General features: G+C 36.0%; 1 long non-coding RNA gene and 1 pseudogene across 3 annotated transcripts; one reads left to right on the forward strand and one right to left on the reverse strand.

Moving 5' to 3' along the window:
- Nucleotides 1-126,655: 126,655 nt before the first annotated feature.
- Nucleotides 126,656-243,433, reverse strand: LOC143434559 (uncharacterized). 3 transcript variants are annotated; one of them, XR_013104158.1, is made up of 6 exons: nucleotides 243,243-243,433; nucleotides 140,747-140,805; nucleotides 137,220-137,264; nucleotides 130,775-130,862; nucleotides 128,020-128,121; nucleotides 126,656-127,341 (listed from the first exon to the last, which is right to left on the reverse strand). It is a non-coding gene; the product is annotated as an uncharacterized LOC143434559 (long non-coding RNA). The 3 variants fall into 3 exon arrangements; XR_013104159.1 differs by adding an exon at nucleotides 240,605-240,765 and having other exon boundaries at nucleotides 126,656-128,121; XR_013104157.1 differs by having other exon boundaries at nucleotides 126,656-128,121.
- Nucleotides 206,477-206,597, forward strand: LOC117721115 (small nucleolar RNA SNORA17; annotated as a pseudogene).
- Nucleotides 243,434-272,054: the final 28,621 nt, after the last annotated feature.

Below are 272,054 nucleotides of genomic sequence, written 5' to 3' on the forward strand. Positions count from 1 at the left end.
TTAATGTATACAAAGACTAAATCAGTTCTATTTTCTATAATGTCAGAGGGTAACAATGGTAAACAGTTTATTATTTACTTCAAAATAACTGGGGTTCCAACATCTATCAGTGATAAACATTTTACAATGCAGAAAAGTTTATTATGATGATTGAATCCTTAAAATTATATTCATGCATGAAATCACTATTCTATACCATATTGTGTACAAATATTAGTAGCCATCATTCAGGAGAACAGGCCCTGTGTCTCATCCCACAGCTATTAAATAGAAGGATGAGCTCTCCCACACTCATACCCTAGGGACTGGCTCACCTACATCACAACTACCAAGGCCAACTCCACTGTGCTGAATGATGCTGCTGGTAAGAGATGGGGCTAGCTCTCCAGAATGGCCTAGCCAGTGAGGAGCAGGGCCAGTTCTACACATTCTCTGGACATGGTCCAGCATGGTCCTGGCAGCTGTCCTGAACAAGGAAGTCCCCATATTCTTTAGTGGTAATATGAGCCATGGAAATCAACAATGACTCTTGCCTCTCTATAGTTAGGGACCCAGACATGGCCCTCAGTGGCAGCTCAGGTTGAGACTTTACTCATGCCTCAGGTAGCAGGACTGGCTTCTTACAACAGGCTAGTCCTCTCCACCCTCAAGTCTCCAGTTACATCTCTCTACATGATGCTCAAGCTGCACCACTTCTCTTTGTCTTCCATCTGACTACCACACACTTGCACATTGTGATGGTTCCCACTGCAGCCTGGCAGGGCCCCTGGGTAACATCATCCATACATGCTGCGTGGCATAGTAGTAAATAGATGTCTATGGTCACCTGTGCTGTGTGCCCTAGGGCAGATCTGTGGTGGCATGGTGGTCCCCAGGTCTGTCTGTCTTGCTTACCCTATGCTGTCTTGAGTAAATTTGATGTGGCCATTCCTCTGCTCTGTGGTGGCCTTGGGTGGGGGCTTTGCCCCTCATACCTCTTGCTCCAAGGCAGTCATGAGAACAAGCAGGTGAGCTGGCCGTATTTCTCACCAGCTGCAGCAGGATGAGCAGGCCCTGTACCTCACCTAGGTAGCATAGTAGAGCTGGCCATGGTAGAAGGGGCAAGCAGGTAAGTTGCTGCCCCTGTTTCATTATACCCAGGGTGACAGCACAGGAGAACTGGCCCTATCACTCACCACTCATTTGCCATGAGGTCATTTGGGTACAGGGGTGATATACTCTCTCTACTTCTTTTGCAACTTGTGGTAGTCTGCAAAGCTGTCACCAAGGGAATGAGAGCTAAAGAGCTGGCCCTGTCCCCTCACTGTTGTACTCAGAAGATCAGGCTCTGCATCTCTGCTAGGCAATATAACTGAGCCAGCCCCGATGGTGAAGGCAAGGGTATGAAAGCAGGAGAGCTAGACCAGACCCTCCTAGGTTGCAGCACTGGAGAGAGAGGTCCATAGCCTTGACTGGGCAGCAGAATGGAGCTTGCTCTATGGGTGCAGGTGGGCCAACCCCAAAAGAATGAGAGCAGGGGAGCATACCTTGCCTCCTGCTGATGGTTGTATATAGTGGCCTAGCTGGAAGAGTGCTAGAAAGCTCACTCTGGAGGTTCAGATAAAGAAAAGCTACTACCTAGGCTCAGATCCACGGCTCTTAATGGGCCCATCCAAAAATCTATATCATCTGAGAATGGTTGCGATGTGTGAAAGGACCAGTCCTGCTGATCCAAAGCTGCACTGCAGAATCTCTGTGAGACAGGGCAACAACAGGATAACTGGGAAAAGTCTCAATGAGTATCCAATATTAATGGTGTCACAAAAGCCGGAGATCTTGAACTAGATCAATGAATCATTGCAATGAACATTTTTACGTGATTGGTATGGACAGAGATATATACTGTGGGACATACAGTTACATATTGTAGCTTCTGTTACAATGTTTTCTATTCTTGATATTTTCTTTTGTGTGTGTGTGTGTGTGTGTGTGTTTTATTGGGGGTGGAAGTTGCAACGGCAAAGGACAAATATAAGTGGACAGGGAAATGAGCAGATTCGTTGCATAATGTGAATCTCACAAACTCTCAATAAAAAGGTTTGTGTATAGGAAAATTAAGTTGTAATTTTCTAGATTAACCTAGAAATGTCATGGTATATAGAGCAAAACCTCTACAATACTGACTCTGGCATTAGCTTTGAAACTGTCACTGAGGATTTGTCCACATTAATATAGCTTTTGCTTCGATTTCTTTATTTGTAAGTTGAGAAAACTTCCATTGCAGATTGCACATGCATGAAACACTCTTCGAGAAGAGAATATCAGCAGTACAAATTCATTTGTGCATCTGCATGTGCATGTGTGTGATATCGGTGTGTTCATAGTATATGTGCATGTGTGTATGTTGGCGCTCTCATCTGTGTGTGTGCAGAGCCCAGCAGAGGGTGTCAGTTTTTCATTTGTCATTCTCTACCTGATTTCTGTGGGAACGATCTCTCACTGAACCTACAGCTACGCTAGCATCTAACAGACCCCAGTCAATCTTCCTGTCTCCATACTGTACACTGTATGAATTACAGACATATGTATTTCCATACCTAGCATTCTGGAATGGTGCTATAGATTCAAACTCATGTCCAGGTGCTTATAGAATAAGTGTTCTTAATCACTTTACCGTCATCTTCTCAGGGCCTCAGAAATACAAATTCTTAATAATTTTCTCTATATAGCCAGGCCTGAGAAAACAAAGTTGGATGGTCCCTGAAATGCAAACCAAACTAGAAGTCATATGGTTGAAATCATAATTACCTCATGAGAAGATTCAGGGAGTCCATTTCCAGGTAGAAATAGGGAGTTCTACCTGTCATAATGTCTTATATCATTCTTCTACTGAGTGTCCCAATGTTCTCTTGATATATGAAAATCTAATGTTTAGATGGTAACTGTAGCATGCAATACATGTTCTTACCATGCATATCTGTAGAAACTCTGACAGATACAGGGCAATGTGTATTCTACCAACTAAACTATATTCTACTTACTGCCAATAAAGAATTGATACCAAACCAAAGTAAGGATCCTAAATCATTCATGCCTAGAGAATCACCCCCCAAAGAATCACTCAGTTTAATGAAGTTACATGCAGCTTGTGGCTGAGTGGTTACCTTTAGGAGCACTCACGAATCATAGGCAGCTGCATCGTGAAATCTGGGTCTCTGGAACTCTCTGGACTAATTTCAGGTAGCTCAGCTTGCTGGAGCTTGTTGGAGCTCTCTCTAAAGTTGCTTCCTGCTTCCATAATTTTAAGCAGTGGTCCTGAGAATCCTGTCTATTCCAGTGCTTTTCTGAGACTTACCAGTTCCTTTATTTTCTAATTTGTATGAGCCATCTACATTCCTTTTTGAGGTCAGGACAATGGTACTAGCTTTGTGTGCACAAAAAAAAATTTGAAATGAGACTAATGCAGCTAAGGAGCCAAATGGTTCATTATTTTCAATTTTAGTTTAAACTTAAACTAAGTAACTAGATAGGCTGGTGGACTATGCAGTGAATATTCTGAAGCTTCGCTTTATTTATGTCTCTGTGTCTTTTACCCCAAGCCATCAGTGTCTTCACTGTTCTTAATTGAAAACATAATTGTATGCTTGTCTGAAACCCCAGCATTTAGAAGAGTGAGTAAGGAAGATTGCAAGTTCAAGGCCAGCCTGATGTAAATAGTATTCCTTTTAGAAGGAACACAAAAGAGCCATTAAAACGTCTTGTGCTAGCATTGAAAATATTGTATAAAGTGATTTCTAACTTTTCTTTCAAATAAAGAGTATTTTATTTAAAGTAAACATTTTGCTGTTCTGAAATTTATCTCCTGTTTTTCAGCAATGGTGTTTTCCTTATGGCAACTCTTTTTTTTTTTTTTTTTTTTTTTTTTTGGCTGTGTTTAATTTTGCTTGTTTTGATAACAATGACATTTAATTTTGTCTGTCAAATTATATCTGATATTAAAATAGCACAAAAGTTGCCTCTCTTTATGTGGTTTTTATCTTATTCACATCATTTAGCATGTATGGGAGTTAGTGTTATAATGCAGTGAATCAAATGGTTTACACAATTTAAATAAGGAAAGATTTATGTTGCCTCACAGTTTTGGAGGGAAGGCTTCATCTATGGTCATTTGACCTGATACCCTTGGGTAAAATGTCATAGGTCAGAAGCATATGAAAGAGGTTGTTCTTCAGTTCTAGAAAGGCATAAAGCCAAGCAGCTTTCCGTCTATATTTTCGTTTTTGGAACTTGTTATTATTTGATTTTTATTGTAGTTGTTTGGGGGACTTGGTCATATATTTTAGCCTAAATTGGCCTCAAACTATAGCTACTGTCTTCCACCAGCTTCCTAAGTGTTGAGGTTATAAATATTAGACCCTGTGGTATCATTTTCCCCTTTCCCCTTTTATTCCACCTCCTTCCCAAGCCTATGGGATGCTTCTGCACACTAATAATACATCTTTCCTGCTCAGTTTGTCTCTTCTGGAAAGATTTTGACTAATATACCAAAAGATGTGTCTTAAAAACCTGATTCAGACTATTATCTATGTCAGGTTTTATCTTATAGTTCCTGAATATTTCAACATCCAGAAACATCAATTAATTACTAAGTAACAGCCCATAGCATGGTGTTTAAATTCTAGTCACTTGGCTTTCTATTTGTACCACTGTTGATTAGCACAAAGTAAAGTACTCAGTGAATGATAACTAATAAAAGCATTAGAGATGCATAATTTCACATGCAGTATGTCAGAGGCTCATCATAACTATTTTTGATTCACAAGTAAGCCACCATTGTCAAAAGGATAAGATGAACCGATATCCTCTAAACTTGACTGTTGGAAAACTTGACTTTTGTCAGTTCTCACCTCTCTCCACCACTGAAATTTTGGACCAGAAAAATGTTATAAAAGATGATTTGAAACACAACCCCAAGGAGAAGCATCAGCAGGTCAACAGGACATTAGTTCTTGGGAGAGCAGTGCATTATCCAGGGAAAACATGTGGTTTTCCTGCCTTCTTGCCATCCTCTTTGTTGTCTTGCCAAGCCCTTTTGCTTGCAACTCAAAGCTGAATGGCTTACTTTCTTTGGCTTTGGCCTTGAAAATAATTATAGAGATGTGTAGGGAAAATTGGAAGAGCAGAGTGTTAGAAGGAAGCTGTCCCCTCCTGCCCATATCCTGCTGGCTGGGGAGGTCCAGAGGAGGCATTGTTCCCTGTTTTGGGATCTTTACCTCTAAGTTGGCTTTTCAGGCTGACACTCATAACCACTGAAATAAAATCTTTTGCAAACTCTAAAGAATTGTGATTTTTTTCCCCAGAGTCATACATTTCTGTTAGAAATTTTGGTGATTATCTTTAAATTAACAAATTCTTAACTGACAATTATTTCTAAGGAAAGAGATCCTTATTTTTACCTGAAAAAAAAATCAACTGAATTAACTAACTTAAAGTTAGTAAAAATAGTTGATTTGTTTTAATGGGCTAGTAATAAAACATGATTTATCTGAGAGTATATACCTGTCTTGTTATGTGAATCCTGCCCCTATCTGTTACAATGAGTGATTTCAAAATCTAAAGCTTTGCTGAGTCACACAAAAGTCCATATTCCCTAGATTCCATTTTTCTTTTCTTGGAAATTACTGTTATAAAGAGATAATGGGAAATGTAGACTAGGAGGAGAATGGGCGGGATATATGTCATGCAGGACAAAGGGAATACAGAGAGTGACCACTGACATTCACGGACTTGAAGCTTCATATGAAAACCTACAGCTGTAGGAATCTCCTCAAATTTATACATATATAAAAAAATTAAATGGAGTCACAACATAATGATGGAAACATGCCCCTAGTAGGCATTTTATGGCACCATAAATCTTCAGTTCTAGGAATAGGTTACATCTTGGTGAGGCCAAAGGGGTTCCATAGACACCCCTAAGCATCACAGGCTATGGACAAGGTAATTGATTACCCACAAACACTATGATGGTTTGAACAGGAATGTAGTTGGCCAACAAAAATCGTAACACACACACATACACACACACACACACACACACACACACACACACACACACACACTTTTATGTTGTTTTGATATTTTTTATCTTAATCTTTTTCTATATTTTTTATATTTTTCTATATTTGCTTTTTGTTTTTATTTTGAGAGAGAAATAGAGAAATAATATGGAATTGGTTTGGCAGGGAGGAGGCAGGGAGGATATAGAAAAAGTTAAATATGGAGAAAAAATATGATCAATATATATTGGACGGAAATATTTTCTAAAGTTCAGATTTTCAACATTTGTTACTGTCTCTGAATCTAACTTTCCTCACTCACAAACTACATAGTAATTATAATCATTTTACATTATATAATACGCTAAACCAGAAGTAAGTAAAATGAGTCAAACAAATCTTACTGGTCTCACATGGCACAAGAACATCATATCTAAGATATAATTGTACTAAATAAATGCTTCATAATAGTTTAAACAGTTGCATCTTTGATTAGTTTCTTTAAAGTTATTTGTGCTAAAAGTAACTAAAATGAGGTAACACCTGTAATCTCAGAGTGCAGAAAGCATAAGCAGAATGATAACAAGTTCAAGGTCATTTTTGAATACATAAAGAGTTCAAGGCCAACCATATTCATGAGACTGTAAAAATTTTTTCTTTTATGTTCACTATTCCAATTTTAAAACTTTAAAAAATAATATCAAGCTTAATGAAAAGATGACATGTTACATAGAACTATTACATATAGTAGTAGATTCACCAATCTATTTATATCTGTGGCTTAGTAGTTTTGGCTATGTAGTACACACCTATGTGAATAATTATTCATGTTGTTTCTGAAGTATTAGAAATTTATTCCTCAGCACTTCAATGTGAATTCTGGAATTATGAGGGTGTTAACCAAAACTCAGTAGTTATCTTCAGAAATTTATTCCTGATAATCTATAGTTAATCAGTGTCTATAGTGCTGGAATTATAGGCATGCACCATGACTTGTAACTTTTAGTTATCTCTAGTCCAATTGTTTGTTTTGGTGGCTTTCTTTGCCTATCATAATATTGTAAATGAAAACTTGTAAATAAATGTTTCTGAGCCTAGACTTGAAAACAGTTGTAAACAGGCTTTAAGGAAGCTCTGAATAGTCTCACACCACAGTGTTGGAATAATCTCCAACTCTCTGGAGGTGTTGTAGGTATTAGGTATTAGGTATTAGGTATTAGGTATTAGGTATTAGGTATTAGGTATTAGGTATTAGGTATTAGGTATTAGGTATTAGGTATTAGGTACTTCTCTAAAACAGAATGTGCTAACATTACTACTTAACTTGAAAGTGTATATGATAAAAGCCAATGTGTATGAGGGTACCCTCTTCTTGTCCTCCCTCTTTTCTTTTTCATTTCACTCTTCTTCTTCTCCTCCCCCTCCCCCTCCCCCTCCCCCCTCCCCCTCCCCCTCCTGCTCCCCCTCCCCCTCCCCCTCCTGCTCCCCCTCCTCCCCCTCCCCCTCCTGCTCCCCCTCCTTTTCCTTCTATCCTTCTCCTTCCTCCTCCTTCTTCTTTTTCTTATTTTTCAACTCTCTCTCTCTCTCTCTCTCTCTCTCTTTCTCTCTCTCTGTGTGTGTGTGTGTTTACTCTTAGGAAAAGCAATTTAAACACTGTATTAGAAATGTGAAATAAGATTTCTCAACCCAGCAATCAGAGAAGAGGAAGAGTGTGCTTGGAGGTAAGATCTCCTCCAGACATACTATGTGTTTTGTCTCACACATAGAGCTTTAACTACCTATCTTGTAAATTGCCCAGCCACCTTTGCCATGGCTATGAATTCTTACTCTGAAACCCATCATTGTTACTATTAGTGTAGCTAGAACATTTTTTAAGTCTTTTGAAATATTGCCTTGACCCAGAGAATTTTTCAGTTACATAATCAAATATTTCCATACACAATGTCATGTGATTCTCTGGAATAAAACATTCCAGACAAAGTATTCTTTCAGTGAAGTTTGTGTTTTTTTCAACTACTAATTACCAAATGCCAGAATTAATTTTTCTCAGATAATTATTCCTTTAGCATAGTTGACAATCCCAGGCATTTAGCTCATTCATTAAAATGCAATCATAATTTCACCAGTGGTTTTTCCCTGGCACTAATGATATGTGTTATCATGCATGGCTAATTTCCATGAAGAACAATGTTATACTATTTTATTGGCATTTTTATTTGTGCAATTTTTTTTTGTTTCAGGCTTGTGAAGAACACTTTTTGTTTGTTTAGTTGTCATAAAATGACCTAGATCAAATGACCTTTGTTTCTTTCCTTAAAGATTAATTAAGCTGTGGTATTACTATATAATGTTGAACTGTTACTAAATATTTTTGTTCATCATTGCATAATTCATCATTATAATTTTTATAAACATATAGCTAGCTGAGAATAATAGTTAATATAGTAAATACTATTTGTCAAGATAAAATTGAAAGTATATCAAACTCTAATTTTAAAATATTCTGAAATGTTGTAAAGTTTTCTTCTTTGATGGGTTGGTTTGTTACCAGTTACTGCTTATTAGTTTAAAAAAATAGTCAATTAACCTACTGACCTACCTCTATTATATTTTCTCTGTTAAATGTTTTATGATAGTAGTGTTTCAGTATTTTCATTAATATTTATTAAAATAGCAGTTAGGAAAAAACTGTGTTTCTGGCTTAAGCTATTTAAAATAAAAGAATTCAAGTCTTTGTACTTTTATATTAGAAAATCATCTCCAGTTTCACAAAATAAAAATGTAGAATTAATCCAGTACCTCAGAGTTTTAATCTGCATGCACAATGTATCAAAAGTGTTCACAAAATTGGGTCTCCTCTGTGGATACTGCAGTCACCATGCACAAGTCAGTCAACACAAAAGGACTCGTTTCAGGTTTATTTGTTTTCTTGCTTGCTTACTTTATTTTATTTTATTTTATTTTATTTTATTTTGAGAGAGAGGTGTGGAAGGAGGAAGATTACATGAAGTAGGGGAGGTAAGAAAGGTACAGGACTGTGAGAGTATCTGAGAAGAATTGAGGGAGGGAAATAATATGATCAAAATATAGTATATGAAAGTCTCAACAAACAAAATATCATAGAAAATTTCCACATATACTCATTGACTGAAATTGTTTAGATGAGAAATTATTCATTGATATAGATTCAAACATTCTATCTGATAGCTTAGAATTATGTTTTACTTCTTTAAGAGTATATAACCCTTCACTGCAAAGCATGTTACTTAGCCCCATTTGTGTGAAACAGCAGTGACATACAGGGCCTGATTAGCTGAAGTCACAGATGTGTTTGCCTGAGGGAAGTAACAGTAACCCAGTTTCCTACATAAAGGTGATAGCCAGCATTCAAATGATTTCTAATCCAAAGAAAGCCACAACCGTTTCAATTATTGTAGTTCTGTGATTTAACTCAACCTAGTAAAAAGAAAACACAGAGATTGTGTTTACAGATGTCTCATGTCTATGTAAGTGCCTTCTTCGGAGGCTGACTTATCTGTTCCCTCCTGGGCACCAGGTACCATTTATTAAAATGCAGGCAACAGGCTTTAGAAGCATTTGAAGATTTTTGTTGCATCAGGCAGCAGCACATGGATGCATAAGGAGGGGTCGTTTTCAGGAAGAGAACACACATTTAATTTGACATTTTCATACTGAACTTGAAGCAGCCAGCTTCCATGGCTTTGTTCCATCTTTCATCCCACCAAACTTCTCCTCCTACTCATCAAATAATTACGACATTCTTCATAAAACACAGGCAGATGGATTCTTGTGTCATTATTTATAACCTGATTGAAGAGATCTCCAGCTAATTTTTCCTGTATCCCTCCCTCCACAATTCTACAAAGTCAACATCTTTTCCTAAATTTACAAACTTTGTTTAATGAAGAAAGCAATTTCATCAAGAACATTTCTTTTGCACAGCTATAGCAGAAATACAATTAAATGTTAGTCATTCATTAAGCACGTATCTAGAGATTATTGGTATTATTTCTGCTAACTTCTAACTCATTACCATTTTCTCTGAAAAATACCTCTATCTCTGTCTCTCTGTATATGCACATGTGTAATGTCTACCCATTTGTGCATGTGTATGTGCTTGGGTTTGCATGTATGGAAAGAGGCTGGAGCTCAATATCAGTTTCCCTTTCTCTTTCATCCTCCAAATCATTCTTTGAGACAAAATCTCTCACTGAACATGGCTAAACTAGCTGTCCAAATGAGCCACAGTCATCTTCCTGTCTCCAAGCCCAATTGCAGGACTTATAAGCAGTCATCATTCAGTATTCTTGGTTTTTTTGTTTTTTGTTTTTTGTTTTTTGTTTTTTGTTTTTTGTTTTTTGTTTTTTGTTTTCGTTTTCGTTTTGTGGGTGCTGGGTATCTGAACACAGGTCCTCATGATTTCACAGGCGCCTACCCACTAACCACCTCTCCTTACCCACTAACTCCAGCCTCCTGAATTACATCTGAATTGAGCTGTTTCTCATTTATCTTTTTTAAAATGATTAACGTATGTAAAAAGCACTTCATTTTAAAAGGTTATCCCTTAAGAGTAGTTGTTAGAATTTCTTGAGAGTGATCTGTGCTTTCAGGCCTCGCTTTCTCTGTGAGTACAGCAGAAACTCTTCATTGATTAAGACACAGAACTAAAATTGCATGTCTTTAAATTGCTCCATCAATATTGGAATACACTCATCATTGAGGGTTGTTTTTATCTTAAAAGAAATTTCATAAATTGAATGGATTGAAAAACAACAAGTTAAAAACTACAAAGCAAGCTTTATTAGCTACACGTGAAATATGGAGTAAAATGGCAGGTGCAAAGGTCAGCTTACTGTTGATCTGTAAGAAAGCATTTTGCCAAATTGCATTTTTGCATCGTATGTTTCATTCATTAGCTCTCTTGGATCCTGGAGAAGTGGAGCATATCTTCATGGGTCATGGTAATTGATTTAACATAGTTAACTAGACACACAAGTATTGAATCCCTAAGCTCTACTGAGATTAGCTGTGTTTGGTGGTCATTCTACTCCAATTTTACTGCAAATTATAGAAATATCTTAGTGAAAAGGGAGGCTGGCAATTATACAAGGGAGTGGATTTGCCTTGCTGCCTCCCTTGCATTCATATCTTGACTTTAGTCTATCTTCCTTCTATTGTTCCACTTTGAGAAGGTACCTGATAGCAAGTACAGACTGAAGAAACAGAAAGACTGAACTTTGCCAATGTGTGCCTTTTCAGGAAGAGAAATAAAATGCTGGTTATTACACGTTTGGTTTTCCAGTACATAGCATTTGATATTGAGAGAAGTCAATTCTGGGAAAGCAACGACATCAACAAACCACAGAACAAAACAAAATAAACATACACACAAACACACACAGAAAAAAAATTTGCTTTGGAGCTCTTATACTCTGAGAAAAAAATTAGTGCACTTTATTTTTGGTAGATTATTCATCACAATGAGGTGCGTGTGGTATGTGACAAACCAAGAAGGTCACAACTGTCAGTTCACAGAGGAAGCATGACTCCTTCTGATGTGATGCATAATGAAAGGGTCTCAGGGCCATGATGGAGCCTGAAGGTAGGAAGGAGAGCATCAGAAAGAACAAAAGAATATATGAAGCTCTAAGCATGATGAAGCTGTGACTAGAAAGGGAACGTTTGTTCCCTTTAAAATCCGGAAAGGAGCTTCATCAAGACTGAGGGTAAGGGACCAAGGAATGGGGCAAACATCTTTAATCCCAGCACCAGGGAGACTAATGAAGGTGAATTGAGATGAGTCTGGTCTAAATAGCAAGTTTCAGGGCAGCCAGAGTTACATAGGAAGACCCTTTCTGACAACAAAGTTGTGTGTGTATGGGGAGGGGCATGCTGTCTGGGGAGCCATCATGAGGGACTCAGTAGGGAAAGGCTAGAAAAGCATCTTCAAGATAAGCTTTCACTTCAGGACCAAAGTCCCCAAAGGAGTGTCAGACCAATCTCCAGATTAAAGGCAGGGTCTGGCTTTTATAAACTTTTAACAGTGAAAAGAAGTTTCATATCACAAAAATTTCACCATAGATGGAGAGCTAAGTCACACAAACATTGCTTCTTAACTCTCTGTCCCAGACAGAACTGCAGGGAGTCTTGGCCAGACTGAGGTTATGTGATAAGCTCTGAAGATGTAGGCAGTGTTTTAATACTAAACAGGTATTTACTTGAAATTTTCTTTAAATGGACATTTATCTAGTATCATATAGTGTAAGAGTCAGTTGATTAAAAGGTGGAAAATGTTGTTTTGGACACTGCTTTAACTGAACCAGCCCCTCGTTTTCTCACTGAACACGTTTGGGCCTCACCTTTACAATTAAAGAAAAAAATTCAGCTGGGTGTGGTGGCTTCTGCTGTGATCATAGTATCCACAGGGAATTCTGTGAACTCAAGTGTTAAAGGTCAGCCTTGGTTATTGAATGGATTCTAGGATGGTCTGAGAAACAGTGTGAAATATCAGCTCAAAGCAAGCCAAAATGAGCCTGGAGCAAAAATGGAAACAAAATTAATAGCATATCTTTTATATTTAATGATTCCTTTTTTATTATATGTTTTTAAGTTCTCCTGGGCCTTAAGATGCAAACACACACACACACACACACACACACACACACACACCCCTTTACCCCTACAAATAACGTTTATTTTTTTAATCTCCATAATTGGGCAGTTTTGAGGACCTCCATTTTTCTTGGTGTTTTTGAAGCTTTGTATTTATGTTTATTTGCCAGACAGATTCTTGGCCATATATTCAGATTCAGTGGCTCAGTGTTGAGTAAACAATAAATGGGGAACAAAATTTCAACCCTGACAATTTGACTCTGGATCCACGTTTAAATGACACCCTTTATCACTCTACTGGATTTTAAGGCCCCAGCATTGTTAATTTCACAATACTCTCACTATTATTCTTAACACATGTTTTCTGGGCAGCTTGAGTCTTTACTATGTTTAAATAGCAGTCTGTTTGCTGAATCCTAACTGCAAGACATTGTACACACAGCAGTGGTGCCCGCTGGATTTCAAAGCTCTGACCATTCATTGAGCTATGTATGCAGTAGACTCTTGGTAATCATATTTGCTCATGTCTGCAATGCCTCATATCCCTTTACTTGCAAGTCTCTTTAGAGGCAAACGTTTTGAAAGTGTCTATAAACAGAAACCTTAGAGAAGGTGGAGAAGAAAACAAGTCTCATCTCTTCCTTCCTCACTCAGTCTCTCCCAGTCATTGCCTCAGGTCAGCATTTTTATCTTATTTATACCACAGCCTTTCTCCTGTCCTAAGGGGCCACTTGCATAGCTTATCCCAGCTCATTGAGGAGAAGTCTAACAATATCATTGTGGAAGATGTTTGGTCGTTCTGTTTCTATTGTTATTTTCATTATCATTGCCAAAGCCACCTCTGCAAGCTCTTCCACTCTCTTTTCTGATACCCTCCACCTCAGAAGGGACTTAACCCCCTTCCTCTATTTCCATGCTTCTCCTCTTGTTTTTTCACTAGAACCAGCATGGAGAAGAAAGTTGTACTGATGTAGGAAAAAAAGCCCCTAAGCGTTTCTATACAAGGATGAAGAAATCAGTATTTTTAGCTGGAGAGGTGACTCAGCAGTTAAGATCATTGGTTGCTCCTTCAGAAGTCCAGGTTTCAGTTCCCAGCACTCACGTGCTAGCTCAAAACGGTCTGTAACTGTAGTTCCAGGAGATTTGGCACCCTCTGACAGGCATAAATACAGGCAAAACACTAACACACATAAAAAATAAACAATTAAAAAAAAGAAAAAGAAAGAAACTTACTGACAGATTAAAAAAAAAAAGAAAAGAAAAGAAAAAGAAAGAAATTTATGGACAAATCTGTTAACACATTCCTGTAATCCAAGCATCCTGGAGCAGAGGCAGGAGGATATCTAATAAAAAGTTAACCCTGTCTCAAACTCAGGCTTCAATCTTCTACAAAACTACCAGTTCATGGCTGATTTGGCTATGTTTTAAACTTATTTGACTTTCTGTTTCCTCCTCTGTAAAATAGGCAATACAAAAAGCTTACCTCAGACTTGTTAGATCATTAAATAAGAAGGCCCATAGAAACGCCTTATCCCAAGCCTAGAGCACAGGGAGTCTTTAATGAAAGCTTTTCCCATTGTTAATGCTCTGTATTCTATCTAATTAGTAAAACAATATCCTAAATTATGTTGTGGAAAACAAATGTATGCATAAAAGCAGTGCAGAATGAAATTCATAGATGCTCTATGTTTGAGATGGTCAAGCTGAGGTCAGGTAAATTAAGAGATTCAGATATATTCAAACTCTGCCTTTAAGTTTATTCCATGATTGATATTAGTTTAATAAAAAGGACAAAATTCAAGCTTGTTTGTGGTCTCTGTGCACTTCCACCACCAGGCATGGACCCCTTGGGAGACTCTTTATCCTTCTTCCAAAACCTCCGCTTTGTTCATCTTCACTGAATTAGAGTAAGCATGCACAGCGCTTTTCCTATTGATGGAGCCATCTGAAGTTCCTGGCCTGGAGGGGCACTGGTGAAGAAAGCTAGTGTCAGCACATTTAGGGCACATCAGAGAACAACTGAGTACTGTGCAATTACTGCTCTCATTAGATACTTTTAAAACATTTGTGTGCTTGCCAGTGGCAAAGGTGGAGAGCTTCAAGGAGTAGATTGGAAGCATTTTCTATTGTCTCTGTGATCCAAGGAAAATTTTCTTTGTTGTTCTTTCGTCTTTTAATCACTTTTTGCTGGAATCCCTTGGTCAATAGTCCATATCAGTCTATGGTCAGTTTTAGAGGCCCATAGCGAATGAAATGACAGAGACTGGCAAGCATTTCTTTAAGCAATAAAGTGTAAACCACAACAAAGCAGCGAGTCTAAGTCTGTATAATTTATCCTTTGTATTTTTATAGATGATGTCATTTGGATACATTTTCGTATATGTTCCCATATGATGAATGAAGATATTTTCTAAATCCCATGTTATACTTAAGCAGAATTTAAGGTTATAAAGTATAAATTAATGTTTCAAATTCACTTCTTAGTAAGTAGCTTTGTGAGTGTTATTCATAATTTATTGTCTGCTTTGCCATTTTCCACCTCTAAGTCACATGTAATGTGAGTTTATAATAAATTTATAGATTGCAGAGGTGAAAAATGTTTATTATATATTTATTGAGACTGATGGCAGAAATATGGCAGATATATTTTACCATAAACAAATTTAAAAGAACATACTTAGATAATTGAGTGTTACAAAGTGACAGTGTTAATCTTAGTAATTATTACATGTAGAAAATTAGACGAAAAACAAAAGAACTGCAATAAAATAGTTCTGTTACTCTTCGTCTACCTGGACACTCCAACATTCACTGGCTGGTTATATATTTATAACCTGTCCTGGAATCTGTAATTCTCTAACTCTGACATCAACTGTCACTCAGATGAAAGTATCTCTTGTGCCTGGTATCATTGAATTTTTGCTGATAAATAAAAATTGTATCATTGAATATGTTTTTGGTATGTGATGCAGTATTTTTGGCTTAGGTGTTCATATGACTGTACAAGATTAATATATCCACTGTGGACCCCATTTTCTTTTGGTTATAACAGTTAGAATGTAATTCTTAAAATGTGAAGTGTGTATTATTATTGTCACTTAATTGTGTGCCCAGTCTTGTGAATTTTTTCTCCCATTCAAGCTAAAATGTTGCATCCAATGACCTACATTTCTGTCAGCATTCGCTCATCTCCTCAGGCTTTTGTATCCACAGCCTACTGTTTTCTTCTATGAGGTTTTTTTTTTTGGGGGGGTGGTTACAGTATTTTTATTTACCCTTTGAGAATTCCATACAGTATATTTTGGTCACATTCACCTTCCTCCCAATTTTCCTTTCCTTAATTCCTTCAAGATCCACAGCTACCTTCCCAGTCCTTCTAAAATTTTTGACCACATTTTTAAAAGTAACCAACCAAGTCCAATTTGAGCTACACAAACACACATAAGTGTGGGGACATGCACCGGAGCATGAACTCCCAGGGCCACACTGTCAAAGAAAACTCGTTTTCTGTCTCACAATAAACTACCAGTCCTGCCTCAGTTGGTGGGATGGCAGGTTTGTGAGCAGTCTCTGCTTCATGCTATCATATTGACTGGCTTGATCCTGTGCAGATCTTAGTCAGACACCCACAACAGTTGTGGGTTTATAAAAGCAACAATTTTATATGTCCAGAAGATACTTTTTGTTTACACTCTGTTTTTTTTTAATTGGATATTTTATTTATTTAAATTTCAAATGTTACCCCTTTCTAGTTTTCCCCTCCACAAACCCCCTATTTCATCCCCTTTCCCCTGTTTCTATGAGAGTGCTCCCCCACCCACCAACCCACTCCTACCTCACCACCTTGGCATTCCCCTACACTGGGGCATCAACACTTCACAGGACTAAGGGCTTCTCCTCTCATTAATGCCAGATAAGGCCATCCTCTGCTACATATGCAGCTGGAGCCATGCAAACTCCTTCAGCTCCTTCAATCCTTTCCCTAACTCCTTCTTTGGGGTCCCTGTGCTCAGACCAATGTCTCAGCCCGAGCAAAATGTTGAGGTCCCGGGCTGCCCCGAGTTTGCGTGGCCACTGTATCCCGGCCCAAGCTGCTGCTTCTGTCCGAGGGTTGGGGTTCAGCAAGAGAGAGAGTGAGGACGGACTCAAAGAATGGAGACCAGACAGAAAGTGATTCAATCCCGTTTATTCTTCAGTCTCTCTTCCTAGTCCAAGTCCCAAGTCTTGAGTTCCTAGTTCCTAGTTGTACTCAATAATACGTCTACTTCCTAGCTGTACTCTCTGGAGAGTCTCCTAAAGTGTCTGCTTCCTCCAAGTGTCTGATTCTCTTTCTGCTCTCTGCCTTTTATATGTCTCACTTCTAAGCCACGCCTCTAAGTCACACCTTTAATCATGCCCTTAGGTCTTGTCTCTAAATCTGATCTCTAGGTCACACTCTTAAGTCACACACCTTTAATCTCACACACCTTTAATCTCACACACCTTTAATAGTCCTGGGTATCCAAAGCAAGATGTTATCAGAGTGTGTCCAGCTGTTGTAGGCTATTGTAATACAAGTTTCATGTCAGGGTATATGGCTCAAGATGGCTACAAAGCTGATAGCCACTTTCTGCTAAAAGTCGGCCCCCAACAGACCAATGGTTAGCTGTAAGCATCCACACTTGTATTTGTCAGGCTCTAGCAGAGCCTCTCAGGAGCCAGCTATATCAGGCTCCTGTCAACATGCACTGCTTGGCATCTGCAATAGTGTCTGGGTTTGGTATCTGCATGTGGAATGGATCCCTAAGTGGGGCAGTCTCTGGATGGCCTTTCCTTCAGTTTCTGTTCCACACTATGCCCCCTTATTTCCTTTAGACAGGAGGCCTTTTGGGTTAAAAATTTGGAAATGAGTGGGTGGCCCTATCCCCGTTTGGTCCTGGGAGCCTCTTACTTTCCTGGTATCTGAGACTTTCTGGTGGCTACCCATAGTTCCCCACCCCCAATTGTTACACACCTTTGTTCAATATCCTGACCCTCTGCCTATCATCCTTGTCGACTCCCATACCTGATCCTGACACCTTATTTGTGGTCCCCCTCCTCTCTTCCTCCCAAGTCCCTCCCACCCTCTACCTCCTGTGAGTATTTTGTTTCCCTTTCTATGAAGGACTGAAACACCACACATTGGTCTTCTTCTTGAGCTTCATGTGGTCTGTAAGTTTTATCATGCTTATTCTGAGCTTTTTGCTTAATATCCACTTATCAGTGAGTACATACCATGTGTGTTCCTTTGTGACTGGGTTACCTCACTCAGGATGATATTTTCTAGTTCCATCTATTTGCCTTCGAATTTCATGAAGTCATTGTTTTATAATACCCAAGTAGTACTCCATTGTGTAAATCTACCACATTTTCTGTATCCATTCCTCTGTTGAGGGACATCTGGGTTGTTTCCAATGTCTAGTTATTATAAATAAGGCTGCTATGAACATAGCAGAGCATGTGTTTTTCTTATATGTTGGAGAATCTTTGGGGTATATATCCAGGAGTGGTATAACTGGGTCCACAGGTAATACTATGTCCAAGACTTCCAGAGTGGTTGTACCAGCTTTCAATCCCACCAGCAATGGAGGAGTGTTCCTCTTTCCCCACATCCTCGCCAGCATCTGTTGTCACCTAAGATTTTGATCGTAGCCATTCTGACTGATGTGAGGTGGAATCTCAGGGTTGTTTTGATTTGCATTTCTCTGATTACTAAGGATGTTGAACATTTCTTTAGGTTCTTCTAAGCCATTCAGTATTCCTCAGTTGAGAATTCTTTGTTTAGCTCTGTACCCTATTTTTTAATGGGTTATTTGGTTCTCTGGAGTCTAACTTCTTGAGTAAGAAGTTTGTATAAATTAGTTATTAGCCCTCTATAGGATGTAGGGTTGGCAAAGACCTTTTCCCAATCTGTTGGTTGCTGTTTTGTCCTATTGATAGTGTCTTTGGCCTTACAGAAGCTTTGCAATTTTATGAGGTTCCATTTGTGGATTGTTGATCTTAGAGCCATTGGTGTTCTGTTCAGGAAAATTTCCCCTCATGTTCCACAAAAGTCTTTGAAATTCAAGGGAAAGGGTAGTATAGAATTCTGAATGGTTTATCAGATCTTCACTGACAGTATTCTTTGCCCTTTAAATAGTTGTTTCTGTGTTAACTACAACACACTGCACAAAGAAATTTCTTGATATTTAAAGCTGCACTAATCTATGGGTGTAGATACACAAAGGTAAAGGACAGTTCCATACTTGTTGCCTGTGCCCTGGATTGCTTGGGGCCCAACCCTACTTGCCCTTTGGGGTTGGAGGTTAGGTATGCAGAATCAAAGGCACAGACTTCTGGACAGGTGATAACTGCACAGCAAGCTCCTATGGACACTACTGCAAGCTCTATTAATAATCCTCAGGGACTTAGACCCTGGGAGCTCTGGGGGAGGAGTGTCTGACTAGTTGATACTGTTGTTCTTCCTATGGGATCGCAATCCCCTTCAGCTCCTTCAGCCCTTTCCCTAATTATTCCATTGGGGTCCTTGAGCTCAGTCTAATGGTTAACTGTGAGTATCTGCAACTGTATTAGTCAGGTGCTAGCAGAGCCTCTCAAAGAACAGCTATACCAGGCTCCTGTCAGCAAGCACTTCTTGGAATTAGCAATAGTGTTTGGGTTTGATGTCTGCAGATGGGATGGATCCCTAGGTAGGGCAGTCTCTGGGTAGCCTTTTCTTCTGTCTCTGTTTCATTTTTTGTCCCTGCATTTCCTCAGACAGAAGTAATTCTAAGTTAAAAATTTTGAGATGGGTGGGTGGCCCTGTCCCTCAACTGGGGGCCATGACTATCTACTGTAGATAGCCTCTACAGTATTTATCTCCCTTTTGTTGGGTATTTCAGCTAATGTCACCCTGTTGGGTCCTGGGAACCTCTTGCTTTCCTGGTGTCAGGTACTTTCTCGTGGTGCCCTCCATCCCCCATCCCCACTGGTACATATTTCTGTTTATTTTTCTGGTTCTCTGGACTTCTCTCCTGTCTCTTCTCATACCTGATTCTTCCCCCCTTTCCCCTCCCCCCTCCTCTCTTTCTCCCAGGTTCCTCACTAAACCACCAATCAAAGAGTATACATGGATGGGTCCATGGTTTCAGCTACATATGTAGCAGAGGATTTCCTTATCTGGCATCAAAGGGAGGGAAGGCCCTTGGTCCTATGGAGGCTTGATGCCCCAGTGTGTGTGTGTGTGTGGGGGGTGTTAAAGAGGTGAGGCAGGAGTGGGTTGCTTGGTGGGGGATGGGATGGGGATTTGTGGAGGGAGATTGGGAAGGGAAACAACATTTGAAATGTAAATAAATAATCAATAATAAGTACATAAATAAATAATCCTGAGGGCTGACCTTCATATTCTCCACTTGCGTCCTATGGGTTCTAAGCCAGCATCTGTTTCAAGCAGCAGTTCCCGATTGGCTGGCATTGACTGCATCACCAATACTTGGTCTCTAGGGCAGTCTTCAATTAGATCCTCTTGCAGGAGTTGCCATTCGGCTTGGCAGAGCAGGGCCTCAGTTTATTCAGAGGTGGCCACCATTGTTCCTCTTATACATACTATGTTCACTTAGTAGAATAATAGTGGTGAATTTACCCATACAGCCCTTGGATATATAAATATAGATATTTAGACTTGTGGAGAAGGCATCAAATCCAACCAGATAGCAGTTGGTTACTACCATAGCGTTTGAACCACTATAGCACTCATGTGTTTATTCTGCCAGGCCAGTCAATAATGGAGTGCCTGGGGGAGGGGAAATAAATTGAGAGAAGGGTGACAGGAAAAGGCAGAGGAAGAGGTGGGAATGAAGATAAATGACACAATGTATGAAACAGCTTATCATTTTATAAGCTTCCTAATGTATGTTGTCACCTGAAATAGTGTAATTGGCGTTACCCCACACAAAGAGTTAGGCTCTTCTGAGAAGTAATAAGTTTGCAAATAAAAGCCTAGTGACAGATATTAAATATCTCACCTAGAGTTTTTGGTTAGAAGTATCCAGAGACCAGCAAAATAATATAAGCTGTTGCTAGTGCCCTTGTTTGCTGATAAGGCACTGTTGTTGAAGATACCATACATTTTTGTCACAGTACATGGAAAAATAAAGTTGGCATTTACACTAAGTTTTTTTTTTTTTTTCTTGCTGGCTAGATTTTACTATACCAGTAGGTGCACAGGGTGGGTGTTATCAATTTCTTATATGTCAGTGAACCCTGTGAACTACAACAATGAATTCAGTGTTTAAATTACACTTATAAGTGAGATAGACTAATTATTTGTCTTTCAGTTCCAGGGTTATTTAATTTAATATAATTTGCTTCAACTTTATCCACACCTTAGTGTGTAATTCTAAATATATTCTTTTTTTCTATAAATCTGGATAGCGATCCACTGAGTACACATAAACACTTTCTATCCATCTGTCCTATTTTCTGAAGTCTTCATGGAAGTAGTTTGCACACTTGCCTCTCTCCATAGGAATGCCCTCAGTAGCCATTTTTGAATGCTAGAGATTTACTGCCTCTGTATCAATCTCCCTGGAAAAAGCTATGGACCTGAAATGCACTAGCTTTTACCATTGACTAAAAACTATATTTTCATAATTTCTGGAAACAAGGATAAGTTTATTAATCTCTGTAAAATCATTCTAAAAAATTGTCTCTCTGTATATTAGAGATAACAAGATTATCAGTGACCTAACTGCAGTGGTTGATTTGTATTTTTTTCTGCCTTCACTCCCTCCAACAACAGACAAAGACAAAGGAGCAGAGGCTAAATCATTTGGCAACACAGCAGTAACTATGATCTACCATGATTCTTCTTCTTCTTCTTCTTCTTCTTCTTCTTCTTCTTCTTCTTCTTCTTATTATTATTATTATTATTATTATTATTATTATATCTGGTGACCACCTATAATACAGAGTCTACTCATCACCCCTCTTTCTTTTATGCTTTTCCTCACAGACTTTTAAGATTTTCACACTCATTTGTCCACCTGAAACTCCTCTTCTGCTGTCTTCTGGTAGCCAAAAAACTTACCCTGAAAGTTCCTTGTAATAAACTGTTCGTGTTCCATAGCCAACATTAATAGAAACTGATACCTCGATATGACAATCCCCCTGCCATAATAAGTGGTGAAATCTAATACTGGACATGACGTAGCCACAGAAGTTTGTGTGAATATATGGCTCTCCTACAAATTCTCAAAAGTGTTTTTCTTTATTTTGGCATATATTTTAGAATCCATGGAGTGAGACTTCATAAAGCATTTTCCCATTCATTTTGAAATATTCAAGGTAGGCATCTAAAACTGGACTGAATTTCTAAGTATCCAAATTCTTTTAAAAGTTAGAGCATAACAATACATCACATTTGTCATTCAGTTACTTCCAGGAAATTCTGCACAAGCGTGTTGCTCTTATCTCTATACAACATTATTTTCGTGTATGTTTGAAAGTTTTTATGACATATTTTGAAACTAACTATTTGTATCCTCTTTATCTATGTTTTCTTTCTACTACTGCTTAAAGTTAAGATTTGTATGGTTTTTGTTTTGTTTTGTTTTGTTTTCTGAGTAAAGGAATATTAAGAAATTTTAAGTTAGCCTAGCAGAAAACTCTAACTGCTACAGGACCAATTTGCCAGGCAGGCTGTGCCTACTGATACAATAATGGCAGGACCACTGTCAAAGTTCATTTCTTACTGCTGTGATAAACACAATCACTACAACCAACTTAGACAGAATGGTGTTAATTTCATCTTACAGCTTATTGACCTGAAAAGGCAGGACAGGAACCTGGAGACAGAAGCTGAAGGAGAAGAGGAGAGGTAATGAGGCAACACCACTGACTGGCTTGCCCCCAATATCTTGTTCAGTTGGCTTTCTTATACCATGCAGGACTACCTGCCTAGGGACAGCAAAGTCCCCAGTGGACTGGGTCCTCCTACATCAATCATTAATGATAATATTTTTAAAATGTTCAGTAGACATATCTACAGACAATTTGATGAAGTTTTTTTTTTCATCAAATTTGAGGTTCAAATACCTTGGTGAGTTTATTTTGTGAAAAGTTATAAAAGCAATAACCATTATGTGGGTAACCAATCACTTTATTATTGGATTGAGGACTGCTTGACAGGAAGGAATTCATTCCTGCTATTGTAAGCCTGGACATGAATAATGGCTCAAGATGAAGGTCATAGGTCATAGAAAAGAACGTATTCCATTGCTTTGATAAATGGCTATCGTGCCAAATTGTCTGCTAAAAACTTATGTTTGCAAACTTAAATTAGCCCTGCTCTCAACTTCAGCCAGAGAAGCTTCATTCTATCCTGGGCAACAGCTAGTGTGAGGACTCATAACTGGACAAAGTGCTAAGAATAAATTCCTGTTGAATGCCCATCTTAGAATGAAACATCTGCATAAACCCCCTTGCCAAAGTACAAGAGGCATCATGAAAAATGGGATACAAAGAATGTTCAGAGACAGATGATGTGGAGAAGGTCTATAAAAATTGTCTTCTGGAAACTATCTGGCTTTTGCACTCATGAGCTTGCTACAACTAGGGTTAGTCACATGAGACCAGAACAAGACCAAGTCAACAAGATAAATCAATATTACAGTATTTTCAGTGTGTTACAGAGAATCAAAAGGAGGGTATGGAGGGGTGAGGGGGTGCTGGGTGATGCCTAGTAAGCAGGGGATGAGGCTGTAAAAAGAATATGATCAAGATATATTGTAAAAATTTGTCACAGAATAAATACAACTTTTTCTAAGACAAAACATAATTTAAAATAAATTTTATGTTATTTTTGCAGAATTGAATAATGAGGTACTCTGATTACCAGGGGAAAAGTCAAGCTAGACACATCTTGGAAATAAGAATATAATAGAATCTCCCTATTATTAATAATCCATTTTAAGCCTAATGTATACTTTACTTGAATGACTCAGAAAGAAATTCAAGATCACAGAACCCTCAGGGACAGCGTGGCTTATTATGGAAAAATATGCAGAAGTGTCAGTTAATAGAGATTTCTGATTATCTGAGAAATAGACTTTATATTTAAATATAAAATCTGTTATGGAAAGTGCTTTATAAGAAGAATTCTATGCACCATTCCAGAGAAAATGATAGAAATAAATGTCCAAAGGTCACTTGCTTGAACTCCAGAAACTTCACAATAGAATAAATTAAGACTCTATTTTCTAACTTCTAAACTACATTCCTGTTTCTGCCAATGCCAGAAACATTATCTTTGCTTTCTTCTGCTTCAGGCCAACAAGACACAAGGTTGACCAAGAAAGAGTATACACAGTAAAACCATGAGCCTTGGAATAAAATTAATGGACCTTCTGTACTCATTCGTTTTGCAGCCAACAATAACCTATCTCTCTTTGACATTTACATTGTGCATTCCTTAATCCAAACCAGTGACACAATGCTTGGCTCACTGAGTTCTTATGAGAAGGAAGGTCGACAACTTAGGTGAAGCACACAGAACTACTCACTGCACATGCTCTGCACTCAGAGGATGCTCTCTGTACATTTTAACTTTTATCAGATATCTACAGGTGAGTTCCTATTTTCTCAGATTTAGTGAACAATCTTGTTATGTTTGTTATGTTAGGTTATGTTATGTCGCCTCCTGAACAGACCAGCAGACAGAAGATAACTGACACAGAATCTTCTTCCTAACACGGTTTATTCAGAAACCTTAAAAAACAGCAAAAAGCCCCCAGGCTCTAGCTTCCAGCCCTTAAATCTCTGTGTCCTCTCCAATCAGAACCTGCCACGCGATCATTCTTAATTGGTGTTGAGCACATAAGTCACATGGCCCGATCTTATGTAATGATGAACAAGCAAAATGCATGCGCAGTGAAGCTTAGCCTACGTGCCACCCCAAGCATCCTGAGATGGAAAGCCAATGCACCTGGTGCATCTGGTACCCAGCCAGGCGCCATTTTGAGTTCCTGAGTTCTGCTCCTTACAATGTTATATCATAATGAACCATCATTTGCTAATGGCTATTTCCCACATGGGAAAAGAAACAAACCCAAATTCTCTAGTCTTTGCTTGTTATCATGGATCTTTTGGTGGAATCTGCAGGGATCAGTATAAGGCAAAGTAAAAACACTATGTAGGCAAAGGCAGTACTAGAATGGCTCTCACTGCCAGTCTGAATGTCCTCTCTAATCATACTTTCCCATTTCTTCTTCAAGAGTTTTCAAGTCTTACTTCTTAGGCTGCATAAAATTTGCAATAATTCTGGTCATTGAACAAAGCTATGAATCTTTTTAAATGGCTTTTGTGTTTCTGATAAACTTCTTTTCCATTTCTTTACCACCAGCTCCTAAATTTCTATATACCTATTACCCATTGGTCATCACAAATAACTCTGTTATGTTCATTGTGCTCCTATTAACAACCACCTGTACCGAGAAGTTGCTGCAATTGAACTTCAATTCATTGACTGTGTTTGAGTATTTTCATCAGAACACTTCTTAGTCAAATGCTAAACAGGTGTGTAAGATGGCTCAGCTACTGAAAAGGGTTTGCAACCCAGTCATTTGACCTTAGTTGGATCCCGAAACCCCACATGATGAAAAGACAGAACTGATCATTCAAGTTGTATTCTGATCTCCACACTCATGCTACGGCATGAATGTGTGCACACACGAACAAATGTACACATATGAGCACACACACACACACACACACACACAAACACACACTGAAAGTAATAAAAAACAGTTTTAAAAAGTTCAGTGGGATTAATAGCATTAGGGTCAAGGGTATTTTACACTAATTAAAATATAGCTGTATTTACAAATAAATAAAGCAGCTCACACATAGTGCTTTGTAAAACACAGCATCATTGTTTTGAGTTTCTTAAGCTAAAACTTTTAATTTCCTCTACATTTACAGAGCGTTGTTTACCTTCAGCTTCTCCAGGACTCTTCCATGGTTGTCTCTTTATTCTGTACAGTCTGTTCCAATTTTTTGTGATAAGGATTCATCCACTAGTTTTATATTATTTTATATCTCTAATGCTCTCTAAGCCCATACATTACATTTAATTATGTTTTATTTTGAGATTATGGTTATAGTTCTCATTCCCTTTCCTCTCTCCATATATATATATATATATATATATATATGTATGCATGCAATAATAGTTAATGCAAGAAGAGCCATAAATTTAAAGGTGAGTGGGAGATGAATATAAGATGCTTTGAAGAGAGGAAATGGAAGGGCACTTACATTTCATAATTAATAAACAGTTTCCCCAAATTTTGGTAGCATGCCCTGTGCTTAAATTTGTGCTAAAATTTAAAAACCATAAATAATTGAAATTATTAATTAGCAGAAAATGGATGGAAGTGAAATTTTTACAATGAGTGAAATGTAAGACTCAGAAAAATAGTGTTTTCTCTCATTTGTTTTAGATTCTAATTTATATATATATATTTTTTCGAGACAGGGTTTCTCTGTGTAGCCCTGGCAGTCCTGGAACTCACTCTGTAGACGAGGCTGGCCTCGAACTCAGAGATCCGCCTGCCTCTGCCTCCTAAGTGCTGGGATTAAAGGTGTGCACTACCACCGCCCAGCCTAATTTTTATATTTTTATAAGTTTACACACAAGTGTCCATTTGAGTCACTTTATTTAAAAAAGTAGTTTCTTAAAAAGGATACCCAAAGAATAAAATTCTAAGAGTTAAAATATTACAACAGTAATACAAAATTAAAGAAAGGATCTGGACTGAGAAGGAAACTATACCATAAAGTATTAAAATGGAAGCACAAAATGAAGACATATAGAATAATTATCCTAGCAACCCAGAAAGTTTACTTTCTAATGAAAAATAAATACTGATAGATGATGAAGGAAAGGGAAAAAATTCCTCAGAACACAGTATTTATCTTTCCATTAAAAAAATCTTTTAATCTCCATGATCATAAAAAAGAATAACATAAAGCATAGAATACTTATGAAATTGGTTTCATAAGTAGTAAATTGGTTTAAAGAAGGATAGAAGATAAAGATCCCTATAAAGATGTGAACTTTTTGATGAAATTTAACCTGCAAACAGTTAATTTTAGTCTAGTTATTTTAGTTTATATCTCCTGAGAAATACATAATTTATTTTACCAGATAAACTAAGTTTAATAAGTTTTGTTTTATTTGGAATGGTTTCTCTGATGATAGACAATGTATGTACCTTTAATTAACATATGTCAAACAAGGATCATTTCAAAGTATCTTCTGTAGGAAAAAGCAGATTTTATTGAAACATTAATTATATATTTTTTGTTATAAAGCTCTATTATCCAAGAATATATAGTGGAAATGAAAGACTGTAAAAATTGACAAAAAGTAAGTGGAAAATGTTTATTTGCAGTGTTGATATATCCTACGTACACTAGAAAGTTTGTTAACTGATAATAAAAAGCAAGGTTAAAATGTGAAGAAAAAATACGTTTGAAGAGATGTGTCTTCAGATTATGTGCCTTATTAATTATTTTTGTGTGTTAGGCCTCCAGAGAAGGGCACTATTGTTTTCTTTTATGAACTGTTTCTTGACCTTGGGCATGCCTGATTGTATTGCTGTATCTTTCATGAATCAAGAATTAAAACATACTGGTATTTTAGTAAAGATAAAAGAAAGTCATTGTATGGAAGAAAATAAAAGATTTTCACGAAATTGAGACCTATGAATACCTACCTTACTGGAATTAACATTAGCATAAGGCATACATAAAATACTCAAAAATAATTTTGCATTTATAACTCTTAATGATGAATAATATAACAGTAATACTCAGTATTAAAATATGTCACTATATTTATTATAAAAACAAAAATATAGATTTTCAAGGATTTTCTTAAAATAACTTAAGCACAATAAGTATTAAAATGTATTAACTGTGGACCAGTGCAGGTTCAAAAAGGTATCTTCATTTCAGTGTTTACAGTGAATTACATCACTATTTACTATAGTCAAGATATGGAAACAATTTAAGTGTTCCATCGATATATAACTAAAAGGAGATGTCCTAGAGTCCACTCATTTTCCCCATTACCCGCTTTGTACACCTGAGTCCTACCATTCTCCTGTCAAGATAGAGCTTCTTCTTCTATGAGCCACCCCACCCCCATTCTGCTTTCTTTGCTTCTGCAATCACATGGAGTCATCAACAAATCTGAAGAGTTGAAGCTAGGATACAGAAATGAGAAGATGCATGTGATGTATGTCTTTCTGTGTCTGGGTTACCTCACTCAGGACATTATTTTCCCATCCCATCTATTTACTTGCAAAGTTTATTATTTCATTTTTCAGATAAATAAAATTTCATTGTGAATATGGGTTACTGTGGGGACGAATCTCGAGGGCGGGGGGGGGGGGGAAGGGAGTCCGGCGACAGGCGACAGAGTCTCAGGGTGGTCCGGCATCAGGGCTTCCCGCGCTGCCAGCGGAGTATCCCACATTCACACAGCTGTCGGTGGGCGGCTGCATCGGCAAGGTTCCAGGGTTCCAAAAGCTGGGAATCAGGCGGATAGACCATGGACACGTGGAGTCCGGTTTTCCAAAGCTTTTATTGTTCATGACATGGTGAATGGGCACAACTGGTACGCGCTTCCCCCCCCCCCCCAAAGGCCAGGGGAGACCAGTCTTATAGGGAAGGGAGAAAGGGGTGGGAATAACTTAATTAGCTACGCCCCTGGCCTTTTGATAATTCATTAATATTTAAATCTCTGGAGGTAGAGACTTGTTAGTCACACCCTCTACCTGTCCTATGTGACTGAAGGTAACAGGTTAAATGGAGTTACCTCGCCCAAGGCCCAACAGGTTACCTATTCTTTAATCTACTTATCAGTTGAAGAACCCTCAGGATGTTAACATATCCTAGTTATTGTGACTAGAGCAGTAATGAACATGGACTAGATGCACACATGAAATCTCAACAGTATGGTTGCCTAAACAAGACCTAAATAATGGCAGTACCAGTTGCCATATCAACATGTAAGGGAGAAATTTCAGAGGATCACTCCCCTACACAAAAGATATACAGGAGGTAGTTAATACATAATGACACAGGGAGAACCAATTATATCTAAGCATGAGCTCCTTGGTAGGTTATCCAATCCCAACTGTTCATATCATAAGTGTATGCACATATGAGTGACATTAAGTGGACTTAGTAGATTTTCCATGGATATATATGCATATAATAAAAAAATTAAGGAAGAGATTTTGAGGTTGAACTTGAGTGGGGCATGAAGGAAGGGCTAGAGGAAGAAAAAAGAGTGATCATGATTTAAATACAGTACATGTGTATGAAGTTCTAAAAAAAAAAAATTGAAATTCAAAGGTCTCTGGTTCCTGGCCTTTTAAGTAGTGTAGGCCCCTGGCATTCTCTCACAACCTGACCGCAAGTTAAAGGAAACATTGGTTGGCCACTCCCATAAGACTTTTGTCACCATTGCCCCAGCACATCTTGCTGGGAGGGGTAGGGGGTGGTCACATGTAGGTACAGGGGGTTGTGGCTGAGTTGGTGTCCAAGTTCTCTTTTATTTACATATAGAATGACTTCTCATGCCAAAGAGACCAAAACATAGAAATGAAGGTTCCATGCAGGCAGCAGCTCAGTTTCTCTACATTCAGTGAGCCATGTGGATTTTCTTTTCTGCAATGGGGTCTGCTTTCAAGTTTTCAAAGAGCAGCAGCCTGCATTATTTCAAGATCTAAATGGGATCTCCTTGGCCACAATTCAACTGAATTTAACTCAATATCACCACTGGAAACTTGCCTGGTTACAAAAGATGGCCAGTTGGGACTTCATATCTTTCATTACTAAGATTCCTCACCAGAGTCACCCTCATACATCCCAGGAAGTTTCTGCCACACTAGGTTACCACACTGACTCTTAAATGCCCCACAGTTCTAGCTGTCTCCACATGCACTGCCTCCCTTCATCTGGTCCCCTGGCCTGATCCTCCAACTCCTGTCCCCTCCCACCACAGTCTACTCACAGAATCTATCCTATTTTCTCTTTCCGGGGAGAGCCATGCTTTCCCTGCTAAAGCTCTCTTCTTTACCACTTTATCACAGATATCTGGGCCTGTAGATTTTGCCAAATTTGTCTTTCTGAGTTTGGGTTACCTCATTCAGGATGAGGTAGCCCAGAGACCTAGGGAAGAACCAAACATGATAAGAGAAAAAAAATCAATGAAATGATTCCTGGTGATATTCTGCTATACTTATAGATTATTTCCTTGTTCAGCCAGCATCAGAGAGGCTTTCTCTGCTAGCATATGGGAGCTGAAAGCTGGGAGCTATTTCAAAGGGGCCTACTGTCAGACACTATTCAAAGGCAGAGTCTAAATTGAGATCTCCATTGTGTCCCTCTCCTCAGAGACTGGGGAACACTGCAGAAGAATAGGCAAGACAGAGGAGTCAGGAGCAATGGAGGACATCAGGAAAGCATGGCCAACAGAATCACCTAAGCAGGGCTGTCATGAGCTTATAGAGACTGAAGCAATAAGCATAGAGAACTCAAGAGCCTCCTGCTTATATGTCTGGCTGTAATCTTAGTGTTGTTGAGATGCTTCTAACAGTAGGAGAGGGTGTTTCTCTGACTCTTTGGCATATTCTCATGAAAAACAACAGGAAATATGGAACAATTGCACAAGTGACTTTCAGTTCTCTATTTGCCTAGATACATGGTTGACTCCCAGAGAGACAATAGGAAGGCCCTGCAGAGATATATGCCAAAAGACATTCATGCAGAAAGTGGCAAAGAGAACAATTTTTTAATTAACCACTGTGATTGTCTCAATTCCATACTTGAGATAGCAGAATATTCATGTTGTATACAATCTGCTGCCTTCAGAGGGCAGAACCTCTACAGGGCTGTCAAGGTCCTCACAAGGGAATGCAGAGTCAAAGACATACTGCCTTATGATACCACATGCCATCACATTACATTCTAGTAAGCAAAGCTCATGCCAGTGACTAATCATAGGGAATATGCCATTTGGGATCATTACTCTGACACTAAAGTCTCCTGAATCTCTAACAACAATGCAATCCAGATTTTCATAGATCTATCTCTTAGGAGGAATAAAGAAATCACAATTAAATGTTGAATTATTGCTCTCTGGCAACCCATTTGTGAAGGATAATGATCTCACCTAGAAGATAAAAGTTTTCATGTGATTAGGTTCTTCGACTCAGGAAACATTATCAAACACCTGAGAGTAATATGGAAAAAGACCTTCCTTTAGTTCTTCCGGCTAATGAAGAGGAATGGGGTCTCTGAGGAGTCTTCTGACACTGGAAGGTCTTCCAAGAATGCCTCCCTGGTGTCCTCAATTGCCATGTCATCACTCAGAGCCACTGTATTTTGTTCAAGATCATTTAGTTTATTTTCAAGATGTGGTATAAATTTTTCTTGTTGGTGTCCACTGCCAAAGAAACACTATCACTATTCAGCTCATAAATTGTACAGTACAATAAAAAGTCAAAAAAACGTTCTTTTAAACCTGGTTCTATTTTCTTCTAGTGGTCGAAAAATTCCATTTCCACTTACTGTGATTTTCTGTTGCCTGCATTTTGACAAAACTCTACCAATTTTATAGTCTAGCGATAAGCAATTCACATTTTATCAAGCATTCAAGGCTTATCAATAAAAATCTAGTAACCTACTACAAATGACACTACCGTGATAGAACTAATTAATTGTAGGCATAGCCCCAGTTCACTGAACTCTTAACATGACTTGTTTCATCTATTTTCAACAATTATTCTAATTGTCAGGAGACTGAAACTCAGGATAAACCAGTTTCTCAGAGATCATTTATTGGAAGAGAAGTGACAGGAATAATTGTGCTCAATTTAGGAATGACTTCCTGTTCTGGTGTCTGAGAAACTGGAAAAATTGTAGAACTTATCTCCTTGGTTGTCCCTTTTTCAGACACTACTGCTTACCCTGTGCGATGACTTTTTCAGTTGCTGATAAATAGTTTTAAGGCTAGTCACTTCGGCTTGGCAGAATAGAATTCCCCTGGATTGGAATTCTACTTCTTGGTTTAAAAAGATTTTATTTGACTTATTATTGTGTGTTTTACATGCATACATTTTGTCTATATATTATATGCATATATACATACATAAATATACATATATACATATATATCAAATTCTTATACATCATATATATATATATATATATATATATATATATATATATATATAAAATGTGTGTGGGTACACAAATACCATGATACTTATGTAAAAATCAGAGGACAATTTTGTAAAGTCAATTCTCTCCTTCCACCTTTACATTGGTTACAGAGACCAAACTCAAGACTCCAGGCTTAGATAGCATCAAGTACTTTTATTGGCTGGACCTTCTTCCTGGCTTTCTGCTCAGCTTTTCTAACTAGAAGGAGGATGTAAATTATCTTAAAGTGACTTACTGTATCTACTGTATTCCTTGTTCTGGTTTTGGTTTTGAAAATCACTTACTAGATCACCATTTTCTTCATGTTTCATATCCCCTTATATTGTCTTACCATGTCCTCCCAGGCACAAAAACAAAACAAAACAAAACAAAACAAAACAAAACAAAACAAAACAAAACAAAAACTGAGTGAGAAATCTCGCACATGGTAATCTGTTTCGAAAATCTCTTATCTACCAAGGCTCTGCAAAGTACTGCACTTAAGATTTTTACTTTTTTGTTTCTTGTCCACTTGGAATCAAATGTCATCAAACAATGCACATCTTTAGCAATCATCCATCATTTCCTTGCAGTGTGTTAGAATGCATATATGCCTTTATTTCAGAGAGTTTATTGTTATATATCTGAAACTCATGTTTCAGAAATTCAGTTAAAATCTATATCTATTTTAATACTGTTTTAGTAAAATCTTCCTTTCATGTCTATTATTTGCCTTCAGATTTCTTTGATAACCAATCCTTCTCTGTATTCATTGCATTCATCTCATCTTGCCATTTCTGTTACAAGAATAGCTGTCTTCAACTTTATTGGGAATTCTTACCTATAGAGCAGTATTATTATTTAGGTTGTCAATTAATTTCCTTGGCTCTGTATTCATCAATTATATTACTTTATCGCCATTACTGTTTTGTGCATTAAACACCAATCATTTCTCTTTTTTTCTTTACTCTAAAGAGCTAGTAATATAATTGTTATTTATTTATTTATTTTGGTTAGACTTCATATTTTTCAAAATTCCCTGTCTTGTGTGCTGTGCTCTTCTTTGGAATTGTTTAGTATTTTTACATGTTTGTGAAAGAATCTCATCTTCCAGATGGGTGTTACTAGCTGTTATTGTTTCAGACTCAGCTGAATTATTCTCTTATATTTTCTGTTATCTGTTAAGGTGATATCAGCTAGGGCTTACAGTATCCTTTATTGGGAAGAAATGACTGTTTGGAAGTTTTGTTAGTCTTGTGCAGTTCGGAGAGGACACCAGGACTATGTGCTCCACAAAGAAGGAGTGAGCTGGAATAAAGCAGATATGCATACCCAAAAACCCAAGATCAGTTTTCAGCTCAAGGACGATCCTTACAATTTATTCACTGTGCAGTGAGCATTGGTCTTAATTTTGCTCCAGTTTTATTTCTCCATGATCCTTTATAACATTAAAAAAAAAAAAACCCTCAAATTGTTAAAAAATTACTGAGAGCTCTCAGGAAGTATTTGACTCCCCAAGTCACATTTGTATAACTGGGTTGTAGGTAAGATTTGTAGCAGTGAGCTCTTTCCTAAGTTGCTTATAGATGATTTTTGTCTTGTGATTATTATTATTTTTAATCATTTCAATCAAGGAGAGAAAGGTCTAATTTTTTATTTGCAGGCGTGTTACTCATTTTTAACTAAAGACTAAAGTTGAATCCATGGAAACAAAATGTCTGTTTTTTTCTTTAAACTTTAAAATAATACTAGTTGTTTAACTATGTTTAATGTTCTCTGTGTTCCCAAGAAGCTTATTGGGCTTGAATTCTTTAGACTGATTTGTTTATATAATCACCTGTCTCTCAACTTGCACAGCATGATTTCATGATTCATGCTGTTATTATTTTTTTTGTCAGTACCAGTGGCTGTGGGTACTTCTGTTATGACCATAAGTAAACAAACATTCTGTCTGGAATTAGATAACATATGCAATTTAAAAACAAATTACTTTCTAGACACAAAACAATATACTGTATCATAAATGCCTTTCATAACAACAGCTTCTTAAGTCAACTGACTTAGGAGAAAGTAGGGAAGAGACATGCGGTAACAGGCACAGGATTTTCTGTAGGATATCCCAGCAGCACTACCTTTAAGACCAACAACTTACAAATGGAACCACATGAAACTGTAAAGCTTCTGAACAGCAAAGGAACTACCATTTAATGTATCCATATAACGGAGAACTTTTTAACCAACTCTACAACTAACAGAGGTATAATACCTAAAATATACAGAGAGCTATAAAAAATAACACTTAACACCAAGAAAGCACACAAACCAATTAAAAATGGAGCCCAGGATTATAGAGATTTCTCAGAAGAAGAATCATATATGACTGAGTAACATTTTTTTAAATGTATCATAACTTTAGCTAACAGAGAAATAAAAATTAAGCTATTTTGAGATTTTATCTTACCACAGTCTAAATGACCAAGATAAAAATAAAAATAACAACAGGTACTGATATGGATGTGGAAAAGGGGAAACATTTATTCACTTCTGGTGGGATTACAAACTGGCATAACCACTGTGAAATCACTATAGAGAGCCCTCAATCAGCTGAAATACATCTACTACATGATCCAGTTTAAGAATATCCATTCTTAAGCACATACTCCCCCCAAACTGTCTATTACTAGAGAGATACGGGGTCTTCTATGCTCATTGCTTCTCTGTTTACAGTATTCTGAAAATGGAAACAACCTAGATGCCTTCAAGTAATGAGTAAATAAAGAGAATGTAATATTTGTACACAAATATTATTCATTAAGAAAAATAAATTTTCAGGTAAATGGATGGACCTAGACCCAATCATCCTGAGTGATGTAACCCAGACACAGAAAGACAAACACTGTGTCTTCTCCGTCATTTGTCAAGAATTATTTGACTCTTTAGATATATGGATTTTATTTGGAATACAAATAAAATAATACAAATAGATGTCAGAAATGGAGAGATTTCAAAGGAGGAAAAATACAGGTACATAAAACTGTGTTCTAAATAGAAATAATATAACAGGCAGGATTAAATTGGGCTGGGCAATGGGATGGCAAGATATAGAAAGGAATGTGTAGAGGTATAACTAACACTTAGGGCTATTTCAAAAGGCTGTATGAGAATTCAGTACTGTACAAATTTCTTAAAATATATACATATGCTTTTATAAATGTTGTAGCAGAGTTGCCGTGCAACTGGGGACAATAATAAATAGCACACCCTAACAAATAAAAATCCTAGTAGTATGAACCGGTTGTCTATTTTGGAGTTGATCCCAAGGATTCTAGGACATTACTAATACTCTTGACTAACCTGCAGAAGTTGGTAGTGAAATTCTATTGCTAAAGGCACCACATGAAAAATAAAGCTAGCAATCACCTAAAAATTTCATTCCTAATGGCTATCTATTTTTTATAGCATATAAATTTTATAGCAATAAATTCTATGCATATAACTGGAAGAGAATCAATTCACCAAGCTCTGAACCTTACAAATTAAAATAATAACTAACCTGACAAAATATACCCACTGATATATTTTGATAGTAGCATAGATATTTTGGGAGTAATCAACCATGTTTTGATTGAATTTTAGTCTTGTTCTACAAGATGAAAATGCTCACCTGGCATGATTGTTGAGCAAAGAACCTGTAACAAGACAGGGAACCTACTACTATTTTGATATAAATTGATATAGTATTGAAATTACTATTGCTCTACCAGCATGTCTCTCAAAACTCACTAGAGGAACTTCTGGAAGTAGATGGCTATTAACACCAACTCCCTGAACTGGCCAATGTTCAGATAATAAAAGTCTGTGGAGTACTCAGCACTTTACAGAATGTAAAGATTACAGTCCTGTAAACAAGACTCAAGAATCTTCTCAGAGAAGGAGGCAGAAAGATTTTAAGAGCTAAATGGGAAATAATTTTAATAAAACAGTGCTTTCCAGTCACAGTTAGATATGTGAGTTTACATAATGTACAGAATTTACATTATATACAAACTGAAGTAAGAGAAAATCCAAGTTTGGGGAAGTTGGAGGTAAGAATGATACCCTATCACTAATCACAAAGCCTTTGATAGGAAAGAGCTGACAATGGGAGAGTTAGTTTTTTTTTTTTTTAATGATGTGAACCATGGTAGGGTGAATATGCAACATGGCAGGACTCACTCCTAAGAGTAGTTGGGAAACAAACTGGATTTGGTGTGAAAAACAAAAAAAACTCAAAGTAAAGTGGTTAGGAAGGTGAAGATGGGAGAGGGCAGATATGAGTTAGGGGTGGTGAGCAAAATGTGATCAAAATTATATGAAGTTTTTAAAAGGTTACTTACAAATGTTTTATTTTAAAATATTTTCCCTAACTTTCAACAGAAGATCAATATATCATTTCAATTATTATATGTGGCTTTCACAAGTCAAATGGTGGTGTAGGTTTGTGGCTAGGCTGGTTGCCTAACATTGGCATGGCCCTGAGTTCAATCTCAGACATAGTAATAGTAACCAGAACAGCAACCCATGTTGTATTGGCAATAAGAATCTGCATGCACAATTAGGTTTCAATAAGTAGGCATGTTTCTGATAGAAGTGTAGCTCAAAGGCAAGGGCTGTTTATTTATTTATATTTATTTATTTACAAATAATCATTATTTATTTGTCTCAAGGTCATCTTGTCATGTACCCTTGACTGAAAGGAAATCAAGAGCAACAGCTCTATCAGAATCACTGAAGGCCAGCCTCTGGAGCCATTCTGTCCAATCTGTCACCTTGATTTGTGTTTCTCAAAACCCAAGGAAGAATTTTGTGCAGCTCACACTATTTAGAAAAGTGAAGCTTCCCTTGGGAATAGTTTCATCTTAACACCAAAGTTGAGATTTACTGATGGTTTCATTTTCTCCAGAGTGCTAAATGGAGCATGGCAGGGTCATGTGTGGGTGGGTATTTCAGCAATGGAACTGTCTCTGACTCCATTTTAATTTCTAATTACCATTTATACTGTTGTGATTTACAAGTTACTGCTAACAAAAATATTAACAATTAAGTTTAATGAATAAACCAAATTCTGTTCATCTAGCCAGCCAGTGATACAATTAAAAGATTAAGTGTATTTAAAGTTTCAGGAACTGAATAAACAGAGTTGTAAAAATTACTTTACTTGAAGTAAAAGTTAAATATATGTAGGTTTACCCCAGGCCCATTTAGAATGCCAACAAAACTTAATATACAAAACTAAAGGAATATATATTATTATATAATATATAATTAACATAATATGTGTATGTATATATACAAGGGAATATGTATACATATGCATATATATGGGAATATAATTTCCAAATAATACTAAGTAAAATTTAATTAAAGGGTAAATTCCAAGATACAACATATAACCTAATGGGCTATAAAATTTTATTATAAGATGATGCTAATTTATTAAAATAATTTTGTTTTCCAATTTTTTATATAATTCTAATTTCTCTTAACTCCATAAACAGATAAATGGAAAACCAAATACAACATGAAACCTTCTAGTTAAGCATACATACTAAGGATATAAGCTCCTTAAAACATTAAGTTCTGAAGAATTATGGCTTCCCTCTAAATTTTACAGAAAATTCCTACCTGAAATTATTTCTGTGTTCTAGTCTAATGTCAGATTCCTGCCTGGAGCCCACTTCCTTGTCCTTTGCCAATGTCAGCTTCTTGCCAAGCAGCCCCAAAGGCTCTCCACCTCTCCTCTTTTTTATTTCAGTAACAAGACTGAGCCTGTCTTAGGTCATTCTGACAAGAATGCCTTCCTTATCCACCATGGAATATGCATTATCAAAAGCAATGCACTTCTGTCTTAGGTTGGTAAGGTTCTGTGCAGAATCTTACCCATTCTTGGCTTGCCAGCCTGTTAATTTACAAACTCTGTCTGGGGGTCAATTTTCAGGTTCAAGCCATGTACTTTGGCTGCCAACATGTTGCTGTTTTTAAAGAAAAGCTTTAACACTGTGGGCAGGAATAAAAGTATTCCCAGGACAAGAAGGGCTAGCCTGATCAAGCTATATATGCCATTCCTGAGGTAAGAATCTAAATCTTAGGCTACAGCAAAGAAGTAATCTCAGGCAGGAATCTAAATATTAGACTAGAACAAAGAAACAATTTCAGACAAGAATCTAAAGTTTAGGCTAGAACAACGTAGTAGGCCTCAGACATGTAAATGACCTTGGGCTAAAATAGAGAAGTAGGCTCAGATGCTTTGGTCATTCTGATAAGCTTTTAGAAACAGTGATCATGGGAGGGTTCAAGTAACTGGGTTTAATGCCTTACTTTTCTTTTGACTTTTTGTGTTTATTGTCTTGCTTGTTCTTTGACTAATCTATTGTATTGCTAGACCCTCAACCTAGAACTGACCTTAATACATGCATGTAATCAAATGGTATAAACGTATAAAGGAAGAGTGGGTATGGGATAGGGAATTCTAGGGAAGGGAAATGGGAAAAGGGGATAACATCTGTATTATAAATAAATAAAATATCCAATAAATAAATAAATTTTACAGAAAAGCTTTTCTTCTTGCTGCCAACAGAGTGAAATCATTCTCTTTTTTTTTAAATCACAACAATAAGACTCTGAAGAGTCAACATCAGACACACAGGGATACACAGTGATCACGTGGCCTTGGGAATTTTCTGTAACACTGGAAAAAAAGCAAAATTGATGCAAATTAATGACACTTCCTCCACTTTTTAAAACCAACATTTCTCTCCAATGTGTTGACAGTGAAGAAATTGAACATTTCCACAGTTTTTATTTGTGCATTTCTAGCTCAAGGGCTTTTATTTTGAAAGAAAGAATGTAGAAAGCTCAAAGAACAAACTCTGGCATCAGAATAATGCTATCTCCCTCATGTGTAATTATACTGGTCCCATATTTGTGGGGAGCCGACAGAAGGCAGCTATCATCCTTGCAGCCATCTTGAGCCATATACCCTGACAAAAGACTTGATTATAATACCCTACAACAGCTGAGCACACTCTGATAACATCTTGCTTTAGATACCCAGGATTTTCTCTTGGGTGTGTGAGACTTAAAGGTATGATTTAGAGCCGAGATTTAAGGGCGTGACTTAGAGGTGTGACTTAGAAGTGAGATATAAAAGGCAAGAGGCAGAGAGAAGAAATTATTAGACACTAGGATTAGATATTAGGCACTTGGCACTTGGAGAAAGAACTTGGAACTTGGAGGCACTAGGGACTAGAAACTAGGGACTAGGAACTCAAGACTTGGGACTTGGACTAGGAAGAGAGACTGAAGAATAAATGGGATTGAATCACACTCTGTCTGGTCTCCATTCATCCCGTCTGTCCTCACTCTCTCTCTTGCTGAACTCCAACCCGAAGACCTGAGCAGCTTGGGGCAGTGAAGGCTCTAACAGTTTAGCCCCCAAGGCTTTTGGCAGGGTGGGTTCCAACATTGACAGAGTGGTCCACAACATTTTGGCCTCCAAACGTGGGGCAGCTCAGGCTGCAACATGTAGTCATACTATTCTCCACTATCGACATAGGAGGAGAACACATAGAGTATGCTCTATTTGGAGTGGATGAAGACAAGCTTTGGATTGTAATTGTCTGTGTTGAGTTATGACTGACTCTTCTCAGTGAAATGAGATTTCCTCTAGTGAAGCTCACAGTACATTGCACACCATAAGACTGCTGTTCCTTGCTTTGATCTTTTCTTCAGAAAATGAAATGTTCTGTATTATTTTTTGCAGACATTGTTCTTAACCACTGTATATGAGTGCTGTGCTGTGTTTCTGTATATGCTAGGATAAAGGAAATTTAAAGATAAAAGCAATAGTATGTGTTATATTACCTATTTTATATTTAGAATATTTTACTACTTAGCAGTAGCATAAAAGTTGAGATGAATTAAGGATTTCTTTGGTTATCTAGAGTATTAATTTATTCTATGTTCCCCCACTGAATCAGTGTCTGAATTCCCAGCTGCAGGTACTGTAAGGATGAACTGAATATCATTATTTGATGCTAGGGCTTAATTACAACTATAGATGTATTAGATGTATTATTTCTGTACTTGTTACCAAAGAACTGTGTATGGTTTAATATATATACTGAAAACAGAATGGTGTTGAAGAGGCTTGTAAGCGTAGGGAGAGCCAGTGATGAGATAAAGTTGGCCGTAAGTACTAAGTTACAATGTAACAGAATAATGATCTGCTATTGTATGATAACTATAGAATGTGAATATCTTCTTTATTTTAAAACTGAAGAAAACTGATTAAATTCATTTACCACAAATAAATGATAAATGTTTGAGGTGATTGATATCCTTACCATAATTTAACACAGCACATATGCATACATGTATTGAAATATCATATGCTATGCTTCATAAAAATGTAATTATTTTCCAAATTTTAAAGTGGGGAAATCAAAGACAACTTTAATGTCTAAGCCTCCCTTTCTATAGCTTTTCCAAATGTCAGATAATGGCTACTCTACCTTCTCAGTTGATGAAGTGAAAATATCTAGAACTAAATTTTGTCCAGAATCATTTTACATTCACATCTTCAGCAAAACCCTCCTGAGTCTACTTTTAAACATGTCGATGGTGTTGCCAAATCTCCAACTGCCTTGTCATTCACCTGAATATTAACAATTTTGTGATTTTTATGTTCCTGTCTTTCTATTGAAGATCCCCAAACTCAGGAGACCCTTACTGAAGTCTCAGCCACCCAAAAATCGCAAGACACCATACCTGGATGCAACCAGCAGAGGTTTATTAGGGAGAGTTGGCCAGCCAATGGTCAAATTGCTTGCTCATGCAGGAGCTGAATTTGACAAAGACCAGCTGGCTGAGGTGCTTTTTAAAGGGGAAAACCACAAACCAAGGGAGTGAGGAGGGGTGAGGGGTTGCTAAGGAAATATAATATAAAAATAGCAGAGAATTCCAGAGGAACCCAACCTAAGTGAATCAGGGTCATGTGGAAAACACTCTGTATACTCATTCTTCTCAAAAATGTGGTCTTGCCCTGTCACTTGCTTAACTATTTCTCAGTTGTTGCCCTGTCATCATGGTTACTAGTTTCTCAGCCCCACCTAGATGATTTGCATTTTTCTTTGTGGTCAGGAATGTGTCTTCCTGCTTTGGGCCTTCCCCACTCACAGGTGGGTTTTCTTCCCTGAGGTCTAAGTAATGTTAATCTATCAAGTGTCCTCTGACTCAGGGATAATGTACCCCTCCCATAATGTGGAATGTATCCTGGGGCAGTGAAGGCCCAAAATCTTACATTTAGTTTCGTTTTCTTAGAATTAGTGAACCTGCATTCTTTTGCTCAGGTCTAGGGGTCATAATAACTTTCTATATTTTTCATGCCCTTTAAAGAAAAGCCTGTATGTATTTTATAAAATGAGCTTTATAATTTTTCACTCTACCCTATCTTTGTTTTTCTCAACCTAGCAAGTGACTTTGTAACCTATGAAGAGCATAGTGTTGCTTCCTCACTGGGAAAGCTATGACAGCTTTAGTCCTGTCACAAGTGTCAGGTCTAAATTCCGGTGGTTAGGCAAAAGCCAGTATTTCTCGGGAATTTGTTAAACCAGTTGACTTCTGGCAGAGGACCTTTTGTAGCTCTGGTGAAAAGGACAAATGATTCTCCATAGTGTCTTTTAGCTCATCAAAGCACACACCAGCTCCATGTTCCTTGAGTGTCACAAGTATTTGTTACACATTGCAAAGCCCATGCTACCATCCTAGCTCTCTCCTCCACTAAGTTTCTCTAACTCATGGGCTTCCCTCCCATTAGCTACTCACATCTCCTTATGAATAGCTCAGCTCAGGAACTTTAGAAAAGTCATGGGACACTTGTGGATAGGAGAGGCTAATTAACATTCCTCCCTCAAAGGAAGCTTGCTGGATTAACATTCCTCAGTCAGAGGAAGAAGGGAGATGTTGATTAACATTCCTCAGACCAGATGGAAGAAAACCCACTTGTGAGCACATAGACACATTCCATAGGATGGACCAACCTTTGCTACCTTCAGACAAGGGAGGTCCTTGCCACCTCATTCCCTAAAGACCAATCAGTTTAAAAGTCACACTGTTCTGCCAATCATATTGTGTTTAGTAGCTGTTTCTCTAGTCTATCCCCTTAAACTGTATAAAAACTAACCAAATTGGCTGCCTGGGGTCACTGCCTCTCCTTTGGGTGCAGGATGACCGCAATGCTTTTAATCATTAAAATTCCTCTTGCTTTTTGCAATGATTCATGTCTCCCGGTGGTTCAGTCAGAGTGTCTCATCTCTGGTAAGCTGAGGCTCACCAGAGTCTTACACTTATACCCCTGCTATTTGAGGTAGGTTCCTCTCTAGGCACTCACTCATCTCTGTCTTTTTCTCTCTTGTTCTAATCTGCCCCACTCTATCTTCTCTTGACCATGACCAGTAGGCTAGCCATGTTGTATCTACTACTATCTCTGCTTCAGTAGCTTAGTAATTCAATCTATTACTCTCTGCTCTTCCAGATGCTGGTGTCTGTACTACCCCTCATATCTACAGTTAAAAACCTCCTGTTTTAGTATACTTTGGAATGGACACTTTGTCTGTTAATTCGAGAAAAAATGAGAAATTCTATTAATGTGTGACCCAAAAGACCCTAAGATGTGACTATCTAGCTCCCAAAGACTTTCAGTTTAACACTTGTCACTCTCAGCAAGCCATAGAGAACTCGGGATTTTCCTTCAGCTTTCCAGGTGTGTATCAGTCCTCATGGCTCCCTGCAGGTTTATTTGGTTTCCCTTTTGAATATTGCTCTCCCAGTATAGTACATGGATGACTTTCTTACATTCTTTGGGTTCATACTTAAATTTGTTTTTCAGTACCACTTCCCCTTATATTCTATTTAAAATCATACCCCAAATGCTTACATTGTGCTTTCCTTCTCATTTCCCTATATGGTATTCATCCATCTTACATTCCAATCATTAACTTTTGTTCATTGTCCATCTCTTCCAAATCAAGAGCACATAAGTTTGAGGTTTTCTAAGTTATGCAGACCTGTATCAACAGAACAGTATCTGAAACATGATCACAGTAAGTATATGAAGTAAGTACACAGTAAGTATATGAAGAAAATGAATCAACAGATACCAAGAAAATTATGGTTAATTTAAATTTTGAACTTTTAAAGTTTTAGAGTGAATGCACTATTTTTGGGTAGAAAATGTATTCTTTTAAAACATTTTGCTTGTGATGGTATTGAATTTAATTTTTATTATACTTTATTAAACATATAAATTGGGTACTTCAAAATTTTCTGGGATTAATGAACTTTCACATGAATATTAATGGAAGCAAATCTATATAGTAAGATGCAGGAATCAAATAAGAGCCAATAATCTGTGATTTGAAATTCACATCACATAAATAATACCAATGTACAGCTGAGTTGAATCCACAAGGTAGACAGTAAAGATGTTTTTTGTAGGACCTCTCTCAGTCTTTAGGATCAAAATGGGACTGGTGGAAAGTAGTTTTTGGAGACACTTTGAAGACATGTGATGCCACCAAAGTAACCTATGATAGCAATATTCTTCATGACTACACACTACTGATTACTGGGGTTACTCTTTAGAAGAATAACAGCCTTTTTTGTATGTTTGTGTATATATTTTAGATACTCTATTTTCTCAAAATAATACTTTTTTTCTGTAAAAAAAATGTATGGATTAATACCAAGACTGTGCCTGTTTTGTTGCCTGAGTCATGACTCTATCTTCTTCAAGGAGCTGGAAGCCATCATTTGGTATTCTTAAAGTTGGCCCTGAAGTTAAGTGTGAGATTTCAGTCTAAGTTACTTTTTTTCCCCCACTAAGTATGCCCAGAATGTTGTGATCCACAACAAAATAGCCTGTTAGTGAAACATTTGAATGCATGGATTAAAACCCATTATGTATATAGAATAACTTGAATAGATGTATTTAAGTTTAATCATTTTTGAGAATTTCAGACATGCAAAGAAATCATAGTACAAATAATTTTTTTCAGTGCTATCGTGGAAAATTCTTAATTTTGTTTCAACGTTGAATTTAGATTTCTAATTCAATTTAAAGCTTCTAAAAATAGTCTTCAGAAATCATGTTTGCATGCTGCACTGTATGTTTATTCAAGAAAATGAAATTTCAATTCAGAATCTTGTTTATAATTTGTCTTTAATAGGAATATGCAGTTTAAAAAGCATGTTTTGTTCTATAAATTTTACATGAATATGTGAGAGAATGGAAGCAATCTGCACTGTTTTCATAAGAAAAGAAAACAAACAGCACTTGATATTTTCTACACATTGTAGAAAACATATTTAAAACAGAAACCTTGCTCTAGTTGAAGGACAATAAAACACATCATTTGGACCAAGACTATTCCCTCCTAAGAGAGAAGGTAGAAGAATAAGAATTATTCTCTGAAGATGTAGACTAATCCTAAAAAGGATTATGGTGTGCACATACATCAGGAAGGCTATTCATTGAAACAAGCTGCCGGCAATTCTACTCTTGACAAGAAAAATTATCATGCTGCATAACATTTTGGTCAGAATATAAGAAATATGAGGGAAAATCCCATATAAATCAGTCAACAAGCAGAAGCAGATCTAATGCCACATTACAAGTAAATTGTTTACTATCCCATATACTACTAAAAGGAAACTTTTCCATCAAGGTAAAGTTAGATAAAAAAAAAAATTATTGTTTGGTTTAAAAAATGTATACATGCTGTTGTCATAGAGATGACAAAACAACATTAATGAGTATTAACTGTTTCAATTAGTCTCTTTGAGTCTCTGTAACATATCCTAAACTATTATCTAATTGTAGCTATTATTTCCATGTTTCTCACTTACTTTGTGTGTGTGTGTGTACATGTGTATGTAGTCATTAATTATCCTTCTGGGTCATTCGTTATTCTGTGAGACAGAGTCTCTCATTAAGCTTGGAACTCACCAATTCTTCTACACTAGCTAGCCAAAGAGCTGCATTGATCCTCCTGTCTGTTTTCTACAATGCTAAAGTGACAAACATGTATTTCACATCCAGTATTTTGCACATCTGTGTTTAGTTGGTATTTTACCCACTGAGGCATCTGTCCATCCTCTCACATCTATTTTATGAAAACTTTGTTTGCATATTGGTTAAATTATTTTAATTATGTGTGCTTATGTGTGGATATGTTCATGTGACTACAGGTCCCCACAAAGGTTAGTGGTGTCTGTTCTCCCTGGACAAGGTCATCTTTGTGGTTTGACTTGTAATATATTGGTTTTAAAAATCTGTTGATTTAAGAAAAATTATGCACTAATAAATATTAGCATTAAAATCAAGTCTACCTCTAATCCAAGTAAGTGTTTACATAGCTAACATGTTCAAACAATTAACTTAAATCAATTCATTTATATTTTAAAATATAAGCAAAATCCACACATACATAACTAGTTATAAATAGCATTCTATTTAATATAGTTGTTTACAAATAGACTTAAAATGGCTTTTTAAAGATGGGAAGTTAAAAACAATTCTGAAAGTAGACCTGTTACATAATAATAATATCAAAAGTGACACATTTAAGTAATATTTAAAGGAATAAAAAGATTTAAATAGCCAACCATGTTGGTGCACACCTTTAATCTCAACACTCAAGAGGCAGAGGCAAGCAGATCTATTTGAGTGGGAGGCTTAAAAAAAGCAAGACTAGGAAATTCAGGGCTATTTTACTAGAGGAATATACTACTTTTCTTATATTAACCTAGTCAAGGATTGCCAACTTGCCAAACCACTTGTATATCATTGTTGAAAGTCTTTTCTCCTCAGTTGATTATACCTCTTTGCCTCAGATGAGTCTTCAAAATCTTGGTTACATCTTTCCTTCCATAAATAAGAAGACTCATAAAAAGAGACATATTCGAGAGAAGTTAGTTCCATGTTATTTGTTTACAATACTAAACATCCTGCATTCACAGGGCTCTTCAACCCACTCTATTATCTCAACAGTACTATAAATCAAAATGCTATAAACTGGAAACACACTGAAATGCTCACTTATTTTTTTTTCATGAAGAAATATTAGAATTTCTTATATTTAATCTAATAAAAATTGTTCGAATTGCTTCACAGACTTGGAATAAGTTTGTTATAACTAATGAATGCCATGTTCAATGTAAAATGATATACAAGTGTAGCTAAGAAATTACATCATGCAAAAGAAAACTGTATAGGTAATTTCTTTTTTGCTAACCAGTTTGCAGACCACTGACCTGTGTTTGAAAGAATATTGCACAGTGCGTGAATTCATACTTTAGAGAACACTTATTCACTACCTCCATAGATTTGAGAGCTCAACTATAAGCAGCAAAAATAATGAAAGCAGTGTAGAGTTGGGTAAACTCTAGATAACTCATGAAGTCCACCAATGAGAGAAGCCATCCAGCTCTCATTCTCTATCCCAGAACTTTTATTATTGCCAACCTCAAAGCACAAAATCCCCTAAGACAATAGTAGAAAGGATCTGTTGGAATATTTATTCAATAAAATAGAGAATCAAGGAAATAGCAATAGCCATGTAGTTGCATGCTCTAGCCTCCCAATATCAGGTTTATGATTAACTAAGAAAGGCTTCTTAGATTCTTAGAGTTGGCACTGCCTTTTCGAAATGAAAAAATTTTTGTCAAGTCATTCTGAAAACCCAAGGTACACTGAAAATTCAGTAAGTTTTAAGCATTATTTTTTGTTCCAGATATCTCTTTCCTATCTTTTTAGTTACAGAAATAACTTACAGAGGGGACAGTCAGGATTCCAGCCTCAGGAGAAGCTCTGTTAATTCATCTGTTGCTCTTAGGCTAAATTTAAACCCTTTGAGCAGAAGACCAAAGGTATTCTGTTGATTTATTTGTTGTTGTTGCTCATCTATTTTATTTTGACATTAGATGGTTATTCTTTTTTACATTTTTTTGGATATTTTATTTATTTATATTTCAAATGTTATCCCCTTTCCCAGGTTCCCCTCGGCAGCCATCTGTGAGTAATTATCTTCCATTTGTTTGCAGTGTCCCCCATTCCAATACTACAGATACTAACTTAATTTCTGCTGTGCAAATTGCCAACTCTCTCTGCTCCCCATTACCCATGTCTTCTCTGTCTGTCTGTCTGTCTCTTCTCTCTCTCTCCCTTCTTCCCTCCTCTCCCTCCCTCCTCCCCAACTCTCTCTCTCTTTATTAAAACATACAAACCATGAGGTATGCAATTTCCTTTCTTGGGTCATTTTAATGATGTTATGGCTTAGATTACTTACTTATTAAGACTGGTCTTCATTAGGTTGTCAAGGTTTGATTACACTGCACAGGGAATCAAAGGCAAGAGATGTAAGAATCTATTCCTGACATAACACCCTGCTTTTCTAGATAGAGAACCTCTCAGTGGGCTCCTGCAGCAGGTCTAGGATGCTCATTCATTTGCTAAGCTTGAAAGAAATCAGAACACTTTATCATCAGGGCAAAGAACATGGGAGTACTGAGTCTCTCAGAACAAGAACATGGGAAAGAATTCAGGAACTCAGTGTGTGTGCATGCATGTTCATATGTGTTTCTGTGTGTGTGTGTGTGTGTGTGTGTGTGCATGTATGTACATATATGAGTGTGCCATCTTTCTTTGTACACTTTAAGCCTTAGGAAACTTTCTAACACATCCCTAAGTAGTGCCACTACTAGACCCACATCTTGTTCTATGTGTCAAGTTTGATAATCTGTCCTTGGCACTGACCAAACACTGAGTATAAATACTCTGTTTTCTAAAATATGGAACATGTTCTACAATAAATGACAAGTCTCAATGATTGCTTTTTACATTCATTTACAATATTTAGATAAAATACAACTATAAAGAAATTTAATAATTTTGTAATCTTGCAAATAGATTTACCCACTGTTTTTATTTTACTTAAAATAGAAAGGTCAGATAGGCTTAATTTGTTGATCTCCCTTCTCAGTACTGTCTAAGAGCATAGATCTGATGTTAATCTTTTCTCCCTGATGCTCTTGGTTTGTAGCAACTCTGGGAGTATCAAACAGCAATGTATAAACCAGGGGCTATCAGGAAGATACAGCTAATGAGTGAGAAGATTTACCAAGCTATTCTATTGTCTTCCTCATGATGAAGTGAGGGCAATGGAATTAAAGACTTACTGAAAGAACATAATATGCGAGGTGCATTATGCTGTTGTGTTCTATAATAACTTTGAATATAATATTATTCTTGTTTCATAGTTCAGACATTGCTATGTACATTTTTTTAAATTAATCTGGCATAATGACATTGCCAACATATGTTAAGTATATACATGTTCTTCGCTGTATATACAGGAATTTGAATATACATGTTATATTTCTATCACTATGGAATTGAACCATGTTAACTGTTTTGCAAATAAAGCTTCACAGTAAGCCATGTTATGATGATATCTGCCTTGCTTTGCTAGGAGAATAAAGAAAGGTATTTTGACCCAGTAATATGTGTCTGTCCTCACTTGAGTCCTTTCATCCAGCAATGGGAGATGCATATGTGTATAACTCATTCATTGAAAGAAAAATGTGCAAAAACGAATACACAAATAAACAACAACAAGAAGAAAATAGTCATGCAGCGTGATTGCTGGAGAAGCGTAAACCCAGGTCATGCTGCTGAAACCAAGAACCCAGGTGTGCCTCTGCATTTGCCCGTAGCTTCCTGGGAGTAGTTCACAAGCAATGGTTTCATTTCCCTTCTTTAGTGTCCTTGGGGCTATTAAAAACTTTCCTATCAGAAACACTACAAGAAATGGCCCTGTTCCTTCAACATATTTAATCATCTGCCTTGTTCACTCATGACCTCTTACTTCACAAGCCTACTCTGTTTCTTGTGTTCCTTTGGAACATTTAACCACTCCCACATCATAGAGGCCTTCAAGAAAAACCAAGAGTGGCAACACTGGCTCAAAGAGGTCAATTGTTTCCATCTTGCTCCATTGCCTTTGGGTGAAATTGCCTTGACAACGTTTTTACTGATAACAGCAAAATAGGGACTTCAGTTAAATTGTGTTCCTGGGCTTCTATCTACTCAAGAGTGGACAGTACCAAAGAGTCAGACTACTTTCCAAATTGCTTTTTAAATCATTAAACATGTTTCATTGATTTTGGTTCTTCCCAGTCATTAGGAACATTCTTCTACATATTTGTACAAAAAAGGACAAATTACTGATGATAGAATTAAAGGCTCATCTACTCACTGCTCAAACAGAAGCTTTTTAAATTCAAGATTCTCTTTTGAGTTTTGAAGGAGTTACTTTAAATACTCCAAACTATTTCCAATGCACATATTAATTCATGCCTGGAACAAAGTCCAGATGACTTCTAATAATAGTAATAAATATTTAGTATGTTCCTAGCTAATTACTTCTTAGAAAAATATATCTCATTTTAAAGTTACACTATCACATGTTCCATTTTACTGGAAAGAATTATATGAGTAATAATAAAGTAAAAATAAAATTAAGGAGACTTTTGAGATAGTTCAATGGTTAAGAACATTTGCTATTATTCAAGAAACCTTGGTCTTGTTAGTATGGAAGCTATTAGTATGTGTATGGAAACTCATGACTCTTTATGTAACTCCACATCTCAGACTGTATGCAAGCACTCTTTTGACTGTTGTTGGTATTAGTCATGTATGTGGTTTTCGTTCATACATTCAGCAAAACATTGATTCAAATGAAATAAAAGCACATTTTAAAGTAACAAAAGATAAGCAGAATGATTATTTCATAACCCATAAATGACTTTGAGAGATAATATATTGGGTAGTTCAAAGTTTTCCCATTAGGCCATGAAAGTATACAGTCTATGTTTTGTGCAGAGTTCTAAGTTGACATTTGAATATCCAGTATTCTGATTTCTTGCCAGCATGTTTCCTCCCATTTAAGTAAACCAAACCTACAAATATGATGGATTACCCACTGAACAGGCCATAATAGTGATTCTTGATTGGACTGACAAAAGAGAGGGCCATTGTAAAGGGTTCAACCTTCTCTGGAAAAAGTAATCTAAGACAATAGAAAAGTTTTAGGGATGTCCTTGCTGAAGTAATGTATTTTGAAGAGCTTGGTCCATCTAGGAGGACACATGGCCAGAAGCCTGAGAGCAGTTAGTAGTTACTGAGTTTTTATTATTTGGTATGCTGGCTAGTTTTATGTAATAGCCAGGAAGGAAACCATATAGTAATGTGTCATAAGAATTAATCTTACCAACAAACTTATCGAGGAAGGAAATAGATACATTCTTTACTGAGCCTCAAATAAAAATGATTCCAGCAATTTCAGAGTTTCAAGGGCCAGAGCAGAGCATCTGGTAAAATACATTGCATTTTTGATCCATGAAAACTGTGAGCCAAAAGGTTCATACTATTTAAAGCTATTGCCATTTGGTTACTTTGTTATGAATCAACAGAAAACAAAAGCTATGAAGTGGAGGTATTTCCAACTTGATAGTTACTCTTCTATTCTCCTGAGGGAGCCCAGTCCATACTTCTTGATCCAAGCCCTTCATTGTGAGGGTGAGGGCCTGACTTGTCTTTGAAATGTTTTTGACTTTTACTTGTCTTTCAAAAAACCCTGAAGCATATTCAGTATCTTTGTGTCTTAAATATGCTGGATTTGCCTTTAAAACATTCTTACACATACTGTCCCAACATAAAATACTTTTCCCCATATTGATGTTTGCAAACCTTCCACATAGGTCAAAATCAAGATCAGATTTTATAGTGTGTAGTTTTTGCTACCCTGCTTTAATGCCCCATGGACAGGCTAGGCTACCACCTTTTATCCAGATTCTCTTGGACCCACAGATGGAAAACAACACACATACAATCACAGGACAGTTAATCTTAAAATGCCTTTGCTAACTCAATGGCTGGGCCCTCTTAAACCTCCCCTGCCATCCCAGGCATAATTGGATTGGCCACTCTAACTAATATTTCACATGGCTGGTTAGCTTTATTACCTATTTCTACGGCCTCTTTCCTCTTCCTCCATCCTCTGGATTCTCTCTGCATCCTCCTGAGCAACTCTTAGTGTCCCACCCTGTCCTCCGTCACTGGGCACTGGTATCTTTATTGACTGATCAAGAACCAATTGGGGAACAGAACCTTAGCATCAGAACTACCCTCTATAAGATATTATTTTTCCTATGAAGATCTCTTAGGCTACTCTTGCCATAATCAGTCTAACATGATATGTTATTAATAGGATTTGGTCTGTCTTTTGTGACAAATTCAGTGTTTTGTTCATCTTTCCTGCATTACTATAATTCAATGACTGACACATATTAGATAGTAAAAAATTAGTTATGCTTTGCTGAATAAACAAGAAATTAATCAATACATTTGCATAAATTATGACCAAGAATAATACCATTATGAAAATAAGAGTTGTTAGATAAAACTAATCACACAGATAAAGTGATGCTTTTCTTTAAAATTTTTAAAGTTTATTATTCAGGAAAATATAAGTTTCTCCACTAGTCTGCTATACTTGGAACTAACCTGTGGCACTAATTGACCCAGCAAACATTTGTAACTGTTTGTGTGCTGTTTGGGACATAAGTCAACTTTTATTCATTGTTGAGTGTTTTACAATAGGATAGTTCTTTGAAGATGATAGATTTATTTAATGGTTACTTAAGCTGAGGGAATCAAAATTGGACACATCGTCTTTATAAGGCATGGTAATCTTAGTTTTAGGGCACTTCTGTCCCTCACTCTGCACACCACACCATTCCAACTGAAAAATGGTAAACTATAACTGTTTAGTTTGTGGGGTTTTTTTAAAAAGGATTTTTAACTGTTGGGCAGTCCTTATATCTCTTCTCTCTGTTTGGATCAGCAACTTGCAAATTTAGCTATGCATTCAAGTTACTAGTGGAAGTTTTAAAGGTCTCAGCATCCAGACCACAGGCAGAAGAGTTAAAAGGGGGTAGTGTAAAATCAGTCGTCTTTTTAAACCTGTGTTTGTTTAGTGCTGCTTAAGATGAAGTGAACAGACACTCAGCAGCCACTCTTCCCTATGCCTTTGTCTTTTGTATCCTGAGGCAAGCATGAACCCTCTAGAGCTAAAGATGATACCACAAACTAACCGCAACTTTCCAAACTTAAACTGTGGTCCATCCACTGCTAACAGTCATCCCAGGACTGCACAACATTCATTCTAAATTTTTTTCAGGAATAATGATTTTTAAAGGAAATTTCTGCAGCATCAACAAAGAAACACTTAGAAAGCTTCCTGGCAGATTATGTTTCAAAACAAAGCCTTCTTAAGCTTTTTTTTTGGAAAGTTGGATTGGCAGGTTTTCCTCATTCGGATCCTTTTTTATTTATTCTGTTTGTACATGCTTAATATTAGACATGATAATTTGCAACAGTTCATAAGTTTTTTTAGTTATTATTATTGATGGCTTTGATTACAGTACTTTCAGGTTTATTTGGTTTAAAAACTGTAACATAAATAATAATTTCAAATCAGATAAAGGGGTTACTAGAAAGACTGCCATGAATCCTTCAGTATGTCAGATCCTTGCAAAACAAGAAGCTAGTTTGTTTTAAAGTACAAATTATTCCCCCAGAAGTTCTTTTATTATTATATTTTATCTATTATAGCAAATATAGGATATCTTTCTTCCATAGAAAATGCGACATTAATACAAATATTTCAAATGACTTTTTATTAAAAAGATAAAATGCTAAATAATCTTTGTGAACTGTTATCATAGCTACATTTTTAACACAGAGTTTTATGCCACCTCTTTCTTTGGGAATTATTTTATATCTCATGGAAATGTTAGTTAAAATTGAAAAGAATCTGTGTCTGCAGAGACTGACTGGCTGATTAGAATTTTAATTCTCTGGAGAGACTGGTATGCTGTGAGTCCAGAGGCTAATTACTTTATCTTGGGCTAAGTTCTGACCATCTGAGACAAGCATTTTCTGTTCACTGCTCATGTCTGTGATGAACTAACATCTTGCAATAATAGATACATTTTTTTTAGGATGTATTGACTTAGCAAGCAACTAGATTCTACCAATCCCAAAATTAAGATGATAAAAGATAACCTCTTGATACTATAGGAAACCTTCCTTCATCTCCATGCTCCTGCCTCTCTGCTGTACCCACAGTTGTGGGTTAAAACTTGTCATTATTTATAGCTTTCTCTAGCCCATAAAACTACAAAACCATTATGAAACTGCTTCCATATTGAAACATGTAATTTGGGGTGACATAAATATATGTTCCTGAGCCATAATCATGTAAAATGTCTCCCTAATAAACTATCTTTTATTGCTTTTAAGAAACACAGTCCATTCTTCATCAGAATTAATAATTGCTAAAGATTCAGGAAGAAATGATTTTTAACCTTGCTGTGTATGGCTCAGAGAGTAAGTTCTTGAGAAGCTACCACACAATTAGCCAACATCTATAACTAAGAAAATATTTTTTTAAATTTCAATGGAAATATATTTAGGAATATTTTCCCCAGGTATTGACTACAGTTTCTAAAGGTAATGAATATTAAAGCCATGATCATGATACATTTTCTTTTTATATAGTCATTCATACATTGACTTCATAAGCTTTTATTACTAATCTATGCTTTATGTTATCCCAGTCCATCCCATCTCTACTGCAAATAGGAAACTTCAGGTGTGAATATTGCCATCTCCATGATGAGATACAAGACTTTTATGAGTTTGAATCTAACCAAACACCATTTTGTAAATCACTTTGACAATGTGATACAGACAATGTCTCTGAATTCCCATTAGTGCCTCAGTAATCATCAGGCAAGGCAAGTTTACTGAAAGGTCCAAAGTACATGCAGCAGGAAATGACAGTCTTGTAACATTGCTAGAATTCCTTTTTCATATAATCATTTGTTAGTTTATGTATAAAACTACTTGAAAATGAATAGCATGTTTTGTGCACTAGTGGACTTTAAATGTATAGGTAGCTCTCAGTCCTCATCAAAGAAGCTTCTTTTGGCAGCAGACAGAGATCATTTCAGAAAGCCACACTGGTTAAAATTCAGAGATAGCTGACTGTGCAAGACCTGCCTCTAGTTAATACATTTACAACAACACCTCACACTTAAGACTCATGGAAGCATTGAGGAAGAATATGGGAAGATTATAAGAGTTAGAGGACCAGAACAATGGCTGTAATACAATTTCTTCTAAAATAAAAAGGAGAGGGAGGATTGAGAAACTGAGAGATGGCTCAGTTTTCTATTAACTTACTTTAGCTGGTAGTTATATTTTTAAAGGTCCTTATTCTCTACTTTCATGTTATCATACACAGTACTTAATAGAGACAGAACTCAGAAATGTATGCTCGACCAACATTTTCCAATTCTTAACATCTCTGTGCCTACTACTTCTTTGTAAAACACTGTCTGTTATAGAATGTGCACACAATGTGGTAGCGGGAGGGCCAAAGCATGTCTGTGGAAGCCAGAAGGCACCTTTGTATAGTCTTTCTATCTTTTATGAGGATCCCAGATATTGAACTTATGTTGTCAGGTTTTCATGCACTAAATCATCTTGCTAACCCCAGATCCTCTTTTCTTTAAAGCCATCTGTACGTATTTTTTAAAAAACTGATGCAATAGTTTACCAGCACATAGATGTGGCTAATGGTAATCAAATTAACACTATGTTTATTTACCTTTTTCAAAAAATCCTTTCTTCTCCAATGCTATGTTGTATGTTGGCAATCTTAGGTGTGCTCTGTAATTACAAAAAAAAAATCATGTCTCCTTTTAAATGACAAAGAAATTCTTCTGCTTAACTAATTGTGTCTTCTTGATTATCCTCTAAGACTTATCATCCATGTCAGCTGTTAAAGAATTATTTTGTTCTCATTTATTCTACCAGGATCTCCGTCATTAGTTTAATTTGGGATGCGCTCTTGCAGGGAAGCTCTTTGATCTTTAGTCATGGTCTATTACATCTCTGTCCCGAAATGTGTGATCCTTTCACCTCACATCATGATAAGTATCTTTCAAGAGCCTCTCTGAATGCCATTTGCTTCATGACACTACTCAGGATGCATTTATCCTTCCCATGAACATCTTCATCACTCTGATTTCATTTCTACCTTTGAACATCACATTTTGATTTTTGTTCATGTGGATTTCTTGAGCACTTTCCGTGTTTAAGCACTACAATCTACAATGGAGATTCAATGATAAAGGAAATAGAACCTTTGTTCTTCTCGTGTGTGTGTATGAAAAATTATGCTGTGCCTTTAGAAATAAAACTACCCAGAAGTGATGGAGGCCAGTGGAGAGTGTTTCCAGACTTCTGCTTCAGGAAAATCTACAAATGAAGCTGACAACTACGTCAACTGTTTAAAAATAAGTACAGAAAGCCAGGCATGATACCCGTGCTGCAGCTGTGGCTACTTTGAGTGCCAAGAAAAGAAGTTAAGGAAAGCCTGCTTAGGCTAATGAAAGAGCTTATGAGTCCAAGCTCTGCTTAGGCTATGGCAACACTTCAAAGTCAGCCTGGGCAAATTATTAATCCTCTGGCTCAAACAAACAAAAAAAAAAAAAAAAACGGATTTTGGTGGTAGAATAAATGTCTAGTGTTTGGAAGGCCCCTCCCTATAGTATCAACACCACAAATAAAGAAATAAAAAAGCTTGGGTAGCTTAAGCAAACAGCACCAAATAGTTTAAATGGCAGTGAATTTTGACTTTGAGAGTGTATGACAAGAATTATGGCTACTATGGATTTTTGCCGAAGTTGTTTGGAACATGAAGTTTGAGTTGAACATGAATTATGGAAAAGAGAATATGTCTCAGAGGGTTTGGATTTATAATCAAATAACCAGGCAGGCATTGCCTGAGGGTGGTGAGACTTCAGAGTAATTTGGGAGGTATGCTATTGTCACATACATGCAAATATATGCATATATATGTATGCTTGTATGTATGTATGTATGTATGTATGTATGTATGTATGTATCACATTGTTTTACATAGTCTGGGACAGAACAATCTTTCAATGTTCATATGTAGAATAGAGAGCTGGAAAAACTGGTAGTCAGAAGCCTAGGATAAGTGGAGTGGGTAAATGGGAAGTGGGATATCATTTGAGATGTAAACAAATGGAATGATTAATTTAAAAATCGGAAGAAAAAAAAAAGAAAAGAAAAAGTCACTTTAAGGATACAGACACAGCCTGAGGCCATGGGCCTGGACATTTCCTGAAAATGCTGAAGCAGATTCACTTCCAAAGGCTGAATGTTCAGGAATCTGATGTCTGTAGTTAGCAAAAGAAAAATCTGCTGGTCCAAGAAGATTCAGCTGTGTTCCAAAGCAAATATCTCTCATTTGTTCTTTTATTTCATTCAAGGACTAGCCCATTAGATGGTAGCTCTCAGATCAGGTCATTTATTGTCATCTCAGTTTGATGACCTACATGACAGCTTTCTCTGGCATCATCCTCACAGACACAACCAGCCAGCAATGTGCATGACTTGTTTTCTAGGCTTCTGTAACTCAGATGAGTTGACTTTAAAACATAACCACTGTATACTGTCATTAACCATCACAGTGTGTGAAACAAATGGAAAACAGGCATGATTTGTCTAACATAGAATACATGAATATTTTTAAAAATTAAATAATATTTAACTATTTTTGTAAGCCACACACCATTACAAATAAAATTTATTAGCCCCTTAGTAAACCTATCCCTCTCTTCCTTGTCTTCTTGTTATAGAAAATGCCACTTAAAGTGTTTTTAAAGTGAAGGAAAAACTGTGTGAATTTCAGATGCGACAGAAAACAAAGTTCAATGGATGAGATTTTAAGATTATGTGGCTACCAACAAGTAAAACCTTTTAACAAAACATTATTTATTATCTATTTATTTACTCAATTTTTAAAATTGAAAATTTTTTTCATAAACTGCAGATATGACCATGAATTAACTCAACAATTCAGAACAGAAAAATAATGAATCAGTTATAACTATTTAGCTATTGTTTTGTGTGCTTTAAGTGAAAAGTTATAATGAATTAAATTTTATATGTCAAAATAATTGATTCTTATACAAATGAATATCTATATCAGTGTAAGAATATTTATGTTACACCCACTTTCAAATTTATGCCTAGAGAATTGCCAGCAAAGTCCTAGATTTATTACAGAGTGTGATAAGTTTTCAGATCCACCTCTCAATCCTGTTCCAAATTGTAAACTGCTTTATAATGAAATGAAAACTATCATGCTTGAGTTTGACCACTTGTTAAAATAATACATATAGTACTAAATAAATATAAGTCAGAAAATGATATTTAAAGTGCATATGAAGGCTTCATGTTTAAACTCAGGACCTAAACATATTGAATTTTAGTATTATATTTATGTAATATGAAATCTGATAACAATATTTGCTATCAGATAAAAACAAGAAAGTCATTACAAAGCAACCTGAACTTCTATCATCTCAGTGTGTTTTTTTAAATGCTCAATTAATCAACGAAACATTAACTTATAATTAAATTACAATCAAACAAAGGCAACACTTGTATCAAAGAAGGTGATCATCCCTATTTCCCACTTTTCACTACCACTGTCTGACTACTTACTGTTACACCCAGCTGAAGGAAGCTTACTTTGCATTTAAATGATAGAAAAGAACTTAGTAATTATAAACATAAAATGCATTTTAGGGAACTAAAGATAATTTACCTGATACAAGAAAAGTAGCAAGTGCTTTTTGAGAGAAGAATATTTGACTCAATTTTTATTGGCAGACAACTCTCAAAAGATTTATTAAAGACACAAATTTCATAACATGCTCATTCTGAATATATAGACTAAGGGAATATGTCTCAAAAATGATATGATTTCACTGCAACCATAGACTTTTAAGAGACCATTTTCCAATAGAGTACTACTTTTTTGGGTGGGATTGGACCCAGTGGCCAAAGCCCTCATCCTTAAAGACAGATTTTGTTATGGTGCTTACCAAGATTCACTTTCTTCTCTAAGACAGTGGAAAACAATGAAATACTCTAAGAATATTATATTGAAGCTCATTATATTTTAATATTATTATGTATTTACAATGCACCTAAATAGATGGTCTGTGTAATTCCTAATTAATATAATGAATCAAATGAAACAATTATAAAGTATAAATTATTAAGTTCCACCAGGATGAGGACAATTTTGTTTAATGAAATCTATCCAATTTTCAGAGTCACACAACTATTAAGTAATACAGATGTTCTCTGATACAGAAGAATACAAACATAACTTTATGATGTATTATGATATGATGTTGTGATATAGTATCAGTTAACATCAAGGGGTTAGATTTCAATCACTGCTTTGTACAGCCTAATTTCTTTCTTTTGGTACCAAGAAGTAGCCAAACACCATTCACATTTTAGTGAGATAGATTTCAGAAAGCTAAGTTGTTAGTAAACAATATAATATCTAACTGTATATGCATCAAGATATAGTCAGAAGAATCATCTTTACCCTTAAGAAATTGAAAAAATACTGTCAAGCACATTGTATCCACAGAAACTCACTGTCATAAAAGCATACCACAAGAGAAGCAACATGTTGTTTCCTCTTAGCTTGGTAGTTTTAACTATTGAATTAATCATAAAGGACTAACGATGGACCAATGTGGAAATCATAGATTTGTTGGAGCCCATGGAAAATGCAGAAGACTTAGATAAGTCAAATGATTAATGCCTATAGTCAGATACAGATAGATTCTCCTTTATTTGTTATCAAGTCTTATGTTCCAGTGTGCAAACTTTTTATGTTAAATTGTTTGTGATCTATATTTTAATTCATGGTATTGATATTATACTTTAAAACTCAAAGAACAAAGTTATAACTATAAATTTTAGTTTATGAGATTTCTAACTACTAATCAAAGAATCCAAGTTTGTTGAGCTCTAATGACTTGTGAAAGACATGCAAGTTTTTTTTTTTAAAGCACTACAAATATTCTGTGCTGGAATGAAGAATATTTACTTTGGAGACAATTATAAATCCTTATACTGACAATTTTACAGAAAAAAAAAAAAAACGAGAAACCTCTAAGTCACTAATGTGGTGATAGAATACACTTTGGTGACCAGACTAATGTTTAAAAACATAATAAAAGCAGTCAGGCTTTTTGGAAGTACTATAAATTATGCTGTTAAATTATGGTTGGATTCTAGTACAAATCCAGGTTACCCAGCCCTGAAAAACAGTATCACTTGGGGACCACTCTGTTATTTATTTTCTGAATAAGCCATCTACTGAACTCTTTGTTCCCACTGAAACACACTCAAACCCCATGCAGATAAAGAACTAGCAGGTGACCAATGGTAGCTCTAGGCTATACTTTTTTCAGACTTGAATGCACTCAAGACATCTTTTGTATATTAACAATCTGGTTGTTTGACTAAGCTTCACAGGAGTGGAGATTTTCATCTCGTTTTAAGCAGACATGGAGTGACGGAATGGCTGAAATTTGCCTTGAGGAAGCTGTCATGCCTTCTTTGGATCAACCCCATAGACACAAAGACTTAAACCACAGAGTGTTACATATATGACACGTCTCACCTTAAAATTATTCCAAATCTCCTAACGATGGGTAAAGTGAATGAATGAACCACTAGGTTCAGGGACTAAAGTTGAATGGCAAAAATAGAGATGTCTCCAAGGTGTGTGAAGTAGTAGATGTTAGTGGTATATAATCTTAAATCAGAATATTTCAGTTTTATGTTATTTTTTCAAAAACAAAAAGAAGATGGTATGTTGTTTCTAATGTTTTATTTATTAAACAATTATTAGAAGATTTTGGAAGAATTCAGAATACAAATGTTATGTACAAGGTGTATGTACATCTCTTTACATGCTTGTATGTGCGTGCACATGTGCATTCAGGTGTTTGTTTTTTGTGTAAGGTGAGAGGTCAATGTTATATGTCCTTCTCAATAGCTCTCCACTTTACAGGGTCTCCCACTGAGCCTGAAGGCATCTGATTCAGCAAGTCTAGCTAACAGTAAACTTCATGGATCTTACTACTCACTTATCTCCAGGGCTGGGATTATGGGTGTATGCCACCATTGCCCTACTTTTTATTAGCTAATGAAGATCCTAACTTAGGTCTTCATGCTATTATGTTAAGCAGTATCCTGAGTCAACTCTCCAGCACTGTTATGCAGTTCTAATCAGTTAATAAATGTCTTATCATTTCTGCAACTTTTATGAATATGATCATATCTTTATCAGGCCAAATGAGGATATGACTCATGTTTAAGGATATTTTCTCTCTCTTCTCATGTCCATCACAACATAGAATGCAGAATTAACTGAAGTCAAGGTACATAGGAACTGCCTTTTACAGGAGTCTATTATGATTATTACTGATTTGGTAATCACCTGAGTCCATAGTTACAATTTAAAAGTCATATCACCTTGTATCTTCTTCACACTGCCAAGACATTAGTCTAGAATCTTGCTTGAAGCAGGGAATTCTAGTATCTGAAAATTCTCTAGGAAAAGAAATAGAAATGACCTACTCACTCATTGAAATTGTTCATATGGAGAAAAAAAATCACATATTACATAAATAAAGAAATAAAGCTAAACATGAATAAATGGATGGACAGGTATACTTCTACAGAAGTCTTGTGACACATTTTTGTCTGAGTTCTATCGTAAAGCAATTTTGGATTTAAACATATAAATAATAGAGATTCCATGTATTCTTCACCCACTGTCCTTTAGAATATCTTATATTACTAAAGTGAAATAACTAAAACTATAAAAATAATACTTGTTCATTGCCATGGATTTAAATAAAGACTCTATTTTAAATTTTCTTTACCTCTGCCAGGTTCTGATACAGGTTGCCACTCTCCATCCCATGGCCCTGCCTCCTCAGTTTTTTTGTTCTGGAACCAGTATAGTCTTTACCTTTGGGGACCAAAATGCTTTGCATAGTATTGGCCAGTTAGTTTGCAGAATATCTCTTGTTTATTTTTGCCTGTTGTGTTTGTTCTTTATTCAACTCCATTGGGTGATGTGATTTTGTTATGGTATGTGTTGGAAGGTGTATGATAGCATCACATTCTACCAGTGTTGTTGGTTGTTATCATTTTGCTAAGTAAGTGTCTTTCCCCTGGTTTTGAATCATCTTCACTGCAAGTTACTCTTTTACCATTTGTAAATAACAAGCGTACTGGAGGAAATACTAGAAGCTATGCAAATATGTGATTACTTCTCAAAATTTAAGCCATGATTATTACCACAGCACTTGGTTCAGTGGCAGCTATGTCTAAGACAGAAGTGCAATTTGCCCCAAGTAAGTCATCACATATTGCATATGTATATTTAGTCACTGTATTTTATCTCATCAATATATATTCATATTACAAGTCAAGGTTTTACAATTACTAACACCATAGTCCTACATTTCTGTATTTATTTCATTTATTCATTATAATCTACCCATTTTAAAAGCTGTTTATCTCCTCAATTACTTGCATATTCAACTTTTTAATACCATGACAAGCTCACAGATTTTATGTTATTTTATATATTATGACCCGTTAATAAGAGAGTCTTAGTATCTTAAAAAGTCATTGATCACTTTTTGTGAGAGTCAAGGATCTTGTCTACTCTTTAGAATTCGGACTGCATTTGCTTCCTTGGTCCATGACAGAATATATGTCTAGTCAGATTTTTAAATTTTTCTTTTGATTTCCTTGTTTATCAAAATGTCCTTTTGGTAAATTTTAGCTCTACTTCTAATATTTTAATATTTTTAAAAGAAATTATCATGCACAGTTCATTCTTAGTTTTTGCAATTTTCTTTTTGTCCTCTTTTTCTATATGTCTCTTTTTTGTATAGGGGCTGACGAAGGAAGTTAATCAGTCTGATATGGGCAAAGATAAACGACTTCTTCCCATCTTTTGAAAATATTCCATTTATTTTTTTGACTTTTAAGATGAATGTGAGCAAATTAAAGGAGTCACTCCTCTATTTTGGCCATCAATTTTCAACATCCCGGGAAGGGTGACAGTTAATGGTGCTGGTAATGGGCTCTACTTCTTGTTCTATTATTGTGGCTGCTTCAGAGAAGGATTGACAATACCTATGAACAGTGACTGGGTCCATCAATCTTTCAGCCAAAATAATTTAAGACAACACATAGTTTTGTGGGTGAAAATTAAAGCAATTTTTTAATTTGTTTGATAATCATTAAAAACAGCTAGATCCCCTGCTAGATCCTGGTCAAATATATAAATTTATTCTAATCAGAAACTATAAATCTGACTCTTTTTATATGTATATTAAAACATATAAACAACATGTATTTTATTATGGTATTGAAGAAAATTCTTAAAAGGAGACAAAAACCATCAATTCTTATATTCTCTTTCTCTCTTTCTCTATGTGTGTTTTTGTCTATGTGTAGGTCTCTTTGTATGTATGTGTGTGTGTATTTTGTGTATGCATGCTGTTTCCCTAAGCTTATAAAATTTTAACCAAATCTTAGTTTTGAACACATACCTATAAATGATTTGTAATCACTAATGATGGTGATATATATCACTGAGACAGTAAATAGCTAAGTCTACATTATTATTTAGACAAAAGATTAAAATTTCTAAAATTTACATATCATACTCAATAGTAACAAGTAAAATGTGTATTTCTTTCAAATTATAAATGTGTTAAACTTAGCCATGGATGGTTTTAAAAGTATGGAAGTGGTTTAAATTAGCTAAATTACTAAACAAGGAATCAAAGACACTTTTGCCTACTTTCGGGACTCTGCTCCTAATAGGATGCCTCATTCAGACTTAATGTGATGGTATGTGCCTGATCTTGTAGCTTGTTATGCTGTGTTTGGTTTATGTTCCTGGGAGGCTTGCTCTTTTCTGAGAGGAGGTGGGAGATGTGTAGAACTTGGGGAGACAGAAGGCATAATAGAAAGGTAGACTGGAGGTAGACTGTAGGCATAATAGAAAGGAGAAACTATAGTCGGAATGTAATATATGAGAGAAGAGTTAAAAAAAAAACAAATAAATAAAGAAATTTTTAAAAATACTAAACTAAGAAATAACATAAATACAATTTTGATTTATGTTTACCTGTATAAAAAAACCCTTGATTTAAAATTATTAAAGGTATTGATTTAAGAAGCTACCCAGAAAAAATAAAGATTCCAAAATCTCCCTCATTAAAAATGTCTCAGTCATTATTCCCAGCAGTAACTATATCATTGCCAAAAAATAAGCCAACAAAGAAATGTGAAAGACTTATAGAGCTGGAACTCATAAATATGAATGACTAATAAATATATTTATATCACAATTTGGCCTGAAAATAAAACACAACTGGGGAAAGATGAAGTGGGTACCTGAGAGTCTACTCATTTGAATATACTCCAATCAAATCTATGAAAGCTATTCATTTGCATTGAAATGAAATGATCCAAAAATTCATCCAGGAAGAAAATCGTATTCAAAATTACCTTAGGAAAGAAGTATGAAAGGATTAAGTGAGTGGAATGGAAGAGCTAGGTAAATAAGTTCCCAAAACTACAACCATGATTCTAAACACAATTGTCCATAGAACATACTAAAAAAGGATTATCAAGTGGTGCTGGGAGAGGGGCATGGCATGTATTACCTGCATCTGTTTGTCAGAGTATGTAAAACTCAGCTCAAAATAAGTCACAAACCTGACACAATGAAACTACTGGAGGAACTACAGGAGAGAAACCCATGGAATATGGATAGAGACAACCACTTTCTGAATAGAACTCCAACTTTTTAGAAAAAAAATAGCAAAAAGTGACTTTTGTGATTATTTGAAATCTAAAACTTTCTGCACAAAAAGCATACAAATTAAAAGAATGAGAAGATGGCCAGGCCTACAGAGTAGAATAGAAAAATCTCTAGTCTTTCATCAGATAAATGATTAGTATCATCTATCTGATGTCATACACACACACATGCACACATGTGCACACACACACACACACAGAGAGAGAGAGAGAGAGAGAGAGAGAGAGAGAGAGAGAGAGAGAACAAAGCAAATAAAGCACTATGAATTTGAATAAAAGCAAGAGTTTTGGAGAAAAGAAATGAAGGGAATGAAATAATTATATTTTTTGAGATATTTTGTGTGATTATATATAAAAATACACACACACACAACAAATACTAATGATCTGTTCATTGTTTCTAAAAATTGTATATATTGTATATACATGCAGTAAGGACAAATATTTATGTACATGTTTCTTATATCCTACACTAGTAAGGGATGCATTGTTTTTGAGAAAGCAAGTTCTGTGAGCAAAGTATCCAGCTTATATATAAAAAAAACTTAATAAAACTAACACAGTATCTGATAGCAGAGGTATTAAACAAAAAACCTCAAATAAAAACAACATATAACCGATAAATATTTTAAAATATCTAACGTATGTAGCTATCTGAAATATAAAAACCAAAATTACACTGTGATTCCATTATACCTAGTCAAAATGACTATCATCACAAAAACAACAAATACTGATTACAATACAAAGAAAACTCAATTCTTGTTCATTGGTGCTAACAATACAAATTAGCTCAAATATTCTGGAAATTAGAGTGAAGATTATTAATGCAAACTGTATTATTGAGGCTAGAAAGACGATTCAATGGGTAAGAGTGCTTGCTGTGTAGTCATGAGGAACAGAGCTCAAATCCCAGCACATGTGTCAGGTGACTCACTATCACCTGTAACTCCACCTCTAACAAGCCCAAATCCCTCTTTGGCCTGTGTAAGAAACTATACATATATATATGTGCATACTGTTATAGACACATGAACGCATATAAATAACAAATAAAAATAAATATAAAAGAAAAGCCCCAAAATATAAATACCATAAGATACAGCCATCAGGTCACTATAGATATTTCTGCACATCCATGTTCATTATAACACAAACCAAAACACTCAGTTACAGAATCAAAGGATATAGCAGTTAAGAAAATGTCATACACACACACACACACATGCACACATGTGCACACACAGAGAAAGAGAGGAGAGAGAGAGAGAGAGAGAGAGAGAGAGAGAGAGAGAGAGAGAGAGAGAGAGAGAGAAAAAAGCAAATAAAGCACCATGAATTTGAATAAAAGCAAGAGTTTTGGAGAAAAGAAATGAAGGGAATGAAATAATTATATTTTTTGAGATATTTTGTGTGATTATATATAAAAATACACACACACACAACAAATACTAATGATCTGTTCATTGTTTCTAAAAATTGTATATATTGTATATACATGCAGTAAGGACAAATATTTATGTACATGTTTCTTATATCCTACACTAGTAAGGGATGCATTGTTTTTGAGAAAGCAAGTTCTGTGAGCAAAGTGAATAGTAGGAAATTGTCCAAATGCAGTAGTTAAATATAAGCAATTTCTTCCAAGTCTTTCAAATTCTCATTTCTAAGACACATGACTTAATTGCTAAGAAAACGACTTTCAAATAGGCTAAGTAATATAGGTGGCCAACCATGGCTCATTTACCTCATTTTTCTTCTACCACCAGCAATTGTTGTAGGTTACACAACATTTTCAATGCAATTTGTTATAACTCAAAAAGATGTTAACAATGTCCATTTAAATTCTGGCACATTTTTTTCAGTGAGATATTTAAAAACATTATCAAGTACAAGACAGTTTTTATACTAGTTATTGATACATGCTGTTTCCTGTCCTCCAGGATGTCAGTTGCTCCACCATGTAGCTTTCTTCCACAATGAACTGAACCCATCAAAACGATTAGCAAAAGGACTCTTTCTTCAGTTTTAAAGAAATCATCTTATGAGCAACAATGAAACAGCGCATGCCAGCTGCCAATCTGCTTGGCTTTTAATAAGTTAACAATGCTTTAATGTAGAGCAAGAGCATGATCCTCAGGGCTGATGCACTCAAATTGTGATAGATCTTTTTTATATTTTAACATTTTATAACATTGAAAAGCTAAACTCCAGGATTCATTATGATGTAGTCGTAGATTGACTCATGGGCCTCCATCCTAGCCTATGTCTATATCCTGACTGATGCAACAGTACAGTATCCTTTTGATGGACACCAGCATGAGTCACTCATACTTGTAACTTGATTTCTTAAAAAAAAAAAATGTTTCCTAGTATCAACATGAACCCAAAATAGGAACATGTATTCCTTTGTAGATCTGCCATCAGTTTGTCAAGAACATCCAGGCTTAACTAGTACTTTCTAAAACAATGCTAGCATAAATAAAAGGGAAAAACAACCTCTGACTCACTACATCATTTGACTCTGTTAGTGGCTCTCACCAAGAATGGAAAAGCATACGTCCATTCAGCCTCCATCCCAAGATAACCCAGATGGGTGAATACAAGAGATACATGAAAATTAATGTTGTTTTTGGTTGATTTTTAAGTATTAGCATTGTATCTGTAGGCAACTGATACTCTTACCATGTATTAAAAAATTATGATTTGTTTTATTTCTCTTACTTTATAAATAGGTTATAATTTTAGTATGGCATTTCATGGAATTATTTAAAATTAAATAACAAGAAACAATTTAATGACTCATTTGGTTTTATAAAAAATTATTCTTAAATGTCATAAATTTATCCTAATGTCTGCTTATAACAATAAATTTATAATCTTTATCCTTTTAAGTTTTTAGAGTAAGTGTTGAAAATTAGACTTGTTTAAAAAGGAATACAAAGGTGGAGTTTTCTGGATAGAGTGCAAGTAGGATTAAGGAAGAAAGATTCTTGTGACTAGGTTAAGGGCAACATTTCATGACTTAAGTGACTTATGCCACACTAAAGTACTGAAATATTGAACAAACTATATGTGACATGATGAGATAAAATAATTAAGTACAAAAATACTGCACTGGAAACACTATCATGGGATAATGTTTTGAATTTTTCCCTAATCCCTTTTGAGTATACTGGATTCAACAGTCGATTCCTAAATAAATGGTCATCAAATATTCTCTACAACCATTTCTTATGTTTTGTGATCTTTGAGGTTTATATCACAGACTCTAAGAATATGTTAACAGTGTAACTGAACAACAATTAATTTCTCAGGTAAGTATCTTTCCAAGTCTTTGGATGTGTCTATTAAGTGAGATTTCATTTTAAACAATAAAAATAGCTTTCTGAGAGATATCAACATTATTAGAGATTTTAAAAATTATGTCAATACATAATTCAAACATTCTTGTTAATTTATTTGGGCATTTAATAAATTGAGTAATAAGTTTATGAAAAAATAAAACTTTATTTTGTTTCTACTGATTCCTGTAAAACTAATATTTATGTATTCATAAAGCAAAACAAATTATAAAACAATTCATGCAAAACTCAAGAACTCAACATTTTTCCAACCATTTCATATGCATTCCTGGAAAATTAATTTTAAAATTCTATTAAAAGGATCTAGAGTGAAAAAAAAATGTCATGACAGTATAATGAGGACCACCAATCAGAGAGACCAAAGGGAGCAAGAGAGATAGAGAGTATCATAGTAGAGAGTGAAAATGACCAAAATATGCTAACTGCGTGCATGAAAATTTCAATAGGAGACTCTCATGTTTTGGTAAATGCATTGAAATCTTTCTTTTTTATTTACATCATGGCAATGTTCTGTGGAAATGTTTATTTCTAGTTTTAAAAATCCCAGAGAAGGAGAAGAAACAAGGGGAGTAGCAGTTAGTGAATACAATGAAAAGACAAAACAAAACAAAATGCTCTTGGTACACAGGCTGACACTTGAGGATAATGTCCTAGCACAGGGAGGAGCATGAGCCTCAGAGTTTGGGGGTTACGTGGCCTAAGAGAAGAATGGAGTTCAAGGCTCAGTATCAAACAGGTAAAATTCAAGGAAAAACAAGTGCAGATTTATGATGAGTGTGAGAATGCACATTTCAATCACAGCACTAGGGAAGCTGGGGCAGGAAGATCATAAGTTTCAAGGCAGCTTGGTCAACATAGTGATGTCCTGTTCCTTTCTCTGCTGTTGCTGTTTTTGTTTGTTTGTTTGTTTGTTTTAATTCAGCTCTGATTCCTCATCCTACAATCTAAATATTTGTCTTTCTACTCTCAGACAAGTGTATTCCTCACCCCTCATCAAGGAAACTTCTCTTTACAAAGGTGGAGGCTATTTCAGAAAACCACAACCAATAAAACTACAGAGTTATGACTATACTTATAAAACACTCCCACACCTAAGGCTCCAGGAGCATTGAGGAGGATGGAAAAAAGGATTTTAAGAGCCAGAGGATTAGGGAGTTTGCTATATGATTGTATCTCCTAGTAATGTTAGAAGCTACACCTATAAAATCTCACCAATATAACTGCCTAAACAGAAACTGAACCATGGTGTCATTAGAAATGTCAACATGAATAGAGAAGAAGCCACAAGGTCTGAACACAAAACTAATATAGAGAAGCCTATAGAACTAAGAAATCCTAAGAATAAAAGAAATTGTCTTCAGAGAAGAGCATGCAAATTAGTTATCAAGTATCACATGATCAACACTGAAAACATGCAAATGGATAACAATATACAGACCTAGGAGGTTATATTAGAAATAGGTAGATAGAAAGATAGATCAATTGATCAATCGATACATACATACATACATACATCTATACATACATACGCAGATAGATATACATATGCACACATATGAACATGTATATTCACATGCACATAGACAAAAACATATACAGGTAATAACAATTAACAAAAACAGAGACCAAGAGTTTTAAAAGGTTGAAGAGGGTTATATGGGATAGGTTAGAGTGAGAAAATAAAAGAGGAAATGACATAACTATATTAAAATTTCAATAGAATAAAATAAATTTGAAATTAAGAGTATGGTTAAGCCTGAGGGATATACCCAACAGTTCTGATAGATGTGAATATGGCCGATATACTAACCAAAACACCTTGTCTACTCTGGCTTTCTCTTTGTACCTAACATGACAGACAGAGAAGACAACACACACACACACACACACACACACACACACACACACACACACTTACTTCTTTGGCAAAGGTAGCCAATTCACGGTGCACACTTTTAACCTTTTATTACTTTGATAGGGCAGTTTTAAAGCCTCCTCCTAGTCTAGTCATATTAACTTCAAAGACTTTAAGAAAAAACAAAAACCAAAGAGATGGAAGTGGATGGGTGGGTGGATGGGGTCACATCCTCATAGAAGTAGGAGTAGGGGGGATGGGATAAGAGTTTCGGTGTGGAGGGGAATGGGGAAAGGGAATAACATCTGAAAGGCAAATAAAATATCCAATAAAAATTAATTTTTTAAAAAAGAAAACAAAACAAACAAACAAACAAACAAACAAACAAAAAAACAACTCAAATCCAAGAAGGGGTGTTGCATAGAAACAGAAGCCAAACAGACACTATCATTCTTATTTTTGGAGTTTATTTTACAACCTGGAAAATTGTTCTGATATTTAAGTTACTATTACATGTATAACATTCCTCAAGATTTAACGTATCTGAAAGAAAGATCTGAAGAAAAAAATTAGAGATGGAAAGAGGTTTTTAAGTTATTTTAAAAGTCACTCCATAAGTGTCTATCATTTGATTAATATTTACTGAGAATTTTCCAATAGGAAACAAACATCATATAGCAAACTGTCATAGATAAGGAGATTCAAACCTCATGATCTGTTTTGTCCTCTGTAAATATGATGCTTCTAGGCAATTACCTGGCTGTTACATGTTCTTCATTTACTCTATCAATAACTGTGATCTTTGCTTTTTTGTGATATATTTTTAATATTGTTGTTATAGTCATTGTGGTATCTACATGATTGGCTAATTTTTACATTTCTGTATGAACTTTTCATAGAAAAGATGAAACAGTCAGGAAATTAAATGTGTATGTTGGAAAGAGGAAAACGGTATTACCAGGAGAAGAGAGATGAGTAGTACCACAAGCTATGTAGTGCTGTAGGATACATGGGGAAGAGCCCTGCTGGTTCTTGTAAATTCCAACTTCAACATGGTACAAAGTCCTTTCTTTACAACTTTAATTCTTTCTGTTTTTCACATTTACTACTCATTGGGCAGGCACATTACAAGTGGAAGGGCAGCCGGTTGATACATCAATCCTAGACAATTCAGTGGAATTCCAGGCTGTAGGACAGGTTTATATGGTAAGTCTCTTATACCTTCTCTCAAGTCCTTGCAAGGGAATATTCTAATTGTCTTGTTCCTCCCAGAAACATGGTATTTCTGTTGCTTTCTCTTCAGGCTGAATTACAAACTTCCACCTTCCATAGTATATACTGCATACAATCTCCTCCCTCAGCCCACCTCATTTAATCTTATAAAAATGGAGATCTCAAACCTCATTTGCTGTACATATGTTCAAATACATTTTAGCTGATATATTTTTTCTTACGTCTTGGCATGATGAAAGGTGCTTTTGTGATATGCATGAATATGGACAGTAAGTGAATGTATAAAAAGCTGTGAAGAAGAATGACTCAAAGTATTTTTGCATAATAAAGTCAAAGAAATTGTGTGTGCAGTGTACTGCAGATGGGCTGAAAGCTGAGTTTCTCTATCTTTTTTAAAATTTTGTTTAATAATGGTCCCCAGTCTTATGCACACTAGCAAAGTACTCTGTCACTGACATAGATTTTCACCCTTAATTCCATTCTTGTTATTTCAGTTCTAATATATTCCCACTTACAAAGTGATTTGAGACAAAAGAACAGCAAAGATATCTATGAATTCATTTTGTATTAGGCATCTTGATTGTTTTCTAAAAAAATTAGAGAGTAACAAAGCAATAAAAAGGATCAGGGTGGAGTTGGAAGATGAGAACCCTTGATCAGAATATATTTTATGAAAAATATTTTCAACCAAAAAGTATAGTACATAAAACAAAATGAGAGAAATTATAAAAACATACCCTCTTCCACTCCTGATGGTAACTGTGATGATTCTTGCAATACTTGGCAAGCAGGGTGGTACATTTTACAGAACATTAACATTTTTACATTTCTTCCTAAGGGATATCACCAACTATCTTGCTATGCATTGGGCAAACATTCTCCATTCTCCATCCTATATATTAAAAAAAATATATAAAATCCATTAAATCATTCTCTGTTTAAAATCTTGACTGTTTGCTGTCCAATTAGAGGAATGAGGAACAAAATCAGGATGTAATTAGAGAAAACTAAGAAACAACATTTTTTCAAATAGCAGAAATAGTGAAAAGATGAAAAGGAAATGAATAGAATTCTAATATCAACCTATCTTACTACCTTAAAATGTCTCTGGTTTCAGCCTAAAAGTGAGGGTCTCAGGGCAGCTTGGTAATGCTTTGGCCTAAGGATGGACAGTTGGCCCTGGAGAGATCACATGAAAGAATAGATCACATAATAAGTAGAGAACATAAAAGCACTGCAAAGTAAAGGACACACAAGGAGACCCCTATAGGCAGCTGGGACACCTCCCCTTAAGTGTCCCATTGAGAGTTTTGATATAAGCACATGCCTTTGTATAAAGCCCATGAGGTAGACTAAGGCACCCTCAGCAAGAGGCAGAGAGGGCTGTAATTGGAACTGTCATAACTGGCTATAGTGCTTATTGATTTCAGCTGGACTAGAAAATACCACAGTCAGCAGCACAGAGAAAAAAAATAGTATGATGCACCCAATAACCTGAATCATTCTTCCAAGACTAAAATTTGCTTTGAAGAGACCTGACAAATAATACCAACAGGAACAAAGCTAAGTTACCCACAGCTCCAAGGCCAGAGAAAATCTTTAGAAGTACATATACATCAAGAACCCAATAAGAACATCTACCAATTTACTAAACAAAACTATTCTAAGCAAACAAATCAGCAGGAAAATGACATGCTTAATGAGAGGGAAAAATACCAGTTGATACAGAATCAGAACTGACATCAGTATTATTTTATTATTATTATTATTATTATTATTTTTAAAAGCAGACCATATTTACAAGAAGCTAAGCAAGGTGTTAGGTAGACATGCAAATTTTCCAATAGACATCCAAGTAGAACTTCTTGAGACAAAACTTCAACATCTGAAATAAAAATTATATGGGGTATGATTGGTAACAGAATATACTCTGCTGAAGGAAAGGATATGGCAAAGATGTGGCAGTACAATCCCTCCAAATTATAACAGAATGGAGAGTGTGATAAAGAATAATCAGAGTATCATAGAGTTTGGGACAGCTTTAAGTGACCAATTGTATACACAGGACCTCACTAATCACCTATCTGTCCTCCAAAATTAAAGAATTGATACCAAAAGACATGATCAGATTATTTATAACCAGTTAGATATTTAAACAATCTTAAAAAGCACTTGAGATAATTAAAAAATGCAAATCAGAATCCCAGGATGACAAAAATATAAAACTGTAAAACTGTGTAAGAGAGTGATGATAGTGTTTGTATGGCTTTAAAATAACTGAAACTCATTTATACTGCTGTAGGATTCTCGACGGGCACTCCCACTATGGAAAACATTTTGCAGGTGTTTAGAAAGCAAAACACTCATATTCCATATGGCTCAGCCATCCCATTCTTGGGTATTTGTCTGAGATAAGTGTATAGTTGCCACGTACTACATGATGTTTTTAATAGCTTTGTGTGAATTACTCAAAAGCTGAAGAATTCCAAATGCTATGTGCAGGTGAGTAGATTGGAATACAACTCAACACCAAAAAAAAAAAAAAAAAAAAAAAAAAAAAAAAGATGTTGATTCTTAAAACAACATACTGAGTTAATCACAATATAATTCTGTGGGAAGGGATCTGAAATTGGTGTTTCTTTTAGGACTGGAGTGACTGGGGAGAGGTTTGCAAAACTCATGAGAAAATACTTGAGTGTGACAGTCTTAGTATGATAATGATTTTATAGATATTTCTTTACACAAAATGCATTAAATATTATATGTAAAAATATATAGCTTAGTGTGACACTGATCATGGGGAGATGTGCATAAGTGTCTACGCACTCCAGATACGGGACAGACAACAAAATAAAGTACAGATACATTGAAATCTAATTTCAGTAGGTCAGAGAGTGTCCTTTGCAGATAGTTTAGCTGGTCTGAATGTCTGCTCCCCACACACAAAAGGCAGAGAAGCTCACCAGCTGTTTTCCTTGCAGGAAGCTCAAGGGTCGATACCTCTTTCAGAAGCTTTCTCTAGGCAGCTCAGTGTCTTTTGGAGTGTCTCTTAGCAATTTTTTTTCCTCAGATATGCTTGAATAAAGAAGGTACTTGTGAATATGGTCAGTTACTGGCACTACATGCTGGTATTTTGAGATGTTTGCTTCCTTAACTTAAAGAGCTTCCTGTAGGATCTGAGGTTTCACATCTATTTAGAAAATTCTGTCATTTTACACCAGTGCAAATAAATGCAGTCGTAACGAGCTTTCCCCATAGACAGAAGGGTAAATCCTGAAGGATCATGTTACATGACACTTCTGACATTCTAATAGACACAATCTCACAGCAACCTTTCGGTTAAGACACTCCTTCAGCCCTTCTGCCTCAAGGATCCATGAGCTTTAAATGCAGGAGTCGAGTCGTGTTGCAGATACATAAGTTGGTACTGAGCTCCACAATTCTACATTTTGATGGGGAATTTAAAGTCTTCTGGTAGATATAAACATCGGCTCCACAAAGAAGGAAATGCAAGAGACAGTTCCGAGGCTAATAGAAATGGTGCCCAGCTACTAAGAGTTTAGACATCACATTACTAATTTATAAGAGGTAAAATCTCTGTTGTCAGTTAGATGCTCATTATTTTTCTCCACTTCCACATCCCACAAAGAGCCTTGACTTCCTTTAGTGACATCAAGATGATTTCACAGGGAACACGCAACTTTGTTGACTTGTTCTAGCAATTTTCACATCCGTCTGTTAAGAAATGTTTTTCACAGTTTAGAGCAAAAATTTTCCATAAACTATTTTTAAAAAATCTTTTGTCATAGAAACTGAATTTCTCACAGATGGTGTTAAAGTAACCCCTTTTTAAAAATCTCTTCTCTTAAATTTTTTCCCAATACTAATGAAGTGGTTTCTATTTTATTCTGGTTTCATCTCCTTCTGAAACCCAACTCTAAGTTCAGCCTTTGCCTGAAGACAGGAAGATGAAGACAGTAATAACAGGACAGGGTATTAGTAAGACTGCCACCAAGAAAATGAAGTGTATTCCAAGTCAATCATTTAAGTACATTTTAATAAAAGCAAATTCAAGTTTTTTTTTAAATTTAACAACAAATTTGCTGAACATTCTTCACAATGATGACATGTTAACCGCACAATGTAAGAAATGTGTATCTGACAAATTTATGCAAGGTTTTATATTTTTTTAGTAATGTTGCAAGTTTTTCATCTTAGTATCTTCATTTGTACTTTATCTGTACTTTATTTGTACTTATTCAAGTTTAAATTTGATAAGATACAGAAACATGAATCCTTAAGTAGGAAAAAGCATTCAAATATTAATGTTGTAGAAAAGAATGACAATGTTTTATAGCAGTTATAATTGTTCACATACAATTTCTAAAAGCATCAATTTATACTCTTTATATTTATATTCAAGCATAGTAAATTTAACAAATTAAACATCAATATATAAAACAATATTTCTCGTATTATATTGATAGGAAGGTACTTGTTGATATATTTGTCAATCAAGTTTTCATCCATCAGCAACTGGTTCCAGTGTGGAATCTGATATAAAGACAGCCTATCCATGATAAATTAGATGAAGAGTTTGTTAAATATTACTTGAAGACTCACAACAAGGAGAGGGGCTAAAAATCACCTATAGGGACATGTAAATACACACACCCGTGTCTGCCAACTATGATGCTATTCAGTTGTTTTACAGAGTCACAGAAAACCCTTTACTTAAAAAATTTCTTTAAGTATCCAGATGAGAAATTCTGTGTGACAATGACCCCAGGGGTATCAAACTATCCTTTCCCTTTGTTTGACTCTTGAGCTGTAGTTGAGGTATTGAACAAAGCCCAAAGGTTCAACAGAGGTTGACTGCCTCTTCATCTGTGTGATGCTCTCTGAGTTGTGTCTTATTTTCTCTGATAAGTCTTTTGCTCTCTTCCTATTCTTCTTGGTTAGTACATTTTGGGGAGGGAGAAAATAGATTATTTTTATTTGATATTTTATTTATTTATATTTTAAATGTTATTCCCTTTCCTAGTTTCCCCTCTGCAAATCCCCTATCCTACCCACCCTTACCCTGCTTCTATGAGGGTGCTCCCACACACACTCACCCACTCCTGCCTCGTACACCTAGCATTTCTCTACACTGGAGCATCAAGCCTCCACAGGACCAAGGGACTCCCCTCTCATTTATGCTAAATAAGTCTCTTTCGGCTCCTTTAGTCCTTCCCCTAACTCCTCCATTAGGGTCCCTGTGCTGAGTCTGATGGTTGACTGAGAGCATCCACATCTGTATTGGCCAAGATCTGGCAGAGCCTCTCAAGAGACACCTGTATCAGGCTCCTTTCAGCAAGCACTTCTTGGCATTTGCAATAATGTCTGGGTTCGGTGTCTGCATATATATAGGGTGCTTAGCACTTTTAAAACCAGATTCCGAGCCTGGAGAAGATATCTATAACTCTCTTTCAACCACATCTCAGAAACCTATATAAAGTGACAGCCATTTGCGTGTCTTACTATTTGGTGGGACTATAGAATCCTGGCTCCCTCTGACCTAAAACAGAGGAAATCAAGGTCTAAATTTTGACTGGATCCAATGCTTTTTTTGAACAATAAAGTACTAGAAACATTGTGATATAAAGCCAACTAGAACTCAGAGGAAAGAGAAAAGAGTGGCTTTATTTGAATATTCTGTTGTATGTACTCTTTCTATTGTTCCAACATTTTTTTGATTATCTAATTACCACTGCATCAGAACTAAAAAGAATAAAATGTGTGAAAGCCTTAAACTGAAGGAAGAGTGTCTTCAAACTTGTTGCTGACTCTAAGGATATATTTTACTCTGGATTTCCAGTCTCTGCAAATCTCTCCAAGGCTCTATCTAGTGAGGTAAAGCCAGCTAGTTGATTTAGTGAGTAACAGTTTCTTGCCACTAAAGGCAGAATCTACAGGAAAATATGATTTACTTACTTTAGAATTTTTGAATCATTAAGAATATAGTCATTGACAGATTATTTTATATTTAATGACAATTTCCCATTATTACTAATGAAAAATGCTTTGACACTGGTGATACACAGATATTTATTCTTTCCTTTCAATGTCATGTCATTGGGTAGCAGGATTAGAATTTGTTTCAGACTCATAATTTTCCTTCACCTCTCTTTATCTTTCATTATTTTATTTGTTTGTCAGTTAGACACATGTAGTTATACATTTCTCCCTAGTAACACAAGTCATCTGGGTTTGTGTAACCTTCATCACATATAAAGCTAGCTTAAATAATACCAAATTCTAGGGGAAAAATGAGATCAATTCAGCATATCCCATGTGTCTCATTGTGATCAAATCAGTTATAAACTGAAATATATTGTTGGGTTTGGTCCGGTGCTACTATATATTCAAATGATAAAACTTGCCACCAAGATCTAGTTGCAGTCCCATGAGCATATTCTCATGCACACCAAAGTGTGTTGCTTAAACGTTGTTTGCCAATCGGCTCTGTCTGGTTAAATAAAAATAGCTTCAAATAGAGGTAGGCGGGCCTTTCAGTTACTGGGTCACAAGTAAGGACCATGAGGCCAACAGAGAGTTGAGAAGAGAAGGAAGAATGTAATATTAGGAAATAGCCTGACAGAGATAATCCAGCACAGACAGGACTACTATTGGCAAGTAACTTAGAGCACAGCTGGGAAATAACCAGTCTAGCATAGAAAAATAGTTTAGGGGTAATTGTTCAGTAATTGTACTAAAGCTGATTATATAAATCTATAGAACATTGACTTGGTTATTAGAGAGCTGATCATGTCATCATAAGAATTAATAAATTTATTAAGTCCTTTACTACAACAATATATCTTATTGTTATAAATAAAGGTATACCTTTGTTTATAAGTTTCAGAGTACGAACCAGGGAGATGTCTGATAAATGTGATATGTTATCGGCATCAGTACTGATCATCCTTAATAAATTTGATTGAGACAACTCCACCAAGCATGTGGAAGATGAAGAATAATGGTTTGGCTTGTATTGCAACTCGTTTTACAAACATGATGGAGGTGTCAACTGTAGATGTGATTACATCTTTAATGTCACCTCTATTAAAGCTGGTTTTGCTTTCTGAGTGACAGTATCAAGATCACAAAGAAACAATTTCTAGTGCATGCGTGACACTGCACCTTTGGGAGAATCTCACAGCCTTCTTTTGCTTACTCATCTGTGAAACTTTCTTCTGCTCAGTAACCTCAGCTACAAAGATTTCCAATGGCATCCTGTTATGACAGCAACGGGATGCCTCAGCTCTTCTGGGACAGTTATAGAGGTCTCTTTTCCAAGCAAACACGTTGGAAAAATAATCACATTTGTCCCATATTGGAACATTTAAACAGACTAGAGTGCCTTTTGAAAAACACAGCTTGTGCCAAATTGTTGACATTCTTAAATGACAATGATCATTTTCCTGAATTCTTTAGAAAATGTGACATATTTTACACTCTTTTTTTAGATGCCCATAGTCATGTTATTCCTGACAACGCCTCTGAAGCAGGTGTGGCCCTGTGTGCAGTAAAATGGCTGCTTGAGTGCTGAGGGTTTCCCACTTCATTCCAACGATGGAGAGAAAGGTTTACATAGTGCCACATCTCATCTTACTTTCTGATTCATAACAATGACCAAGTAAAAACCTGGCTGTATATCCACACATCAATTCAGCAAAAGTAACTGAGAAAAAACAACAATTAAAGATGTGTTTTTTGTTGCTGTTTTCTGTTTTTTTGTTTTTTTTTTTTTTATCATTGCTGTTAGGTTATAACAAATGCATGTCTAGGTCTTGCAGAAAACAAGCCCATAACCGAGGTCCTGCATATAACATCAAAATCCCAGAAGTCTTTTAGTCTGAAGCCACAGTCTACAGGCTCAAGAATGGCCCAAAAAACAATCCTGTGGCATCTCAGGATCCCTGCTCTTATTTTGAGAATAGCCTCAGTCAAGCATAATATTGCATGCCTTTAATCCCAGAATACAGACTCAGTTGGATTTCCATGAGTTAGAGACCAACCTGGTCTATGTGGTAAGTCCATGTAGTGAGACCCTGTCTCAAACAAGCAAAGAAAGCGAGAGAACAATTTTATTGGTCATTTCAGTATTTGGTAATTAATCAGATTAGACAAAAGACATGGAGACAGAGTCTATAGTTACAACAAACAAGAGATGAGGAAGAATAATCTCAATGTGTGTTCTTCCCATACTTTCTGCTATCTCATTTGCATGGAAACCAGCACTATAGAATCACTTGGTTATGCCTGTGAAGTTAAGGTAAAGTTTTTGTTTAAAAGTAGCAATTCTCCCACTAACAGGAAGTGGAAGAAGGCAAAAATACTGGCAAATAAAACCTATGATATTTTAAGTTAGAAAAACAATCAAACTATGATCTTAAAAGCAATACAACAGTCTACCCTACAGAGAATAGAATGATTATTGTTAAGAAAGTGTGAACCTGTCTTCTACTTCCTTAGCCTTGGGTCTATAATGTGTTATGTTATCTTCTTTAATAAATATGTCTTCTTTAATAAAGCAACACATCTGAATCAAAAAACATTTCTTTGATCGGGGTCTGTCAATCAACTTTCTCTGTATTTTATTGAAGAAGGTTCTTCAAAACTTACTGAAAAAGTTAAAACTTGGTCATGTTAACAGTTGAAATCTATCTGCAGTTGGAGAAGTAAGACCATCTGTGGTTCAGCAAACGTGTGTTGAGAGCTTTGGAGTGATTCTACTTAAGACTTGCAGGCTGTGCAGTTCATCTCACCAGTCACACTTGTAATAGTGTGTTTTTCTATTGCAGTTAATCTCATTTTTCACATTAGTAGGATGTGAAAAAAGGAATGTTCTTATTTTTTATAGTCCCTGATTAGCCTGCCCTGTCAGCATATTTGAGAGGAAAAGAAAATTAAATCTTTGTAAATTAAACAAAAAGTCAAATTTGACTTCCCTTTCTACAGAAGAAGGACAACAATTTCTCAAGTCCACCAAGTAAACTTCATTTCTGAATTAGTGAAATGACAAGCATCATAAGGACACTACCTAGCAGATGCCTGTTCATTTAAGAGGTTGCTAGATACTTGGGGAAATGAAACAAATAAGCAATGGTAGCTGTCAATACAGTTAAGCCTTGCTCAGCTCTAAATGTAGAAGAGTTCTACATTTGAATTTATTTCTCTCCTCTATTCTCTCTACTATTTGTATGTGGACAAGTGTGATAGTGTGATAGTGTGATAGTGTGATAGTGTGTGTGTGTGTGTGTGTACCTCTTGGGTATGGAGGACAGAGCTAGCAGTATGTGAATGAATACACACACACACACACACACACACACACACACACACACATTGTCCTTGCTGTCTCCACTGGGCATATGGATTACAAATGTTCATTATGTCATAAAAGTGTGTCAGTTTCTAAGAGAATTCAGAACATAACACTAAACATTTATGGTAAAAGTCACAATATGTCAGCACTGTAAAATAGTGTGTGTCTTTATTCTGTCTTAGAAATTAACATGTTGTTTGTGTTTAGATAATGAACATGAATCTCACACACACATGCCCTCCCTTATCAATGTCTGTAAGGTAAGAAAGGTAGCCTGCTGTTTACAACTTGAATAGAAACATTTCTTATTCCTCAATTATAATTCCTTTGTCTATTTCTCTAAAAGAGGTTTTTTTTCTCTTATTTGTGAACTGGTTTAGTCTAGAAAATGTGGGTAGAAGTAACTATGACTGAGTTCAAGGGCTTGAATTCTGAGATTAAATTGTAAGTAAGCATTGCATTGTCAAGTATGTAGGCTCATGTCTGCAACCTGACATCAGCATGGCTTCAGGTGGCAGCAAAGGCTATTCACATCAGGTGGTTCCTTATCACCATGTGTCTCCAGTTCTGCCACCTTTCTTCATAGGTCACAAACTGCTCTGCTTCTCTTGCTTTTCCATCTCTCCATCACATACTTGCTTATTCACAGTGGTACCTGCCCAGTGTGCACTGTTTAGCTGTCTTTCCCTGTATTTCCTCTGTCTTCCTCTCCTTCACTATTTCTCCTGACCTGATTCTCTTTTTTCAGCAACTCTATCTATTCATAACTATGTATTCTATTTAATTTTTTAGGGATATATATCTGTCATTCCAGTCCCTTACTCTGTGGTTCTGTATGTTGTAGCTTGGTATCATTGATTTAACACATAACAGCCACATATAAATAAGGACATACCATATTTGTCTTTCTGGGTCTGGGTTAGCTCACTCATGATGACTTTTTTTTCTTACATCCATGTACCTAATAATGTCATTTTTCAACTGCTGAGTAATACTCCCTGTGTAAGTTTATGGCATTTTCTTCATCCATATTTCTATTGAAGGACATCTTGGTTGTTGCTAATTTCTGACTATATTGAATAGAATAGCAGTGAACACAGTTAGGGCATGTTTCTGTGGTAGGATGAAGCATCTTTTGGGTATATGTCCAAGAATGGTATAGTTTGATCTATACCATTTTGATCTAGTTTGATCAAGAATGATATAGATAGATCAATCTTCATCTTCCTGAGGACCTACCACACAGATTTACATAGTAGCTGTACATGTTTGTAATCCTATAAGCAATGAGTAAGTATTCCGCTTGCTTCCACAATCTCTACATATGAGCTGTCTGTCACCTGTTTTACTGATCTTACTCATTTAGACAAGTGTAAGATGAAATCTCAAAGTAGTTTTGATTTACATTTTCTTGATGGCTGAGGATGTTAGTATTTCTTTAAGTGTTTCTCAACAATTTGAGTTTTCTCTTTAGAGAATTCTATGTTTATATCTGCATCACAGCTTTAGTTGGGTTTTTTATTTTCTTGATATCTACTTTGTTATGTATTCTGGAGATTATTCCTTTATCAAATATGTAGTTGGTAAAATTATTTTTTTATTCTACTTCGTTCAATTGATGGAGTTCTTTGCCCTAGAGAAGCTTCTCAGTTTCATGAGGTTCCATTTATTAACTGTTAACCTTACTGCCTGTGTCAATGGTATTCTATTCAGAAAGTGTTTTTCTGTGCCAATGAGTTCAAAGCTATTTCAAACATTCTCTTCTATCAGGTGCAATATATCTAATTTTATATTAGCATTTTTGATCTATTGGGAGTTCAGTTTTGTTCAGGATAATAAGTATAGAACTACTTTTATTATTCTCCATTTAACAATCTATTTTGACCAGTAACATTGTTGCAAATGCTGTCTTTTGACGGTGGGTGTTTCAGGATTCTTTATTTGAAAAGTAGGTGTATGGATTTATATCTGAGTTTTCAGTTTGATTCTGGTGATCAATGTGTCTATTTTCATTCCAGTACTAAGCTCTTCAGTATAACTTGAAATAGGGCCTGATGATATCTCCTGTACCTTTCTTACTATGCAGGATTAGTTTACATTTGGTAGCATGGTCATTTTGCTATATTAACCCTACCAATCAATGAGCATGAGATATTTCTATCTTCAGATATCTTCAAGTTTTTTTTTCAGTGACTTAAACTTTTTATTATACAACCCTTTCATTGTTTGGTTATAGTTACCCCATAATATTTTCTATTGTTAAGAATGTTGCTTCCCTAGTTTCTTCTAAGTTATTTTGTCATTTTTATATATGAGGGCTCCTAATTTCTGTGAATTAATTTTGTATCCAGCTACTTTGCTGAAAGTGTTTATCAGCTGCAGGAGGTTTCTGGTAGAATTTATAAGGTCACTTATTTATGCTATCATATTATCTGCATAAGGATAATTTAACTTCTCCTTTTCCTATTTATATATTTTTGATCTTCTTCTATTGTCTTAATGCTCTAGGTAAGACTTTAAGTACTATGTTGAAAAGGTTTGAAAGAAGTACAGTGTTTTATTTTAATATGTGATCACTTTTGAAAAAAGTTCATTGAGGTGCTCAGAAGAAGGTGTATTTTTTTATGTTTAAGTAAAATGTCCTATAAATACTGTTACGGTATATTTGAATACATTGTGAACCTTTAAGAACACAATTTATGTGATGTAACTCAGATCTGTACACACCTTTTATTCAAGAGCGTTATAGTTTTTGGTGTCTCCATTGAGAAACCAGGTGTTAGTCTAACAGGTCTGCCCTTATATGTTACTTGGTCTTTTTACCTTGTAGCTTATAATACTCTTCCATTGTTATGTGTGTATAATGTTTTGATTATTATGTGGGAGGGAACAATCTTTTCTGGTCCACTCCATTTGTTGTTCTGTATGCTTCTTGTACTTCTTTATAGGCATCCCCTTCTTTAGGTTGGGAAAACTTCTGATTTTTTAAAAAATATTTTCTGGGACTTTGAGCTGTGTTTGAGTATTCTCTTTTCTCTATGTGTATTATGCTGGATTTGGTCTCTCTTATAAAGTCACAGATTTCCTAGATACTTTGTGTCTAGATTTTCTAGATTTAATATTTTTAATCATCCCAGATATTAATTTCTTCTGTTGTGTCTTAAGTGCCTGAGAGTCTATCTTCCATGTCTTGTAGTCTATTTTTGCTTGCTCTGAAGTTCCAGTATCAGTTTCTAGATTTCTTTGTTTCTACATTTCCTTCAGTTTGGGTTTTCTTTGTTGATTTTCCTTCCATTTTTTAGGTCTTGAACTGTTTTATTTATTTCCTTTCAGTGTTTGTGTTTCCATAGACTTCTTTAAGGGATTCATTTATTTTCTCTTTAAGTCTGTCATATGCATAAAGGCTATTTTAAAGTCTTATTTTTATAGGGTGCCATAGACACTCAGTAGAAAGTTCCTTGGCATCCGTTTTTTAAAATTTAAAATAAAAAAGAGCATGCCTAGGTGAAAAGGAAGGATTCACTTACTGGCATATGGTATGATCCCGATCAGGTATCTAATATGGAAAAGAGAGATGTTTGTGTTTTTACTGCATGATGGTGAAGGAGCATGCTGGCTGCCAGAGTAATTGGTAAGACATGCTGATGCCGGGACAAAGAATGACTCTGACCCGTGAGCTTGCTGAGAATGCTGACAATGGTGACTGGGAAGCTGTATTGGACATATGTTTCTGATTCACCTTTGTTTTCCTATATCCCAGATGAGACAAGCTGCCATTCCTCAAGTTTTTGACCTTGTAAGACAGAGTCAAAAAAAGAAGTTATAATGACTCTTGTATTTTTCTTAAATGTGACCAGTTGTTTGAACTGGTCTATTCATGTACTGGTCTAGAAATCAATCCAATATTGGAAATAACAGTCTTCATTTGGAAGGCTGCTTCTGGATATTTTCAGATAGCTGCAGTTCTCTAATGTTATGTTAGCAAGAGATAAAATTGGGACAGGATCTGGATTTCAAACAAGTGTCAAGTTAAAATTACTTTTGTTTTTTCTACAGTATTTATTATAAGTTTCATTGATTGTACACTTTCAAATTGTGTTAGTGTGTTGAAACCTGGCATGTCTGTTACCAGGGTCTAACAGCTTTAATTACATTAGTTGCTAGCACCACTGCTTCTACAATTGTTTTTATACAAGAAGTTAAGTCTTTTGTTAATCATTTAGCAAAAAATGTTACTAATATGTTGAGTATACAAGAAGCTTTACATAGGCATTTGGAAGATTGGATTGATGTTCTTTATCCTATTCAAATTATTGGAAGGAGATTCAGAGTTTAAGAGTAAGGAACCATCTTGAGTGTCATGCCAAATACCAGTGGGGTTGTGTTACTTCTAAAATTTATAATGATAGTCATTATGATTAGGAAAAAGTTTAAAGATACTTGCAGGGTATTTGGCATAATTCCAACACCTTATGGATGTTGTAGTTTTGCATAGTGAAATTATGTATTTAAAGAATGCTGCTCTGCTGAGCTTTAATGCGGCAGATATTGCTGATAAAATTATTCATGGCTTGAGGTCAGTATTTCCATTTTGATCAAGCATCAAGAATGGCATATACAGCTTAATCACACTAGCCCTTTTTGTCCTAGGAATACTTTTATTCCTGCCCATCGTGTTAAAGCTTGTCTTTAATAATATCAATATGTTGGCAGCCAAAGTACATGACTTGAAACTGAAAATGGACCCCCAGACAGAATTATTAATTAACAGGCTGACAAGCCAAGGACAGGTAAGATTCTGCACAGAGCCTCACCAACCTAATACAGAAGAGTATTGCTTTTGATAATGCATATTCCATGGTGGGTAAGGAAGGCTTTCTTGTTAGAAAGACCTAAGACAGGCTCAGTCTTGTTTATGAAATAAAAAAGGGGGAGATATGGATAGCTTTGGGGTCCGCTTGGCAGCAATCTGGCAATGGCCAAAGACAAGGAAGTAGGCTTCAGGCAGGAATCTGACATTAGGCTAGAACAAAGAAGTAATTTCAGGTCGGAGTCTAAATCTTAGGCTAGAACAAAGAAGTAATCTCAGGCAGAAGCCCAAATATTAGGCTAGAACAAAAAAGTATTTTCAGACAGAAATCTAAAATTTAGGCTAGAACAAGAAAGTAGGCTTCAGAGACAAAAATGAATTTGGGCTAAGACAGAGAAATAGGTTCAGATATTTTGGTCATCCTGATAAGCCATTAGAAATAGTGATCAAGGGAGTGATCACGGCACTTTGTTTATTGCCTTGCTTGTTCTTTGACTATTTATACCATTATATTGCTAATTCCTCAACCTTGAACTGACCTTAATACATGCATGCAATTAAAATGGTATAAAAACAAAAAAGAATGAGAAAGGATTGGATATGGGTTTATGGGGGGAAGAAATGGGGAAAGAGGATAACATCTGAAATATAAATAAATAAGATACCCAATTTAAAAAAAAAGTCTTATTCTTGTTCTTTAGCCATATTAGAACAGGGCTTGCTACTTTTGAATTGCTGAAATCTAGTGGAGCAATACTATTCCCAATATTGGTGATTGTGACTTTGTGCTGACATTTAGGCATCTAAGATTAAAAAGATTGTAATTCCTGGTGCTCATATCTGGTCTTGTCATTGTTGACTGGATGTTTTGTTCCTTATTTTCTGTTTCCTTTCTGGTTGTTGATGATTGTGGTAGCAGTGTGTTGCCTGGTAAGAAATAGTTCTAGGATCCTGATAGGTTTGACTATTTGGGATTATAGATAAAATGTTTTTCTGGGGATTGGGCATCAACAGAATTGAGAAAAACAGGGTGATTCACCAGAATATGCTTAGCCCCTGAGAATTACAAAAGGTCTCCTATACAACTGGGGATGAAACTGTGGGGTTGGACTTGTAGGAATAAAAAGATAGGTAAAGAACTGCAGTTAGTCTACTTTCTTCCCTGGTCAGAATAATCTGCTTATTTCCAGGTAGTGCCTGCTGGAGCTTGGGGCTGGGATAAAACAATGAGTGGAGGGCCGGACAATTAGGAGGGAAAGATCTGTGTGATCCACTTGAGATGGGTGTGGGTAGAGAAGGAAGTTGACAGCAGGTAGCCTGCTGAATAGCTGGAAATGAGACAGGAATGGATTTGGAGTAGCTTAAGGGGAAGTAAAGATCTGCAGTCAGCCTGCTTTTTTGGTCAGAGCTATTCTTTAGTTCTTCCTTTCATAAAAGCCAACCTTCAGACTAGTGAATTCAAAACATAGAATCAACAAAGCTAAAGGAATGGTAATCCCCAAACAATGGTGAACAGACTCTAAAATTCTTAGTTTCTAACATTAACTATTCCCATTCAAACGCCACTTTCTGTCTGCCACAAATGTGATTCTTAGAGTGTATATCAGCACCTGCCTGATAGGATTGACATAGCTTCTTTTTTATTAGCATACTCTGTACACTTCATTACCTCAGAGACCTTGCTCAGAATGAGACCAGCCTTTGCCTTTGCTGCCTTGGTGAATTGAAAGCTAACCAAGCTGAGAGCTAGATTAAGTGACATGGAAATTTAACAAGATCGTAGGTGCTCTGCTCTTGAATGAAAATACCACTCTATGAACTTTTGCTTCATTCTTATGCAGTAGAGACCTATCATATATTAGAGCCCAAGAGAAAGTGCACAAAACAATGGAATTTTTATGCAACAAAGATTTCTTTCCTTTATTGTTTACACAATGGAAACTCAGCCTTAGATTAATACAGCTCATTGCCAGAGTAAGATAAGAAGGATAATTTTGCTATTGCTCTCTAGTTTGGAACAGAATAGCTTGCTTATTTTCTGAGATCAGGAAATAGTACTCTAAATTTTAAATCAAATTGGGCTACTATGAATTGAAAATAAGATTTTCTCTCATTAATTTGGATGTGGCAGGATTCTTCTTTTTCTTTTTACTTTTTTTTCATTTGCAATCTAATTATTCTATACACAAATGAATGTTCTTTAAGATTAATCCTCCATGAGCCAATACCACAGATGATTTTAGAAATAGCAGAAATTAGCACAAATGGAAGTTGTCATACTGGGTGTTTTAAATATTCATGACAAAGTCTGGTTATTTAGTTTCCCTACACTCCTTAGTTTTGACATAGATATTTTTCTATCTGAATTAGTAGTTTACTTCTCAAGGAAGAAAATGAGTAGTGGAAAGAAGGTCATATCAGTGCCCTACATCTATCTCAATGATTCCTCTGTAACAGCAATGAACTCTTTTCTTACATAATTGTTAAGAAAAATTAACATTGCTGTCCATTAGCCAAATAATTACATTATAATACTAATACAACTTTGCAGAATTGAAGAATTTTGAACACCTTTATTCATCTGTGCTGTGTCTCTATAAAATAGATTAAAATAGAGTGTTAGATTATATCTTTTCTATTGCTATGATAATACATCATGACCAAGTCAAATGAAAGAAAAAGGGGTTTATTTTGAGCTTCTGGTTCCAGAGGGATACAGGTTTATCATCATCACCAAGGAGAATCATGGCATCAAGCAGCATGCTTGGTGGGATCAACAGCTGAGAGCTCACATCAAGACCACTGGGGAAAAAAAGAGATTGAACACAAAATGTTCTGCATCTTTAACCCTTTAAAGCCCACCCTCACCTCACCTCTAGCAAGACCATGTCTGGTAAGCCTACCCAAACAGCACCAGTATTTAAGAACAAAATACTCAAATTCTAGCAACTGTGAGAGATATTCTTACTTAACCCATCATAAATTATATTGTTATTTTCTTATTATTTCAAAGAGGGAGCTACCCAGTTTTCGAAAACCTGTCCAAGACTTGGAATAGAGGTTAAGGGAGACTTGATTTGTCTTCAGTCTTCCTATGTCCTGCATGGTAAGTAATATCAAAAGAGCTGACTTACCTACCTATTTAGGAAAATGATGAGTTTCTGACAACTATCACTGATATTGTGATGATTAATTTTTATTTTTTAATATGACTATATTTAGAATCAGCATAGAAACACACTCCTGGATGTGTTTGAGGGTATTTGAGAAAGGTGAAACTGAATAAGAAAGATTTAGCCTAAATGTGGAATGTGTCATCCAGACCAAATAAAGAAAAAGGGAATGGAGAATAATTCAGCTACTTCTGATTCTTAATTTGACACAGTGTGACCAGCTGTTTTGTGCCCTTGGAACCATGCCTACCTCATCTGGATGAACTGTGCCTTCTCCAAAGGAAGTAAACCCTTCTTTCTTTAAACTGCTTTTGTGGATATTTTATCAAAGCAATGAGAATAGTCTGTGTAACCCCGTGGTGAGTGGTGTTTAAATGCCATTGATTCTAAAACAACAACAAAAACAACAACAACAACAAAAAAAAACTATTTTCCTTGCAATGTATCAAACTCTTGGAGTTAAATGATAATAATTTAGATAACCTTCGTGCTATAGAGCAGTTTAAATTTGGTTAGAAAAGCCCTTTTCTTTGAATTTTACCAAAAACATTAAGTCACTCAATTCTTGTGTTCTATTGCCTTTCATGCTTGGTTCTTCTTCATTTTATTTATTTATTTTATATCTCATTGGTGTTTCCCTTCTTACAAACAATAAAATCAAGTATTATCCTTGTTAATAATAAATCAAATATAGTAAATTTTGCTATTGTATATAACAATTATGAAGAATGAACACATCTCTACTCTTCAGCTAATCTCAGCCTCTAGTTATTTGCTGTACTGGTTGGTTTTGTTTGTCAACTTGACACAAGTTCACATCATTAGAGAGGAAGGACTCATTGAGAAAATGCTTTTTTTATCCACTAACAATCAATGGGAGACAGCTCCAACTATTGAAGTGGGTCTATCCCTCAGCTACTAGTCCTGAGTTCCATAAAAAGGCAGGCTGAGCAAGCCATGGGAAGAAAGCCAGTAAGCCATTCCCTCCATGTCCTCTGCATCAGTTCCTGACTCTAATCTCCAGCTTAAGTCCCTATCCTGACTTTTTACAATGATGGATGATGATTTGAAAATGTAAGCCAAATAAATCTTTTCCTTCCTAACTTGCTTTTCTGATCCTGGTTTATCTGAAAAAATTAGGAACATTTATTTGGTATATAAACAGTACTCAAAACAATGTTTCTAAATTATGACATTTGCATTTGTTTAGTGGTGCAGTGTAATTGTGCAGTAAGTTTACACTGCCAATCTGATGTAAATAGAACCTACAGCTGATGTAATTACCTGTGAGCACTAGTAAAGCTGGTCTTTTCTTCCCACTTTTGATAGACTGATAGCCAGCTTAGGAATCACAAAAATCTCCACTACATCTGTATAGTGACATACCACACAGGTGTCACTTTTTCCTACTTACAAGTTATGTCACCTAAACTTACTTGAGTTTTACATAAGGGCCATGTTCTTATTATTACTGATTCTTCTCATATCTCTCAAAGGCATTTACATACAGAATAACAACAGCTCATCCAGTGTCTTCATGATTGTTTATATCCCAAATAAATGTTCCTGATTTATTCAGATAAATTTCAAAACCTTTTTTGACTTTGTCCACAGAATATCACATTTTGCCAATCAACCAACGATTTTCCTGATGAGCATAGTGTTACTGAGCCTACCGAAGTGTCTAATCCAACATTAGACATATGAGAAATTGGTGAGATAAAATATTGTCTGATTCCATAGACAGTGCTGGCTCATTATTTACAATGAAAGCAACGACAGCACCTGATTCAGAGTGTAGCTCTCAAGATTATATCGGCACAGGCCAAGCATGCAGTACAGTGCCCTGGAAGCTGTGAGATGACATAGTTTCAGTCATGCATAACTACTGATTCTGTGCAGTCACTAAATCTGAAACAGGACAGCAACACTAGGGTGAAGGAGAAAGGCAATGTCAGGTTGAAGGAAAAGTGTGATGTTGGGTGATGTATAAAGTCAGCATCATGTGAAGGAGAAGAGAAACATCAAGGTGGAAGAGCAGGGTTCTTTGTGTTAGTTAAGGATTATGGATTTTCTTTTGTATTCAAAGGGAATCAGTCCAGAAATAACAAAAAAGAAAGACAGAAAAAAAGAAAACATAATACTGATTCTTCAGACTGTAAAAAACAAAGTTGCATAACTCAATAATAAAAGGCCAAGTAATCTAATCATAAAAATTCCAGTTTTAACTTACCAAGGAAGACACATGGATCCAAGAAACTATACAAACGGGTGCTCAACACCAGTAGTCTAAAGAGAAATACAAATTTAGGCCCAGTGAGATGTGCTCAGGTGAGCTGATCCCCTGAGTCTAACCCTGGAATCTAACATAGACAGAGAGAATATCTGATCCCCACACATGAATGTGCATACACACGAGTATGCATATGCACACACTGACATGCCTACATACCAGGGAGCTAACTGGGGAGGATATAGAGTCATGAAAGAGGGTTCATACAACTGAAGCAATAGCAAGATGCAACAATTCTTTCAGAAAATAGAACTGCAGTTACTTATAGAATTAAATACACTTTCACTATAGTGTCCAGACATTCTATTCTACGACATTTGTGAATGAGAAAAAAAAAATTGACAGTCAGGTAAGTCCTTTAAACAGATATTCATAGCATTATTTATAATAACTGAAACTATAGAATAACTCAAATTTTCACAGACAAATATTTGAACAAACTAGCATTGGGCATACCTATAAATAAAATAAATTATAAGAGTGTACATTAATAATATACTCAATAGTGTATATAAATGATTCAAAAATACATTAAGATGTCTATCACAGGGAATTCTAAAAAGCTCAACAAAAGGCATAACAGTGGTTCCTTGTTTAGAAGTGCATGTCAGGTTAGGGGAGAGAGAAGAGAGTGACAATAAACTGGAAAGGTAAAATTTTGGATAATGAAAACCCTTTATTATGATGATAATGGCTTATACATACTTCTACTTATAAAGCAGTACATTCAAAATGTATGCATTCCATTTTATATAAATGCAAAATTGATTTAAAAAAGAAACAATAAATGAGGTTGCAATAGGAGAAAAAATTTGATGCCCAACCATTCAATCTGTTTTCTATATGATAGCAGAACACACAGGATGATCAAATTGTCTTGTTGTAGGAAAAAAATTGGTACAAATAGTGCAATTCTCTGTCACAACTTTTAGTATTTCAATCTGTGGGTTCAGCCAGAAGTACAGTGTGCTGAAAAGTAAAAGCATGATCTGCTTTTTATCATGGCAGGGGAGCAATTTTACAAGCAGAATCCTGTGTGACTGGATCAAGAGTTTAGAGCATGGCACCGTTCACGAATACCTTTCACTCATTAGCAGTCACGACCCTACACATAGAGTTGGATAGCCAGAGAGTGTTTTCAGGAGACACTGGATAAATCACAAGGTTTTGGAGAAGTTTCCGTGTGTGTGTATGTGTGTGTGTGTGTGTGTGTCTGTGTGTGTGTCTCTCTCTGTGTGTGTGTGTGTGTGTGTGTGTGTGTGTGAGAGAGAGAGAGAGAGAGAGAGAGAGAGAGAGAGAGAGGGAGAGAGAGAGAGAGAGAGAGAGATTCTGCATGTGTATGTTTGAGAGAGTCTCAAACTTAGAGTGACTCCCTTGTACTTCAGTAGTTCTGTTGTTACAGATGTGCTCGTCCTGTCTAGTTCTACTTGTTATACACACACTTGAAAGATTTAAATGACTCTATTTTCTATGATTTACTGTAATTCTATTTTACCTTAAAATACATATAAAAATCATAGCTGTAATGCTTTTGAGAATAGATTACCCCTCATGTATCTTACCACCATAAAACATGATTTCTTATGAATAGATTACCCAAAGCCATAATATTGGGGTTATATATTTCTCAGTCCTTACTGGATGAGATCCCTTGGGATAAAGTATTATTTTACAACATTGACTTCTTATGATTATAGCAAAGGATAGAAAGGATAGCAGGGATGCCATAGAATTTTGGTAATACATGTATACAAACTATTGAAGTTCACACATTAATAATAACTTAATTGTACTTATTTGTTCTAAGTGTAATTACTTGGGAACGAGGAGAGCAAGCAAGACCTCTGTACAACACTACTCACGTGGTAAGGCTGCAAAACACAAAAATCAGATTCTTCATGTGGGAGCAATTTATGAGACAGATGTTGATGCTGTGGGCATCAAATGATCAATAGATCTACAGGTGATGAAATCTCAGTGAGACATGGGAGCTGTAATGGAAGAAGTCTCCCAGCAAGGTGATTTATTGTAAACACAGAAATTGAGCTAAGAGTTTTGCTGAAAGAAATAACTGTGACCCCCAAACAATCATGGCTTTTGCAATTGGCTTTAGTTTGTTTTTTTTTTTTTCAATTGCAATTGAAATCCCTTTATCATGATTTCTACACTCAATACCTAAATGCCACTAAAGCCTGCTGGCATTCTCTCTCTCTCTCTCTCTCTCTCTCTCTCTCTCTCTCTCTCTCTCTCTCTCTCTCTCTGTCTCTGATTACATAAGTCATTATTATAAGTTATTATAAAAATAATCAAAATCCAAGTCTCTCACCAATCTTCCCATGTGTGGATCTAACTAATATTTGGAGATATTCTTTCACTTCTTGCTAATTTTTATAGTCTGAGTATCTTTGAAAATTCATGTGTTGAAATAATGACACAGTGTGACAGCTTTAAGAGTTTGGGCCATTGGGAGATGATGAAGTCATGAGATAGGAATGCTTTGAATTGGACTAGCAGCCTTATAAAGAGTTTGGCTGCAACCAGCCAGGGCCCCTTCTGCCACCTGTGATATGACACTGCAGTAGCAGCACGTCACCAGAAACAGAACTCTGGCACTTTGATGGATTTTCCATCTTCCAAACCTGCAGTAAATAACTTTCTCTTTACAAATTACTCAGGGTCAAATACTTTATGACAGCAACACAAATTCATTTAATCCTCTGCTTAACAACTATAATGATGAAAAAATGCTTGTCTTGAGCACGACACGCAGTCCTTCACCTTCTGGCCTCAGCTGATATCACCTCCTGGCTGACTACCAGTGCCTTTATTATCTGTGCTCTAGAAAAATCAAGTCCTAGAAATCTTCTATGTGCTCGCCACACACCCCTACTCAGGTATTTATATCATATAGTTTTCAGTGCATATAAATATTGTTTTCTAAAATATCTACCTGCTGCATTTCTATTCACCCTTCATGGCTCAGACTAAACAACACTTCATTATAAGGATTCTGTGATGCTGCAAGTGCTCACTTAGTCATATACATGCGTGAGCACACACGCACTCACGTGCACACACACACATTTATGAAACATTGAGAGAGAGAGTGAACATGATCAAAATACATTAATACATTGTAAACTTCTCAACTAATCAAAAGAAAGTCCTTATACGTTTAAAAGTACATCTTTTGTTGTCAGCAAGATGACACAGTAGATAAAGACACTTGACAAGAAGGCTGAAGAATTGAGCTCTATTCTTATGACTTGCATGATAGAAAGAACATGTACACACACACACACACAAATTTATACACGTACACACACAATCAACCAATTGATTAAATACATTTTTCCAAACAGTACATACACTAGTTCTCTTCTTGCTTTTCACAATTCACATATCTCAAAGTCATTTAAGAGGAAATGGAAAGAGCCTCCTAGTCACTGCTTTGGACTTTCATAATGTGAGAGCTTGCCAGGCAGTGGTGGCGCACGCCTTTAATCCCAGCACTTGGGAGGCAGAGGCAGGTGTATTTCTGAGTTCGAGGCCAGCCTGGTCTACAGAGTGAGTGCCAGGACAGCCAGGACTACACAGAGAAACCCTGTCTCGAAAAACCAAAAAACAAACAAACAAACTAACTAAAACAAAACAAAAATAATGTGAGAGCTTTCAACTTAGTACATATGAAAATAAATCCTGATACAATCTCCATGAGCTTAACAACTAGTAAGGATTTGTCAATTGGAAAGCTGTTTTTGTTTAAAATTTTCATTGATGTTAAATTTTAAGGAAAATTCTTAAGACCATGCCACTGAATTCTATACCCATGCATACTTTGCTTCATTATTTTTAATATATGTACAGGTAATCAATTGTAGAATTATGTGCCAGAATAAATGTACAAGGCCTCTGTTAATGAATATAAAGGTTTTTTAATAGTGCAGTTACTTTTAACAAAGCAAAATTATTTAGAAACCGTTGTGGCTGTTTTCTTTCCATGGTAGAATTTCCATGGTTGCAGAATTTGTGTCTTCCTATGTTGCCTATCAATAATGAACTTACTGACTTGGGCACATTGAAGAAAGGGCAGTTGACTCTCTATAAAATGTAGAACTTGCACAAAATTGAGATTCATTAAGCACTTGTCATACAAGTTTTCATTTACTTAAGCCAATGTGGAGCTACTAACTCTAAATTTTACAGTAGCTATATATAAAAAACTTATTTCTGTGAATTTTTCAAAGATAATTTTTAATATCAACATGTTTTGAGATAAGGAAAAGAAGATCAGTTGACATTTCAGTGTAGATATGGCTGCGTTGTAACAGTTCCAACAAAAAAATTATAAAAGACAAGTTGTATCATTAGAATCTGTTTAACTGGCAATATCAGTAAGAGAGAATGGTAAGAACTGTTTATAAGGATCAGTTCTCGCAAAGACATTATTATGGCACAGATGCATCCCTATCTTGTAGCTGCTGTGTACAGAGAGTACAGCCACAAAGCAGAAATATGGGTCTCTTTCCAGGATTCATGGGGTTTTGTTTATTTTATCTATTTATTTTTTGTTTAGGGTGCTGAGTTTTTTGTTTTGTTTTGTTTGTTTGTTTGTTTGTTTGTTTGACAGAATCTCACCGCACAACTCAATTGGCCTGGAACTTGCTGTATATCCCAACCTGTCCTTGATCTCCTGATGTTTCTTCCCCAGCCTCCTGTGGCTCTCCCTTTTACAGTAGCTGTCCTCTGTGAAGTATAACATGAGATATACTCACAGGACACCAGACTAAATCCTCATTGGCAAGAATTCATGGCCAACACTTAGAAGTATAACTTTGTACTGTTAACATGCTCTGACCTGTTCTGTATGTGGGGTTTTGAGCTATCAGTATATGAGATCCTTTATACAAAGCCCATGTTTTGGAATTTGGATATATAAAGATTGTGTGAACAGTTATACATTTCAATACTGGGCAGACAAAACAATCTCATCTTGTCTCAATTCCTTGGGAAGTTAACTGAGAACACAAGACAGGAAAGTAGGTGCTGTTCTACCATTTGGCAATTCTTTTACACTGCTGGTTCTGTGCCCACTTATTCCTAGAAAGGATGGATAACTCCTTCCTCTTTCCTCATCCCTGCAGACTTGCTACACTAACTGTGTGGTTGTAGAATCAGCAAGAGTTGCGTGTGTGTGCAAAACACATGAGGAAAGAACAAGAATTATCCCAACAGGTAAAACACAGAACATTTACTATACGGTCAACAAGGCAAATCATTGTGAGCCAAGAATGATGCTGGCAGGAGTGGCATGTTTTCCTCAGATCTTTAGTAGTTTCTTTTCTCTTGCACCCATGTATGAATTACCCTTCGATTTCACTACTTTACATTCTTAAAATGAACTTTTTCATAAAGACTCCCTTGGGCTCCTTGGCTGACATTTTCTCTTCTTTTTCTAATATATATTTGGATATTTTATTTACATTTCAGATGTGATCGCTTTCTCCATTTTCCTCCCATCCAGGAACCCCCTATGCTATCCCCCCTCCTCCTGCTTCTATGAGAATGTGCCCCCACCCATCTGCCCACTCCCACCTTCCCACCTACAAATTCCCCCAAAATTGGAACATCCAGCCTTTACTGGACCAAGGACTTCCTTTCCCACCTATTTCCAACAAGGCCATCCTCCCCTATATATACAGCTGGAGCCATGGGTCCCTCCCTGTGTGCTCCCAGGCTGGTGGTTTAGATCCTGGGAGCTATGGTTGGTTGGTATCATTGCTTTCTCCCCATGGGGTCGCAAACCCTTTCAGCTCCTTCAGTCTTCTCTCTCACTCCTCCATTGGGAATCCCATGATCAGTTCAACAGTTAGGTGTGAGCATCTGCGTCTGTATATGTCAGGCTCTGGCAAACCTCTAAGGACACAGCTATATCCGATTCCTGTCAGCATGTACTTCCTGGCATCCACATCAGTGTCTACCTTTGATTACTGCACATGGGATGGATACCCAGGTGGGACAATCTCCAGATGACTCCTCCTTCAGTTTTTGTCCCATGCTTTGTCTCCATATTTGCTCCCGTGAGTATTTTGTTACTCCTTCTAAGAAAGACCGAAGTAACCACATTTTCTAAATTGTCAAGAACTGGCATTTTAGCTTAACAAAAATATAATAAATGCCTAAGTTATTTTAAGGTCACACAACAGAATTATTATTATTATTATTTATTATTTAGATCAAATTATACTGCTAAAATGTATATGCTGTGATAAAAATGAATTGAAAATAATGTTTTAAAGTAATGAAATTTTCCTAATAATTTGGCATTGTATCTGAAAGTTTCAGATTTTGCCAAGACCATGCTTATAAATGTTATAAAATAAAAGAATAGACTCTAATAGCCATCTTTCTGGAAAGATCCATTATCTGTTAGTCAATATTCAGAGATGCACCGCCCTAAGCTTAACACTTGTTGAATCTTTTATAAGTTACAAGCCAAATTAATCTCAAGTAGGCATTTTTAATCCCTGTTAATTTTCTTCATATGCCATTGTTTTGGGTTTCAGCTCCAAAGTTCACATCAAATAATGCCAGGAAGAACTGGCCCAAAGGCATCAAAGCTACTGAGAATTTCATTTTCATATTTTAATGTGTTGCGAGAGTAAACTGGGGTTGATTGTATCTTTGTTAGTTTATAAGGAGAGAATAAAAACTTTTGAAGGATTTTTCTATTAACATCTTACATTACTACTGTTAGTTAGGCAACACGTGAAGTAAAAGCCTAGACTTTGTGCATGCATTTTTCATCTTAAAAAATAAAATTTTTCCAATCTGTTATATATGTATCTCAGAATCAACAAATAAAGCAAATAAATAAAAAAATAGATGCTAACTATAAAAACAGAAAATATATGAAACCGGCAAAACTGATTTAAGTAAACTAGAATTAATCCTTCTAATTAAATTGTATATTCTCAGCACCCTTGTTTAACATGCAAATAGATTGCTACCAAAAACCTATGAAGAATTATGTACTACAACTATTTATATCACTGTCAGAAACAGTATGAAGATTCCCACAGGTTTATGTTCTTGTTGGTCAATATTCTATTAGATTCCCATGACATGAAATAGAATTATGGAAAGACAAAATTTTGAAAGAAATCTTCAAAATTATTATTGTTCACACACAATTGTATTGTATTGTCAACATGGAAAAAAAAAGAAGCTTCTGATTCATTATAAAAATTGCAATTCCACAAACCTTCAATATTCAAATTAAAACTGTAAAAAAGTCAGCTTTCTTGATTGGTATGTTTATATGCTTGCATGCTTGCATGCTTGTGTGTGTGTGTGTGTGTGTGTGTGTGTGTGTTTGTGTGTGTATTTTCCAAATATGTAAGTATAATCTACTTGATCCATATAATGTTATTTGTATGTACTTGTTTTCAGGTCTGATCATATATGTAAACAGTAATCAACAGTAAATGGTAATTTTAATAGAATCTTTCAAGTGGGAAAGTTATTTAAGATAATAAAAAAATTTTCTTTTGTAATGGAATGCTTTTTGTTTCAATTTTCTTCAGTGAACTCTATGTATATAATCCTTACTTAATAGAATAAAATTGTTTTTGTTTTGCCAGAAGATGATAAACCTGTCCTTAAATTTGTAGTGGGATAGCTGTGAAATTGAACTCCTGCAAGAATTGACTTTTTATAATTCTGTAATAACTTAATTAATATGAGAATTGAAAAATAAACTAGTGCAATAGAGAGAGGATTGATTGTTTGAGAACTTTGTATGAATTACAAACCTTATTAGTAATCACTGGATAGTAAAGATGACTTAGTGAACAGGTGGAAAAGTCTGGCAGCTTTGTTTAAATCAATTTTTTTCTATGTATAATGTCAATATCGATAGAAAGTAAAGCTGTACATTAAGAGGAAGTATCTCTGGTATATAACTGTAATGTTAAGATAAAAATACATTCGACACATAAATAAGTGGCCCTTTTCTCTTCATTTAAAAAATTAAAAGAAATTAAAACACATATTTTTCACCAGAATATCTGGATCCCACTAAAAGATATTCTTTATTTCTTATATATTCAAGTCCTAAAATTTGATATTAGAATATTTTTAGGGAATAGTACAGTATGATTTTGAATGCTTTAAGAGAAAATGTACATAGTGGGCACTTTGGATGATTAGAATTGTCCCTTTGTCTTTATGAAGGCCATGAAGTAGAAACTAGAGTTCCTACCTAAAACCACAGCTACATTAAAGATTGCATGCAGCTGATAACTAACACCACAGTGTTGTGCAGAAGCTGGAAGTTTGCAGGTCAGATATTTACTCTGCCCACCTCTGTGTGTGACTTAACCTCCTCAAGATTATTATGTAACTCCTGTTGGATTATATAAATAGTCAGCTTCTGCCAATCCCATAATTTTACTAAATGTTGTATAATAGGATTTGAGATTTCATAGCAGAGACTTCCATGCATATCTAACCTACATATTCAATATTTCTACCAATGTATTTGAAAAGTGCTTTGAGTTAAGGCTTTCTTAGCATAAAACCAACATAAAACTCTCTAAACCTATTCTGTATTCCTGTATCGTAGTCACTTGTATGTAGTTCAAGTACAAATTACCCCTTATTCTTTTTGAGGCCATAGCTGTGGCTTTTCATAGACAGAAGCATGCTTCCATTTGAATACTGAGGCACATCCCGATGTGTCTGTGACCTGTGACCCTGAGTGTCTTGCCTAAGAGCAGCATAGAACAAATGTGGTTTACTTCAGATGTCTGGGAACAAATCTATGTGCATGATGTCAGAGGCACAAACAATTTGTTTACAGCCAAATAAGGTACACAAGAGAAAAAGGAACAGCTTCTGGAAACAGAGCTTCTGGAAGCTTCATGGCACAGTAGAAGGAACACTGCCACAGTTTGAGTTTTTGTTCTTGCACTTTGCAAGATCTCCTGGGAAGAAAGATCTGGCCTTTACAGGTCATGAATTTGCAGTAAGGTCCATGGCAGATCCCCATTCTGATATTCCTGGTTCTAAGATTCAATCCCTTTGGCATTTTAAGAAAGCCCACCACATGTATTTTCATTTTTGAGCAGGTTGTATTTAGGATCACTCTTAAATGGCTTGTGGTTTTAGTTTCTTGAAGAATTATAAAATAAATCTGAGTTCTTTCCTCCAGTGATAGCTGGAAAGGAATGCTAGTCTTTCTATATCCTACCGACTCTTATAGAGACATTTATTTTTATTATCTCAAAATTGGTCTGTCCTTTTCTGCTGTTTCATGACAGGTTTGTAACCACCTAGCTGGCAAGATGTAGTAGATACTGTTTCTCTGGCAGACAGATATAATAGCTATCTTGTTCTACTAATAGGTTAGATGACAGGATATGAATAAATACCCTTATTTTGTTTTCTTATCTGTATTTTATTAGTTGTGTAACCAGAGCTCTACTCCCTAGCACATAGACAAAACTAAGAATAAAATTTTTAAAATGTATTTTATTCAGAGAACTAGCAATCAGAGAAGAAAACAAATCAGCACCCGAAAATGTTGTCTGACATCTTCTCTTTAGCTAGCAAAGAAACAAAGTCAGTCAATTATTTCAAAGTTTATTTAGTTTCTAATTGAGTACACTGGTCAGTCTTGTCTCTGAGATTTAAGGTTTAAGAATTTAAGATCTAAGAATTTAAAAGCAGTCTCAGAAAAAAGTTCAATTATCATTTTTATTAGAGTTTGAAAAGAAAACAACAGGGAAGGCAAGATGAAAATTTCAGTAGCTGCAGGAAGAGAAATGAAGAAGAAAAGAGAAAGTTGTACCTTTGGATTTAAGGTTCAAATAAACCACATATTCCTCAATAGAAGTCGGGAAGCAGCTCCATGGCAAAGTGGTGTGTGGATAGCATCAGAGAGTGAGAAAGCAGAATGTTAAAGAAAACTGAGTATTTATGTTTGGACAATATGTGAAAAGATAATAAACATAAATAAAAGCATAAATTAGGATTTTTGAGTTCAAACTTGGAAAAGTGGGAAGGTTTAGCTTTGTTGAATGGTATAGTCTTTGTCACCAGATGCATCAAAGGAGGATCTCCTGGAAGGGATAAATAAAATCAATATTCGGTCCATCTCCTTAGCTTACCTTCAAGTAAATCGTGCTTTCTATTCTACAGTATCTGTGCTATGGTGATTGACAAGCTCCACTGAAGTGCCTACTAAAGGAAGAAACAATGTTCTTCCTTTGAGTAATGTTCTAATCTTTGAGACAAATTAGAATGTCATGCCTATACCAAGAGACTGAGTTAGAACCTAGATTCCATTCTTTTCTCTAGGAGGAAGCTTTTCCTTAGTGGATCTCAGTGAAGTCCTGTTACCTCTACATTTTACGTCCTATGGAGCGCACTTGTGATAGCCCCCTTTTAGTATTGCAGGGAATAGGAGGCAGTGCACAAAGCAGATAATTAGAAACCATACTCAGTGGACTCTAATAACAAAAATCCCTGTGCTGTTTTAAAGAAATGTATACGTTTATAATGAGGAAATGGGCATTTTGAAAATTTTAAAAAAGCAAACTACTTCTTTCCTTCAGAATTCAATTATTATAAATGAACAGTCTTAAAATTGTAAGTGTCTTTTGTCTTCAGCCTCTAATTGGTTACAAAACCAGATAAAATGTACTCAAATATTATCCCCAAATAGCCCAGTTTTCTGAATTCTACTTTCTATAATTTAAATAAATATTAACAACATATTAATATTTTGACTATGCTGTAATATTACAAAACTTGATAAATATAGAAACCTTATCATACAAAGACTAAAACTTTTTGTTACTAACCACTACAAAGAAGCAAATCTCTAGTTGGTAGAATTTTTACAACTTAGCAATTACTTTGAAATTGTAAGTAAAAATCTATCCCTACATTCATGGGACAAGAAAAGGCACATGCCAACTTAAAAGTTGATAAATGAATTTTTATTATATTACTATATAAGAGTACCATTTAATACTATGGTTTCACTAAAGGAGTATGGTAAAGCATTACATGCACAATAAATTTACTTGTGATGTTATTGTTGTTGAAACACATTTCTATATCATGCTGTGACAATAATCCAAGTCTATACTTAAGGTATTGACAATTAACATTACCATTGAGATAGTAATTTATATTTTCTTTACTTTTTTCATTTGCCTCTTATTTATTTTGAAATGAACACATCATATTAGACAGAAAGAAGTAAGAAAATCATATATTTCAAGGCCTATGAAAGAAGGAAATCTTTAAAAGAACTTAGAAAAGTTATAGAAAACATGCTATAAAAAGTTGTAATTTGTACCTAATGCAGAAGTTCCTGAGTGCTCACTGGGGACTTGATTCTTGAAGGTATATTTTCCTAACTCAAAGGAATTAAGAGCTTAGAAATTTTTACCAGCTGCACGATAGAATCTACTCATCTGCTTTAAATAGGAAGCCTTTAAATTTATTGTTTATAAGGCATTCACCACAATGCTGTTTGCGGAGCCATTCCTTTCAAAGTACACTTTGATGGGGACAGTTGTATTATTTTTAGTTTGCATAACAACTGCAGACTATAATTAAGACAACTAAAACTTGTAAACAACATTAGTTTTCTGTAATATAATGTTTTATGTTTGTCACATGTACAACTGAGTATCCACGGACTATTCCCAAAGCTCCTCATATCTTTATAAAAGTTTTGTTAATAATATTTTCAGGAATTATTCCTTACAGCCCACTAGGGCTGAAACATTCAGGAACCATCCTCCAGAGCTCGAGAGCAACAACTTTGTCCCCGGATACTTCTTGCTTTACCTTGTTTCCCAGGTGATGAATTTCTTACTATTGGAGAATGACTGTTCCTGGATCAAGCTATTTGTGATCATGTTGTTGACTTGCAAACTGCAATGTTCCAAAACTCCGTGATGGGTGTCATTCTTTTTTTTAGTCTTGACATGAAAAATGCTTGAACTGGCCATCAACTGATTGTCAGAAGTATGGGAAATGGAAAGAAAATAGAATTCATTTGACTTGCCACAAAAGCTACAGTTATTTATAAAGTTCAGCCATCTACTGAAATACTGTGGGGTGATAAAGCTCAAATTCTGTTAATGAGGAAATTGTGAGTTTAAAAGGAGGAGGATGAAGGAAATTTGCATTAAGAGTGGGTCAATGCCAAAGGCTTTGCTTAAGGTTCTGCAGAGAGATTATTTTAATCTCATCAAAATGTGCTCAATACCAGAGAAAGAACATCTCTATTGTGCTTTCCATCTCGAATATTTTTGTAGGAAAGGCAAATAGTTAAACATCAAACCAGATCAGTTCTTTTAAGATAAGAAAAGCTCGTTCAATAAAATGATGCAGGAAAGTCATCTGGTCTTTAAATGGCACATTTATGCCATTTAAAACATTATTATTTCAAAGACAAAGATATCTAACATCTTGAGGGCATTTTATATTTTTCTTTTCTAAGACACTCGGGAACCATTCAAATTATGATAGTCTTTCTAATCTACTTTTGTTTGAACTCAGACCATGTATCCTTGATGTTTCTGATGTCCTCTGGAATAAGAGAACTGTAGGGAAGCTCATGCTGGATGACAGAAAGAATGATGGTTCATTTTCATTAGAAGATTAAGAGCTCATTATTTTGCTTGTTTAATTCTTCTTTTCATTTTTATTCTCTGAAATTCTCATATCTGAATTCAATGTGTTTAAATTATATTTATACTCCAAGTCTTCAATCTTCACACATATCCTCTCCCAGCCTCTCCCAAATTTATGTCCTCTTTCTTTATAATAATCCATTGAGTTCAATTATTGTTATCTACATGCATAATCCACAAGAGCATGGCCAAGATACCAGGGTCCATACCCCTAAATAAAATGGGCTAGCCCTCTCTAAATAGCCATCAACAATCAATAGGTCACATGTCCCACCCAGTACATGTTGAAATGTTGATTGGCTTGATTCTGCACACAGATTTACAGGCAAGCATAGTAACTGTGAGTTCATGGATACAGGTACCCTGTCATGTCGTGTTTTACCGCAGTCTTCCCAGAACTCTGTCTCTTAAATTTTTTGCTCCATCTTCTGGAATGGTCTCTGAGCCTTGTGATGCAATGTGATATAGATGTCCTATGTATAGCTAAGCCCTCCACGTACACTTTGTGTTTCTGTGCTTTGACCAATTGTTTGAATCTTTGTATCAACCCATGTCTACTGCACAAAGAAAATTTTCTGATGTGGATTGGAAGTTACACTAATAATCAGATATAGAGGTGTGTATTTAGAAGGCAGTTTGATATTATGTCCATTTTGCAAAATAATAGTGGTAGAACCAATACTGGAGCCTATGAACTTCCCCAACACAGATTTTTTACAAGATCAATATCAGGCATGAGTTTCTTCTGTTAGGACATACTTTAAGATAATATCCGTTCCTTTATTATACAAGTAAGTGTATCTTGGCAGACCTGTAAATATTGTAACTTGCAGGATTCACAGTTTGGAGACTATTGATGAGTTTTCTCTTTGAAAAGCCTTCACAGCACCTTCCAGTATTACAAAACCCATCAAGAAGTTTCTGGATTTCTTCAAATCCTCTGAAAGGATCAACCATGGCTGTGTGTTTCTAAGACTAGTATAATTCAAACATGGATACTTCAGTTGATGTTTTAAATATTTTATACTATAAGTACTTGATTGTCAAAATTGTCCTTATAAATAATTTTCTCTATAGGATAAAAGAAAATCAAAAAGCAATAACCATGAATCCCACTTAGAATGGGGCAAAAACGCCCTGTTAGGCAAAAGTAAGCAGGGACATGGGTGGAAGATGGTAGAGGAATAGGGGAACAGAAACACGTATGGGGAGAGACAGGAGAGAGGCCCTGAGAGTCAGGAGAATGAATGGACCTCTACACCTACCAGGGTGGGGAATGGGGATAGGTGGAATGTCTAGGAAATCCCAGAGACCTGGGATGGGGGAGGTTCCCAGGACTCAATGCAGATGACTTTGGCTGAAATGCCCAACAATGGGGATATGGACATACTGAACAGACCACCTCTAGTAGCCAGACTGGACCGTCAGTGGAGGGATGAGGATACCAACTGATCTATAAAACTTTCAAACCAAAATTGGTCCCTTCTTAAAGAAATGCAGAGACAAAGATGGAGCAGAGACGGAAATAATGGCAGGGCAGTGACCAACTAAACCTAAGACTCATCCTATGGGCTGTCACAAATCCCTGACAATATTAGTGATGCTATGTTGTACTTGTAGACATGAGCTTAGCATGGTTGTCCTCTGAGAAGTTCTGCTCAGCAGCAGACTGAGACAGATGCAGATACCCATAGCCAAACATTGGACAGAGGTTGGGTATCCCTGTGGAAGAGTTACAGGGGAGGAGAGGAATTGAAGGCACTGAAGACAGTGGCAAATCACAGGAAGACCAACAGTGTCAACTAACTTTGACTTCTGGAAGCCCCTAGAGATTGAGCTACCAACTAAAGAGCATACATGAGCTGGTCAAGGCCCCCAGCACATATGCCATAGAGGGCTGCCTTATCTGGCCTCAACTGGAGAGGATGTGCCTAATCCTGCAGAGATTTAATGTAGCCAAGTTGAGGAGGGAAGATATCTGGGGGGACACTCTCTCAGAGGTGAAGGGAATTGAAGATGGGGGCAGCATTTGTGATGTAAGTACATAAATATTTTTTGAATAGCTCTAACAAATACATTCAGAAAAAAATACAAGAAACAAAATCAGCATATAAAAGTCAGCTACAGTTTTATATGCTAATAATAACCACCTGAAATGAGAAAGTAACCCCACCTGTAATAGTAACAAATAGAATAAAATACTTAGAAATAAATTGAAGAGTTTAAATATGTGTACAGTAGAATCTACAAAATTTTGATGAAAGAAATTTTAAGTAAAAACAAATAGAGAAAACATCACAAGCTCTGATTGGGAAATATAATATTGCTAGTGTTCATACTACAAAATAACATCTACATAATTAGCTACATGCCATATCCCATTATATTTTCATATTGAACATTGTTTTAGTGAATAGCCATGCATGAAATATTAATATTTTATAGGATAATAATAAAGTATAATAAAATGTGAGATAAAATAACACATTAGAATTTGACAAAACAAACAAACAAAGGAAATGAGCCTGAGAGAAGTTATAGTTATAAGAAACAAGTGCTACCAACTAAAGAACATAACACAAGCTGGTCCAAGGCCCCCAGCATATATGCCACAGAGGGCTGCCTTATCTGGCCTCAATGGGAGAGGATGTGCCTAATCCTGCAGAGATTTGATGCACCAAAGTAGAGGAGGGAAGATATCTGGGGTAGGATGGGGGGAAGCACTCTCTCAGAGGTGAAGGGAATCAAGGATGGGGGCATCATTTGTGATGTTTTGCTTCCACACTCAGGACTTCCATAAAAACAATAAACTGAAAGCCATAGTATATACACAAAGAACCTGTAGTATATACACAAAGAACCTGTAGGAGGGAGGGAGGGAGGGAGGGAGGGAGGGAGGGAGGGAGGGACGTAGGGAGGGAAGAAGGGAGGGAGGGAGGGAAGGAGGGAAGAAGGGAGGGAGGGAGAGATGAGAGAGAGAGAGAGAGAGAGAGAGAGAGAGAGAGAGAGAGAGAGAGAGAGGAGATAAAGATGTAAGTTTGATTTCTGTTGATCATCTAAGGCTGAGCACACCAGGTACCCCTACAAGTGGTTTGTTTTCTCCAGTGAGACTTCCTTGAAGGGAAGTAACATTGGTTTTCAAGTTATCAGTTGGAGATTTTTTGATTAGGAATGGGACATACTTCCACTTCTTTCAGCTGTAAGACTCAGCTAGTCTAGAACCAGAAAGGTGTTGTGCATGTTGCCTCAGTCTCTGTGAGTGCATATGGTGAGTATAGGTAATGTTGATTTAGAGACTTTTTTGGTGTTCTTCACACCCCCTTGCTTTTAAACTCTTCACCTCCGTTTCTATGGGTTTTTCTGAGCCCTGAGAGGAGGGATTTGAGGGTGTTATCTCTTTTAGTGCTAAATTTACTCAAATCTCACATTTTCTGTATAAAATCTGGCTGTGGTTCTTTGTATTTGTTACCATATGCTGCAGAAGAAAGCTTCCCTGTTGGTGGCTGATCCAGACACTGATCTGTGAGTACAGTAGAATGTGATTAAGAGTCATTTTGTTGCTAATTTTGTTGTTGATGGTGGTTGTTTGAGTGCAGGGTTGTTAGCTCGCCTGTGGGTGGGTATGGGTTCTGTTGGGTGGAGTTGTGGATCCCTTGGCTCTGGTGAGCAGAAGCGCAGGAATTTGACTGAGTTCACTCCACATGGCGCTAGCCCACCTGGATGTGGGAAGATCTCAGTTTGAGGTCCCACCAGGCCAGGGCTTCTGAGAGAGGGTTTCTGGGCTGATGGCTGACCTGGGAGGCTGGTGCTCTGTCCTTGGGCTCTCAGAAACCCTCTAAAAGCCAAGGAAGAACAAAGAGAGAGGGAATATGGGCTGAACCAGCCCACAGCTGAGAAGAACAAGGCAGAGGGAAGCCCCAACAGAGCTCTGAGGGCTGAGACTCTTTGTTACCAGGACTCACTTGGCTGGGTCATTGGAAAGGTAGAGAAGTCCTCACCAGGAGATAAGACCTTCTCCATGGTTCCCCACAGTGGGGCCCCAAAGACAAAAGGAAGTCCATGGTTTTAAAAGGTTTATTGTCATGGCTGGAAGTAGATTAATCAGGCTGCACCCTCCCCCCTCCCCAAACTCAGGGCAGATCTGAGTTAAATAGGGAGGGAGGAGGGTCTGGGAAGGAATACTTAATTGGCTATGCCCTCTGGCCTTCAGGTATGTCATTAATATGGAAATATTTTGAGGCTGAGGACTGTAGTCACGCCCTCTACCTGTGCTAGGTGACACAAACCTCTTTGGAAGGGGCTGGTAGGGGCGTTGTCCTACCTGACTGAAAGGCGATCAATGGAGGTCTTGGCCTCCTGTCAGAAGCCTGGGGTCTGGGAGCATGGCGGAAAAGTATGCTGTCCCTCGCAGGGTCTTCGGCCATTTCTAGCCAGTGCTCTACCAAGCTATCCTTTTCACTCCCACAGTTGGGTGTCGTTGTTATTTTAGAACATTAGTGTTTAGTTTTACCCTATGTTCCTGGCTGTTTAGTCTCCAGTTCTTGGCCGTCTATAAAGTATTACATATGGGTTGAATTTCTAGGAGTGGGCCTTAAGTCAAATGAGATATTGGTTAGTTACCCTACAACTTTTGTTCCTCCATTGCACTAGTATATTTTCCAGGCAGGGCATCCCTGTAGATCAAAGGGTTTGTGGAAGGCTTGCTGTTTACATTCTCCTTCAGCAGCGTGAAGAGTGCATCCCTGGGCTAGCACATAAGGATGGAGGCTCTGTGTAGGCACCAGCTCAACTATTCCAGTTCAATGTATTATTTAGATGTTGTCTTCAATGGGAACTTGCCATCCATTTATGGAAAAGAACATACAGCCTTGGAAACATCCTGGATTATTTGACGTTCCCATGGGACCTCTCTGGTCATCAACTCAATTAGATGTAACCTAACCTCTGCATTGGAAGCTTCAGTTGATTCCAAGAGATGTCCAACTTTGGATATGTCTCTTCTGTGAATTCATTTAGATATTTTCATTTATATATGTATCTAGTTTAGAACGCTTCCACTGTTTCCATACTACCTTCAAACGGCCTTTAATTATAGCTATCTTTCCCTGTGTTCTCTTTCTTACTCTGCAATTTCCTCCTCCTCTCCACCTGATCCCTCTGTTCTAATATATCCTCATTTACCCACAACTATATATTTTATGTTCCTTTCTTACACAGATATATATGCCTGGTACTCACTCCCTGTCTCTTACTTTATACCTAACTAGCATCTGTGGTTCTATGGATTGTAACTTGGTTACTATGGACTTTTGGACTTAACAGCTAATATTCACAAACAAATGCATATATACAGTTTTTAATGTTTTTCTTTCTGGGTCCTTGATACCTCACTCAGAATGACTTTTTTTCTAATTCCAGTGACTTACCTGTGAATTTTGTGATTTGTCTTTTAGTTGTTGAATAATACCTAATTATGTGAATGTTCTCTATTTTCTTTATCTATTCTTGTGTAAAGGGACATCTGAATTGGTTCCAATTTCTGTCTGTTATGAGCAATAATGAACAAGGTTGAACAAGTCTCTCTCTCTCTCTCTCTCTCTCTCTCTCTCTCTCTCTCTCTCTCTCTCTCTCTCTCTCTCTCTCTCTCTCCAGAAATGAAGTATAATTGAGGGACAAACAAAGGATGAATCAGAGAAAAATTTGACAGAGTGATTCAGGGATATGATATTCCCTACTCACATGAGAAAAGACAGAAATAGAAGTTACTTAAGAGCAGTACAGAGAGAATGTAGTTTACTTGAGTTGAGACAATGCAGTGGAGTTCAGTTAAGTTCACTTTAGGGCAGTTCAGTTGACCTCAGTTTAGTTCAGATTAGCTGAGTTCATTTCTGGTGAAATGGTTTTAGAAATAATGACATTAACTATCCTTGAATGTCTGATCAAATTTTACATTAAAACAATTAGGCCCTAGGGTGGTGGTGGTGGTGGTTGTAAGACTGCTTCTATTTCACTAAGGGACATAAGTCTGTTTAAATTCTTTATATGATCTTGATTTAACTTTGATAAGTGGTATCTATTGAGAAAATTATTTATTTCTTTTAGATTTCCTGTTTGCTGGAATATATGTTTTGATTATCATTTGGATTTCCTCAGTGTCTTTTTTATGTCCCCCCTTTTACTTTTAATTTTATTTATTTTGGTATTCTTTCTTTGAAAATTCAATATATAACATACACAAACATACAGGACACAATGAAGATGGTTATAAGAGGCAAGTTCATCACTGTGAACTTTTATACATGCTAATTCCCCATATAAAAATTTCAAAAGATCCTATACTAGTATCATAGCAGTCCATCTAGTAGCCCTAAAACAAAAAGATGAAGTCATATTCAAAAGGAGTTGCTAGAATGAAATAATCAAATTTTGGTCAGAAATCAATAAAACAGAAACAAACAAAACAATACAAAAAAAAGCAATAAAGTGTCTAATTGAAAAAAATCAGTAAGATCTACAAACTCATCCAAATTAACAAAAAGATGAAGAGAGAGTATCCCATTACATTTTTTATTAAAACTTCAGTATAAGGAACTCGCAAACAGTTCTAAAGTCACACAATTAAAGAAACCAGACCACAAATCTATGTATCTCAATGATCTTCTATCCATTTAGAATAGCCATCCTAAATATGTAGTTTCCCATTAGATTTAAAATTTTCATTACCAAATACTTAGTCTGAAGATATTTACACAAAACCCCAATGTTCACTATAGATATGAACACCAGAAGAACAACCAGCTTATCCTCATTTATAATTGAAGTGCTCGTTATCTATGTTTAGTCATTTTCTCCTGTCAATACTCACCTTCTATTGTTCTGATTTCTAATGTTATACACTACCTACAGAAAATTCTAAATTTCTCATTTATTTTCCAATTTGCTTTGTCATTCAAATGAGAGTCATCAGTACAATAAAATCCCTTTCTTATTTGTTATTCAAATTTTCTACTAAGTGTCTTTTTTTTAACTTTTCTTGATTGCTTACAGATAGTCAGCCAGCTTGAGAAGTTAAAAAAAAAAAAAAAAAAAAGTTTCTAACCAGTAGCCAGTAGCTACTTCTAAAGAGTGAATAAGACAGAAAAGACAAATATAGAATAGGATCATTGAAGGAAATCACAGTGTATATCCAGTTCAAATAATTGCAGATTAGAAAAAGGAAAATCCTTTAGTAAAGAATGAGTGATAAAGAATAAATTACATAACTTACAAAAAAATTTAATAAAAACATAAATTACAAACTTAGTGTTTGATAAATCTGGGTCCCCAAAAAACTTCTAAGATACCCTAAATTGGCTACAGTCCCAATTGTACATAGACATGGTCTTCTCCACTACAATAGGTGAAACTATTTAACAAATTCGAAAGGCATAAAATTGATGATATGATATCCAACAGCCATCTTCCTTCATATAAGACTGACCTAGGGCTGGAGAGATGGCTCAGCCGTTAAAGGCTAGGCTCACAACCAAAAATATAAGACTGGCCTGAGGAGGAAAATTCAGTTCATTTTTCTCTAAATTCAAACACCTTCAAAAGGTTTTTCACCTTCAGAAGATGCTTCCCAGCATCCTGCTTCACTCATCATGAGAATCCTTTTAAATATAAAAACTTAAATTAGGGATTTAGGTTTTGTAGACTGTAGTGCAGAGGCTCAGAGTCAATATAATTTTAAAATGTCAAAATCAATGAAGCTTTGAGGATAAATACCAGTAATAATGGAGCTTTGTGCCTTTTGATCTGCTATTTGATGTGGTTGCCTGCATTTCTGAGCATATCTTTTATAAATGGGCATCCCGAGTCCCTAGATTAGTCTGACAAAAAACAACAGGAAGTTTAGAAACAAATTTATGTTCAACAAAACATTGTAATTCATATCAATGGTGGATTAGTCATCTACTTCTGAACTATGACAAATTCTGTGCATTTCCTTATCCTGTTCTATGTTTGACCTGATGATGCTTGCATGATTCTGTGCTCATCTAGAGAAGTTGGAGTCTTTCCATGTCTACTTACATGTAATGGCAATATTTTCGTCATTGCCCAATGAATAAGTTACTCTTCCAATTGTTGTAACAAAAGACCTGACAAAAAGGAACCTGAGTTCAGGGTAGGAAAGGTTTAGTTTTCCTCTCAGTTCAAAGGATTTCTGTCTAGTGGGGCAGAGGAGACATGGGAATAGAAATGATAAGTGGATAGTTACATTTCATCAATAAGTAGAGGAAAGATGACTGCTAGTACTCTGCTTACTTTTTCCTCATTACCTTTTTGTTCTTCTGGGACATCTGAGTAATGTTTGACCTTCACTAAACCTCTTTGCAAACACCCTTACAGAAATACTCACAAGTGTGTCTCCTATGTAATTCTAAATCCAATTACATCAGAAATGAAGATTGACTGTATACCATATGGACATAAATTAAATCACAGTGCTTGTCTACAGAAGATCTTTAGCCAGCAAAATGATTTATAATAGGGAAAAATAGTGCTTTCCCAACACACATGCTTTATTGTTGGAAAAACCAATGTTCTTGGCACCTGTTAGTACATTCTTTGACTCATGCAAAACTCTCTAAGGCAGAACTCACAGGCTAGAAACCACATTTCCTATCTTTATTTAGAGCTAAAAGATAAAAAAGTTGTACATTTACCTTTCTTCTTTCGAAGTTTAGAGGTGATATTGACATCAATCCACATGCCAACTAAAGAAAAAAAGTATCCTTCATATCCCACACCTCATTCCAAGCCTGTAGTTTCATACATTGATTCTTTGTCTTTCTCTTCTCAACTTCTTTGTTTTTATGGATGCTTGTTAATTTTGCTTCAACCTCTTTTTTTGTTAGAACTAAAATATAATTGTAATGGGAAATGTTTGGAGACAATGAACAGACACCAAGAAAATGAAAAAAATAAATTCATACTTTAAGCTAAGTCCTATGTTAAGTGATTGACATGGAGAGTTTTACTCTATAAATTAGTCAGGTGCTTACTTACTAATCTCATTTTAGAGTAGAAGAAATTGATACCCAGTAAACTTATCTAATCAAGGCTGGATATTGCAGCTTATTCCTGTAATTTTAGAAAATGAAAGGCTGAGTCAGGAGGATTATCATAAGATTGAAGATAGTCATGAGTTTTGGCGAGGAAGTCCCAGGAAAAAGGCCAAAACAACAACTAATAGTAATAAATAATAAATGATAAATAAATAGGTATTAAGAAAAAATATTGAATTCAAATTATTTTTTATTATACCAGGAGATACATTAAAGCTTGCTGTCTGTAGTGGAAGAGATTAGGCACAAAACATAATATGGATTAGAGAATGAGTAATGCAAGGAAAATGTATACACATACATATATGATAAATATAACAATGTCTATACGTACACACATACATACAAACGTATATCAATAATTAATGAAAAAGAATCTCAGAATTATAAAGAGTAAGAAAAAGTATATTGGAGGGTTTAGGATGAGAAAAGAGGAGGGAAATTATAAAATTACAATACAATGTATGAAAAATAAAATAAATAATTTTAAGGAATTCTATCCATATGAGAATAGCACTCACAGCAGTCTGTAAGATATCTGGCACACATCCTTGCCAGGTCCTTGGTGATTTTCCTTTTCCCAGGTCAATAACTCATCTGTTTTACCATGGAAATAAAGACTTCTATAAGCCAGTTCATGTAACACAAACATAGGTATCAACAGTTCCCAGATATATGTATGCATGTATGTATATATGTATGTATGATGTATGTATGTATGTATGCATGCATGTATGTATGTATGTATGTATGTATGTATGTATATGGCTGTAGAAATTAAGTCTGGTTCTGCCTCCCAGCCCCATGCTTCCAGAAATAAGACTCAGTTCAAAATATATTTACAAATACATGCCCATACTACTCTGACTAGATCATAACTAAATAACCTAATTATTTTAACCTTTATTTTGCCACATGGCTGGTTAACTGTGCTCAGGTACAATGCATCCCTCTCTGCACATCTTTGCTGCAAATCTCTCTTCTAACTCTATCCCAGAATCTCTTCTCCTTCTGGATGTCCCACCTTCCATTTTCTGCCAAAGCCATTAAACCATTGGTTTTTTTTTAATTGACAGGTGATCCATCCATTCAGTATATAAGATATTCTCTCTGCAATTTCCCTTTTTAGTATAACAAAAGGCCCTTTTTCATTGAAATATAAATTTAATACAATTATAATAATTATGAAAGTATTTATATATTTGTAATTTCCAACATATTTATATTTGGCAACTTAGATAAAGTATTCTATCATCTATCTTATCTTAGTGAGTTCAGATCTAAGTCATTTTATCTAAATGTTCTGTATCTAAATCATTTATCATCCTAAAAACATGTTAGACCTAGAACATCTTAAACCCTAAACAATTTATGCTTATAGTAAGCTTATAGTGTGACTATCTAGTCTTCAATGCCATCAGAGACCTGAAAAGGAGCAAATATTACCTGAATACATAGGAAGCACAGGAACATAGATTCAAAAAATTATAGAAATGGCAGAGACAGTTGACTACCTGGACAGTGCCCAATTTGTTCTATAACATTTGAGCACCTATCTTCAGCCTCCTGACACAGAATATCTGACAGACCTTTCATGAAGCAGGAATTATGAAGTCCTGTAGGCTTAGATTTTTCAAAACCTATTCTAATTAGGTGTCTTTAATGCTTCAATCTCCCTTCTAGTCCACTGATCAAAGGTAGGGGAGAAAGATTTTTAATTGGACAACGGGGTTGTGGACTTGTTTAGAAGTAGTTTTGGGGGACTATTCCAATCTTTTGTCAGTGTATCAGCAGTCTAGTCCAATAGCACACACCAAATATGAATCAGTAGCAGTAGCTCAATATAATAGAAACCTTGATGTTCCCTCAAATCAGCATAAGTCAGCAGAAGTGGCAAGAAGCAGCCAGAGTACCACAAAAAGTTCTTTGGACTATTTCTTCCTAAAGCGAAGACCACTGAAGACCAGCGAAGCATTGCAAGGAATAGCAATGCAAGAGTGTCATCTCACTGTCTGTGGCATTCTACTCATATAGTTTCCAAACATCACACACCCACTCAAACAACTGCTTCAGCAAAAGATCCTCTCATGTGTGTTTTAGCAAAACATCCTCTCACAAGACACAACTGAGCTTCAGATGAAACTAGAAATTTCTACTTCACAACTCAGATTGTATAATATGACTAGTTTGTATGATTTCGGGCAGACAATTTGGTATTGGAAAGCCAATTGGTGTGCTCTTTCCTTATTCCTAAATATTGGACACGCTACCTAAAATGTGAGCAGCTGTTATATTGCCTCTCCTGTCCAAGAATAAGTTCCTGAAACACTGACATAGACACTATTATATTGTTTTTGAGAGTTGTTCTTTGATTAATAACACAATGCTAATGACAGAAACTTATTAGGTAATAGTTTATTATTCTGATCTGAATAGTTTTATGCCTATTTATTTAATTATTTTTATTATACATACATGTCTGGTACATGTATGTATAATGCACACATGTGAGTGTATGTGTACACATGGCTCTTTATGCACGTATTGAGGCTATCCTATTGTGCCTTTTTGCTCTGACACTGAAGTAGAAGCTCAAGGTTTCAGCTAGGCTAGATAGCCAACATGCTCTTGAGTAACCATGATGCTGGGAGATACAGGCACACACAGACATGCTTAGCTTTTCATATGGTTGGTAGGGATTTGAACTCAGGCCCTCATGATTGTAGAGCAGTGCTTGTCTCTTGAGCTGTCATCTCAGCCGTAACCTAGAAACCTAACAATTTCTATGTAATGTAATTGAATTGTAAACAAATTGAAAGTAAATGTTGGCTTTGGTTCTCTTCCCTGGTCTCCACTACAGTCAAGAAGATGAGGCAGAGCAGTGGTCTGAAACTTGCCCCAGGCATTTGCAGCCAAATGGCTTTGCAGCGATGAGCAGGGGACTAGAGTTCTCTAATTTTCCATCCCAGTGCTCCTCTCCCTGCCAGGAATGTGACTAGAGTGTTAAATTTAGAAGCATTAACTCAGTGAGGAATTTAAACAGAAGTTCAAACATATCTGTGGCAGTTCAGATCTATATTCTTTTTGCTGGCAGCCTGCGGATTTGGGGAATTAAGGGATTTGACATGCTATACACACTTTGCCTGCTTACGACTCTTCTAGAATTTCACTCAAGGCAACACACTCTGCTAAAGCACTCATAAAGAGGGCAGTATTCTGAGTATGTCAGGCGGAAGAGAATGAGAAGGACAATTCTTAGCATATAGGAACTTCTCCTGGATGCCCTGGTCTCCTATGTCTGGCAGAAAATATTTCAGCTCAGCTATACTATTATTTCTCTAAACTGCTCAGAATAGTGTCCTATCTGTTAAACTACTACATGTTTTGGCACTGTAGTGATGGGTTTCACAAGGAAGATTATGTATGGAAGCAAATTACATACGGTTGTTAGTAAAGGTGTGAACACTGTGTTTTCTGGAAAGAAGTTACAGGTGACTTTAATGGCAAGTCCTAGAAACCTGTGAGGTAGATGCCTGCACTCTGTTGCTGCTTTCATGCACTTAGTATGAGTTCTCTTTCTAAACTCTGACTGGACTGAGGCAAGTACTTTTGCATTCTCATGCCTTTTGAGATCCAAATTTATCCAGTTTTTGTATCAAATGTCACCTTCAAAAAACACTGAGAGAACTAGCATTTGCTCTAACATTTTCAAAATTCTATCATAGCTACTTCTAATATCCAAATGCATAATCTAGGTCACTGCTTTTTAGATCATGCCTTATTATGACTGATTTCCCATCACTCATCAGACAGCAAACACGGAGTTTGAGATCCTCAGCATCTTAAACGTGATTCCTTGTTTATTCCTTCCTGATACAAATTAAGCATTGAATCTAAGATAAATTAAACGTAGAAAGGGAAAATCTACAAATCTAAAAATAAATGGGCCAAAAAGACGTAGCAGAATTTGAAAGCACAAATCAGAAACACTTAATGAGACTGCAGGGGGTGGGGAGGATGTTCTTGTTAATCTCTAGCACTTGACAACTTTAGGGTGATCTGGGCAACCTAATTGAGTGTCACTGTAAGATGTGTGACATGGCTATCAAGGAGGTCAATGTAATTTGGGGCTGGTTATGCAGAGTCATCGTTTCTAGAGGAGATAATCTTCCTTCTGTAGGCTAAGCTTCACTCAGGAAATACAGAAGTAGCTATCAAGGTAAATTTTACAAAAGACATTAATAGACTACAGACTGTAACTGAGATAATTAGAGATGTGCAAGATGACTCCACTGTTTGACTTGAGGGCTTTGCAATAACTTAGCCCAAATCAAGAGACCTTTGACATTTTAGAGTTTATTCCCTCCCAGAAGCCCTACTTCACCTTGTCAGGTGACGGCCAATGGGACAGTTTCCTGTATCCATTACTGAGTTGACTTTGTGATAAGAGAGGCCTGGGAGGCTTGAAAATCAATTTAGGGTAAGAGATCTTGAGTATTTCAGTTTATGGTTGAGAAATACGCTGATCTTTATGCATTTGTGGCAGGCAGAAGTGATCCACAATGCAGTTCTCTAATGACTTTAGAATTCTACTCTAGTGAAACTCAAGGTGTTATAGTTCCATTCAGCTTTTGATTTTAGAACAAATTCAGATTTGTAAGAGGTTGTAAGAGTCCCTAAATATCCTGCAACATGTGTTTCCTATAATAGCCTCTTAAGAGTTATAAGTTATATTTCTCAGAGCTAACACATCATTATTGATTCCCTAGTGTTAATTTAAATGCATACTTTACAGAATTTCCCTTCATTGTTAACTCATATCCTTTTTCTCTTTTCCAAGATTTCCTCAAGGAACCATAGTGTGTGAGAACCCATGTCTGCTTAGGGGTTTCTTGGTTGTGATGCTTTTTTAGGCTTTCCTTACTTTTGAGGATTTTGACAGTCTGAAAAGAGCAAATCTCCAAAAATCAAAGCTAAAGCAATTTGAATAACAAAAGAAAATAATTGTAGATTGTAATTCAAGATATAAAACCATTACCTTTCCGTTGATGATATGATTGAGTGAATTAGAAAGTAAATAGAGATGAATTATTCTTTTGTGCAGATAAATTATCCAATTATCAGTGATATTGAGCATGGTTAAGTTCTTTCAACAGTACTGTATAGCAATACTGATATCTTCTCAATGGAGAAAGGTGACAAATTCTGTCAGCTATGATATTTATCATCAATGATGATAAATGATGTTGATAGTTTGTGTATCTGACAGAAGGTGATAAAAGAGGTGGTATACCAGCCAAAACTTACTGAATCAGTTAATAGAAAAATATCAATTGAAATCCAACTGAAGGACAATCAACAATGGATTTTTTCCAGTATTTGTGAAAACAAAAAGCAAAAGTACACTGTTAGTACCTTTCAGTTTGAGAAGCCTGATTATAATGATCTTCCATGTACATTGTAACTTCTTTTACAATTCTAGTTATTCCTAGCATCACTCAGAAACACAGGAGAGAGTCTGACTCTGAATCTCACTAATCAAGCCGACTCTTTCTTCTTCTTTCACTTTATATTGATGATTAAATGAGATGTATATTAACAAACATCATATCAGTTTTCCCTCCTGTTATATAGTATCCTGGTGCAGAAGGGGTAACCTGCAACAGTTTATCAATCAGATTAATTTAATGAAACAAGTATATTGATCATGCAAATAATTGAGATCCAGATACGTAAGAAATTTTAACATACAATTTTTAAATCCATAGATAACACTAGCAATGAAGCTGTATTAAAGCATGGACATTTTGGAGAAATCTCAAGTCTTTTTTTTTTTTTTTTTCAGTGTCTAGTCTCACTTTGGACCTAATGGCGTACAATCTCCAAATGCTATTCTCTATTTCCTTTCAGTTCCGTTCATTGTGAGTGCATGTTTGATTTTTTACCTGAAAGTCGTCATGTTCACAGTTGCTTACTTTACAGGATAGTTTTCAGATAATGTTGGTGAAAAGAGTGTGAGGCTTGCCATGTTCTTTTCATGAAGCCCATTCATCAGCATGCACTTCAGCCCTGCTACTAAAATTTATTTTGAACTCACGAACCATCTGTAGTGTTAGTGAGATTTCGTTTTCTTAATATAGTAAACAACTGAATAATAAAAGTAAACAAAGGTAATTCTTCATAATATTGAAATCCCCTAGAATTCATATACATATACGTTGAAAAGTTGTGAATCCATTCCAGTCAATATTTCTTCCTCTCTCAGTGGATCTATCTTAGTCTTCTTGGAGTATTAATAATAAAATTACATGATAATTTTTTCATGTGAGTTTTTGGAATTTTCTTCTAGATTATTGTATTTAGATGATGAACAGAATTAACTTTTGTAGATTTCATTGGGAATTTTACACTGCCATCTAGTGATGTGCAATCTCAAACAGTTGATAGATAGTTGAAGAAAACTAGGGACTTGCCTGACACATCAAAACAGTGGACTTGAAGTTGACACACCTTTGCAGTAGTCAGAGAAATGCCCATTTCAGTAACTCTTAGCATTTAATGTAAAGACACTATTCCTTGTCTTTTTCAGAGTAGAACTTCACATTAGTGTAGGCTTCCTTCTTCTTTTTTTTTTTAAATGAGATTTGTTTTCAATGAGTCTCACTTATTTTGGGGTGCTTGTGAGAGTGACTAGTACTCACGGTGTGTTCACCATTTGCCCAGCATATTATAAGGACTTTTTTCTGTATTATTTTATTTCATTTTGATCACAGGCTTATGAAGGAGTCACCACTTTGCCTCTCTTTCACTTAAATTTATACAAAGAGTAAATGATCAAATTGTGATTTTACACCTATTCGGGCTAGTTTCAGAGACCATGTGTTAACAAAAAAGCTACTATGCCCCTCTTCATGTTCTGCAGCCAGAGTTTAAGTAGACACAGACACACACACAGGTACACACACACTCCTTCACCCTTATATCCTGTATACTCCTCATGCCACCCCATGCTCACTGTTTCAGTCACTGATGACTTAGAGTTATCTTTGCATGAATCACCACATTCCTGTTTGGTTTATACATGAAATTAGTTTGCCTTCACTTGACTTGCTTTGTTGTCTTCATTTTGTTTTCAATTTTTTGCTTGTTAGTAGTCAGAAGGTGATAACAAGTTGCCATGTTAATTATAAAAATTTGAGCTCTAATCTTAAAATAAAACAAAAAGACATCAACTTAAAAGATGTTCTTTGTACATAAATGTGTTAATTGTTATTTTTTTCCCAAGAACATACAGAATATGAAGGACATACAATAGATGGCAGTAAAATAACAAATATGGTACTAAACCTTAATTGTTGTGAATTTTTAAAAAGAATCAGTCACATTAGCTGAATTATTAATTTTGTAACAAAGGTAGTAATTAAATTGCATGTTTCTTACAAATTCAAGGCACTTCAGCAGTTAGTCAACATCTCTATTAAGTGACATCACATAACTCAGACACCCAGAAGAGGAGCCAGAGATGTGTGTTTGTTGCATGGAGGAGCTCAAAGAGAGGATGGCAATGAACCTGTAAATTTTGTGGTGACAGGATTTTTGTCTTTGTGTTCAGCAAGGGAGAAAAAACAGTCCACAGTACAAAAAGATAACTAAGTAAGAAAATAAACAACTTTTAACAAATAAAATAAATAGGTACTATGATGAAAATATTCTTTCTTATTCAGAATAAAAGGGCTACTTTAGAAATCAGCAAAATAAACAGCTCTCCCTATTGTTTTAAGTTAGAGTAAAAAACGTTACTATTTTAATCATTCTCTAACCCGCGCGCGAGTCTCGGATCCTTCTGCAGCAAGCGTTTATTGCATCATGAAGAGGAAGACAAAGGACCCCTTAAGGTGGCCTGTACATACTTGATTGGCTGCTTGCCCATTACCCACAGGATGCCCCGGGTGTGGCGGTGAGCTGGTGCCCTCCTAGCCCTTGCGCCTGCGCATGGAACCTATCAGCCAAGATCATCAGGATGTAGGCGCCATTCTGCCCTCGTAAGCCCAGCTCCTGCGCACCCAGCCCCCACCCCCACCCCCCCCCCCCCCGTGCGCTCGGCTCTCTACATCATTCTATTTGTTTCAGAACTTTATTAGATTTACTTTAGTCTACTGATATTACTATAACAAATGGGACAGTCTGTGGATCATATAAACCAGAAAAGTGTGCTTCTTATAGTTTAAGGAACTAGGAAGTTCAACATTGGGGTACCGGCATGACTGGCCTACTGAGTGGCCACTTCTGGGTTGCAGACTATTAAACTATTAAATAGACTTACTATTTTCTTATGTGGTGATCACTTGGGTCCCCTTTTTTAATGGCATTAATCCCATTTATGAGATATCTGGTCTAGTGAACTCACCACCTCCGAAAACACTATTACTTTCGGGGTTAAGATCTCAACATATAAACTGGAGGAAGAAGCATGAGAACAGTTGGACTACAACATCAGTTGTCCCTGTTCCTCACCTTCAAAAACACAGCTGCAGAAGGCATAGACAAATGAAACTGACCGTATAGAGTAATGATCTGTCTGAGACATCAAACTTTGATGCCTTGATATTGATTCTCAGTCACCTGTTTATTATGCAGCACAAGGCTCTAGAATGATCACTCACGAAATCTTCATAAAATGATACCTCTGATGGACAGTACTCCCCTGCCCTAGCAGTGTCTCCTTTAAAATTTTCTCCAGGGTTCTCCATAACCACCCTCGAGTGAAGTTCACTAAGCACAGCTTCTGCATTCTTTTTCATATCATTAATATTTTGGAGCCTCATATTGGCACAGATGTGAAAATTATAAGCAAGATATATAATTAAGGGGCTTACAAAAGTCAGAAGTAGCATTTTTGAAATCCTTCCATCTGCTCTGCATCTTTCTCTGTCAATACAATGCACTTTAATTTAACTAGAATATGTCAGGTTGTATCCAATATCACTTACAGTTTGCAGATTTAAGTAGGAGGTATTAAATTAATATATTTTAAATTAATGGATTACCACATTTAATTATACAGACAGTATTCTAAAATTAGCAGCTGTCTTAGTTGGAGTTTCTGTTGTGTGATGAAACTCCGAACACCATGATCAAAAGCAAATTGGGGAGGAAAGGGTTTATTTGGTTTACATTTTCATAACCACTGTCCATCATAGAATGAAGTCAGGACAGAAACCCAAACAGGGCAGGAACCTGGCACAGCTGACTTAAGGATATGGAGGGTTACTGTTTACTTGTTTGCTCACCATGGCTTGCTCAGCCTGCTTTCATATAGAACCGAGGACCACCAGCCCATGTATGCCATCACCTACAAAGGGCTGAACCCTCTCCTCTCCGTGCCTAAGAAAATTTCTTACAGGCCTGCATACAACCTGATCTTATGAAACAATTTACTTAATTGAAGTTCCCTCTTCTCAGGTGTCTGTGTCAAGATGATATAAAGCTACCCAGTGCATACCAGTATTTTAATTTCTTGTTGGATGGGATGGATTTTATGAAACAATATGGTCAAGAGTAAAACGTTTACTGTGGATGTATGTACACTGACCTGGGCTTGTTGAGTGCCCCAGCATTTAGCTTGTGGAGCGAAACAGCCATTGCTTTCTTAACTAGAAATGTCTGAAATTATTTACAGGAGAAAGGAAGACATCAAGAGCATAAGGGCAGAGCACTGAGGGTTCTGAGACGTTTGGGTCCACACAAATGGTCAGCCTTAGAGGACAAGAGATTGATGAGAGGCCAGAGGCTGATTCACAAGTGAACTCCAGGCTCCAGCAGATGCAGCCTAAGTCACTGGTAATACTGGGCTGGACTCCCAGTTCTTGTTGAGGGAAAATTTCCAAACTGAAATTCCATATGATACCAAGACAGGGCCCTGCTTTTCAAAACAAGGAAGGATTCTTAATTTTAAAATACAAGAATTGGGGTATGGGTTAAGAATGAGTAGAGGTAAAGACATCCTCCTTTGAAGGTTTCTGGTGGTGAATACAAATCAAAGTACCTGATTTGCTCACATCCAGATCTGTGAGAACACAGTTTTCCCATGGGTTTTCCTGACCTGACTGTGGGGAAGGTGTTAGTAAAATAATAAAAGGTCAGGAAGTTGTGAAAGACCTCAGCATGGAACTGTGAGGAATGCTAAGGATTGCCTTGGAAATTACGTTGAACAAAGTGTATTGTTACATTGGAATGAAAACATGACAATTAAATCCACGTCTTTGTATAATAACTAAAAATTGAATCAAAATAAAATAAATAATAACTAAAAATAAAAACAGAATTTGGAATTTTCAGAAATCTGAATCATGCTAATAGGTGAATACGATTTAAAATACCATTGATGAAGAATGCAGTAAAAGCTTGGTTTCATGAGTTAAATTTTATGACTCAAAACGGTCTTCAATTGGTGATGTAATTCCTTTGTTTCCAAGTGGAAAGGAGAAAGAAAGCAGTGGAGGGCACCTTCAGAGGAATGCGGAAGTGTTAATTGCTCTTCATAACTGCAAAGCAAGGGAGCCATTCCGATTGTTACAATCCTGCTCTGGGGTAATTCAGCAGTGAAACTGGTCCCTAGGGTAGAACTGAGGGTTGAAGGTCAATTCTGCTTTGGTTGTTTGGCGCATGAAAAGCATACTTGGAGCCACTTTCTGCATCTAGAAATTGACTAGCTAGGCAAAAGGGCGTGATGCCCTCCACAGTAAGTGGGACCCCAACCTGTTAGGTTCAAATCACAAGTCTCCATGCTCCTCCAGCTCTAAAGGTTAGAATTTAGGGCTCTCTTTCAAAAGACAGTACTTGTTCTGCAGGCGTATATTTTCCTGAAATCAGTTCTGATCTAGAGAAGTTTCCCCTGTGTGGTGGTTTGAATATGTCTAGTCCAGCGAGCTGCACTATTTGGAGGCCTTGCTGAAGTAGGTGTGGCCTTATTGGAGTAGCTGTGCCACTGTGGGCTTGGGCTTTAAAACCCTCATCCTAGCTGCCTAGAAGCCAGTTTTTTCTCCTGTTTGCCTTCGGATGAAGGTGTAGAACTCTCAGCTCCTCCTGCACCATGACTGCCTGGATGCTGTCATGCTCCCACCTTGATGATAATGGACTGAAACTTTGAACCTCGAAGCCAGTTCCAATTAAATGCTATCCTTATAAGACTTGCCTTGGTCATGGTGTCTGGTCACAGCAGTAAACCCCTAACTAAGACACTCTGTTTCCAACACAGTATATATTTATTCATGTAGTTGTACATATCTGCATGCAGTATTAAATTGGTGTTTTAGTCAAGTTTGATCAGGTGCAGTGTCAAATTTGTAAACGGGTCTTACCCTCCAAGTTGCTGAGATTAGAGCTGCCTGCCTACCATACCTGCCCCTTAATTATCATTCTGTGAGTTTACAACTTTGTCTCTTTCCTTATTGCTTGAGGTAGTTGTGTTGCACCTGCAGCTTACCTATGCGGTTGAGAATATGTTTCTAGTTATTTCTTTCTACTCATCTCTCTGATAACTTAAGTAATATTGTGGGCTTTTTTTCTGATTGAAAATAGAAAAAAACATGTTAATAATTAAGAGTGTGTTACAAGCTCATCAGCGTTCTTAAGGACATGTTTTTATTGACCATTGCTGGATATTTTTGAGTGAAAGCTAAAGGCAGAACTCATTTTGTTCAGCATTTTTCACTGTGTCCTCTTCTATTTATCTAACTACTATCTTACACTGTGATAATCTCTGAACTTTCTCCCCACTCCCTCCTACCTAGCACATCTAAAGTCATCTTTAGGGAATGAGCTGTGAGTTTTAAGATAAACAACCTTCACAAATGCTCAACTTCTTTTTCTTTTCTTCTTTGTAGCTGTAATGGCTAATCTTGGTTGTTAACTTGATGGGATTTGGAATCACCTAAAATTTGAACAGCTGGGCACTCCTGTGAGGAATTTTCTTTATCTGATAACTAGAAGTAGGAAGATTGGCCAAAATCTAGGTCACAGTTTTTGGTGACATACCAAATAGAGGACAAGCAAAAAGGTAACTTTTTTTATCTGCTTTACCTCTGCTACTGGCAAATTCATAAACTTATTCCTTGTCAGTGTTAAAACAAAGTTCTTCTGGATTCGACAGACTGAAGATCAGAAGCTCTCTAAGAATATGCCAGCCTCCAGTGCCAGGCCTGTGGACTGAACAGCCACTAGATTTTTGGACTTTGTTATGAAACATTCACTGCTAGATCACTACTTTAGAGAATTGTGACTAATACAGTAGCATAGAAAAAAATGACAAAACTCATTTTAAAATCTCAGGATGCTAGCAGCCAATCATTGGACTGCGCATGGGGTCCTGATGGAGGAGTTAGAGATGGGACTGAGGGAGCTGAGGGCATTTCAGCCCCATGAAGGAAGCAACAGTGTCAACCAGCCAGACTAGACCATCAACCACATAGTACACATGGAGGGACCCATGGTTCTGGCTATGTACATGACAGAGGATGGCCCTGTTGGACATCAGTGGGAGGAGCGGTCTTTGATCCTTTGGGGTTTGATGCTCCAGTGTAGGCAAATGCCAAGGTGGGAAGGCAGGAGTTGGTAGGTGGGTTGGGGCACCTACCTTCATAGAGGCAGGAGGAGGGGAATGGGATATGGGATTTCTAGGGAGAAGACCTGGAGAGAGGATAACATTTGAAATAATATATAAATAAAGAAAATATCCAGTAAAAAAAAAACACAATATATTACATATAATACAAAAGGTCTCAGAACTTAAAAGTGTATGTCTGGTCTTTCATTCAATGCATTTAATTTCTGCCCAAGGCTAACACTTGTGACTGTAGATGTGAATCATTTCCAGCAAGTATAATGTTACACCAGGAGATTCAAAAGGACCCTGAAGAACTGTAATGAGCTGTAGATATGAGTTAAGGATGTTCCCAGAGGATGTTCCCAAGTTCAGAGACATGTAACCCCCTGGTCTTTATGCTGGTTAATATAAACATATGAATGAGACCTCTGGCATATTTGTAGAAAGCAGTGAAAATCCCCTAGTTATTCAAAAAGTTGGAAGCAATAAAATTTACTTGTATTCAAATGAATAAAGTGGATAATAACAAAGTTTGATACTTGACACTCCTTTAGTCTCTGAATGTATGGACGCTGTGTATATCCCCTACACACACACACACACACACACACACACACACACACATACACACACACATACACTGCTAAGAATGAGTTGCTATGAAACTTTCTTTTCTACTACTCACCATGGATCTAAAGGCCAGTTACATAAACAAAGAAATTAAAAAGTGTAAGGCAGAGATCATCCCAGGTTATGGCGAGATGCTAAAGAAGCAGTCTGCAATCGCAATCGTCATAGAAAGCTGATGTTTTGAAGCAAGAGATTTTACAATTATTAGTACAAGAAATAAAATAATTTTGTTGTGGAAACAAGATCTTTTTTCTAGATACAGCTCACTATGAGGACAAAAGGTGGTTACATTTGTAAAGGAGGAATGGGATTCGGTCATATGTGTTAGGAACTGTGGAGCAAGAATAATACCTAGAACTTGTAGCAAGAATAATCAGCAGCATTCATGTTTATATCTCTTAAATTTTAAAACGCAAATTTTAATGTTCTTCTGTGGTGTTTGAAAAGTAACTTCATTTCTGCCTTCCTGGACTTATAAGCTGATAACGATATTAGAAAGGTCTTCCAGAAATCTATGGTGACAGTGATTATCACTGAAACCTGTTTCCTATGATTCTCTAACATCTCAGAAGTCTACATTCAGGGATAGTTCAAACCATTTGGTACACAGCAGAGTTCATTGGTTCATAAAACTTGAAAAATCCCTCTATCTTGATATCTCCATTGTTCTGGTACTGGTATGGACATTCAGTGCACTCCAGGGATCTTAGCAAAAGGTAAGTGATAACATGAAAGGCAGTTGAGTTCTGCCAAGCATGTGCATGAGTGTTGGGTCTTGGATGAGGTAACTCCATTTAACCTGCAACCTTTAATCACATAGCACAGGTAGAGGTCTCCACTTCCAGAGATTTAAATATTAATGAGTTATCTAAAGGCCAGGGGCATAGCTAATTAAGTTATTCCCTCCTCTTTTCCCCTCCCTATAAAAGTCAGGCTCCCCTGGCTTTTGGCGGGGAAGCGCATACCATCTATACCCACTCAACATGCCATGAACAATAAAGCTTTGGAAAACCGGACTCCACGTGTCGCCTGGTCTCACCGCCAGATTCCCAGCTTTTGGAATTCTGGAACCTTGTCGATGCAGCCGCTGGCCCGCCCACCGACAGCTGTGTGAATGTGGGACCCTCTGTGGCAGTGTGGGAAGCCCTCCATGAGACCCCGCCGCCGAACTCCCTCCCCCCCGCCCCGCGAGATTTTTTCCCCACACATGAGGCTATTTAATGAGCAAGAAATAAATATATTGCTCTGTGGCATTAGAATTTGGAGTTATTTGCTGTAGCATTTTGTTTACCTAAATCTGTTCTCTTAAGCTGTACATTAACCATAGGGAGCAGAACTCTTCTACTAAAGTTTAAATAAAGCTTAAACTAGTAAGATATAAACACAATAGTCTAAGCTCATGATGTGCACTTCTGGGAAGGTTTTAAGTACAATTCTCCAAGGAATCTGGAACTGATCTGTATTTATTAGGTATTTGCTAAATGAAACCTTTCCAAGAAATATCCCAAAATTAAATGGTGAGAAAAGATAACAATTTCTCACTTATATTTATTATATTTACAGTCAAAGGATCAATAGAATCTAAGAATGCACACGTACATTAATAATTTGAATTTTGAATCAAAAGCACATCTATCATTTAATTCTGGGTAAGTAGAGTGATAGAATGTGGAAGAGCTGAGTGAACTAAGAAGTACATAGAGCTTCACACGAAAGGAGGTCAAAGGAGGGAGAGAATTTGAAGCTGAAAGATGCATCTTTCTGGGGTACAGAGAATGATGAATTGAAGAGGGGTTGGCTGCTCATGTCTACAGATGTCAAGGATCAGGGGATGTGGTAGAGAGGAGGCACTGCTCCTCCACAACCAAGGAGCTTCCCCCAGTGGTCTGCTCCCTCCAATGAGGCCATATTTCATGAAGGTTCCGCAACTTCCAAAACAGTGTTAGGAGTTCCACATCAAGTGATCAACCAGGAGTCTGTGAGGGACACTTCATATTCAACATACAAGAAGAGACTAAAATTCTAGAGAATTAAAGTACTAAACTTTTCATGAAGTAGGGTGAATAGAGAAAGATGTCCCTTAGTGTCTGCAATGTCCAGAGATAAATCTGAATCTATTCACACCAACAGTCCTAAAATGGGAGGAGTGTAGCAGTAGAGTAATTAAATTAACCAAACCATGTGTGTATACTTGAAACCACCATACTCCAGTGACATAAACTTTAGTTCACCTGTAAAGAGAATATTAAAATTATTTAAGTAAAATGCATAAATTAAAAGTCAGCTGTAAATGGATTATATATTCTATCTAGTCTGTATAAAAGATACCCAAATCTGGTATTTTATGCAAAAAGTAAAAGGGGACATGGGATAAGGGTTTTCTAGGGAGGGGAAATGGGGAAAGGGAATGGCATCTGAAATGTAAATAAAATATAAAAATAAATAAAAAATAAATACATTAAAAAAGAATAAAAAAATCTGGTATTTTATTTAAAAGTTGTAATACCTAGATTGGGCATGTTCTGAGCTATTTTAACTTACACCCCAACCATATTTTTATTGTTACTTGCTGTATGAGCCTTGCCCTGACTGTTTCTGTCCCATCAGCTTGTCCTTACGGTCCATGTCTCCTGGCCATGCACTCATGTTCCATATGACTTCATGGCAGCCTCCTCCTCTCACATCTTCTCTCTCCTCCCTGTGGTCTCTCCTGATAATCTTTACTAAATCTTCAAGTCCTGCCTTTCTCTCTCTCTACTGCCCAATCACAGACTTTTATTAACCAGTAGCTTTAAATTAGGGAGGAAGATTTACACAATAAAAGCCAGTGTAGGACAACTCATTTGTCTGGGGTCAAACAGATCTTGGGGTTCAGAACTTTGCATTTGTATACATAGCACTAAACCAACCCCCAAGAGTCAGCAATGGAGAAGTTAAAGTCTTCTTCAGCAGAAATTGGAAAACTTCATTTTGGACTCCTTGGTGACCTTAATTTCCCTTGGGTAGCATTCCTGTTGGAAAATGAGAAGAGTACAGAAGAGTGTTTTCAGGAGTCTGAGGCAGCTGGTGATGTCACCAACCTGGGAGGCAGAGGAAGGAAAGAAAAATTCTAGTCTAGCTCTAAGTTATGACACTCCAAGCTTTTGTAGAAAGTTGGGGTTCCAGGGTTAATGACTTCATTCCTTTACTTCCTTCCTTTCTATTCAGAAGTGAAAGTGAGTAAGATATTAAGTCAAGACTCGCCCTTTGAAAATGTTGTAACTAAAGCTGGTTTTTTTTTTGCATTATAGCTATGGGGTTGTTTGTAAATAATATGTTAGCAAATTAGTAGGGAAATAATTTGTAAAGCCTTGCTTTCTGTTCTTTATAAAAGCTGGTATGTCATTATAGTAGTATATCTTAAATACTATGCACTATCAACAAATTTTAAAAAGGAATGAACTGTCCCTTTCTATCCATTGAATTTCAATTTATATTTTAAAAACTCTAAAGTAAATTGTACTATCATTAATATTCATTTGTGTTCTACAGTAAATTACTCTTCTTTTTGCTTTGCTTATTTAATTAACTGTTTTGGGTTTGTTTGTTTCTTTTCTTTTTTTCTGAGACAGTTTCTCTGTATAGCCCTAGCTGTCCTGGAACTCACTCTGTAGACCAGGCTGGCCTTGAACTCAGAAACCTGCCTGCCTCTGCCTCCCAAGTGCTGGGGTTAAAAGCGTGTGCCACCACTATCTGGCTAATTAATTGTTTTTAACTAAACATTACTTACATCTATATTTTTTAACTTTATCTTATAATTAATACATTTGTACAAATAGTTTGTGTAGTTACATAAACATTACTATATAGAAATATACTATATGAATGCATATATTTCTCATATTCACAATTGTTTTTTGAATTCATGAAGTCCTATGTAAGTACAACAAATATAGTTAAAATTTGTTTTTAAATGCAATGTATAGTAGACTAATGAACATGTAGATACTACTTATATTGCCCCCATTCAAATAATGTATTATGATAATTAATTAAGTAATTCAGAAAGGAAATAAACACACAGGAGGCTTTTTATAGGTTATATACAAAGGTTTTATAAAATATAGTTTAACATCATTAACTTTGGTATCAATGAGGACCTTGGAGTAAATCTCCCACTGATACCAAGATATCACTATACACAAATATAAAGATAAACACACAGCATACATAGTAACTGATTACAGAGTTCTTATCAAGAGCACAAAATAACATAAAATGAAAGCATTTGCTCCTTGGTTAATCCTGCTATGTCCATACATAGCAATAGGCCAGGCAAAAGAATAGCAGCAGTTCTTGGCAGAGCACAATCAGAATTGTTGGGGGCCGACTTTTAGCAGAAAGCGGCTATCAGCTTTGCAGCCATCTTGAGCCATATACCCTGACATGAGACTTGGATTACAATAGCCTACAACAGCTGAGAACACTCCGATAATCTTGGTTTAGATACCTTGGGTGTGTGAGATTAAAGGTGTGTGAGATTAAAGGTGTGTAATTTAAGAGTATGACTTAGAAGTGTAGAGATCAGATTTAGAGACAAGACCTAAGGGCATGATTAAAGGTGTGACCATAAGGCATTGCTTAGAAGTGAGACATATAAAAGGCAGAGGCAGACGGTAGAGAATTAGACACTTAGAGGAGACACTTAGAGGAAGAGAGACTGAAGAATAAACGGGATTGAAACACACTGTCTGGTCTCCATTCTTCGAATCTGTCTTCACTCTCTCTCTCTTGCTGAACCCCGACCCGTGGACCGGAGCGGCAGCTTGGACCGGGATACAGTGGCTGCCAAACGCGGGGCAGCCCGGGCCTCAACATTTCGCTGGGGCTGCGACATTTTTTGGCACCCGAACGCGGGGCTAGTGCGGTTTTCAACACAAAATTAGTTTCCCTAGTATTTTACTGACCATAAGTTGCAGTTCTTTAGATGATTAACCAGAGACAGTGTTCTGCTCAACCAATGTCATGGTCATCGGACACTGTTTCATTCTTATTCAAAAGATTTGTAAGAGGTGGAGGGGGGAGGGAGGGAAGGAGAAAAGGAAGGAGGAAGGGGAAGTAAGAAAAAGAAAGACAGAGGCAGACAGAGAGAACATAGAGAAAGAGAGAAATCAACCTTTATAATATGACTCAAGATGATTCACTTTAATATTTACGTTAATGTAATTGCAGTAATATTTCTTTTAAAATATATCAAATTTTCTTTCTAAGAATTGTTACAATTTTAACAGATCAAAGATATTTTTATATTTATGGACAATGTGTTATGAATACTGGGAGCCATTTACTTCTCCCAATAATACAACAAAACTACTGCTACTCCTATTTTTGCTATATTTGGTTGTATTCAATTTCACTCATAGTTACATGCAGTATTACTTATAATGCAGAATAAAAAGAGGAGAATCCAATCTGTAGCTTTGAATTCTCTCATCTGTCTATTTTTTTTATTATTATTTGGGCGGGACTTAACAATAAGGCATTAATTAGCTCATGTGTTAGATACTTCAATCATTTCCTATACTATGTGGTTACACTCTAATTATAGGAAATGACAAGGATCATTTAATGCATGCAAATTGCTCATTGCAAAGAGGAATTAGAATGCAGACTGCATGGTTATACCTTGTGAAGAAGATGGGCCAGCTGTAGAGATTAATCATCCTGTTCTACTTCAGTACTTGGCAAGTGAACAGCCACTTCACCCCATTACCTGTGGACACATGAAAAAGAATATATTTGTTGAGTGATCTGACAGCAAACCTATACTAATATGCTAAAAAAAAAAAACAAAAAAAAAAAACAAAAAAACCCACAATAAAATCCTAATGCTATGGCTAAGTTATATTTTAGAATGTGACTGGCTGAATACTGACATGCTGTTGTTAAATAAATAAAAACTGAGTTTAAAGGGGAAGAGAAAAGGGATTTCACATACTGGTGTTCCAACTGTTTCTCTGAAGACAAGCATCTGCTTAGCTGGAATTTAACCAGACACACAAATAACACCCCCTCCTCCCAATCCATAAAACAAAACCAACAAAATTTCCCAAATAACAAATAAAACAGCCTCCTTTAAAGTCTTCTCTACCTTGCCAATAAAAACAGATGCAAAGTTTATTTTTCAAAAGGAGAATAAATTTAATATAAAGCATTAAAAAAAAGTCAGGAAAGCTCCCTAGCTGCATGGTGGGCCAAGACTTCTAAATCTTTCTACTGGTCATTGGAATGTGCTTCCTTTTCACTATGAAAAGTCTCACTAAGTACAGGGTTTGCTCACGTGGGGCCAACCCAAACAAGGCTCCTGAAAGAATGACCGTCTTTAGAGAAATGGGTGAGTCCATAGTTAAAAATGCTTGAAGCTATTTTTCTTGCTTAATAAAGAATGAAATATGTGTCAATATTGACAGATGATAGCAATAATGAAGAAATTCTGATTAAATCATCCCCACGGGTTCCTTTTAGACTACTAAGAATAATTTGCTATAATCAATTAGAATAATTAAGTCTCTAGTCTGGATCTAGAGGGATTCAAATGTTCTGCTTAGCTCGGGGGATATGTGTTCAGCAAGTTTAACATTTTATAATGATTTTGATATTTTGAAGAATTGAAGTTTAAGGACCATTTCAGTCAACAGGGTTTTTTATTTTATTTGTTTGTTTTTGTTTGTTTCTGCGACAGAAATTCTATGTGTAGCCCTGACTATCCTGGAACACCCTCTGTAAACCAGGATGGCCTCAGACATGCACTTGCCTATGTCTCTTAGAGCTGGGATTTACATTGAGATTTATGGCTCCAGATACATATGTAGCAGAGGATGGACTTGTCTGACATCAATGGGAAAAGATAGAATAAAATAAAAATAAGTAAATAAAATGTGTATCAACACCACTGCCAGGTTGTCAGCCAACATTTATGCACTAAGACTTGGGATCAGAGTCTAAATTTTTACTTATTTTATGTTACCTTTGCTTATTTTTCCTAATGAAATATATAGACTTGGCATTTTCAAGACTTGAATGTTTCACAAAAGAAGAATTACAGAACAGGGATTTCAAAAACCACCATCCATTCAGACATTCTCCCGAAGATCTCTCAGATGAATGATAAAGATGGTCCCAGTAGCCCCTACCTTTGCCTCAGCCGGAGGGGCCACTTTTTCACATTGTATACATTGTAAGATCTTGTTTGAAAAGCTGCCCTAACACATACTATGGAGGTCAGTAATAGTTTTTCAGTGACTTATGATTAAAACAGCAAAAACAAAACTCAATGCTGTGGTTGTTTTTTAACCACGGATAATAATCGCCATTTCTGTTACTGCAAAATGTTTGTTAGCATAAGCAAGCTGGGCAGACCTGCTCAAACCTCTGAGGTCTGGGAATTCCATCTGGAGGCAGCGAAGACACAGCATCAGAGGCTTATCAATTTGCTCTTTCCCCCACTCCTCTTCTAATATCTCAACGCCCATAATCAGCTTGAAGAAGCTAATGATGACTCAGCGCCCCTATTCCCTGGGTTGGGGACTAAGGTGGTAAATGTTGGGCTGTCTCTCTAGGGAAAAGTAGTGGTTTTGTCAGAATAGAGAGGATTAGCTAGGGTTTATTGCATAGCCATAACCTATTAGTAGAAATCTGTATAATTAATATCAAGATGAAGATATAAATTCTTAAATGACACCAATTTACTTTGTTTACAAATTTTAAGGTTTTCATTGGCATGAGCTTCTTAGTGATATAAGAGTGAGATGAATATTGTTACTCTCATAGGCATTGTACCAGTATAACACATTTAGGAATACAAAGCTTAGACTCAGTCCTTCTTTAACTTTTTTAACTGATTTGAGATGGTCAGCCTGTGAGTTAAGGGACTATAGCAAATTCATGACTTGGAGTTTATTATAAGGGTGTTCTCTATGTTTTATTTAGAAATAGCTGAGTGGAGTTAACAGGCAACAGTCCAGATTACCTTACATGGATAGCTGGTTTTCAAAACATCAGAAATCCTTAGAATTGACATGACAAACATTTCAGTATTAATGTTCATTTTCATTAGAGACCTGTCTGCTCCGGACAGCTTCCTATATTGAATTCTAAGAAGAAATTGAGCATCCTTGGAGTTACTCCAGTTGTGGTGAGACAGCCACTAGGCAAGAATTGCCACTTTCCTTCTACAGACAAATTACTGTCCAGAAAAGGACACACTTGCAGAATAGTCGACTGATTATATCTGCCTAGACAGAGTAATCAGCCCTTAATAATTCTTCAGCACTAAGGTCTGTCAGATGATTCTGGGCCAGAAGGCAGAAGAACAGATGCTCCAACGTTTTTAAGTAGAGCGAGTGTCCAGGTGTTCAGAGGTCTCTATAAATTGGCTAAGTTTTAGAAACTATGATTTGTGCTTCCCACAATTATAGTCAACTCAGTCATTCTGGATTTCTGATGGGGTTGAAAACATATAGCTATTGACCTTAAGAGAAAAGATTTGAGTGGATGGTCGTCAGCTGACATTCATCCTAAAACCAGGTTCAGAACTAAGTGTTTTAGTTAGAATAGATGACAGAGGAGCTGGTTAGTCAACAAAAGGATGGACTGGGTATTAGGACTATCCTGTACCTCACTGGTACAAATTGGCATAATTATGCTCTAATTGTATTTTGAGAGAAAAGTTTCATTTTAACAGGAAGGGTGATGTGTAGGAGGAGATAAGGTAGGAGGAGTACTGAGAGGAAGAAAAGGAGTAAGAAGAGGAGAAGAAGAAGGAGAGGAGAAGCTAGGTGATGAAAGAGAGAAAGAGGGGGGAGACAGGGAGGCAGATATTCATGTATCTCCACCAGTCAAAGATAGTTGTTATATCTAGGTTGGTCAGTGGGTTACACCTCTGATTGAACAATTCCAAACTTATAAAGCCTATGATTAACATTATTTTTAAAAAATGTATACATGCAAAAAGGAAAAGGGGGCATGGGATAGGGGTTTCCTAAGGGGGGTGGTGGGGAATGGGGATAGGGGATGCCATCTGAAGTGTAAATAAAATATCTAATAAAAAAATGTTTGTTAGCACACTTGTGAACATCACTGACATTCAGTATTATTATTTTCTTCAGTGCCCTTGAGCTTGTTGCCAATGACCTTCTGTTAAAGAAGTTGGTAACTAACTTTATTCTCATAACCGACATCAATTTCATGAGTTATTTCTTCTTCATAGACATGCTGATGAACTTTAAAATTATGATGGGCAACAGGCAAGAGCAGGTGAATAATAAGAAGTAAAGAACAAAATAAAACTCAATACTACAGTTTAGAGTCCCTCACCATTTTCTGTGATGAGAAGCTCATTTATTCAGTGTCACGGGATCTGTGACAATAATATCAAAGTCAACTCAAGACAAGATACTAACTGACAAGGAGTAGCTGTGCCTGTCTGAGACTAGTATTATGTTGCTCAGTCTAAAGTAATATGATAAGGATGGAGGAAAGGTAGTTGGAATGGTAACTGCCTATTGTGAAACAAAATATTATGAATATGGAATATGAGTTTGGTTGGATATGGAAAATATTGAGTCATTTCTTTAACAGTTTCTATCTTACAGATGTGGGCAATGAATACAAGTTTCAAGGAGAACAAGAAAAACTAGGCAATTGCTAGAATTATATCAAGAAAGTACCTTAAATATTTATAGCCTTGCATATAGGTTTGAAATTGTTTGGAAGGAATAATAGAAAAACTACAACCATTTTATGACATTTCTTTTATTTTTTTCAGACCTATTGTGTCGAATGCAATGTCAAACTCCATTGTTGTAAAAGGAGCAATTACTCTTTTTTTTACTAATGAATGGACATTGTTTTATATTGTTTCAAGGTCTGTGTAATTTCTCTGTAGCTGTGATTAAAACAGCTGGCTGAACACAACTTATAAAGCGACTAACCGATTTATTTGTTTCACTGTTTGAAAGGTTTCAGCCCCTCATTGTGAGAAGGGTATGGCCGGTTCACAGTTAACCCCTTGGCAGCCAAGAAGCAGAAAGAAGAGGGGCCAGGGACTAGGCACAATTTTAAAAGGCAGAGTCAAATGACCTGCTTCCTCTAATTGGCCCCAATTCTAAGTTCCTGGGACTTGTCAAACTAGCATGACTAGCAGAGAAGCCACATACTCAACACACTTCCCACAAGGGACATTTCCTATTCAAACTATTGTATGCTTAATTGCACTGTAATATGTAAATACACGCTACTGTCAGGTTAATGCTTGGTTAAGTAGAAACTGCATATCACACTCTAGGGTCACTGTTATTTTCATTCTGAAATGCAGTTTCTATGCTACTCTGTCAGAAGTTCTTAATTGATATATGTTGCTTACTACTGCAAACTTTCCATCTTAAAGATGGAGTGAACCTTACTACAAAAATGAGTTCATTATTTGTTTGAGATAAGCATGAAAAATCATTGAAATTATAATCTCTAATGTAATTCCTTTGGTTAAGTTACCAATCAAATTGATTTACAAACACTAAGATCATACTTGTTATTTACAGTATGGTCACAATAGTCTTACAAAAATAACCACACAAAAAGGATAATCGTAGATATTTTTTCATTGTTTTGTCCAAGATCAGTACAGCTAGCCTTGGGTATTTATATGACAGGTATTTACATGTTCCAAGTCCCTGGATTAGAAAAATGAAAGGATTCTATCAACACCAATGATGCCATTCCTGGATATCATAAATTCTTTACCAGATTAATAAACATCCCTCTTCTCCCTCATTCCCCTAAAAGCCCTTTCTCCCAGATTCAGTAATCTCAGACAGTTAAAAAATAGGTACTTTGTGGTTTTGCTATTGAAAGCAATGTGTGTAAATGTTTTAATGCTTTCTACGTAATTTTAATCGGATGAGTTGAACTGTATCATGAAAAGAAAATAAATAGATAAAAATTATTCTCTCACAATCCTCCCATTTTTTTCCTCAGAAGAAATAAAAACTCACTTATAGATTTATAAAATCTATATTTTATAAAAAATATATTTTATAATATAAAATATATATATTTATAAAAAAGTTTGTGTCTGAATGTGTTAAGTATTTAAAGTGGCAATGTTGAAGAAGTGATAATAAATATAGGAAAATACTATTTTACTGTAACAAAAATATGAATGATAAATAGTATACTGAACAAATCTTCAATGAAAAATTGGGACAAGTATAAAGAACACTGAAAAGTACACTATATGAAATAAACAAATTCAGAGAATCATGTTCTGGCTGACAAAATAATTAACCACTTAAAGTACATGAAAAAGAATAAAACAAATATACATTCAAAAGAACTTCAAAGATTATGACAGTTGCAGACTTGAATAGTGCCAGGAAGTGAGAAATTGTTTCACTGCACCTGTGAAGTAGCAAAAATGCAAGGGAATAACTGCTTTTCAAATTCCATATAATAAAAATAGAATTTCATTGCCAAAATAATAATATGTGAAAGAAAAACTAGATATAACACCTTACTGTTAAAGAAAGGAGTGAAATTTGGACTTATAGGCAAAGATACCAGATAACTTCACCAGAAAGTGTACCCCCAACCTTACATGAAATTAAAGCAGTCACTGTGTTATGTCTACATAACCATGAGCACAAAGAAATTGATTAATACATATTTTCCAGGGTCTTCTAGCTTGTCATAGTCTGAAAAGCTCAAGGCAAATCTTTTTGCAAAATTTGTGCATTACTAATTTGAGCACTTACTGAACAAACAGGCCATTGTACTTTAGTATCAAATGTTACATGTTCAAGTTGACTGCATAGAATAAATATATTTTTGAGACAATAATATACAGAATCACATAACTGATTTTTTCTTAAATATTAGGCTTTCTTTGTGCAAATTGTTCATATTAGGAACTGTATGAAGGAGTTCTCTTGGCTAAGCTAAGACATGCAGTGTGGCATTTTACAAACATGGACAATGCTAAGCACCTCAATAAAGGAAGAGTACACAACGTTCTTGGTCTGAGTTAAGTTAGAGAGATGATAGTGCATTTAAACCAATGTAAGATGATAATTACCTTGAGTTCCATTAGAAGTAAGTTTCATCTTCATTTAATACTTGCCTATGATAGCAATCAAAGAATTAGTGAACCTTTAGGGATGATCACACTGAGTAAACTTCCACTTTAAATAGCAATCCCGATTTTAAAAGAAAGAAAAAGAAAAGAAAGAAAGAAAGAGAGAGAGAGAGAGAGAGAGAGAGAGAGAGAGAGAGAGAGAGAGAGAAAGAAAGAAAGAAAGAAAGAAAGAAAGGGAGAGAGAGGGAGAAAGGGAGGAAAAAGAAAGAAAGAGAGAGAAGAGAGAGAAGAGAGAGAGAGAAGAGAGAGAGAGAGAAGAGAGAGCAGAGAAAGCAAGCAAGGAAGCAAGGAAGAAAAAAAGAAAGAAACTGCTTGTTTTGAGCTCAGCTATCTCTTCTTCAAACTAGTTTCTGTCATGGAAATGTAGCTGGACTCCCAATTGCCTGTCATTTGTCCACAGCAAAATTTTTAGTTTCACCATCAACTCCTTTATTCTGTTAATACTCCCTGACTTTTTTCTCCCTAGCAACACAATATCTCTCTTGCTAGGTATAACAATTCTAAACACTGACATCTGCTTGCTTCCCAGCCAGACAATGCCAAATTACCCTGTGATAAAAGGGAATGGGACTTTAAAATACTGTGTTATATGTTACTTTGGTCTTGTAATAAATTCTGTATGCTAGGTCATTTGTCCTTGTGTATATATTTTTTTGCTAGGGGGAATGAAATGGAGTTTTTAAAATTATTACTTCCCAAGGCCTGCCATTGATTAAACACTGGATAAATATTTTAAGCAAATTATTAATGGGTGGATGGGTATATCCTTGGGAAAGTCGTATACATAAGGCAACAAGATTGTAAGTGATGATTATGACTAAAATTAGTCATCCCCGGGATGACAATTTTAGTGTATGCTAAGGCTGGTGTAATGTCACTATCAGCCACAGGATTTGGTCACATTCACTACTTTGGTGTTAATGACAATTTGAGGCAAATTCCATATAGAGGAACAATTGCACACACCTTTAAAAATCCAACCATAAGGAAAGCTTTCGATATATAAAGCAAATAGGGTTTATCAGAATTAATAAAATTCCTACCCTGAAGTGAGAATACCATGACAGGCAAGTGAAAATGAAATGATTAATATACGACAAGGGGAAGTGGACAGTGTGGATATGGATACTCTTGTCATCATTTCCATTGTGACAAGTGAGACATACTATCTCACTATGGAGTTCTCCATGAGGGCAGCTTTTAAAATCATCCAGATAGATGTTGTCCATCCTAACTGGCAGGTCATAAATAAATGTTGACATGACATTACTGTGTATCTGTTCCACTCCACCAGTTCTTAGATTGCTCTCATTCCTGAAAATGGCTGCTCGTGACAGCAAAAGAGAAAGTACACGAAAGGCTAAAACATCTTCAGAGCTCAGCACTGGCTGGGGTGTTTCTCTAAAGAAGATTAATAGAAACTACAATACCTTTGAAATATCAGTAGTTCCTTTACCAATAAAATTACAAGAATGAACTGGCCCTAAAATTTCTACCTGTTTCTTTAAACTTTATTAAGATTTCAGGGTCTGAAACTGCTGACCCTGTCATTTTCTAACATGCAATGAACTTTCAAATGTTCTGGGGAGTAGCCTAGTAACAAGTTTGGTTGCTTGGTTACAAGTAAAGATCTCATTGGTTTACTAATCCCTGAGAGCAGTCAAACTTTGTTTAATCTTAAAGACTACTCGGTATTAGCACACACTACTGATAACAATATAGTTCTCTGTTATAGCAATATTCTAAATTACCCTCACCTTTGATTAAATAGAAATGTACCTCTTTAATATCCGTCTATGTTTTTTGTTTCATTTTGTTTTTCTGTTTTTTATTTTTCATTGATGTATTAAATCACAGAGATAAATTGTAAAATAAAATGACTCAAATATTTAAAGTAAGCTGGGTAACTTTCATAAACAATTTAATGTCTGAATATTAGACACATATGACTTCTGGATATTGTCAACTATAGTCAGCTTTACTTAAAATTTGTACCCTATCTAACGTTAAATAAGAAATCAGAACAGTATTGTAAATATCCCTTTTCTAATTATTGCTTGGTCTATTTGGTAACAGAAATAGTAGCGAAAAGTTTGAGTATGTGTGAGGTCTACTGATGTCAATGCCAGGGTTGTTATTACAGAGGAAGTATATGGGTAGGGTGGGGTACATTTTGGTACTACATTTTGGGGTTCTGGCGACAGTTCAGCGGGTAAAGTGCTTGCTTGCCATGAAAGCATATAAACTTGAGATTCTCAGCAGCTCTGTAAATGCTGAGGTAGTGGCACATGTCAGTAACTTTTAGGAGTGCAAGAGGCACACAAGACAAGTGAGAGAACAAGATAGGAGAGTCTCTGGAGTTTATTTGGCCAGCCAACAAATTTGAACCAGTGGAGAGAAATCAAAGAATGTAATTAGCATCAGCCTCATGCAAATATCGATATACACAAACAGCACATTCAGACCACACCCACAGGTACACACAAATGCACACAGGCACTCTCTCTCTCTCTAGTGCGCGCGCGAACACACACACACACACACAAACACAAACATGCATACACAAGCAGAAAGTGATTTCTTGACCAACTAAGGAAATGGAGTGGCTGCTCCCAAGGTGTGAAAGTTTGTGAAGGCAGAAGTTTGAGAATGGAATAAAGAAAGGAAGAAACTAAATTTCATAAACTTTGAGAAGATGACAATAGTCTCCAAAATAAAGAAGTATGAAAGCTTGAATTACTAAATCCTTCACAAATTGGGAGGAAATAAACACTTCCATGATCCTTTACCCTAGGAATAGAAGGTTTGAATAGAACATTGATTTGCTGTTTGGTGTTTAAAGGAGATAAAATTTTGAAAAGCTCAAAGAAATAATTTTAAGTCGTTCACTGCAAATACATGATACTCTTATATCTCCAATAAAACCAACAGTTAAAGATGAATAAAGACAAACTGAAATGTTTAAAAATGCAACTGTTTAAGGCTATGCATATGAAATAGGCATACTAACAATGTAATCTATTGTCATTGAATAAAAATGGCATTATAATATTAAGCTCACCCTTTAACAATTCTCTCCATTCTTATCTTCTTGATAAGGTCAACTAAGTCTATCACCTATCTATATTTAACTTTCTCAGCTTCTTTATTTATTTAAAATTGAAAGTAATTTCTCAGCCTGACTGCCATAATGAAGCAGGGACTGGTTGTACTGAGGAAATGGTGACAGGGATATGGGTAAGAGGGCCTTGATATTAACATGGGGACGGAGTCATCTTTAGAGCAACCCGAAATAATTTGGACACCCAAATTACAACCAGACCTTGAAGTGTTGATAGTTACTGTAGTTACATCAAGGTTATCTTTCCCTGTGCCTTGTTATATTATAAATAAGTACATTCGCTTTCATTATGGCAGAACAGGACAGGGTATTTAGAGCTAAAGGTCAAGATAACAAATCTACTCACGAGACCCCAGGCTGTCTGTGCACTATTGACTTTGTTGTTGTATCTGCTCCAAACACTTCCTGTAATAACATAAAGATCATCAATAAAACATCTATACATAAAACATGCACAACCCTCAGCAAAGAGGAAACCCTGCCTTGGTTCTGCATTTACTGTCCTACCTACTTAGCAGTATTTCATTACATTAATTTATATATAATAAAAACTGCTCTCTCTGCCAAATGATAATTCTGAAAAAAAAAAGAACCATATAATTTTGACTATCCTGTTTTCATTGCTGAGCTAACTCTAGTAGTGGAATAATACCAATAGCTGTTTCCAGGAATTCCATTACAAATTGAAATAGTTCAGTAAGTATAGACCAAATGAAGCAGGAAAAACAAAGGTTTTTAAGTAGTGTATTTACTCTGATAAAGTGTACTTCACAAAATATATTAATGAGTGTTGCTCATCACTTGTATTTCCTAGTTAATTTGCCCTTAATTATGCTAATTTTCACTGAGCATACGCCAAAAATAATATACTGAATGAGGAGAGAAAAATTAATGGCTCATATAGAAGGAAGAAATTTACTGTCAGATATTGGTCTTTAAAATGTGATACACAGCATTTTGATAATATTTAATTTCTCCATAATTTAAAGCACCGAAATTGGTATTTACAAAATTCTTATCTACTTTACTAAAGTGAAATGTTTCCAGCCATACAATTTCTAAGGTCACTCTCCTACAATTGATAAAGTCAGAATTTTTGTGACATTCTACACTTTTAAAGAAGCAAAGACAGCAAAGAAAGAACTTTGAAAACTCGGCTCTTTTTCGCAAGCTTTCCCTCAAGCTTATTGATGATGGAAGTATCTTGAAGAAATATCTGAAGAGATAGATATCTGAAGAGATAGAGACACTGAAAGTGGCCTTTTTACCAAATAGCACAAAAGAGAATACAGACTTAGATCACCTTGCTGACTTGATTTCCCTTTATGGTCATGATGCTCCAGAACTTGTCTTTCATGAGTGTAAATGTAATTTATACAAATCTGTGATTTGTGAAGAATACTACACAACAGCAAAGAGCATTTATTGAGCAGAGAACCTGCATGCAAGGATTCACCATACTTCATGTGGATTATGCTGGGTCAATGTAAAGCCTGTTAGGATAGGACTTTTACCTTTCTTTCCCTTAATTGGTTGGTTCTATCTCCAGGGTTATAGGTACCTTTGTGATTGATTAGGGCTCTGGAGGATTTGGGGGAATTTTGATTAATTATACTTGGCTCAAGCTAGGTGCTGGGGCAGTTTCTACAGCTCCTGGATGGGTGTCTGATTGAAGTTGGCTCCCACTATGTAGTGGGCCAGTAGATACAGAAACTTAGGCCTAGTCTCCCAAACTGCCAGGTTGCACACTGTCATGGAGTCAGCCTGGCTCTATTTAACTCTGTCCTCTCATAAACATGGGTAAACATGAAGTCCCTTTGATAAGGTTTTGAGACAGGGAGAAAATTCTCTCCTGGAACCGTGTTTGATTGGCTCTGTATGACCTTTAAATTTGTAAATTTGTATTTAAAGTAAATAACAGTGTTTCTGAAGCAAATTTGTGCTCCATCATCATTTACTACATTCTGCTTGTCTCACATTGTTCATAAAATTTGGTATCTCAACTATAATATTCAAAGTTGAAGGTGTGTGTTTAAAATATATCTATCATTGAGGTGAATTGGAATTATTGAATAAAACAATTAGAAAATCAGAATTCACTCATTACCCAACCACCTCGAAATAAATACTATTAGGCGAAAGTAATGTTCAATTTCTTTTATTCTTTTACATTGACATAAACCATTTATTTCCAAAATATAGCATCTACGCTTATTTTATATCTTTATATGGTTATGTTATTATGCTAATAAATTCATGATACCATATTATTTCATTATCCAACTACATTCAGAGAGGGTTATTTAATGTGTATGTGACTCCTGTGAGGACACATGATTAAGCATGTATGTGTGTATACATGCATGTGAGCACATGTTTTGTGTGTTCACGAATGTGCGGCAGTTTGTAGGAATAAGCATATGCCATCTTGTGAGGACCACCTGGTCTTCTCCTTGTTTTGTTTGTTTGTGTGTTTGTTTTTCAGTAAAGTCATATGTGTAGTTTGATATCAGCTGCACTGAGACTATTTTTATCTACAAATTGTAATCAGTCAAGTGTTCTAAATACTGGTTTATTGTTTTTCTTCTCCTTAAACTCCACTGACTGAGCTTACTAGAGCATAGTCAATTAGGGGTGTGAGAGGCAGCTATCTTCAGAATAAAGAATTGCATCAGCTCTTCTGTGTTCTGGAAACTTTTATGTAGACCATATTATCTGTTTTCTGCCTGGGAAATGCAAACCTCTCAGACATCGCTGTTAAAAATCTAAAGTGGTGTTGATACTTTAGAAAACAACCTAGCACTTTAAATGTAAACACACACACTTAGCATCAGACTTAGCAATTGCATTCTTGGCCATGCTCCCAGAACAAATGAACACTTGTACATCTTCACAAAACATATATATTTTGAGTTCTTATTATAGATCTCTTTTTTAAGGCACTGACAGGTGCTGACTATGACAACAGAAACTATTCTTTTACAACCTCTGTCCACAGTCTATCCAGTATAAATTTTCTCCATGCTATTTAGATAGGATAATCTTTAAGCATTTAAGAAACACTGTAACGGACAAACAATTTTGATGAGACTTCATCCCTTTTTAATATCAATGAAAGTTTTTATTCACTGCCTACTTAATTTACATATTTGCATATGCAATATAGCAAACTGACACTTCCCTGTGAAGAAATGTGAACACCATTCTCTGTATAAGCTTTGAGGCTGTTCAACTTAGTGGTCAGTCCACAAAGAAATACAAAGACCACCAGACAGAATGCCTACAGCACTGACCTTTTTTACTACATTTATTTTTCTTTCTATAATTGGAAAGACAGGTTACTTTCCCCTTTCAGTACCAACAGTAGGTTGAATTTATTGAATGAGATCCATATATTTAGCAAAAGGAGAGATTTAAATAGCAGGTCCAAATAGGAACAGGATGAAGAACAGACATGCAATTAGGAATTGTTTCTTTTTTTCTGAAAATTACATTTATTAATATGGATTTAAAACTCTGTGATATACACTGTACTATAAAATTATTGTAGTTTTTCTTAATAGCCACTGTCAATTGTTGCTAGAGCAGTCTTTCCTGAAACTTGAGACCTTCTCTAGGAATAAGAAATTATATATCAGGATTAATCTACATTAACATGGACTATAATCTAAAATATATATCATTCTACAGTTGTACTAACTTGATTCTGTGAACACATATATTTGTTGCGATTTTTAGCAATAACAGCAATTCTGGACCAAGCCAAACAGAAGATTTCCAGAGAGCTATGTTTTGCACTGCTGTCAAACGTCAGCTAGAACCTGGGGCAACATTAGAAGATATGGCAGGAGAACAGGCAAGTGATTGTCAGTGCTGCTACTCTGCTTAAAAGAAGATGAAAACACATCTTTTTTTTACCTGGACACCTGACAGAGAATTAATTCACAGGATCTACAAGTGACTCTAAAAACTAAATACTAACAAATCAAACAACATCTGTCTGCAAACAAATTAATGGATAAAGAAAATGTGGCATACGTACATACGTATATACATACATACATTATGAGATTTGATTTTATTTTACTCTATTCAGTTTTTCATATACTAAATTATGTCCTATAGTGGAAGAATCATTCATCTGTACAACCAACATATTTAACCAACTAAACCAGACTCAGAAAAACAAATACTGAAAATCTCTTGTTTGTGGTTCCTAGATTTATTTTATTTATTTGTATGTTTAAAGTATGCTGAAATAGGAACATATTTCTCTTCCGGCCACCAGACCGCCTTCTCTTGTATAATCTCCACAGTTTCAAGGGTTGACCTAACTAGGCTAATGAAGTAATGAAGGAGAGACAGACACATGGACAGAGAAAAGCCACCAGATACAAATAAAGTTTGAGAGCACTGATGGAGAAGCGCCAGTACGCTAAATTTGAACAGGAAAGTCATGTCATTGCAAAGAGCTGAACCAGAAGCTAGAGTTATTACAAACAAATAAACAAGGAGGCTTATTTAGCTAATTGAAGTCGAAGCATTCTCTGTAGGGGAAGAGTATTCAGGCTGTAAACAACCATGGGAAGAAGTTTATGACGGAAATTTTCTGCACACACTGTCAACATCTATACAGGGTTCAGAGGAAGGCATAGCCATCCTTCTAAGCCTGAATTGAGGAAGGCTTTACAACTCCCATGGTGCTGAGTCACTGGAGGTCCTTGGATTGGTCCTGACTGTTAACAGTGTACATTCACATAAGATTTCACTAACTGTCCTCCCATGGTTTTCTCCTTCTCCCCTCCAGTATTATCGTTTTATCACACACACACACAAAAATCTTCAGTTACAAACTCAGTATGAACTTGAGTTTGATTTTTCTAATGATTTTCTTCTACTTAATTTATGCATTAGTCTGAATTATTCAAAACATGAAAATTTTAAGATGAGATAAGAATCATCCCAGATGCTCACGGCTAACCATTGAACTGATCAAGGGCTTCCCAATGGAGGAGTTAGAGAGAAGACTGAAGGAGCTGAAAGAGCTTGCAGTCCCATGGGGAGAGCAACAATACCAACCAACCAGAGCTTCCAGAGTCTAAACCACCAGCCTGGGAACACATAGGGAGGGATCCATGGCTCCAGCTGTATATGTAGCGGAGTATGGCCTTGTCGGGCATAGGTGGGAGAGGAGGTCCTTGGTAACATGAAGGCTTACGCCGAGTGTGGGGGAATTCCAGGGTGAGGAGGTGGAGGGGTGGGTGGGCACATCCACATAGAAGCAGAAGGAGGGAGGATGGAATAGGGGGTTCCTGGTCGGGTGCGGGGTAATGGGGTAAGGGGATCACATCTGAAATGTAAATAAAATATCCAATTAAAAAAATCATCCCAGAACTCCAACAATTTTACCAAAATATGCACCAAATAGTTTAAGAGTAAAAGACATGTACCTTAGCTTAAAGGACTGGCCATTAGGAAATGGATGTAGAAACACGCTTCATCCATTTTTTTGTTACATTGATACAAGGTCTCAATATGAAGTTTTTCCTCATCTGGAAATCACTATATAGATTAGTCAGGCCTGGAATGTGCAGAGATCCACCAGTCTCTTCCTCTAAGTGCTAGGATTAAAAGCCTTAGAAAAGCAATGTTGGTGTCCACAAATGTCCACAAACCAAAGCCATTTCTATTTTGTTTGTTTATATTGTTGTTTTGTTCTTTTATTAAATTATTTTATTTATTGACATCTCAAATGTTGTCCCCCGTTTCTAGTCTCCCCTCCCAGAGTTCTTCATCGTATCTCCTCTCTCCTTTGCTTCTGTGCTCCCCCCCCCCACCTCCCTTACACTCTCATCCATCCCACCTCCTCCTCACCGCCAGTACCGGCAACTGATTGAAACATATGCAACCATTGGAATGAGGTTGGGGACTCCTATGGAACAGTACTGGAAGGATTGTTTTAGTTGTTTGAGACAGGGTTTCTCCATTTAGCCCTGGCTGTTCTGGAACTCTGCAGATCAGGATGATCTGGAACTCAGAGAGATATCTGCGTGTCTCTAACTCCCAAATTATATGTTTTTTTTCCCCTTTCTTTCCTTTTTACATACCTTTCGCTGGTCTCTTTCAAATTCAAAACTTCTTTCTCATTAATTGTTGTTACATGCATATATAATATGTGTATGCATACAAAAATATTCCTAAATACTTGAATACAACCTTCCCACTCTGTAACCTATAAGTTGTGTGTATGCTTAGAGGGCTGAACATTTAATATTGGATAACGGTTTCACATTCAAAAGCAAGGAACTGCTGTCTAAATTGAACCATGCCATCTTATTTAGCTTTACTGATGGTTGGAGAGTAGGATTTGATAGTACAATGAGGTGAATGAAATGTCTCTCAAAACTTCAGGATTCTCCCTTTTGAAATAGGAGCCCAGGAACCAGTGAAAACAGATCCATTGGCAGATTGTTGATGGTTACTCTGTTAGACTTTCTAACCAGCGTCTCTGAAATATTTGTTTAGCAACAAACAGTACAATAGTTCTTTACTTACCAATGGAAAGCTATGAAGAAAAAGTAGACAAATATCTTTCTTTTGTAATGACTTGGGAACGATTTTTTTAGAGTGTAAAAGGAACACCTCGGTACATTGGTGTGCTCTTCCCGGGAAGACTATTTCTCCACTCTGCACTTCTTAGTCACCTGTAGTTCTCTGTACAGAGTTGATGCCTTGTGAGAAATCCTCCATCCAGTTTACCATGTCTATGGTTGTTGCCTTTGCTCACCTCATATTTTGGTGAAACTTCATCGGCATCACTTCTGACATTTCTAAGAGACAAAATCTCAGCAAACTCCTGGATTCTCTGGCTCTTACAATATTACTACCCCTTTTCCCATAACATGAGGCTTATGTATAAGAGTTGGTTTGTTGCTCTATGAACTGGGCAGGACTGGGCTCTACAAGGATGCATTTTGATTGATTGTGGTTTTCTGTCATTGTCTCTGCAAAAGGAAGCTTCCTTGATGAGGGGCAAGGACAACACTTATCTGTTGGTATGAGGACACGTATTTAGAATGCAGATAAAGATTGCAATAGTTTTGTAAATTGATGGTTGTAGATTCTTCTCTGAGATTCATGAGTTTTCTAACCCTGGATGGTTGGCTAGGTTTCCAGTATAAAGCATGATTTTCTTCTCGATGGATGGTTCTTAAATCCAATTAGATAGCTATTGATTATCACTAGAATATATGTGCCACTCACACACCCTGGGGTTGTTGTGCTATGACATTTATTTTTGTATATTATAGGTATCACAGATGAGTTCTTCATTTTCAATGGATAAAAATGAATATTTTTGTGTTTTAGGATTTTCTTACAATGCTTTTCAGAAAAAAAAAAAAAAAACATGAGCCTTAAAAATTAAAGTTACCAATAAGTGTGTTTAGAAAGCATAATACTTTAAGAAGCAATTAAAGTGTTACAACAGTGTGTTGCCCTGGGTGTTTTCTCTGCACTTAGGATGACAATACGCTGAAATAAAGTCACCATGTCTTATATCCACTGGTACTTGTCAAACATTAAAGTTTATTGACTGTCACTGTCACTCAAGTGGCAGATCACCCTTACAGCTTGCAATTCTAAGAAAACAAGAACGGAGTTTCTCCGAATTTTCATCTAAAGTCACTCTAATGAAATCAACAAATAAAAAAAAAATACTTGGGCTGTGTGTTACACAACCACAGACACGCAGCTTGGCAAGTCTGCCCAGTTTTCTGAGTTGCTCAGGAAAGTATAACTTCCTTTTTTATTTCTATCTTTTCTTGGATTTCCCTAATACTTTCTCTTACTCCTTCTCTAAAGCCTCTCTCCTAGCTGCCTGGCTGCCTGCCTCAGGAGGCTGACCATCCTGCTGGCTAAACAAATGGTTTGCTTGACCTGGCATATTCCTTTTAAACTCTGACAAAATTGTTCTGGAACCATTATAACTTACTTTTTCTATATACCTTGCTCATTGGTAAGTTGAAAACTGCAACTGTTTGCCACTAAGCAAGTATTTCAGAATTGCTGAAGTCAAAGCTCCTAAAGAGGAGGCATCAGCATCTGTACACGGCACTGTTATCCCTGATTCATGGGCTCTTGTTTCAAAGGGAAGAATCCTAAGTTTTGACAGACATTTCCTACATATCATTGTACCATCAGGTCCTGCCCTGAGCATCAGTACTACTAAATGAGATGGCACAGCTCAGTTTCAATGGTAGTTCCTTGTTTCTGACTATGAGCCAAGACAAAGAAACAAACAAAGAAACAAGCAAACAAAAACTATATGTAAATAGAGATTCCTTTAGGAGCAGCATTATAATGTTGTTTATTGCTAATAGTATTAAGTTTATAGGAGGTATGTTTTGAAATATGCATATATAGTTTGTCTGCAGCAGCTCTAATGCAGCAAAGCTATGTCACTTTACTCTAGGAACGTTGTACATCGTACTGAATGCACATACAAACCTTCACATTTCGTTTGCTCTTATTATAACTCAAATATCTGCGAATTTGTATAATTATTAAAAGTAAGGCTTATTTATTTGATGATCTTAAGTTGTTTAATAACAATTTGATTTTCTTTTGTTCATTTATAGTCAAATGAGATTAAATAAATGACACTTAATTTCACAGAACATAAGCATCAATCATTTATTAAAATTCCCCTCTGTGCTGTTTTGCCCTAGTTTGTACTCTTCAGAGTCCTCGGCAACTGCCACCTTGATGATTTACTTTTATGGAGCTTCACAAACCAGTAAAAAGTTCTCTAGAGCTAGGTTTAAAAATCAACGCTCCTCGTTACTCATATTACAGATGAGTGGAAGATGGTGGAAGTTTCCAGGAAGTCTGTACAGAGGCCAAAGGGATTGCCAGTGATTCACAGTAAAACAATGGTGTTGTTGATAAGTGGCCAAGCTTCCTTTGCCAACACTTCATAGGTGTCGCCATTCCCATGAGATGCCATCCTATGGATGCTTAGTGCTCAGATGGTTTAGACAATTATTAGATACTAGTTCTGCTCACTCTTGCATCTTTGTGTTTCCGTGTGCAAGATTCGAAACTATCAGCTCAGTTTCACTTTTATCAGCACCATGTTTCAGTTAGAGACACTGAGTCAGGCAATGTCAGTCAACTTCCTGCTTGTCATATTGCCACGTAGATCTCTTGTAAATATTTACAAGTGCACACAAATGTCTACACAAATATGTTTCATTTACATTGACACTAATTTTGGGTTCATACAAACAAACAATATAGGGTGTATATAAAAGTTTGAGATACAAGAAAATAAAAGTCTTGCTGCCCCGTCCAGCAGGGCAGTAAACGGGGGTCCGGGGAGGTCACCTGAAAGAGAGAATGGGGGAAAGAGACGAATGCAAAGAACCACGATTTGTCTATAGTCTGATCAAATCGCTGATTATAATTTTTCACACAGGGGTTATATGCACATAAAGGCAGGATGTGAGGAAGGGGATGATGCAGGAGCATAGGTGTTCAAGGGGAGTACAGATATCTTCCAGAACAGGGTATCGGCTGGGTGAAGGTTCAGGGAACAGATCACTATTCTTGTTTATGAATCACTTGTCCTTATCTAAGTTGGTTCTATCCACCAAGGCTGAGTATCCAGGCTGGTAAATTTCCACCGAAGCTGCCTGTTTACAATATCTTATAGCTATCTGTTTCACTGTTTTTCCACAGAGACCAAGGCTTTGTGTTAGCAAGTTGACTTAGGCCTATTGCTGATTTTAGGCCTCCCGTGTATGAGCAAGGCTGCCCCTGACACCTTGCTTTTTGGTGTTACTGCTGTTGTTGTTATCTTTCCAGCAAGAAGACAGAGGCCCATGATATTTATTGGCATTTAAAAGTAGCAATATATACTGAATTTTTTTTTTGCTAACACATAATTATTTCACTTATGTGTGGAGTATGTGTATATATTACCTGAAAATCAAATTAGGGCAATTAGCACACATATAAATGTAAATATTTACCTTTTTTTTCTTTAAGGACACTCATGTACCTGTCTATTAGGTATGTGAAATACTTAGAATAGGGACAACAGAATAATGGAGTTATTGTTCTTAAATTAACCTAATTGAATGTATAATCCTCACATCATCAACCTAGTATCTCTTAGAGACTTTTCTACTACCAGCTTCTCTGACAACAATGTCTTAAATTGCAATATAATTGTAATAAAAAAGATTTATTTAATCCATAATCTTATAACACCTGAAAACTGCATGTGAGCAAAATTTTCTCTTTTAGATTGCTGGTATCATTTTATAGCTCTTAGTTGACATTACCCAAGTACATACATTAAGAAAAAAATGATTAAGCAAAATTCTTAGATCATTTAGCTATCACTGACTAACTATAACATATTTATTTCCTAAATTGATGTCTAAATGTCTTCCTAGCAAATGGTATATATAATCAATAAAAAGCAAAGTGTCACAGTATAGTTAATTTCATATTGATTTATAGTGAGATATCAAAATAGATTTGACCCAAGAAACACTTTTTAACTTATTGTAAAGAGCGAGGTGGAGAAGATCCGGGAGGAGTAGGGTAATGGGAAAGACTATGATAAAGATGTATTGCACTAAAAACATTGTAAAGAAAAAATCTATTATATTTCATAAAAGAGGTTTCTAAAGTGTAGTCAGCTTTTTTTAAAAAAAATGATGTCTATCAGAAGATATTCTACAACAGATGTAAGTTCTCTGCAAAATAAAGAGAATTTTACTACAGTAAGAAAATGCCTTCTTTATACCTCATATTTTTCTTATATTCTGTTTGTTTTTATAGCAAAATAAAGATCAGAGGATATATATTATTATAAATTTTGCTGCTCATAAAAGTGTCTGGCTCTAAAACACGTCCTATCTTGGGCAGAGATGGCTCAGTGAGTAAGAGCACTTGGTGCTCATCCAAAAGATACAAATTGGTTTCCCAGCATCTACATGAGATGGCTCCCATGGTCTTATCTCCAATCCCAGAAGGTCTGATGCCCTCTGGTGTCCTTAGACACTGCTCCTATGTGGGGTATATTCACAGACCTACACTCAAATAAATAAATAAATAAATATTACCAAAAAAAAGAAAGAAAATACACCACATTTTATGTGTAAACATATGTTAATAATTCACATCAGAAATATACATACCATACAGGTAAATGTCCAGATTCCTGCCAGTCTTTTGACAATCATTAGAATTTTTAATAAAAATTCAGGAGCACGTTCTATAGTTGTGGGTTTCTGTAATGCTTACATTAGTTTTTTTTTTTTTTTTTTTTAAGCTGGATTTAAATCTCATTTTAAACAGAATGGCAAGCCCCAACAGCTTAATGAAAATAAACTTTGAATGCAAGTTGTAGCCTTCTGGTGGCAACCTGCCAAAAAAGCTTTCACTGGCTAACAACCATTGTAATGATTACAGCAGCTGACCATGGTCTAAGCATGACCCCACACACATCCTTTTGAAGAGCACAATGCTCTCAAACAATAGCATGATCAACGCCAGGGTGGTGGGTATAAGTGTGAACAGCCAGATTGACAAGGCAAAAGAAAAAAGCAGGTGGCCCTCACAAAGAAACCACTAAACCTGCCGTGATAATAGAGATAATGAATTTTGCCCTTGAATTAGTAAGATTGGCTTAAATTTGGCATATTGTTTTGTGCCACCTCCAAAAATTTTTCTTACAATTTTAGAAAGCATTATCTTAAAAAAAAACAAAAAACCTAATTTTAGTTTCTAATTGTCATAAAAGTGACGAGGACATTTCATGCACATTTAGTTTGGTTGCTCTCCTCCTTCCTTCAGATTTTATCCCCAAATCCTTGTCCCCACACTTACTTGGACTCTTCCTCTTTAAGTATTTCCCTTCTACTTTCATGTCATGTGTCGTGTGGTTTTATTATTCTCCCCTCTCTCCTCTCTTAAATATTCTCTTCACGTGGGCCGCTGGAGTTTCCTGGCCTTTACCCACACTCACTGCAGCACAGTTATACACACACACATAAAAATTAGAAGCTAGGCACTGCATGAGAAAAAGAATGTGGTGATTATCTCGCTGAGCCTAGATCACGTGACTTAAAATAATATTTTCTGTTTCCACCTATTGTCCTTCAAATTTCATAATCTCATTTTTCCTCTAATGCTGAATACAATTCATTGTGTAAACACAGAACATTTCATAATTTCTTCATCAGGTGATTGACATCCAGGCTGATTCTTTCTCCTTTCGAGTGTGAATCGAGCAGGAATAAATGTGGATGTATACATATCTCTCTGCTGAGATATAGTCTTTTGAGCATATGCCCAGGAGTGGCATAGCTGGTTTATATGATAATTCCATTTTAGTTTTTATAAGAAAAATCCACAGTGATTTCCATAAAGACTGCACTATTTTATATTCCCAGAAACACTGAATTAGGATTCCTTTTTCATGACTTGGCATAGCAATTTAAAATCGAACATTAATAGTTTCTTTTATAATCCTTTGGGTCATATTATTCCTAAGAAGAAACCATCTTAATTAAAAAATGTATAGTTCTGATAGCAGCTGTTTTACTTAATACATAAATTTAGTTATTTTTCTTACTAAATTTAGCACATATTTACTAGTTATATGCATATATGTAATATATATGTCTATATATTTCTCATTAATGGCTACCCATATACATGAATGACATTCATAAGTATTTACACATAGATACATGCACTTAACTAATCTATTTTGCTTAAGAATCTGTGCAAAATTAGAAAGTAAATAATTGGACATAAATATATGTTTCAAGAAATATAATTTTTTTTGCACCACAAATCACATAGTAAGAACATTAGTGGTGAATTACTTATCTGGTATTTGTCTCAAATGACAGATTAGAGTGTTGAATCCTCCCAGAAACAAAAACAGCTTTCATGGGGACAGAGTGTACTCTGTCTGCATTTGGTATGGCTGCAATCTTGAAATGATGTGCTGAGAATCTCCAAAGAAGTCAGTGTGTTCCCAGTTGCTGTGAGGGAGAAAACAGCCATGGGAAAGTAAGACCAATGCCCTTGCTGAGACAGTCCACTTGCCCAAGGACTCCACTGACTGTGACCCAGATCCTGCATTTTTGGTGTTCAATTAAACCCAAAATATCAAAGCAAAGGAAAAGCTAGCTTTATAAAAAGGAGGCATAATTGGCTTGCCCTGACTCTTTCAACTTCTGTAATTGAAGCTCTGCTCCTTTTACAGCCCGGGAAGCCTCGTTAAATCTCTGTACCTGTCTGTCCTCCCATAAATTCTTTCCAAATGCACTTTGAAGACATTTCTATACTTTACAGCTTGATTTAGGAAATCTCCCACATAATGTATTTTCCCGGTTAATTTTGCTCCACTCAGATCTCTTTGTTTATTCATTTACCTTCAACGTTCTTTAACATATCCTAATACATTGGTTTTAGTAAGTGGTGTGGATAAGATGAGGAAATCTTAGATAATCAAAAAAAATCATATTTAAAGCAGAAGTCCTTATTGAACATTAACTGAAGGATTGGGTTAATTTTAAAGGTTGAGCTTAAACTCAATAAAAGTGAGAATAAAAATGAGCTATTCAGGTAGAAAGGCTTTCTAAAGCTTTCCAAATTACTTTTCAGAATCAATATTTAACTACCTGTGCTGGTCAATCAAAGTCAGTTACAAGTCCTATCTGTGTGAAATAAACTTCTCAAGTCAGCAAGGTGGTGTCGCCCCCTAGAGGAAAGTGACGATTTTGAGTGAGCGGTGAGCCAGGTTTTATTTATTGTTTATTTAGTTAATTATTTTATTGTTTGATTATTGCAGCGAGCTGGGGAAGCATGTCTTGACTAATGCAAGAAAGCTAAAGTTACTAGATACTTCTCAATTAGTGGCATAGACTCTTTTAAAAAACCTATTCTTTATCACACACGAACAGTAGCACAAACTTGGAATGTCTCACTAAGGAGTAGAGTGTAGAGAAAGTATTCATAGTTGTGTCTGCCAAGAATGTTTCTCCTCCTACATTTAACACAAAGGTTCTTGTGTCCAACTTAAACAGTAAATTTTCTCTAATGGCAACTACAAGTGGAATCAGAGGATGATTTTAATATATTGTGGTTGAAAATGTATTAGTTATTGATCAGCATGTCACCAAAATCATATTGTCTACAGTTATGTATTTGAGTAGCTGATAAAATATACCCATAGCATCTGCAGCTGCTAAGCACTGCTGATTTAACATGTCATGGGTAATTAAACCCTCCGTTATCTGTACTTGTCACGTCTCAATGTTACCATGCCGCTTGTGTTAACTCAATCCGCTAAAAAATTTTATCTGTGTCAGTTACACGACACTATTCTTAAATTTTATTTCAGGAAAGTACAGGAAATGTTATAAAATACCAAATTTTATTAGTTGATTACTGGTCTAAAAACAAGATTGAAACCCTCCAAATACAGCTTAAAAGGTGATTTACAAGGTTGATATTTTGTTTAGTCTGATGTGCCTTTTCTTGAAGAAATAACATGGGTAACTGTTGGCTTATTTGAGGCCTAAGTGGTGGAGAGTATCAGACTAAAATCATTACTCTAGAGAGTTGCTCTGGGGTTTCTGGTTATCAGTGCAAACTACAGGTTTGTATGATGGAGAACCTTCACTGTGTTTGCAGTGGTAACATTGGAAATATTACAATGATAACATTGTATCACTGGGAAGATGAAGAGTGTTGAGAGGAGCATCTAGATTCCCAGGCAAACCTTCTTAAGGGAAGGCAGCAAAAAGAGGGACAGGGCTCTGGACATAAGATCTGCAGTCTCTGGTGTCATTTTGTTAATGCCACATGTATTCTAGCTGTCCTTACCTTCTCAGTTTACTCTTATCACATCAGCAATAGTCTCAACAGTTTTGTTTTTGTGATTACAGCATCTATATTTTAAGGTGTGTGTGTCTGTGTTTGTGTGTGTGTGTGTGTGTGTGTGTGTGTGTGTGTGTGTGTGTGAAGGAGAGGGGGGGGGAGGGAGAAAGAGACATGGGGGAGGCTCGAACCAAGATCCAGAGGCTAATATTCAGAAATATATTTTTAGGGCTAGGACAGGGAAGTTGGCTCAGATATTTTTGGTCATTCTGATAAGCCCTTAGAAACAGTGCTCACAGGAGGGTTCATGGAACTTTGTTTATTGCCTTGCTTGGTCTTTGACTATTTGTGTTTATTGTCTTGCTTGTTCCTTGACTATTTGCATCTACTGTATAGCTAGTTCCTCAACCTAGAACTGACCTTAATACTTGCATGTAATTAAAATGGTATAAAAGCAAATAGGAGGAGGGGAGATGGGATAGGGGATTTCTAGGGAGGGGAAATGGGGAAGGGGAATGACACCTGAAATGTAAATAAATAAAATATCCAATAAAAATTAAAATAATTTTTAAAAGTAAAAAAAGAAATAAATTTTAAAAATCTATATGTATGATACATTTCCATAGTTACTGCACATCCTACAAGGTTTGTAGCTGGATTCTACTGACATATATACAGTATAGAAAAAGAAAATATTCTATACGTATTCTTTCATTTAATGGAAGATTCTAAAAGATTTTTCTAACCTTAGAACAATACAAGTTTTAATTAGGTATGCTAGGTTGCTTTCTTATCAAGTTGTATTGGGGTTCTGCATAAAATATGTTTTGCATAAAAATGTGTTAGTATTTTTGTAACACTTATTATTCAAAAATCCTTCTTCACACGACTCTATAATGTTTACTTGCTTTTCTTTTTGTTTGTTTCTCTCAATGTTATCTTTGGTAAAATATATATATATAATATATATATTATAAATATATTTATATATAAATATATTTTATATATAATATATATTTTTTAATGTAAAATATATATATAATATATATATTATAAATATATTTATATATAAATATATTTTATATATAATATATATTTTTTAATGTAAAATATATATATAATATATATTATAAATATATTTATATATAATATAAATAAATTTATATATTTTATATATAAATATATTTATATATATTATATATATATATTTTACATTAAAAAAAAATATATTTACATCACACATGTTCTCCCTCAGGGTTCCCTCTTACAGAATTCTTCCCTTTATCCTCCTCTGCCTCTGTCTGAGAAGGCAGCCCCTCCCCCAAAATTCTCCCACCCTGCTGTACCAATTCCCTGCAGGATTAGGCTCATCTTCTCTCCCACTGAGGCCAGATGTGGTAGCTCTTGGCAACAGACATGTAGGGCCCTGGGACCAGCCCATGACTGGTGACTCAGTCTCTGGGAGGTCCTAGATTCTAGGTTAGTTGACACTATCAGTCTTCCTGTGGGGTTGTCATCTCCTTGAGGGCCTTCAATCCAAATGTGTAGCTCAAGCTGGCATTGAACTTGTGATCCTACTGTCTGGTGTGTGTTACCACAACTGGCTTGTTTTCTCTTATAAATATTGTCTCTGGAACATTCTTGCTGTCTTCTAAGGGAAACTTTTCCCATCTTAACTGTTAGCGATAAATGAATGCATATCTCTGAAACCAATTAAAAAATTCTGCTGTTGTGGTTTTATTTCTTTCGTAGTTGTTTTTTATTTTTTTTTAAGTAATTTTATTCTCATTTTCTTATTTATTTTCATCTGCTCTCCCTTAGGAATCAAATATGCCTACCTAATAAAAATGCCTTCATTGATTCTTTCTTGAGGATAACCAAAGTTCATTCTAGATTTTATTGACCTCCTGCCATTTGTCTTTCTCTGGCACTTGAGGTCACCACTTCATGGTCAGAAGCATGTGTTCCCTTTGTCTGGTTACTGCGTGTTTTGATTTCTTTACCTACCTGGATCCAGGGCAGCTCTCTGTAGAGTTCACACTTAGCCAGATGTGGCATCCTTCTGCTACATATATGATGGGGGGATTCGGATATGCCTAGGTGGTGCTCACTTTATAGTTGAGACTATTCCTGCAAATACATCCTACTACTGTGATATAAATATATGGAAAACCTGTTTCCTTAGAGTCTATCACTTGCTCACTTAGCTACAGGGCAGTAGTATGCTGTTGAGGCTCCACATGCTGCCTGCTCAGATGTGTTCTCTAAAGGGATGTGTATGTGCACACAATGAACTGCCCTCTAACAGCCTATGAAAGCTACCATCATCACACTGCAAGGGAATGGCTGCCAGTTCCCTAGGTAGAAAACCAATTTTCATCAATAAAGAGCCTGACAGTGGGCACAATGACACAATTACATCCATATATGGAAACAAGTGAATAGCTTTTCCATTCTTTTCTAACCAAGATTATTAAAACCTTATCACATTCTTAGGATAAAATTAATATTATTTTTGATGTTCAGTTTGTAAGTTTTCACTTCCTGTATCTTTATAGGGACGATGGTCTTTGGAAAACTGCAAAACTGCAACAGCTATTACAGAATTGCACACCTGCAATCATGAGGGTCTGGGTCATTGCAACATAGATCTTATCATGGAGGAAGGGAAGTGATTTAGATTTCGAGTCACCTTGAAGTCTTATGAGACACCCAGGCGGAGGTGTTAATGAGGCAGTTTGATCTGTGAGCCTGCACCAGAGGGAATGCTGACATTGGAGTTTAAGAGTCAGGACCTTATTATATATGTGACAGTTGGTGGTATAGGGCTAAGGACAAAGGCCGGTAACAGGCAACTTTTTAATTGACGAAGCAGCAGCTGAGAAGAGAAGCAGAATGAGATTGTATGATATAATCTAGGGTGGGAAAGATATTTTTCAGAAATAGTGTGGTTTTAACAAAGGTTAGAATGCTGAATGGAGGTAAATTAGATGGACCCCCCCAAAAGCTGACCTTTAGCAAACTTGGTCTTAAAGATGAGTCCAGAAAGAAGGATGGCTGCTAACCATACAGATTCCCAACATACTGAATACATGAGAAAAGAAGTGCATCTGAGATCACCAAAACATAATCCTGACTTTGGATAGGAAGCTGATGTACAAGGTAGAAACGTTCAGGAAAGAAAACAGGAGAGGACAGAAGATCCTGACCATCAGAGCAAAGAGGCTCAGTCTGTTGAATTCTCTCGAAATGATAAAATGTAACTTTACCACTTGAAGGTCTATTTTCTCTTGAATCAGAGGAAACAAAGTATTAGATATAGTTATGACACCACTGTAAGTCTCTCCAAAGTTTCTGACATTTAATAATTGTTTTTAAAAGAGTAACTTTGGAAAGATGTTCTTGGTAACATAGTGAGCTGACTGAGAACACAGACTCAGGGCTATGTACAGACTATTACAACGTATATGCTGATTATTACATCCTGACTCAACCACATGTTGGCTGTGAGGTCACATTCTCCCACCATAATCTAAAACTCCTATTCTTTCTTCTCCTTCTCCTCCTTCTCTTTCTCCTCCTCCTTTTCCTTCTCCTCTTCTTCTTGCTCCTTTCCTTCTCCTCTTCCCCTTTCTCCTCCTCCTCTTCATCCTCCTATACACATGCACACACACACACACACACACACACACACACACACTTTAATGGATTCCAAATGAACTTTGACATATGATGGGGAAAGCTTTCAAATAACTGATATTTGAAAATATCATCAGTCAACAATGCCATGAAAATATCGACCCTACTTAACATCAAGAATTTGACAACACTAATCTTTGTAGAGCATCCAGGGTTGCCTCTCATGATCTGTGGATCTCAAAGATACTATAGTAAGAGATCTTCATATTTCTAGAAACTACTATCTCCAAAAATGGAGCCATTGGACCCAAGAAAAGCAAGGAAAGCATCATAAGGGTGAACAGGCAACATAGTCTGAATACACCTGCAAAAAAAAAGTGTAGTTTGTTTGTCACTGGGATGTGATGACTGGTTTTTGTTAGGGAAAACAGTACCAGGACCCCAGGGGAAGCTGCAAACATGTAATGCCTAAAGCAGGAAGTCATATACCTTCTTCTCTGCTTTAATAGCTCATTGGTGTAGCCTCTGGCATAACTAGGAACCACTAACACACAGAAAACTTCCTGATTTGACTCTTACAATCTTTCTACCTCTTCTTCTGCAATGTTTTCTGAGACACAAGTGCAGGGGTGATCATGAGGACAGGACTCCACATTTTGATTGCTTGTGGTTGTCTGTTGTCTTTGCTTGTCAAGAGAAGTTCCCTTGAGAAATGAAGACTACACTTATCTGTGAGTACAAGGACAAATATTTAGGGTGTTGTTAGGGATTATGCTGGTTCAGTAAAGTAATGATTGTAGGTTCTTCTCCAATCTGAAAGAAAGGAAGAGAGATATATGAGAAGGTTTGGAGGGAGGGAAGGGAAGGGGGGATGTGTTATAATTGAATTATAATTTCAAAATTAAAGAGAAGAAAAAATAACTTATTGATCATACAGAGCACTACACTTGGCATAACATATAAGAATCTAAGAAGAGAGTTTAGGGTGGAAGAGATATTAGGAACAATGGTAGAGCAAGATTAAAGTATGTATGTACATGGATATGTTACCTAATGTTGTCTAATGCAAACTTAAAGCTGCAAGACACAGTCATGCTGATGGTACCCTGTCCTTAGCAGGACAAATCTTCTCTCATCCCTCACTGTTAGGAAAAGTCTTCACCACTCATATTATCATAGAAGTATCTTTTGTTCACTATTCTCTCCCCAAATTTTTTCAAAAGAAATTTTTGTGGTTGTTTTGCAGTTCACAGCTTGATTATGTTTAAAAACAAGAAGATCGATAACACATCACATTTTCTGACAAGAAAATTAGCCTCACAACAAAGAAAGAATTTATTTTTAGATTTAGCCTTAAAAGTACACACAACTATTAGTCTATACAGGTAATAAGAAAACATGGCAAATGGAAACAGTGTGGAACAGAATACAAGAACCCATAGCTGTAATTGGTCAATGTTTGCAAATTAAAAGAAACTATTTTTACATATTGAATTCACAAAGATGTTCTCAACGCTTGTATACAAACATAAAAAAGTAATTTGCAAGTGGATACAATCTTTTAGAAAAGTAATAATAAAAAATATAAACAACAATGAATATATACAACATAAGAAATATATATATTTTAGAAATTCTATATAAAAGATGTTTGGAAGTTATATTTAATCTATGGGGGGATGTAGCACAGTGGCAGAGCTCTAGCAGACTGTGTAAGGTCCTTGTTTCAATCCTCAGCAACAAACACATACACACACATATACACCCCAAAAGACAGAACAAAAGCACACACACACACACACACACACACACACACAAATGCAGGCATGTAGACACATGCAAACACACACACACATAAGACACAAGTACACACACAATAAATGCAGGCACATGCACACATGTGTGCACAAAAAATTATGACGCTTGTATTAAATACTTATATTAAATACTTATATTAAATACGCTTGTATTAAATACTTATATTAAATGTTTTCAGAAACATTTCTAAATTTTTTAACGTGAGGGTGACTGAAACATCCACCAACAGAAAATGGTTAAATCAGCAAAACCTTGTTTAACTAAGAGATCTTACACAGTTAAAAGGTGACATTTTGAGCTTCTTTAATGATGTGAGAAAATAAAAGTACTATATATATATATACATATACATATATATATATGAAAATATGAAAGCTGAGCCTCCTTTAAATAAAATGACATTTTATGAGTTAATTTATTATTATAGAAAAAATTATAATGGCTTAATCAAAGCTAGTCAATGTCATTATACAAATCTTATTAATAAGCTGGGGCTCTGGGGAAAGGTTTTCTGAATATCTGAGTATGTATCTCTATTAGAAATTGTTAACACAATATAATAAAACTCCCTTTTTTTAAATTTTCAACATTTTCAAGCAAAATAGATAAAGCTAAGAAAATAATCAAGGAATGTCACAAATTTACATATGATTTGGTCAGCCAAATTTTGTAAAATGCTATCACTCTTTCCAGGGATTAGAACCCTTCCCCTTACAATCCTGGACAGGTACCAGATGGGGTTGGGATTCTGTTGGCCTCACTCTGCTGCCTACACTGGTCCCTCAATAAATATCACGGTCATAACATAAACATCACAAGATTATTCCATACCATTAATTAAAATAACCCTTCTAAAAATTTATGATCTTAGCCTAAAATGAAATTTTTAATAAGCATGAGTATACCACCACTGACCATGTTTTACTCCTGGAGTTGGCAATTAGAAAACAAACATTTTTTTCTGCTTGAACAATATAAAGTTTTGTAGCTAAAATATTTATTTTGTTTTCCTAGACAAAATGATCAATACAGTGTTTTAAAGTTTTGGTTTTAAAATAATTTTCAAACTACCATAATAATATCATGCAAGAAAAACACAAAGATTCCAGTCCCTGAACTTATGAAGTTAATTTGCCAACATTATGCCCAATTAACTCTGTCTATGTTGGTGCTGGTTTTCCAATAAATGAGAACATTTCTTCACATAAACTCAGCAAGATTAATATGAAATAATAAATTCTGTTTCTACTAGCCCTTGAACATTTGTTATCTGGTATTGTCCTATACCAAAGGGATGGCTCTTCTTAACTCATTAATTTCATTTTTATCAGTACATATGCACAGATTCCTATACTATTTAATAAATTAATAATATATATATATATATACATATCTCTATATAAATATATATTATATAGTTATAAATTTCCTATGTGCAAAATATTCCGTTTTGCTCTGGTAGAGTCATTTTAAGATGGATTTGTGTCCTTTTAGCCTATCTCTATCATTATTAGGTCATTTTTTTACTTTCAACATATTAGATTCTAGGGATGTTTTCTATTTGCCCTATATTTTCCTGAAATCAGTTTATTCTCAAGCACAGTTCTGGTTCCATTGAGCAGAAGATGTGCAAAGAGGCCAAGATCTATCCATGCTCACTGTGATTAGAGAAAGAGTCACTATTCCTGGACTTTTTCAATGCAATTCATTATACACACACACACCTAGTGTTTCTAGACTTTGGTATGAATAACATAAAATTTTTACCCTTACACGTCTGGTTCCAATTAACCCCATAAATACATTCTACTTTTTTTTTTTATCTATTTCATTCTTATACCTTCTATTGTGGTGAACAATCTCTGATCATGTCCATCAGTTTGTCATCCTTTTTGGATATGATCTATTGATCATCCTAGACAGCACTTTTCTCAACCAAGAATTAAACTTATTGTCCATTTTCCTTGCTCAGGCACTAAAATCTCAGAAAGAGCCACTATCTGTATGATGCTGAAGGCTATGGTGATTGACCTCATTATCTGACTTTTAGACTAAATTATTCACAGCAAAGAGAAAGAAGAAAATAATAAAGTAAGCAGGCATGCAAGATCCCACAAAATGAATTTTCAATGTGGGCTTCAAGTTTAACTATTAAATTGTCAAGACTGCATCTCTTTAGAATAGCATTACAAAGACTCAGAACTACTTTGAATAATGCTTTTGTATGCAGGATTCTCTGATGGGAGTTATTGGACAACATGTGTGATCTGAGACATAGGATCTGCTGCCATTGTAATACATAACAATAAATATGTATAGTAACTTTTGAAGTTGTAAAGTGGCTGGATCAAATACCTGGATGACACTAGTCACTGAAGCTAGTTAAATGGTAAATGAAAGGATTCACATGGGATAGATCTTTCTAGAATTCTCCTTTATTTAAATATTCCTATATTTAAATCTTGTAGTATGTAAGAAATGTCTTGATCAAACTTCTTAACTCTCTGTAAATAAGTCATTGAGCCTTTCTATCTCTGTAAAGTGCCAAATAGCTCTTGGGTAAGATGCATTTTTAAAATAAAAAAAATTATTTATTTTCATGACAGGTTACTAATAGTCTCAGGCCACCAATTTAGAGAGCATGCATCCCCAGCAACCCAGGAAATGAGAGGATGGTGCCAGATTGGTGCCAGGTCACTGGATATTTATGTGTCCAATTTGAATTAGCATTTCCAAACGCTGTTTCCCTTTCTCATATTTTCAATGTTATCAACATTATAGCTATAAGTTAGCAACACACAGTATCCCATGAGACAATGTCAGAAATTGTTAGAAAGTCAGTCTAGAACAGTATTTCTTAACCTTCCTAATGCATTGACCCTCTTAAATACAGCTCCTTATCTTGTGGTGATCCTCAGCCATGAAATCATTTTGTTGCTACTTCATAACTAGAATTTTGCTACTGTTATGAATCATAATGTAAATATCTGATATGCAAGCTATTTGATATGCAACCCCTGTGAAAGTCTCCTTTGACCTCCAAATGGGTAGCAACCCAGGGTTTGAGAACCACTTGTCTAGAAGGTGCTTCCAAAAATTAGTAGGACAAGAATAATATCCACTCCTCTTGTCTTTATATTTCCCTAAGTTCAGTATTCTTTAGTACTTAAAAGCTAAGACTTCTTGCTTTATAGCAATGTCATTTTATACCATCACTGAAACATTCTGATGGCAAAGGAATTTACTACTTTAAAATTATATTATTTTTTTGTTTATGTGTATGGTTGTTCTGCTTTCTATATGCTTTCTATATGTCTGCATACCTTATGAATTCCTTGTGTTCTAGGAGGTGTTGGGTGCCCTAAAACTGAAATTACAAAGAATTGTGGGCCACCACTCGGGTGCTGGGACATGCAAGATTCAGCCAAGGAGCTTCTCTCTTTGCTTTCTTTGTTTTCTTGCTGTTGTTGTTGTTGTTGTTATTGTTGCTTCTTTCCCACCAAACATTAAATTTCTAAACATTATATTTATTTAAGTATGTGGTTCTTATAGCAATTTTAAATTATTTATCTTTATTTTGATGAAAAATTAATAAATGGCTTGTTGAAAAGCAGTAAAAAAAAAGTGTTGTAAAATGTTCTAATCTACCAGCCCAAATCTCGAGTGTAGTGTCCTGAGTGTTCTCATGATTTCTATATTTAAAAATGCCTGTGTGGGGCCAAAAGTAGAAGGAAGAAATCTTGTTTACACAATTCAAGTATTAAATAGATACATAATGATATTAGAGACCTATATCACTCTACTAGCACAGTCATATGCTAATACAAAGCAAATACACACACACAAGGAAATACATACACAGCTATCCTATTATATCATAGACTTATTGAAACAAAGGAGTTGTTTAATCTTAAGGTCATCGGTCCACTGAAAAATAATACACCTCCCATTAAAATAAATGTATGAAAAATGTTAATAAGAAAAGCAATGAGAACTACAATCAACAAGAAAAGTGACAACAAATTTGTCTACATAACTGGCATAGCAAGCAGATTAAAATATAAAAGTAAGGGTATAAACTCCTGCTATAAATTAAATTTTAATCTAATTGGCTGGGTTGAACTTTATGTTCTAAGATGATATACCACATCATCTCTTCAGGAAAGCACAGAGAATATCTGCATATTTGCAAACAAAGCCTCAAACAACAACTGATTTCTAAGAGTGAAATAGTGTCTTCTCAGAATACAATAGAATTAACCTCATAATCACTAAAACTTATAAAGTAGCAATAGTTTAGAATATAAAATGCACAGACAAGTACATGAGGATTAAAAAGGAAATCCCAAATAGTATATTTTGTGAACAGGCCTCTGTTTCAGGTTGCAGGGTTTATAGCTAGATGATATTAAATAGGGAAATTTAAAAATTAAGACACGTGTGTGTATGTATCTATGTATGCTACTGGAAAATCATTTTTTACTTAAAAAAATATGTTAGTGAAGAAAAAGCTGAAACTTAATGATCTTATTATTGTCATGTAAAATTCAAACCATACCAACTATCAAATACTAAGAAATACTTAATGAATATTAAATATTCAATAAAATACAAAATCAAAAGTTGATTGTTTGGAAAAGAAATAAAATAGAAGAACTCATGGTGGGGTTAAAAAGTGTGGACCCTAAACAAAATTAATTGTTTCATTGTTTAAAAAGTAGAAGTTACTAAATACAGTTACATATTAGTAAATTTTAGATATTAAGTGAAGGGAATAATAATTATTTTACTTGATCATTTCAGAAGCCTCCTCTCTAATGTGATTATGAAACTCTGGATTTTATGTAACAGTTGAGCTGGAAATACAATTTTTTCCATTTATTGGTCATTATGGTTGGTTTACTTCTCCCAGCCTAAGTTCTCCTTGACATCTGTGATTATTCTTTTCTTTGTGACATATGGTAGACAAAAAATAGACTTAACACTTGCCTTTTTGGCAGAAAAAAGTCATTCTTTTTTCTTCTAAATTGAAAATATTATATAATGACACTACTTAAATTTCGTAAAACATGTCTGCTACTTCCTGTTCAATCCACCACTTCTAAGCTCCTCAGCTATAGAAATGATGGCTACCATGTAGAATAGCCAAGTTTCTTATTCTCTTCTTCAGAACAAGCAATTCTTTTTACTCATAGGTTTTTGAATTTACTCATTCAAGTATCTGTCCACTCTTTCTTTTTAATTCTGCATGAAAGGCTGGTGTTCAAATGCAGGGTTTCATAAACCCTGAAAAAGAGATCCACCACTAAGCAACATCCCTAGACTTATTATTGTATTTTTAATGCTTATTTTATTTTTATTTATGTGTATGTAACTGAGTCTGGAGTTGGTGTCCTAGGTAGTTATGAATCACTTGATGTGGATGCTGGAAACGAAACTCAAGTCCTTGGCTAAGAGCAGCAAGCATTCTTACACAATGAGCTGTCTTTCTAGGCTTTGATACTGTTCTTTTGCAACAGGATCTCCCCATACAGCTGAGAACGAATTCAGATCCATATTATTTGGCTACACATCTTGAGTTACATATGTACACCACCACAACTGACAAATGAAATCCATCTCCATACTAATTCCAGATCCCATACTATCTACCTAAAATACTGAGCAAAAGTCTCCAGGGTATTTACCTATTATATAAAAATCAGTCTGGTTTTACAGTACTTTCAATATTTGTCATGTTTTATGAATACCAATAAAAACTAAAACCAATGACTCCATTGTTTCATCATTGCTACTTTAGGCATAGAGTCCAAACATGGAATTCTGCCATCATTCTCATATGAACAGGGATATTTCTAACCATATAGACAAGTCGGCAAAACTCATTAATGTTATGTGAACATTTCTTTTAACTCAATTAATCTTTCATGATGTGCTACTATAGCCTTGGGTTACTAGTTAGAAAAATTATCCTGAAACTTGCCTTGCCCTGATAAATGTAAGACCTAACAGGTGACAGAATAATGTAACAGAGATTGACAGAACTGTCCCCCACATGGAAGCATCTGAACAAAAGACATTTCTTCCTGTTTTCCTCGTGCTGACTTTTACAGAATATGGGGTCTGCTCAACTTATTATTATTAGGAAGCTGTTTGTCAGTGGTTGTCATCCTGTGATAGAATAATTCAGTCTATAATCAAATAAGTCTGGAAGTCATTTTTATTTATGTGTAAATGATAAGATATGGATGTCTGAGGACAGAAGAGAATGAAATCTCCACCTTAATCTGGTGGTTGTTAGGATTCTCCTTTTTATGTGTTCCTGATCTTTTATTTTATATTTATCCTCAGATTATTTTAATGTCTCTACTGTAAGCTTATAACTATGCCATTTTTCAAGTATGTCATCTACTTCTCTCTTAAATGTCACACACTTGTAAAAAAAATTTTTATTTATTTACATTGTAAATACTGATTCCCATCACAATACTCCCTCAGTGAGTTCTTCCCTCCATCCCCTTTTCCCTTCACCTCTGAAAGGGTGCCCCTCCTTGAGTATTCCTCCCACCCTGCTACATCAAATCTGTAGAGGTTTAGGCACATCTTCTCCCACTGACGCCAGACAAGGTAGCCCTCTGCTACATGTGTGCCAGGGGCCAGAGATGAGCTCCTGTGTCCTCTTTAGTTGGTTGCTCAGTCTCCCCATCCTCCCCATCCTCTCTCCTACACAGGTCCCTTTCTCCCTCTGCCTCCCATGACTATTTTGTTCCCCTTCTAGGTGGGATTTAAGCATCTTCACTTGGGCCTTTCTTCTTATTTAACTTTTTTGGGTCTGTGGGGTATATCATGGGTATTCTGTTACTTTAGGCTAATCTCCTCTTATATATGTGTACATACCTTGCATGTCCTTTTGGGTCTGGGTTGCCTCCCTCACAAAGATATTTTCTAGCTCTATCCATTGCCTGCAAACTTCATGATGTCCTTGTTTTTAATAGTTGAATATCATTTCATTGTGCAAAAGTACTACATATTCTGTATCCATACCTCGGTGGAGGCACATCTGGGTTGCTTCCAGCTTCTGGCTATTACAAATAAGGCTGCTATGAACATAGTGGAGCACATGTCCTTGTAGTATGGTGGAACATCTTTTGGGCATTCACCCAGGATTGATATAACTGCGTTTTCCGGAAGAACTATTTCCAGTCTTCTGAGAAACCACCAGATTAATTTTGAGAGTGGTTGTACAAGTTTGCAATCCCACCAACAATAGAGGAGTGTTCCCCTTTTCCCACATCCTCTCCAGTATGTACTGTCACTATGTTTTGTATAATAATTTTTTTAAAAATGATAAAACATCCATTTAGGAACTTTTATTTACCCTGTAAATATAACTACTTTTAAAATATGCTCAGCAAAAAATAAACCAAAGTTACATTCAGAAAATAACTCAATTTCCTTAGAGCTGTCCTTTGATTTTTTTTTTTTTTTTTTGCCATTTTTAGCCCTCACCTTTATTTACAGTCACAAAGGTAAAGAAAACTACATCTACATTCTATCATTGAAAATACTGGTACAGTTAATCCCAAGCTTTACCTTGGATATCACTAGTCGACTAATGCAACTTTTCAGAGATAATTTGTTAGGACAAGAAAATCTTGTCCTTAAGAGCTAGATGTCTTGCACATACCTGTAACCTAAACACTCAGACAGTTGCAACTGTAGGATTGTAAGATTGAGGCCAACAGAGGTCATATGGTAAGATCTTGTTTCAAAGTACAATAAAATAAAATAGACAAATGAAGTAAAGAAACTTAATAGAAAGTAGAAAGAGCCTCCTAACATCAATGTTTTCTCAAGAAAAAGAAGTTTCTTCTATTTCTTATACATAGTTATCAGCAAATGGGAAAAAATTTCAATAGTCACAAAGAATTAAAACAAAAAATACTTTTTAAAGAAGTCCACCATTTTCCATATCTCATATTCCTTAGTATTTTCATACATAAAAGTCTTAATGCTGTCAATACTAAACACTTCTGAAGGTTAAACACTTTTGAAGGTTAAGTCGTTAAGATTTTCCCTTATTCCTACAGTAAGAATGCCTATGATTGGTAGATAGCACACTGCAATGATACACTTGTCCTAAGCATGTCTTCTGTAAATAAAGAAGTACCCTTCTGTGAGTCACAGGAAGAAGTAAAAAAGAAAATTAAAGTGAGAAGGATATCTGCCAGAAGACTGGCTCAGATAGCACACTGAGCTACTAAATTCTGGCATTTTCTAGAATCCAGTCACTTCCCATTAATGGAAGCATGTGCTCAAATCTGAACATAAGCAGAAACTGATGATGCTAAGAATACACAGAGAATAGAATTTGCACATGGAAAATATAAGGTCTTCAAGGATACTGTTGTGTGCTATCAGCCTGATTTCAGAGGAGCTAGTGAATCTTGCATAAGCTCCAACCTATCATAGCTTCAGGCTGAGAGCTTGGGTGATTAATATGCTAAGTAGGAAAACCTGGGTTGTTGGTTGCCTGATTTTGTTGTCCAAATCTTGAAATTAGAACATTATTGCCAGGGAAAATTCTTTCTCATATGGCAGTCTGAGTGAACATGTGGAGAAGCCCATACATTAAAGGATACAGAATAATGATGATGATGATGATGATGATGATGATGATGATAATAATAATAATATTAATAATAATAATAATGGGAATATTCACTGGTAAAATTGTATTAGCTCCTTGTGCCATGACTCAACTGTGGAACCAAAGCATACATGCTAAGTTCCATAGCTGACTTTACATCCCATTCTTGTAGAAAGCAAATAGGAATAAGCTTATTTTAAATCACTTCTAATGTAAACCGTTCCTTAAGAAAAGTTATTTATACTAGTTTTCAGAACTCTTCACAATGAAAAGCATTCCTGAATCCACAGGTGATCATGTTTCTAACATGTTTGGAATCACTGTTGTTATTAAAAACCAAGAGCTGAGTTTCACAAATGAAAAATACTTTGTTTTACATCCTGAGTCACAAAACAGGTCTTAAAAACTTTAGAAAGACTTACAAAACACTGTGTAATCTATATGAGCAAAATAAATTTAAACTGAAAATCAACAGCAAACAACTCATTAATAATTACACAAACTCATGGAAATTAAACAACAAATGAATGAGTCAAAGGAGGAATCAAGAAATAAAAAACATTCTGGAAGTAAATGAGAATAGAAAAACAGCACAGCAAAACCTTTGGTGGTCATTAAAACCAGTTTATGAGGAAAATATATAGTTCTCAGTGATTACATTGAAAAAAATCTGGAAGAGAACAAATAAAAAAACCTATCTATGCAGCTCAAAGATTTGTAAAACAATAATACACCAAATCTAAATGCAGTATAAGACAAGAAATAATGAAAATCAGAGCATAAATTTATAAAATAGAAGAAAAAATAAGGTAATAAATAATTCTAAGAGCAGGTTCTTTTAGGAGATAAACAAGATCAATAGACCCTTTACACAAATAATCAAAAGAAAGAGATGAACCAAATTTACAGAAGGAGAAATGAACAGGGGAAAATTACAACAAATACCAAAGGCCTATTGACGTTTACAAGGTAATACTTTAAAAACCTGTGTTTCCTTAAACTGGAAGAACTAAACAAATTGAAGTATTTTCTATACACATCAAATCCACCAAAATTAAGGAAACAAGATAATAACAACCTACAAAGACTCATATAAATGGCCTTACTTAAACTGTAATAAAAAGTTTTCTGACAAAACATCAACAATACAATGTCCAGGATCAGATATATTCACAGCAGAATTGTTCCAGGCATTCAAAGAGTCATATTCGATCTTTACATTATTGAAGGAGAAGGAGAAGGAGAAGGAGAAAAAGGAGGAAGGAAGGACCAAATGAGTAAATGAATGAGCATATGAAAGAATGAATGAAACAAAGACACATAAACAATAAATAAAAGAAAGAAAAAAAGAGAAGGGGAATGGACAGGAGAAGAAAGAGCAATCCCAAAGCCCTTCTAGGAAATCAGTATCATGCTAACAAAACCAGGTCAAAGTGAACACACACACACACACACACACACACACACACACACAAATTCTTCAAAATTGCAGGCCAACTATAGGTCAATAACCCTAATGATCATAGATTCAAAAATCTTCAATAAAATACATGTAAATTGTATACAGATATAAATCAAATGATTATTTACCATGACCAAGTTGGCTTTATCCCAGAGATGTAATATTAGTTCAACATAAGTCAATAAATGTAGTAAGTCATACAAATAGATTTAAAGACACTAGCACACTGTCACATCCAGAAATCCAGAAAAGGCCTTTGACAACTTGGAACAAGCCTTCATGATAAAAGTCCTAGAAAGTAAGATTAGGGACAACATAACATTAACTTAATAAAATCTGCATATGAGAAGTTCACAGCCAACATCACTCTACACAGAGAAAAGTGAAGTAATTGCACTGAAATAAGGAATAATGCAGAGATGCCCATTCTCAACAAGCAGTTTCAATACTGTGCTCAAAATACTAGATCAGTAAAGTAAGAGTCAAAAATAAAGGGATAAAAGAGGAAAAGAAGTCAAACTATTTCTATTTGCAGATGGCATAAATGATAACCTGAGAGATTTCAAAAATTCTACCAGAAACCTTGTAGAAAGAATCAATTGCAGCACAGTGTCAGGATACAGAATAAACTTTTAAAAAATCAATACCTTTTCTATTTATACACCACCAACAAACACAGAAAGAGATCGTTGACATACTTTCATTTATGATACCGTCAAAGAAAAAAAAATGTCTTGGAAGAAACTTTACAAAGAAGTTGAAAAAATGACCTGCAAAGAAAACTTCACATTTCTGAGGAAAAGCAGAGAAAGACATAGAAAATAAAAAGACATCCTATGCACATGGATCTGTACTATTAGTCCCTTCCTTGTAACACCTCCTTGCCTTCTCTCAAATTCATGGCTTCTTTTCCTTTAATTCTTTAATTATTGTTGCATGCAGATGTGTGTGTGTGTGTGTGTGTGTGTGTGTTTCTAGATATATAAAGATAACTTGCTTAATCCATACAGTATTAGTTGGCTTTTAGCCACAAGCCTGTTTGTTCGCCTCAAAAGTTATCAGCTATAGATAACCTGAAAACCTATTTATAGTTGTGAGACATTAAAGTGGTTTTATTTGAAAACAATGAGAGAAATGAAATTTCTAGATGTAACAGATGAACTAGATGTAATTGATAAATTATTAGCAGATAATCACATATCTTAAGGCCCAAAAATGGCTAACACCCACAGCAATTAGAGTTAAAGATGGCCAAACAAAATAAAAAAGACTGTCAGATTAAATTGGTTTTCAGATTTCAGCATCACTTTAATGTGCTTGCTTTCAATGCTCGGTGGGTGGTACACCACCTATCACAGCAGATAATTGACTCGTTTAGGTGCATAAAAGGTTTTGGTTTCTATGGTGGTGGTTAGTAAGTGTATCACTGAGGGTGGTGTTTGAAGTTCTAAAAAAATCTAAGACAAACCCAATCCCTCCTCTCTCTCTCTCTCTCTCTCTCTCTCTCTCTCTCTCTCTCTCTCTCCCTCCCTCCCTCCCTCCCTCCCTCCCTCCCCCCTCCCTCCCCCCCCCCTCTCTCTCTCTGCTTGTTGTTGCTGTTCAGGATGTGTCTCTAAGCTACCGCTTCACTGTGACACTTGCTGCTATACTCCCTACACTGAGGATAATGGACTAAACCCCTGAAACTGAGAGCAAGTCCCAAGTTAAGTGTTTAATGTGCTCAGAGTGTCAACACATAAAATTCTGATTGACAGACTGAGTTTTATAAATTGCAAAGTTTGCCTTGGAGTCCAATTTGCAGGACTGTGGCAACCACCTGAATCTAGCCCTAAAGGACAGCCCCTGTGAATCTTTATCAGATCCTAACATACCAACTCTCAATATTCCAAAGAAGCTTTAAAATTCTTGGAGTCAGTAATTCATTGTCTGTAAAATAAATACATAAACAAATAAAGGCAAAATAATCTTTCGATGTTCAGTTTTATGTACTAAACAGCTGCTCAGAAAAGACATGCTGCATACATGTGAAATAATTGATCTAAGAACTACAGTGGAGATTTGGAATCTCGGACTGTTTCTCAGCCTAGGACAACTCACAAACTTCTACAAATAGATTTCCCAGTTTAATATTTCTTTAAAAGAAAATTATTGCTCACTTGGTCCTTTTGGCTGGGGCAAACACCTAGCTGGTCTACTCCCATGAAGACACCATATCCTGAGCCATCCTAGAGGAGCGCCTGCACTCAGAGCAGCAGATTTTCAGGATCCCAGAGGCAACATGAGTCCCAGAAGTTCTTATACCCAGGATCTCAGGGTCACAGAGACATCTGAACTCTGAGGAGTTTTGACACAAGCAAGATAACTGAAAAGATAGGCTCCAGTCAGAGACAGTGAGTGCAGGTAGCACTAGAGTTAACCAGATGCCACAGGGCAAGCATATGAACATAGGCAACAGAAACCAAAGTTACTTGGCATCATCAGAACCCAGTTCTGCCACCATAACAAGCCCTGGACACCCCCATCATACTGGAAAAGCAGGATTCAGAATTAAAATCACTTCTCATGATGATGATAGAGGACTTTAAGAAGGACATGAATAACTCCCTTAAAGAAGTACAGGAGAACACAGGTAAACAGATAGAAGCCGTTAAAGAGAAAACACAAAAATCCCTTAAAGAATTGAAAGAAAACACAACCAAACAGGGAAGGAATTTGACAAAACCATCCAGGATCTAAAAATGGAAGTAGAAACAATAAAGAAATCATAAAGGGAGACTATCCTGGAAATAGAAAACCTAGGAAAGAGGTCAGGAGTCATAGATGCAAGCATCACCAACAGAATACAAGAAATAGAAGAGAGAATCTCATTTGCAGAAGATACCATGGAAAACACTGACAGAATTGTCAAAGAAAATGTAAAATGCAAAAAAACTCCTAACCCAAAACATTCAGGTAATCCAGGACACAATGATAAACCAAATAAGGATAATAGGTATAGATAAGAGTGAAGATTTCCAACTTAAAGGGCCAGTAAATATCTTCAACAAAATTATAAAGGAAAACTTCCCTAATCTAAAGAAAGAGATGCCAATGAACATACAAAAAGCCTACAGAACTCCAAATCGATTAGACAGAAAAGAAATACTTCCCATCAGATAATAATCAAAACATCTAATGCACAAAACAAAGAAAAAATACTAAAAGCAGTAAGGGAAAAAGGTAAAGTAACATATAAAGGCAGACCTATAAGAATTACACCAAACTTCTCACCAGAGACTATAATAGCCAGAAGATCCTGGACTGATATAGTACAGACCCTAAGAGAACACAAATGCCAGCCCAGACTACTATACCCAGCAAAACTTTAAATCACTATAGATGGAGAAACCAAGATATTCCATGACAAAACAAAATTTACACAATATCTTCCCACAAATCCAGCACTTCAAAGGATAATTGATGGAAAACTCCAACACATGGAGTGAAACTACAACCTAGAAGAAGCAAAGAATTAATCTTCCAACAATCCCAAAAGAAGATAGCTACACAAACATAATTCTACCTCTAATAATAAAAATAACAGGAAGCAACAATCATTTTTCCTTAATATCTCTTAACATCAATGGACTCAATTCTCCAATAAAAAGACGTAGACTATGAGACTGGATACATAAACAGGACCCAGAATTCTGTTGCATACAGGAAATGCACCTCAATGACAAAGACAGATACTACCTCAGAGTTAAGGACAGAAAACAATTTTCCAAGCAAATGGTCCCAAGAAACAAGCTGGAGTAGCCATTCTAATATCAAATAAAACCAACTTTCAACCAAAAGTAACCAAAAAAGATAAGGAAGAACATTTCATACTCATCAAAGGAAAAATCTATCAAGATGAACTCTCAATTCTGAACATCTATGCTCCAAATTCAAGGTCACCCACATACATAAAAGAAATTTTACTAAAGCTCAAAGCACACATTGCACCTCACACAATAATAGCGGGGGATTTCAACCCCCACTCAGCAAACCTGAAAGCTCTAGAACACAAAGAAGCAAATACACCCAAGAGTAGACAGCAGGAAATAATCAAACTCAGGACTGAAATCAACCAAGTAGAAACAGAAACTACTATGCAAAATATCAACAAAACCAGGAGCTGGTTCTTCGAGAAAATCAACAAGATAGATAAACCATTAGCCAGACTAACCAGAGGGAACAGAGATAATATCCAAATTAATAAAATCAGAACTGAAAAACAGAGACATAACAACAACAGAAACTGAAGAAATTAAAAATATCTTCAGATTCTACGCAAAGGCCTATACTCAACAAAACTGGAAAAATCTGGATGAAATGGACAATTTTCTAGACAGATACCAGTTACCAAAGTTAAATAAAGAGCAAATAAACCATCCAAACAGTCCTGTAACCTCTAAAGGAATTGCAGCAATCATTAAAAGTCTCCCTACCAAAAAACGTCCAGGACCAGATGGTTTTATTGCAGAATTCAATCAGACCTTCAAGGAAGACCTAATATCGATGCAAAAATACTCAATAAAATTCTTGCAAACTGAATCCAAGAACACATCAAAACAATCATCCATCATGATCAAGTAGGCTTTATCCCAGGAATGCAGGGATGGTTCAATATTCAAAAACCATCAATGTAATTTACTATATAAACACACTCAAAGAAAAAAAAAAAACCACATGATCATCTCGCTAGATGCTGAGAAAGCATTTGACAAAATTCAACATCCCTTCAGGGTAAAAATCTTGGAAAGATCAGGAATTGAAGGCCTGAAATACAGATAGTTTTCTCAATTTTTGTGAAGAATTGTGCTGTAATTTTGATAATGTGTTGATTATATCAATACCAATCTTACCAATCTATGTCCATCATTTTCTCTGTTCTTTGTTTTTTTTGTTGTTGTTTGTTTTAAATTTTTGTTTATATCTTTTATTTTATTGGTTGGATTTGTTTGCTTGTTTGCTTGTTTTTCAGGCTATTTTGAATAGGATTTTCCCAATGATTTCTTTCTCAGTATGTTTTGCTTTGGTATATAGGTGTTACTGATTTTGATATGCTAATTTTGTTACCTACCCCTTTGCTAGAAATGCTAGTCAGCTGCAGGAGTTGCCTGTTGAATGTCTCTCATAAATACAATCACATAATTTGCAAATAGGATTTGCATGCATTCACTTATTTACTATTTACATTCTTTTGATTCCCTTCTTTTGTCTCAACCCTTTAGCTAGAGCTTCAAGCACTATATGGAGGAAAGGTGGTCAGAATGGATATCTTCCTGTTCTTAACACCAAGCCAGATAGCAACACACTAAGAAATTATAAGCTAATCTCCTGATGAATATAGTCACAAAAATTCTCAATCAAATACCTATAAATGGAGTTTGAGAATATATCCAAAAGATTAGTCACTATTGTCAAGTAATCTTCATTCAAGGGATACAAGGATGATTTAATACACATAAAACATCAATTGAGATGATTATGTGATCTCTATATTTGTGTTCTTTTTATGTGGTGAATTACATTAATTGTTTTATGTTTAATTAATTCTTTTATAGAAAAAAATCACATGATACATTTTAATCAACCAAGTCCTCCTAGCTCCTCAATGGAGAGACATTTTCCTCCATGCATCTCCATTCCTTCTGACTCTTTCTTTTGTGAGGGGATAGCCAAACAAAATATATAAAAAGTAGAATTTTTAAAAGATGTAAAACACACACACAGACACACACACACAGACACACACACACTAAATCCATAAAAGCACAAAATTTGAAACCAGACTTTAAAAAAAGAAAAAGCAGTAAGACAAAAAAATTGTCTAAACAAAGCAATATGAGACAAAAAGTTTACAAAAATACCATTGAATTTATTTTGTGTTGGCCATCTAGTACTGGTCATAGAACTTGCTGTTACATGTTATGTGTTGATGAATCACTCAGTGTGACTACATTAGAAAAAATCTAATTTTTTCTTTTGCTTGTAGATGTCTATTGAGAAGGAAGGATTATTCCTTCTCTTTTCCTTGAAAAAATAAAAAACTCCAAATAGATTAAAGATCTCAGTGTTAGAGTTCAAATTTGAAAACATTTAGCAGAAAGAACAGAGTATACTTCAGAATATAGGCTCAGGAAAGAACATTCTGAATAAGAAAGACCCTGGTCATCATGAAGTTGGAACAAATATCACTAAGTAGGATATGGTCCATAAGAGAGAATTTCATCTCTGCTACTATAATATTATTCAAAAGTTCATGGATGTGGATGTCATTGAAACTAAGCTAGATCCTGATATTATTGTTTTGCCAAATGGCCCCATAGTTAAATTAACTTCTAAATATACACTTCATACCCATAAATTTGGGCTACTCTCAAGTTTGGTCAAAGAAGCTTCCTTTTGGCCTAGAAAACAGTCAATGGTGAGATGAATAACTGGTCAAACAAATGTCTAGCTTAAACAGAATATCCATATTACTCACTACCACCAAGTCTTAAGAAATAGTTATGAAGAGGATTCAGAAAGAATATAAGAGCTGGAGAGAAGTCCTATGAAATGCCTCTTTCTGAATATGACATGATTCTCGCACTCATGAACTCACAGCTGTTACATTTATCTGCAGCAGATGTACACAAAATTAAAAAACAGTTAAATGCCAGCATAGATAATGTTCACACCCAACCTCATAGTGAGAATCTATTAGAAGTTTATAGTATCTTGGAGAAGGCTAATCACTCTTTCTGTAAACTCCATGTTCCAGTAGTCACCTCATATTGGCAGCAGTTACTGACTGTATACTGTACTTAGTATAACATATGGATATAGGTATATATTAGATAACATATAAATTAGATATAGAGATAGATTAGATAGATATAGAAATAAATTGAAAACATATGTGTGTGTGTGTGTGTGTGTGTTGGATAAAGTTGGAAGGAGGTATAATTTGATGGTATAAAAGCAGCTGGAAAGTGTAATCACAGATAGAAGTTACTATATTTATATTCATTGTATACAGGTATAAACTTCTCAAAAATAAAAAAGGAAAGGATTCTTTGTTAAAGTTTTTAATTCATTAACAAGAGAGGTAGCCTATTAAATAAGAAAAAAATTGACATGTGTATGTCTGACAAAGGATTAGTGTATAGAATATACAGCGTACTAAAATAAAAACTGAACACCAAAAAAAGAATGACTCCATTTTAAAAATGAGTTATGAATTTTTGAGCTATGGACAGACAATTTTCAAAAGAATTCATTCAAATGACTAAGAAATATTTTTAAGAAGTGTTTAACCTCATTAGCCTTCAGAGAAATTAAAATTAAAATTACATTAAAGTTCCATCTTACTGCAGTCAGAAAATCAAAAATAGTAAATGGTGACAAATAGAGATATGTATATAAACTTACACACGTAAAAAGTTTAAATAGAATTACTCCATAGGGAGTATAATGCTAATGCATTATACATTGTCAAACAAAAGGTTCAGTGGCAGAAGTATGATACGTTCGTTCCCCTAAGTTATTGATCAGGGACATCAAAGAGATCCCTCAAAATAACATGCTATTTCACTGTTGTTGGTTGCTGACCACATATTTTTGTCATTGAAGTTGGGGAAATTAAGATGATACTGACCTGGAAGTTTGTTCCATGCTGAGGAGTTTTCATAGTACTAGTACATCCTATGTAAGTTGTTGAGGAATAAAAATTATCAACAGTCTTATTCATTTGACTCACAAGCTATCATAATGACTAACCCACCAAGCCCTTGCCATTGACACAATAGTGGCATAGATGTTATGGGAGTAACCAACTATTCTCTGACTGCTTCTAATGCATGCTCTGTGGGAAGAAATTCATGATTAGTACTTAATTCTAGCCACAAATCCCTGGATAGAAGTACATAGGTCCAATGATCAACTTATAACTATTCTTTGGTTAAATGAATATAATGTCAAACTTATTTCTAAATTTTTATTTCTATAACATAGCATAGTTCTCACTCTTCAACAGAGAAGAATCTTTATGCAGTGGGTGACAGTACAGAGTCACAACTGATCAAAGTGTACAGAACAAGTATCTGTGGAGTGCTCAGCTGTAAATGCAAGCTTAGAAAACTACAAAATAGGGAGGCATAAATAATTCAAGTGCTTGAAGTAGGGGAAAGTCAAATCAAGACCAAAATGGTATTTTCTAAATATGATAGAATCATAAAACACATGAACTCACAGAAAATATGGTTGCCTTCAAAAGACATACAAGGATGAAACCAGTCAATATTCTAACACTGTTGGAAAAAAAAAAACACATAAGGCCATACTAATAACTGAGAATGACAATTGCTGGCTACTAGAAGAGGAACAGTTGTGTTCTCTGATAGTTTGATTATATTTCAGTGGATGCTTCCAAATCCATGAGTGTATACATAGCACAAATTGAATCTAGAGCATCATACAAGATAAATACATGAAGTAGGGTGAGGAATATGGGATGATCTGGTAAGAGCTGGCAGGGAGGACTGGGGTTTGAATGTGAACATACACTTTTTGCACAGAGGAAATTATCAAAGAATAAATAAAAATATAAATGAAATATATCAAGTATAAAATATATACTACATAAATATGTTTTATATGTATATATAATTAAAATATATTTATTATACATTAATTAATTGTAACACAACAAAACTGGGGTGAAAGCTGATCAGTGAATATTAAAGTATAGTTATATAGGGGTATGGTGTTCTAGTGTGCTTTTGTACAGCAAGATGACAATATATAACAATAACATACGGTAACTGTCAAAACGTTAGAAGAAAGTACTTTGAATTTACTATAGCAAAATCTTAAATATTTGAGGTCCTAAGCACATTTAATTTGATTGAAACATAAATGTTTTACAGTATAGACATGTGTTAAAACACCATTCCACCATCATTAATATGTATATCCATATGCCCATTTAAAGTAAATTAATTTTTAAAAATAAAAGACTTGAAAGCTTTTGGGGAAAGAATTATTGGTCAAATGGTACATTTAAGTTTTATGGAGAAAAGAAATTGAGAAGATCTAGGGTTCAGTATAATGACTATATTAAAAAACAACTGCAATATTTCATTCTTGACAATTTCTAAGTAGATTTCAAATGTTCTCACTAAAACAAATGATAATTATATTAGCTAGTACATACATTCATTAGCTTACTTTAGCCATTTCATTATGTGCACATATTTCAAAATTATATATTGTTTAAAACAAAAATATAATATAAAATTTATCAAGCAAAATTAAATAATTTTGGTAAAAAAAACCCTGCATTATAGGATCTTTGGGTCAAATAATACATGAAAAACTTTTGTTTCTGTCCTTAAAAGTATCTATCTCATGTGATGAAATATAGACACTTGTTCAAAAAAGGGTTATGAATATTGATATTCACATTTTTCATTTGTCTTTTTCTAAAGACTGTCAGCAAAACTTTTGATTCATAACTCTTTTCCTATCATTTATATTTTCTGCATCCTATAACTTACTTCTGACTGCAGATGCAAAATCCATCCATAACAGATGCAAGGTTACCTGTTATCCAGGGCTTACCATGCCTGGAGGCATACTATAGAGTAAATATACTTATTAATATTTTATTTGTAAGCATTTCCATGATGGACTTATGAATAAATTGAAGAAATAGAGTGGTTATAAATAGTTATTTAGGTTTGTTACTGGTGGGATTACCATGAGCTAAGATTGCTATATAGTGACCATGCCAGTTTTGAGATATTGTTTTAGACACTATGCTCTACCTTCCTGTCACTCATCAATAACTCCAATGAAATCACTATGACCTAGTGAACTTAGTGATGTGCCACCACTGTTTCAAATGACTCATGTGTTAGTGATAGAAATAAGAGGTTTAAAAAGAAAAGCAAAATTAAAACTGCATGACATAAATGTAATAAAAAGGGAAAGCTTAATAGAGGTACTTATAAATTCTCACATGTATAATTACAGAAATTTTGCCCAAAATAAGCACAGAAAATATGCACTATTAAATGGAAGTTATTTTAAATGAGTGTTATTTATCAACCATATTTTGTGATCTCCTAAGAAAGTGCATTTCATCCACACGACTTCACCCCTCAGCTCAAAACAGTGTGCTAAGCAAAGAATGGTTAAGATAAGAAAGGAAAGCTCTCAGGAGATTATATGCAGAATGAATAATGAATGAATCAAGAGGCTTCCCTGAACACTAACATACCCTTGGTGTCACTAATGCGCTGGGAATCAGAAAGACAGACTAAATAAATGTATATAAAATTTGAGAGAAAATAGTGCATCCCTGTCAATTAAAAGCCTTTATAGTTAATTCTATTTGGTATCTAGTGAATCAAACAATAAACATGCTGGTAAATACCTGGATGGCTTCATGACGCTAACGAGATACTATGTCTGTAAAGTAAACTATGCAAATAAATCCCCTATCCAACCCCCTCACTTTTCTCTTTATCTTGCTTTTCTCTTTCTTGTGAAATCCCTGAAGTTATATATTTGCAGATAATGACAGAGTAAAAGGGTTGGGTTCTGCTTTCTACTTTGAAGCTTTAAAAGAAAAGGGAAGGGAAGGGAACTATCAGAGAGAATATTCACTTCTTGTTTATAATGATAAATGACATTAGTAAATGTCACAAGCAAACAGAACTGACATAGATGAGGTCTCTGGTGTGTATGAACCACGTTACACTAAAAAAAGTTAGAAATTACCCTCCTAGCAAATCACAGTAGAGACTTGGAAAATTATATACTCTAAATCACAGAAAGATAGATGTACAGCATAGTTAGTCATTAAAGCCATGTTTAAAAGTTTGACTTCCATATATTTGAAACTATGAAAGTATGAAAACATTTTAATGGTCGTTGCCCTTCCACTTTCCCCTGTCTATCTAGTATTAGTGAAAGGTTTTAAACTTTTTGTTTGTTTGTTTGTTTTTTTCGAGACAGGGTTTCTCTGTATAGCCCTGGCTGTCCTGGAACTCACTCTGTAGACCAGGCTGGCCTCGAACTCAGAAATCCACCTGCCTCTGCCTCTGCCTCTGCCTCCCAAGTGCTGGAATTAAAGGCGTGCGCCACCACAGCCCGACGCTTTTAAACTTCTAACCTAAAATTCCAAAGGAGAAATGTAGCACTGTCATATACTTATGTTATTTCCTCTTTACTATTCACCACACAATAATATATGTGCACAGTATTGAAACAGTTCACGAGGCCTACATGGTTTGGCTAGAGGCTATTCTCACATGTGTAACTAGTACCTGAGTCTCTTCACGAATGTACTTCTTTGATCCTAGATTTTTATCCATTCTGTGCATTTTGAAGGTTCTATTCATGTTGTGGAATACGTTGTGCTACAGTTAAAACCAAAATGGAGCTGTGAAGTAAATGCCTATTTTCTTTGTTCGAAAGACCTACGAATGAGAAATTTCTATAAGATGGAGGTCATTTCCTTGCATATGTCTCGGAGGAGGTGGCATGTTTATTCTATTGTTGAAAGTAAGAGTTATACCAGCAACAATCAAGCCCACTACCTTCTCACTTCTGTTTAAAACCTGACACTTCTTTCAGTACTTGTGAGGTTATTTTCAGAATACCGAGTTTCTGTAATATTCAGGGCAATACAACAAAAGCTGGTTGATAGACCCCCTTAACAGACATGCCAGGTTTAAACACACTAACACAATTAGAAAGTGTACAATCAATACAAATTACATAAATACTGTAGAAGAAACAAAAGTAATTTAAACATGACAATTAAAAGAGCCTTAACACATGCACTAACACTTGTTTGAAACCCTCATCCTGTCCCAACTTTATCTCTTGCTAACATAACATCATAGAGAACTGCAGCTAACTTCCAAATATGTCTCATAAAATGTCCAGAACCAGACTTCCAAATGAAGACTGTTATTTCCAATATTGGATTGATTTCTAGACAAGTTCATGATTAAGTCCAAATAACTGGTCACATTTAAGAAAAGTACAAGAGTCATTATAATTTCTCTTTCTGATTCTCCGTCCTATAAGGTCTAAAACCTTGAGGCAAGGTAGCTTGTCCCATCTAGGATATAGGCAAGCAAAGGTGAATCGGAAACATATGTTCAATACAGCTTCACAGTCACCATTGTCAGGACACTCAGCAAACTCACAGGTTAGCATTATTCTTTGTCCTGTCATCAGCATGTCTCACCCATCGCTCTGGCAGCAACCTTGTTCCTTCAGCATCCTTCAGAAAAAAAAAAAAAAAAAAAAAAAAAAAACCACAAATGTGCCCTCTTCCCCATATTAGATACCTGATCAGGATCATGCCTTATGCCATTAAGTGGATCCTTCCCTTTCACCTATGCGTAAGTATGCTTAGTTGTAGGATGCCATAGATGCTCAGCAAAAAAATGCCTTGGCATCCAAATTATTTAAAAAATTTAAAACAAAAGGAACATGATTTAAATAAATTTGTGGTATATAGGAATATACCTCCCCCATTAGGGCATTCTTGCCAGAAAGACCTAAGACAGGCTCAGTCTTGTTTATGAAATAAAAAAGGGTAAGATGTGGAGAGCTTTGGGGGCTGCTTGGCAAGAATCTGACATTGACCAAGGACAAGGAAGTAGGCTTCAGGCAGGAATCTGACATTAGGCTAGAACAAAGAAGTAATATCAGGCAGGAATCTAAATCTTAGGCTAGAACAAGAAAGTAGGCTTCAGACATGAAAATGACATTGGGCTAGGACAGCGAAGTAGGCTCAGATATTTTGGTCCTCTGATAAGCCCTTTGAAACATGAACAGGACTTTGGTTATCGCCGTGCTTGTTCTTTGACCGTTTGTGTGTATTGTCTTGCATGTTCCTTGAATATTTGCATCTATTGTATTGCTAGTTCCTCAACCTACAACTGACCTTAATACTTGCATGTAACTAAAATGGTATAAAAGCAGATTGGGAAAAAATAAAATAAAATAAAAACAAAAAAACAAGTAAATGTTATCTTGCAATATGTAATAATAATAAATGCCAGAGTCAGAGTAAATGGTATTGATGTCAAAAATACTAATGAGAAACCATGTGCATGACTATGAAACCTGTGTTAAACTATTATTGTGTAATATATATATATACATTATATATATACATATTACATATATACATATTATATATATATACATATTACACAATATACATATACATATATGTGTATATATATATCATATGGTATAATATATACCATAAGAGAGAGAGAGAGAGAGAATGTGTCAGTAATCTATAAAGATAAGCTGAAGAAAATTATTCATGGACACAAAATAACTTCTATCTTAGATCCTATTATATTCAATACAGATTCACACATAAGAATAAAATTTGGGTTGCTTATGAAGTTACTTCTTTGGAAATGAAAAGAGAGAGAACAATACTCATTAATCTTTTTTTCTTGTGTTTCCAAATAAAATATTTTATGGGATTTGGAAGTGTAAAAACTATAAATTATTCATTTGAATCTTGAAGAGGTGAATTGCTGGTTAGAATTTCCAAATAAATACTAATTCTACAAATAAAATAGATAACACATTGTCTCCATCAACCAAAATGACAACCCCATGGCCTTTCAGTCTTACTTTTCCTTGAAACATGTAAAAAGTCATAAGGGACTCCAGAGGACTTTTTTTTAAAATACATGTTCACTAAATTAGAAACTAATGCTGAGATCATTTTATACTATTTTAAACATACTACTTTAAAAGTAACTATACATATATGTGTATATATGTATGTGTATATATATGTGTGTGTATATGTATGTATACATATATATGTGTGTATATATGTGATATATATATGATTGATTTGTTAATAACATTTCTAGCTTTTTAAAACTTGTGGCTTTGTAGACATTTGATCAATCACTGTATGTACCTTGGTGCTCACACTGCTGTGATAACACATGGCACATCATCCCTGCAACCTCAGTCATGGAAACAGTGGAAGAGAAACAGCATCTTATTATTAGGAAAATGGTTTGGCTCAGTCTTAATTTCATTGAAGGCAAGGAGGCAAGCACTTTCAGAGATGTCTAGACAGTGTTCTGAGAATTGATGAAACAAGGGTTAATGAGTGTTGCAATGTTTCCAAGTATGCTAACATATTAAATTTATAGGACTATATAGACTTTACAGATTAAATTTATAGGACTATATCTAAACATTGCAATGCTCTCCAGCAACTATTACAATAAATATCAACTGTTTGTTGTGTTTTATTCAGGTCCCTGCAGATTCTTATAAAGAAAAGGTGATGATTCTTTATTCAAAAATCACTCTTTAGAGGGAAAGATGCAAGGACTTCTTTTAAAATTTCTAATTTTCTTGGGCTCCTATAGGATCATAGCTATGAATTAAATATTTAGTAAGAAATATGTAGCAAGACGGTGCTATGAATTATGTATCACTTTTAGAATAGGTTTTATTAAAATATCAACTTTATATCATTGTACAAAAATATAAAAAGGATATTAACTTAGAGTTTATATGATGCACAAAGCACAGATGTAGTTCTAGAAGTCTACACTAACTCTTAAGTCTCCTCCGATTTTACTATGGCTGTGTTAAGAACAACTGAAATAAAGCACCAATGACAGGCTTAGCAGAACACATTTCAAAGAACATACATACATGGGAACATAGACATTCACAGACAGACAGACAGACCGACAGACACATACACACAAACACACACACATACACACACACCTCCAGTATCAGCTTTAACAGTAAATAAAGTCCCTCTGACATTTCAAGGCAATTTAATGAATAAATACTTTAGGCTAGAGAAAGAATATAACACATGAGTTAATGAATTTGAACTTCATGAGCCCATCGATCATCCTAATATGGTGGCTATACTTCATCTCTCAATAGACAATTTACCAAAGAGCTAAAACAGAGAGCACTTTCATAAGACACAACATTAACATGGGAAATCACACAAGCAGAATAGGAGAAAATACAGCATTGCTATTGCTATACCACAAAAAAAAAAAAAAAAATTCTGAGGTCTATACATAGAAAAGGTTGAAGTTTGCTTTTTCCATTTGTCATTTGTGAAGTCTAACAAATCATAAGACCCCCACCCCCAAACTATGTCATTTTTATTGCCATATTATTGACCTAAATCTTTGCTTTGTCTTTGGTAAGGACAATTTCTTAAATCTTTTTCATTTTACACTGAATTGATACAAATAAGTGAATATAAACAAAAGTAATAATATTCATAATATGAGAAGCAAATATAGCATCATAATTTTAGGTATAATTTTAGGTATATAGTCACAAGCTCAGCCAAACCTCTCATGTCCCTAATATTAAAGTAGACATTATTGAAAATATAAAAACAACTTGTAAATACTCACTGCCCTCAAATAATTTTAATCATATTAAGTAGACAAAGTGAATAGAAGTAATAATATAAAGTAATTTATACAAGGTTGCATTTTATATAATAACACAAGATAATCTATCACTTTCATCATATAGAATTATATATATGTTATAATAATACAAGAATAATTTATGTTACACATGAGTTATAAACAAGGTAATATAGGAAATTATAAATTACTACAAAAATAAAAATAGTAGTTGGAATAAAGAAAGTATTGACTATAGAATATGGTAAAAAGTATCTTCTGGACGGCACCTTTGTTGGGTTTTGGTGAATGGATACTATGAGGATGTCAGAAATGACCTGGATGTTTTCATTGGGGCACCATGGTGAATAAGGAGATATCATACAAGGCCTTCCTCTGAATTCTGCACAGGCTATGTGTATGAGAGTTGATTTGTAACCTAACTAGATAGGCATGTGTCTATAGATAAGAGCTCCTCAATCAAGGACTAATTCATGGCTGCCTTCTGTAATATCCATACTGCTGGCTGGAGACACAGCGTGGTGGCACCATGCTTGCTTAGCATACAGCAGCTTTGGGTCTGAGCCCCATCTCTACACAGTGCTAACTGTTGCTTTGGTTTGTTGAGTTTTTAGGTTCTGAAAACACATTAATCCCACAGAGGATGAACACAACTGTACTGAGGAAGCAATGGGGATAGACTATGAAACAAGTGATACCAAATGCCATCTGTTGTGGTTGAAATAGATACAGCCTCCATAGATTCATGTGTTTGAATGTTTGGCCATAGGCAATGGCACTCTTCAGAGGTGTGGCCTTATTGGAGGGGTGTGGGTTTGTTAGAGGAAGTGTGTACTGTACAGGTGAGGCTTTGAGGTCTTCAATGCTTTGGCTGCACTCAGTGTGAAACACATCCAGTCTCCTCTTGCTGCCAGTGGATCAAGATGTACAACTCTCATCTCCTTCTCCAGCAGCAGCATGACTGACTGCATGCTGCCATGCTTCCCACCATGATGGTAATGGACTGAACTTCTGAAACTGTAAGACAATCCCAGATGAATGTTTTCTTTTATAAGAGTTGCCTTGGTCCTGTTGTCTCTTCATAGCAATAAAACCTAAAGATATCATCTGTCAGTCATATGTGTGATGAAGGAAATGGGCAATACAATAAACAATTAAACATGTAAACATTCCAGGAAAGATCTGGAAGGTTCTGGAATTACAATAAGGAGTACCTGGTAGTTTTTAAATTAATATTTTCTGGTGACAGAGATTGAGCCTTGGACTTTGCAAATTCCAGACAAGTGTTCTTAGATTGAACTATGTCCCAGCTCTGTTTTTACTTTTTATTTTTATGCAAAGTCTTACTAAGTTCTCCAAGCTGTCCTCAAATTCTCTGTGTAGCCCCAATGAACCTTGCAGTAGTCCTCTTGCTCTTAGCCTCCTGGTAGCTGAGATTGAAGAGTTGTATCCCTCAACCCGGCTGAACTCAACATTTTGTTTTAATTGTTTCAGCAGTTCCAGGGAGTTGTAGGAGCATAGATTTGTAAATATTTTTTACCTATATTTTCTCACCTATAATATGTTTCACATTCTAATTTGTGTTCCCTCCTTTCCCTCTGCTGTCTGTCTAGTGTGTGTGTGTTTAAATATGTTAAATATTTTTAAAGTATAAGCCTTGTTATATCATTATAATTATTTGCTATGGGCCTAGTGGTGACCTTTGTCCTGAATTCATTCATAAATTTAAGTCCTACAACACAGTGTAGTTAAAAATAATTCTCTCTCTCTCTCTCTCTCTCTCTCTCTCTCTCTCTCTCTCTCTCTCTCTGTGTGTGTGTGTGTGTGTGTGCGTGCATGTGTGTGTGCGTGTGTCTGTGTATGTGTACATTGTGTAATCTTGTGAACACTGAAAAATGTAACAGCTATTCACAAGTGAATAGTAAGTCTTTCTATAAGAATTGCTATCATCACTGTACATTGCTATGAGAAAAACACCACATAGCAGTTGTTTTGTCTATCTGAGACATGCAAATTATGCATAGGACTTATTGACCCATGCCAGAGGTTAGTAAACAAAATAATGTCATATAAATGAATCATTGATATAGCAGCAACTATGATTAAATTGCATGGAATGGAAGTAGTTGCTATGGTAACCTTTTCTTAATTGAATGAGACTAAGTAGGCAAAACCAATCAGTAAATATGATCTCAGTCTAGTTAATGTTAAGTTGAGCTTGAGAGATGGAATGAAACCAGACCCACCCCAAAATAAAACGATAAAAATGATGTAAAGCCTCTACTGTTTAGAAAAACTAATTCAAATGTCCATGAACATCTACACTGATGAGAATAGAAAGAGATGATATAGCATCACATGCTGTTTGGCTTTCTCAATAATGGAACCTTGAATTAACCTCAGTTCGGCAAACCTGATACTGAATCATCAGCCTTGGAAGGAATCTATAGGAACAAAACCTATTTTCTCCTTATCAGGTGTGAAGAAAGCCAGATCTTGTTTTATCAAAGTATGTGCTAGATTTTACTACACCTTAAAACAATCTAGTTTTAAACAACTTAATAGCTGATTTCTGTCCTAAGATGTTTTTACCTAATGATTGTAAGATATAATTTGAGCGATGGGTGTGTTAAAAGTCTCACATGCACTGGAGAGGAGGAAGAAAGCAACCACTAGTGGGGAGGAAGGAAGGGACCTGAGAGGGAAAGTGGACAGGAGTTGGGGGGAGAGAGGAACCTGACTTGATGTTGGGTAAGAGAAAAGGACTGAAGCCCTGGGGGCCAGCAGAAAAAATGGAAACAGGCAACCTAGAGAGGTAGAAGGTTGGGGAAACCCTCCAGAATGCAACAGAGACTTGGAATGTGAGAGACTCTTAGGATTCAAAGGGAGTGACCTTAGATAAAATGCCCTACAGTGGAGAAAGGGAATTTATAGAGCCCACCTCCAGCAGAAAGACAGGGCATCAAATGAGGGAGGGGGTTGCCATCCCACAGTCAAAACTCTGACCCATAATTGTTCTCATTTGAAAGAACTACAGGGATGGAAATGGAGAAGAGTCTGAGGAAAAGAAGATCCAGCTACAGACCCAAAGTGGGATCCAGCTCAAGGGGACATCTCAAGGCCTGACACTATTACTGAGGCTATGGAGCGCTCTCAAAAAGGGACCCATGATGACCGCTCTCCGAAAGACCCAACATGAAGCTGAAAGAGTCAGATTCAGATATTGTGCCCAACCAATGATCAGAAGCTGCTGACCCCTGTGGTTGAATCAGGGAAAGGCTTGAAGAAGCTGAGGAGAAGGGCAACCCTGTAGGAGGACCAGCAGTCTCAATTACCCTGGAGACCAGAGATCTCTCAAATACTGGACCACCAACCAGGCAGCATAGACCAGCTGATATGAGGTCCCCAACACATACACAGCATTGAACTGCCAGGTCTAGGTTTAGTGGGATGGGGTTGGGGGATGTGGACAGCCTCGTGGAGACAGGGTGGGTTGGTAGCCACTCTATACCCTAATCTAGTGGGTTGGCATGGGATGTGGAACAGTCAGAAGGTGGATGGGGTGGTGTGGAATAAAATCTGTAATGTTAATTAATTAATTAAAAAATAAATCATTAAAAAATGTCTCCCGTGTAGCACAGGTTGGAAACCCATGCTTGACATTGGAAATGCTCACCCATTTTACTGCTGGAGACCATCCTGCCTCTTCCCAATTCTTTGTTCTGTGGACTTCTCTTCCTGACTTGGGCAGCCAAAACATAGTTTTACTAAAGAGAGAAACTAAAGTAACTCTGTCATATTTTTTCTTTTATTTTTATGAGTCAGACTGTCACTTTATAGGTAGCAGCTAAACTGGGTTCAAATTCACAATCCTCCTGCCTCATCCTCTTGAGTACTGGGGTTAAAGTATGTGGCAACATACCTTTCTGATATCGGTTTATCAAAGACTTCTGAAGAAATGGAAAGAAAACTTTATTACTGCACAGAAATAACTTTGAAAAATATTGTATAAAAATCTTTGTAAAGTTGGTTTGTAAAAGGAAGCAGCCATGTATGAAAGAGAAGGAGGTTGAGGGGACCCTCCAGAATTCACCAGACAACTAGGAGGTGAGAGACTCTCAGGACTCAAAGGAGGGACCTTAGAGGATAAACATGACAGTAGGGAGAGTGAAGTTGAATGAGTAATTTGGGAAGATTAGGGTATAGAGTGGCTAGACCTACGGATAGTTACATCTAGGCCTAAGGATAGTTAGAACAAAAAAGGAAATACTCTGGGTTCAGGCCAAAGCATGTATTTGTATAGCTTAAGTATAGCTCTCATCTCATCACTTCATCTGGGGAAATAAAAGCAACATTTGTATAAATAACTGTTTTTAAAAGACTGCTTAGTTGTATATATATGACCACAGAGCTGACAATTTGATATTGGATAAGTCACTGGGAGTCAGCCTATGCTTTCCTGATGAAGACCATTTCTCCTGCTCTCAGTATTCCCCCAGTTGACCATAATTCTTCATCTATGGTTGGGGTCTTAAAAGCTTCTCCACATCTATGTTAGTCTGTTCATTGGTTACTATCATTATGTTCAGTTCTTGCTTATGCAGCTAGTGTTTATAAGCAGGATTTATTTATGTATTTAGAAGTAGATACATATATAGGTAATGACAATTAAAGAGAGAGAGTTAAAGAATTTGAGATGGAAGATGGAAGTTGCATGGAAGGCAAGGAAAATTGAGAAAAAATATGAAGTTACATAATAATTTTAAAAAATATAAAGTTATTATAATTAAGATGCCCTTTTTCTCAAGACAGGGTTTCTTAGTGTAGCTCTGGTTATCCTGGAATTGTCAGGCTGGCCCTCAACTCAGAGATCTGCCTGCATCTACCTCCAGAATGCTAGGATTAAAGGCATGTACCACTATGCCCAGCCGTAAATAAGACTTAAAGTAAAAATCAATTTTTATCATAATAGTCTATAAATTCTCTTCACATATACAGAAAAGAACAAAAACAAACATTGTCATTTCAAATTACTGACCTTTAAAATAATTTAACTTTATGTTCTGCAATCAATGAAGATCCAATGTTTCCTACAAAATTTGATTCACTGATTAGTGTACTTCACAGCTTCATCAACAAGATTTTAATCTATCATTATTGACTGCCTTGCAGAACAGAGAGGAATAAACCTGCCTACTTATGTCTAAATGACAGGCACGCGAAAAGAGGAAATAGCCGAAGTCCCCAAATTTTCTTAAAAGGTATATTCATAAGAACTTCCTACTAAGCCCCACTTCTTAAAATATCATTTAAACAAAATGTCAAGATAAGGACTACTGCTTGAACACATAGGACAGTGGGGAATGGTCCAATCCAAACTACAGCATTCCACAGAGAATTTGATTGTAATTATTTGTTCATAATTTAAGGCATTACTCATCAAATTGCTTTTACAGCATCTCTTAAACATCAGATATTAAAGAAATGCTTTAAATGATTAATAGATACATTCTAAATAAATACTCAACTTTCTTTTCTGTATACAAATTCTTTTGTAAATGACTAAAGCATTCAAAATATTAATTGCCATCTATTTATTTCTCTGACATGCTACAAACCTTGGCAAAACTTGCCCATTACTAATGTAGATGTATTTAACATATAGAAATACATATATATATTATACAGCTATAGACACGGACAAAGATATTTAGATTTTAAGATGGTACTGGTCTCAGGTAAAGGTATGAAATAAGGGGTTCCATAAGAATAGAGCTTGTTATACATGATAAAAACATTCTAGAATTCCACTTTGTAAAATTTTAGAGACAATTAACACTATATATTCAATATGTGCTAAGGAGGTAGCTAGATACATGAATGGTATGTATGTACTTTGCCACAATACAGAAATAAAACTGACTAAACTGTTTCTCTCTGAAAGAAAAGACATCTTCCAGATTACTTACTTGTTGACTTTTAAAATCTTGAGCAGAGTGTGCTCCACTGACCTTCTTAGCCCCAAGGGTGGCCTATAGAAGGCAACATCAAGTTGAAAGTGTTTGTTATAGAGAAAAATAAATGTTAGAGGAAGAGGGAGGTTAGACAGAGACCAATAGGGTCATAAAATAGAATAGAATAGAAGAAACAAGACTTCCAAAAATAGAATATGATGACAAACACTGTGTTTTGAGGGACTTGGAAAAACTTGTCACTATCACCACAAAATTGCTGAACAACTGTCCACAATTATATTTTAAATGTTCATATGCTTATATTCCTTCAAGTATTGTGGAATTGATTTATATTTAAAATAAACATTTAAGCCCCTAACTTCACATAGATGATTGTGTGTGTGTGTGTGTGTGTGTGTGTGTGTGTGTGTGTGTGCATGTGTGTGTGTATGAGACATTACTGTAAGGTGGGATGCAATAATACATTAAGATGAGTCTTCATTCTTATTATTGGGTGTGCATGATCTGAGTGCAATGACTCATTTGCTTTGCCATAAAGGTGGAGGTCAGAGGATAACTTGTGAGTTCAGTTTCCCCTTACACTTTTATATATGTTCTAGGTATCAAACTTAAGACCACAGGCTTTTGCAATAAGCACTTTTACCTCCTGGTCCATATTGCTGACATTATTTATACAATATGTGCATTGTAAATATTACTTTTAAACTTACATATGATTTCAGAGGTAAGGATAATATATCTCTAATATGACTTGAAAATATTAATTGGAACAAAAATGTAGAATTAGGTTTTAATTTAGGTAAAAATGAAAGGGAAAGGGCATTAACTCTAAGGAATGAAGTGAATGGAGCATTGTGAGGAGGACATTAAGACCATGCCTGTATAAATGGACTTCAGTCAAAATATGTATTTTGGGGAAATCAAAAATTGTGATCATTTAAAAAGAAAAATAACTAAATAGCAAAATTTGAACAAAATAATGTTTAATCATGAATTCTTATGTTTATTTATTCAATGTGTATAATATTTATTAAAGTACCTATTATGTGCCAGAGATTACAGAAATGCTTTTTAAACACATAAGGATTATAAATTATGAGGAATTTAGTTAATGTTGGAGAGAAATAGAGTGGACTATTGCCAGAAACATTGCTTAATACACACACACACACACACACACACACACACACATATATATATATGATAATTGTGGAATGTGTTTTTAAAATTCTAAATATGTAAATATTAAAATTTAAGGAGAAGAAATATTGATAATTTTGTAAAAATAATTTCAATTAAAAAATATCAATGAAATAATTCCTAATGATATTTTGTTATATTCATAAAATGGCTTCTAGCCTAGTTATCACCAGAGAGGCTTCACCTAGCAACTGATGGAAACAGATACAGAGATTCACAGCCAAGCAGTAAGTGGAGCTTGGGGAAATCCTCATCCAAGAAGAGGAGGAGGAATAGTTGTAGGAGCCAGAGGGGTCAAGGATACCTCAAGAAAATCCTTAGGGTCTCAAAGATACTGAACTGCCAGTCAGGAAGCCTGCATAGGACTGATCTTAGCCCTCTGCACTTAAGTAGGACTCCTAACAGTAGACTAGGGGCTGTGGTACCTGGTTTTGGGACCCTTTCCCCCTACTGACTTGCCTCATCTAGCCTTAATAGAAGAGGAGAAGGTACCTAGTTTTATGTAAACTTGATCTGCCATAGCTGGTCGATATCCAACAAAGCCACAAGCCCTATTCTGAAGAGAAGCAGAGGAGGAGTGGGGTGCAAGAAGAGGTGAGAGCTCACTAAGAGAAGGTAGAGGAAACTGGTTTGGATGTAAAATAAGAAAAATTAAAATAGAAAAATTGCCATTAACAGAAATAAAATGAAAAAGAAGAAATACTTGAAAGATTGAAATAGAGATAGATACATGATATATCAATTGTCTACATTTTTAAAAATTATATTTTGGAGCACAAGAGTGGTTCTAGAAAAGACATATATGCACTGATAAATGGAACAGATACATATGTGTTAGGCTGATACACAGACATATGTCAGATGAATGCAAGAAAAAGAAAGAATTATATATTGCTTTAGTTTCCTTTCTTAATGCTGTGATAAAAATCTTGACAAAAGCAACACACAGGAGAAAGGGTTTATAGTGGCCTACAGTTCCATGGGAAAGTCATGACAATAGCAACATGAGATGACAAACATCACATCCATAATCAGAACTATACAGTAGTGAGCAGGCTACTTTCAGACATCACATAATTGACGTTTTTCCACATCAATTAGCACAATCAAGCTCAAAACCTCACCACACATACCCAGAAGCCCATATGACAAGATGATTCTAGATGTTGCCCAATTGACAATTAGCAATATGACACAAATCAAACCAGAATTTAAATTGTTTTCCTAAAGATTATCAACTAAAATACTTCATAGTACCTTAAAAGATATGTTGACAAACTTCTTTGTTTTAGATTTATTTGTTTTGAATCTATAAAATGAATGAGAAAATGGGTGTAGTGATGCATAATTGTAATGATCAGGAGACAGTGAATGTGGTTTGTCTCGTTTTTCTGTTTGATTTTAACAAAAAATAGGTTCAATATATCTTCAAATTGTTACACTTATTATAAGCATATGTTTTATGCCACCACTGGAGAAACACGATAAACAGAGGGTTCAAATGATATCTATTTGTCCTATTAAATGTTTAGTAGTGAGTTTTCACTTAACAATTTTATTATCTGTTGTTGACTGTTGTCTAATTCCATTATTCATTTAAAGCCAACACTAGAATGAAGGTAATATTATCACACTAATTTTCTACTTCCTGAACCTTGTAAAAGAAAGGACAATGTGTTTCAGATATTAAATTATCAGCTAATTACATAAAGCAGTACTTCCACATGGATTCCAATTTAAATAGGCAAACCTGTTTTTGTGTTTGGGGGTTTAATAAAGTATTTTTAATTTAAAAAATTTTGTTGAAAATAGAATTTTTTCTCATAACTTTATTATAGTTTCCCCTTCCTCTATTCCTATAAGTCCCTCTCTCTAATGAGACAAATGGGAAGTTAAAATGGGCACAGCATAATGAGATACTGATTTCTTTTAATTTTTAATTTGTAATACTATACTATGTAGCTGTATTTTAAATAATGTTAGTAAGTAGAGCATCATAATGTTCAAGTTAAATGAACGCCTTAAATTAACTTTCAAAAAATCAATAAAATGAATCTCCAATAGATGTAATAAAAAAATGTTGATGTCTAATAAAGTTGGATGAAACACAGGATCATTTTACTATATCGTTAATGTTTTTGTGTTTGGGTGTTTTAATAAAGTATTTTTAATTTTTTTAAAAAATATTTTGTTATTGAAGATAAATTCTTTTCTCATATCTTTATTACAGTTTCCGTTTACTCCATTCCCCCCAGTCCCTCTCCATCTTTCCTCCTATCTGGATTTATTGCTTTTTTATCTTTCATTAGAAAACAGGTTTCTAAGAGGAAACAACCAAACACGACAAAATAAACTATGATAATATGAACAAAAACAATCTCCTTGAGGTTGGACACAGCAACCCACAGAACAAAAAAAAAAAGCCCCAACAGTAGCCACGGGAATCAGAGACCCACTCATTCTCACACTCAGGAGTCCCATAAAAACACTAAGCTGAAAGCTATAATACATATACAGAGGAACTGGAATAAACCTGTGTAGACTCTCTTCTTGCTTCTTCAGTCTCTAACTTTTTATGAACTTTTCTTAGTTGATTCAGAGGACTTTTTCTCTTCGTGTCCTCTACTCATTCTGACTCTTAGATTCTTTCAGATTATTTTTCTGCAGCATTCTCTGAGCTCAGAGAGAGACATTTGATTGAGTCTTCCCATTTAGAGCTGTGTGCTCCAAGGTCTCTCTCTCTCTCTCTCTCTGTCTCTCTCTCTGTCTCTCTCGTCTGTGGGTTTATGTGTATTTGTTCCCATCTGTTATAGGAGGAGCCTTTCTTTGGTTGTTAAATAGGGCACTGCTTTATGAGCACAGCAGAATATCATTTGGAGCCATTTATTGTTATTTTTTCAGACTGGTAGTGTTTGGTTTTGGTTTCTGGGCTATTTAGATTCTGTTTCTTGGTCACCCAAGGTATAGGTTCTGTCTCATGAAGTGGGCCTAAATAGAATCAGACATGGGTTGGCTACTTCTACAAGTGCTGTGCCACTGTTGCGCTAAGCATATCTTTCAGGAACTATTTGTATGCCACAGTTTTGTAGCTTGGCTGGAGTTTACATTTCTCTTTTGGTAGCTTGTAGAGTTTTTCCTGCACCAAAGACACTAGAACACAGTAGTGAAGGTTCCATGTAGGCTCTACCTTATCTTCTCCATGTGCAATGAGTTGTGAGGGTGCTGTTCTCAGCAATGGTACCCCATAATCAGATTGAAGAGAGCAATCTGAGCAAGAACCAAACAGCTTAGGTTGTTTGGGGATTTCCATCGGACCCCTTTGGACAACTTCTCAATAAAATGCAATCCTTTCTCAAAGAACCAACTTTTTTGCTTCATTGTTTCTTCATGTTGTTCTCTTTATTTCTATTTTATTGATTCAATCCCTCAGTTTTATTATTTCTTGAATCTACTCCATTTATGTATGATTACTTCTTTTGGTTCTAGAGATTTCAGGTGTTCTGTTAAGTCACTAGTATGATATCTCTGCAGTTTTTAAAAATGAAGTCACTTGCCTCTTAAAACTGCTTTCATTGTGGCCCATAATTTTGAATATACAGTGTATACCTTTTCATTGAATTCCAGGTTTTTAATTCTTTCTTGCTTTATGCATTGATAAACTTTTCATTCAATAGAGATTTGTTAACTTTTCATGAGAATGTAAGTTTTCTGCTGCTTCTGGCATTGTTGGTACTCACCTTTAATCTATTTTGATCTGATAGGATGCAGAGAGTTAACTTAATCTTCTTGTATCTGTTGAGATTAGCATTGTTTTTGAATGTGTGACCAATTTTAGAGAAAGTTTCATGAGGTACAGAGAAGAAGGTATATTCCTTTGTGTTTCTGTGAAATGTTCTTTAAAATATTTCTTAAGTCCATTTGGTTTGTAATGTTTGTTAGCTCTAGTATTTCTCTGTTTAGTTTCTGTCATTATGGTCTGTCCATTGGTGAGAGTTGGGCACTTAGGTCTCCCACTGTCAGTGTGAGAGGATCCATATGTGATAAACGTAGTAGTAGTGTTTCTTATGTGAACTTGGGTGCCTTTGTGTTTGGGACATAGACTTTAAAAATTGAAAGGTCATTTTGATAGATTTTTTTCTTTGACTACATAGTAAGTGTCCTTTCCTATCTCTTTTAATTTGTTTTAGTTTTAAGTCTACTTTTATTGGATATTAAGATGGTTATACTAGCTTGCTTTCTAAGTCCTTGGAATATCTCTTTTCAACCCTTCAACCTATATAGAATATATCTCTGATGTTGAGGTGTGTTTCTTATATGCAGCAGAAGATGAATTCTGTTTTTGCTTCCCTTATATTGGGTCTGTGTCTTTGTTTGTATGTGTGTGTTATTTATGTATTGACTGTAGTATTGTCAAACTCTCGGGGCCCTGTCCCTTATTAGTATTGAGCCCTTCTTCTCTTAGCTCCCACTGAATCCCATTACTTGGGGAGAGCTACACTTTATCATCCTTATCACATTTTTAAAACATTGTCTTTGATGGTTTCCTGTTTAAGCTGTCACTAGAGAGGTGGGTACCAGTTGTAACATAAGCCTTCTGTCTTAATTAGGGCTTAACTGCTATTAATAGTCACTATGAGCAAGGCAACTTTTATAAGGACATTTAATTGGGAATGGCTTACAGGTTCAGAGATTCAGTCCATTATCATCAAGGAGGGAGCATGACAGCATCCTGGCAGACATAGTGCAGGAAAAACTGAGTGTTCTACATCTTCATCTGAAGGCCTATAGAAGAAGACTGGCTTCTAAGCAAGGTCAAGGGTCCTAAAGAACACATACATAGTGACACATTTCCTCCAACCAAGCCACACGTCCTCCAACAAGCCAACATTTCCAAATAGTGCCACTCCCTGAGCCAAGAGTCAAACTACCACATTCCACTCACTAGCCCCCAGGGCTTGTTCAAACAAATGAGTCTATGGAGGACATACCTAAACATAGCATAATGCAAAATACATTTATTCCAAGTTCTAAAGTCCCCAGTCTCAACAATGTTAGAAATCCAAAGTTAAAGATCTCTTCAGTTAACTATAATCCCCTAATCAAGAAAGGAAATCAGCAGGATAGACTTCAAACTCTACATTTCCATGTCTGATGTCAAAGCAGTGTTCAAATCTCCAACTCCCTTTTCATCCTCTTTGTTGACTGTAATAAACTTCTTTCTCCTGGGATAGTTCCACTCCTTGTTAACAGCTTTCCGTGGCAGGTATCCCACAGCTCTGGCATCTTTAACATCTTGGGATTTCCAAGTCAACTTCAACTTCACAGTTTCTTGTTTCAATATCTGGTATCCACACATTATCTTCTGGGCTCCTCCAAAGGATTGAGTCAAATCTACCACTCTACCCTTTGTAGAGTGGAGTCTGATTGACTCTGATCCACCACTGCTGCTATTCTTGGTGATCATCCCATGGTACTGGCATCTCTAATATGCTGGGGTCTTTCATTGCAACTAGGCTTCACCAATAGCCTCTCATAGGCACTCTTCATGGTGCCAAGCCTCAGCTTCTTTGCATGAGCTCTTCAGTCTTGGGCCATCAACTCCAACTGAGTCTGTATCTTCCCAAATGACCTTCCCTGCCCTTTCATAGTGCCAAAACTCAGCTGCTTTCCACAACCCCTTCATAACTTCAAAGTAATGTAACCACCTGGTTATACTTTTACATTTCCAAGTCCAGCTGCACCATGGGGTACAACCTTGGCTATCTCTAGAACACAGTTTCTTTGTGTTCTCAGAAAACACTTTCCAGAAGATTTCATCTCACTGATCCTGGTCTCTTCTTAATCACTCCTAATTTCTTAGCTCCAGCTAACCAGCATCAATTGTCCCAGTATTCCCTTCTATTCATGACTCTAAAGCCACAGCCACATGGCCAAAGCTGCTGAGTTCTGTTGCTTGCTAGGGCTGGAACATGCCTCTTCCTCTTATTCTATTACCAGCTTTCTGTTTTCCAACTCTTTAATTGCTCAAGTTTGGCTGCCCTGAAACTTGCTCTGTAAATTGACCTTGAACTCAGAGATCTTCATGGTTCTGTCTCCTGAATGCTAGGATTAAAAGCATGTACTACCACACTTGGACTTAAACTTTTTTTTTCACCTAGAATTTGATCTGTCCTAGGCTGGCCTTGAACTCAGAGATCTGCTTGACTTTGTCTCCTGGGATTAATGGTATGGACTACTATGCACAGGCCTAAGCTTTTCATGGCCACTGTTCTTCAAGATTCAGATCTAAAGCCTATGTCTTCCAGCCTCAAGATCTGGGCCACAAATGTGCCCTCCATTTCTGGATTGTATTTATTATAAATTATAAGTCCAAACTATCCCTTGTTCAACTGCAATAAGTTTAGCTGGGTGTAATCTTGGCCTGAGATTACCAGTCTCTTAAAACTTTTTATCTCTCTCTCTCTCTCTCTCTCTCTCTCTCTCTCTCTCTCTCTCTCTCTCTCTGTTGGGGGGGGGGGTTCAAGACAAGTTTTCTCTGTATAGCTTTGGCTGTCCTGGAACTCACTCTGTAGACCAGGCTGGCCTCAAACTCAGAGATCCGCCTGCCTCTGCCTCCCAAGTGCTGGGATTAAAGGCATGCGCCAACACTGCCCGGCAAACTTTTTATCTCCTTGAACACAGAATTATGCTCCATTTCACTTTCTGGTGCACCTTTATCATTACTTGAACCATACATTTTATATTTTTTTCTTTTTAAGCTTGCTATGTTTGATCAGAATGCTCTTCATGAGACTAAACTAAAGAACAAAGTCTCTCCTTGAATTTTTTGAGATTTCTTTTGTCAATACAATTAATATAAATCTCTTAACATTAGCCTCAGGTAGACTCTTCAGACAAGGGCACAAAGAAGCCACATTCCTTACCAAAATGTCACAAAAGCAGTCTCTATATTATATACTAAAATTCTTCTCCATTGAAACCTCATATGAAGCCAGGTTTACATAGCTCAAATTGCTCACAGCAACAAGGTCTTCAAAATCCTACTAGGATACCCCAAATTAAGTCCCATTTAAAGCTTTCCAAATCCAAAGACTCCAAAACAACATTCTTCAAAACAAAACAAAACAAAACAAAAACAAAAACAAAAACAAAAACAAAAAACAAACAAACAAAAAAACCCAAAACCATGGGTATGCCTATCACAGCAATACCCCAGCTCCTGGTACCAACTTCTGTCTCACTTAGGATTTTACTACTGTGAACAGACACCATGACCCATACCCATAGTGACACACTTCCTCCAACAAGACTACACCTACTCTAACAAGACCACACCTCCAGATAGTGTTACTCCCTGAATCAAGCTTATTCAAAATATCACACCTTCTATGTCACACTTTTTCAACTGTATATCTGTAGTCATGGATACCACTGCCAAAGTAGCTTCCTTGCTCTTCATAGTCAGAGTCACAGCACAGGTCATGAGCTTCCACATGATTTCTTTTGACAGCACAGATCATGGATTTGGCCTCCAGATGCAGTAGGACCATGGACCCAGAGAAGACCTTGGGAAATAGCTAGGACAAAAGATATCACCATGACCTCAGGTGGCAGCTCAGGCTGTTATGCCCAGGTCTCGGGGTCTCCAAGAGATCTCAAAGAATTGCCATATCTGTCATAGAGAAACATAAGAGCCTTTAATTCAAACCCAGGTTTAGACCGCAAATTGCACAGAGCAAAATTGTGGCCCCATGTCTAGGGGTTTAGGGAATGTATACAAGCAGGTTACATGGAGGTGTGGGGGGGTTACACAGTGGATAAGGGAATCTATCATGATTTTACAAACTGGTCACAGCTGCCTGGAACATGTAATTGGCTTGATTTCTTTTTAAGGATGTATGGTTTTTGCTTTTTCCAAAACCATAAGCGACCTGTGTTGGAGAGTGGTTGGCCATCCATCAGTTAGGATGCTAGCTTTGAAGGCATGGAGGCTAAAAGCTGCATTTGTTTATCTGTTCTCAGGCTGATACTGTCATTCCTAGGATGGGGGTTCACACTTAGGGAGTTGCTATTGATTTGTGGATCCTTGGCACTAGCTGCATCAGGTGGCCAGGAAGGAATGGGGTGGGGCTGGGGGCTTCTGTGTGCATGGGGATGAGGGGGAAATGCTGAGGCAGTGCCAACAGCTTGGCTTCTGGGGAAGTGCTGAGGCCAGTGCTAGCCACTTGGTTTCTAGGGAAGTTTTGAGGCTGGCTTCTTCAAAGACACTCATATCAAGATGGCCCTGGTGCAGGCAACATGCCCCACAGACATCAACAAGACATCATATACCAGCACAGTCCATAGGCATGTACATGGTCCTGGGTGGTTAACATAGATCACGAACATCAACCCAGATCCTGGGTACAGCATGACCATGGACTCCAACATAGCCCTTTGTGGCAAAAGGGGAGTGACATCACCATGGTCTCAGATTGTAGCACAAACCACTCAGACCTACACAGACCCTGTCACCAGGAGGGCCCACAGACATCATCATGGTTTAAGGCAGCACCATAAGGTCTGTGTCTTTTTATTATGGAATTGAGTCCACTGATACTGATAGAAATAAATAACCAATGATTGATGATTTCTGTTGTTTTGGTAGTGGTGACGGTAGTGGTAGAAGTGGTGGTGGTGGCAGTGATGGTAGTGGTGGTGGTGGTGGTAAAGGTGGTGGTGGTGGTGGTGGTGGTGGTGTGTGTGTGTGTGTGTGTGTGTATCTGTATCTTCTTTTGATTTTAATGGTATAAGTTTATTTATTCTCTATTTTTTATGGATGTACTTAACCTCCTTAGGTTGGAGTTTTTTCTTCTAGAATATTCTGTAGGGCTGGACTTATAGATAGATATTGTTTGAATTTGGCTTGATCATAAAATACTTTATTTTCTTCATCATGCTGTTTGAAAGTGTTGCTGTGTATAGGAGTCTGGACTGCCATTTGTGGTCTCCAGTACATCTGTCCATGTTCTTCTGGCTTTTAGAGTCTCTCTTGAGAAGTCAGGTGTAATTCTAATAGATCTCCCTTTACACATCACCTTGTCTTTTTCCCTTGCAGCTTTTAATATTCTGTCTTTGTTTGGTATGTTTAATGTTTTTATTATTATATGAGAGTGTTCTTTCTTTTCTGGTCTATTCTATTTGTTGTTCTGTATTTTATTGTAACTTTATAGTCATCTTCTTGTTTACGTTAGAAAATTTTTCTTCTATGATATTGTAGAAAATACTTTCTGAGGCCTTTGACAGGGTTTCTTCTTCTATTTCTATTAATCTTAGTTTTTTTTTCATGGAGTCTCAGATTTACTGAATGTTTTCTGTCAGGAGTTTTTCATTTTAGTTTAACTTCTTTTGATGGATGCATATATTTCTTCTATTGTGTCTTCAACACCTAAGATTTTTCTCTTCCATATTATGTATTCTGTTGGTGAAAATTTCCTTGTAGTTACTGTCTGAGTTACTATTATTTTTTTATTTTCAGCATTCTCTTAGGATGTTTTTGGTTATATTTTCATTATCAGGTTTTGAACAGTTTTATTGATTTCCTTTCATTGTTTGCTTTTATTTTCCTGGATTTTAGAAAGTGTTTATCAATTTCTTCTTTAATGACCTTAATCATCTTCATATAGACAATTTAAAGGTCTTTTTCTCGTGCTTTAGCTATATTGGAATATTTAGAGCCTGCTGTGGTAAGATAGCTTGGCTTTAATGGAGACATATTACTCTGCTATTATTGGTTGTGGTTTTGTGCTGACATCTAAGCATCTGGGACTGATTATAGGCCTAGGTGCTGATTTCTGAGTGTCTCCATTAAGTGCATGTTTTGTTCTTTGGTTTCTGTTTCCTATCTGGATTTTCTCAGAGTGTGATACCTGTGTGTAACCTGATAGGACATTTTCTTTGGACCTGATAGTTGTGGCCACAAGCAGCTCTAGGTTAAATGTGTCTCTCTGCATTGGGAGCTAATATTTAAGAATATGGGATAGGTTAGGGACCTGAGGACATCTGTAAGAGAAAGAATTCAGAGCATTCAATAAGGAAATTTTGTCTCCTTAGAATGGTGGAGACAGTGCAGAAAGGTCACTCTTGGGGGTCTGATATAGTGCTAGGGATGGCGCTGGGGTTTATAGACAGAAGAACAGAAGAAGAGAGGAATATCTATATAAGACTTACCTTCTCCATGGCAGTAGTGGCCTGTGGTTTAGCACAGAGTTGGAGTAAGGGCTGGAAAAAAGCAGCAAGCAGGGACAGGGAGGTTAGAAAGGGACAGTCTGTGAGATTCTCCAAGAGATGTGGGCAAAGGTGAAAGGAAAGTTGCAGCAAGTGAACAGCTGCAAATCAGAAAATGAGACTGGGACATTGGATCAGGGGAAGAGAAGGAGAAGAGAGAATCTTCAGGCAGCATACCTGGTTTTCTGGCAGGCATAGGGTGAGGGAGGTTAGAAGAGAAAGATATGTCCACAGAACATGGAAAAAGAGGCAGAGACATATTCTGCTGATAAACTGGGGATACGAGTAAGAGATTGAATTTTGAAGTGAAGGGGGATGGTGAGGGTATTCAGTTAGTTAAGCTGTTTCTATACCCCTGCTCAGCTGGTGTGTTTCCAGTGAGTGCCTGAGGCTTTTGGAGGCTGGTATACAGGGATGTGTTGGGAGAAGAAAGGTTGGAAAACATCTTTGTTATCCATCAGAATTGGGGTCAGAGAGGAAAGTGTGACTGAAGAAGGTTTTCTATTACAGGACTGAGGTTGAGATAATGGGATTGGATGTAGAGGTAGACAAGGAAGATATTCAGGCAGTCTACCTCGTTTTCTCTCAGGGCTGAACATAAAGTATTTTTAAGTTATAATGCAAGTTAGTAATTTCCAGATGCAGTCATTAAAGTGATACTAAATGTTTTCAACTATTAACCTTTGTTGTATTCTTATCACTATTAACTTATTTAATTTTCCAATTTATTGTAAGACCAATATAATTACTCTACCTCTATTTTGTTTGGGGTGACAGAGAATAAATTATATACCTTAGATAAAAAAGCAATTAAGAAATGAAGCTGAAACTCTTATTTTACTCTTTTTATGCCAAAACAAATAATTCAGTAATTATTTATCATATGGACAACTGTAGGATTCTAAAATATATATCCAGAAGGTCAGTCCTAGATGTTAGCACAGTCAGAGACATTTGTTACTCTCTCTATTTTTATCTATACAGCAAATTAATTCTGTTTTGAAGAAATGTTTGATCTTTAAGCACTAAACTCTTCTAAACAGTAGAAGCAGTGTGTTTCTTTGTACCACTTTGAGTTATCAAGTTAATTTATTCAGTTCACTTGCAAAATATGGTTGGCATAAATAAAATAGTTCATAATTGAAATGCTGACTTCAATTGTGACTGACTTACTCTAAATTTTAGCAATGCTAGTATGGATTCCTGCATAGGATTTCTGTTGAAATTGCCTAAAGAAACCATGAAGTGGCTTATTCGGGTGAACACTTACACACATTTGAATACACTAGAGCAGATCTAAAAGCAGCCAAACACCTGGGGGAATGACCTTTGAAAATTAGTTGTATTTGCTCATCTACATTGATAAGCTTGTTCTTAGAATGATGGCTTTCCTCTGGGCAATGAAAGAGCTGGAAGTCAGATAGGAACCTGAAATGTTTTCAGCCCACGGATTATGCATTTTCTAAGAGTATTTCACAATGAAAATTTGTGGATTGTGAAATTACTTTATATATTTTTCATTTAATTTCAATTCTTAGGCTATAAAATATGTAAAATATTCCTATGTCACTAAGATATTTTACTGTGTTTTTCCTCACATTTTGTAATATTTAATATATTTTAAATTTTATATTCATTGGTGGTTTGCCTGAACACTTGTCTGTGTGAGGGTTTAAGATACTCTGGGACTAGAGTTTCAGACATTTGTGAGCTGTCATTTGGGTGTTGGGAATTGAACCTAGGTTCTCTGGAAGAGCATCCAGTGCTTTTAACCACTGAGCCATCTCTCCAAACATGTACTGTCAACCCAATAAAAATTAATTCTGTATGTTATGTGTACAGCAGTTGAAGTTCCTCATCTGTGAATGAATATCTGCTTCAAGAGATTTACCTCTTCGTTGACACCTTACTCATAATCAAAAGACTGTATAAATGGATAGCCACCATTGTAATCTTTAATATTGCATTGTTCTGGTTGTTTGCCCTATGAAATATAATAGCAATTGTTACAAGAACCTCTGTCTTCATTGTGTTTTCCCCAGTCTTGGTGTTGTTCTTCAGCAAATGAAATCAGATGGAATTTCAAAAGTATAGTGTGAAAGACAGGAAGAATGTACTAGAGATTAATATGAGAAACCCTAACAGATGAAAGTGAGCAGTGACCAAAGGAACCATTGTAGAGAAAAACACTCCCAATGACTGAAACTGGACCACAACTAAATGGATGATTATGCTAGTCTACATGTTTAGGTAGGCTATACATGGTTTTCTTAACATTTTGGAAGCCACAGCTATTCTGAAGGGCATTTTTCTATTAGGTGATTGACATGTCCATTTAGATTAATTCTAAAGAGGGAACAATTGTGTGTCTTTGTTCTTTACTAGAAAGCCTTCTGCTAGTTAGTAATGTTATCATGTTTCTGGCAGTTCAGACATCATATCTGCACATTAACAAAGAAAGGAATTAAACTAGTGCAAACAAAATAAGCATGGTTTCCCACAAGGAAACTGCTTTCACTTAGTAGACTTTAACACAACACAACACAACACAAGATGCTAATTCCATCTTCTTCCATTTCATATGTATTCTAAAGCTTAAGAAAGGGAAATTGTGATACTTTCCTCTTTCTTTAAAAAAAAACTGTGTAAGCCTGACCCTTGAAGGATTATAGACATAGCTGTTGTGTCACATGTGCATCAGTATGTGGCAGAGAGGAGAGAGGCTGACTCAGTGTTCTGACCTAGAAACATCTGAAGGATGTTCTCTGAAAAAAATAGGGGGACAGGGAGCCTGAGACAACCACAAGTCTGACACTAGGCAGGACCAGATGTGCTCCCAGGATGGAGAGAAAGCCCAGACACTAAAAGAGCCCTGCTTGGGACTCTCCCCTGGCAGGGGTGAGCCCAAGACAGACAACCACCACAAGGGTCCACTAGGCTGATTGTTCAGGGAGTAAACCTGAGATAACCAGCAGCCATTGTCATGAAGCCCAGACCGGAAACTAGCCTGAGATGACCACCAAGCTGACATAGCTCAGGCCTTGGGGAGCAAACCATGCCAGAGAAGAACCCTGCCAAGCACCATAATCCACAATAGGGGTATAGTACTCCTGAGAACACACATGAGAGACCCCAAACAGCACTAAGAGGGGCAAGTAAGTGATAGATAAATGAGGAAGAAAAAAAAGGAAACAAAAGAATGTAGGTGAAATGAAAAGATGCAGAAATGGAAACTCAAGGGTAGTAAGAAACTGCCTAATTTGAGTAGCTATTGATGCCTCCTGGGATGATGGTAAGGTCTTTGCCTGACTTCTCCCTACGGGTGGGGTACCTCTGAGTCCATGACTTTGCAGCAGCAAGGTTCTATTACTACCAAACACCAGGCTGATATCCTTGATCAGGGCTGCAATCCCAAGACTTGAAGATGTCTGAAGGTTGGGCAGAAGTGGCCACACCCCTCACCTGAGCATTGTGGAAGAAATGATTCTGGAAGCATGAGAGCAGGAGAGCTGCCCCTGTCCCTAACCAGCTGCAATACTCCAGAGAGTAGCCCTCACATTGCAGGAGTTGCAGGTGAGCCAGCCCTGAGGAGAGAGTGCAGGAGAGTCAGCTTTGCCTTTTGTCCACAGAGCAATGGCATGGATAATTGAGAGGAGCTCTCTTCCCTTTCCTTGTCCCTCACCATCAATGGCAGGTAGAAGAACTGGCCGCTGGGTCATGAAAGTGGGAGAACTTTCCCTATCCATCATTGGCTGCAACACCCAGGAAAACAGGCCCTGCACCTCACCTGGGCAACAGGGTAGAGTTGGCTCTGGATGTGTGAGTTGCTAGTTAGCCATCCATTCCCCGCCCCCTCCCCAGGGCATAAGAGTGAGAAAGCCAGTGGGCTGATCAGCTTAGATACTTCTCAGGCCTTGATCCAGGGCTTGAAATTGGTCCTCCCCATCACCTATCCTACTGATGAATTGCTGGATTGCATGAAAAGGCTGGTCCTACAGATTCAAAACTACAGAATTTCTATGGCACAGTACAAATACAGGATATCTGAGAGGAGATACAATGAGGTTCCAGTTTTGATAAAGTAGCAGAAGCCAAAGACCTTGTAACAGACTGATGAGTCATTACAATGATCATTTGCAAAGAAGTGTGGCAAAAGAAGTATACTGAGAGACACACCGTGACACACTACAGCTTCCACAATGAAAAATTTTTTCTCTGTTTGGGGTGGGTTGCAAGGATGGAGAACAGGTATGAGGGGAGAAGGGATAAGTGGGATTGGGGTGCATGATGTGAAAGTCACAAAGAATAAAAAGTTTAAAAAAATTTTGTGTGACTAGGAATACAGTGGGTGGAACCTGAAGCTGATTAGAAGAAAAGGGTCTATCTTCAATAGCCTTCAAGACAATTAATTTCAAACTAGCTATGTAACACAATCACTGGAAACCATTCACCTGGGGGCTAAATTTACTCTTTGTCCAATCTAGATACCAAAAGCGTATTTAGACATCAGGTTTTTGTGGGCCTTGCTGAGATTATGTCTGCTAAACTATGCTTTGGCAATGGCATTGGCCTTCATTCAAATGGTATTTGAAACTTACTGCTATATTTATTATGGGAATGTGAAATTCATTGTACTATCTTGTCTTTATAAGAAGCACAGGAAGAGTGTTTTCCAGATTTCAGTGCCGGGAAGAATGACTCTTCTTAGAAACCCAAATGCATTCCTGTTACAGGGCTGTAGAGTCTGACTAGATTGACTTGTGGTAGAGTGAGATCAGATTGCTAATTTTAATGGTAAATGTGTAGGTTTCAGGATGTCTATGGTTAAGCATTGCTTTGGAACATTTAGTGAGAATGTTTCAGAAGAGATTAGCATTTAACTTAACAAAGTGAGTATAGTGTGTCATGCTACACAATCTAAGGAAGCATTTTCATTAAGCTCAGGGCTTGGATAGCACAGAAGATCAAAGTAAAGAATGACCCCACAGCTCTGACTGAAGCCTTACCCTGGAGAGTTAACCTTCCTAACCTCTATGCACTCCAGTTCCGAGGCCTTCAGATTGAGATCACAATCCCTTCACATGGGCTTACAAAGTGTACAACTGATGGTACTGGGGCCCCATTTTTTATCCTAGATATTGTGTGATTTTTCGGCTTCCATAATTGTTTAAATCCATAACTCTAGATAGATAAATAGGTAGACAGACGATAGATAGATAGATAGATAGATAGATAGATAGATAGATAGATAGGCAGATGAATGACAGGTGATTAAGAATGTACCTTACATGTAAAGTTATACAGCATTTTTCATGTGCTACACAAAACAAAGCTTCCTGGTATGAAATTTTCTATGCATTGATCATGGTGGTGTTACAGCATTTCAGATCTTGAAGAATGACAAAATCTATATTTTTTTTTCAGATGGAAATTAGATGTTATATTAAATCACTATCAACCCCTATATAATAGCCAAGGATCTAAATAGAATGTGACATTCAACATGTCATTGAATATAGGTTTCACAACTTAGAATAATAACACTTGCTTTTGGTTGTCAGTTATTTAATATCTAACTGAAATCATGGATCTTCCCTCCTATTTTTCCTGCAAACTGCTTAAGTGGTAGCATGAGAGTTCAGCGATTTTTATTGTAAATGGTTAGCTCTTTTCTCCTCGTTTATTCAGCTGACTTATGGTCCTTTCATATTATCAGTTTTCGGTGCCCAGATAAGTAACATTTTTTAATGTAAATGGGAAGTGGCTCTGATCTTACACTACAGACTCTGAGCAGAATCACTCAGCAGAAGATAAAGGCTACTTGATGAGACTTTAAGAAAATGTAAACTGTGTGGTTTTTTGTAATCACAGGAGAAGATACACAAAAATCTCTCACACCATTTACACCCTCCAGAGAATACCTAGGAGGTCCTATTTTCCCCACTGGTTCTGCCTTTTACCTGGCAGACTGATGCAGGGTACAGTAACATCTTTCTCTGTCTTTTTTTTTTTCTCCAAGCCCATATAGCTACCATAATTCAAGAATAAGACATCTGGCTCAATTTAGGAGGAACCAGCTGGAGGCTGATTTCTAATGCAGTATCTGTTTCTTTTAGGAGTGACTGCTTGTGCTTTCTTGGAAAATATATTGATTGTTTCTGGGTTGTTGGCGTTGCTCTATATTCTAGGGAAAATAATAAATAAGAACAGGTCTAGAGATAAAGTGCCTGATCCTAAAATAGCTACAATAATCATCTGCCATACACCCTTCCTTTCAATCTTTTTACTCGATGCCTATCTGTCAGTCTGTAATTGATGCTCAGTCCTCTGAGGTACCAAGTAAGGCATGATAGAAGAAATCAAATGATATGAATCTAACAATAAAATTTTTCCAAAGTCTAGGTGGACAGAAATGGAAACATACTAGGAAAGATAAATGCAATCCATTAAGTTACAATCTTGAGACAAGAGAGAAGAATGAAAGAAGTGAGGTGGAATAAGGAATACTAGTGTTGAGCATGGGGTTGGGAAGTAAGGTGTGGAAGACCTAGAACTCTAGAAGCCATATCTTAGTTGTCTTTTAGTTCCAATAAGCAAGATTATAATCATATGGATAAATGATACCAAGAACTTGGGTTTTCTGTTTATTGTTAGGGAAATAAGCATTGTTTAAATTTAATAGCCAAAGAATTCGTGCAAAATTGCCTGGAGGAAAATAAAGTGAATTCTGAGGAAGAAAGTGGTAGAATATTGTAGGTATTTTCAAACACAGCCCATCTCCCTGCTGGGGCTCTTCTCCTCATAGCTGGAGCATCATCCTCTCCTGTCTGCCTTCTCTGGGTAGCCGATTTGACATAGATAAATTATACTGGAATCTCACTGTCAGAAATAAACTGTGAGATTTAACTGCTAGAGGACAGCTAAGGAAAAAGTACTCAGGGTTCTTCATCTCCAAATTCCACATCCAGCCCTCCACATCTAAAACTGCACTTCAAGAAAAGAAAGAAGTGAAATTATGGTTTCCTAATTGGTCTTTCAAGAAGGCATTTGCTTATACCTACAACATCAAATTTTTCTAAATGATGTATGAGTATTTACTTTGTTTGGGATTCATTTTTTCTAGTTGCTTGAAAATGTAAGAAAGGATCATTAAACTTACAACCAAGTGGTCATAACTTTTTCTATTTTTTTAAATTTTATTTTATATTTTATTTACATTTAAGATGCCATCCCCTTTCCCCATTTCCCCTCCCTAGAAAACCCCTCTTCCATGCCCCCTTTCCTTTTTGCTTTTATACAATTTTTTTTAAAAATGTTAATCAAAGGATTTATAAGTTTGGTAATGCTCAATCAGAAGCGTAACCCAATACCCAACCTAGATATAAAAACTAAATTTGACTGGTGGAGACATGTGCACATCTGCCTCCATGCCCCCTCTCTCTTTCTCTCTCTCATCACCTAGCTTCTCCTCTCCTTCATCTTCTCTCCTTACTCCATCTCTTCCTCTCAGTACTACTTCCCACTTAGCTCCTCCTACATATCACCCTTCCTGTTAAAATAAAACTTTTCTCTAAAAATACAGTTAGAGCATAATCATTCCTAATTGTACCAGTGAGGTACAAGATAGTCCTAATACCCAGTCCATCATTTTGTTGACTAACCAGAACCTCTGTCATCTCTCCTAACTAAAACACTTAGTTTTGAACCTGGCTTTTTTCTTGGCTTTAGAATGAATGTCAACTGAAAACCATCCACTCAGATCTTTTCTCTCAAAGTAAATATCCAGGATTGGCTATGAAACTATAGGTCTTCAACCCCATCAGAAATCCAGAATGACTGAGTTAACTGAAGTTATGGGAAGCACTAAATATAGCTTCTATAACTTAGCCAATTTATAGAGACCGCTGAACACCTGAAAAGCCCCTATACTACCGAACGTTGGAGCATCAGATCTTCAGCCTTCTGGCCCAGAATCATCTGACAGACCTTAGTGATGCAGGATTATTAAGGGCTGATTACTCTGTCTAGGCAGATATAATCAGTCAACTATTCTTCATGTGTGTCCTTTTCTAGACAGTAATTTGTCTGCAGATGGAAAGAGGCAATTCTTGCCTAGTGGCTGTCACCACACAACTGGAGTAATTCCAAGGATGCTCAATTTCTTCTTAGAATCCACGACAGGAAGCTGTCAGGAGCAGACAGGTCTCAGATCATAATGGACATTAATATATAAATATTTGTAGCGTCAATTCTATGGACTTCTGACGTTTTGAAAACCAACTATCCATGTAAGGTAAACTGGACTATTGTCTGTTCACTCTCAGCTACTTGTAAATAAAATATGGGAAAGCTCCTAACAATAAACTTAAAGCCATGAATTTGCTATAGTCCCTTAACTCATAGGTTAACCATCCCAGATCAGTTAAAAAAGTTAAAGAAGGACTGAGTCTAGGCCTTGTATTCCTAAATGTGTTATACAGGCACAATGCCCATGAGAGTATCAATATTCATCTCACTTTTATATTAATAAGAAGCTCGTACCAATGAAAACCTTAAATTTGAAATCAAAGTAAATTTTGTACCATTTAAGAAATTATAACTTCATCTTGATAATAATTATACAGATTTCTACCAATAGGTTATGGCTATGCAATAAGTCCTAGCTAATCCTCCCTGTTCCAACAAAACCACTACTTTTCCCTAGAAAGACAGACCATTATTAACCACATTAGTCCCCAAGCCCAGGGAATAGGGACACTGACTCTTCTTTAACTTCTTCAAGCTGATTACGGGCGTTGAGATATTAGAAGAGGGGTAGGGGGAAGAGTAAGTTGATAAGCCTCTGACGCTGTGTCTTCACTGAATCCAGATGGAATTCCAGGACATTGGAGGTTTGGGCAGGTCTGCTCAGTATGCTTGATGAGTAGATACACCAAGGCTGTGTATTCTTCAATATACAATTCTCAGAACAAATTTTAGTATCAAGAAAAAAAATTTTGTTTTCCCCTAGGGGGCTGACAATTTCTTAAAGATGTTGGTTCTAAGAACTTATTTTTTCCCTTTTTAAAATTAGTTGTAATATTTACATTTCAGATTTTATCCCCTTACCCCACTTCCTCCCACCACCCAGAAACCTCCTATCCCATCCCCCTCCTCATGCTTCTATGAGGCAGTGACCGTACCTACCCCCCCTCACTATCCCCTCCCCACCCTCACATTCCCCCCCCACTCTGTGTTTATTTTTTTATGGGACCAAGAAATTCCTCTCCCACTCATGCCCAATAAGGCCATCCTCCCCTACATATACCGCTGGAGTCTTGGGTCCCTCCCTATGTGTTCCCAGGCTGGTGGTTTAGACCCTGGGGGGCTCTGGTTGTTTGGTATTGTTGCTTTCCTCCTGGGGTCACAAACCCTTTCTGCTCCTTCAGTCCTCTCTCTAAGTTCTCCATTGGGAAACCCCTGATCATATCAGTGGTTAACTGTGAGCATCATCCTCTGAGTGTGTTAGTCTTTGGCAGACCTCTAAGGAGACAGCTATATCATGTTCCTCAGATTATGCACTTCCAGCCATCCACAACAGTGTTTAGCTTAGGTGGCTGTACATGGGATGAATACCCAGGTGGAATGGTCTCCTGATGGCCCCTCCTTCAGTTTCTGTCCCATGTTTTGTTTCCATATTTGCTCCCTTGAGCATTTTTGTTTCTCGTTCTAAGTGGAACTGAGGCATCCCCTCTCGGTCTTCCTTCTTCATGAGCTTCATGTGGTCTGTGGGTTGAGTCTTCGCTAATCCAAGCTTTTGGGTTAACATCCACTGAACAGTGAGTAAATACCCTGTGTGTTCTTTGGGGATTGGGCTAACTCACTCAGGATGATAATTTCTAGATCTATCCATTTACCTAAAAATTTCTCGAATTCATTATTTTTAATAGCCGAGTAATACTCCATTGTGTAGATGTACCACATTTTTTGTATCCATTCCTCTGTTGAGGGACATCTTGGTTCTTTCCAGCTTCTGGCTATTATAAATAAGGCTGCTATGAATATAGGGGAGCATATGTCTTTATTATATGTTGGAGCATCTTCTGGGTATATGCCCAGGAGTGCTATAGCTGGATCCTCAGGTAATGCTATGTCCAGTTTTCTGAGGAACCGCCAGACTGATTTCCAGAGTGGTTGTACCAGCTTGCAATCCCACCAACAATGGAGGAGTGTTCCTCTTTCTCCACATCCTCGCCAGCATCTATCACCTGAGTTTTTGATCTTAGCCATTCTGACTGGTGTGAGGTGGTATCTCGGGGTTGTTTTGATTTGCATTTCCCTGATGACTAAGGATGTTGAGCATTTCTTAAGGTGCTTCTCAGCCATTCGAGTTTCCTCTGCTGAGAATTCTTTGTTTAGCTCTGTACCCCATTTTTAATAGGGTTATATGGTTTTCTGGAGTATAATTTCTTGAGTTCTTTGTATATTTTGGATATTAGCCCTCTATCGGATGTAGGATTGGTTAGGATCTTTTCCCAATCTGTTGGTTGCCAATTTGTCTTATTGACAATGTCCTTTGCCTTACAGAAGCTTTGCAATTTGATGAGGCCCCATTTGTCAATTCTTGATCTTAGAGCATAAGCCATTGGTGTTCAGTTCAGGAACTTTTCCCCTGTGCCTAGGTATTCGAGGGTCTTTCCCACCTTCTCTTCTATTAGTTTCAGTGTATCTGGTTTTAAGTTAAGGTCTTTTATCCACTTGGATTTGAACATTGTACAAGGAGATATGAATGAATTGATTTGCATCCTTCTACATGTTGACCTCCAGTTAAACCAGCACCATTTGCTGAAAATGCTGTCCTTTTTCCACTGGATGGTTTTAGTCCTTTGTCAAAGATCAAGTGACCATAGGTATGTGGGCTCATTTCTGGATCTTCAATCCTATTCCATTGATCTTCATGCCTGTCTCTGTACCAATACCATGCAGTTTTATTACTATTGCCCTGTAGTATAGGTTGAGGTCAGGGATGGTGATTCCCCCAGAAGTTCTTTGCTTGTTGAGAATAGTCCTCGCTATCCTGGGTTTTTTGTTGTTCCAAATAAATTTGCAAATTGCTCTTTCTATCTCTATGAAGAATTGATTTGGAATTTTGATGGGGATTACATTGAATCTATAGATGATTGCTTTTGGCAAGATGGCCATTTTTACTATATTAATCCTGCCAATCCACAAGCATGGGAGATCTTTCCATCTTCTGAGATCTTCTTCGATTTCTTTCTTCAGAGACTTGAAGTTCTTGTCATAGAGATCTTTCACTTGCTTGGTTAGATTAACTCCAAGATATTTTATATTATTTGTGACTATTGTGAAGGGTGTCATTTCCCTAATTTCTTTCTCAGCCTGTTTATCCTTTGACTAGAGGAAGGCTACTGATTTGTTTGAGTTGATTTTATATCGGGCCACTTTACTGAAGTTGTTTATCAGGTTTAGGAGTTCTCTGGTGGAAGTTTTAGGGTCACTTAAGTATACTATCATATCATCCACAAATGGTGAAATTTTGACTTCTTCCTTTCCTATTTGTATCCCTTTGACTTCCTTTTGTTGTCTAATCACTCTAGCTAGGACTTCCGGTACTATATTGAATAGGTAGGGTGAGAGTGGGCAGCCTTGTCTAGTCCCTGATCTTAGTGGGATTGCTTCAAGTTTCTCTCCATTTAGTTTGATGTTGGCTACTGACTTGCTGTATATTGCTTTTACTATGTTTAGGTATGGACCTTGAATTCCTAATATTTCCAAGACTTTTAACATGAAGGGATGTTGTATTTTGTCAAATGCTTTCTCAGCATCTAGTGAGACGATCATGTGGTTTTTTTTCTTTGAGTTTATTTATGTAGTGGATTACATTGATGGATTTCCGAATATTGAACCATCCCTGCATTCCTAGGATAAAGCCTACTTGATCATGATGGATGATTGCTTTGATGTGTTGTTGGATTCGGTTTGCGAGAATTTTATTGAGTATTTTTGCATCGATATTCATAAGTGAGATTGGTCTGTAGTTCTCTTTCTTTGTTGGGACTTTGTGAGGCTTAGGTATGAGTGTAATTGTAGCTTCACAGAACGAATTGGGTATTGTTCCTTCTGTTTCTATTCTGTGGAATAGTTTGAAGAGAACTGGTATTAGATCTTCTTGGAAGGTCTGATAGAATTCTGCACTAAAACCATATGGCCCCGGACTTTTTTTTGGTGGGGAGGTTTTTAATGACTGCTTCTATTTCTTTAGGAGTTATGTGACTGTTTAGATGGTTTATCTGCTCCTCGTTTAACTTTGGTACCTGGTATCTATCTAGGAAATTGTCCATTTCATCCAGATTTTCCAATTTTGTTATGTATAGACCTTTGTAGTAGGAGCTGATGATTTTTTAAATTTCCCCTGTTTCTGTTGTTATGTCTCCCTTTTCAGTTCTGATTTTACTAATTTCACTACTGTCTCTGTGCCCTTTGGTTAGTCTGGCTAAGGGTTTGTCTATCTTGTTGATTTTCTCAAAGAACCAGCTCCTGGATTTGTTGATATTTTGTATAGTTCTTTTTGTTTCAACTTGGTTGATTTCAGCCCTGACTTTGATTATTTCCTGCTGTCTACTCCTTTTGGGTATATTAGCTTCTTTTTGTTCTTACTCTTTCAGGTGTGCTGTCAATTTATTAATGTACGTTCTTTCCATTTTCTTTTTGTGGGCACTTAGAGCTATGATTTTTCCTCTTAGTACTGCTTTCATGGAGTCCCACAAATTTTGATATGATGTGTCCTAATTTTCATTTAAATCTAAAAAGTCTTTAATTTCTTTCTTTATTTCTTCCTTGACCAAGTTATCATTGAGTAGAGCATTGTTCAGTTTCCACGTGTATGTGGGCTTTCTGTTGTTTTTGTCCAAGTCAAAGACAAGTCTTAGTCCATGGTGGTTTGATAGGGTACAAGGGATTATTTCAATCTTTTTGTATCTGTTGAGGCCTGTTTTGTGACCAATTATATGGTCTATTTTGGAGAAGGTACCATGAGGTGCTGAGAAAAAGATATATTCTTTTGTTTTAAGATGGAATGTTCTATAGATGTCAGTTAAGTCCAATTGGTTCATAACTTTTGTTACTTTCATTGTGTCTCGGTTTAGTTTCTGTTTCCACGATCTGTCCATAGATGAGAGTGGGGTGTTGAAATCTCCCACTATTATTGTGTGAGGTGCAATGTATGCTTTAAGTTTTAGTAAAGTTTCTTTTATGTATGTGGGTGCCCTTGCATTTGGAGCATAGATGTTCAGAATTGCGAGTTCCTCTTGGTACATTTTTCCTTTGATGAATACGAAGTGTCTTCTTTATCTTTTTTGATTACTTTGGGTTGAAAAATGATTTTATTTGATAATAGAATTGCTACTCCAGCTTCTTTTTTGGGGCCATTTGCTTGGAAGATTGTTTTCCAACCTTTTACTCTGAGGTAGTGTCTGTCTTTTTCACAAAGGTGCATTTCCTTTATGCAGCAAAATGTTGGGTCCTGTTTATGTATCCAATCTGATAGTCTATGTCTTGTTATTGGAGAATTGAGTCCATTGATATTAAGAGATATTAAGAAAAATGAATGTTGTTTCCTGTTATTTTTGTTATTGGCAGTAGAGTTATGTTTGTATAGCTACCTTCTTTTAGGGTTGTTGGAAGATTATTTTCTTGCTTTTTCTAGGTTGTAGTTTCCCTCCTTGTGTTGGAGTTTTCCATCCATTATCCTTTGAAGTGCTGGATTTGTGGTAAGATATTGTGTAAATTTGATTTTTCATGGAATATTTTGGTTTCTCCATCAATATTGATTGAGAATTTTGCTGGGTATAGTAGTCTGGGCTGGCATTTGTGTTCTCTTAGGGCCTGTATGATATCAGTCCAGGATCTTGTGGCTTTTATAGTCTCTGGTGAGAAATCTGGTGTAATTCTTATAGGTCTGCCTTTATATGTTACTTTGCCTTTTTCTCTTACTGCTTTTAGTATCTTCTCTTTGTTCTGTATATTTAATGTTTTGATTATTATGTGACGGGAAGTGTTTCTTTTTTGGTCTAGTCTATTTGGGGTTCTGTAGGCTTCATGTATATTTAAGGATATCTCTTTCTTTAGGTTAGGGAAGTTTTCCTTTATAATTTTGTTGAAGATATTTACTGGCCCTTTAAGTTGGGAGTCTTCACCTTCATCTATACCTATTATCCTTAGGTTTGGTCTTCTCATTGTGTCCTGGATTTCCTGGACTTTTTGTGTTAGGGCTTTTTTGCATTTCATATTTTCTTTAACCGTTGTGTCTATGTTTTCAATGGTATCTTCTGCACATGAAATTCTCTCTTTTATCTCTTGTATTCTGTTGGTGATGCTTGCATCTATGACTCCTGATCTTTTTCCTAGGTTTTCTATCTCCAGTGTAGTCTCCCTTTGCGATTTCTTTATTGTTTCTACTTCAATTTTTAGATCCTGGACGGTTCTCTGTAATTCCTTCACCTTTTTGGTTGTGTTTTCTTGCATTTCTTTAAGGGTTTCTATCTGTTTACCTGTGTTCTCCTCAAATTCTTTGAGAGTGTTGTTTATGTCCTTTTAAAAGTCCTCCATCATCATCATGAGTAGTGATTTTAATTCTGAGTCCTGCTTTTCTGGTGTGATGTGGTATTCAGGACTTGTTATGGTGGGGGAACTGGGTTCTGGTGATGTCAAGTAATGTTGGTTTCTGTTGTTTACATTCCTGCGCTTGCCTTTCACCATTTGGTTAGCTGTAGTTCTACTCAAACTCACTGGTTCTGACTGGAGTCTGCCTTTCCAGTTATCTTGGTTGTATCAGAACTCCTTGGGGTATGGATGACTCTAAGATCCTGAGCTCCAGCTGCTCTGGGTTCAGTGGCTCCTCTAGGATATTTCAGGATATGGAGTCTCCACAGTGGTAGACCAGCTAGGTGTTTGCTTTTCTGAATGTAGTTGCTCCTCTAGGATGCTTCAGAATATGGTGTCCTCTCTAGGATGCCTGCAGCTCTAGGGTCCAGACCTCTCTTGGGTGTCTCTGCAGCTCCGCGGTCTGTGACTTCCCTAGGGTGCCTCTGGACTCAGTTTCCAGAGGGGAGCAGATCAGCTGGAAGACTGCTCGAGCCACAGGTATCAGGGCCAGATGCGGAAGGGGAATGGTTCTCCACAGGGGCAAGGTCTGGCTGCCAGGTGCCCTCTGGGGGGCTCTCTACTGCCAGTTGTACTTCTAAGGCCTAGGGCTGTGGGCTGGTTCTCCTACCTTCTGCTCTGCGATTGATCCATGCCCTCCCTAGGGTGCCTCTGGACTCAGTTTTCAAAGGGGAGCAGATCAGCTGGGAGACTGCTCGAGCCACCAGTATCCAGCCCATCATAACTTTTTCAAAAGCTGGCTTTCTAGGACCAAAACATTATTTGAAAGAAGAAAGAAATTTAGTATTGATATTTTGGATGATGAAAACATGAGTTATTAACAAATAAAATATTAATAAAGAAAGCATTTATATATAACTATTGTATTTTTATAACTAAAATTTATTATAAAGAACTTGCAAATTTAAAAGGTTGCATAGCAAACCATTTTAAAACTAATTTATTTTGATAGAAAATATTGTCTCTCCATCTTGTGAAAAGTTTGCTCTCTTCTCACAAATACCTGACAAACTTTCAGGTGTCTGAGATGGATATATTAGAACTGTACCAAATGAACATTTTAATTAGACATTTAATAGTAACAGTATGAAAAATATTGTGGCATCAAGATTTTCATGTACCAGACCTTTATTCACAGTGTTTAAGTTGAACTGGTATTTGTAAAAACATCCTGAACAACAAGTAATATAAAACAGAAGTACTATCACGAACAGTAATACTGATACTTATCTCACACAATGCTTTCACAAAATATAACAATGAATTATATAGTTTTTCAGTTTTAGTCCAAGTATACTGCATAGCAAGTTTGTTTAATTAACTTTAAAAGTCAATCCATAATAGCAGCATGGTCAAGGATGACACATAAGGATTGCTCTGTGGTCAAGACCAGGTTACATAGTGAGTTGTGAGCCAACCAAGACTGCTGAGTGACAGTCTATCATCTCAAAAATATCATCCCACCATATCAGAAAATCTTAAGACATCTTATTTAACTAAGTATTTGCAGTGCTGTAGAGTACAGTGTTGGGCACTTCATAAAATGATTTATTTGACATGAAACGAAAATGATTTTTGTGGATTGTATCCATTTAATGAGGCCTTTAATTTCCAAAAATACTCTGTTGTATATGGCTGTAAGTTGGGAGTGCCAGAATGGGATATTTTGTGTGAGTTTTAGAAGGTACATTGAAGCTATGCAAGAATAGGAGTAGGGAAAGTCAGGGGGTACCATTCATGATTACTATAGCTCCTGTTTCTTCTATTCAAACTGCCAGATCCCCTGGGATCTGATTTAGTATCCATATCATAGCTTCTGCCTCCCTTAATTCCAGGACCAAATATGTATTTTAATTTTGAGGTAGATACCAGCATCTGAGTGCAGGCATTCGCATTACCAAGGTTGAGCATATAGACATGAGAGACACTGGGGGCTTTCAAGCAGAACTTCCTAAGTGCTGTTATTTCAAAAGCTTTACCTTATCTGTGTTTCCTGGCTACATCATAGCCATTTTTCATTCTAAACTGCTGCCTATCAGACCTATATATCCTACATCAATACAGAAGAGCTTCATAAAGACCATTTTCCTTTCAGGGCTGGGGTGATGATTTAGAAAAGATAGCACAAGATTTGCAAGCATAAGGCTTGGGATCAAAGTCCCCTGAGTGCATAAAGCAATGGAAGAGTGACAGTGGTCAGTGCACGCGTGTTTGAAATTGTCTAAAGGCGTGTTTAATTTTTAAAAGCCTGCTGTGATAATGCACATCTGTAACATTTAAGGTGGAACAGATCTCCTGAGCTCACTAGCTAGCCTTTATAGAATTGTTATCTCCAGGTTTAGTGAGAGACACTAACTCAAAAATAAGGTGGAGAATAGTAGAGGAAGACACCAAGTGTTTATGTCTGGCTTTCATGAACAAAGCAGCACACATGTGAACATATGTACACACAAACACACAAAGAATGTTTCACCTCTTGTCTCATTTGCTTATATGCTAAACATATATATATATATATATATATATATATATATATATATATATATGATTCCTCTCTAACTGAAATACAGCTGATAAAATGGTGTTTCCATAGCCTGTATGAAATGTTGGAGATGATTATAGCATACTACTATTACCTCTAAAAAGTCAGTTTGAATTTTAATTTCAGTAGTTTAAACACAAACAGATGTGAAATTCATCAAAAAGTTATCTGTGACTTTATTTTGATTAAGTGGGACAATCTAAGAATATTTGTCTTATTTAAATCTTTAGCTGTTTTCTACTTTTAGGAAATGAGTGTGCATTAATTTATCATTGAAATCAGCAGCAAAACAGAAGCTTTTGTGATAATAAAATCTTTTTATTGGATATTATATTTACATTTCAGATTTTATCCCTTTACCCCTTTCCCCCCACCACCCAGGAACTTTCTATCCCATCCTGCCTCCTTCTGCTTCTATGAGGATGTGCCCCCCCCCAACTCCTACCTCCCTATCCTCGAATTCCTCCCCACTCGGTGTTCAGCCTTCATGAGACCAAGGATCTCCTCTCCCATCTATGCCCAACAAGGTCATCCTCCCCTACATATACAGATGGAGTCATGGGTCCCTTCCTATGTGCTCCCAGGCTGGTGGTTTAGACCATGGGGATCTCTGGTTAGTTGGTATTGTTCACTCCTCATGGGGTCACAAACCCTTTCAGCTCCTTCAGTCTTTTCTCTAACTTCTCCATTGGGAACCTCTTGATCAGATCAGTGGTTAGCTGTGAGCATCTGCCTCTGAATATGTCAGACTCTGGCAGACCTCTAAGGAGACAGCTATATCAGGCTCCTATCAGCATGCACTTTCTGACATCTACATCAGTGCCTACCTTTGGTGACTGCACATGGGATGGATACCCAGGTGGAATGGTCTCCAAATGGCCCCTCCTTCGGTTTCTGCGCCATACTTTGTCTCTACATTTGCTCCTTTTAGTATTTTGTTACACTTTCTAAGTAGGACCGAGGCATCCACACTTGGTCTTCCTTCTTCATGAGCTTCATGTGGTCTGTGAGTTGAATCTTGGCTATTTTAAGCTTTTGGGCTAATATCCACTTATCAGTGAGTAAATATCATGTGTGTTCTTTGTGATTGGGTTACCTCACTCAGGATGATATTGTCTAGTTTCATCCATTTACCTAAGAATTTCTCAAATTCATTATTTTTAATAGCTGAGTAATACTCCATTATGTAAATGTACCACATTTTTTGTATCCATTCCTCTGTTGAAGGACATCTGAATTCTCTCCAGCTTCTGGCTATTATAAATAAGGCTGCTATGAACATAGTGGAGCATATGTCCTTGTTATATGTTGGAACATCCTCTGGGTATATACCCAGGAGTGGTATAGCTGGGTCCTCAAGTAATACTATGTCCGAGTTTCTGAGGAACTGCCAGACTGATTTCCAGAGTGGTTTTACCAGCTTGAAATCCCACCAACAATGGAGGAGTGTTCTTCTTTCTCCACATCCTCACCAGCATCTACTATCACCTGAGTTTTTGATGTTAGCCATTCTGACTGATTTGAGGTGGAATCTCAGGGTTGTTTTGATTTGCATTTCCCTGATGACTAAGGATGTTGAGCATTTCTGGGCCATTCAAGTTTCCTCAGTTGAGAATTCTGTTTAGCTCTGTACCCTATTTTTAATAGGGTTATTTGGTTGTTTAAATTTTCTTGAGTTCTTTGTATATATTCGATATTAGTCCTCTAATGGATATAGGATTGGTAATGATCTTTTCCCAATCTGTTGGTTGCTGTTTTGTCTTATTGACAGTGTCCTTTGCCTTACAGAAGCTTTGCAATTTTATGAGGTCCCATTTGTCAATTCTTGAGCTTAGAGCACAAGCCATTGGTGTTCTGTTCAGGAGCTTTTCCCCTGTGCCTAGGTATTCGAGGGTCTTTCCCACCTTCTCTTCTATTAGTTTCAGTGTGTCTGGTTTTATGTGAAGGTCCTTTATCTACTTGGACTTGTGCTTTATTCAAGGGGATAAGAATGGATTGATTTGCATTCTTCTACATGCTCACCCTACCTATTCAATATAGTACTGAAAGTCCTAGCCAAAGCAACTAGACAACAAAAGTAAGTCAAGGGGATACAAATAGGAAAGGAAGAAGTCAAAAATTTCACTATTTGCAGATGGTATGATAGTATACTTAAGTGACCCTAAAACTTCCACCAGAGAACTCCTAAACCTGATAAACAACTTCAGCAAAGTGGCCCGATATAAAATCAACTCAAACAAATCAGTAGCCTTCCTCTAGTCAAAGGATAAACAGGCTGAAAAAGAAATTAGGGAAATGACACCCTTCACAATAGTTACAAATAATATAAAATATCTTGGAGTGAATCTAACCAAGCAAGTGAAAGACCTGTATGACAAGAACTTCAAATCTCTGAAGAAAGAAATCAAAGATCTCAGAAGATGGAAAAATCTCCCATGCTTCTGGATTGGCAGGATTAATTTAGTAAAAATGGCCATCTTGACAAAAGCAATCTACAGATTCAATGCAATCCCCATCAAAATTCCAAATCAATTATTCATAGAGATAGAAAGAGCAATTTGCAAATTCATTTGGAATAACAAAACACCCAGGGTAGAGAGAACCACTCTAAACAATAAAAGAACTTCTGGGGGAATCACCATCCCTGACCTAAAACTGTACTACAGAGCACTAGTGATAAAAAACTGCATGGTATTGATACAGAGACAGGCAGGAAGATCAATGGAATAGAATTGAAGATCCAGAAATGAATCCACATACCTATGGTCACTTGATCTTTGACAAATTAGCTAAAACCATCCAGTGGAAAACAGACAGCATTTTCACCAAATGGTGCTGGTTCAACTGGAGGTCAGCATGTAGAAGATAATAAAATCTTTAGAGCAGGGAAAAAACATCACCTAACCATGTGGATCTAAGTCCTTCAATTTAGACAAGTATATTCATAGGGTGATCTAAATGTCAATATTGGCTTCAGACATGAAAATGACTTTGGGTTGGGACAAGGAAGTAGGCTCAGATATTTTGGTCATCCTGATAAGCCCTTAGAAACAGTGATCACAGTAGGGTTAATGAAACTTTGTTTATTGCCTTGCTTGTTCTTTGACTATTCATGTTTACTGTCTTGCTTGTTCCTTGACTATTTGCGTCTATTGTATTGCTAGTTTCTCAACCTAGAACTGACCTTAATTCTTGCATGTATTTAAAATGGTATAAAAGTAAAAAGGAGGAGGGGGAATGAGATAGGAGTTTTATAGGGAGGGGAAATGCAGAGAGGGGATGACATTTGAAATATAAAAAAATAAAACATCCAATAAAAAAGAGAGTTTTGTATTTTCTGAAAAATTCTTGATAAAAATCATATTTAAAAACTGAAAAAAAGAACAAATTATGCAATTAGAGCTACACTTTCAATACACCTTGCTCACAATCAGCTGACAAACTGTATGCATACAAATTTGAAAAACTGGGCATATTTTCTAGTACACTCTTTGACTTCCCCTATGAATGGGTTTAATAGACTTCTAGAAAAATTTACTGAAAGTTTATGTTCAAGATCACACATTTATTAAAAAGAAACATTTACACATTTATATCATGCAAATACATGCATATCCATCTTTTGTTATACACTCAGAAATACATGCACACTCAGGGCAATTTCTTCTCCTAATACCTAATTCCAATTGTTGAATAAGTTCAATTACTTTTAAAATATATTTTACTATATAATTATACTTATAAATGCACATATAAAAATTATCTTGGTGTATGCTTCTGATCCCAGTGCTCAGGATTAGGCATCAGGAGGGCTGTGCATTTGAGGCCATCATAGGCCACATAGTGAAACCTTGTTAATAAGGAAGAGGAAAAGAACATTCTGTTTTGGAGTGTATGGCACTACATTCAGAAGAATACAGACAGCACGAGTTGGTGTCAGAGGACAGGACATTGGAGGTAATAGAAAGGTGAGGATGAATACAGAAGTTTAGGAGAAGAGTTGGGCACGAATATTTTCAAAATATAGTGTATGGGAGTCTCAAAAAATTAATGAAATAATTTTTAAAAAGAAAGAAATTTAAAGGAATAAAATCAAGTCAGTTCTTCAAAGACGAAGAAACAATGGCAAATAAATTTATTAAAATTCTTCAACACTCTTGAGTATTGAGAAAATGTAAATCCAAACTTTTCTGAGATTCTATCCCACTTCAGTCAAAACAATTACAAATGCTGGCAAGATTGAAAAGGTATTAAGTATATATGAAAATTAGACTGGAGAGTCCTGAAAAAGCTTAAACATAGAGCTGCTGGAAGATCCCCTAGACTGTCCCCAGGAATATGCACAAAAGAATCCAAATCAATAGGAAAGTTGTGAAATCAAAAATTTGAACAGATAAATGAAATAAGGTATATATATATATATATATATATATATATATATATATGGTTGCACTTTATTCACTCATCAAGAAAAAAAATCACATCAGTTGCAAGAAAAGAAATATAACAGAAGATCACATTAAGTGAAAAAAGAAAAAAGCCAAGCCTCGGCAGATACTGTATGCTTTATCTCATAAATAGAACTTTTATTTATGTATGAGAGAGAGAGAGAGGAAGAAAGAGAGAGAGAGAGAGAGAGAGAGAGAGAGAGAGAGAGAGAGAGAGCAGGCTCAGTGGGACAATGCTTGCCAAGCGTACATTATCGTACATTATGTCTGATTCCCAGCATCATACACAGAAAACCATAAGGGTTGTTTCAAATTTGGAAAGGGCATAATAGGGTAAAGGGGAAAAATATGGTCAAAATATATGATATATTTAAGTGAAATATTACTATAAAATCTATCATTCTAAACAACAAATATATTATAAAATACTATTTTTTAAATTATTCAAAGAGCTAAATTTGGGAACAAAAATTGAAACCAATTTCCACATATCTATACAGTTTTAAGAATATTTAAATAATAATTCTAGTTTTATAATCCTTCATGTTAAAAAGTGACAATCCTATAGAAGATTTGGGGGTCAAAGTCTCTTTTAAAATGAAGTTAAGTGCTTTATTAACACTTACAAACATTCTCTTGAAAATTTTCAAAAATTAGTTCTATTCACAGCCTACAAATCAAGCAGACATTCATCAGCAAACATGCAAACACCCTTTGACACATTTACTCTCTCTGTCAAGCAAACCCGCTATTACTGATAATCCTTAGGCATAAATAAGACTATTAATGACATGGGAATATGGATTAAATAATTTGCAAATCAAAATAAGGTGAATATTTAAATGACATAGATAACAAACATACAAACCGCTTTCTATCAGCATGTCTATATGGCACCCAAGCAGGATTTCACTATATTTTCTGGTAGAATTATTTTCCCAAGTAAGTGTTAGCATAGAATATTATACTACTCAGAGTGGAAATGTTCTTCATAGTTAATAGTCTGGATACCTGTGGGCAAGTCAGACACCTTCCACCTTCCAATCAACTACCTGATTCAAAGGACATTCAGCCCATAGCCAAATTTTAGCTCCACTGCATATCTTTGGGTAATAGACAAGCTAAGAGCATTTGTTGATTTTCAAATGGTTGAGAAAAATGAAAAGACAGCTCATTGTGATGTGTAAAATTGAACATTATTCAAACTGCAGCATGCATAATTTTACTGGGACACAGCTCTCTTGCCATTTGCAGATGTAGCTACCACAAGAACATAGACCATGGAAAAGCCTCTTTAACTAGTATTGTATTGTATAAGTAAGTATTTATTTATAAGTATTGTATAAATAAAAAAGTGAGTTGGGCATAAAACCATCACCATAAGTGTCAAGTAAAATGCAGAGCTATTTTATTTTACTATAGAAATATTTCCTGGAGAATTATTTACATGAAGAAGAGAAACATATATTACTATATACTGTAGTTAAATGGCTAACAATAAGGGCAGTCAGAAACCCTTGCCACTGCTCTTCCAGACTTCTCAGGTTTCATTCCCAAGACAGCTATGGCAGGTAACACCTCTACTTAACTCTAGTTCAAGGGATCCAATATCATTTTCTGGCCTGTGCAAACACAGCACAAATACAATGTACAGACATACATGCAGGCAAAACGCCCATATACACAGAATAAAATAAAAGCATTTATAATAATTTTACTGTGAAGCTAATCTTTTCATGTTTTCCAAAGACTGAAAATTTTTCTTATTTTCTATTATCACTCTATATTTCTTCCTGTAGAAGCACAGATCTCATAATCACTGTAAAATTTAGAAGTTCTCTGAAGCTCCCTATACAAAATATGCAAAGAAAAAGAAAGATACGGGAACTGAAAACAATGCATAAAAAAATTATGCCTCTCTGTTACACTGTATGAGCTGAAGATAATGTGCTAGAGGCAGTGATCGTGACTCCTGATAAACCCAATCTTAGTGACAAGTTTGCAGCTGTCGAGCTAAAATAAAGTAATACCCTTGATGTGTTCCTTTCTTATGTTTAACACTCATAATCCACTGTTTCAATGCTCTGTCCACACCACTTCTTTATAAAAGCCTCCAGACCAAAATTACAGGCAGATCAAAATCTTAACAACAGATACCCACAACTTTTAACTCTGCTTTAATCAGTGGATGACAAATCAAAGACTGGAGGAAGTAGGCACTGACAGAGAACATCAGCTTAATTATTTATTTTTAAATGATGATAAAGTTCCTTATTTGATATTTTCAGTTCTATGCAAATATGTTCATTAGAAAGAGGAGAGAGATAAATCATGACTGATTTTTAAACTTCTTTTGTCATTACTAGGCAAATTGCTTTTAATGTTTTAAATATGTAAAATTTTACATAAAACATAGAAATACTAAAAAGTACTCACTGTTGAGCACTTAATTTTCATTATGCTGTGTGATTGTTTGTATATGCTCGGCCCAGGGAGTGGCATTATCAGGATGTGTGGTCCTGTTGGAGTAGGTGTGTCACTGTGGTGTAGGCTTTATGACCCTCATCCTAGCTGCCTGGAAGACAGTATTTTGCTAACAGCCTTCAGATGAAGATGTAGAACTCTCAGCTCCTCTTGCACTGTGACTACCTGGGTGCTGCCATGCTCTTGCCTTCACAATAATGGACTGAATTTCTGAACCTGTAAGCCAGCCCCAAATAAATGTTGACCTTATAAGAGTTGCCTTGGTCATGGTGTCTGTTCACAGCAGTAAACCCTAACTAAGACACCCTGTTTATGACTCAGTGTTATAATCTAGTTGACAGTACTATTCCCATTTTATAAATAAGAAGACAACTTCATTGTTAACAGGACTATGAAATTAAATTTCCAGTTTTGAAGTTATACGTGAGCCTACTCATTGACAGCAATCTCTATTCTTTTGTATATGACAACAAAATGTGAGTATATACATTCATTCATAACATCAAAACACTAGGCAAAATTACTCTGCAGTTTAATAAATTAGTGGCATTCTTACTTTGGAGATAGTTAATGAGAATGCCCGCTTATGACAGTTATGGAACTTTATCTTTAAAGGTTTTTTTTGCTACATGTCTGCTATTCTTCAACAAGACAGCTGTACAAGTAGAAATATAAAGACTAAATTGATGGTCTTGTCAAATGTTACAGAAATAAAATGAAAATCTTACTAAAAAGCCAGTCTATTTATTTTTAAGTTGCCAGGTCAGAATGAGAGCGATAGCCCTTATTTGTTTTACTCAACCCATGGAGCTCACAAATGAGACTGTGTATCCCAGTACATGACACACTTAGACTGACATTAGACATGGTTTAAAGTTCAAAGAACAGGTCCATGCAATTGCTCTGTTTATGTGGAGCTGGGTAGCTATCACAGGAGTGACAACATGGTTAAATGTTGTTAAGACTGTACACAAAGCTCAGAGATGTAAAAGAGACTGGACATTTATCATCTGTCTATGCACATCTGTCAGGTTGGAGTTATGTCTGGCATATTAACTGCTATATAAAAGGCTGGACTTTTATGCTAGTGATTCCTGTGTAGTTTATAGCACACTGCCTACAAGAATAAACACTGTGACATGAGAACATTGCACCAGAACTGAAGAATCTTTAATCCTCTAGCATAGAGTTTAGAGTTTCTTTATTAAAATACATATATTTACATTTACTCGTAGCTTTTTTAAACCAAATCCTTTTCATAAGGGGCCCTTGAAACTCTTCTCTTACATGAATGAATGGGTGCTTTGATTTTTAAATATTTTTGTGCCTCTGTTGTACTTCACACTGCACCAGGCTTGTACATACTCAAGAAATCATAAATGACTATACAACTACTGCTAATACCTAACACTCCCTATAAAATCAATAGAAGTCCATCAGCAGTCATTGAGAGTCACCAGCAGTTGTGATACCATTATCACATCTTTGGAGTTGAGAAGTCATACGCGCTGCATTGCTAAAACCTATGGAAAGCAATCACTCTGGGACTTCTTTTGCTCATCAAACCCCAAGTTGGGAAACTTGCATTGGTTTTAAAGCTATATAGACTCAGGATTTATTTGGAGAGGCATTAAATAATCCAATTCTCATTTTGGATTTGGGCAAAGTATTTTACATTGAATCTTTGAATTCTTCTAACTGAAAATAAATACCTCAGAATTTGGTATGAGAATGTAGAAATATTCACAAAAAGTACATAATACAGTTTGACAGTAAATACTAAATAAATTTTTGACTATTTTTTTTTAAATTATGTTTCTCTGCTCATCACCTGTTACTTTGTGACAGGTCCAAATTATTAAATTTATATTTTACTCAGCATGTATAGATACAATCATTTGAACTCTTTCCCGGATTTAACTAGATAATTCAACTAATCAATAAGGAAACATTTCAATTTTCCATTTCATAAGTAAATAAATATTTCCCCAAACTGTGCATTCCAACAGAGTGAGACCTGTGCTGCTTGGACTGCTTTTATACATTTATTATTCACAAATCATCTGGAAAGCATCTGTCATGAATTCAGAAATAAATGAAGCAACGCTTATTTCAAATGCTGCATAAAATTAAAGAAGGAAAATATATGCATGGTCATAAAAGTACTGCAGCAAGTGGGATAACTGGTAAATTGTCGTTTCTAAGACAAGGCATAGAAGATACAAAACTAGAACTCTTACTCTGAAGGCACTCCTTCCCAGTGTTCCTCAGCTCCAGAACCTTTATATGCTGAAGACACTCCTTCCCTGTGTTCCTCAGCTCTAGAGCCCTTACTCTGAAGGCACTCCTCTATGCTTCCCAGTTCTATGACCCCTAAATCATAAGTCACCCTCCCATGTGGTCCTCAGCTCTAGAAAGCCTTTACTCACAAAGAAATCTTCCCTAGTTCTCAACTCCACAGTTCTCTACTCTTGATTGCTAGAACTCTAACTTCCTGATTTGTCTCTTATAGATTCTTTCCAACTACACCACCACATTTTGCCTTGGGCTCATATTACAAAATGCCTTTCATACATTTTCTTGGTCAGGATTTTCCCCCTAGTTTTCTAGGAATAGCTTTTTGTGTAAAGCAAAAATAAAAATGCAAATTTCTCCAAATTTTGACAGAACAGGAAAGTAATTAAAACTAAAATGGCAATATTTTCAGAGTTGAATTAGAGCGTCTAAACTACTTTATTGGAAACATAATATTTTTCATTGTGAAATATACACAACATAAATACACCATCTTATACATTTAAGTGTGTTCGGTTTTGTGCAGACATCCTTGCGATCTAGTTCTAGAAGTTTTTCTTCTTTACCAGCTTTACTCACCAAACACTAATCCCCTATTTGTTCATCATTCTGGAACCCACCATTCTGCTTTCTCTCTATTCACCTCAGGATTACTGCAGATACCACATATTAGAAGACACAATAGCTGTCCTTTTGTGACTGGTTTATTCTATTTAGCAAAATGTCTTCAAAGTTCATCCACAGTGAAAAAGTGTCAACTCTTCATTCTTTCTAGACATTATATTATAATGTATATAAATCTTACTTTGGCTTTCTATGTACAATATTGACTTTGTTTTATAAAGAATAAAATCAATTAGAATGAAATAGAAATTTGAATATTCTAGTAGTTTTAATGTAAGTAATTGCTATATATATATATATATATATATATATATATATATATATATAGAAGCATACAAACAAGACCTAACATTTCCAGGTCTGAGAAGGTATATTTCAATATATTTTGCATAGTTTTTAAGTAATGGATAGCATTAGCTGTTTGGTGTTGACAGTGAGCTAAAAATCTTGTGTAACAGAGTTAGAAGTAAAGCTTCCTTAAGAGCTCTTCAATGCTCCACAGCACATTTTTTTATCCACTCTTTTATGGACAGACATTTGTGTTGTTTTACCATTTTGCATTCCAAAGGATGGGTACTAAAACATTCTTAATGTAGGCAGAGGTAGGGCGTTTTTATTCCAGCCATGGTTATTTGTCAATTTATGTAAATTACAAGTAAATGTCCTCACATCTTTACAATTTGGTATTTTTTTAACTGTTCTTATTTTATTTATTTGTTCTTTTTCAATTGAAAAGTTCTAAGGTTATTCTGCAGGATGAGTGTGGAGTGGAAGAATCTGCACTGTCCAATTTTATGGAATTTGAGGACAAGAATGACTTTAAAGTCCCTCCCTATAGTCTAATATGAAACCCTAGTGACTAAAAAAGGCAGCACCAAATAGGCTACTTGTTTCACTTTTTCTCACCTTTAGGGCTTGTTCCTCTTCACTATTTGCAGAAACAGCACAAAACTAACATAGATGAAGAGGGCCAGGCTCAGAAAGCTGAAGATAGCCACTCTGGTTTGTTTGTTTTGTTTTGTTTTGTTTTGTTTTGTTTTGTTTTGTTTTGTTTTTTGTTGTTGTTGTTTTACAGTTTACCAAATGTGTCTAACGGTCCAAGTGACACTCCAAGGTGTAACCCCAGCATAGCACACAGTGCCCATGCATGAGTGTGCAGTGCAAGTCTGTTCAATGTATAGGAGCACAGAGTTCACAAAGTATATTCAACTGGTCTTAAAAATACATTAAAATACATCTTGGACTCATTGATAACTCTGTGACCTAAATAAGATTAAGATTCCCAAAATCCATCTCATGATAGTCCATATTGCTGTTGGTAAATCCCAGCTCTTTCTTGAACTGAATCCAAAGGCTATCATTTCCTTCACCAAATTCATGGAATGACATCAATCTTTCAACCTGTCTGACCAGGAGGTAAGAAATCTGTTTTTCTCTGGAGGACCTGACACTTCCTGGCCCTCCCTCTTTTGCAAGTATAATGGTTTGTGAGCCTCATAAGATTAGAATTTCTGATTATGTCAAAATCTGAAGAGCAGCATCTACACAATTTGCTAACTTCTTTTAATCTCATAAATGCACCAAGCTTTAATAAATAAAAGTGGATATCATCCTAAAAAGGCTACAGACTTTTAGTATTGACAATATATTATTCCTTTTCTCTAACCAACTCCAGTCATACAGAGAAAGATATTTTAGCCTCAGGAAAGTATCCATATTGTGAAACTGTTTGCACTGAAGTCTGAAAGACACCGAAAAACTCCTCAAGGCATATTCTTCTGGTACCTTGGCACTAAAATGCTAAATATAAGCACATTGATGTAATTCAAAGCCTATGTACTGAGTAAAATACATGATTTTCTATAGGAAATAATGCCTAAAGAAAGGTAAGTTATTTGTTTCCAGCTATAAGAAAAACTATTACTTAGGTCTTGAGAACCCAAATACACATTCTGGTGATAGGGTTGATAACAACAAACATGGCGGTAAGATTTTACCTCCCCAAATATGCTATCCTGGTTTATTTTTATTTTTTTGTATTTATAATTAATTTTCATTCACTTGCTTGCAGGATTGCTTCATGCTCTGTTATAATCTTAAGTAGATTTTTTTTCTTAACCCGTATGACTATTTAATTACAAGATGCCTTTATTTTGAAAAACATTCATAATTATTTAAGTCAGTGTTAATATTTAATATGAAGACTCAAGTTGACTTCACATGTATACAAAAATATTTTACATTCATATGTTTCTAAACAAATATAATAAGAAAACAATTTCTAAGATTTTTAGGCAATTGAGTTGTTTAAGAATTGTTTTTCGTGTTCTTCACTCAAAAACTACTGAAATAAATTTAATTTACACAAAAGATATTTTCATTATACTTGAGATTTTAGAACTAATTAACTTTTTGATAATCTGTTGAATTTTTAAAAAATATTTTAGAGGAGATTCCTGGCTTCTCCTAATCAGAATGTTTGTAGTACACAGTGACAGAGTAGGAAAAAAATGAAAAATACAATTCCACATTACCAGAGTGTGATCACAGTTGAGCACTGTTATGGACAGGCCATGATTTTAGCACCAGAGGCAGAGGCTACAGAATCCATCGGAGGGGAGACTGGACTACATTATGAGACCCCTTATCAAAAATATTTTATAACTCAACAAAACACATCATGTGCTTCTATGGGAATGTCCTAATGAAACCTATTATTTCATACAGTTAACAAATGCTAACAAAATTATCAGCTATACAAAATAGAGGTCAAAGTCAGGTGAGGAGCAGCTGTTGGGAGATTAACTCCTAAAGAAAAAAAATGAATGAAAACAAAGAGGGGAAGGCACTCATGTGTATGTCCTGTGTCATGTTGGCGTTGTTTCTCGTGTGTCTCATATCAAGTATTCTACATGGCAACGACAACCATATTTGAGAGTTAATTGGGACAGGAACAATCTCTGAGGACTGTGTATTTTCCAACTTCTTCATCAAAACAGCAAAAACTCCCGAGACTGTGTTCTTGTTTTTTAAAAATTAGTTAACAGACTTTCGTTCACATTTTGGTTGCTAAGGTAGAAAATATGCTGGGCTTGCAGACTCTGATCCTTAGAGAGCCACTGTGGTTCCCTCCTAGAGGGTTGGCCATGTTACAGTAATCATCCTCCCAGGGCAAATATAATTAAGGTAAATTAGTTGGTATCTTTATTTTTTGTGTCTTCCCCTGAGTCACTTTATTCTGAAGATTACTGTTTCTCTGAGTTCCTAGGTGAATTAATTAAAAAATATTTATATTATTTTAAAAATCAATATATACCTACAAATATATTATGCAGTCTGAACACATTCTATTTATGTGTTTAGAAATAAAAATGTGTGTACATGTGTGTGCACATGTACACATATGTGAGCAACAATTGAATAAAAGAAAACATGAATTTGAAAGAAAGCAAGGGAGTATATGAGAGGCTTTGGAAGGAAGAAAGAGAAGGTGAAATTATACAAATATATTATAATCTGAAATTTTTAAAAATAGTTTTAAATGGGACCTCACTGTCAAAAACTTTATGATAAATACAGCATGCACATTATGAAAGTAATGTCATCATTCAGTAATATATATATATATAACTTAAAACCAGATCATCCAATTCCATTGAACAAGCTTGCCAAAGGTATGTCTTTAGTTAACAGTAATGTGTTGAACATATTTTTAACAGTTCAGTATAGATTCTAATAAGCCCGTCTTGAGTGTGGCTTATAAGACTCTCCAGCATCCCTCTGCCTTTTCTATCTTATCTCTTATCTCTTGTAATTCTGCCAACATATGTTCTAGTCAAAGTAGCCTTGTTTTGCTCTGTAACTGAACTGTTTTGATATGTTGGCTCAGGCTCCTCCCCCTACTCCTTACCCTTCTTGTGCTTGCTAAATGAAGTTCATATTTGGTTTATGTCAACTTGTGCCTGTGTATGTGTGTGTGTATGTGTAGCTTCTCCTTGAATGTCTTTATACTAAACTAGCTAATGTCACTTTTACTCTCTTAAAATACTTCTAGAATAATTCTAACTACTTTGAGTTTCTCTCCTGTTTTGGATTTTCTGTCTCCCACAAATACAAGACTCAAACTTGAAATATCTTGTTTCTTTATCATATATTAAATGTTTCTTCCAATGTACAGCATAAAACAGGTTCAAATATAACATGTTTTGAATGAACAAATAGGGGAAAATTGCTAACAGACTTGCAGCGAAAGGAAGACCTTTATTTTTTGTAGTACATTAATACAGATACTTCAATACTTTCTTGAGTTTCTTGATATCCTTTTATCATGAAAATCTAAACATTTCTTCTTAACTAAAAATTTATCCAGTATTGTTTACCTTTCATTTTAATAATAATATTTTATATATGAAAATTAATACATATATACAAAAAATCTTGTTGCTTTGTGTTCTCCATTCTCCCTTCCAAGCCCACCTAAAATGCTTCAGTACAACTTAATGTTCATTTATTTATTCATTTGCTCATTCATTTTTAACCCACCATGTTCAATTAATATTGACTACATGTACATAGGTGTGAGGCCATCCACTTGACTACAGATAACCTCTCAGTGTCCAATTCCCTCCCTCAAAATAATGTGACTTTTCCTCTCTCATTAGTCTGCTGAGTCTTTAAAATGATATAACAAACATCTGGACACATAAATATTTCAAGATTTATATATATATATATATATATATATATATATATATATATATTACATAATAGCAAGAGTATATTTTCTCAGATTATGGACTCTGAGAAGACTTGAGAACCTGGGTCTATTAACAGTGTAATATTCTGAGAAAATTTCCAAGCTGAAGTAGCAATATTCAGCACAAGTAGGATAATTCTGATGGAGCAAATATAATAAATGATGCTCTGAGGGTGTTTGTCATTTTGCTGATCTTGTTAAGATTTCTATAGCACAACAACATTTTATCATAAATGAGTAAGTTACAAAGATTGACAGAAACTGTGATAACAAATGTTCTGAGAACACATAACATATGGGATGTTCTTACCACAAATATTTATTCTTTGAGAATCAGTATTAGTTAAACTACTTCCATCTGGATAAGTCAATCTTAGGTGGACTGTTGGAGTGCTATAGCACTATGATAAATGAGTTTAATATAATCATTTTTAAGGAAGACTGTCTCCATAAATCCTACAAAATAATATATAGCAGTTTTTGTTGCTGATTAATGCTAACTAATTGTCATTCTATAATGACCGAAGCCAGGCTTTCTCAAAATTAAAACATGTCTATTTGTTTTTTAAAGAGTTTCTAGTAGACACTGCATTTATCAAAGCACTATAATCATTTATTTGGGGTCAGGAAATAGTATAAAGTCTCCTTGATAATATCTTACTTATCTGTCTCATTTTTATAACCTGCTTTTGGAAATGCCACCACTCAAGCTGGTTCACATTCATAAACACATCTTCTAGGAAGATGAATTGTTTATGGAGATGACAGTTCAAGCCTACACTCCTGGTGCTGTCTTAAAGGTATCTAGAGCCAGGTATTTGCAGCACTGCACAAATCTTTAGCAGTGCTATGGGCCTCTGGAAAAAATATAACAGTTAATATCTTAATCTACTTATGATTATTTCACTCTAGGATGTGTTTACATATGAGAATGATAAGATGGTAGATCAGTAACAGTGAAGTTTAGATAAACTAATACTTTCCCCTCCTTAATTAAAAAAGCTAAACAATCCAAACACTTTACATATAATAATCATGTCTGAAATTACAAAGCAAAGCAAGATAGGGTCTATTTAACATGATTTCCCAATTGACTTTGGTGTTCTAATGAATAAGGCATCTCAAGACTCCTAGTGTGGTAGTTTTGCGGGTTTAATTAAGAATACAGTTCTAGTGTGAGTCAGGCCCTAAATCCCCCAGTTATCTCTGTCTTAAAGGTACATTCTATACTGAATTGTAGCAAGTTTATTATCATCAAAACTCTAATTTTCAAGGTAAATAAACTGATAAATTAATAATGCCAAAGATTAAAACTTATTAGCATCAGAAAATCAACTGTAGTCAAATATGCTTCTAATGATAGATGAGAATGGTACCTTTATACTTGTGAATATGTAGCTATTGCTGTTAAGCTATTTAGCTAGATTAGTTATCAATTGTTTTTGCTTGTATAGTTGTATATCACTATAAGTTTCTCTGTGTAGAAAATGAATAGGTAAATGAAAAAATATCCTATTAGCGAAATGAATATTGGCTTGGAAAAAGAGAATTTGAGCATAATATCATCATAATATTACCATCAGAAGACTGACCACTAGAAACGTTAAGTAAAGATTTACTACAGTTATTTAAAAAGTGTCAAAAGGGGCTGGAGAGATGGCTCAGTGGTTAAGAGCACTGACTGCTCTTCCAGACGTCTTGAGTTCAATTCCCAGTATCCACATGGTGGCTCACAACCATCTGCAATGAGGTCTGATACCCTCTTCTAGTGTGTCTGAAGAGAGAAATGGTGTATACATAAAATAAAATAAAACTTTAAAAAGTGTCAAAAGGTTTAAATTTCCTATATTACTTTTACTTATTTATTAAAATTTTGTTCAAATGAACTTTCAAATGAGAAAGTCATGCATCAAAGTTACCCAGATGCAAAGTCTACACATCTCAATGTGTATCTGTATCTATACAGTCAGAGTTGCCATTTTGAGGCTCTAAAGCTTCATATTGGTCTTTATACTTCATTATCAAATATATTTTTATATACTTGTCCTCCACCAAAAATAAACCAAACAAACAAAACTCCATGACAGGGTTACAACTAGAAAAAATCAGCAGAGTAATAATATTATAGACTCCCGTGACTTATTACCTGTCTACCCACACAATTTGGTCCCGACAACAGTGCCAAGTATAGGTTTTGACATGTGGAGTGGATCTTAAATCCAACCAGAAAGTGGTTGGTTACTACCTTGACATTTGTGTCACAAGGTACCAGGTGCATATGTTGACAGGGTGCTCATTGTTATAGCTTGATGAGTTCATAGCTGGATAAGATTGGTGATTCCATTTCTCCTCTAGTAGAGTCCATAGTTCACCCCAGCACTATGAAATCTAATCAATAGATATGAAGCTTCTAGTTGTATATCACCTTGATCTCTATGGTATAACTCAAATTGTGGAGTCTTTAGCAATATGCACAATTACGTTTTTGAGGGTAGCCAATAACATAGGCAATAGACTGTAATGTTTGGTAATTTGTGGGATCTCGCTTGTCAGCAACCCACAAAAGGGCAATCCATTGTTGGCACTGAGCTTTTCATTTGTTATCTTGTAGTATCTAGCCCTGGCATTTTTGTCCCATTGTACGTTAATTATACATAAAATAGTTTTTAACATATAAATCATTTTATTTTTATAGGAATATTAGAAATTTTCTAGCAATTTTCAAATACAGAATTTATAGCCATAAACTGTAATCACTATTATGTGCAATAGATTTTTTGAATATATTCCTCTCATCTGACTGGTCAAAGTATGTCCTTTATCTAAAATTCCCTCCAAACCCTTGTAGCCTTCTTCCCTGAACCCCCGACAACAGACAACAACCATTCTACTTTCTCTGAGTTCAGTTTTTGTTTTTTTTTTTTTTTTTTGAGCTTGTCTTTCTGTGCTATGTTTAGTTCATTTAGCACAATGTCTTCCGGGCATCCATGTTGCCATGAATGATAATATTCTCCTCTTGTTTATATACAAAATAGTATTTCTCTGTACATATTATGATTCAATATCAAATTGAAGGGGTTGGAAACCCAGGTTACACAGTCAAACATCACAGTGTATGTTTCTATGAAAGTGTTCTGGTTGTAAATAATATTTTAATTGGTGGGGTAAACTTTGAATAATCTAGGCTGCATTTTATAATATGAATGAACATTATCCTATCAGCTTAGAGCTTGGATTAATAAAAAAAAAATGATAAACCAATCCTTAACAAGCCTGATTCCAACATCAGCCATTGTATTTGCAATGTTACTATCTCTTCTTAGGGCTCCAATCTGACAGCTTCCAGACTTGAACTACAACATCAGGTCTTTCTTGTATCTTGTAATAGCCTTGAGCATTTGAAGGACAATATTAGCTCCTTTGGGGGGACATTTTGAAGCTAGCCCATCCTAAAGATTTTGTAGTGCCTAACCTCTACAAGTATGTGAACAAATGTATTAAAATACTCTCTACGCAAAGTCACAAATACACGTAGTATTAGTATATTTTTTTCTGGAAAACCTTTAGAATTTCACAATTTAATAAGAAGATACCAGTAAAAAGAATAAATAATGTCACATGTATATTCCTCAGAAGAATTTTCTGCTTAATAAATTTATTTACTTTATTTTTAGATAGTGTTTTCAAGGTCACAAGTACAAGTATCTTACAAATAACTCATGAACTCTCTTGTTTCTCTTCTGTTACTAAGGAGTTACAAAGTCAATAGTGCTAAAGAGAATTTGTAATTAGAAAGAGATATTTTTTCAGGACCAAAGGGTTTTTTTTTTTTATTATAAACAGGAATCTGTGATCACAGACCATAACTAGGTAGTATAATCACATATATGCATACTGTTCCTTATCCCCTCTGCCTGTTGCAATGCTATTCTTATTTAACAGCTACTTCTGGAAACCTTGACTATGACATGGTTGTTCATGCTTGACTATTTCTTCTAAACACCCTTTTTATTTTAGCATTTTATCTCTCATTGCTTGCTAACCAGGTGAGCCATTTACTATATTGCTTAGTTCTACAGACTCTACTGTAAGATTAAAAAGAAACAAAAACAGCTAGATAGTATTGAAAAATAACTGTCATCCAGACATCCAGACATTAAATATAATATGTAATCATTGTAGGAATATGGGAACAATAAAAAATATAATTATAAACAACAAATTCAGACTATTTTCCAAACAACTTAATGTAGTAAGAGAAATGAGAGACCCAGAAACTTTCAAGGGTATTGATATATCCCCTTTCTTGAGTATTGGGAACATAAGTTCTTAGATGATTGTTCAAAAATAATTCTTCTTAACCTGCACTGAATTTGAATCTTATAAATAGATGGAATAACAAGGAACTCATAATTTTAACAGACTTTGATTTCCAGAGTAAAGAGATCTCAGAGAACTAGAAAGAATTATCACTACCCAAGTTAATACGGAGAGGATCTGAAGAATTCTCTCTGTGGCAAAGAGGGCTTGCTACTTTCCCAGAGGATAAGAATTCAATTCCCAGGATCAACATGGTGGCTTATAACTATCTGTAACCTCACTTTCCGGTAGTTCAACAGCCTCATCTGGCCTTCATGGGCACCAGGCATTCACCTGATACACAGATACACATGCAGGCAAAATATCACTATACATACTTTTTAAAGGTGCTTACTGCTCTTCCAGAGTACCTGAGTTTGGTTCCTAGAACTCACATGGCTGCTCAGAAGCCTCTGTAACTCCATTTTCTGGGGATCTGAATCTGTTTTCTCACCTCACTCGTGTGCATATGATGCGTCTGATCTCAAGTAAACATACACATACACACATGAATAACAAAATGAGACTTAAAAATGTGTAGCAAATATTACTATTTGCATCAGTTTTCTGAAGGAAGGTAAAGTGTAGAACACTTTTAAGGAATCTTACTAAGTATGTGGGGGAGTCAGATGAACGGCAATCGTTTTAAGCAGGGCAGAACGTTCTCTCTGTGGCACAGATGGAAGGACTTGTAATGAGCACGGAGACTCCTGCAGAAAGTTAAAAGGGAGTCCTTGGTGGGATGCGGATGATGGAGTGGGCAGTCACAGCTTAGAAAGTGGGAAGAAGAAGACAAGAGAGGGTTGAAGTTGAGGCGATACTCACTGAGCAATATACCCACTGTGGTAAAAGCACCCATATAACCAATAGTGCTAACGGTGATTTCGGTTGAATGGTAGAACTTTAAAGACCCAAATAGAATAAAATATTACACGAGATCAGACAAAGGTAGATGTCAAGAATGCAGTAGGAGAATACAATAGGTCTGCGCAGGTAAAATAGAGAGAGCTCATGAGGAGGTAAGGACACCCCAGAGATCCTGTACAGGAAATTTTTGTTTGTCTCTCATACAATCTATTCCAACCAAAGTTTTCCCCTCTCTCCATTCTTTGAATTTCCTGCACCTCCTCTGTCCCCCAGATAAACTTCTCCATTTCAGAAAAGAGCAGGCTCCAAAAGACAACAGCCAAACAGGACAAAACAAGATACAATAAGACAGGGTGAAAGCCCTTATATCGAGTCTCTCCAAGGTGACTTAGTGGGAGGAAAACAGTCTTAAGAGCAGGCAAAAAGAGTTCAAGATACACTCGATCCTCCCACAAGGCATTCTTCAAAAGCAACAAACTAACAATCATAGCATATAAGCACAGGATCTGGTACAGACCCATGCAGGGCCCGAGCTTGCCCTTTAGTCTCTGTAAGCCCAGGTGAGCCCTAATTTCTGTTATTGAAAGCATTTCCTGAAAACCAAATAGTTTGAAGGTCTAATGTTACCATCCAGCTGAAAGATTCTGGATGTTTCTATCACGGTATTAGATGCAGCCTTACAAATTATGCAGAAAATGTTCTGTTTTCCTAAAAATATTGCTTTCTTTTTTTCTTTTTTTTTTTTCTATCTACATCTCTTGGAGAAAATGAGGCATGATTATAGAGGCACTTTGGAAAGAATTTCATCTTCTTGCAACAGTAATCACTTGAGAGGAATTCAGGAAAAAAAATAAATCTCACTTTTGAAAATGTGCCCTGCTTTCAGGCAGTTTCTGTAGATCGCTTGGCGTTGGTTATCAACTGTTCCCAGATGCTCACTCCACAGTTCCCATTGCCATTCAGTGTGCAATTCATAGCAGCTTGCCTTCTGTGTTTGATGTTTCAAGGTTAGTTTGCTATAAATTGACCTCTGTCAATGGTTCTGATCTGTATCAGTCAGTGGAGTAAGTTTCTATACTGGGGCAAAGGTAAAGTCACACAATACACCACAGAGACTGGTTACTGGGAGACACATATAGATGCTAAGACACATCATCCTGTTGTTAGTCAACTCTGTATCATCTCCCAAACACACATGAGGTTTGTAATAACCCGTACAAGTGATATATGTTAAATGCAGTCCTTTAAAGGGGAATAATGAATAAAACTGATTCTGGAGAAAAGTACCCATAGAAGCTGAAAGAAAGCATCAGATCTCCTGTTATTGGAGCTGTAAATCATTGAGAGTCACTATGTAGATGCTTTGGACCAAGCCTGGGCACTGTGTAAGAACACTAAGTGCTCTTAACAGCTTAGAGTATTATTCTTAAATTTTTAAAAGCTACTGACTTAGTTCATGTCATTGGTTTGCTGCTGTTGCTGTTGTTATTATTGTTATTATTATTATTATTATTATTATTATTATTATTATTATTATTATTATTTCTTGCACACCAAGAAAGCTAAAACAAGATAAACCCATTTTTGCATTAATTATTCATTTATTTATTTGAGACAAGGTCTTACTCTGTATGATATCCTAGCCTGGAAATCAGAGTAATGCTTCTGCCTTATCATCATCCCAAGTGCTAAGATTGTAAGTGCAAGGAATCATACCCTGCCTTCAAGGCAAACTCCCTTGTTTTTGTTGGGGGGGGATGCACTTGTGCCATGGCATGTGTGTGGCTAGCAAAAGACAATCTTTAGGATTCAGTTCTCTCCTTACACACTGAGATCATGATATTAATCTCAAGTCATCAGATGCATGCAACAAAAACCTTCACCTGTTGAGCTAGCTCCCCAAACTTAACATATGTTTTTTAAGAACAAGAAATGGGAGACATTTTAAAATGATCTGGAACTTTCCCACCTGGCATTCTTAAACTCTACTTTACAAAATATGGTTGTGAATTGTGAAATATGTAATGAATGTGAAACCAGAGTTCTCTAAATCAAGTAACAGTATTTCTACCTTATAACTTGAGCATATTATGATCATGACAATAAGTTAAAATACAGAATTGTCCTTGTGCTTGCCTGATCATTTAGACCATAAGATGATAATGTCTTTGAATCAAAAAAAGTTATCATTTTTTTTTTTTTGCTTTTTCATTAATCATTTCGTTTGTTTACATCTCAAATGATATCCCACTTCCAGGTTGCCCCCTCTACCACCTCCTCATTCCATAATATCCCACTTCCCGGTTACCCCTCCACCAACCCCCCATCCCACATCTGCCCTCACCCCTCCTCTTTGCCTGTATAACTTATAAATGCTCACATGATGATGAAAGTCCCTGGAAGCTCTTGATTAGGTTTTCAGTCTCTTCTTGACAAGATAGTCCTGTGACAACAAATTGGATTCATAAAATAAAAGTCTATAATTTGGACTGAGGATTTTGTCTTTGAAAATCTAGAATTTGGGAGCACATATCCTCAATAAAATCCAGTAAATAAACAGTGTAAATGTTAAAGCTACTACATCTGAAAACAAAAGATGACCACATGACAGCTGATCCAATTTTAGAGCCAGAGTGGTTATTGTTTATTGTCTATTGTCTACTGTCACATTTTTAAGAATGCTGTCATCACAGCATTAGGGATCCAGGAAAGATATGAGGTTCATGGGGAGGAAGTACCTGGCCATGAGCATTAGAGTCTAGATACAAGCACACAAGGTGAAAGATGAAGGTGAAGATAGTGAAGATGACATCAGCTCAGGAATTCGGACCCAGGCTGTAGAACTGTTCATGTGGCACTCTACTTAAACTGTGAGAAATCCCAGAATTTTAATTTTCAGTGAAAGGTTGCTATGAAAGTTAGAAAATGAGTCATATTTTAAGTTTCTTTCTTTCTTTCTTTCTTTCTTTCTTTCTTTCTTTTTTTTTTTTTTTTTTTTTTTTTTTTTTGGTTTGGTTTTTTGAGACAGGGTTTCTCTCTATGTAGCTCTGGTTCTCCTGAGACTTACTCTGTATACCAGGCTGGCCTCGAACTCAGAAATCCACCTGCCTCTGCCTCCCAAGTGCTGGGATTAAAGAACTGGAAGAGTGAGTTCCAGGACAGCCAGGGCTACACAGAGAAACCCTGTCTTGAAAAACAAACAAACAAATAAACAAACAAAAAAAAGATAATTACTCCTAATGGATATGCATGTAAACATTCTCTGTTTTAAACTTCTATTTCAATTTATAATTTGATTTTTGGTGTGAACTTGTGATGAACTTTGCAACATGTGATCATGTATTCTGAGAGATGTATAAATACTGAGGACAAAGAGATAAGACAGAGACAGAATAGAATTTTTCCCTTTCCCTAGATAGAATAGAATTTTTCCCTTTTCTCCACTTAGGATCTTTCTGCTTTTCTCCTTAGATAGTTTTCATAGGAAACTTTTAAACGACTTAATAATAAACACTATAACCACTTTTCTCTAAGTGTCCGTTTTCTTCCTGTGACTTCAGACTAGCAGGCAGAAGTTGGAGCCCAGCAGTTCCTGCTGAGATAGAACAAAGGTCTAATCTCTGTTGTTAGGCTACAGGTGCTAATCACCTAAGCCAGCAATCTTTTACCCTCAGAAGGAGCAGAAAGTTTTTTGGACTTTTTAGAAGTTATCATCAGCATTCTGGTACAGTTGGAGAGCTAGAAAGCCCTGAGACCCTCAGACTTTAAAACCATAATCAGAGTCCTACCCTGTGCCTCCCGCCACTACCCTTTCTGGGCCTGGAGGCTCCCTGCATATTCCCCCACCTTGTGTGTGTGTGTGTGTGTATGTGTGTGTGTGTGTGTATGTGTGTGTGTGTGTGTATGTATGTGTGTTGCTGCAGCATGCAGAGAAGTTGTGGTGGAAGGAGCAGGAGGCTGCCTGTTCACATTACATCCACACTCCAGAAAAAAAAAAACATGAACAGGAAGCAGGCCCAGGCTATATGCTCCTAGGACTGCTGCCATTGACCCTTCCTCCAGGAAGTTCCACCTTCTACATGGAAAGCAGTATTCCAAACAACAACTGGAGACCCAGTGTTCAGGTGTATGAGACTAGCAGAGACAGGTCACAGTCAGCCCACGTTAGACATGATCAGGGGAAGGACACTTAGGATAGCGTTTTATTAAAATGGAAGTATGACATAGACACAATATAGCATGATTACCTAGCTTGACAGCCTTCCTTTTAATAAATTATTCAGCCATTCATGATGTTATTGATATAATTGACTCTATAGCTACCTTTGGCTTTCTATAACTCTCATATCTTCTTCGTATGTATATACATATATACATACTTGCTGTCCTTTTATTGTATTGAGTGAAATACTTCTATGTTATTATTTAAATTTCTTAAATGACTAAGTATGTTTGAGAATGGTTATATTGTTTAATGGTTGTTTTAGGCATTATAGTATAAACTTCATGGATTACAATTAGTTTCAAATTTATAATATCTTACTAGTCCTATTTAGAAACATTTCTATTTGACATCTCTTTTTGATTTTCCTAGGATTTGTAGTTCTACTGTTGTGCAGCAGATAATGACAACAGTTCAGCGATACATTGCTATAATTATTATTTTACTATCTATAGTTATTTTCTTACAATTTTGCACCCACCAACTTTCTTTATGCTGTCATTGTTAGCAACATTACATTTATAATATATGTTTGCTAAAAAAAATAAAAGCCAAACAAACAAACAAACAAAAAAACCCCTGTATCTTATTTGTCTGGGACTATCATATTTTTTCTTTTCCCCCCCCTTAGGTAACTTCATTGAATATAAGATTTCTAGTTGACAATATCTATGTTTTATTTATTTTTTTAGCATAGTGAATATGTTACCTCACTATCCTCCATCTTCCATGATTGTTTATCTTTTTGAAGTTTCCTGTTAGTTGTTTCTTTGTTGCTTTCAAGGTATCCATGTCTTTAACTTTTAGTATTTTTTATTAGAGTGTTTTTATTGGAGTTTGTTTATTCTAACTAGAATTTACTGAGCTCTTAGATGTGCAGTTACTCCATTATGACAAACATGGAAAGTTTCTAGTCATTATGTCTCAGAACATATTATCTGTGCTGCTTCTGCCACACACTGCTTAAGGAGATTCCTGTATATGCAAGGGCCTGATGGACTGTATTTGTGGACTCTTTTAAGCTGAAGTTATCCCAAAACAAACATGTTTCTGAAGTAGTCAACTATATATACACCTTATCCCATGAGTAAACATTATAATCATAGAATGACAGAAGACAAACAGAAACTGTCACATACAATTATATCACATTACATCATTTTATATCAATGTAAACTCACTCAAGCAACTTCAAACTAATTCATATCCCAGAGATCAGCAGTTACTAGGGAAATAAGACAGAGAATTACAAAAGAATTGAAGAGAATTTCAAAAGAATAGGAAGAAACTAGGCAATGACCAATGCATCTACTATTTTGTTATAATAACAGTCTAGTGCCACGCACCACACTCATGATAAAATTCCACTTTACAAATAGATGTTTATTGTTATAGTAGTAAAGCTATTAGACTGGGAATTTTAGGCAATGTCCTGTGAATGGAGCAGAGAGAATTAAGGAAGGCAAAGAAATAATGCACCTACAACCGATCACACAGAGATGCTTTCTCTACCCTAGAAGATCAGGTCAGGATATAGCAGCTACCTAAGTTACTTGAGAGGGAGCAGAGATGGTTAATTAGAGTAAGTTCCAATAAAGACAAGAGTGCTCTCTAGGAACAGCTGCCTTTGGTGGGTATGGAATACAGAGATTTGAATTTTTATTATACCAAATTGTTTATATTTATATTACATCAGAGACTTGAAGCATAGGAGAAATTATAGTGATGGCCCCAAAAGTAGTAAAGTTAGAGACAACAGAATCTGATCCATTATTAGGACATGACAGTAATAAAAAAGACAGGAGCAAAAGACAATAAGGAAATATATATATATATATATATATATATATATATATATATATGTGTGTGTGTGTGTGTGTGTGTGTGTGTGTGTGTGTGTGTATATATATATATGTGTATGTATATATGACAAAATTTGAGTAAAAATTGGAACAAAATCTGTCTTATATCCAATAAGTAATGAAAAGCAATAGATCTCAACCCATACAACATTCTATTCCTCTGCTGATACTGAATTTAAAGGATAAAGAAGCAATCAATGGAGCATTGAGAAGATGATGTAAAGTACATCCAATGGAGGAAAACTAAAGTTGCCTTCACACTTCCTTAAAATACATACAGTGCCAGAAAGAGAGGATTCCACAGCTAATATATTATACAGAGAATCATGCCAACTGACCAAGGCATGCATTCTCAGGCAAGTTCTCTTCAGATATGAAAGCAATTTTTTTTTCCAAAATGCTGAAATTAGGTACTATGCAAACATGATTCTTTCCTTAAAAGACTTGACATTGCAAACTTTAGACAATATATGACAAACTAAAGAAGCAAAAATCAGGAAACTAGTGAGATTCTTCATAAACTAACATAATTTGAACATAAAAATAAGATTTTCAAATGGAGAGGATACTAATCACAACACATTTAAAAATAAAAGTGAGATTTTTAAATTGAGAAAGGAGTAGTCACAGAAAACAATCTGTATAATATAAACCTTCAGAAGTTAAAATTGAACTCAGATAAAAAATGAGATGAAATTATTTATAATAAAACAGAGATAAACATCAAAAGTAAGATACTGTTTTTATTACTTTCTTAGCAATAAATATATTTAAGTTCTGTAGTTAATTTAGGTTTTTATTATTTTCAATTTTATGAGATTCTAAGAAATTATTACATATCATGATATTAGTTTGCATTCTTTCTCTGTGACAAAATATTTGAAGTAATCAACTTACTAAGAGACAAAATCTATTTCAGGGTGCAGATGTGGAGATTTCTGTCCATGAAAATATAACCCTGTTGCTTTAGATTTGTGGTACCAGAAAACTTCATGACAAGAATACAGTGTGGAAAGGTCTGTTTACTCACAACAACCTGGAGGCAAAAAAAACAAAACAAAACAAAACAAAAAAAACCCGAAATGTAGGAAGGGTTGTCAATAGCTCTATGAAAACATGTTCCCATTGACCTAAAATCCTACCCCTTGGCCCCATCAACACCTTCCAATAATGGTGTGTGCTGGGAATCAAGTCTTTAATGCAAATTTGGCTCTCTGACTCAATTTAGGGAGATACTCAGAAAGATATCCAACCAACATTTCTCAATATTATTTTATTACTAATTTTAAGGGTATTTACATATTCACAGAAAAATAGTGAAGAAGTCAAAGAGTTCTGATAAACCTCACTATTAACATCCTCAGTACCACAAGTAAATGTATTTTAATAGAATATTATTAAAACATGACAAATGTAAGCCATTTTTAAACACACTTTTAAATAAAGACCATGTTTTACTCATATGCCCCTGGTAAACAACTAATATCTTTTTTTTCAAATATTTCTTTTATGGTGTTGCTTAAGGCTCCTCTTGGATTGAACTTTCTCAATTTCCCCTTTTAATGATCAACAAACTTGAGAAGAGATGGAGAGATATTTTCTAGAATGTTCCTCACTAGGTATTTGCATGATGGTTGCCAAATGATTAGACCAACCTTCATGATTAGAGCTTGGCGACCAAAGAAGTGAGCTGACATTCTCATTGTATCAGGTCAGGAGTAGATGCCATCTGGACTGGATGCCAGGCATCAACAGGACTCCTCCTGACTCTACTTTCCTAGCCATGGGATGACCAGTGTGTACCACCAGAGCTTTGTGTGTGCTCTAGGGATTTAACTCAGTCTCTGCTTGCACAACAGGCAAGTTAGAAGCTGAGCTAGCTTCACAGCTCAGCTTATACATATTTCATATTAAACAGCCATGAGACTCGACCTTACAAATGGCTAAGATAAAAAAAAAAAAACCTCAAGTAACAGCATGTGCTAATGAGGATGTGGAGAAAGGGGAACACTTCTCCATTGCTGGAGGGAGTGCAAACTTATACAACCTCTCTGGAAATTGATTTGTTTGTTTCTCAGAAAATTGAGAATAGGTATACCTCAAAACCAAACAATACCACTGCTGGGTATTTACCCAAAAGATGATCCATCAGACCCAAGGGTACTTTCTCAACTATGTTCATAGCTTCTTTATTCATAGTAGCCAGGAACTGGAAACAAGCCAGATGACCATCAACTGAAGAATGGATAAAGAAAATATTATTTATTTACACAATGGAATGTTACTCAGCTATTAAAAACAAGGACATCATGAATTTTGCAGGCAAATGCATGAAATTACTAAATATTCTGAGTGAGATAACCCAGACCCAAAAGGACATGGCATGGTATGTATTCACTTTTAAATGGGTATTACCTATAAAATACAGGATAACCACACTATAATCCAGAGACACCCCCCCCAAAAAAAAGGTCAAATAACAAGGAGGGCCCATAGCAGGATACTTGATTCTTTCTCAGAAAGGGAAATAAAATAAATATCAGAGGTGGAGGGAGGGAGGTAAATGGGTAAGAGAGAGAATAAGGAGAGAAACCAGATGGGAGGATCAAATGTAAGGAGAGCAGTGGTGAGAGAACAGAAATCGATGGAGGGAAGGAAGGCATCACTAGGACAAGTCAGTGACCTGGGCCAGTGATGAAGGCATAGAGGGAGACTCCTTGGGGTCTATGGGGGTGATTCTAGCTGAGACTTCTAGCAACTTGTCATATAACGCCTGCAGCAGCCACCACATGTAGCCAGGCAAGACTCCTAGTAGAGGGATAAGGACAGCAACCTTAAAATTTTTGACCACAGAATTTTTGACCCTAATTCTATACTGTCTACAAGGTGTGCAGGGAAAAAGATGGAGCAAGACTGAGGGAACAGCCAATCAATGACTGGCCCAAATTGAGATCCATCCCATTGGCAAGAATCATTCTCTGACACTATTGATGATACTTTGTTAGGCTTGCAGACAGGAGGAGCCTAGCATAACTGTCCTCTGAGAAGCTCCCCTCAGCAGTCAAAGGAAACATATGCAGAGACCCATAGCCAAACATTAGATGGAGCTTGGGTAGTTTTGTGGAAGAGTTGGGGGAAGGATTGAGAAACTCAAGGAAAGACAGGGACTCTACAAGAAGACCAACAAAGTCAACAACTGTGGACTCCTGGGAACTCCCAGAGACTGAACCACAAACCAAAGAGCAAATATGGGCTGGACCTAAGCCTAGTGCACATATGTAGCAGATGTACAGCTTGATCTTCATGTGGGTCCCCCAACAACTAGAGTGGGAGTTGTTCCTGAACCTGTTGTCTGCCTATGATCTAGCTTTAGAGGAAGAGGATGTACCTAGTCCTGTAATTTGTTGATTGCTAAGGTGAGGTAATTCCCAGGGGAAAGGGGAATGATGGGAAAAGAGTTTTGGGAGAAGGTAGGGAAGATATTTAGATATAAAGTGAATAAATTAATGAAATAAATATTCTTTCATCATTTATTCACACCATTCTTTGTCCATTAATATAAGCCACAGTGCAAAGCAGAAATAACTCCATCCATTCTAACTTTGTTGCTGTATTTTTTTTCCTTGAGGGGCATAGCATTTGGAGCCCCTACTCTTATGTTTTGTAATTGCCTAAGTTTATAATTGGCAAGAGGTTTTTTACATGATCTATAGCTAACTCTTCTAGTTAACCAAATCTTATTTACGTTTTTAAGTTTAATTTTTTTCTGATTAATTTGTTCCTGAGTAAGTACAGAGGCAGATGTTCCAAGAGTATCTTTGAGTCAGAGCCTCATAAGATCTAGTGTCTTTGAGTCACAACCTCCAGGGATAAGGAAGACCTTCAAATAGGGCTGGATGGGGATATCTCTATTCAAGTGAGAAAGGTAGCATGCTCAGGACTTTCCTAGGGGTGCTTAAAAGCAGTGCTCCTGGGGGGAAGACCTAAATGATTCATAAGAAAAATTTCATCAATCCAATATCCCAAGTCATACAAATATTAAAAGCCCTCCAAGCACGCAACACATGAAGATCAAGGATAAAAGTGGAAGATCACATGACAGCAACTGCATCCCTTGGCTCAACTTTGCTGGGTTTTTGTCAAGCAGCTGTGCTGGCTTTATGACTTTTGCTGTTCCCATTAGATATGGCTGTGCCAATACAAATCATCATCATCATTGTCATCAAAAGTAATTCTGAATTTAGTTCAGCACATTAACAAAAGAGAAATTATCTAAAAATTCAGCACGTGACCATAGTGTTTCTGGATCCCTTGTGATTTTCTTTCAGGACAAATATGACCAACATTATAAAAAATTCAGAAAAATAAAAGATAAAAAACAAAGCTACAATTATAATCATATTCTTTCTATCCCAGAGAAATGATATGAACCTTTTATAGCACCTTTTCAATTTAAAACTGACTATAGCACAGCTTAAATTTGAATAAGACTTGAGTGTCCCTGTGACCCCATAGGCTTCTCATCTTGAAGTTTAATCTTCATTGTGAAGTATTTACAAGCTAGAAACTTAATCTGACTATGGTGTAGAGACCAGGCTAGGACATGGTCTCTACAATAAAGAAACTTCCAATTTAGGAGTATTAAGACACATGTGGTTTTAAAATGCTAAAATTTCAAACTTGATTAAAGAGAGCAAATCAATAACCTTACTTACTGCTTCAAGACCCTTAATTCATAATTATTTTTTAATTCAATATTATTTATATTTCTTTGTTTGGTTGTTGTTGGGTTGTTGTTGTTTGGGTTTTGTTCTTTTGAGACAGTCTCATAAGCTAATCCAGCAAGAAGGGAGACAACACAGATCTTCTCTGCATATTCAGCCCACCTGAGACAGGGCTGTGAATGGAGATATGAAAGCCAGTGGTGTTTAGTAATTGGAGTTACACTAAATGACATTAAACTTTACCTTATTCTGTCAGACAGAAGGCAGTTTTATAGGCAGTTTTATAACTAGGAAAAAATGTAGCAGAAATTAGGTTTCTACTATGGAGGCTGGGAGAGATAGAGGGAGATATATCTTCCTGGATGGTACAGGTTCTTTTGAAAGACAGTTTTGAGTTATAAACTGTAAAGAAAATTTGTGTGTTTGTGTGATAGTATGTGATTAATGTGTGTGTGTGTGTGTGTGTGTATGTGTGTGTGTGTGATCAAGAAACTTCACTAATGAAATATAGTTCAGTAAAAGGTCAGAGCCTATCAAAAGTTCAGTCAAGTTAGAATATTGGTAAGGTCTGCTTGATCAATGCAAAGGCAAATTGGAAACTTGGATAGTATCATCCTAGAACTTTCTTCTTTTCATTCAGCTAACTGTATGTTAAGTACACATAATTCACAAAGAACAGAATTTTTATAGCAGAACTTTCCAGTTTACTTCAGGCAGTGTTTGGGAAAAAATTAAGAGAACATTTTACTTTTCTTAGTAAGTTTCAAACTAATTTATTAACTACTTTATCAAGAGCAATGAAAAAAGCAGACTCAGCATGTTGTATTTATATATTTGTACATGCATATACATAAACATATATATACCTATATGCACATATGCATATATTTAATATATTATATATGTTTTGATGAAAGAAAGCAAGAGTATCAACTTGAGAGTGGGAATCATAAAAACTAACACACACACACACACACACACACACACACACACACACAATTCATTTTATGGAGCAGGCTGCTGTTTGCTATTTTGTTTCCCAGTTTGGAATAATGACAATGGCCTTTGGAAGCATTACCAAAGACATTTCTGGTCTGATTTCCTATTCTTCTCTAATTCTCATTAACCTTTGATTACCCAAGAAACATAGCTGCGTATTAAGACAATCTTCTCTTCTTGAGATGTAGACTGGGCAATCTGTTCTGCTTTCTTTAATTTAAATGTCTGAGGATTCTGTCCACCTCTTGCCCCAATCCATTGTATAGTCCATTAGCCTAATGCCTACTGGTCACCACTGGCATTCCATGGTCTCTCAAAATTAATTCTTTTTCATAGAACTTGCTTTTCTTGAATTTATAATGTTGTTTAATGATCTTCCCCAATTACCCAAGCGAGCAACTTCAAAGTCCACCCCTAATAGGTTTTCAGTCCAATCACCCAGGTTCAGTCATTTTACGTATCCATGAAGAACTAATTCTGTTCATCTTCCATTTACTATCCAGATGAAGAGCATAGTCACTGCTTAGATATTGGTGGAAGCCATGAAATAGCTTAGTTCAAGAAATAATTTTATGATCACAGGAAATCAACGTATGGTTCAAAAGAGGAAGTAAAACTTACTGTGCACTTCAGCTCAGGGACTTTCCACCCTATGGAGAGTGGCAACAGCAGGAAGCAGAAAGTTTCAACATTAGGGTTGGGATATTTAAATGCTGCAGAGGCATTACTTTATAACACTGTACTCTTGTCACCTTATCTCACCACAACAAAGTCTAATTACTAGACTCAATAATTCCCCTCAGAAAATATTTCTCAATCCCATTGCCTCCTCATCAAAACCTTGTATGACTTTAGTTCAGGATGCCACCATCTTACATTCAAAATATTTCCAAAGTCTTCTTTTGACATACCATCCTTCATCCCTTCCTGAAATGCAAATCTGATTATGTTTTTCTGCTTACCATCCTTCAGTGGCTCATTACTATCTACAAAGTCTGCACTCGGACCAACAGTTGCTGTGACATGACATCTTCTACAAGTTTAAACCTTCGCATGTTCTTTCATGTATCCCCTGACTTACATAATACTAGAAAATTCAATTCTTATATTGCTATATTCTATGAACTCACTCCTTTATGCATATCATCTAAGCAGAAGCCCCAAATTAGCAACTCTGTAGTGCTGCTTCTGTGCCTGCCTTCATTTGCCAAAATAATGCTGGTCCTCCAATCATTTGATAAGCACAGTTCCTCTCTAAAAACTTCTTTATATCTGAGAATAAAGTATTAGGTCCTTATGTTATTCCTGGAAATGATATCTTATTAGGTCTTTAATTCAATCAGAATTGGACTCTTGTCAAGTGTGCACTATTCTAGTTATTGAATTACCTTGGGTGGGTAAGATTTTTTTTAAGTCTCTTAAATGGTAGAAAAAAAGATATTTGCTCTCTAGGCTTGCTGTGTTATAAGTAGGCCAATTATCTAACATGGTGCCTGTTCTAAGAAATATTAGCTATAATATTAAGTAATCTCTCTATACTGTCTATAAAATGCATATTATATATAAAATTGTATACTAATGTTTTGCATATATATATGCAAACATGAATAAATATAAAATTTATAAATATATAGCTATTATATATATATATATATATATATATATATATATATATATATATATATATATTTTATTCTTATGCTTAATACTAATGTTTTATTTTGACAAAGCCCAAAGTATCTTTATGGTGATTTCCTTCCATGTAAGAACTCAGTAAGTATGAATTAATCTACTGTAACAAAATATGTTTTTCAAGTGATCATCATCTGGTCCGCAGTCCTTTCTTGCTGTTTTACATTGTTTTCTCTGCTCAGCATCCACAGCTGCTGCCTTCAGGGCTTTCTCTATTTATGGTCTCTCTTGTCTCTTCAGCACTGATACACTCAGATAATTATCACAGAGTTAGTGAAGAATTTTATTATATATGATTTACAGTCTTCTCCTCAAAGGTTTGTAAGGAATGCAATGGATTTTAGGCTCACACTGAAAGGTACCTCTGCTTCTCAAAGTATTGAGTTAGTCTTATAAGTTCTTCTAAAGAATGTTTTTAGACAAATTACATTAGAGTGAGACTATGATTGTCAAAAACCTGAATGAAATTCTCAAAAATAAAACTGTGTGCACTGCATTGAATTAGAGAACAGAAAGTGGAATTCAATAATACTCATAAAAGATTAAAATAAAATCAAGTGTGAAGTAGTTGGCCTGGGAAACTGATCTCAAGAAGGAAGAAATCTGGGTGTGCTTCTGTAGTTCAGGAGCCTCTATCATGGGTAAACTGCTCAGTATCTTAAAGGGATACACACATATTTATAATATCTATATAACATAAAAAGAAGGAAAGATAATATCTATATAACATAAAAAGAAGGAAAGATATTTCCAGGCTGTCTACATTATGAATCAGTGAAGGGGAAAGAAGCAGAGTATGACACTCTTAGGAAGTAAGTATTGGACTTGGAGAGTGGGCCTGTGTAAGCGTGACAGCCTGGGGCTGAGAAAAAGATGACCTGGTAAATAGAGTGGTGACAAGTAATGACCTTGAAAGTCAGACAGAGGAATGCAATCTCCAGATTAAGTAGAGGAGTCACTAAATACTGAAGCAAAACAGACAGAAGAGTGCCTTTGTAAGACTCATTTTACCACCTAATGGACAGAAAGCAAGTGAGGGTAATGTTACTAGAAGGAAAATACACTCAAAGGTAAATGGAAAAGAATCCCAATGTGTTTAAAAGCTTTACCTTATACAATTTATTCTTCAGATGAAAAAGCTAGTAACTAGACATATGAGATGAAATAATAAAGATTAATGAATACGAAAGTCCAAAAGATAATGAGTAATACAGTTAATGACAAAAGCAATATGTCATCTGTAGATTCATGTTGGAAGGTATGAATAAATGACTTCTCAGCTACAAGTATTCCCTAAAAGTAACAGAGAGATATGGGAGTAGCTCTTCATTTAAAGTGCACCCATTGTCTTAAACCCTGTGTTTAGTCCCTGTCTTCAGCTCCCCAGCAGGAGATAACCTCTACAAGGGGAATGTATTCTAAAAACAAGTATTTGAAGTGGGAACCTGATTTGAGTGATCATACCTTCCCTACATTTTAGTGTCTTAAAATATAAGGGTTTTACAGCTTACGTATTTCTCAAAACACAAATTCAAGAAGTCAAAGTCAAATTTAACACTAGCATGCTCCTGTAGGAGGGGCTTGACTGCATAACATGTAGCCTGCAGTTCAGATATTCTCAGAAGAAACTCATTCAGTCTATCTTGCCACTTTTCAAAAATACTCTTTTATGTTATTTCTGTCCAATTTCTTGAAATGACAGACAGCCGATCTCTCCTAAGACTTCCAGTGAGAGAGACTGACTCACAACTGGTACAAAGAAGTTCTTTAACAGATGGAATTATCAGTTATCTCTAGTTGGTATTAAAACATCCTGGTTAAAAAGACCACAGTGGAATGTACTGAGTTCTTTGCCATACACTGTTTTCAGTGCTAGGGAAGACACATATTCAATTAATCCTTTGATGTGGCAATCAATTGCAAGACACTAGTTGGTAAATTAAATATGGGTACATATATGCTTGTGCTCTGTAGAAACCCACAACAAAGAAGAGGAGAGTAAAGGAGAAAAATCTACTTAGGAGAAGTGACCCTAAATGACTTGAAGAATTATTGGGAAATAAACTATAAAGAGCTTCTTAATCAATGGTGCAATGCAGGATTCCATAGACTGGACAGTTTATAAACAATGAAAATTTATATGGTTATAAAACCTCCTTTTATAGATCTGAGGTTGGGAAGAAAAGAATGAATTTGATGTCAGAAGACTCTGTGCTTGCTCCAGAAGTTGGATCACCTTGCATCTTCAAGGACAAGAGCTCTTTACAAGGACACTCATGGCATCTTAGAGACATACACATCCATGTGATAGTCACCCATTGAGATCTTATATTCTCAACATATCACCTCTCATCAGAGTTCAATTGAACATCTAAAACTGAATCCAGACAGTCTCCAAAGAAACATCTTTAATATACCATCATAATTTCATACCACTCTGAAAGTGAGGCTGTTTTAAATCCTTACTTATAATTTAAAAAAAAAAAAAAAAGCCAAAGGCAATTCAAAATGTCCTACAAAAGTGCCTTTGATAATCATTAATGAAATGCAAAATAGAGGCATTTGCATATCACATGTGTCCTTAAAACCAGGATGAAATCAAGGTGTTCATTATTCTTTTATTTGTGTACGTAATATCTGGGGCAGAAAATATTTGACCTCTTCAAGATACATTTTTAAAGTATTAGGTCTTATAATTGAGAAATATTTAATTTCATAAATTACTTACTGACATATTATAGATATTCATGTTCATGAAATTCAGTATGGAATTTTAGTACATGTATGAAGTAGGCCATAATCAAATCAATGTAAATAGATAGCATACCTGTCACTTCCCTTGGGTTCGATATATTAATAGATTTTTTCCTTCTACACATTTTGAAAGATTTAAAAACTTATTGTTGGTCACAGGTCTCTGCTACTCTACAAAACAATAGAACTCAGAAGTCCCATCTTACTGTACTTTTGTATCCTTTAACTACATCTGTCTATTCCCATCTTCCCTACCCTTGGTACCTAGTCCTTGAAAAGCACTATTCAACTCTCCACATCTAAGAGATCATTGTTTTTCATTATCTGCTATTTATAACTAGGAATACATGGAAATTACCTTTCTTTTTTAAAATCTTATTTCACTTATCATTATTTTAATGATGTCTTTATCCACTTTTCCAAAGCCAAGAAGATCTCATTCACATTCATGTTTGTGGCAAAATAATACACTATGATCTACATATGTCACATCAGAGATGGTCATCTATTAAAATGGTGTTAGTATTTGAGTTGTTGTATGTATTTTGCAGTGCCGGAGACCAAAGGAGCATTTTACAAGCATAGGCAAATGCTTCATTACAAAGATTTGTTTCCTTCCTTGTGTTAACATTGTAAATAAAAAGGGTCATTTATTTCTAAGCATAAGAATTCCAAACTTGTTTTCTATCAATATGCTACATCTGATGTGTCCTCAATGTCTGCATCAGGAATGTCTCCTAGATTTTATTCTTAAATCTTAGTAAGGCTTCTAACAGTACAGGAAGTTTTTTCATGTACCTGTATCCCACTCTCTAGCCCTTTTTGAGTCTGCACAATTTCTTTCAAGTAAATGTTATTATTTTATCTTTCTATATTATCTAAGTATGTACTTCACATAAATAAATGCGGAAACTTGCATATACACACACATATCTGCTACATATCTAAATATTATAACCAATTATATCAAAATAATTGCATTGAAGACAGCTCAGTGTGGACACATATAGCCCTTGTATAAATGCATACACAGAGTTAGTATTTGTAGAGAAGTTACTATGTGTAAGCAGTGACAATGAATAAAATTTTCAGCTCTCTTGATAACACTCCAAGTTGACCATTAGTATTACTTCCACAGAGACACCTGAGATTTACAGAAACTAAATGAATCCACACAACTGCCCAACTAATACAGAAGAGTGAAAATGAAATTTGAAATTCATATTGACTTCAGAGCCTGAACATATAGTACTTACAAGTTTCTTTAGAACACTCCAATGATGATTTCATGTATTTCTCAAAACCCAACACATTAAGTGGCCAATAAAATACTTTGGAACAGCAAGAAAAACTTCACAATGGGCTTAGTGAGCTGACTTAGTCTTCAGATGTTAAAAAATAAAACATAATCTTAGAACAGGTCCTGTGTTTGCTTAGATATATGCAAATTGAATCTTCTAGGTGGCAGCATATTAACATTAATATTGCCTGTGGAGCTCCAGCTTGTCAGCCTCTGTGTCAAATTGGGCCTCAAAATAGTATTTGCAAAGATTATAACTGCAACAAGCAGCCAGGGTCTCTCACTTGACTGCAAGTAATCGAATTCTCAGTCAGTTGGAGGTGAATAGCATTGAAATTCATCCCATTTATATTTTAAACACGGACAAAAGAACTTTTATAAGCATAAATTAGCAGACACTGTAAGGTAAAGCAACACATTATAAAGAGTCAAGGTAGACAACATCTCTACAGAGACAAAGAATGCAAAGAGCTGCTCTTATTTTAATATGTTCAGTGCTGGAGTAGACCTGGGGTGAAAAATTATTATTACAGGAGAGAAAGGTCGCATGTATACCTAATCTAAAGCCAGAAGAAAAACCATTGCCATCATCATTTTTAACATGTTAATGCAGTGGTAATGGGACTGGTGGGATAGCTGTGTGTTTTTTCATTCAGAGTACAGTTTAACTTTTTCTTAGGTTCTTCTCACTCTATCAGTTCATCTTCCACAGACAGCTTTGTCACCCACCATAGTTCAGTATCTCCATCCTCTTGACTTCTGTGGCATTAACAAAACTACACAATCCATTTTCTCATTTTATCCTCATTGGCTTGAATGAAACCAGCCTTCCTAAAGACTGATTAGTGTCTGTTCTTAACATCCATTCAATGTGAAGAGGTCAAAAAACATGAAACTGCCAGGCATGGAGATTCATACCTGTAATCCCAGCAGTCAGGAGGCTGGGAGCTGAGATGAGAAAGAGATAACGAAAAAAAGAAGAGGAAAAGGGGGAGGAGGAGGAGGAGAAGCAGGGGGAGGAGGAGGACAAAGAGAAGAGGTAAAAAAAAAAAAGAAAAGGAGGAAGAGAGAGAATTGGAGAACATAAGGAAGAAAATCACACACTTTTTGGCTTCAGTGAAGTTGAAAATGTCAATTGTTTTTCAAGTAAGGACAAGAGAAGAAAAAAAGTTTCAGATTGACAGCATGAATATTCCAGAATATAGTAGTTAATTTCAGGATCAGAAAGATGAAAAATGCGTGACCTGACAGTAAAAATGTTATTTTTTAAACTGGAAAAAAATTAACTGGAGAGATGGCTCAGAGGTTAAGAGCACTGTCTGCTTTTTCAGAGGTCCTGAGTTCAATTCCCAGCAACCACAAGGTGGCTCACAGCCATCTAAAATGGGATCTGGTGTTCTCTGCAGGCATGCATGCTGGCAGAACGCTGTATACTTAATAAATAGATCTTTTTTAAGTGTCCTAAACTGAAAAAAATATAAATATTTCTCAGTTATGTCATTTTTATTTATTTAGATTTCCATTTAACCTCAGACTGAGTGCAAACTCCCTTGGTTATCACTGCCCTGTGCATACTATTACATGGATTCAGATAACAGCCCATTGGGGTAATGATGCTCCAGTGGTGCTCCCACATTGGTTATTAATCATGTTTCCTCTTACCCAGGAGTATTTGCAACTATACAATCCTGTCACAATAAAAAGAAAAACAACAGTGTAACAACCAGTGACTGCCATAGTAGGCAGTTCATCAGAGATAATGCTTACGTTATTAATTCAATCAACATGTATACAAACCAGTCACACTATTTTAAAGCAAAAGGGCAAGTTTCTGCAGAAAATGTGTCCTGCCAAAGCTGCCTCCAGAGCCACCAAGGACTGCCAGCCAAAGCACTGTCATGTCCACTCTGAAGATGCAGGCAGAGTTAAAACATTCACGCCATATAACCTCAGTTATATAGTTTGCCATTTTTCTGAGAGAAAATGATGAGTAGAACTAGAATATCCCCAAGTCTGTTACAATTCTACAATTCTCAAGAACTACGTGTCTGTGACCACACATTAGAACAGAAAGATATTATGACAGTGCTAGATTCCTCTCCAAACACACAGCTAGCTACAAAGGAGACAAGTTTAAGAATCCCTCTGTAATGAGTTCCCCAATATCCCAAAACAAACTAACAGTATTAGAAGCACTGTTCCTCTCAGTGAACTCCCTGAGGCTGTGGAGGCCAAGGTTAGTATTAGGCAGTCACTGCACATTTGGGAGATAGCAGTATCCTCTGCCATGATGTGTTCTTTCACCTTGGCTAAACCTTACAAAGAATAGGGATAAAAGTAGCTCAAGGCAAATTTCACTTCCATCTTCATCTCTGTTCAGTGGGTGCATTACAGAAAACTAAAGACATTCCTATCATTGTAAAATAGGCCAAAATCTAGTGAGCTGGAAACAGGGGGACACACACGATGTATCTGTAGGATAGAACATTCATATCTGACATGTCATATTTCCCTTATAACTAAATGGAGGGTGACAACCATAGTCCACTGTTGCTTTCTCCCTGGGGAGCCATAGGAAAAAGTAATACATCCATGATGCTTTAGATAGGGGATTAGCAAAGCAGAAGCAGGCATATTTAAAATATATACTAGATGGAGAGAGAAATACAGGGAGGGAAAAAAGAGAGGAGAGAGAAGAGCAAGACAGACACAAAAGACAGTCAGATAGGGAGATAGAAAAGAGACAGAGAGAAAGCAATATTAAGTTTGGTGCAGAGCTAAGTTAAGAGAATGGTCTGTTAATCATTCATGAATTTCTGTGAAAATGCATGGTGGCATTTCCTGTATTGAATCGTAACTGCACAGTACCACCAGATGCTTAATACAGCGTTTAGTCTAAGTCCTGGACAAATACTGCTACGGAAGGGTTGAATTTCAAAGAGATGCATTCTTCAGCTCATAGAATGTATTTCATTCCTGCATTATATCTTTTAAGGTTCTGTTACCAACAATTACAAGCATGCCTTTTATGCAATCCCTTTTTAGCAATCCCTTACATTAGAAGTTTAGAGGGATTTGTTGGGGTGTATTTAAATATTGTGACCTTCTGAAGATGATAATGTCACGGTTTCATGACTTTCTGTTGAGTCCAAGACTAGGATCACAACCAAATATGTAAGAATCAAAATGGCCAGCATTTCAACAGGCAATGTATCTGGTGATGCATTTTTTTTTTCATGAAAATACAATTATATCCATATGGCTAGAACTGAAGTAGTGTTATCAGCAGATGTAGGAGTCTGGTGATGCCTGCCAGAATTTCAAGGTTCTTGTGTCACAGAACAAGGAAGTAAACAGAGGCACATGGATATCATTAAAAACAGATACAGTTTATTAGGGGAAAGTCTACTTTCAAAGAGGAAGAAGAGAACCAAGACTAGGAGGAAGATTAGAAGCACTATGATTTCATACCTACAGGCTTATGACTTAGTATGGGTCATATATCAGGAGCTTTCCTGAGCGTTAGTCCACCCCGTGAGCTAACTTTTATGGTAGGGTCGACTGGGGAGTTTCCAGTGTTTCACTCCGTCAACTGTTAACTTTCATCAGGTTAATGCCTCACTACTCCTGCACCTCATTCCTGACAGCTGCCCCTTTCTCCTGCTTCAATGGAGCAATGAGAAACCATGTCATTCCTCTTACAGAGGTAAACAATGGGCCTTTCCTCATATTTGTAAGCACCTCAGTTTTCTTAGTTATACTCCAAGCCCACCAGCACCCAGTGCCTTATGCTGACTTTTTTTTTGAACAAAAGCATTATAAAGCAAGTGTTAAGTCCTCATTTTTCTTATACATTTTCTTTCCTTTTACCCACTTTTAGAACAAACCATGATCACTGCTCAGTTTCTTTTGCTTTATGTTTTTAAGCTCCAACACATCCTGAATATATTATTCCTCTTGAAATATATTTCTGGCATCTACATCACAGGTAAAGTGAGACTCATGAACCTCATACAGATAAGTGCATTTCATCTCAAATTTCACAGGATGGCTTCTTTTTGAAATACGAGAAAATTATCTAGAAGAACTTAATATGGTTTAGTCATGCAGAATGTGCTCAGTTTGCAAGTTCTGAGTCCTTCCAATTTGACACCAGAGTAACTACCAACTCAGTAACCTAAAATGAACCACTTCTGGCATACATAGGCCCAGTAGAAATGGATAGAATATTAAAATAACATAGGTAGCATTTTAAGCAATTCTAGTGCTGAAAAAATGGCTTAGTTGGTGTTATTCTTACCACACAAACTCGAGCACATAAGATCAGATCCCCAGAAACTAGATAAAAAGCCTGACATTTGTTGCAAGGGACTATAGTCTCAGCACTGGAAAGGTAAGGGCAGGAGAATCCTTTGGCTTGCTAACAACCAGCCTTACAGTCCTTGAACTATAGGTTCAGAATCATGTAGTGTATGTTTTGTGGAAACTTGTCTACACTATTGAGGTTGTGAAAGTTTCCCTGCCAAGATAGTATCTGAACTATTTCTTGAAAGATAGGTAGTGGGATTATTAGAGGTACTCGAACAATGTGGAAAAGTTGGAATGTTATAAGCAAAAGTTTAACTAAAAACTACAAGAAGAATGCAACGTATTCTGTATACGCAACGTATAAGTGATTAGTATTTGTGCCACACACATCTGAATAAAGGTTTAAGAGACACAAAATGGTTCATATTTGCTCACCAATCATTCAGCAACACCTTGATGAAACACAGAACCAGAATTTTGCTTAAGAAATGAGTCATTCCACTAATAAGATATTTCAGGAACATGCCAATGTATCATTTTCAAATATCTTGATCTTCATTGCAAATTAGGCTTTCTATAGATCTACCACCCCAGCTCTACCAGACATGTTCCAAGAGAGCTCAAGTTCAGTTCCACCAAGCTGACAAAGCTAGACATTGCCAGTTGTGAGCTCATCCAGTCTGGACTCATCAGCTCTGTGTTGCTATGAAAGGTGAATGCATCATGACTCATGAGAGCTAAGACAGAAACTCTTCAACTCCAACTTGTCAGAGAAATGGCAATAAAAGATGGTGTTCATGCTGGTAACTATAACAAATCTAGCAAGTCAAACATAAGGAGAAAGAAGCTATAGATGGATGGATGGATGGATGGATGGATGGATGGATGGATGGACAGATGGATGGTGTGTGTGTGAGTGTGAGTGTGTCTGTGTGTATCTGTGTGTGTCTGTGTGTGAGTGTGTGATTTTGTGTGTTTGATTGTGTGTGTGTTTCTGTGTGTGTAATTGTATGTTATTGTGTGTGACTGTGAATGTGTGTGTGATTGTGTGTTCATGCTTCCAACTCCTCTAAGAAAATAAAGTCCTCTTAAGATTATGTCCTCTATATTGTCTTCTTTATTTTTTTTAATTTTTCCATCTTTTCTGTTTGCTAGTTAAAGAGTCAGTGTTCATAATGACACTTACTCTACCCTGGAACAGGGCAGGAGCTAAGTGCATATCCTTGTTTGTTTGTTTTTGTTTTTTGTTTTTCGAGACAGGGTTTCTCTGTATAGCCCTGGCTGTCCTGGAACTCACTCTGTAGACCAGGCCGGCCTCGAACTCATATCCTTAGTAGAGCACACACAGTCTAAGTCTGCAGAAGGTGGTGACTCATAGCCAACCAACCTCCCTGTCTCTGTTCATTCTGTCATGGATATATATATATATATATATATATATATATATATATGCAAAACTATAAATATTTTGAAGTAAAAACACTGGAATTAACCCTGCCACACTTAGTGATTGTGATACATTTACTTCTTCCTTATTAAATACTTGCTCTACCACAACTTCAAATTTTTCAGAATAATGATCTTTAGTGATGAGGTATTGACCACAAAGGGAATTTTTAAAGTTCTTTCCTGCAAATTATGATATGAGTTAATCATGGATTCATGTTTTCTCCTTCAGAAAGCTAACATTGTAGTATTACGACATCTAAACAAAATAAGATCTTTATTTGCAAGGGCTTTTATTGTAATGGCACCAAGAATAAAATGTAAATCACCGATCCTGCATGAATATATTCATTATGGTTGAGAAAGGGTTTTGCTACTAGCCTAGACTAAGCTGGAGTTGAAACCCTGTTTGTTGCAGCCACCTTACTGCTGAGATGAAAGCTATGCCATCACATCTGGCCCAGCCTTTTTTACTGGAAAGTATTACAGTCGCAAAATATCAGTGTGTCACATGGCCATTAACTGAAATCACCAAAATTTTCTCAGAGGGAATATATGAAGCAATCGAGGCAATATAAATAGCTCTACAATTTCCTTCCTTGCTTAGTTACAGTATCACATAAAATTCCAAATGGAATTAGGATACACAAACAACCAGGAACTCCAGGAACTGCTGGTAGCAGATTCCAAGTTATGAACTCCTAGGAGTTCTCCGCGATAATTTCAGAATCATTTTGTCCTACTCGTGCATTTGCAGATGATGAAACTGAAACTCTGGACTGTTTCTTTAAATCCCAGATGTTCCCATGAATACTCTGTAGTAAACTATCCTAGAATGTAATAGCTTAATTTCTTATTGCTCTTTTCTCTTCACAAAGGCACAACCATGGAGTAACAGAGGCTGGAATCAAATGGAAGCATCTTCATCTTCATCTGGTACCTGGGCTTGAACATAGAGATAGCTAGAGGCTGATCAGACATCTGTTCCTCTCTACATGGAGAGCACTGGCACCCCCACAGCACAGCATATTAGGGAATACTATGTGTACCTAGATTGAAGTCTGTAGAATGATATTCTTGATGACTCCGGTGCAAACTGTGAGGCTCTTCTGGTTTCCAGAGTCCCAGAATCTTTCTTCCCTCACACTTTCTCTCATCCTCCATCCTCGCCATATCTCCCTTCCTCTTTGCCAAGCAGTTGGCTAATGTCAGATTCAACCTTCAGCAGGGGAAGTTGGACAGAAGTTGTTTCCATTTTAATTTAATTTTATATATAGTTTAATAAGTTATTTAAATTATGTTTATTTAATTCCTTATATTTAAACAGTTTTAAATCTGTGGGATATTAAAATGCAGTCATTGTTCAGAAAAATTAGAAAAATATTCTATAAATGATGGTTATTTCTTATCCTTACATTATGTAATATACAATTTGAATGATTTCCAACAATACTGTTGAGGGTTATTACTATTACTGTTGTTGTTATTAATATTTACTATTTTTATTACTACTGCAATTATTATTATTCAGAGAGAATTTTATCTGCTTAGACAAAGGACACCATTCATTTCGTTTTTACTGGAAACATATTTTATTTTACTTTTGTCAGATTTATTTTCTTCGTATGATTTAATTGAAATAAAATGACAATTCTTTCATTCTTCATTTTCTCCCTTCAACTCCTCTCAGCTACCCTGTCTCAAACCCTGCCATACTCCCCACACTTAAGCTGATGCCTAGTTTATTTGTTGCATGCATTTCTGTGGATGTGTGTGTGCATGTGTGAGTGTGTGTGTGTAAATACATATATATGTATGCATATATGTATATATGTATATATTCATAATCACATATACACAAAAACCGCCTGCTGAGTTTACTTTAGTTGTTTCTTTGTATATAGTTTTGGGACTGACCGCTCTGCATTGGCCAGATCCTGTAGGATTCACACCAGAGAGGAAGAAGTGCCTCTGTCCTTTATAACTGTAGGGACATGGGTTTTCTAGATATTTAACATAATTTTTATTCTATTTTCTTCTTGATAAATTGAAAAGTGAATCTTATCCAATCAATGTTTATCTCTGGAATGTGTGTTATAGGTGTTTATAAATTACAGGTGTTTTAGAGCTTTTATTAAAATGCTATATTCTGATACCACAGCAATTTATAAAAACATGCCTAACTTTTTTCTCCAGTATTAAACTCTGGAAAGAAATAGATAAAAATATGAGTTTTCTCTGGCTGATAAGAAGCTGTCCATTCTCCAATGTATTTGGTACTATTGTCAAAAAAACAGTTGACTGGGATAAAGGTTTTTACTTATTTGTTTCCCCTTTCTGGGCCCTCTTTCTGTTCTATTGGGTTTGCACCTAATCTGTAAATTACAATATCATGGCTATTTTAACAGTATTCTTCTAACCTATGAACATTGGAAATTAATCTTTAAAAAAGATTATGATTTTTATTGTTATATATTTTTATTAAGAACAGAGAAATTTTCTATAATGAAGCAATGATAAAATTTAAAAGCAAAGGCTATATAGATCTTCTTTTCCAGATCTTTTTCCAGGACTTATTCCTTCCCCATTGGTATTATCCTTGTAACTATCAAATATCAAAAAAATATATTAGTCAGTAACTAAAAGTGAAATATACAAAGTGTGACTTCTTTAGAGATTCCCTTAGAGATTAATGGGTCAATTATATATTTCATCACTAGATAATCTATAAAGGGTTTACTAAGACAAGAAGAACATAGTTAAGATGGCCATCAAGATTACACTCCCACACTCCCACACTCCCCCACACACTCTCAATTGCTGTCAGTAGGATTAGAACAGTGTCCAAAATGTCCTCTTGAAGAATTTCTCAGTGCTACAGATGGATTATTTGCAGTTTGTTCCCAAGCAGGACTGATGCAGCTTTCTAGCAAGACACGGCAGCAAAACAAAGCTGAAGATTTCTTTCAACTGAAACACTAAGGCTCTGCTCAGGATATTTGCTGGCTAAAGGTTACAAACTCTAAGCTTCTCCAGCTCTATTCTTATGGGAAGCAATTAAGAGAAGTAATATTTGAGGACTGCATTGATGTGTATACCCACAGCAATCTTTGATGGATATGAATGCCAAGGTTCTGTTCTCCTCCAAATGCTACCTCTGATCTTCCTTCTCAAGTCAAAGGTTTACCTAGGATTCAGCCTTTCAGCGACAGAAGTTGCAGAGTATTTGTGGCCATTTTAATATATTCTATATATAATTGAATCTTTTATGTTATGATATTAGTACTAGCCTTTAAACTTGCAAACCACTATAATAAACTTGTGTTTCAGTGGAACCCGGTGAGTTCCACACAGTAATTATTTTATTTAAGAAACTACTAAAGTCATCAATGACTTGCCATGGTTCATAGCAGCTCTGTACAGAAAACAAATAAACCAACAATATTCTTCCTAGCACACTGGCAGTTTGCATGAAACTTATATCACTTACATCAAAGTCATTTTGAATTGTAAAATTTTGGTTATTTCTTCAGACTCCTTGAATGCTACAAACTGAGAATAAAATGTTTGCTCCACCTCATTATAGTTTAGACTATGACACTGTCTGTTACAGTGATACATTTCAGTATACAGTTTTACATATTATTATACATCCATTTGTCCCCCGAACCAACCAGCAGACAGAAGACAATGGACACAGGATCTTCTTCCCAACAGGGTTTATTCAGGAACCTTGAAGTACCGCGAAAAGCCCCAGAGCTCTAGCTCCTAGCCCTTAAATTTCTGTGTCCTCCCCAATCAGAACCTGCCACACGGTCATTCCTGATTGGTGCTGAGCACATACGTCACATGGCCCGATCTTATGTAACGATGAACAAGCAAAATGCATGCTCAGTAAAGACTAGCCTATGTGCCACTCAGGCTTCCTGAAATGGTGAGCCAACATGCCAGGGGCATCCGGCACCCAGCCAGGTGCCATCTTGAGTTCCGTTCCCCACATCCATTACAGTTGTTTTAGTAATCTCTTTCAGGGCTTCTTTTTAGTCCCTTTGCCTAGGATTACTCTAAATGTTCACCTTATATATTTTATGTGTTAAATATTGAAACTACTGATGAAAGGAACAAAAGAGATAATTTTTTTTTCTGGAGTCGAATATGTGAAACTATGGCCTAGTAACCCAAGCTTGGGTTTCCTTGAATGCCATGTTCTAAGATGCTAACAGTTGCATGAAGTCCTATAGTAACAGAACACAGAAAATATTGAATAGATAAATACTTTTCAAATAAATTAGAAGAGACATCAGGTACTTGGGTTGCAGAAAAGCAGGGACATTACAGTACCAAGCTATCTGATGGTATTCTCAGCCTTTTGGAAAGTAGAATTTATGGATCACATTCCAAAGATTTACCTAACCATCCTAAAAATGCTAGATCATACATAGGGAAGAACAATAAATGGCACTAAGTAGCTTAAGGTGTTCAAGATAATGTGGCCATGGACTTGCAATGTTCCAATCTCCCCACATAATCCTGGTTATAAACACTCAGTAAGACTTTATGGCCTCCATTTCTTTCTAGGAATTCACAGATCTTTGTCAATTTTTCAAGAGAGAGATAAAGAAAAGAAAATTAATATTTTAAATCAAACACTCTTAATTTTTACTATGCACATGACCAAGATAGATTTTCCATCCTCAAGGAAACCACACTGGATTGACTGGGAAACAAAACCCAAGCCAATGTGTGAGAAGGGGCTGATTAAACACTGTGTTCCACAGGGAACAAACTGCACATCTACACAGAATGGGACAGATCCTTGAACGTGAGTCCACTATTGACATTTTCTGTAAATTAACAGGCATCTTCTGTAGAGAAATTAAGAAAGCGTTTATAGGAAGAATTTTCAAGATAATTTTAATTGTCCTTAATTGAACTGCATAACTTTCTCTCAAAGTGGAAAATATTGAACATATACACAAACGTCGTACATTTTCTTGCTCTTGTCAAATCATTGAACTTAAATTAACTAAATTTCTATATTAGATTTATTCCTTTTATGTTATGTGTGGGTGTTTTGTCTGCATGTATGTCTGTATACTACATATGTGCTTTGTGTTCTCGCAGATCAGAAGAGGGATCCCCTGGAACTAGAGTTACAGATGATTGTAGACCACCATGTGGGTGGATACTGGGGATCAAACCTAGATCCTGTTCAAGAGCAACAAGTGTTCTCAACTGCTGAGCCATCTCTGTAGCCCCCACTTAGTTTTTAAATTAGTAATGCAGATTTGATATGTCATATTTGGATGATATTCCTGGGCCTGCCCTTATCTGAAAGAAAACAGAGAAAGGGTGGATCTGGGGGAAAGTTTGGGAAGAAAGAAGGGAGGGGAAACTGTGGTCAGATGTAATATATGATAGAAGAATAAATTTTAAAAAAATAATAATTAAGGAAATTAGGTTTAATATTTTGAAATCACATTTGGGTTTTTTCACACATGTATTTTTGCAGTTTTATACATTCCATACAACATTAATGATGAAACCAATATTCCCAGGTTTGGAAAGTTCAGCTCAGATACTTCTGTCTTTGGATCTTTTCACTGCTACATGCTAAGAAGAAAAAAAAAAGGAAGAAGAGAGCACACATGTATGTAAATATGTGCATCTTTATATTAAATAACCACAGTTTGTGTGTCTCATGTTGTTCATAAATCTTAGATTACCTCATTACTTAAACTCTGACTGCTACAAAGGTATAAATATCTTATCATTTAAGTCCTATTAATATGATGTTTCATGTTTCTAAGATCAGGGAAGTAAAGGCTGTTCTTTCTTTGAATATGTATTTTATTAAATCTTTGAGAATTTCATACAGAGTACTTTGGTCATATTCACCTCTGTCTCCTGACACACAAGTTCCACCTTCTACATTTCCCCACTCAATTAAATTTATGCTCTCATGTTTTTTTTCTTTTAAAATCCATCCAGTCTATTTAATGCTGGATACATGCTCTTAGATGTACGGGCATCCACCAGAGTTTGCTCCACCGAGCAGGGTCCATATCCTTAAAGAAAGCTAACTCTCCATTTCCCATCATCTATCAGTTACTATAAGCTCTTTCCTCCTCTAGAGGTAGGATTTTGTGACTACCGCCACCTTCTATGTTGTTGAGATTTTGTCTAGTTTGAGATTGTGCAGTCCTCGTGCATGCTACTATAGCCATAGTGAGTCCATTTGTGGGTCTTAAATAAAATCAGCAGCAACAGAGATGCTTAAATAATATAGTAATTTGTGTTCCACTATTTAAATAGTAAATGGAAAGATATATAGTACTTTGTAATGTTATCAAGCTTATCTTTTTTACCAATTCAATTATGTTTTCAATATTTAGGTAGTGAAATGAGCAGTCATTATTAATGGGTGAACAGGAATTCCTGGAAACTAACTTGAGCAACATGTCAATTTTAATTATTTTCCATTTGAGGAGAAAATGAATCTGGAGAGCCTAGGCACAAAATAGTATGAAATTTTGCCTTTTGAGCTTGGCAAGAATTCTGTTCCATTTAACCCTGTAACATTTAACCTTAGCATTTCAGTTCCTCGAAAAGTCTGTGTGCTGAGCAGTATAATAGACTTAGTTCATTCATAATAGGAGGTTCACATTTTTGCCTCTGAAGGCACCATGAGAAGGGTTGCTGCACCACAATCCCATCTAAAATCACAAATATTCTATAATGTGAAAAAAAACAAATTCCAATAGCTCCCCCCTACTCTGTGTCCAACTCTGGAGAAACCTGTCATCTGCAATCAATTTTTAAAAGGTATATATATTCACTGAATGAACTTCTGCTCGTTTTCATTAGCTGGTTACCCTTTAGAAATAAGACAAATTACAAAGATGAGAAAAATTTTAACATCTCTAGGGTCCTATCCTTTTTGCATTCCATGTCACTCTGGGAATCTTGGTAGAGAAGCAACCACAATGAAGGAGAGCTATTGAAACCAGCTTTTCTTTTTTCCCAATCTGCTTTAATACCATTTTAATTACATGCATTAAGGTCAGTTCTAGGTTAAGGAACTAGCAATACAATAGAGGCAAATAATGAAGGAACAACCAGATGGACTAAGAAGGGAGGCAGAACAGATATAACTGCATATCCCTCTCTTGACGGATACCTTCTTGTTCCTTCTTTTGCCATCATCTCTAGGATCTATACATTTCTACTCCTTAGAGCTTTCCCATGATTCTTAAAATGCATCTAATAAACAGAAGAATATGTACCACTTCATGAAGGGAAAGGAGATCTGTGGGGCAGTAAAGATGGACCTGCTATGTCTATTGCCTAGTAAATTTGTCTACATTAATAGCCAATATGTCCATACTAACAAATACCAGTGTGAGAAATTAGGAAACACTGCTTGAGAGAAAGCATCTCAAATAAAAAAAGTTTAAAAGGAAATTTTCTTAGCTAAAAATGAGTTTATTTTATGTAAAGACTAATTTTCTACTTTGCATAGATTGTGAGAAAGGGGTGTCATATATATTAAAATATAATTTATATTAAATAAATGTATCTATTAAATGTAAATATAAAATAGATTTTTAAATTAAATTTTACCTGTCAACTTATTAATCTCATGGCTTTATAGAATTAAAGGAAATTTTTCTGTACATAAAACAAGAGAAGCCCCTGTTCTTCATTTTGCTTTTATCTTCAGACAAGGCTAAAAATAAAATTTGATCCAGAATAACCCCATGTATCCAAAGAGCACACATTTAACCTAGGCTGCTGTTTGGAAATGTGTTTAAATTATAAAATAACCAAATTCTGCATCAACTTTCCCATAGAAGAGAAGCCCTTTGTTCTTTTTCTTGCCATC

The sequence above is a fragment of the Arvicanthis niloticus genome, chromosome 15 (assembly GCF_011762505.2).
Source record: "Arvicanthis niloticus isolate mArvNil1 chromosome 15, mArvNil1.pat.X, whole genome shotgun sequence".
NCBI classification, from domain to species: domain Eukaryota; kingdom Metazoa; phylum Chordata; class Mammalia; order Rodentia; family Muridae; genus Arvicanthis; species Arvicanthis niloticus.